Consider the following 288,358-nt stretch of genomic DNA (forward strand, 5'->3'; position numbering starts at 1 on the left):
CATCTCTCTTGAGGAGCTTGATGAACAAGCCTCTGTTCCAATCATTTGGAATTTTTTCATTCATCCATATGGCTGTCAGGAGTGGATGTAAAATTGTGCTGTTATAGAGGAACCTAGAAGAAGAGAAATTTGTTACCATCGAGTATAGATTTAAGTGTCAGGAAGTCGTTTCCGAAAGTATTTGTATGGAGTGTAGCCGTATATGGAAGTGAAACATGGACGATAAATACTTTGGACAAGAAGAGAATAGAAGCTTTCGAAATGTGGTGCTACAGAAGAATGCTGAACATTAGATGGGTAGATCATATAACTAATGAGGAGGTAATGAATAGGATTGCGGAGAAGAGACGTTAGTGGCACAACTTGACTAGAAGAAGGGATCGGTTGGTAGGACATGTTCTGAGGCATCAAGGGGTCACCAATTTAGTATTGGAGGGCAGCGTGGAGGGTAAAAATTGTAGAGGGACACCAAGACATGAATACACTAAGCACATTCAGAAGGATGTAGGTTGCAGTAGGTACTGGGAGATGAAGAAACGTGCACAGGATAGAGTAGCATGGAGAGCTGCATGTACCCAGTCTCAGGACTGAAGACCACAACAACAACACAGGGACCTACTTTATGTAACTCTGGACTGGTGTTGTCCAGGTCCAGAGCTTTTCCATTTTTTATTTATTGGATTGTTTTGCCGACTTCTTTAAATGCACCACTTTTGAAGTAATGCCTCGTTCGTCACCCGTTGTGCGAGCACCTATAAAGGACACGTGTTGGGTCGCATCTCTCCAGTAGAGGTGTTATCTTATTCCCAGGATGAATTATCATTTGCAGAAATTAAGAACTTGATGAACTGAAGCTGCGGATGACGTTACGTTTCTTCCTCTCTCTCAGCTGATTATTTTTGTCCTTTCGAACTTAGAATCAGGCCAGATTTCTGAACAGTTGAGGTACCTGTCCCACTCACATCGTAAACTCCGTAAGCTGGAAACTTAAACTAGTCCATTATAGAAGTTATATTAGCAAAAATATATATCCTCCTCGTACTTGTTGAATGCTACAATTCTGCCAATACTTGTTGGTGAGAGCTTTCCCAAGGATACGAGTATATTGTTCCGTTTTTGGAACCCCTCTGCCAAATCTTCACTTGCCATTTCCATTTCTCTGTTAAAGGTGTGCTTAATTTTTTGTTCCTCTGAAAGCTAGAACACGTCTAAACTGTGAGTATTATTCTATAAGATGTATGAGCTAGATGAGGAACACTTGTAGCTATTTTTCTTCTTGTTACTTGTTCATCACTATACTTCTTTCAATAGGTGTTTGGTTTTAATTTTTATTTTCCAGTCGGTCTAGCAGAGTAGTCTTAGGCATACCAAATTGATATTAGACAATTTTGACAGCTGTGCTAGCTAAAACTAGACGAACTGCTGTATTAAGCTATCTTTTCATCCACTTCACTTTATCCATAGTTCGTTTTCTTGCACGAATCGTCTAAAAAATAAAACAAATTTTGTTCAATTTAAAATGCTTTCCTTACACCCGGCATAATAACGCCATTGCTCCATTTGCAAAATACGCTAACAATTTCAATTTAAACCGTAAGGGAGCGCAAAACGATTGGTTTAGAAAGAACTCGTAGCTAAATAGCTAAGGATTACGCTAACATGATTATTTGAAAGGACAGACAGCCTATAGAGGCAATTATGTCAACAAAATGTAGTCTCGACAGTAAGATCCAAAAGGCTGAAAGCGGCAAGTATTTCATACGCTAGACGCCTGTTAATAAACTAAAACGGTGGGGGCAGGAATTAGGTCTGGACTGGGCCAAGGGGATGAAGCACAGGCAGGCGTACTCATACTACCAACAGCTCGCAATAAAACTGGGGTGGTGAGATTACCCAGGGTGGTGCCGTTACCCCGTCCCGTCTCTCCTGTCACCTGCATGTGGTAGCGTACTCGGATTTCCGAAAGGTATTCTTTGGATCCTGTGGTCTCATGGTGACGGGCGCAGCTGAAATAGTTTGCTTACAGCACCAGTAATTGGGTATTTAACTCATAAACTAGCAAATTGACCTACAATGGAACTGAGGACTGGGGCTGCTGGTTTTCTACTTTGCTGTCAGAGTCCTTTAGGGAGGAACGTGCTCGCCTTTATGACGCTCCGACAGAACCGTTCTTCCACTGCTTCCCTTTTTTTTCCTGTTACAGCGTGCTGTTTATATAAAACTAATTCTATAGGCCAGTGAAGTCTTGACAGTTCATTTCTACACCTCCAAACACTTACAAGCTTTGACACATTTAAGCAACAAATAGGTGCACATAAATCGTTTACATTTCTTTTGATACTTTCCTCATCAATAACAACTAATCGAAAACGCCCTGCTTATCATTTTTATCTTATAACTATAAAAATGTTATTAGAAATATGTACTGAATTTGCACTCTTTTCAGTTTTATGTAGTTCTCGGCAGTTGTTTTACGTTATTTGCAGTCATGTTAAGATCATTTTTAGTCCATTTTTATTGTCACTGTAATACTATTTTGGGAATATTTCTATAGGCACAGAATGCCCCATGTACAGAGACATGACGTCATAAATTTCTGTTGGTGAAAAATGGCTGACTAGAAACATAGTTCAGTGTCCTCAGAGCTTTTGCGATGATCCTAGAAGCTTAGTCAGGCATCTACTACGTCAGCGGAAACCACATTTACGCCTCAGACTGGATATAAACGCATATTTTACGTCCGGAAGTACGATAACTTTGAACCTCCGAACCTCTAACTCGTACTGATACGGTATCGAAAAACGTTTCACTGTTCCCCTACAACATCATCTTAAGAACGCATGGGAAAAATTTTTAAGATTTGCCATGAATAGAAATTATACAAATGGCCATCTCTAAAATGGGTACTGTTAGCACCCAGAAATCATGGTCCTGGATGTATCCTGATAACGGATTCAGATTTTGTGAAACGGGAAATTCGACTTTATAGACGAATGTTTAAAAAATGTACAGTTAAAATTTGAGCCATTTGCTGCTGTTAGTTATTTAGGTAATTGTCATCCGCGGTGCAAAAACGTATAAAATTGATTTTTGTGGTTTTGTGCACAAGTATGCTAACTGAGCTACTGGTAACGCATAAAGACACCGGAAGCAGTTCCGAAGATCCCCGAGAATATCATCTTGAGAACATATGGTAAAAATTTCGACTATTTGCCATGAACAGAAATTATAGAAGTGACCATCGCGACAATTAGTACCTTTAGTACTAAACTATCATGGCTTTTAGGGGTTTTGTCAGCAACCTCCCATGAACAAATGGTTCCTCTACAAGTTGCCTAAGATCCCTCTTAGAATACGCCTAATGACAAACAACCAACCATTTTTTTCAGTTTTCCTGAGCTGGAGGAAATGTGTTAGTGTTTGAATTTTTACTCTGTACTGTAGTATGGCTACAGTATGGCCATTCTTCCGACAGACACACAAATGGTTTTTAGACCAAGGACTATCCAGATCCCTTAACCCTGTGGTCGATAAAACCACGCATGTCACTCCCTGAAAAATCTCATTTTCGCACTATCGTGCATGGACCGATTAGGAGAGAAATTGTGAATGAGCCGCTTTTGGATATCAAGAGAGCAACGCGCGAAGCTTTGAATGAATTCCGTGGCATAATATTGTCGAAGATCTTTCAAAAAACCACAAGAAATTTTGGTCGCATGTTAAGATTGTTAGTGGCATCAAAGTCAGTATGCCGTCATCCACGGATGAGACAGGAAATAAATCTCAGGGTAACAAGACTCCGGTTTCAAATTTTCCTTAACAAACAAAACCCCAACAGTAGTGGCCCATTTTAATTCTCATACAATTGTAAATGTGAGTGAAACAGATATTAGGGTCAGTCGCGTTGAGAAACATTTGAAATCGCTGAAACTGAAAAAAAGTCCAGGGCTCCACGGAATCCATATCAGGGTATATACTAAATTTTCGGCTGTTAGCCCCTTTTTAATTACAATACAGATTATATCTCGGGGACCTCTGAAACTGTTTCCGGTATCTTTATCCGCTAGCGAGAGCCAGAAATTCATAATTACCCACTTGAGCAGAAAACAGTAGAAAGAGTTTTTATAAGTTTTTGCACTAAGGGCCACTACGTTTTTTAAACGCAATTCTCTCCTTGCGGAAAATCTGTATCCGTTATCAAGATACACGCAGGTACTTGATTTCTGGATGCTAATAGTACGAGTTTTAGAGAAGGCCACTTCTATAATTTCTGTGCATGTCATATCGTCAAAAAATTTCCCATACGTTCTTTAGATGATGTCCTAGGGGAATAGTGAAATTTTTTTCCATACCGTATCAGTAAGAGATATAGAGGTTCGGATGTTCGAAAGTATTGTACTTACGGAACTAAAATATGCGTTTACACCCAGTCTGAGGTGTAAATGTAGTTTCAATTGACCTAGTCGATACATGGCTTGTCTTCTGGGATCATCGCAAGAGTTCTGAGCTCACAGAACCACGTTTATAGTCGGTTATTTTTCACCAACAGAACTTTATGACGTTCTGTCTCTGTATAACGGGCATTACGCGCCTATACAAATATACCCAAAGTAAAGTGGTACTGCAGTGACAGTAAAAATGGTCTAAAAGGGGTCTTAACACGCTGCAAAGAACGTAAAACGCTGTCAAAAACTATATAAAAATGAAAAGTGCATATTTGTTACATATTCCTAATAAGATTTTTAACCGTATAAGATAAAGATTATAAGCAGGGCACTTTATGTGAGAATATGTTACAAGATTCTGCAACAAGTGGATGTGAAAGATATTGGACGATAATTTTGTGGTTAAATACTTCTACTCATGTTATGGACAAGTCTGACCGGCGCTTTGTTCAAACAACTACACACAAATTATTCTTCGACGGAATACACACCTGTCTACAACAAGAGTAGCAGAATTGATCCACAAAACTATCGTCCAATGTGCTTGACATTCATTTGTTACAGAGTATTACAACATTATCTCAGCTTAAACTCAATGAGGAGTTTTGAACCGGACGACAGCTCTGTACCAGCCAGCTCGAATTTCGAAACCATCGATCATGTGAAACCCAACTCATACTGTATTACACGAAACACTGAAAGACATCCGTGAAGACAGTCAAGTACAAGCAATATTTCTCAGTTTCCGAAAAGTATTCTCGCATTTACGCTTAATACCAAAATTACGGTTGTATTGGGTATCAAGCAAAAATTATGATTTGAGTGCGGATTTTTTGTAGTAAGGAAGCAACAAAATGTCTTCGACGGATTGTCTTCGACAGATGTAGAAGTAACTTCGAGTGTGCCTTAGGGAAGTGTGGTGAGACCTGTCTTTCGATGTTGTTTATTAATGACCTTGCAGATAGTATTAAAAGCACTCTCAGACGTTTCACAGATGACGCAGTTATCAATAACGAAGTAAAGTCTAAAAGTAGCTGCTCAGATATTCAATCAGGACTTGATAACATTTCAGAGTTGTACAAGACTGAATATGGGAATATATTACAATCTCCTGCACATAACTCCTGCGGGGAACGAGAAGACACGATTTTACTAATTACAATACGTACAGAAGCAGTCAACCATTCATTCCTTCCGCGCTGCAAACATGAACAGGAAAGGAACGGGGGAAAGTCCTAATCACACTAACAGAACCACAGGCACATAGACACAGGCAACAGAACATGCACAATGTCGGCACTAGTACAGTGTATATCCACCTTTCGCAGCAATGCAGGCTTCTATTCTCCCATGGAGACGATCGTGGAGATGCTGGATGTAGTCCTGTGGAACGGCTTGCCATGCCATTTCCACCTGGCGCCTCAGTTGGACCAGCGTTTGTGCTGGACGTGCAGACCGCGTGAAACGACGCTTCATCCAGTCCCAAACATGCCCAATGGGGGACAGATCCGGAGATCTTGCTGGCCATGGTAGTTGACTTACACCTTCTAGAGCACGTTGGGTGGCACGGGAAACATGCGGACGTGCATTGTCCTGTTGGAACAGCAAGTTCCCTTGCCGGTCTAGGAATGGTAGAACGATGGGTTCGATGACGGTTTGGATGTACCGTGCACTATTCAGTGTCCCCTCGACGATTACCAGAGTATGTGCAGTGGACGGACTTTGAGCGAGGGCGTATAGTGGGCATGCGGGAGGCCGGGTGGACGTACCGCCGAATTGCTCAACACGTGGGGCGTGAGGTCTCCACAGTACATCGATGTTGTCGCCAGTTGTCGGCGGAAGGAGCACGTGCCCGTCGACCTGGGACCGGACCGCAGCGACGCACGGATGTATATATATATATATATATATATATATATATATATATATATATATATATTCACTGACTTACAGATCTAGGACGACAAGGATAGGACAGATAGTCGGTTTTGGCTTTATGGCAGGAATTTGTATGAAACAATTTAGGGAAACCACAGAAAATCGAAATCACGATGGCTGGACGAAGAGTGGAGCCTCCACCCTCCCTAACGTAAGTCCACTCTCTTTAGAACAGTGCTACCTCATTCGGTTTGTCTCTAGTCTACAGTACTGTTATAATGTCGTTCGGTTGATCCTTAGTGTACAACACTACTATACAGACACGTTATTTAATAACGACAAAAGCCAAATGCTACACAGTTCATTAATTTCCCACTCGCAGTCACTGTAAGCACTACACATATGTTCAGCTGATGTCAGGACCATTTTGTGCACCGCTACTTCCCATTTTCCAGCCTGCAAAACTGAGTCAGCATATACTTAAGTGTGAAAGTGATGTGTGGGATGTTAAATTTTTTTTCGTTACTATTATTTACATTACATGTTCTTATCAAATCCCTACTCGGTATTGTCTGAGTAATTCTTCAGAGTAATAGAATTCTCTATCTGAACAGGTACTTATAGATTTAGTTCCGTGGCCATGGACAGAGTTATTTATGCAGTAAACAGCAACGTTATTTATGATGTGTACAGCTATTTGTCAAATGTATTCACACACTGTAGTTGAAATCCCCACCGTTTTCAACAAATAGATATTATTCTTAAGAACCTTTTCTTCAGTTTGAAAACTTTGTTCATATTTTGTGTATCTGATCCACAGAGAAGAATGTTGTAGCAAAGAACTGATGTATTTCTGAATAATATGTAAGTAAAAGGTACTTTCCGTTACACGCTGATGACAGGAATGTGAGGGCATAACGTTCTGGTAACACTACGTTTGTAAGTATCTTTGTGTGCTCACATCACTTCAACTGAGAATCAATATTGATTGTTAGAAAGTTTGTGTTTCTTAAATTTCTACATTCAATTTAATAGTGTCGTTTTCCCCCTTCAAGCTGAAATTCTTGGCATTTGTTTTCTATATGTTCAGTGTCAGTTTAATGCTTGTAAACTTCGATGAGGGTTTCACTTGCTTTCTCTGCAAGGTTCAAAATGGTTCAAATGGCTGTGAGCACTATGGGACTCAACTGCTGTGGTCATTAGTCCCCTAGAACTTAGAACTACCTAGAATCGCGAGACCACCGCGGCCGGCTCTCTGCAAGGAGTTGTCTTGTTTAATCAGCGACGATAATATTGCTGTCATCAGCAAAGAGAATTTTTTCTCCATCATTAACGCTACTGCGTAATTCATTGATGTATACTGAAGCGCCAAAGAAACTGGTATATGCATGTATATTCAGATACAGAGATATGTAACTGGTCAGAATACGGTGCTGAGATCGGCAACGGCTATGTAAGACAACAAGTGTGTGGCACAGTTGTTAGATCGGCTACTGATTTTATAATGGCATGTTATGAAGAATTAAGTTAGTTTGAAGGTTTTGTTATAGCCGGCGCACTGGCGATGGAACACAGCATCTCTGACGTAGCGATGAAGTGGGGATTTCCCCTACGACGATTTTACGAGTGTAGCGTGAATGTCGGGATCCGGTAAAACATCAAATCTCCGACATCACCGCTGCCGGGAAGAGATCCTGCAAGAACAGGAACAACGGCGACTGAATTGTTCAATGTGACAGAAGTGCAAGCCTTCCGCAAAGTGCTACAGATGTCAATGCTAGACCATCAACAAGTGTCAGCGTGCGAACCACTCAACCCAACATCATAGATATGGGCTTTCGGAGCCGAATGCCCATCCCTGTACACTTGATGACTGCACGACACGAAGTTTTGAGCCTCGCCAGGACCGGTCAACACCGCCGTTGGACTATTGGTGACTGGAAACATGTTGCGTGGCCGGACGACTCTCGTTTTTGCTGTATATTCTACAGTATTTACGTGCATTAGTGTCATTTTGGCTCATACATTGAGGTAGCAGTGTTATACGTTTTATTAGGTCATTATTCGCGTGTACATAAACGTTTGTTTACCTAATAAATACGAACGTTAATCAGGAGAGCTTCTGGAAAGTTGGGAAGGTAGGAGACGAGTTACTAGCAGAAGTAAAGCTGTGAGGACGGGGATTGAGTCGTTCTTGGGTAGCTTAGTTGGTCGAGCACTTGTCTGCGAAAGGGGCAAAGGTCCCGAGTTCGAGTCTCGGTCCGGCACACAGTTTTAATCTGCCAGGAAGTTTCACCAACTTTAATCAGTTGAAGTTGGTTTACAATACTTAGTGTTCACGTTTGTTAGTGTCATGTAAACTCGATACTTTGAAGCTAGCAATTTTTACACGTTTTATTAGGAAAAGTGTTACTGACATGAATTCTAACCTCACTTCTATACGTTTGACTAGCGCAACCTATGAGCAATAACAGTTACGCAAATGTAAAATACGTGGTAAATTAGTGTTACACTACAATATCTGAGTAAATCAGTTTTGTAATACAACTTCTGAGTCCTTTTTACATACGGTTTAGTTAGCAGAAAGCAAAAACTCACCTCGACGTCTGCTCAAATTCCTTAGCTTGGTGTGGTCTTTAGTGACCGTGTACTGGAAGCCCATCGCTTCCTATAAAGTAGAGTTTGCATTTGTGGTTTACATTCTGAACTCTTCTTGTTAGCTAAAGATTTTGTTTTGTACCTGCATCTGTCAGTGTAAAATACTCAGTATTTACATTTATTAGTCCCATGATGACTCGATACATTGAGGGAAGCAGTTTTTATAGTTTCATTAGGTTATTTTCGGGTGTACGTAAACGTTTGTTTATGTTATAAATACGAGGGGTAATCAAGAGGTGACGTTTACCGTGGGTAACTGTTTAATTGTTTAATAATATTCACTACATAGCCTCAGCAGTTTAGTGTAGGTCATTGTTTTCTTCCTTAATATTCACTAGATAGGCCCTAGCAGGAATATAAGCAGCAGATCTGGCTTCTACCAAACAATTTTATTGTTTTTCATTGTTGAGTGTCCTTTCTGCCAACTAGAGTGTAGATGTTAACCTGGTGTGGCAGTGGGTTTCATTAAGTTTCTTACAGTGGATAGGGACTGTGTCTGTTATGTACGGGTGCAGGACGAGTTGCCCCCAGTCCAATCGCAGCTGAAAGCTTTGTTGGCCAGGCTCCAGGGTGCCACCTTGAGATGCGGTGGGGGTTGGGGTGCCTGGGGCAATCTCTGCTGTACTAGATGTGCAGGGTGGGATGTCACAGCTCTCTGCTGTACTAGATGTGCAGGGTGGGATGTCACAGCTCTCTGCTGTACTAGATGTGCAGGGTGGGATGTCACAGCTCTCTGCTGTACTAGATGTGCAGGGTGGGATGTCACAGCTCTCTGCTGTACTAGATGTGCAGGGTGGGATGTCACAGCTCTCTGCTGTACTAGATGTGCAGGGTGGGATGTCACAGCTCTCTGCTGTACTAGATGTGCAGGGTGGGATGTCACAGCTCTCTGCTGTACTAGATGTGCAGGGTGGGATGTCACAGCTCTCTGCTGTACTAGATGTGCAGGGTGGGATGTCACAGCTCTCTGCTGTACTAGATGTGCAGGGTGGGATGTCACAGCTCTCTGCTGTACTAGATGTGCAGGGTGGGATGTCACAGCTCTCTGCTGTACTAGATGTGCAGGGTGGGATGTCACAGCTCTCTGCTGTACTAGGTGTGCAGGGTGGGATGTCACAGCTCTCTGCTGTACTAGGTGTGCAGGGTGGGATGTCACAGCTCTCTGCTGTACTAGATGTGCAGGGTGGGATGTCACAGCTCTCTGCTGTACTAGATGTGCAGGGTGGGATGTCACAGCTCTCTGCTGTACTAGATGTGCAGGGTGGGATGTCACAGCTCTCTGCTGTACTAGATGTGCAGGGTGGGATGTCACAGCTCTCTGCTGTACTAGATGTGCAGGGTGGGATGTCACAGCTCTCTGCTGTACTAGATGTGCAGGGTGGGATGTCACAGCTCTCTGCTGTACTAGATGTGCAGGGTGGGATGTCACAGCTCTCTGCTGTACTAGATGTGCAGGGTGGGATGTCACAGCTCTCTGCTGTACTAGATGTGCAGGGTGGGATGTCACAGCTCTCTGCTGTACTAGATGTGCAGGGTGGGATGTCACAGCTCTCTGTCACTGAGCCAAGCTCAGGTGCGACTGAGCTGGCCGTCCCACTCTCACCTCAGTGTGGTTCGCGGACTGTGTCGAGGTCTCGAGCGTCAAGCGAAGGCGGCATGGGCGACGCAGGCTCCTGCCCAATCCCATGCACTTTGCTAATAGGGGGGGGGGGGGGGGGGAGGCTGAGCGTGATCAGAATGTACCTGCTGCCAGGATAGTGGCCACTCCTTCATCAAGGTCCGGATAGGCACGTGGAGGTAGGGGTTTGTTAGTTATTGGGAGCTCCAATGTTAAGCTGGTCCTGGAGACCCTCGAGAACATAGCGGCTAGGGCGGGGAAGAAGGCCAACGTTCACTCGGTGTGCTTTCCAGAGGGCCTTGTCCAGGATGTGGAAGAGGCTCTTCCAGCGGCTATCGAGAGTGCAGGCTGCAGCTAGCTGCAGATTGTTACACGTGTCGGCACCAATGATGAAATTCGCCGGGGATCCTAAGAAATCCTTGGGTCCTTTCAACGGCTGGCTAAATAGGCGAAGGCGGCCTCTGTCGCTCGAGGAGTGGAAGCCAAGCTGATGATTTGCAGCGTCGAACCCAGAGTGGACTGGGGTCCTATGGTCTGGAGTCGGGTGGAGAATCTGAACCAGAGGCTACGTCGATTTCGTGACGAAAATGGTTGTAGACTCCTCGACCCGTGCTATGAGCTGGAAAGTTGTAGGACGCCCTTCGATAGATCAGGGGTACACTACACGCAGGAATTAGCTACATGGGTAGTACAGTACTTGCGGCGTGCACATGGGGCTTTTTAAGGTTAAGTTTCTCCCCACGGGAAACAAACCGTTGGCCAGTTCATGATACTGATGTGGTTGTACCAACTGTAAATATTGTTAGTTCGCCTAAACAGGTCATTCCAAAGGATTTAAGTATGCTAAATCTAAGTTAATAAACTGTCGAAGTGTCTGTAGCACGATCACCGAGTTACTCTCCGAAATAAACAGTAGTAATGCCAATGTTGTATTAGATACCGAAAGCTGGTTGAAACCAGACATCAAGAGCAGTGAAATTTAGAACTCGGTTTGGAAAATGTTTAGTAAGGATATGACTGATGCTATGGGAACTGGTGTGTTGACTTCAGTTAACAGCTGTTTAAACGCAGTTGAGATCGATACTGGGTCGGACTGTTACATAGTCTGGATAAAGCTGTCAATCAGACAAGGAGTGACCATTGTATTACAATGTTCTTGTAGACCACCAGCATCCGCAAGAAACGCCACAGAACATTTCAGCCAAAGTCTTGAGTACATAGGACATAAATATCCAAATTATCCATTAGTACAGGTGGAGACTTTAATCTGGCATCCATTGACTGTGAAAATTACACGTTTATCACAGGGGGCAGAAGGGAAGATTCGCGTGAAGTGATTCTAGGAGTGCTCTCAACATACAACCTTGAGGAATTCGTTAGAAAACCAACTTGAGCTGGCAACATATTAGATATCTGGTTACAAACAGACCTAATCTTTTTGAGGAAGTTAATCTAGAAGAAGGTATTAGCGACCATAATGTCGTAGTGGCTTCTCTGTCAGTGGAAGTTGCAAATAAACCAAGGAAACAGCGTAGGGGTTTCTTGTTTGGGGAAGGAAACAAAAGTGTCATTAATGATTATCTTCATAGTCAACTCCAAGCGTTCAGTGAGGGACACGAAGATATTGAGCATCTTTGGCCGGAATTTAAGGGTATTGTCCACCATGTGCTAGAGAAGTATGTGCCTAGCAAAAATATAGGGGAGGGAAAGGATCCACCTTTGTACAACAAACATATTAGAAAGTTGCTGAGAAAGCAGAGAGTTTTGCACAGTCGTTTTAAACGTAGTCACTGCCCCGCTGACAAACAGAAATTATGCAAAATGAAAGCAGCTGTCAGAAGGACAATGAGAGATTCTTTTAACGAATTTGAAAGTAATGTTTTATGTGCAGATCCTAAAAACAACTCCAAAAAAATGTGGTCTTAGGTGAAATCTATGAACGCTACAAATAATTCAATACCTTGACAGTACGGCTAATGTAACGGATGATGATAAACAGAAGGCCGAAATTCTAAACCTAGCTTTCAAAAACTCGTTTACTACAGAGAACAAACGAAAGGATGGCTAACATAGTGTTTAGTGTATCTGTGATTGTAAAACAATTAAGATCCTTAGACGCCAGGAAGGCATCTGGCTCAGACGGTATCCCCGTAAGATTTTATGTTGGATAGCTACAAATATAGCACCATTCTTATCCATCATCTATCAGAGATCACTGGAACAGCGGGAAGTTCCACGGGACTGGAAGAATTACCTGGTCATAGCAAACGATAAAAGGAGTAGAAAATTGAATGCACATAATTACCGCCCAATTACATTGACATCCATTTGTTGTAGAATCATGGAACGTATTTTGTGTTCAGACATAATGACCTTCCTAAACTCTGAGATGTCAGTGAAATTGGCCGGTAATTATGTGCATTAAATTTTCTACCCTTCCTATCGTTTGCTGTGACCAGGGCCTTCTTCCAGTCCCGTGCAACTTAATCATAGCTAACACTTGGTTCAAGAATCATAGAAGAAGGTTGTACACATGGATGAATCCTGGAAATACTAGATGGTATCAGATAGATTATATAATGCTAAGACAGAGATTTAGGAACCAAGTATTAAACTGTAAGACATTTCCAGAGGCAGATGTGGACTGTGACCACAATCTATTGGTTATGAGCTGTAGATTAAATCTGAAGAAACCGCAAAAAGTTGGGAATTTAAGGAGATGGGATCTGGACAAACTGATTAAGCCAGAGGTTGTACGGAGTTTCAGGGAGAGTATAAGGGAACAATTGTCACAAATGGGGGAATGAAATACTGTAGAAGTAGAATAGGTAGTTCTGAGGGATGAAGTAGTAAAGGCAGCAGAGGATAAAGTAGGTAAAAATACGAGGACTAGTAGAAATCCTTGGGTAAGAGAAGAAATATTGAATTTAAATGATAAAAGGAGAAAATACAAAAATCCAGTAAATGAAGCAGGCAAAAAGGAATACAAACGTCTCAAAAAATGAGTTCGACAGGAAGTGCTAAATGGCTAAGCAGGGATGGCTAGAGGAGAAATGTAAGGATGTAGAGGCTTATCTCACTAGGGGTAAGATAGATACTGCCTACAGGAAAATTAAAGAGACCTTTGGAGAAAAGAGAACCACTTGTATGAATATCAAGAGCTCATATGGAAACCCAGTTCTAAGCAAAAGAAGGGAAAGCAGAAAGGTGGAAGGAGTATATAGAGGGTCTATACAAGGGCGACGGACATGAGGACAATATTCTGGAAATGGAAGAGAATGTAGATGAAGACGAAATGGGAGATACAATACTGCGTGAAGACTTTCACAGGTCACTGGAGGCCTGAGTCGAAAGAAGGCCCTGGGAGTAGACAATATTCCATTAGAACTACTGACGGCCTCGGGAGATCCAGTCCTGACAAAACTCTACCATTTGGCGAGCAAGATGTATGAGACAGGAGAAATACCCTCAGACTTCAAGAAGAATATAATAATTCCAATCCCAAAGAAAGCAGGTGCTGACAGATGTTAAAATTACCGAACAATCAGTTTCATAAGCCACAGCTGCTAAATACTAACGTGAATTCTTTACAGACGAATGGAAAAACTAGTAGAAGCCAACCTTGGGGAAGATCAGTTTGGATTCCGTAGAAATATTGGAACATGTGAGGCAATAATGACCTTATGACTTATCTTAGAAGAAAGATTAAGGAAAGGCAAACCTACGTTTCTAGCTTTTGTAGACTTAGAGAAAGCTTTTGACAATGTTGACTGCAATACTCTCTTTCAAATTCTAAAGGTGGCAGGGGTAAAATACAGGGAGCGAAAGGATATTTACAATTTGTACAGAAAACAGATGGCCGTTATAAGAGTCGAGGGACATGAAAGGGAAGCAGCGGTTGGGAAGGGAGTGAGACTGGGTTGTAGCCTCTCCCCGACGTTATTCAATCTGTATATTGAGCAAGCAGTAAAGGAAACAAAAGCAAAATTCGCAGTAGGTATTAAAATCCATGGAGAAGAAATAAAAACTTTGAGGTTCGCCAATGACATTGTAATTCTGTCAGAGACAGCAAAGGATTTGGAAGAGCAGTTGAATGGAATGGACAGTGTCTTGAAAGGAGGATATAAGACGAACATCAACACAAGCAAAACGAGGATAATGGAATGTAGTCAAATTAAGTCGGGTGATGGTGAGGGAATTAGGTTAGGAAATGAGACATTTAAAGTAGTAAAGGAGTTTTGCTATTTGGGGAGCGAAATAACTGATGATGGTCGAAGTAGAGAGGATATAAAATGTAGACAGGCAATGGCAAGAAAAGCGTTTCTGAAGAAGAGAAATTTGTTAACATCGAGTATAGATTTAAGTGTCAAGAAGTCGTTTCTGAAAGTATTTTTATGGAGTGTAGCCATGTATGGAAGTGAAACATGGACGATAAATAGTTTGGACAATAAGAGGATAGAAGCTTTCGAAATGTGGTGCTACAGAAGAATGCTGTAGATGGGTAGATCACATAACTAATGAGGAGGTATTGAATAGATTTGGGGAGAAGAGGAGTTTGTGGCACAACTTGGCAAGAAGAAGGGACCGGTTGGTAGGACATGTTCTGACGCATCAAGGGATCACAAATTTAGTATTGGAGGGCAGTGTGGAGGGTAAATGGTTGGTTAAAATGGCTCTGAGCACTATGGGATTTATCATCTGTGGTCATCAGTCCCCTAGACTTAGAACTACTCAAACCTAACTAACCTAAGGACATCACACACATCCATGCATGAGGCAGGATTGGAACCTGCGATCGTTGCGATCACGCGGTTCCAGGCTGAAGCGCCTAGAACTGCACGGCCGCACCGGCCGGCGTGGAGGGTAAAAATCATAGAGGGAGACCAAGAGATGAATACACTAAGCAGATTCAGAAGGACGTAGGTTGCCGTAAGTACTGGAAGATGAAGGAGCTTGCACAGGATAGAGTAGCATGGAGAGCTGCATCAAACGAGTCTCAGGACTGAAGAGCACAACAACAAACAACAACACTCTGAGAAGCTCATCTGTAGAATCCAGCACGGTTTTAGGAAACATCGGTCATGCGAGACATAGCTGGCCCTCCTTGAGCATGATATACAACAGGCTCTAGATACCGGCTACCAGGTTGATGCCATATTTCTCGACTTTCGAAAGGCGTTCGACTCAGTTCCGCACTGTAGCTTGCTCAAAAAAAGTGAGCGCTTACGGTCTATCCTATCACATATGCAGTTGGGTAGAAAGTTTTCTAACAGACAGAGATCAGTATGTCGTCCTAAATGGGGAGACTTTAACAGAAACAAGCGTAACATCAGGTGTGCCCTAGGGCAGCTTGATAAGTCAGCTGCTTTTTGCGATTTACGTAAACGAACTGGTTGATTGTGTTGACAGAGGTATTAGACTTTTACCGATGGTGCTGTAGTCTACAGGAAAGTATTATCACACGAAAGTTGTGAAAAAATCAATGAGGATTTGCAGAAAACGAATACGTGGTGTAATGAATGGCAGTTATGTCTCAATATTAGTAAGTGTAGCCTACTGCGTATAGCAAAGCGAAAAACCCCATTAATGTACGAGTACAAAATAAATGCCTAGTCTATGAAAGGAGTGGCATCCGTCAAGTATCTGGGTGTGACTATTCGAAATGATCTCAAATGGAGAGGCCAGATAACACAAGTAACGGGTAAGGTGAACTCCAGATTGCGGTTTGTTGGTAGAATCCTGAAGTGATGCAGTCCTTCAACAATGGAAATTGGTTACAGTACTTTAGTTCCTCCTGTCTTAGTGTTCATCTGTATGGGAACGTTGCCATTTAGTTCAAATGGTTCTAAGCAACATGGGACTTAACATCGGAGGTCATCAGTCCCCTAGACATAGAACTATTTACACCTAACTAACCTAAGGACATCACACACATCCAAGCCCGAGGAAAGATTCGAACCTGCGACCGTAGCAGTAGCGCGGTTTCAGACTTAAGCGCCTAGAACAGCTCGGCCACAGCGCCGGCTCTTACCATTTGGCTCTGATTTAAGAGACTGAGAAGGTCGAAATAAGACCGGCAAGATTCGTGCCTGGTACATTTTGCCATCACGAGAACGTTACAAATCTCATAGAAAGTTTGAAGTGGAACAAACCTGCAGATAGACGACGCGCTAAGCGCAAGGGGCTGCTCACTAAATTCCAAAATGTAGATGTAGATGTAGTTGAATCTAAGGACCCTGCATTTCAGCAGGGGACCCTTCAAGCTGGTGGAGGCTCTGTAATGGTGTTGGGCGTGTGCAGTGATATGGGTCTCCTGATACGTCTAGATACGACTCTGACAGGTGACACGTACAAAAGCATCCTGTCTATCACCTGCAGCCATTCATGACCGTTGTGCATTCCAAAGGACTTAGGAAATTCCAGCAGGGCAATAGCCCACCCCACACGTCTAGAATTGCTCAAGAATGGCTCCAGGAACTCTCTTCTGAGTTAAAACACTCTCGCTGGCCACCAAACCCTCCAGACATGAACATTTTGATCATATCTGGGATGCGTTACTACGTGCTCTTCAGAAGAGGTCGCCACCCAACGTACTCTTATGAATCTATGGGCACCGCTGCGGGATTCGTGGTGTCAGTTCCCTCCGGCACTAATTTAGACGTTAGTCGAGTCCATGGCACGTCGTGTTGTGGCACTTCTGTGTACATGAGGGGGCTCTGCTCGATATTAGGTAGGTGTACCAGTTTCTTTGTCTCTTCAGTGTATATCAGGAACACTATTGACCTTAAAATGCTGACCTGAGGAACTTCCATATTTGTATTTTGGCTGTTGTAAGCGTTTTACTAACACTTCAGCCTTATTTGAAGTACGTGTTATCTCTATTCTTTCTGCCATATATGTTTAGAACCTGTTATTAACTATCCTTCTTACTCTTATTTATAACCTATTTAGTACAATATTATGGTGGACAGTATTAAAATCCTTAGAAAATCTTAAAGTATGCCTGTGACACGGACAACTTTGTTAGGAGCATAAAGTAACACTTTGATGAATTCTACAATGGTTGAAACCAAGCCTCTGCCATTTTCGAAACCAAACCATGATTCACTTAAAAAGTTGCATTTACTGGCGCCAACAGGTAAATGACTGATTATTTTGTATGTATCCTGCATTATTTTTCTTTAAAATTTTGCAGGAGTTTCCCTGATTCGTGTATTATGCTTGTTAAGAGAGCTTCTGACATCTTTATGCATTGTTTCAGCACACACGTTGGTATTTCACCTAAGGCAGCTGACTTTTTACTTCTTAGTTTTGGTGCAATTTTACTGACTTCGAGCTCTATGGTTGATAGGAAGATCATTGTACTTAGAGAATAATTATTTACAGTTTATTGTATTTGTTTTTTGGGAAATTATGCCTTAACTTCTCCGCAGGACTCGAAAGGTGCTCATTTCCAAAACGTGCTAGGTGGTGAGGTTCATTTATTACTTTATTCCCTTCCATTGTAAGAGCGTTATTATGTCTTTGTTTGTATCTCCCTGTTTATTGTTTTCTGGCTCCCCACACTGCTTTGGTTTTATTGTCTGCATTATGTATTATTTTGTAATTGATATAGTTTTGTTGCATCAATCAGTACCTTCCTATGAATCTTTTTGTTCCTATGAGATAAATTCAAGGACTCTTCCATTATGACTCTTTTCATGGAATCAGTTCTGATTTTCTGGAAAAAAGATAAGTGACACTCAGAATGATCTGTTGCCACTGTTTTGCCACTATTAGCTATTGTCATAAGAAATTATAATGCCATTACATTATAACACATTTATATTTAATGTGTATCTTAAAGTAAGCAAATAATTAAGATTTAAGTGCAATATCTAGAACTAAGGTTAAAAGAGATAGTTTGCAAATGAATCTGGTTGTTTATAATAGGTTCTAAATTGACATCAGAATATCATTATCATATTTCTCCTGCTTCTGCTCTTTACTTTTGCTGACTGTAGCTAGGTGTCTTCGTTTCCTGAACCAGGTCTCCACATAATGAGTTGGGTTGACAATTTGTAAATGAGATCCTACTAATTTTATGCGCATCAAGCTGGCAACAGGTTCCAGGTGCAGTGGCGCTTTTCATGTTTGGTTTCATTGGCCAACGGCCAGGGACATCACAATCGACAATGTGTACAAAAGGAGGCATGCATGTGAAAGGCACATTTTCAGCACACACGATTTCATTCCCACTTTTTTCCTTAGTTTCATGAAGTTTGACATTTTCATCATCACTCTCAAGAACTTTATCATTTTATTCGCTGAGGATGAGAGATACTGCGTATTGTTACAACCCTTTTGGACTCTGAAACTGTAACAGAATTCCACACTTCAAGTAAGCCTTTTCAACAATGGGGAAGTGAACAAAAGATATTACAACGTCACAGCATAAAAAAGAATTGCCTTCTCGTAATTTAATTTAAAATTTGACCCCATAAGAATAGTTTTTACTTCTGTGATTCTTAACATTCATTACTGGGATGACTTGAATAACATTATACAGGCCGTTATTCTAGTCATGTTTTGAAAAAGCTGTGAGATTCACTGTCATGATACCAAAAGGGATACCAACATACTATTTACAAACGCCTCAGATACAGACGAAATCTAATAGCATTATCTGCTTTTGCTAATAATGCTTTTGATGAATGATTTTTCTGCCTTTTAACATAAAAAAATGTAGCATTTTCCCTTCTGAGGATTCAAAAAGAGAGGGCAAGCATCTCAGACTGTAGTCCTAGACAGTCAGCATTGCATGTAATTGAGGTACTTAAGGGTTCAAGAGGAGTTCTTATTCATTTGCTTTTGTGGGACATTGAAACTGATGTGCATACTTTTGGAAACGTCTTTTCGAAGTTGAATTTCAATAATCTTCAGAATTTAAGAATTTCACATTTACACTGATTTTTCTATACACGTCATCCCCGCTTTGATTTGCGAGTTCTTTAGAGAAAATCTTGTGATTGTAAGCTTCCAGTTTATGGAATTTTTCCATACTCGATTTTATTGTTGTTTCCCAGAAGTGATCTCATATTCCGGGATCCTTTCCAGCTACATCAAACTCATTCTTCTCCATATTTGCGTCCACATGGCCAGTTACTGTTATACTAACTGTAGTAACCCTATTCTCTCTATTAACCAACAGAGACATGACGAAACTCTGCTCATTTATGATGTTGCTACTGGTATAGCTTATGATATTAATGTTTGTGGTTATGTATCCACACAAAATTAAGTTGAATTCTGTACTCGAGGTTGTATTTAGAACTTCTTTTAATTTATTAAAGAAAAAAGCTCCACAGAACCACTTGGAGATCGATACACACATTAAAATGATTAATATTTTCGAGTTATCAAGCCCTGTTAATTCAGTAGCTGAGATTTACAAGTATTTTTCTTCACTTACTGTTCTATGGCCATCTCTTGGTTTGAACTTTGTTTCTTTTCTGATAAACTGATAGACGCATGATCCTCCGCCCATTGAAGTAATCATAGTCTGTATTCTCACATAAGTAAAACAGCACATGTTGGATTTCTGAGGAACTCCGTTTATGGGCTCAAAATTTTAGGCCCTCAGACTACCGGTTTCGAACAGCAGTGACCATCTTCACATCTGTTTTTAAAAACATTTAATGAAGCCATAGTGGCATAATCAAAAGAGAAACACAAAATCAGTTGAGTTTCCTTAGAGGTAAATGAAATATAATATGCACTAGAGTCATTTTGTTAACAGCGCTACGGTTCTGTGTCTCTACACCAGTCCTCAGTGACATAAATTACTGGGTAGTTGAAAGATTGGAGTTCAACTTCAAACTGTTTTATTGACTGACAAAGGACTTTTAAGTCTGTGAAATGTCCCATGTTGCTTTTTTCCAATGATTTCTTTTTCTTTAAGATATGTAGTATACAGGGTGTTACAAAAAGGTACGGCCAAACTTTCAGGAAACATTCCTCACACACAAAGAGAGAAAATATGTTATGTGGACATGTGTCCAGAAACGCTTACTTTCCATGTCAGAGCTTATTTTATTACTTCTCTTCAAATCACACTAATCATGGAATGGAAACACACAGCAACAGAAAGTACCAGCGTGAATTCAAACACTTTGTTACAGGAAATGTTCAAAATGTCCTCCGTTAGCGAGGATCCATGCATCCACCCTCCGTCGCATGGAATCCCTGATGCGCTAATGCAGCCTTGGAGAATGGCGTATTGTATCACAGCCGTCCACACTACGAGCACGAAGAGTTTCTACATTTGGTATCGGAGTTGCGTAGACAAGAGCTTTCAAATACCCCCATCAATGAAAGTCAAAAGGGTTGAGGTCAGGAGAGCGTGGAGGCCATGGAATTGGCCTGTCTCTACCAATCCATCGGTTACCGAATCTGTTGAGAAGCGTACGAACACTTCGACTGAAATGCGCAGGAGCTCCATCGTGCATGAACCACATGTTCTGTCGTACTTGTAAAGGCACATTTTCTAGCAGCACAGGTAGATTATCCCTTATGAAATCATGATAACGTGCTCCATTGAGCGTAGGTGGAAGAACATGGGGCCCAATCAAGACATCACCAACAATGCCTGCCCAAACGTTCACAGAAAATCTGTGTTGATGGCGTGATTGCACAATTGCGTGCGGTTTCTCGTCCGCCCACACATGTTGATTGTGAAAATTTATAATTTGACATTGGAATGAAGCCTCATCCGTAAGGAGAACACTTGCACTGAAATGAGGATTGACACATTGTTGGATGAACCATTCGCAGAAGTGTACCCGTGGAGGCCAATCAGCTGCTGATAGTACCTGCACACGCTGTACATGGTATGGAAACAACTGGAATGTTCCGTGCTCCCTAAGACGCCGATCAATGGCTTCGAACGTCTTCCTGTCGGGACACCTTCGTTCTGGAAATCTGTCTCGATACAAAAGTACCGCGCCACGTATATTGCCCCGTGCTGATCCATACATCAAATGGGCATCTGCCAACTCCACATTTGTATACATTGCACTGACTGCAAAACCACGTTCGTGATGAACACTACGTACTGATGTGCTTGATGCTAGTACTGTAGAGCAATGATTCGCATGTCAACACAAGCACCAAAGTCAACATTACCTTCCTTCAATTGGGCCAACTGGCTGTGAATCGAGTAAGTACAGTACATAACGATGAAACTAAAATGAGCTCTAACATGGAAATTAAGCATTTCTGGACACATGTCCACATAAAATCTTTTCTTTTTTTGTGTGTGAGGAATGTTTCCTGAAAGTTTGGCCGTAACTTTTTGTAACACCCTGTATGTGTCATTTGACTTGTTAGATTCTATATTGTGAGTGGCTGTTTCAGTAATTTTTAAACTGCTGGAGATACTCTTTAGACGGGAGAACCGGTTGCATACTTCTCCTACCCGTAACACTGAACATGTGTGTGCAAGATCCTCCGACTTTACTTTCATGGACCAGCTGTACCAATCTTTCAACACCAGACGAAAAAATGACCTGTGTTTCCCATTACGAAAACTGTCAGTTGCTCAGGACTGAGTACAGTATGCTGCAAAAATGCTTTTGCTCATGCCCAAAAATATAAAATGTTAACAGATAGCAAAGCAAGCTCTAAATCATATCGAGTCGCTAAGCTGTAGGGCTAGTTTATTATCACCCTGATGTGCCAATATCTGTTTCCTTTGGCCACTTTGGAAGTTTCCTTTTCGTCAGCATCCGCTGTCGACTGGTTTATCGGGGTTCGATCCTCTGTAGAGGCAATGCTGTTCCTCCGTCGGTCCTGGCGGTGTGATTTTCACGGACAACATCAGTTTGCTCGTTTTTGGAGGAGCTCCTACGGGATCGTCCTTCACATCAGCATCCTGTTGCACTTGGTTTGTCGAGGTTCGCTACTCTACGGAAGCAATGTTCGTCCCTTCTTGGGTCCTTACATAGGCATGCAACTTGACTGGAGATCGCTTCTGAGATACGGTATCGAAACCTGGATATCAAACAATTGAGAACAAACAGCTGATACACATTTCAGTTGTCATCAACCTACCAATGAAAAGTAATTGTTTTTGCTCAAAATCATTTGGTACTTGCAGCATTTCTGGTTCTTTTCGTGACACCTGTACTCCACGTTTCGAAACAAAAGCCTGTACAGTGTATGAGACCAGCACTGTGGGTCCGCCCCTGCCGTGCTCGTGTACCGCGGCAGCCTGCAGCGGCGGGCGCCCGCAGCGCGGCTATAAAAAAGAGCGCCCGGGCAACAGCGCACAGTAGCCTGCGATGTTGAGCCGGCTGCTGCTACTGCTGGCAGGGGCCGCTGCTGCGACTGCGGCGGCTGCGGAGGGCCCACACGAGGCTGCGGACACGGAAGTCACTCGCCGCTACTGCTACTGTCACGACAAAGACGACAGGTTCAACAGTACCTACCAGACCTGCGTCCTCAGGCAGGTATGTTTCGAACTGTGCGCTATTTCAACGGGAAAATTCCTGAGATGTGGGTTAAATGGTAAGACTGCCGTTGCAGAAGAGATTCGACGCGTTACCACACCAGTTTGTCTATCAAAACAGGAAAGTACAGCATAGGACACCGACGCGGAGGAGGAAAATTCGTAACAGCCGTGAAGGGATAGTACTCAATGACTGACTAGAAGCAGACAGCATGTTTCTGGAGATCTTGTAAATTTTTGCTATAGTCGACATGCAGATAACCGCGTCAGTGACGTCTTCCAACAGCCAAATTAACGGCCCAAAATAGGGGTTCCCGCTCGTCAGGCTGTTTCGTCGTCTTATGGTGTGAGCGTCACTCATATTAGTGGCATTCCCTTCCACCACTAAATCTGAGCAAAGAGTATCTCTGTTATAGTCTAACCCATCGGTCGTGTTTCGCGTCACATTATCACAAAAGCTGTCACTTAATCTTCTCACTGCCCACAGAAGTATACGCAACAACAAATGCATTAAACGAGGCTCACAGCGGAAATGCATATCCCTGAACGGTGCATCTTAAGTTGCACAAGTCACACCAGTACCGAAGAAAAGAAACGGCAGTAATCGCTAACGTCGATTTGCAGTTAGTTTTTGAAACATATGCTGTGTGATAATTCCTTCCTTTTCTAAAACTGCTGTCCCTAAACACGCTCCAATGCCCATGTTAGTGAAAGCATTCAAGTGGCTCTAAGCATTATGGGCCTAAACTTCTGAGGTCATCAGTCCCCTAGAACTTTGAACTACTTAAACCTAACTAACCTAAGGACATCGCACACATCCATACCCGAGGCAGGATTCGAACTTGCGACCGTAGCACTTGCGTGGTTCCGGACTGCAGCGCCTAGAGCCGCTCGGCCACCGCGGCCGGCTTATGGCAGGGTGATCAAGAATTTTGCAGAAAGATGGTCGAAGGTACACAAATTCTCAGTACTGAATGGGGTTAGGCAGGTCAAAATTCATCTATAGAAACACACTAGGGTATTCCACACAGATGCGTTACCCATATTGCTATGGCGATGTAATAGCTAGCACGTCTGCCTATTAAGCATGAGATATGAGTTCAACTGTCGACCGAGGTCCAAATTTTAATTTATTTCTGCAGCTTCTGTCATTATTTTAGATGAAATTGAGACTTATACATTTCAAGGAAAATGTGGTTCATTTACTAGTTTATTTACGTATTTGGCCTGGTTTGATGTGGCCCGCCACGAATTCCTCTCCTGCGCTAAACTCTTCACGTCAAAAGAGCAATCGCACCACATATCCTTGCTCTAGTACGATGGAGGTTATTCCGCGATATCTTAGATGATATCCTAACATTCTGTCCCTTCGTATTTTCAGAGTCTTCCATATTTTTCTCTCTTCGCCGATTCTGTGGAGAACTCTTTACTCGTTATCTTATCAGTGCATCTAATTCTGAACATTTACTTTACGGCTAACCCCCATGAACAAGAAGAATTTGCCGAGGTACGAGTAACAGTGTCAACCATCAGGAGAATGCCCGCAGGAGTCCTAATGTGACGGTTATTTAAAGAAGGCTTCAGGGAAACAATGTCTGTACAGTGTGCGGTACTACAAACACATTCTAACATAAAAGTACTGTATTATCAGCCCAGAATATTTTCCTTCAGTTGTCATACGGAGACTTCTAAGTCAAGATGTCACACATACACTCCTGGAAATGGAAAAAAGAACACATTGACACCGGTGTGTCAGACCCACCATACTTGCTCCGGACACTGCGAGAGGGCTTTACAAGTAATGATCACACGCACGGCACAGCGGACACACCAGGAACTGCGGTGTTGGCCGTCGAATGGCGCTAGCTGCGCAGCATTTCTGCACCGCCGCCGTCAGTGTCAGCCAGTTTGCCGTGGCATACGGAGCTCCATCGCAGTCTTTAACATTGGTAGCACGCCGCGACAGCGTGGACGTGAACCGTATGTGCAGTTGACGGACTTTGAGCGAGGGCGTATAGTGGGCATGCGGGAGGCCGGGTGGACGTACCGCCGAATTCCTCAACACGTGGGGCGTGAGGTCTCCACAGTACATCGATGTTGTCGCCAGTGGTCGGCGGAAGGTGCACGTGCCCGTCGACCTGGGACCGGACCGCAGCGACGCACGGATGCACGCCAAGACCGTAGGATCCTACGCAGTGCCGTAGGGGACCGCACCGCCACTTCCCAGCAAATTAGGGACACTGTTGCTCCTGGGGTATCGGCGAGGACCATTCGCAACCGTTTCCATGAAGCTGGGCTACGGTCCCGCACACCGTTAGGCCGTCTTCCGCTCACGCCCCAACATCGCGCAGCCCGCCCCCATTGGTGTCGTGACAGGCGTGAATGGAGGGACGAATGGAGACGTGTCGTCTTCAGCGATGAGAGTCGCTTCTGCCTTGGTGCCAATGATGGTCGTATGCGTGTTTGGCGCCGTGCAGGTGAGCGCCACAATCAGGACTGCATACGACCGAGGCACACAGGGCCAACACCCGGCATCATGGTGTGGGGAGCGATCTCCTACACTGGCCGTACACCTCTGGTGATGGTCGAGGGGACACTGAATAGTGCACGGTACATCCAAACCGTCATCGAACCCATCGTTCTACCATTCCTAGACCGGCAAGGGAACTTGCTGTTCCAACAGGACAATGCACGTCCGCATGTATCCCGTGCCACCTAACGTGCTCTAGAAGGTGTAAGTCAACTACCCTGGCCAGCAAGATCTCCGGATCTGTCCCCCATTGAGCATGTTTGGGACTGGATGAAGCGTCGTCTCACGCGGTCTGCACGTCCAGCACGAACGCTGGTCCAACTGAGGCGCCAGGTGGAAATGGCATGGCAAGCCGTTCCACAGGACTACATCCTACATCTCTACGATCATCTCCATGGGAGGATAGCAGCCTGCATTGCTGCGAAAGGTGGATATACACTGTACTAGTGCCGACATTGTGCATGCTCTGTTGCCTGTGTCTATGTGCCTGTGGTTCTGTCAGTGTGATCATGTGATGTATGTGACCCTAGGAATGTGTCAATAAAGTTTCCCCTTCCTGGGACAATGAATTCACGGTGTTCTTATTTCAATTTCCAGGAGTGTATTTCTCTAAGATGATACGTGGTGCACTAAATTACGTGCCTAGGTTCTAAGCATTAGAAGAGATTTTAAGGGAATGTGGAACTGTGCTTACCCTCACATATTATGTGCTCTTTGTTCACAGTTGTTTCATTCTGGACGTTATCGCTTCTACATCTCACTTTTCACCTGCCTCTAGATGACTTGGTGTTTTTGTTGCCCTCATCATTTCATCTTCATTCATGAATGTGTCGAGATTGGACTGAGCAACGGTTGTGCATTTGTATGGCGCTGATAACAACGCAGCTGAGCGCCCCACAAACCAAATATCATCATCGTCATAATCATCATCTACAACATGGGATCAATACCTCCAGATAATGTGCTGACCACTTGCCATGAGGACCTCATGCCAAACATTTGATGAAGCATATATACTCTCTAACCTAACCGTATTGTACTATCAGTCTGTAAATTTGTTCTACCTGTATTACTCCATGATCTGAAAACAAGGATCTCAAACGTTTTCCTTGTAGACCTGCTGTGTAATACATTACCGTATTTGCCTATCCTCATTGAATTACAAGATTTTCCTTGTAGACCTGCTGTGTAATACATTACCGTATTTGCCTATCCTCATTGAATTACAAGATTTTGGCGAGACCCTTGGATATGTGTTAATCCTTGTTGACTCCTAGTCTCATCCCAAAGACACTGTACTATTAGTCCAGATAAATTTTCCGATATTATTCCAAGATATCTAACCGAGGACCTGAAAAGGATATTTCTATACCTTTGGAATGAAGTATTTTAATATATTCACTCTTTTATACGCTTCGCTTTTCGGAGAAATAATGTTATGCGAATGCTTCGTGGAACAGTAAAGGCTCTCAACAAAGGTAATAAGAGTCTCACCTCACGCACGACTGTCTCCAAATTTCACAATTTTTTCAAGAGGACGACGATTTTCAGCGCAATTTTGCGCCCCATTAAGGAAAACCTGGTAATCTAACAGGAAACAGTACGTGTTCCTGTTATTAAACGGATAGTGAATTTTCAATAAGGAGTAATAGCTCTGCCGGTTATTTTTTAAATAACATCGTATTCGCCATCAGCTCTACTTTATAAGTTATAAGGTTTCAATTTCAACCTCAGAACATTTTTAAGTGGTTAAAGCTGCAATCAATATATACAGCAAATATAGACAATCTGCTGGCAAAAATTCATGTTTTACAACACATCCATCAAAAGCCTGGTATAATAATAGAAAAAATTACATTCTGAAAACACAGCAGTTGTCAACATTCGTAAAATGAATAGAAACGATGTCTTCATATATTGATCATGTCGCCATTCGTCTTTTTTTCATTTTTACTTCATCTTCTCAACACTTATTGGGCAAGTGGGCTGCCACCAGCACAACTTCCCACTCTTTAGCCCGAAGCCTTAAAATATACTCTAAGATGTAACTAGCACCATTAAAATATGCAAAGTAGCAAATGCTTTTAAAATGTTTAAAATGCCTGCGATCTGATGCTATTTATATAAAACTATGTTAATGATTTTTTTTTATTAAAAAAATTAAAATCACAGCTAACAAAAGGTAAAGATAAAAGTAGAAATAAAGATGTTTAAGATATGGTGATGAGAGTGATGAGATTCTTTAAAAAGGAACACTGCACACTCACTAAAGAGGTACCTGGACTGGGGAAAATAACCTTGGGGAGAGGAAAACATTATGTGTTCTGTAGTGATGAAGGTTGTGGTTATAAATGCCACTGGATGGTATTAATAGAAAGAAAATTAGGTATTGGGGTGGACAGTGAGAGGACGGAAATGTAGAAAGAGTTTGATGTGTATGCTGGGCCAAATACAAGGAGAAGAGGGATGGGCGAAAGATGGAGGGGAACAAGATAAGCCCACCTTGATGTGGATTTGGAAAGACGGGGAGAAATTGTAGTAGATGGAATACTGGAGAAGATTTCATTTTCTTGGAGGAGCAGTAAGTTGAAGGTTAGCTGGGATGGGGTATGGAGAGTATTTAGGTTTAGGACCGGAAGGATGTGTTGGTAAAGGCACAGCTGTATACCAGGATTCGAGTTCAGAGGGACAACAATGAGGTTATTGGAATCTACTGTGGACATAGTGGAGGGTATGGAGAGACTTTCACTGTGTGCGAAAAGGGATCGGAACTTCAAGAGATGGCAGAGGACCCAAGGAAATGGATGTGGAAACAGAGACAAGCTGCGAGGCGCGCTACGATCTAGAGGAAGTGACAGAACTTGTGTGGAGTGGATATCCACGCAACGACGGCGTAAGAGGGCATCAAATGGCTAAATGCTTCGTATGTCTGGGGTTCTGTTCAGTTTTGCAAAACCTAATTTTCGTCAGGTTAGTAGTTTTAGTAGGTCGTAGGCTTTCTGCTGGATGTTAGCGTGTGAAATGCAGGTCGACGTTTAGTCCAAGATACTTTAGGGTATTAGTTAACTGGATAGGACGGTTGTAAACGGTGAGGTAAAAGATACCGACGCTACGGGTGGTTTATCTTACAATTCCTGCTTGTGTTTTCGAGATGTTTATCTTCAGGAATCACAGGGAAAACCAGCAGCAAAACAGGTTAACATGCTGTTGGAGGTATCATTGAGATTTCGGGAGTGTTTAGTATAAAGCCGTCGCCACGTGGACAGTGCATTCGAACTTGAGCGTTGAGCGTGCAAAATTGCTGCGTCATAGCATGGCATAGCACGTTGGAGAGTCTTTCTGAACGTGGAGAGCAATATCTAGCAAGTCAGATATTCTGACCGTGCGTTTGAACATTGACCAATGAGATGGTATAACGCCGTGTGCGTCACGTGCACTCCATCTCCTTTCTGTACGTAGTCGCGAGGCACCATATTTACTTTCTTTCTGTTGAAGCCCATATTGAGGATCTGATACATGACCCACCTGCTTAGCTTTAGGGAAAGTAGAGAGGCAGTTATGGCGACGCACTTGACGATAGAAGTAAGACAAGCAAAATTAAGACACGTTCATAGGATTTCTCGATTTGGAAAAAAGGGTTTGACACTGTACAAGAGGTTTGAAATTCTGCCAAAAATGGGGGTAAGCTAAAGGGAAAGACGGGTAATATGTAATTTGTACAAGAAACATGAGGGAAGAGTAAGATTGGAAGAACGTGAACGAAGTACGTGCATAAAAACAAGTACACAACAGGGAAGCAGTTTCTCGATACTACTGTTCAGTCTATACATCAGAGAAGCAAATATGGAAATAAAAGAAAGATTCAAGAGTAGGATTAAAATTAAATATGAAAGAATATCAATGATAAGATTCACTGATGACACTGGTATCCTCAGTGAAGGTGAAGATTTGTTGCGTAAAATGAACTGCCTCATCCTTACAGAATGTGGATTAAGAGTAAGTCGAAGAAAGACGATAGTAATGAGAAGTAACAGAAAAGAGAATGTCGAGAAACTTAAGACTAAAACTGGTGGTGACGAAGTATACGAAATTAAGGAATTCCGCTGCCTTGGAAAATCAAAATGTCCCATGATGGGCAAAGAAAGGGGGACGTAAAAAGCAGACCCGCGCAGGGAAATAGGGAATCCCTGACCAAGAAAAGTGTAGTAGTACCAAACGTTGCTTTAATCTGAGAATTTACTATGGAGAAGAGCTTTGTGTGGTAGTGAATCATGGACTGATGGAAAATAGGGACAGAAGTGATGTGGTGCTACAGAAGCATATTGAAAATTAGGTATCGTGATAAGAGAAGGATTGAGGAGGTTCTCCACAGAATCTTCGAAGGAAGGAATGTGGTGTCACCGCCAGACACCACACTTGCTAGGTGGTAGCCTTTAAATCGGCCGCGGTCCGTTAGTATACGTCGGACCCGCGTGTCGCCACTATCAATGATTGCAGACCGAGCGCCGCCACACGGCAGGTCTAGAGAGACTTCCTAGCACTCGGCCCAGTTATACAGCCGACTTTGCTAGTGATGGTTCACTGACTTCTCCGCTCTCATTTGCCGAGACGATAGTTAGCATAGCCTTCAGCTCCGTTATTTGCTACGACCTAGCAACGTGCCAGTATCCGTACTATTGATATTGTGAATCATGTACCATAACGAGCGACGTTCGTTATTAATGCATTAAAGTTAAGTATTCCACCAGCTTCTTCCGTTTTTCTCAATTCTAATTCCCTTGTCATGTTCCAGATCTCACGCCAGCCTGCGTGAACTGAGACGCGTGCATTTCGGCCTCCTTTAGAAAAACACAGTTGGCTCTCCTGCCAACCACAACAAGGAACATGAGGAAAACACTGATAATAAAGGGGAACAGGATAGTAGGACTTATGTTAACACATCAGGGAGTAATTTCCATAGTACTAGAGGGAGCTCTGGAGGGTAAAAACCGTACAGAAGAACAGAGATAGCAGTAATCCAACAAATAATTGAGGACATGGAGTGCATGTGCTACGTTAAGATGAGGATGTTACCACAGGAGAGGAGTTCATGGTGGGCTGCATCAAACCAATCACAAGACTAAGGACTTAATAAAAAAAAGGATGGTAGTTTTTACATCATTAATATAAAGTTTATATTTTTAGATTTGTCAGACAAGAATGTAAATGTAATGTACCCATTTTTGTCCCATAACGCCTTCATCAGCCCCAGACTATTCATTTTGTTAATTCTGCAACTCTTTTCTTTGCCCAAAAAAGGTGGACTTGCAATGAACGAAACAGCTCTTTAGTTATATGTTTTACACATTTGGTAGAAATTTTAAAATATTTAAGAGGTGGATGAAAATATAAGACGTTTTTAAAACACCCTTTAACAAAGAATTTTTTAGACATCTAAAATATTTAAAATTATTTTATGTTGCAATTGAAACATAAATATGAGTGTTGTGTGTTCTGTCGGTCATGTCATATTGAACAGACACCACTCACAGCTGTTACGTAGAACATGTGCCACGTAATGGGAAATAGACAGGAAAGGAATAATACTTGAAGCCGCACAGGGCACTGCAGCAGACTAAAACTGGAAACAGGATGTGCACCATCTACTGGGATGGTTACCTAAATCACCTCGTCCATCTGTACACACTTTCTGTCTCGTCAAGATTCTCAACTTATCACATGTTGCAATGCAGCGCCCCTCGTCCATCAACCCACTACCTGCACATTATTGATTCCCATACGATTTAAGACAATAGTAGTGCATCCACAATGAAACAAAAGCCAAAGAGCGGTAGCGCCTTGACAGAAATATACATGTATCTGAGTGGCTTCCGTCCTGTCAGACATGTCCAAGAGAACAGACGTCATATATATCTATAATTATTTGGTCACGATGGCTGTTTGATAAAAAGTTTCAGTGCAGAGGGACAACCGGTGTCCGGACTACTAAGGAAACAATAAATCTTCGAGGAGAGGTCAGTGGTCGATGGAGTCTGCACTGCAGCGACGGATAAGGTGAGAACCTGGGTCGGTTGGAAAGCATCTCCGAATGGCTTAGGCGGTTAAGCCAATCAATCTAGAGAAGTGGAGCATCCGAATTCGAGTACTAGTCTGGCACAAATACTCAACTTTCGCTTCTGCGTTGCCGCAGTACGCTGTGCGACTGGAAATCATTATTTCTTTCTTATCTCTTTCCCATCCACATTCATATCCCTTCCTTTCACCGCTAATTATTCGTGTATATATCGCAGCTGTTTCATCATCAGTGGTGTCTGCTCTGACCGGAATGTCCGACAGAGCAGATATCGCTCATATTTACAATTCTAAGGGTGTGACGGCTGTTTAACAGATGGACACCGAATGTGTGAACACCTACGGCAATCAGAAGTCTTCTCGTAGGTGGTTAATGTGCAGTGGTCGTTGAGGCGTTGCCAGCAGTAAAGAGGGACTATGTGTATGCCGGAAAGCATGTCCACATGGGTGAGGCGGTTAAGGCTGGTAGAGAAGAGGAGCATCAACGTTTGAGTCCTAGTTCGTCACAAATTGTCAGTTATCGACGTTGCATTGCTGCAGTGCCCTGTATGACAGAAACTTATTACTTCCTTCCTAAGTCTCCCCTAAATGGTTTTGTGTCTGCTCCTTTCATCTCAATTACTGAAGATGAAATATGAGTGCTAATGATAACAATGCTGCTGTGGTATAATCGTTCGAAAATGTGCTAGAAAAGCAGATGAAAATAAATGGTGTATTTAAAATACACGTAGGTGTACAACGTTTCAGATTTGATAACTTTCTAGATTACTTTATATTACATTTAAAATATAATCACTCATGACAGTAATATTGTTACATCGTAGTGGTCACGCTGGTGGAGCATGAAAATCATCATGTTTATGATGTTACTGGAATAATGAGTATTAGTATGGGGCCCTGCAGCGCAGTATACAGGGTGAAAAGTATTTAAACCAACAAACTCTGGGAGACTGTAGAGGACAACAAAACAAATTTTTTCCCCTAATGTCATTTTTTCCTATGAAGAGTATTTAAACCTGTAGAGGAAGATTTCTCTGGCGGAAAATTAATTAAACCAAGAAACACTTTTCCACTTTTTTATGACCAAGAGACACTAACTAGGCAGCAAATACGGCCCAATTAAACAGTATCCAACAACACCGACCCAGACATTAACGAAGAACCGACATGATGAGCGCTAGTAACTGTGGCATGTGGGTTATCCTCACTCCAAACATGCGAATTGTGCATGTTGAAGACTCCATCAGGCCCGAACGTTGTTTCATCGGTAAACAACACAGAGGATGGGAATCCAGGATGCATTTCACACTGTTCCAGGTACCACTGCGAAAACTGTGCTCTGGGTGGATAATCAACTGATTTCAGGTTGTCGACACGCTGTAAGTGAAATGGACGTAACAATTGCTCTCGAAGGACTGTTCTTACATTCGTCTGATTCGTCCCCATGTTACGTGCAATTACACGAGTGCTGATTGAAGGATCCCGCTCCACATGCTGCAAGACAGCTTCCTCAAATTGCAGCGTTCTTGCCGTGCGACGGCGTCCCTGTCCAGGTAATCTGCTACATGACCCGTCACACGCAGACGTTGGTATACAGCATCAAAGGTCTCGTGATGCGGAATACGGCGATTAGGATATTGTTGTTGATAAACCCGCTGTGCATCTCGCCCGTTGTGGTACGCTACGTAGTACGCACCAAGCACGTCAGTATACTCACTCCAGGTGTACCGCTCCATTAGTAAACAGAGACAATGCACTACTACACTGGTAGACAGCAGTTGCCTACAACTGAAGAGCGTAATACGCCCTCTAACTACTGGAGATCGTAATACAGCCTCTATCAACTGAATAGCGTAATACGGCCTCCAGCGGTTTAAATAATCTTCGTAGGAAAAAATGACATTAGGAAAAAATATTTTTTTTCATGTCCCCTACAACCTGCCAGAGTTTGTCGGTTTAAATACTTTTCACCCTGCATAGCTACTGAAAGTTATTCTGTGAGAAGAAATGGGAAGGATGTAAGTGGAAGGTGTGTGTGAGATGGAGTGTTCTGTCTGTGATTTTGAATTGCAGCTCTGTGTAGCGGGAGATTAATGAAGTTCTCGAGGGAGAATATGGATAAGGCATGAAAGTGCGCAGAAGTCGGATGTCGATGGAGTCGTGCGGCAAGGTGCCTACATTGGCGGTATAAAAGGACAGGTAATTGGAGGCTAGGGCTACTTTTGTAATATGTATTGATTCTGAACGTTATCTGGGATGAGAATAACTTCTAGGATTTGACTGAGTTGGTAGGGCATGATTAGTAAGCTGGTCCAAAAGGTGGGGGGGGGGGGGGGAGGAGAGTATGCGTGCCTTTCCAGGATTTAGGAGGATTAGTAGAACTTAGTAGTTCTAGAAATTCATCGATTGTTATCATATGTTACGGTGTGGTACATGAGAAATTTTTTTTTTTTTTTTTTTTGTCGTCAGTCTACTGACTGGTTTGATTCGGCCCGCCACGAATTCCTTTCCTGTGCTAACCTCTTCATCTCAGAGTAGCACTTGCAACCTACGTCCTCAATTATTTGCTTGACGTATTCCAATCTCTGTCTTCCTCTACAGTTTTTGCCCTCTACAGCTCTCTCTAGTACCATGGAAGTCATTCCCTCATGTCTTAGCAGATGTCCTATCATCCTGTCCCTTCTCCTTATCAGTGTTTTCCACATATTCCTTTCCTCTCCGATTCTGCGTAGAACCTCCTCATTCCTTACCTTATCAGTCCACCTAATTTTCAACATTCGTCTATAGCACCACATCTCAAATGCTTCGATTCTCTTCTGTTCCGGTTTTCCCACAGTCCATGTTTCACTACCATACAATGCTGTACTCCAGACGTACATCCTCAGAAATTTCTTCCTCAAATTAAGGCCGGTATTTGATATTAGTAGACTTCTCTTGGCTAGAAATACCTTTTTTGCCACAGCGAGTCTGCTTTTGATGTCCTCCTTGCTCCGTCCGGCATTGGTTATTTTACTGCCTAGGTAGCAGAATTCCTTAACTTCATTGACTTCGTGACCATTAATCCTGATGTTAAGTTTCTCGCTGTTCTCATTTCTACTATTTCTCATTACCTTCCTCTTTCTCCTATTTACTCTCAAACCATACTGTGTACTCATTAGACTGTTCATTCCGTTCAGCAGATCTTCTTCACTTTCACTCTGGATAGCAATGTCACCAGCGAATCGTATCATTGACATCCTTTCACCTTGTGTTTTAATTCCACTCCTGAACCTTTCTTTTATTTCCATCATTGCTTCCTCGATGTACAGATTGAAGAGCAGGGGCGAAAGGCTACCTTCTTGTCTTACACCCTTCTTAATACGAGCACTTCGTTCTTGATGGTCCACTCTTATTATTCCCTCTTGGTTGTTGTACATAGCCGGCCGCGGTGGTCTCGCGGTTCTAGGCGCGCAGTCCGGAACCGTGCGACTGCTGCGGTCGCAGTTTCGAATCCTGCCTCGGGCATGGATGTGTGTGATGTACTTAGGTTAGTTAGGTTTAAGTAGTTCTAAGTTCTAGGGGACTAATGACCACAGCAGTTGAGTCCCATAGTGCTCAGAGCCATTTGAACCATTTTTGTTGTACATATTGTATATGACCCGTCTCTCCCTATAGCTTACCCCTACTTTTTTCAGAATCTCGAACAGCTTGCACCATTTTATATTGTGGAACGCTTTTTCCAGGTCGACAAATCCTGTGAACATGTCTTGATTTTTCTTTAACCTTGATTCCATTATTAGCCGTAACGTCAGAATTGCCTCTCTCGTGCCTTTACTTTTCGTAAAGCCAAACTGATCGTCACCTAGCGCATTATCAATTTTCTTTTCCATTCTTTTGTATATTATTCTTGTAAGCAGCTTCGATGCATGAGCTGTTAAGCCGATTGTGCGATAATTCTCGCACTTGTCAGCTTTTGCCGTCTTCGGAATTGTGTGGATGATGCTTTTCCGAAAATCAGATGGTATGTCGCCAGACTCATATATTCTACACACCAACGTGAATAGTCGTTTTGTTGCCACTTCCCCTAATGATTTTGGAAATTCTGATGGAATGTTATCTATCCCTTCTGCATTATTTGACCGTAAGTCCTCCAAAGCTCTTTTAAATTCCGATTCTAATACTGGATCCCCAATCTCTTCTAAATCGACTCCTGTTTCTCCTTCTATCACATCAGACAAATCTTCACCCTCATAGAGGGTTTCAATGTATTCTTTCCACCTATCTGCTCTCTCCTCTGCATTTAACAGTGGAACTCCCGTTGCACTCTTAATGTTACCACCGTTGCTTTTAATGTCACCAAAGGTTGTTTTGACTTTCCTGTATGCTGAGTCTGTCCTTCCGACAACCATATCTTTTCCGATGTCTTCACATTTTTCCTGTAGCCCTTTCGTCTTAACTTCCCTGCACTTCCTATTTATTTCATTCCTGTTTCTTCTTCTATCACATCAGACAAATCTTCACCCTCATAGACGCTTTCAATGTATTCTTTCCACCTATCTGCTCTCTCCTCTGCATTTAACAGTGGAATTCCCGTTGCACTCTTAATGTTACTACCGTTGCTTTTAATGTCACCAAAGGTTGTTTTGACTTTCCTGTATGCTGAGTCTGTCCTTCCGACAACCATATCTTTTCCGATGTCTTCACATTTTTCCTGCAGCCCTTTCGTCTTAGCTTCCCTGCACTTCCTACCTGTATTTATTTCATTCCTCAGCGACTTGTATTTCTGTATTCCTGATTTTCCCGGAACATGTTTGTGCTTCCTCCTTTCATCAATCAACTGAAGTATTTCTTCTGTTAGCCATGGTTTCTTCGCAGCTACCTTCTTTGTACCTATGTTTTCCTTCCCAACTTCTGTGATGGCCCTTTTTAGAGATGTCCATTCCTCTTCAACTGTGCTGCCTACTGCGCTATTCCTTATTGCTGTATCTATAGCGTCAGAGAACTTCAAACGTATCTCGTCATTCCTTAGAACTTCCGTATCCCACTTCTTTGCGTATTGATTCTTCCTGGCTAATGTCTTGAACTTCAGCCTACTCTTCATCACTACTATATTGTGATCTGAGTCTATATCTGCTCCTGGGTACGCCATACAATCCAGTATCTGATTTCGGAATCTCTGTCTGACCATCAAGTAATCTAATTGAAATCTTCACGTATCTCCCGGCCTTTTCCAAGTATACCTCCTCCTCTTCTGATTCTTGAACAGGGTACTCGCTATTACTAGCTGAAACATGTTACAGAACTCAATTAGTCTTTCTTCTCTTTCATTCCTTGTCCCAAGCCTATATTCTCCTGTAACGTTTTCTTCTACTCCTTCCCCTACAACTGCATTCCAGTCGCCCATGACTATTAGATTTTCGTCCCCCTTTACATACTGCATTACCCTGTCAATATCCTCATACACTTTCTCTATCTGTTCATCTTCAGCTTGCGACGTCCGCATGTATACCTGAACTATCGTTGCCGGTGTTGGTCTGCTGTCGATTCTGATTAGAACAATCCGGTCACTGAACTGTTCACAGCAACACACCCTCTACCCTACCTTCCTATTTATAACGAATCCTACACCTGTTATACCATTTTTTGCTGCTGTTGATGTTACCCGATACTCATCTGACCATAAATCCTTGTCTTCCTTCCATTTCACTTCACTGGCCCCTACTATATCTAGATTGAGCCTTTGCATTTCCCTTTTCAGATTTTGTAGTTTCCCTACCACGTTCAAGCTTCTGACATTCCACGCCCCGACTCGTAGAACATTATCCTTTCGTTGATTATTCAACCTTTTTCTCATGGTAACCTCCCCCTTGGCAGTCCCCTCCCGGAGATCCGAATGGGGGACTATCCCGGAATCTTTTGCCAATGGAGAGATCATCATGACACTTCTTCAACTACAGGCCGCGTGTTCTGTGGATACACGTTACGTGTCTTTAATGCAGTGGTTTCCATTGCCTTCTGCATCCTCATGTCGTTGATCATTGCTGATTCTTTCGCCTTAAGGGTCAATTTCCCACCCCTAGGACAAGAGAGTGTCCTGAACCTCTATCCGCGCCTCCGCCCTCTTTGACAAGGCCGTTGGCAGAATGAGGCTGACTTCTTATGCCGGAAGTCTTCGGCCGCCAATGCTGATTTTTTATCAAAGTTTAGGCAGTGGCGGGGATAGAAACCGGGACCGAAAATCGTTTGGATTGTGAAGCAAAGACGCTACCCCTAGACCACGGGTGCATCTTCTTTCATAGGGAAAGATTATTTAGGAAGGACGTAGACTTCAGTTGTGGCCTGCTAGCTGTTTTGGTTTGTATCGACCCTTGTGTTGCATGATCACTAGTTTTCAGTCCAGGGATATTCCTAAGTATTTCACTGTGCTAGTTGTAGGTGTGGGTTGACCGTACGTGATGAGTGGGGTGAAATACGCAGCAGCAGGTGTAGTAGATAGTCAAGGATGGATGCTATTAGGCAGACATAGTTAACTGGTAACGCATAGTTTTGTAGCTTGAAAGACGGTCCAGGCCGCCTTAGCTAGGTAAAGACTTTGTTAAATTCATATGGAAAAATTTTCGTTTGCTTAGTTCATAAGATTTATTTATTTACCGTATCGCGTTTTGATACACTAAAAAATACAATATTTAAAATATAAAATCTTATAACCAAACATGTAGAGCATTTGTACAATCTATCGACTTTGGAGTTGCAGCAGGAAGTCTTCAATTTTACCGTCATACGAGCTTGTGGGCATTCTTCTGTGACTGGTCGGACGGTGTGTGGTTCTCCACAGTCACAAAGTGGGGATGGTCACTTGTCCGATTTGTGTAAAAACTATGCACAACTACCATGTACGGTTCCAATTCTGTGTAGCGTTGACCACGCATTGCGTGACAAAACAAATCTCCGAGATTTTTAACTGATGGGAGATAAAGTGGGTAACGCAAAGAAGTAGGATGTAGATGAAATGGGTTGGATGAAAGCCACATTGGGTTTTGGGTATCGATAGCGTGTTGCAGCATGCTGAGGGATTTGTTGGATAAAGATGGTTTCAAGGATGTTGCAGAAAACTCATATGAGGCTGATAGGTCGATAGGATGAAGTTTGTGAGTATGGTTTATCAGATTTCAGGAAGAGCAGGAAATTTGAAGTGTCCCAATGTTCTGGATAATGATCTGTGTAGAGGATGCTGTTGTAATGGATGTGGTAGACTCTGAGCATTCCCTAAGGTGGTGAAAGACAATTGGACCGTTATTGCAAGCAGTGATACGTTGTTTAAAGAGTGTTTGTGTTATGTCTCCAGCTGTTACTGGTGTATTTGGTCCTGTTCTTGGTGTGTTGTGTTAGCACTTGAAGTTTGGTACGAGAAGTGGGTTATCTGTGTTCATACCTTTATGATTATAGGGATCCATTGAGCTATGAGAGTTGTGGACTCGTGAAACTGTCTTCCAAGTACGATGAAAAGCGGTTGGCTTTCGTGAAATTGCCAGGAATTAATGTGTAGGGTGGGAAACGTCGGAGTAGGATTGTTTCGTTTAGTTCGGTTTGCCAGTCCCGACTGCGTTAAGCTTTTGAATGTCACTGAAGCTGTCGCTGCCGTTTGAGCGTATTTCGAACACGAGTACGAAGATATTCTGTGTAGAGAAGACGGGGCTCTTGGAGCAGAGCAAAAGGACATGAAGGGAGGAAGTGACGTTCGTAGTAGAAAGTTAGGAGTCGGATATTTTGTTTGGAAAACATATTTGATATGGTACGTTGTAAAAAATAAGCCTCACAATATGGATATGATTATGAAAGTTGGAGTAGAGGCTTTCAATGAATTTCCAGTCTATACCTCTTTCATCCTGGATTTGCCGAGAATAATTATTAGGAGTGGGTAGGTTGGGGCTTGTTACATGGTATGAAATTTGAAACAGGAGAGGTAGTTGATCGCTCCCTGTTGGATCTAGGACATCTACTACGGTGCACTTAAAGACACTAGGGGGAGCAATAATAGTGGAGGGGGTACTATATGTATCAGGACGAGTGTGTACAGGGATGTGGATTTCGTGGCCAGAAGGATGTTAATAAACTGGCACCACCACTACTTCTCAGCAGGTGTGTGGGATCTGTAATTTATTTTTCTTCAGTAAAGGTTATATATGATAGAACTTTTAGAATATGCAAGAAGCTAATGAAAGATTTTATGTTACAATAGGAACATAAGCATTGGTAAGAATAATGTTGCTATAGTGTAGCGATTATACTGATACTATATGAAAAATGATCATGTTCATGATGAAGATGCAATGATGACTATGACGACAGCATCATCTGGAATCGCAAGTAGATACGAAAAGTCGTTGTGGTGGCAGGAGGCTGGAGAAAAGTGGAAGGATGATGTGAGGTGGAACATTATGATTATGGCGGGCAATTGCGCCGCTTTTCAACAAAAAGTTTTTAAAAATTTAGCACATATTAACCAATTTCATTGGTAGTTTGTTGGGGAGTTGCTTGAAGATCCGGCAGGAGTGGATGGGTAAGGCATGAAAATGCACAGAAGGTAGGACAAGGATGTGGTTGTGCAGCAACGTACCTGGTTTGGTGATTAGTGGATCGAATATCTGTGGCAAGAATTTGGTTTTGTGGTTGATGTATTGGTTCACAACGTTCTTCAAGAAGAGAATAAAAATGGCTCTGAGCACTATGGGACTTAACAGCTATGGTCATCAGTCCCCTAGAACTTAGAACTACTTAAACCTAACTAACCTAAGAACATCACACACATCCATGCCCGAGGCAGGATTCGAACCTGCGACCGTAGCAGTCGCACGGTTCCGGACTGCGCGCCTAGAGCCGCGAGACCAACGCGCCCATCAAGAGAATAAGGTATGGGAAATGGATCATGTGGTGTAGGAAACAAGCTGGAAAAGACACATGGACGTGGCAGGCGATGATACGTGCATTTATTTCCAGGGGAAGGTAGACATCCAATGTGCTCATACGTGTTAGGTTGGGATGGATGTGGGATTTGTAAGTGAGAGTAATGGTAGAAGGATGTATATGACAGGTGCGTCCGTTTAGTACTTCTAACAATTTTAGTTGGCTGCATTGTTATGGATGGTAAGGAGGTGTGGCTTTTATCTTAGTTTTCTGTCAAAGTTTGCTGGTATATATTGTTGCACAGCAATTTCAGTACCCATGTGTACATAAGAATTTCTAGAGTTATTACTTGGGGCAGATGGGAGAGAAGCAGATCAGGCTTATACTGTGGCCTATCTGAGACAAGCAAAGAGTGCAATGTTGTGAAAGTTGGGCACTGCTTGTGATACATTTCCACACTGAGTCAAGCAGTTGTCAAGAAGCGTAAATGGCACTGCATAGACCCTAATGCATTCTGTAAGCCTTGCACTGCAGATCCAATAACTTGCAACCTCAGAGCTCAGCCACTCCATGCCATCCTAGCACTGACAGAAAATGTGAAGGAAATGGGGACTGGTAATAACCGAGACACGACAGAGGGAGTAAGTCCGCTAACATCTCTGGATAAAGATAGCAAATGACAGCATCCCCAGCCACGATGACGTTATGTTAAACTTAAATGTGATCGTTTGTGGAGGCCCAATCTTAGTTCTCATCACCCAGTTACCATATCTAATTCAGACAACACTGACGGTATCCCACGTTTCAAGAGTTTCTGATTGGTATATCATAATGTGCTGCCCACTGGCCAGAGAAGACCTCTCCTCAGAGGCTGCAGCCAGCTGTGGTGGAACTTAGCCACTGCAAGGTGTCATTGATATCTGGCCTACGCCGTGTTTGAAGAAGATGTGGACGAGCCTGGCGTCTTTCTGGTGAAGGGTAGTACCAAGCGACAGAAAACTGCAGACTACGGTTTACAATCAGTTGGATAAGACACCTGAGTACGACATCCATGGCTGTACATAGTACCACCTCCCTGGCTGGAAAGGCAAATGCGGACATATCCGCATTTCTGGAAGGCATTTCATTCCAGCCCAGTTGGTCTGACGAAATTTTGCTTCTATTGCCAATTTGCGGTTCACTAAGGCACACGTTATTTACCATGAGACCTTGCGGAATGCACAGTCATTCAGACAAGGAGTTGAGGCGCTACGACAGTGATGTCGTAAGCTGAATTGTACTCGCTTCCTCAAGCAGAAGTTGAATACCTTGATGCAGAATCATAGCGAGTCTGATGAAGGTTCTTAGGATAGGATCGGAAAAATCAACGTCTAAACGTACGAGTTAACACAGGATGAGGCAGTGAGTATAACGTGCTCTAGAGGGCGAGAATAGGGCTCCCGGCAGATCTTGTACAGAAGTCACACTGAAATGTCGCTTAAGGCTAGGATAGACAATCCATCTCATTTGGACGCAGATATCAGGACTGCCACACCAGTTGGAAGAGACAGAGATAGGATATAATTATTACATAAATTCTTTGGGACAACACTGCTCAAGTTTAACATTGCGGCAAATACATTTTTCGAGCATATGGGGGTGTTGCCACTGGGTATGAGGGGTATTCTAAAATTATGGAGCTTCATATCCTTACTAAACATCATGATAAAATCGATTTTATACAACATACGGTAGAGGTCCGTGGGACTTTGTTTCCACTGGCTGATGCCGCTGCAGGCGAGGCAATTTTCCAAAGTGCACTGTTAATGAAGGTGTATGCGCAGTCACATACTAAAAATGGGTTTCGATGATAATGCACAGTCAAATAGAGGGAAGTAGGTGGAGGTCTCTGTAATTACGCACTTACCACAGGAGACGTTTCATGTGGTTGAGCCACTCGAAAATAATGAACGTTTGGATACAGTGCACTATTTCATACTCAGAAGCGTAGCATACATAACTAACGTGAATGGTCAGTATATGGTTCTGGTTAGCCTGGACAGTTTCGTTAAGAACGACGCAAGGCTACTAAAGGGATGAATGATTGCCACAGTAGATATTTTGGATGACGAGGATAAAAGTAGGTCACAAGGATACCATCAATGATTCTGCATTACGAGACAAAGTGATCATAGAAATATGGAAGCACTACTGTTCCAGTTTCAGGATATGTTTAATTCATAGGGTCTGAATACCAACATGGAATATTGCTCCGATTTTTAGGAAACTGGGTCGTAGACCAAAGCAACTCCAATCACTCATGCAAAATTCATCGACCAATAGCTGCTAGCAGGCATCATAGAAAGTAGTTATAGACCCTAGTGTGCACTCATGGTCCTGGCCCTGAAAAAACACGATGGATGGCAACAAGAAATATCTCTTTTGTTGTGACTTAAGTAGTTCAGTGCGCGAACCACAACTGTTGCATACCACACACACCTAATATCATAGAGACACTTGATAACTCAGACAGATTCAAATATTCCTCCACAGTGGATCTGTGGTCTGGAGATGGTGCTGGACTACAGACCTAAAACAGCTTTTACAGTCACAATTGGGCAATTTCAATACTCCTGGATGCCATTTGGACTCAAAAGGCACCAGTCACATTCCAAAGATTGCTAGATGGTGTTTTCCATGTCCTGAAACCTAGAAAATGCATAGACTAAGTAAATAATACTATAATTGAAACTTCCTGGAAGATTAAAACTGTGTGCCCGACCGAGACTCGAACTCGGAACCTTTGCCTTACGCGGGCAAGTGCTCTACCAACTTTTTTTTTTTTCGTTATAGGTCGTTACAATTGTCCTTGGCGGACGTCCTCAGACGCCCTTCGAAGTTCGTTATTGATCCGTTCACTCAGTTTTTTTATTACAGAGAGCAGCTAACCCTCTCACCGAACACGCTACTGTGCCGGCAACCAACTGAGCTACCGAAGCACGACTCTCGCCCGGTACTCACAGCTTTACTTCTGCCAGTACCTCGTTTCCTACCTTCCAAACATTACAGAAGCTCTCCTGCTAACCTTGCAGAACTAGCACTCCTGAAAGAAAGGATATTGCGGAGACATGGCTTAGCCACAGCCTGGGGGATGTTTCCAGAATGAGATTTTCACTCTGCAGCGGAGTGTGCGCTGATATGAAACTTCCTGGCAGATTAAAACAGTGTGCCCGACCAAGACTCGAACTCGGGACCTTCGCCTTTCGCGGGCAAGTGCTCTACCGACTGAGCTACCGAAGCACGACTCACGGCCGGTACACACAGCTTTACTTCTGCCAGTACCTCGTCTCCTACCTTTCAAACTTTACAGAAGCTCTCCTGCTAACCTTGACGAACTAGCACTCCTGAAAGAAAGGATATTGCGGAGACGTGGCTTAGCCACAGCCTGGTGGTAGGAGACGAGGTACTGGGAGAAGTTAAGCTGTGAGTGCCTTGCATGAGTCGTGCTTCGGTTGCTCAGTTGGTAGAGCACTTGCCCGCGAAAGGCAAACGTCCCGAGTTCGAGTCTCGATCGGGCACAAAGTTTTAATCTGCCAGGGAGTTTCATATCAGCGCACACTCCGCTGCAGAGTAAAAATCTCATTCTGGAATACTATAATTTTTTCTAAAGATATGAATGAACATGGTAAACGGATGGAGGAAGTATTCAGCAAAGTATAGGAAGTGCATCATGTGATAAGTATTGAAAAATTTAATTTTCAACAGTTTCATGTCAAGTACATGGGTCACGTAGTAAGTGAAGAGGGTGTATGAGGTGATCCCCATTTGATGTCAGCAGTTTCTGAATTTTCAAGCCCTCAAACAATGTAACAGTTAAAATCTTTTCTGGGCTTCTGTTCCCGGAAATTCATCGAAACTTTTACACAGATTGTTCAACCACTAGATCATTTGCTGAAAAAAGCTGTTAAATGCGAATTTTCACTATAATATGAATGTGCTCCTGAGGTGTTGAAAAAGCAATAGAGACCTGGTGCTAGTTTTTCTGGTTTTGACAAATAATTTATCCTTCCCTGTGAAGTGGGCAATAGTGCTCTTGGTTGCACTCTCAATCAGAATATCGATGGTAAGAGGATCCTGTAGCTTGTGCATCTCGATAACTAAACAGAGCAGAATTCAACTACCCTGCAACAGGGAAGGAAGTGTTGGCAGTGGTCTCAGGAATCACTTACTGTGATACTGTACAGGCAGAAATTCAAAATTTTGACAAACCACACTTTACTGAAAAGGCAATAGGGTTCGAAGGAAGCATTTAGCAAAGCAAATACTTTGAGCTACAAGGTAGCAGTGCTACAGATACTTGGGAATAGTCTGAATTCATAAAGCATGAAAGCTTACTATGCAAACGAACAAAATACGGACCACATATAGTGGTTCTGTTGCCACAGAGAAAAAAGTATTGCAACAGACACGTTACCATGTGTTGTTAGTTAATGGTAGTGGAGGAGTGACAGAAAATTTTGATGGCAGAGAAGAAAGCGAATAAAACTGCGTGCTGAAACATAAATCCTCTTGAAAGCTTGCCAAAGGCATTAAAACGCCTAGTATCATAGAGACACTTGATAACTAAGGCAGATTCAGATAATAGGGCTTGATATTTTTAGTTCATTTAAGAGAACACCTGCTGATGATAAGTGTATGTTGACAATTATGGATAATTTTTCGCAGTTTACATGTGTGATCACAATTCCTGACCAGCTGGCTGCTACAGTTGCTTTAGCATTAGTGTAGAATTGGATTCTTAAGTCTGACATAACCAGGAAAATTGCTGACTGGTGAGGGTACCAACTTCTTATATAATCTGGTTGAACACTGTGCTGTGTACTTCCCATTCACAAGTTACAGACAAGTCCCTTCCATCCACACGCAAATGGATTAATGGAATGCATTCATAGAACATTCTCGAAGTTGATGAGTTATTATGTTAACAGCCAATACACAGAATGGGACATATATTTCTTATTTGTGGTTTGCACATACATTTCCAAAGTCCATACTATTACTATATACCCTCACTGTATTTGATTCTCTATGGAAGGAAAATGCCAACCCTCTTTGGCATTTCACTTAATAATTTTGGTTCTGATGTCAAGCCAGCAAAGGAGTTTGCAAAGAGTTTGGCAAAGAGCCATATGAGCACATACAAAAGCCCTGGAAACACTTTGTTTTTTCCTTCTTTTATTTATGAAGCATCTTCAGTGGCCTGTAATACATCTTTGTTTTTATATATATCATAAATGCATTATGTAGTGGTTACATATATGTTACTATGTTACGTTTGCTAATGTTTTTCTCTTGCTTTTCAGAGTAGATGCAACTTTTGTAGCATAAGCTGCGTGAGATGAAATAATCATTCGGTTTTATTTAAATTTCCAATGTAGCTAGTCCATGTGTGTGATGCTGGAGGTGTGTTCATACGCTATATGTCCGATTTCCAACGTGTTTTCACCCACGTTTATTACAGAACATCACTAGCACTTTTCACTGTGTGATAAATGTATGTGTTTACAGTGTTTAGTCTTTCCAACTGTCCCCTGTGTGTTTATCTTTTGTCTTTTGTTTGCGCAGTGCTTGCGGTCTGATATGTTTCATACGTTTTGTGTGTATGTGTGTGTGTGTGTGTGTGTGTGTGTGTGTGTGTGTGTGCGTGACAGAGAGAGAGAGAGAGAGAGAGAGAGAGAGAGAGAGACAGAGGGACAGAAAGATTGAGAGAGAGGGTAAAAAAGAGGGAGAGTGGGGATGAGGAAAATACATTAATTATTTATTCTGGGTATGTTTCAGATCTCTGCTATTGCTTCAGTGGCTAATACGATCTGTGAGTTACTGTTTATATTGACTTGGTGACTAACTACTTTCTTTTTCGTTGTAAGGGCTCTTTCTAATTAATGAATCTTCCTCCCCCTTTCCCTCCCTCAATCCTTCTCTCTCTCTCTCTCTCTCTCTCTCTCTCTCTCTCTCTCTCTCTCTCTCTCTCTCTCTTTGACAAACACACACACACAAACACACACACACTCACACAAACGCAAGAAGAACAACTTACACGTTAATAAAAAGATAAGCTTGTCACAACAGATGACACATTCATACATAAAAATACACACACACACACACACACACACACACACACACAGTAAATGAATGAAATTTATCACACCACACACACTACACAAACAAAATACTGAAGATAAATACACAGGGACAGTTGGCAACTTTGCACACTGTAAACGCACACGTTTATCACACAGTGGAAAGAGCTGGTCATGTGCTGTAATAAATGTGGGCGAAGACACATCCCAAATCGGCCATCTGGATTATGAGGACCGAATGAACACATCACCAGGACTACACACGTGAATTAGCAATATATGAAATCTAAGGAACTCCAAACGATAATTTAACCCCACTCAACTCATGCTACAAAAGTAACCACTGCACATTGCATTTATTATGCATATAAAAAGAAACATCTATTACAGGCCAATGAAGATGCTTCATAAATAAACGAAGCGAAACGCGTATCGTAGAAAACGAACAGCTTTTCATGTACGTAATTGCAAAGGGAGAATACTATTGTAGTCTTGTCGCTACTGTTCATCATCAAAGGAGGAGTAGGAGATGCAATCCTGACCTACCCTTTCTGCTGTTTTCCAAGCAACTGGGTGTCATGCTGACGAATCAACATTGGACATTGGGAATAATTTTCGAGGTATGACAAGTTAGGAACGAGATTCATAGGCTACAAGACAGATTCAAGTGTTCAAATGGTCATTTGGGATGTAATGGAAAGCCTCCATTTTTTCAGATATTAGTGACGAGTATCAAGAATTGGAAATGTCTTATGAGAAGCTGAGACAACAGCTGTGTCAGATAAGAGATGTAGTGCCTTACTCAAAGATAAGGAGAAACTGGGGATGGATCAGCGCTGGAGGGAGCGTATTAGAAACTTCGTTTGGGGCAACAAACTAACATCTGCGGGAAACGATGACAATGGTAAGTTGGGCGCAAGACACTGTAGAAGATGTTAAGACCACAGCAGAGTGGCAGACCACACAACACATGAATCTGGAGCAAAATACGTAGAACAATACTAAAGTTAAACAGGAGACAGCTAAAGAACTCACCGAGAGTGAATGAAATACGATAACAACTACAAATAACAACCTGGAACAAATTCGGAAAAGGTAAAATGCATTAGATGAAAAGATGACCACTGTTAGCCAATTACAGATACTAGCAAACGGCATTGATGATGAGAGATGGTCCAACTTGTGAAATAAACGAGGCTCAACTATCGGTTATCCGCAAAATTTACCCTTACAATCATGATCAGTATATTGACATGGATGCTTTACTGACCAGGGCAGCATTTGAATATCTGACTACCCAAAATCTAACCTTCCTTAACAACACTTTGAATCCAGAACTCCTACACTTATCATTTGCATAAAAAAGGGACGTGTTACTACGGAACAGATGTTTGAACGTATCTGACGTGTATATATCTGAGCGGTGTCCGTTCTGTTGGAGATGCGTGACAGAAAAGGCACTATTCAGATATATGCATTCCTATAAGAGAGCGACTGCTCTCCGGCATTTTTTTGAGTCAGGATGCACTGGTATTGCCCACACTCCTATTGAAATCAGTAATGTGCGAGCAGGGGATTAATGGATGAGGGAAACAGCACTACAACACGCAATAGGTTGAGAATTTGGGTTGGATGGAATGTGTGACTGGATGGCCAAGGTGGTTAAGGAACAGTTCTAAGAACGTAACATCTGCGTTCGAATCCTGGGCCAGCAGAAATTTTCAACTTTCGAAATTGAGTTATCACAACATCCCTTTTGTTGGAAGTCACAAATTTCCCAACCATACTCTCTGTTTCTCTTCCTCTATTTCGTATAAACATATCTGAAATTTCTGGCAAAAACAGTGTCAAACGATCGTCGATAAATTTTTTTCCACTTTTAGCATAGCCATGTTTCTTAGAGCAACACAGCTACTTGTATACCCTACTTATGCTTGAGGTGTACATCCTCAAAACCTACCTTTACCAGATACCCTAGGAATGGTTTGATACCATAACTAAGAAGTAAGAACTGAACTAACTGAATCGCCAGCTGCAATGGTGTTATATTCAGCTTAAACATGACCATTTGAGAAGCTTCTGTCTCAGTGTCTGGTCATCGCATTTTTTCACAGTCGGAACCAATGGTACGAAAGCGAAACGTTACGTATGTATTATTTGAAGTCTCCTGAGTGAGCGCGTCATGATCCCGTCAATGAAGACAGATAGTGTAGCTGCAGGACGGCTTCAAAATGGCGTCTGTAGGTGATGTACGTTACAAGCAATGTGCCGTCATTGAATTTCTCACAGCAGGGAAAGAAACTATCGGAAGTACTCACAAACGCTTGTGCAAACTGTACGCAACATCTGCTGTCGACAGAAGTAGAGTTAGTCGCTGGGCACAGTTCGACCGAACTCCACGATTTGGAGCGCCCACGGCTGTCACCCCTGACACACCTGACCTAGCCCCCTCAGACTTCCACACAGTGAAGCACTGGCTCTAACACCAGGACGGGGATTGGTACCGACAGGGTATACACGCTCTTGTTTCGCGCTGGAGGAAGGCCATAGAACGGGATGGAGATTACGCGGAGAAATAGGATATGTAGATAATACACCATTCTCTCGTGTGTGTAATTCTCATTCAATAAAGAATTGTTGAAGAAAAAGAATGGTTCATTACTGTCTGGGCAACCCCCATATAATTGACACGGAGAGGCAGTGAAAAGAGACAATTTACACCAAGCTATCAATCTGTCCGCTTTAGTCGCAGGCCAGCATAGGCTGTGCCTCGGATGACGTCAGACCTAGGCACCTATTAAAAGTGTTTTCGATAAAAGCAGGAATTAAACTCGCGAGAACTATACACTATTATCCTGGATCGCTTAGTTTTCGCGAAAGAAACTGTTTGTGTGCACCCGTAATATTGGCTAAACTGCGTGCAAGTGATCTTCCACTTTCGTGGCGAGCAATTAACGTCGATCATTAGATGTCAGGGCGATAGAGAATTTTACTTGGTACTTACCTTAGACATCGTCTCTGGACTGCTAATAGTGCTGTATCCGATAAAGACATTAATATTGTTATTATTATCATCAGCAATAATATTATGTTTGTGCATTCGAACTTGTACTGAATAGTTTCTGCATTTGAACTTTTAGTGACTACATTAATCAGTAAGAACTGAAAACATTTATCTACAGCTATAGTTCCTGATCCCACAAAGTAGACAGCAAGTGGGAGCACTTTGTTCCATGAGCACAAGAACAATGTGGACTTGCAGACTGTAAATTGTGGGTCCAAAAATAGTTTTCAGGCTCTTTCAAAGCGGCGACGAATATTTAAAATCCACCTGCGTCCGGCAGCATGTAGTAACCTAACAATAGTAACCTAACAACACAAAGTTCTCAGACACAAGGTTTCATTCAGTTACCATGTTCCAGTACCGAATAAATGAAGTGAAAAATGGAAGATTTTATAAAAATATAAGAAACGCCATATTTTCGACCTGATTTTGTCAAAAACTGTGTTTTATGAAATTTTCCGAACAGGGCTCACTGGAAATATCATAGTTTTAAACAATAAAAAGAAAGTATTTGACTATCTAGAGTCGGCTAACAATGCTAGATAATTTTAGTCAAAATGGGGAATGAAACTCACGGCAGTAAAAAATTGTTAACTTCGGATTCATATAGCTGGTAGAATAAATGCTTGCTGAACGTGACACTTAACACTAGAACGGCGGAATTTCTGACATTTCTAAAACGGCGGGAAGGTGTCATTTTGACCCCACATAAAATATTTTCATTTTTGACTCAAACAAGTACTTTTTTAGTGTTTGTTAATCCATACTTTATTTCTAGTAATCACAGCAATTATTTACAACTATAAATAGTAATTAAAAATTTATTTGAATAACAATGTATGATAAAAATTCATTGTTGCTACTGCTGACAAGCTTCTTAACTACAGATTTGAATTTATTAGCTATTCATACATCGGTCTAGACACATTTAGTATATCTGGTCTACCTTACTGTTCAAATGGTTCAAATGGCTCTGAGCACTATGGGACTCAACTGCTGTGGTTATCAGTCCCCTAGAACTTAGAACTACTTAAACATAACTAACCTAAGGACATCACACACATCCATGCCCGAGGCAGGATTCGAACCTGCGACCGTAGCAATCGCACGGTTCCGGACTGTGCGCCTACCTTACTGTCCCATGTGTTTTAGAAACAGCTGTACATTACTTTTCGCTCAAGTCATTTGAAGCAGCTAGACGCACTTAGCACAGGTGATTTCTTTTTTTACGTGCGCAGTTTCTGCACAAGGCTTTGTGGCACTTTGCACAGTTTTGACTTGTCTTGCTGCCTTTGAAGAGGCTGATTTGGCACTTCTCCCGCTTTATAGGTGATTTCAGTCCCATATCCTCTTTCTTTGACTGACGTTGTTGCTCTTTAGTTCCGCTGAGATCATTTCCAGTTGAAGTATAAACGTCTTCCTTTACATTTTCTTATTTGTTGCTATGTCATACATGACCCACGCATTTATTGCCGCCATGTCCAATATGTTGTAGAAGACATGCATTATCCATCTCCTACATGCAACCTTCGTAGTATATTTATAGGTCATTTGATCAACCATCTTAACCCCATACTTTGTTGACTATGTAGAACATTACGGCTTCAGGTTTTTATGTTTTGTTACTTGCTGATTACTATTTCAGCATACAGCGTACTCAAAAGAAAGGCTTTTTTATCCTTCTTTCCTTGGTATACAGTCAAGGTGCAGTCTCTGTTGCCACTATTGTGCAGTATTGTGATAGAGTTATTTCGGCTTTAGGCCTCCTTATTTCATCGGGGATTTCATGTAGGATCTTGTTCACTGTACCAACTAATTAAGTTTTTTTTTTTTTTCAGGTTGAAGACATGTAAAGAAGTTTTCTGTGTCACATTTCTTCCTTGGTTTACAAATGGCTCCATGAGACGAAAAATGACGTAGTCTCCAAGTGGTTGTTTCTCTCTATCATGTGCTCCTTGCCGAGGTATAGGAAGGCATTACATATATTCTTTGTCATTACATCAACAGCCAACCATAATTGGAGCCATACTTGTCTGGTTTGTTGGACATGAATTGAGTAAACCTGCATCTTGCTTTGCTCGTCAATAGTTATATTTTCTCCAGGCCAGTAAGTGTGAATACTGTTTTCAATTAACGTCCCCCAAATTTCAAACACAAGAGCGAATTTGTTGGTTGCTAGACATCAGCCCAGGTTGATTTTTCATCGAAATGGAGAAATCTGAGAAGCTCCTGAAATCTGTCCCTTGGCATAATCCTTGGCATTGCTTCATCACAAATAAGAACGAAGGCACTAATGACAGAGCTGTCTGCTCGTTGCCAAGCATATGCAGTGGGACTTCCTCTCTCATTCAGAACATTCACAGCTGACCACCTTCCATAAGATGAATAATACGGTTCCATCCCTTGCAGTCATCTTTACAGACGCTTCCAACTGTACCTGCTGTGGTGAAAGAGGTGATGATTGATGTATATCAGAATCTGAATCCTCTTCCACTAATCGCTCCTCGTTCACAATGTCTTCATCTTCCCTCGTGTTAGGTACATAATTATCATCTTCAACAGTGAAGTAAATTTCCGATTCAACTTCCGAATTTTCTAAGAGATGTAACACTTCTTCGTCAGAAAGTCCTAACTGACGATACATGTTCGAAAACGTGTTTCATGGACAATTACTGCCTGAGTGACACAACATAAGCTGTGGACGAATAGAAAGTACTGTGCCAAGTTGCAAAAAATGAGGAACAACTGTTCTGTGTTACTGCTCACTGTTGCCACTGTATTGTTGGATAATTTACTTATATTCAGAAAAGAAAATACAGTGCGTTCAAATAGACCCCTTCCGGCGTTCTAGGTATACTGAATGAAATGGCAAAGAAAATTAAAATATCCTGTAAATACTAAAACATCTTCAGAAAGAGGAGAAAAAATTAGAAAAAGTCATACAGTTTCATTAACGAAGTAAATAAACAGCATACGACAATGAACGGAAAACGTATGCCATGAGTCATTGTGAACACTACCGCCATTCTAGTGTTACTACAGAATAGCTTGGTAGCGCAAAGATATGAAATAAAAAATTTCATTCACCAAATATTTTCTAATAGTCTACAAATTCCTCGAAACAATGACAATTTTTTCGAAAATGTGAAAATAGGGTATATTAGATTGAACTGATTTTGTAAAAATCAACGATATTTAATATTTAAAACCCTTGTTGCTACGTGGTTTATCGTGCTTTTAATCAATGAGATGTATGAAACCAAATTTAAAACTATAGTCGCAGTGCAGTTTCCCTGGCTACTTTCACTGAATTTATATATGGTCGATAGCCCTTATAGGAAATTCAACCCACTGATCTGGGAGGTGGGGGTTGGTCCTTTAAACATGACGTTTCAAAAGACGATGTTTTGCAGCTTTAATACAAAGCGACATTTGTAATAAGTGTCGATTATATCCTATTCTCATGTTTTCAGAAAAATAATCGTCTTTCCAGCGGATTTGTAAATTACTGGAAAATAGCATGCCAGCGAAATTTTGTGATCCACTTCCTTGTGCTACTGACCTTACGTGTATTAAGTTTCATGTTCAACAAACGTTTACTATACTAGCTACAAGAATCCTAAATTTACGTTTTTTCTTGGAGCTATTTTCGTGCCCAACTTTGTTTCAAATTATCTAGCATTGTTAACCACGCTGGATAGTCAAATACACTTTCTTAGCAGTTAAAACCCTGGTTTTTAAAATGAATCGTGTTTATAAAATTTTATAAAACTATTTTTTCCAAAACGAGTTAGAAAAAATCGCTTATTTATTTATTTTTTAAATTTTCCGTTTTGCACTTTATTTATTCAACATTGGAATTTGATACATAAATGAAATCTTGTATCTGGGAAATTTGTGTTGTTAGGTTAATGCATGCCAACTTTGAAGTTTTCGAACGAGTTTGACTAAAATTCACTGCCTGATATAGTTCGTGAATTTCTGTTTACTAATATTCATAAGAGAAACCATACAGTTGTCGAAGATGGCCAAATTTCATTTCCTTCAAAAAAATATTTGCTGGGATATAACAGGTCAAAATCTCCAGAAATACATGCTCGTTCTGCTCAAAGTTGCCCACGTAGCCACTGTTCAGTATTGTTTCGACGAACATAATGTTTAACAATTTTGGTTTAGGACACGGATGATTGTTCACATTTATGGGATTTTCATTGCTTGAATCCATGTGTGTGTGGTATGTGGAGGCTACTCTGAGGAAATACTGCAATAATCTTGAACCGGTTTTGACTAACAGATAGTCTGATTCACGAAGAAGGTTTTTGCATATAATTCATAAATATTTTGCAAATATTGCGTGAATTATGTTGAATTCAAGTTAAGATGTGAAAAACAGTCCATTGCAACTATTGAACAACCGCAATTACTCGATAAAGCAGCAATTCCTTAACAAACTAACAAATGTGGGAATACGGTTCGTTCAAGGAAATGCTAAAAACATAGATAAATTAACAGGAAATTGGCATTAATTTGTGCATTTTGACATGTCAGCCTCCTTCGGCAATGCGGAAAAATAAGTTTCAATCCTGTCATGACGCAGGTGAACTCCGTTGATGATAGTTCTTGAACCATGTGTGCCTACAGGTTCATGCAGCTTTGAGAGTACTGACAAATTGTTTTGTGCCATGGAGGGCGCGTTAAGGAAATACACGATAAAGACCGCGTTCCCTTACAGGTGTTAGAGGCCTAAACAATTAGACGATGTAGAATTTCTGTTCGGTAACATTTATCTGAAAGGCGAAGGCGTTTTCAAGATGCTGTGTGATTTCCTTGAAAACTACATATACGTTAGTAACCTAGACAACGTAGTATGTCTTCATGACATGTCTAAAACTGAGGGAGCGGAGGGGGTTGTCATTCTTACCTTTGATTTATATAGCGGCAAAGTCTGGTGATTGAGGTCTTCAGACTGTATTTTCAGTTAGAGTTTTAAAATCGATTTTGCACAGATCAGACAATTACCTTCCACAAATGGTACAGTGTGACAAATAAACGTTGAAAAATTAAATTCCCTTAAGCACTGTAACATTGGAAGTGGTGTTAAAATGTGAAAATCGAATTTCGAAAGCACCTTTCTTCACACATAATGGTTCCTGATTTCAAAGTTCTTTTTGTCTATTGCTGGCGGCCACATACGTGTGTTGTTTGTGGCTCTCCTGATCACATTAAAGCCGTTTATCCTCGTGTCGGACATGTGTATATAGACTCTAATAGGTGGATTTCAGGAGATATAACTGTATCAAGGAGAACGACGTAAATGAGACCGCTCGCTGGCGCAACTGTGGCGAGCAGAGGACGGTCCCAGGTGAGCGCCACTGCACAGCCCGACCCTCGCACTTGGAATAACAAAGTGGCAGGTGACAACCTGCTGGCGGCCCCAGAAGGGAACGCCAGTAGTCACTGTTGCAGAGACTGCTATGCCGAGCAATACGCCATAAAAGGTCACGCCTACCATCAGAAATCGAATAGGTAGAACCAACTAAATGGAGTCAAGTTCCTCATAATACTGAACTGATGCATTCTCGTAATTCACTTGAAGTTTGAAGATCACATGGAAGGAAATACCAGCGAAAGAAAAATCCACAGGCAAGAATCTGCATAACTGAAAAACAACCACTAAGGAGACAAAACGATGAAGAAACTTAGGACACAGGGCAAAAATTGCAGTGGACCAGTAAGGTGCCTAAAAAGGGCAGTAGTGATATAACACATGCCCAGGAAGATAAAAAAAGGCATTTCCCATGGAAGAAAAGTAGACGTTGAGGTGCATATCGATAATCAGAAAGGAAGAGTAATGGTAACTGAGTGGTCAAAACCCCTTACACGGCGTTAAGCTGGTCTAAAGACACGAAATGATAAAAGTTTTTTATTTGTCCGTTCAAATTTATAACTCTCATTAACAATACATGGAGATAGCAATGTGTCAGGAGGTAGTTAGGCTAAAGATGACACTGCTGGTTATAATACAGTTCTTAATATTGGTGATGAATCTGAAGCGGCAGTCTTATTTAAGAAGGGAATACCATGTGCAGTAGAATCGATTCCTGAAAGTGCCAAAGTTATCATTATGCAACTCAGTAACATGCATTTGGTCAACATGTATACTCTGTCAGCTATCTGTGGCAAAAGTGGTCGTAGGGATACGTGTGGAGATGAAACTGTAAGCCACTTAACAAATGATGGAACCAAAATAATTGTAAGTGGAGATTTAATTGTGTACTAGTAAAAGATCAGCCACCCAATTTTATCTTTTTTGAAGACTTGCAAGTTTCAGCGTAAGTGACAGATTCTTGGGTTCATTGACGCCCACATGTCACAGATTACACGCGTATGAGTAGCGTATATGCTAGTAAACTCCAAAGAAAGATTTTCATCAAAGACTTCCTATCATGTGTTGGTGTTTGGCCTGTTCGACAGAATATACGAGAAACCTACTTACGACATGCGGTATGGCGACTAAATGTATCACTACTTGATGACGCACTGAGATACTTGGAGTAGATACCTATAGCAAGGTCCCAGCTTGGAGTGCTGGCGGGTACACATTTTTCAACTGTCCCCGTTGTTATTTATCAACGTCTGTAAGCAAATAAAGGTCTGATTTGATAGTAATTTCATTCTTCTAGTGCTACAAGATCACCAAAGGTATCTGTACCGATACCAGCTTCATATTTCTTTACATGGTTACGTGAATAGTACAACAAACCAGCAAAGCTCACTGATCACAGCCTTACGGTGAAACGCATCAGAGATAGATCCCTTTATAGGTTCAGGAATCTATACACAGCAAGTGAATACTTGCACATTTCACGAACGTGATTGAACATAAAGGTGCTTCGGCATACCATATTCTTAAGCAAAGTGTTAGAGACAGAAGTTTATCACCACTCTAAAAGATGGGTATGGTAACAAATTGAGTAATAAATGGGATTTAAAAAATTGTGTTGTCCACTTCTGTGAGAATCACTATTACAGGCAGTAGATAAAACCGGAAAACGTGATTTACTATGCCAACACTCTGAGTACAATCAGTAATGATGACAATGTGAAAGTCTTAGTGATTATTTCAGAAGTTGCAATGAAAAGTACAACAGCCAAGCCCACACGCAAAAAATTTGCAAATCCTCTTGACCTGCGGGTTGAAATTTATATAAATTTTTGGAATGTGGTTGGTTGTAAGGTTACTCAATTGTGTAATGAACTATTGTCAGTTACTGCCTTTTAGGTGATTTAACCGAAGACACAGTTATCCTGATACCGCTCCAAAAAACTGCAAAGCAAAATATTGCACAATTTCCAGCCTGTTACTCTTCTCAAAAGAGACGTTAAACTCCTAACGTAAATAACAGAGAACTAAATTAAGGCTGCTCTTCCGAAAGAAAGTGGACTATGTCAAGCCTATGCAATCATATTCTGTGAACCATGACGAGTATTTTGTTTAGTTATAGAAATATTACGTATTTAATTTGGATCAGCAAAAGTAGAATACCTTTTATGCTTCTAGACTTCAATAAGGCTTTTGACGGAGTGAGTCACTTATCTTTTACTGGGTACAACGCAAAATTAGGGTTTCGTGATTAGTTCACTCAAGTGACAAAAAACGGTACGGGAGGTTCTCAGTCTAAGATTAAAATCAGATGACAATTGACGACTCCTGTATATATCAACCTGTCAGGGAGGCAATGATGCCCACTGTCCGTGACTTTACATGCAATTGCAGTAGAAACACGGTTTTTCAAATTAAACGCTTTCGTCGACGACGTTAGTGTCTGTGAGTTGGCCGCTGCCTGGGAGGACGGAAAGAAGATAAAGGAAGTAAAGAATAAAGACTGTAATTCCTTTTTTCGTTTTCAGGTGTCAACCACTACATTTTCTGGAAAAGTTTCGCTCCGCGAAGAATATTACTCACTAAGAATACTGATGCTGATCATTGTATATAAACTTATTTCTCAGCCATTGTCACACTGAATAAAATTTTTATGGATTTGTAACCACGTTGTCATATTGAAAAACTACTGACGTTTCGGTCCCTTTTGCAAATGACCTTCTCCAGGCAGTATAAGTAAACAAAAACACACTGAAAAAGGCCACTTGCAACAAGGATTGAAACGTCGGTAGTTTTACATGCTGCCAATGCGGTCACAAACGCAGAAATATTTTATTGAATGCGATCATTGTAGTTTACCTCAGACGTGTGGTCGAAGGACTCACTGAGTTAAAGACGCAGACTACCGTAATTTTGAGAAGTATATGCATAACGAGATTGCTCAATCACGTTACGCCCTATTGTTAATTAGGTGTCGGACTTTGTTTCTGAGAGTCTGGAGGTTCACTTGTGCACAAATAAAAGAAAATGATCTGATAAACTAGCATTTCGTAAAAGGCCAATGGTGGACAGGTTCCACGTCTGAAACTTTGCGTCTCCTTTCACTTAATAGCTGTAAATGAGAAGCTGATACTAGTATTAATGTACAATATAACATAACATAATAAAACAGCATTATTATACAATGAATTCAGTTTATTATTAACTAATGAGAGACTAATGTGCTGATGCTTCCACAATGGTAGGTGGAACAAGAAAACAGAGAGAAACATTGGACATCTCCTTGCTGCTCTCATAACGAAGTGAATGCTGCGCCTTTCTTTATCTATAAGAGATCTTATTACACTGAGGTAACAAAAGTACGGATACCTCCTAATATCGTGTCGAACCTCGTTTTTGGCTAGCAGACTCTAGCACCTCTATATGACGTTGACTCAACAAGACGTTGGAAGCCCCAGCAGAAATATTGAGCCCCACTGGCTCTATACGACATGTTGCCGGTACGGGATGTTGTGCACCAACTGATCTCTCGATTATGTCCCATAAATGCGATTCATGTCGCACGATGTTGGTGGCCAAATCATTTCTTCAAGTTGTTCAGAATGTTCTTCAAACCAATTGTGAACAATTGTAGCCCAATGACACAACAATTTTGTTTAGGTATGAAGTCCATGAATGTCTGCAAATGGTCTCTAAGTAGCCGAACGTAACCATATCCAGTCAATGATCGGTTCAGTTGGACGAGAGGTCCTGGACCATTCCATGTAAACACAGCTCACACCACTATGGAGACACAGCACGCTTGTACTGTACCTTGTTGACAACTTGGGTCCATTGCTGCGTGGGGTCTGCGCTACACTAGAACTCTACCATCAGCTCTCACCAAATGAAACTGGGACTGATCTGACCAGGCACCGGTTCTCTATGATGCGGTCACGAACCCAGGAGACGAGCAGCAGGCGACGTCGTGCTGTTAGCGGATAAGTTCGTGTATGTCTCACACTGATTTCTGCGGTTATTTCATGCAGTGTTACTTGTCTGTTAGCACTGACAACTCTTCGAAAACGCCCCTGTTCTTGGTCTTTAAGTGAAGGCTTTCGGTCACGGCACTGTCCGTGGAGAGAGGAAATGCCTAAAATTTGGTATTCTCAGCACACTCTTGACACTGTGAATCTCAGAATCTTGACTTCCCAAATGATTTCCAATATGGAACGTCCCATGCATCTAGTTACAATTTCTGTTGTGTGACTATAATTACGTCGTAAACCTATTTACATGGATAATCTGAGTACCAATGACAGTTACGCCAATGTACTGCCGTTTTACAGCTTGTGTATGAGATATTACCGCCTTCTGAATATGTGCAATACGCTATCCAATGAGTTTTGTCACCTACGTCTATTGGTTAAATATCATTAGTGCACTCTTTTGGTTCTGTCTCTCATGGCGAACATTTTAAACTTTACACACAGAAAAAGAAAACTAGAGATGGAGGTGCTATATATGCCCTCTTAAATGACTACGATACAGGGTGTTTCGTGAGTAGTCAATCAACTTAAACATACAAAATACAAAAAATTATAAGGTTGGTATTCACAAGGAAAAAACAATATAAAATTATACTTCTTTCAAGCAAACAGGTTGGCCAGTCACTTTCAGTCACTGGCATTGTAGTTGCACGATGAGTTAATTCACTGTGCGAGCAGTATCACTGTTCTGAGGACGGGATGGCATATCATTTCACTGACATGTTTGCACACAGATATGTGTGCAGAATGTCGGTCCACTGCTGGAGTGTGGTTGCAAATAGCTTCTATGACGTCAGTTGATGGGTGGCGACTGCGAGCTCCGTTAGTTTACCTTGCTGTTCGAGTACACAACATTGGTTAGTTGTCTCCCACCTCGGTGTCTACTCGCATACGTTCACCAGCGCCAACATTTCACGATTCGTGAAACAGTCGTAGTATAATATTAGTTTCTTCAAAAAAAAAAAAATAGATCTGCACCAACAGGGCACAGACAAGAACAATATACATACATAAATATAAATCAAATGTAAAATGGATTTTCATAACAGTCATACCCTTTTTACTGAAGATATAAGTTTTCAGTTTTTTACTATTTTATAGTGTCCACTTTATTTTAGTAAATGTGCAATCGCGCATATATGTAATGTTCAACAATGAGTCGGACGGTGTGGATCTGCGACAATCCCTATAGCTGTTGGCGACCTGCGGCTCATTTCAGAAGTGGTTGCTCTACGCGACACGGTGAGCACGTGCTCTAAATATTCACCGTCGAGACCTCGTGCCAAAGACGTGTTTTAACGTGTCCTGTTCCTTGGAATCGATCAGCCTTCTTTTACTGTCGCACCCCTAGAAGTAAACAGTCCTAGCTCTCAGCGAGGTACGCTTTCCTTTACGTGTGCGGCAAATACTGCTTAAAACTTCAAGTACCCTTCTGTCACTTCTTTTGATTACAGTACGTTTTCATGTTTGCATAGAATATGTAAAGTCTTTTGTATTTAATTCCCTTAATCATCAAGGTATTTTTTTTTTTACAAAGACTTTAATATCATTTACTCCACTATGTGGTTATCGTTTGTAAAGTAGACGCTGCACAGTTTTAAAGCAATAAACACGATGGTTAAGAAAAGCAGAGGAGTGCGTGCCTGGAAACCGAGAGGTTCTGGGATCGAGTCCTGGTTTACTCACTGTTTTTGACTCTGCCTTTTAACCTAGCATTCACCTCTCAACGATGTAGACACACAAATTTCGAAATATGTCGACAGTTACAGAATGCCAGTTTGATACGGAAGACATAATGGGAGATATTAAGTATCTACAGCTAGCCGATTTGTTTGGCGTAATGTATTTTGTTTGCAGGCCAATGCGTAGAGCTGTGGATAAATTTCAGAGTACAACGTTAAGTTACTGAATATCATGACTTTCATATAAGTTACACAATACAAGGAAAGTTGCATGGAGGTATGAATATTGTGTGTTCCATACTGAATTGGCATTGTGAATGATAACTCATGGCAGTGATGGGAACAGATTGAGATGGAAGTAACATGTCTACATTTGTGTTAATATTGTATGCGAATCATCTGTGTATGGGCGTGTGAGTATTTCAGTATGTATCGAAGGCTAAATGAACTGGTACAAATTAAAGATAAAAATAAGAAAAAGACACATGTGTTAATACTTAGCCCAAGTTACAGCAGCCTCTTGTGAAGCTAAGTACAAACTGATATGCATTGTTGACACTCATTGAAGGAATTATTTGTCGTGGTCTCTTTATGGCAGACTTCTTCTTTGCGCCACGCAAAGAATCGTGTCCATATCTATGTTTGATTTGATTAAAAGCAGGCAGAAAGCTGAGAGTTAAGTCATCTGCTAAGCTGCTGAATCAAAATACTGCTTGTAAACGAAGAGAGGTTGCTGAATTAGCTTTTCAGGAAACGTTTCACCTGAAGCACGAAAAATAAAAGACATGTTTTGGATTCGCTATGCAATTGTTCTCAAACAATTCCAGACGAACAACTGGCTAAGATGATGAGTTGGTTATTTTTTTCTTTACTGGTCATATATATTTTGCTACTTCAAAGCTGAGTAACTTACTGTCCATTGCTTGAAGAGTTTACTGTGAATTAAGAAGGCGAAATGCGTTTGCTAATGTGAGGGAGGTAGAAATCGTTATTCTGAAATTGTCGACATACGTGACAAGATAATAAAAGGAAGCACCACGGAGGAATTATCCGAATGGGACGGAAACCGGTAGATACGATGCACATGTACAGATAAACAAATGACTACAGTTTCTGAAACAGTGGATCATTTATTCACGAGAAAGAGCTTCACAAACTGATCAAGTCAATGACCTGTTGGTTCACATCTGGCCCTCATTCAAATACTTATCTGCCTTCGCACTGATTGAAAGAGTAGTTGGATGTCCCCATGAGAGGTATTGGGCCATATTCTGGCATCGAAATCCCGAACTGGTCGGAGGCCCTGCGCCTTATGCTGTAAACTTTCTCAGTTGAGGAGAGACTCGGGACCTTGCTGACCAAGGCAGTGTTAGGCAAGCACGAGGACAGGCACTAGCAACATTCGCCGTGTGCAGGAGGCGGGCATTCGAACCTGAGACCGTAGCGGTCGCGCGGCTCCAGACTGTTGCGCCTAGAACCACAAGGCCACTCCGGCCGGCTTAAAAGTCATACCCAGGTGGTGAATCATTTTCGTTACCTGGAGGCAGTAGGTGTTCATATATTCTGCCTAATGTCCTAAAGGTATTCCATATTTTTATGGATTAAAAATAGCACTCCAGGCGTCAGCATAATGTATGATGCTTCGCCATATTTCATCTTCCTTCGCCTCACTGTCGACGATGACATTAAAGTCATCAGTGTGAATGAAACTCACTGTCATCGTATTGAAAAAATTCAACTGTTTTAATGTAACGTGTATTTAAAAAACAGCAATAGCACATAAAGTCATGGACAGTGGACATTACTGTCTCGCCAACTGCTTGATATATACAGGAGATGTTAACTGTTCATTGATTTTAAACTTAGACTATACAGTTTCGTATCAGTTGCGCGAACTGACCACTGAAACCCCTTTCTCGCGTTGTAAAAATACGTGATTCACTATTTAAAAAATCTTATGAAAGTGTAGAAACATAATAGAAACTCTGCTATTGCAGACCCAAGTTAAATGCGCAATATATCTATAACCACACAAAACATTCATCATGGCTCTTCCTGTGACTGCGCAGGCATACTATGCTGCGATTTCATTTGGATGAATGGCCTTCATTCTATAGTTTATTATCCACGTTATGAGTTTAACGTCTGCCTCGAAGAGAGTAATAGACCGTAAATTTCCAGAAGTTCTACTTTGCGGTTTAGTGGGTGTGAGAACAACCCTACGCCCAGGAAAAAACGTGGAAAGGTAATACTTGACAACAGTACATTATGCATGTCCGAAAGCTCGCAACGGATCAAATCCCAAACTTTTATATGAATTTCAATTGGCAAGTCATCATGACCTGCAGATTTCTTCCCTGGAGATTTTGCTAATGCGACTTTCATTGTATCATGAGATTGTTACATGCAATATAATTTTCTGCTGTCTGATCTCCTGCCTGTAGTAGAAATGCGTTTGGAATTAGACAACATAGTTTTTTTACCATATTAATTCCTAAGAGTAGTGCTAATCTTTAGTCTCACACAATTACTTTCCTTAAGTATATGGTACGCCAAACCACCTTTAGATCCTACGTCATTCATGTTGCGCGCATATACTCGCCTGCTGTATAGAGATTCCTGAAACGTTGCAGTGATCTATGCTTTGATGTGTTACACAGTAAGGTTGTCGTCAGTGATCTCCGCTGCTTTGTTATACTACTCATGCAGTAATGTAAGGTAGTATTCCAGTGTGCTCCATAGCCAGTATGCTTTGTTACAAGCGTATTGAATAATAGATTTATGGGTATGTGGTATATCATATTGTGCCCATCATTTTACACACTCCCAGTTTATCAGTAACAGCTACAGGCGTTTATTCCATGTGTCTCTTGCTTCAGTTCATCATCTAGTAGTGACAGATTAAGTCGCCATGTCCTGTGTCCATGGAGGTATTTCACAGATTCTGTTGAACTGTTAAATTGTATGCAAAGTAGTCAGAGAAATTAAGAGGCCAAATCTCATCACTGACACACGTAATACGTAGCCTCTCATAGGAATCTATCCATTCTACTAGCAGATACTCTTCTCCATATTTGACACATGGGTGTCGGTGGACGCAAGCATCTGTCGAACCCCAATCATCCAATCCAACCTTTGTTAAAAGATTAGCTATTCCATTGCTAAACATATTCATATGACGACTTTTGCTATGGCTACCTGACGGAGCATATAATATGTTTACCAAATGCAGATCACTGAGTTGTACAATGATACCTCTGCCATTGCCGAGAATCATTTTTGCTGTATCTGGTATTTACACCTTAAATAAGATTGCTCTTCCTGATTCATTACCAGTGTTAAGAATTGCACAATATTGCAGTACCTGAGTTGTTAAGATTAACAATGCAATGTTCTTTCAGTCACTCATACTTGAGTTGCTAATATGAACAATAGTCAGCTGTGTAAGGGAACGAAGACAATGAAAATATGTGCCGGACCGGGACTCCACACCGGATTTCCCACTTTAATCACGTTGTCGCCTTAACCATTCTGGCCAGACCCAAGCTTCCATATGTCATCTTCACTGTGTCACACCGTGTACTGATATACACATTATGTAATTTCCGTATAGGCTGCAGTCGCCACAGCACCTTTTCTTTAGGACATGCAATCACATCTGAAGGAACACTGCATCTCCCTTCTAGACAACGCAGGTACTGCAGGTACTGTATTTATCTACCAATACCAAGCAGTCACGTCCAACTAAAATGTCCTCCGCTGTATGGGAATATCATGTAATAAGTGTACGACAAGAGTGCTCATTAGATAGTTTATAGAGTGGGGCAAACCGGGTTGGGGGTGGGTTCGTTAACTATTTATACTTTTCTGGAAGTCAATGGCGACTGTTATAAGCCATAAAAATGTTTCGAAAGTGTCTCTGTTAAATACCTGCATAACACCAACTTTTAAATCATTTTCTTGAAAGAAAAACAATACCAGACTTCACTAATTTCTTTTCCCTCTCTGACAGGGAAAGGTGGGGGGGAGGGGGGGGGGGCAAGCCCCCACCGCCTTATCCCCAGTCATGGGGACAGAGTTCGGGACGTGATGCAGGATTGAGAACATACGGGAGTTTGAGTTTGTGAGTTGTGTAGGGACTGCGAAAATGATGAAGGCCTCTGCTCACGTAAAGGGGAAATCCAATTTCTCGATCTGGTTTTGCAAACTTTTTTACCGTCGGCATTCGCTTAAACAACTGATAGTTCTTCACATTTGCAACTACAAATACATTTCATGTGTTTCATCATGTGTTTCATCATGGCTATAGTCGCCACAGTACCTGTTCCTCTGGACATACATGCACTGCTAAATCGTATTTACCCCCATGATACTAGGCAGTTAATTTCAATTAAAATATCCTCCCCTCCACGGGAATTATATATGGTGTGTATGAGTACAGGATATGACGCAGGAACGACGACATGTGGAAGTACGGATCTGTGTAATCATCAAGCTCCGATAGCCAAAACGAATAAGACAGTTGCTTAAGTAAAGTTGGAAATTCGGATTTCAGTCCCTGTTCAGGATAAATCTCCATTACCATCATTCCGTTCTACAGCTGGCTGTTGTTTGTATTCACTATTACAGATAAATTTCATCTATTAAGAATTGTGTCATTCGGGTAAGTGACATAATGTGACGAAGAGAGAAACAAATCACTCATGTATGTGGCTATCCATCATAGAGATGAAGTACTCTGTAACAATGCATCATTATGTGTGGGGGGAATGTACTTTCGAAATATGATCATCACATTCGTAACTCCGTTGTGAACGTTATAGTGCTTAAGGCCACTAACCCCACCAGTTTTAGTCACGTCATTAAAATGTATTATGTCGTCGAGTATCCTAAAGTACATGCAGTTTCCAAGGAAGTCACATTGCGTCTGGAAAATGTCTTCGTCTTTCAGAACCACGTTACAGAATAGAAAATTTAAACCTTCTGAACTTTTCAGCCTCTTATACCTTTAATGGATTACTATCTTTAGCGGATCATCCGCTAATGTTACCGACATGATACAAAACATTTTCTCAGTGTTCAGAAAGCTGCAGGTACATGTAGATGTGCATAAAGCAAAAACTACCCTGAAATAAGCTTGGATGCTACCACGACGGGAGTGGAAACATATGTGGCCGCGTCTTCCAAGGGGGCTGACATGTCAATAAGACAAATTAATGCTAATGTTTTGTTATTTATCTATGTTATTTAGTTTTTCCGTGAACGAACCAATACTCAAACTAGCTGTGCATTTAAGGCACTACTACCCTCTCGGGTTGTGGTGCAAATCTTTCTGGTTAATCATTGTATCTGTTCGTCACAGCCATCAAATACCTTACAGCAGGTTATGAGGTTGGCTGACAAATAGAGTCAGAGAGTTCAATTTATGTATAAATAGGGATGTCCTTCTGCATGTTCACTTGCATAGACAATGAAGTGATCAGCTGCTACTGACTGCCAGGATGTTATAGGCTTTGAATATTTTTTAGTTTTGTAGTTGGGTTTTCATGTTGATTTAAGTATTCAGTAGGGTAACAAGGGATGAGGTTGTTAACCAAGCCTTAAAATGTAGTGGAGGCCGCTAGGGAGGATTGGAGCCCTAACACAAGGAGGAGAAGCGATTTTGCTGGATCTGGTCAGATGGTGTTGTTTGATCGGATTTCACTTTTGGCTAAGGCGAAGTGATTAAATTTTCGTTGGGAGAGGATGCGGAATGTGTTGGTATGGTAGTAGCATAAGCCTTAGGCTGGAAGGATGGGGCGAAACTAGAGGGTCATTAATGTCAGATTAGCGCGTTGTTGGATATTCAGCGGCTTTCAGTATGGAAGAGATTTTCGGAGAACTTAATGAGTTGCTAGATGAAAAGTTTAGGGAAGGGAAAGATGACCCAGAGGCTAGGTGTAGTGTGCAAAATTCTAGGATCTATGGGGGTTGGTAATGCAAAACAGAAACTTCAAATACAAAAGAGAACTTAGAAACGTTTGTAGCTATATCATAGAAATATGAGTACCTTCTTGTGTAGGTAGTGTTTCACTTCATTTCCTAGTTATTTTTTAGCACAATTATTAAAATGTGGTAAGCCCCTCTTTTCCCTTCAGCATAATCTTAGTATCTAAGAGTACATTTGGCTATGGTTTTGTATCAAGATGCCTATATGTGTCAAAAGGACACAAATGTATAGTAACCATTTTTCTATCACTGTAGTGTACAGTCTCAGCAGTGATACCTCGCCGATGGCTGGCTGCCGACGACACTAAGTCTGCGTCGTTCACTTAAGGCTAGGCTCTCATTCAAATGAGCGAAAAATAGACAGAATTGGAAACTTTAAGACGATGAAAATACATGCAAAGGATCTATTTGTGGATTGTGATTGATCATACTGTGAATTCTGCGTTAGATTTTCAATACAAATACAAAAAAAGAAAATGACGTCCGTAGTTATGATTTGATCGATGGCCTGCGAGTTTGAATTACGCAGACAATGTGCTGTGTAGCCCCTCAGGAATGATCTCAAATCAAAAATGGGTAAAATCATTCGATACTACATTATATTTGTGGGAGACTATACCTAAGCACAATGAAATAACATTAAATTTAATGATATGGTACTAACTCGAACTTCGAGTTCGATTTTTGGGGGTTTGTTTCACTCTTTATGACATTACAAAAAAAAGAAGATTAATGAATTTCATTTATTGTAGGTATAAGCTACGAAGATAGGTGCTTACTTTTTGGGGTCAAAAATAGAAGTTAATAGGTTGAACCACTTTTACTTGATGCTGCCCACAGTTTTGAAAAATCATTTTTTGAGAAAAACCTGTTTTAAGTTTAGGGATAACTTCTATGTGTATTATTTGTTCAACTTGTGTAAAGTACCTGTTATTACCTATTTTTGATGTTGCTGAACGCGAATCTGAAGTTTGATATTCAAAATTCGAAACAGTTAATCGAATATGGTGGACCAAAGATTACGTTTAGACCAATTTTGACCAGAACTTGCCCAAAAAGGTGTTTTCGGTACTTACGTTTAGTCTGTAATCCCAGGATCTTATACCAGCCCTTCCTCTACCTCTAATTGTTCGTGCCGACCTATCTCGTTCTTCTTGGTGAGAGAAACAGATCTGGCTAAGCTGGATATGCTGAAATACTGCACACACAGTTCGTCAAATTTTTCATCGTATTTGTCTTTATGCATACTGTAATATAAACCATTTTATGAGCGTGCGCCACGGCACAACAAGTATTCTACCTAAGCCCGAGGTTCCCACCTGCGAACAGTGGGCTGTAAAAACTTACGGATTAAAAAAGCCTTTTCGTCCTAACATTCTTGACACATACACCTTTAAAAAATGCAGTTACAAAAATTCCGATTTTTGCCAATTTTGAATGAGAACCTGGCCTTAAGGGTGCCAGTAAAACCGGCCTTTTCTCAGAATTCTAAGTCCAGCAAAACGCTCAGTGTGATGCCACTGTAGAAAGCAGAAGTGTTTGGAGGATGTGTTGTCTCTTTCTCGCTAGCAGTAAACACAGAGCATTGTAGAAGCAAAGTCTCCTGTTCCATTGAAATCCTTAGTCTTTCTTTCTTTTAATCGCATTTCGGCTGTCTGCTAACGTTATCAGTCTGATAGGATCGAAAGTATTATCTGCTTCGGGCTCTAACCCACCAATATGCGCGAAAACTTCTCGAAACAATAACAATCCCGCAAAACAGCTTGTGGCTGCATCCACTGCCCTCCGCCACACACCGTTGGGTGGATTGCGAGGTATGAATGTAGATGTAGATGTAGAACGCGGCGCGACCCGTTACTTGTATTTTTATATTTGAAATTGCAACATCAACATGCAGTTACGTATTGTCTTTTGCACAGTTAGTGCTTAGGAACGTTGTTTAAGCGGTGTAAAATAGTCACAAATTGGAAACAGTCGAGCATTGTTGTTGTTGTGGTCTTCAGTCCTGACACTGGTTTGATGCAGCTCTCCATGCTACTCTATCCTGCGCAAGCTTCTTCATCTCCCAGTACCTACTGCAACCTGCATCCTTCTGAATCCGCTTGGTGTATTCATCTCTTTGTCTCTCTCTACGATTTTTACTCTCCACGCTGCCCTCCAATACTAAATTGGTGATCCCTTGATGCCTCAGAACAGGTCCTACCAACCGATCCCTTCTTCTCCCCAATCCTATTCAATATCTACTCATTAGTTATGTGCTCTATCCATCTAATCTTCAGCATTCTTCTGTAGCACCACATTTCCAAAGCTTCTATTCTCTTCTTCTCTAAACTATGTATCGTCCATGTTTCACATCCATACATGGCTACACTCCATACAAATACTTTCAGAAACGACTTCCTGACACTTAAATCTATACTCGATGTTAACAAATTTCTCTACTTCAGAAACTCTTTCCTTCCCATTGACAGTCTACATTTTATATCCTCTCTACTTCGACCATCATCAGTTATTTTGCTCTCCAAATAGCAAAACTCCTTTACTACTTTAAGTGTCTCAGTTCTTAATCTGATGCCCTCAACATCACGCGACTTAATTCAACCACATTCCATTATCCTCGTTTTGCTTTTGTTGATGTTCATCTTATATCCTCCTTTCAAGACACTGTACATTCTGTTCAACTGCTCTTCCAAGTCCTTTGCTGTCTCTGACAGAATTACAATGTCGTCTGCGAATCTCAAAGTTTTTATTTCTTCTCCATGGATTTTAATACCTACTCCGAATTTTTCTTTTGTTTCCTTTACTGCTTGCTCAATATACAGATTGAATAACATTGGGGAGAGGCTACAACACTGTCTCACTCCCTTCCCAACCGCTGCTTCCCTTCCATCCCCCTCGACTCTTATAACTGCCATCTGGTTTCTGTACAAATTGTAAATAGCCTTTCCCTCCCTGTATTTTACCCCTGCCAACTTCAGAATTTGAAAGAGAGTATTCCAGTCAGATTGTCAAAAGCTTTCTCTAAGTCTACAAATGCTAGAAGCGTAGGTTTGCCTTTCCTTAATCTAGTTTCTAAGATAAGTCGTAGGGTCAGTATTGCCTCACGTGTTCCAATATTTCTACGGAATCCAAATTGAGCTTCCCCTAGGTCGGCTTCTTCTAGTTTCTCCATTCGTCGGTAATGAATTCGCGTTAGTATTTTGCAGCCATGACTTATTAAACTGATAGTTCGGAAATTTCCCATCTGTCAACACCTGCTTTCTTTGGGATTGGAATTATTATATTCTTCTTGAAGTCTGAGGATATTTCGCCTGTCTCATACATCTTGCTCACCAAATGGTAGAGTATTGTCAGGACTGGCTCTCCCAAGGCTGTCAGTAATTCTAATAGAATGTTGTCTACTCCCGGAGCTTTGTTTCGACTCACGTCTTTCATTGCTCGGTCAAACTCTTCATGCAGTATCATATCTGTCCGCAGCATGTGGTATTGCGGTAGCGTTCTCGCTTCCCGCTCGCGGTTTCCCGGGTTCTGCCTCGTGATGACTGGGTGTTATGTGATGTCCTTAGGTTAGTTAGGTTTAAGTGGTTCTAGATTCTAGGGGACTGATGACCATAGATGTTAAGTCCCATAGTGCTCAGTGCCATTTGAATCATTTAGTATCATATCTCCCATTTCATCTACATCCTCTTCCATTTCCATAATATTGTCCTCAAATACATCGCCCTTGCATAGACCCTCTATATCCTCCTTCCACCTTTCTCCTTTTCCTTCTTTGCTTAGAACTGGGTTTCCATCTGAGCTTTTGATATTCATACAAGTGGTTCTCTTTTCTCCAAAGCTCTCTTTAATTTTCCTGTAGGCAGTATCTATCTTACCCTAGTGAGATAAGCCTCTACATCCTTACATTTATCCTCTAGCCATCCATGCTTAGCCATTTTGCACTTCCTGCCGATCTCATTTTTGAGACGTTTGTATTGCTAGTCGAGCATAGGCGACATATTTTCGCACTGGGTTTTTATGGAGGGATGAAGGCAGTGGTGATAGCTCGAAACCAGGTTATTATGTGTCAGACCAGTGCTTTCGAACAAAGGCAAGAGAAAAGGATCTTCTAGTTCCAAAAAAGATAGTTGTGCCATGAATGATTTTCCACGTTCAACAAACCTCAATATCTGACAGACATGATGCATTGCGACTATTTAATCTCAGTGAGACATTTACTTTCAATAGGCAAGATTCTTAAACTGGATGTAAGAGCACTCGATGCTCTAATTCAAAGCAAAAAAAGAAAAAAAATTAGGGTTGACTGTTGCTATACTTTTGCTTGAACGTCGTCAGTTCGTTTACTCAGCGTTCCTTTGCAAACGTTGCTACTGTTGAAGGGTTATGATACCTTTATGTCAACACGTTAAGAAAAAAATAGCTGGTGAACACTGACAAAATACGTAGAATCGAGAAAAGGCGAATGTGAACATAATATTCAGCATCTCATGGCTTACAAATGATGTTTTGCGCAACAAACTTCTCCCTAGGAGAAAGCCAACCGCTGCAGGTATTTGTTGCCAGTAACTGAGACGCCTTCTGGTTGGTGTGAAAGAAAAATGTATGACTAAACTGTATCACGAGTTGCTACTGCGCGATAATTGACTTTGCTGATTCCAGCCACTAAAGTATCCAGGAACTGATTTGGGAAAATATCCCCAATTAAGTTATTCTTGTGATTCCTTTTCAAACAACAATCACGAAAGTTGCCTTCCTGGCGAAAACGCACTTCAAACCCGTTTTGACGAAGTCATTCACTCTACCGCAGATTTCTTCAATCGTGGAATCAGATTCTTGTATAGATCATGGGAGAGAATACATTTTTTTGGATAATTTCACTTTTATGATTACTGCTGTGTTGAATAAACAAAAGGAAAAACTCTTCCAGTAAATTGTAAAGTATCTGTAATAAGAGCAGGCCGATATCGGTATAGTTTGCTAAGATATTAATCACTCTGGACTCCAAAAAAGTGTGTGTTTACTTATTGTCCAGTGTCACACTGCAGTAGTAAATGTCACATTTCATAAAAAGAACGGTATATTCACAAAACCAAACATTATGTCAGCAGAAGAAGAAAGAGGCATTATTACTTGCACAGTCTCACAACGCTACGAGATACTGAAAGTAATGAGATAACTTGTGATGACTTTCGAAGTGGCTGCGTGCAGCTCTGTAACCGAACAGCAAAAAGTCTATCATTTGCCACGACGAAAGTAGTCTCCTCATTGCAGCCAACCACTTTACCTCATAGCTAGACACATGTCAGTGTCTCAATTTTTGTCTAGTACAGATAAATCGTGAAGGGCGAGATTAGCCGCAGTTTACGAGTGGAACGGCTTTCTTGGATTCAAAATTATAAATTCATAAGTTTGTGTCACACCTTGATTGAAAATCACAATTTTTCAAAGGAAATTACAAGTAAAATCAAGTAGATTTGGGAGGACAAGACTATGACATCCAGGAAGTAAACCGTCGGTTACAGACATGCTAAACTTGTTCTGCGGTGTTGACAAGATTCAGTTATTCTACCATCAGGGAAAATATGTACCTTGAGGGTCGTCAGAAGTTACTACAGCTTACTTGTCAAAGACGCTGCTGCTCAGGGTCAGAATTCCGAAAGTATATGTCACTGAATTTTATTCGCGTTTCTGTAACTGGGCCTAGGGCCTTGATCGTAGTTAATAACACTGTTTACTTGCACCAAAAGTAAATTAATTACTGTAAATCAATAACAGTAATTTCCGGGTTTTTGGTTGAAGCACACCGAAAACTAAAATGCTCATTAATAAAATGCGATTCACATTTTGGAGCTGTCGAATCGTTATGCTGTAAATATTTTGAGTAGACAACACATCTTTTGATCATTATAGAGTGTCAAAACATTTTTCTTAATACCACTCTTATTAACTTTATCCCAAAAACAGAGGTAACAACACAGCAATAATAGCAAAACGCGAACATCCACAAAGAGACTTCGTACGCTATGAATAACGCAAATCTCCAAAACGGGAAAGTCAACCGTACTTGGAAATCTTCCGTCATGATCGAAAAACGAGGCTCAAAAAGGCTCGGAGAGAATTACGCCTGCTAACATGAAAACAGAGGCAAGTGTAACGAGAACGTGGTGCAAGCAACACAGGACGCTGACAGTAGTCTAGAATAAGGAAAACTCTCATTCAGTCTATAAATAAGCTACTGGCCATTAAAATTGCTACACCACGAAGATGACGTGCTACAGACGTGAAATTTAACCGACAGAAAGAAGATGCTGTGATATGCAAATGATTAGCTTTTCACAGCATTCACACAGGGGTGGCGGCGGTGGCGACACCTACAACGTGCTCACATGACTAAAGTTTCCAACCGATATCTCATACACAAACAACAGTTGAACGGCGTTGCCTGATGAAACGTTGCTGCGATGCCTCGTGTAAGAAGGAGAAATGCATACCATCACGTTTCAGACTTTGATATAGGTCGGATTGTAGCCTATCGCGATTGCTGTTCATCGTATCGCGACATTGCTGCTCGCGTTGGCTGTAATCCAATGGCTGTTAGCAGAATATGGAATCGGTGGGTTCAGGAGGGTAATACGGAATGCCGTGCTGAATCCCAACGGGCTCGTATCACTGGCAGTCGAGATGACAGGCATCTTACTCGCATGGTTGTAACGGATCGTGCAGGCACGTCTCGATTCCTGAGTCAACAGATGGGGACGTTTGCAAGACAACAAACATCTGCACAAACAGTTCGACGACGTTTGCAGCAGCATGGACTATCAGCTCGGAGACCATAGCTGCGGTTACCCTTTACGCTGCATCACAGACAGGAGCGCCTGCGATTGTGTACTCAACGACAAACCTGGGTGCAAGGATGGTAAAACGTCATTCTTTCGGAATCCAGGTTCTGTTTACAGCATCATGATGGTCGCATCCGTGTTTTGCGACATCGCGCTGAGCGCATATTGGAAGCGTGTATTCGTCATACTGGCGTATCACCCAGCTTGATGGTATGGGGTGCCATTTATTACACGTCTCAGTCACCTCTTGTTCGCATTGGCGGCACTTTGAACAGTGGACGTTACATTTCAGATGTGTTACAACCCGCAGCTCTACCATTCATTCGATCCCTGCGAAACCCTACATTTCAGCAGGATAATGCACGACCGCATGTTGCAGGTCCTGCTCTGGCCAGCACATTCCCCAAATTTCTCACCAATTGAAAACGTCTGGTGAATGGTGGCCGAGGAACTGGCTCGTCACAATACGCCAGTCACTACGCTTGATGATGTGTGGTATCGTATTGAAGCTGCATGGGCAGCTGTACCTGTACACGACATCCAGGCTCTGTGTGACTCAATGCCCAGGCGTATCAAGGCCGTTATTACGGCCAGAGGTGGTTGTTCTGGGTACTGATTTCTCAGGATCTATGCGTCCAAATTGCGTGAAAATGTAATCACATGTCAGTTCTAGTGTAATATATTTGTCCAATGAATAATCGTTTATCATCGGCATTTCTTCTTGGTGTAGCAATTTTAATGGCCAGTAGTGTACTAAAGGAACGACAAAAATAATCTTTCCTTAATAGTTACAATTCCTCCACCCCTGATGCTTTGTCAGTAAAAGAAAAACCCATCTCTGTTGAAGAACTATTTCTCTTTCAGAACGCTTGACATGGAGAGAACCAAGGTGAGTGTGGTACTAATTTTCTACACAGCACTTCACGGTTGGTGCAGAGTGAGATTAATCTAGTCCCTGATGAATTAATACGAACGACGCCACAAGGTTACCACAATATTCAAATGAGAATTATCGAACGTTAATGCGACAGCTGTGGAAGTAGGTGGTTCTCTCTCACGATCCGAGTGGCAGCATGATCATTTCAGTGGGTGGCGATACTGCCCTGTATGAGCACTTGTCCCTCCTCACTTCCATATCGTGAAAGGAACATGCCCTAAAGCCCTTATCCACCCCAATCTTAATGAATTCCTGTACAACCATCCACTGTTCTCATTCCACATTTGACCAACACGAGAAGTTGAGTCCAAGCCTTCTCTGAATGGAAATGTCGAACTTTTGAACAACCACGCCTCGGGCAAGTAGAGCTGAAGATTTGGAACCCTGCACTGAAATGTCAGTCTACCCATTGGATTCTGTGGGAAGTGGGAGCAGGGGGGGGGGGGGGGGGGGAGCAAAAAGATCGATTAATCGAATTAAACAATAAAATGAACACCAAAATTATAGGAACTACTTGAACGTAACTTTCTGTATAGCAGTATATAATATTCCCTCCATGAGACTTGAAGAACATCTTGGCTTTCTTGAGCGCAAATTGCTCAACATAAAATGGAATGTGCTCATAATCGGTGAGAAAAGGCGCACAAAGGAAGCGACTACTATTCTTAGGTCTGGGCATTTCCTATATCAGAAAAACTCAGATGTAAATCCGGATATTGACGGCATAGACCTGTTAATTCACAACAGGAGGCAACACCTCATCACCAAGACCATGTCCATTTGGGGCAGAGTGATCTACATACTACTTGAGTTGCTGGAGTTAGCCTTCAAACCGTTTTTGCCTACGCACGTCAACCGATGGATAACTGGAACGGCAAGAATTTCAGAAACCACCATATTTCTCTTAATACTTCGCGATTTCGTTGCCAAGGTAAGACAATGATCCACAGACAACTGTCTCTTCATTGGAAATTACGGACTTTCAACGCGGAACAAGGGAGGAGAAACGATGAATTTTCTGAACAATAAACGTTTATAATGCTTGAACATATTTTAAAAGAAAAATCTGAATAGGGAATAGACCAGGAGAAGTGACCTCAATAGTGAAGTAAAATACATCCTGACATCGAACAACTGAATCTGCTTAGTTGCGTCAGACATAACAGGTAGTAACTATAGACTAATTGAGCCAGATAAGTGTTAACACCGAACTCTGGAGGAAATGTGCGATAAAAAGGAAGATCCGACTTGCAACAAATGAGCTGAAAGAGAAAAGAAGTGAATTCAGTCAGTACATAGACAAGGAACTATTAAAACGAAAATTAAGAGGAATGGAACTGAAGTTAATCTCGACCGAAGTTACCAGGAGTATTCGAACAGCAGCAAAGAAGAAAAATAAAATTCCGCGATTCAGCTTCTACAAAGAATAACGTATGGAAGAACGGCGAAACTCCGACCCGAACACACCCAGATACAGAGAGTTCACCAAAAACTTACAGAAATCTATCAAAAGAGATCAGCGAACGCCAAACAAAAGTCTGATCAAAGAGACTATCAAAATCAATCTAAATGTGAGAATCCTTCCTTCCAGTGAACAAAAACCGAAGCTTAACATCTACAATATGCACAATGGCCTAGGAATAGTTTTTACTGAAAGAGAAAAAATTATAAAAACTGTAGTTTTCATAGTAAGCTCCACAGTCAGCCACTGACAAGCCAAACCGTGGGCGATGAATCACGAAGGTTTATTATGAATGTGGGATGTGATGAAGTGTGCACTGCCGATAAAAATGAAATGGGAACAGCTCTAAAAGAACTCAAGAATTGTAAGGCGTCAGGAGAAGATTATATCACGAATGACATGAGTGTAATTAGAGGAGAGATGAACTATTAATTCTATCTCGAGGAAGCATATATCAGAGACTTATGGAAACTATCCTCTTTAATCATGTAAACAGACTGTTAACGATGATCTGAGAATTCAAAGTTGATTCCACTTCTATCAGCCTCAAAATTTACCTTCAAAAGACCAAAGCAATGAGTCCATTCAATATTACTGTCTCCATCGTAAAGCAATTTTCTTGACAGTTGTCCGGTAAGGAGGGGGAAAGGCAAAAAATTTGAGGCCATAAGATCAGAAGAGTAAGTGCTTGAGGTATGACTTTCCGAACAAATTCCTGGATAGATTAGTTTGCGAAATCAGCAGAGTTCGCTGTTGTGTAGTAGCAAATGTGACCCAGTTTTTACTGTCGTTTCTCTTACATGGACACTTTAAAACTCTTAGACTATTTCTAACAGTTCCACATCACTTACGTAATTATGCACGACCTGCTCATTTTGAAATGATTTACAAGCTATTCACTCTATGACAAACATGCAGTTCGCCTCGTTTTTATGCATATTAAAATTAGCACACTGATAAGGTATTACATCATTACTTCTTTGCCTATCATCTCTTCATGTGCTTTCTGCTTTAGTTGTATTTTCCCATCAATGTGTGACAAAGAGCACGATTAGCTGCCAACCTTTAAGTGATTTGTATATTAGTCTTCTTGGCGCTGCTGTTGCACCTTTGGACATTTCTCTGAGATGTGAATCTACCTTTGAAACAATCTTTCTTCTTCACCAAACAGATGCTCCATTTGTATTACCTAGTGAGAAAAGTGGTTTTCAATGTCACTTTTCAGTCTGTTGTTGACTTTGCCATTTATATTGACTTAAGAGCATTTGCCTTGCAAACCTTTGTTTTTATATTTGAATTCACCTGATCCACATTTAAATTTACTTAACTCATTTCTTCTCATAAGCTAGCACAAGCTTCTTCAATTCTTACTAGATATTACCCAGTGTTGGAACTTGTGACAACAGCAAAATACAGTCCTGGAAATTGAAACAAGAACACCGTGAATTCGTTGTCCCAGGAAGGGGAAACTTTATTGACACATTCATGGGGTCAGATACATCACATGGATACACTGACAGAACCACAGGCACATAGACACAGACAACAGAGCATGCACAATGTCGGCACTAGTACAGTGTATATCCACCTTTCGCAGCAATGCAAGCTGCTATTCTCCCATGGAGACGATAGTAGAGATGCTGGATGTAGTCCTGTGGAACGGCTTGCCATGCCATTCCCACCTGGCGCCTCAGTTGGACCAGTGTTCGTGCTGGACGTGCAGACCGCGTGAGACGACGCTTCATCCAGTCCCAAACATGCTCAATGGGGGACAGATCCGGAGATCTTGCTGGCCAGGGTAGTTGACTTACACCTTCTAGAGCACGTTGGGTGGCACGGGATACATGCGGATGTGCATTGTCCCGTTGGAACAGCAAGTTCCCTTGCCGGTCTAGGAATAGTAGAACGATGGGTTCGATGACGGTTTGGACGTACTGTGCACTATTCAGTGTCCCCTCGACGATCACCAGAGGTGTACGGCCAGTGTAGGAGATCGCTCGCCACACCATGATGCCGGGTGTTGGCCCTGTGTGCCTCGGTCCTATGCAGTCCTGATTGTGGCGCTCACCTGCACGGCGCCAAACACGCATACGACCATCATTGGCACCAAGGCAGAAGCGACTCTCATCGCTGAAGACGACACGTCTCCATTCGTCCCTCCATTCACGCCTGTCGCGACACCACTGGAGGCGGGCTGCACAATGTTGGGGCGTGAGCGGAAGACGGCCTAACGGTGTGCGGGACCGTAGCTCAGCTTCATGGAGACGGTTGCGAATGGTCCTCGCCGATACCCCAGGAGCAACAGTGTCCCTAATTTGCTGGGAAATGGCGGTGCGGTTCCCTACGGCACTGCCTAGGATCCTACGGTCTTAGCGTGCATCCGTGCGTCGCTGCGGTCCGGTCCCAGGTCGACGGGCACGTGCACCTTCCGCCGACCACTGGCGACAACATCGATGTACTGTGGAGACCTCAAGCCCCACGTGTTGAGCAATTCGGCGGTACGTCCACCCGGCCTCCCGCATGCCCACTATACGCCCTCGCTCGATGTCCGTCAACTGCACATACGGTTCACGTCCACGCTGTCGCGGCATGCTACCAGTGTTAAAGACTGCGATGGAGCTCCGTATGCCACGGCAAACTGGCTGACACTGACGGCGGCGGTGCACAAATGCTGCGCAGCTAGCGCCATTCGACGGCCAACACCGCGGTTCCTGGTGTGTCCGCTGTGCCGTGCGTGTGATCATTGCTTGTACAGCCCTCTCGCAGTGTCCGGAGCAAGTATGGTGGGTCTGACACACCGGTGTCAATGTGTTCTTTTTTCCATTTCCAGGAGTGTATTTTGCTCATACAAGTCCACTTCTCAAGACAAGTGCCAGAAAAAACCTGTTAATTCTCAATCGTCATCAATACTCAACTTTACTTGCCCTGTTAACACAATACTAGGAGATTATGTTCCCATTTAATCGTCAACAGCACTTATGTGGAGTATATATCAGGACTGTAAGCTTTAGTACTGTTCAGTTCCCTTTTCATTCTGTCCCCACGACTAACACCCTCCAATTCAGCTGGTGAAGAGCAATCTGCTGTCTACATTCATATCGATCATTTAGTTTTGAAATATTATGGGTATTCCCAACAACTGATAAACAGTTCACTCCTTTCCAGATTATCTATCACTATTTGAGTTAGTGTCACTGCCTGCCAACATCTGTCCCTGGTGGCAGTCTCTTTCGTTTTCTTGCAAACTGAGAAAAAACATAGAAACTACAGCTACGAGAAATAAACATTTAAAACAAAAAATGTCGATAAATTTCATGCATAAACTCTGGATATAAAGGTTTTAAATAATTTACTCATTTTTTTCCTCTTTTTATTTTTCTTGAAGATGTTGGCTGAAGATTGGAAACACTAGTATAACAAATAATAATTTTTCAGTTCCCTTCTTTATTTCCCTAAAACGTTTATAAAGTTTTCCAACAAAAATTAGAGTTTTTTATACTTCAAAGAGTTAGGAAACTTTTACATTAAATATGCTTTGTAAGAAACATCAAAGGTGTCATGTGATCTATGAAAATATTAATTACCCACACACACATTCTTTATTAAAAATGGTAAAGGAATTTTTCAGATTTTAGTGATGTTATAATTTCAAAAGCTAGTTACAACACCTAGAAATACAGTATAGTAACCAAAGAACATATATTTGATCTGTGTTTTAATGAATACCGTAAATATATTAAACACAAATTTTTCAATTTTAAAAATATATTAAACGTAAATTTTTCAGAAGTTTTAATGATCTAATAATGTCCATATGGTAATGTATCCACTTTATTCTAAAAAGTACATCTTTTATTGTGATGCACTATTGGTGTGGGGAATGGCAATTGAATCTCAATGTAGACAAGTGTAATGTGCTGTCAATACATACAACGAAAGACCCTGTATCATTTGCTACAATATAGCAGGTCGCAACTGGAAGCAGTTAATTCCATAAATTACCTGTGAGTAGGCATTAGGAGTGATCTAAAATGGAATGGACATATAAAAGTAATCGTCGGTAAAGCAGACGCCAGACTGAGTTTAATTGGGAGAATCCTAAGGAAATACAGTCCTAAAACAAAGGAAGTAGGTTACAGTACACTTGTTCACCCACTGCTTGAATACTGGTGTGGGATCCGTACCAGATAGTGTTGATAGAAGAGATAGAGAAGATCCAATGGAGAGCAGTGCACTTCGTTACAGGATCATTTAGTAATAGCGAAAGCATTACAGAGATGATAGATAAACTCCAATGGAAGACTCTGCAAGAGAGACGCTCAGTAGCTCGGTACGGGCTTTTGTTGAAGTTTCGAGAACATACTTTCACCAAGGAGTCAAGCAGTATATTGCTCCCTCTTAAGTATATCTCGCGAAGAGACCAAGAGGATAAAATCAGAGAGATTAGAGCCCACACAGAGGCATACCGACAGCCTTTCTTTCCACGAACTATACGAGACTCGACTAGAAGGGAGAACCAATAGTGGTGCTCAAGGTACCCTCCGCATCACACCGTCAGGTGGCTTGCAGAGTATGGATGTAGATGTAGATGTAGAAGAGGACAACACCACAACTGAATAAATTAGATATTTATTACTTTTTATCAAATTCATAGTTCTATATTGTTCTATATTTAAAACATGCAGTCTTCATAATCTTGTAAAGCTATATTATTTGTCAGCATATATTTTAACTTCGTTAGATTTTTCTGTATAATATCTCTAATTTTATATGCCTAGATTATTCATCTTTAAACACAAAATTCCACCATTATTTTTCCATAACAATCATCTTCCATTTTAGCCAATACTTTTTTATTTACTGGAGAATCACTGTATATATAATTTTTTGGATAATCGCTATTACCAAATTTATTAAACATCTTTAGTTTGTGTACTGTGAACTTAATTGTGAGTATCGTGAGAACAAAGTTCTACTTTTTCTCCATATTTTGGTAGCTCTGTAGTGAAAATCGTTTATGAATTGTTAGATAAATCGAGTATTGTCATTGCAAGGTAAATCGTTCAGTTAAATGTGACTTTACTTTTTTCCATGCGATTTTCACGAAGCTTTTCGTTGAATATGGTTCTTTCTTGGAAATTTGGTTTAGCTATAAGTTTTCATGCTTACTTACATCTGGAACTAATCTTATATCCATTCTGATCCTTGGTTTCTACATCGTTATTCAAAACACTGAGTTATTCAAGAGCTTGAAGAAAAATATGTCAAAATCATTTGTTGCATTAGTTCTGGTTTTTATACTGTGATGAATATTTTTTCTACCCAATTAAAGTGTTTAAATTTTAATGCTCTATATATTTTAGTTTCATTCATTTTTAGACATAAATACAATTTAAGATTTTAATAATAAACCACATAAGTTGTTTTGGAATTCAGAATAGTAAAAACTTAGTCTCAGGCACAATTTTAATTGCAGGAGGTAATGGTAAATATTTATGTTCATCCTCTGATTTTTTTTGCCTATTATAACTCTACTTCAAATGTATAACCGTATTAGGACTGATTAGCAATGTTCATCAGATCATTATCTGAGTCATTTTCCCACTCAAAATTTCTATGTTGCAAATACTGACTCATAACAAAGCCATATAATTATTCGTATCCAATTACTTTGAATAATTCATTCCTTATTTGAATTGTAATCTTTCAAATATTTATGTTTTGCTTTAACGTATCTGTTATAACATTGTTCTGTTTCTCTTCCATCGCAGTTGACTTGTTTTATCGACTCGTTACCTCCTTGTTGAAATGTGAGGAGCCCAGCTAAGTATGAGGTATTATTCCAGAAGCCTCTATATCGTTAGTGACATCCTTTTGGAAACCACTCACAGTCATTTTAAAAGCACTGCATTGTTTATGTAATTCTTTTCTTCTTTGATTTTAGTTGCATGTTTTTGATATATTCTAATTCGTTGCTTCTGAAATGTGGTGCAATCTAGTAATCCAGCAGTCGAAGTATCTGAATCAGATACAAGACAACTTGCGAACGCTTCACATCCTAAATCTGAGGAAACTGTGAACTGATGCTCAGAGGAATCAGTCTATTGAGACTATGTTGATAATCTTAAGAAATAGATCACGCTATGAGTGAGCATGACGCTTTTTCACAGCAAAGTGGAACAGAAAATGGTTGATGGAAGCAGTGGTCCATGTGATGACAGACGCAGAAGCCACTACTTCAGTGTCAATAATCAATACAAATGTGCCAAAGCATCTCCAATCTTAACTGTTTTATCTCCTCGCCATAATATCATCATGGAGTTTCCATCAACCAAGGTGACTAAAGGAGATTCAAAAGACCCATTTTCACTATGGCACCTCTATTTTGGTGATGAACTTCTTGATCACTTCCAACTACGAGTATATGCAGCAATAGATTTTGTCACGCAGAACAACTCTGAGAAAACAAAGCTGAACTCCAGAACCTGAATTTAGATGAATTTCTGGCTTCTATAACTGATTTTTAATGTCTGGAAATGTTCAAATGTGTCACATCTAATAATCGATTCTTAATGTTATTGAACTGCTTACAGTCTGACGACTTTCAAACTAGAAAAGAGAGCTCGAAGTTGACGACATTGCAGGAGCTTCTTTTCTATTTAGAAAAATTGTCGGCAATTAACAAAAATACTACAGTTTAGGCACACGTGGTATCGCAGATTGGTATGCTAAATGCTCATTTGTGGTCTACATGTCGAATAAACCTGATAAATATGGCTAATAACTGCTTTCAATGTGTGATGAAAAGACCAGCTACTTTTAAAATGGATACACATGCCGTAGGAAAGGTTGTGATGGAGGTACATTGTTAACAATAAAATGAAACGAATGACACATACTCAGTATATGTAGCGAGTGTGTAAACAAATCTCTGGCAGTAATAGCTACATTACTGCTGACAACTGGTTCAGCTCAATACAGACAGTAGAAGATTTAAGAAACAGACTTTTTGGTACTATAAAAAAGAATAAGAGAGGGAGAAGACTGCAGGAGCATTTCATCCAAATAAGCATAGGCCAGCTGGTTCGTCGTTGTATGTTTTTACGAAAGATACCGCTCTGTTGACGCAAGTGCCAAGGAGAAACAAAGTGGTTCTTCTTGTTATACACATTCTTCATAGCCCTGCTGGGGATTTGTCTTGTCAGACACCACAAATCATATCATACCACAACACCACCAAAGGAGGCGTCGATGAACTGGAGAAAATGTGCTACATATGTTCCTGTAATCCGATGTGTTAATTCTAGTGCTTATTGAAGATCAGCACACTGAATGCATATGATATACAGATCCGATAAAGCTCCTGTAGTGCGACGTTTGTTCCTAACAAAGTTATCCCGTTGTCTCGTGCGAAAAAACATGCAAATACGGACTCAGAATCCAATAATTTCGCAGCAGTTCGATTAATGTGCCGCTGTGTTTTAGGTCAAGATGCTCCAACAGAGGACACAGTGGGAGCAGATGTAGGGCTTCAAAAATGGGAAATCATGTCGAATCTGTCCCAGCAGAAAGATGTTTGCTACATCTGGAAGAAAACGAATATGCATGCAGTGCTTTTACCAGATCTACAAGCAGTTTTGTGTAAACTTGTTACTTGGAGCACTCTTATTTTTCATGTGGGTTTTTTAAGTTTAAAAGAATTATATTTTCTGTTGGATTGGTTTTTTGAGAAGAAATACAAAATGTTTCAATTATTTATCATTAGGTAACGGAAAATACAGAAACATATTACTTTACAAGGTGTGCAGTTGTTTTGCTAAATATATCTAAATGATAATTTGCCAGCAATTAATTGATGTTAATGATATGTATTATCATGTTTATTTACTTTATATTAACGACACTTTCATATGCAAAACAGAGAAATTAAAAGGTATACAAAAGTAAGGGATCACATTGATTGCACTATTTTGTTAGTCTCCCACGTTTGCCACTACGTCAGTCAAAGGTTAATCATTATTGTAATGCATAAACTTTGTGCCCCTGAAGTGTAAGACGCTATATCACTGCCATGTTTCAAGTGATGGATCTTCTTATCATGTTGGTCGTATCTTGGCCACGTAACTTGGCAGTTCATAAGATTTTTTTTTCTATCAGCACGTTTCCCTTGTTCCACAGCTCCTTATCCCTTGTTACACTACAGACTGGGCTATAGCCAAATACACCCCTGTCTACTAGCAAACTTGCAGCTAATGTGTTACAGGGCACTCCGTGTTCCACAGCTGTCTGTGATACACTCGCGTGATTTTAGTAATTAGTTTGGATATGGACCATACCGCTAATGGCTGTGTGGCTACCTTGGTCGGCGAGAGTGATATATTCTTGATCTTTTTTTTTCGTTAGGAAGAAGTGGTAGGGTCTCCTCCAGGTTTCTCCATTATCCCAGGTTTTGTGCCATTCTCTGTTAATGCATTGCTCTATTTTCTTTATCGATTGATTTTTGTGCCCAGTATGCACTCAGATCCTCCAGTCTGAGCCAGTACTGTGCACCTCTATTTCTTATGGCTAGGCACAGAGGTAATACGCCCAGTACAACCAAGGAGTACCTCAGTCGACGTTGTTCTGTGTGTACCTGTCAGGCTCAGGAGTACACACACACACACACCACACACATCTTTGTGCTCATCGTACAGACACTAAGTTTACCTTTCTAGCTCTACGAGCCTGCACTCTCGACATATCAATTGCCACGTGGAGTGGTCGCGCGGTGTGGAAGTCTAGGGACTGATGACCTCAGCAGTTTGGTCCGTTTGGAATTCACACACATTTGAATATTTTTGACGAACAGAGATATAGCGTCCATAATTAATGTCCCAGTTTCAAAACGCTGTACAAAGACAGCCACTGCTCGCAATGACTTCAAATTTGAACATCTGTTATTGACATTGAATAAAACACCATGAGAAAACGAAAAAAAAGTATTCACCAATTTGACCAATGCACACCAAAGACGTGCAGCACACGCCTGTTGCTCAGTCTGCGTCCGAGACGCGTAAAATGGCTGTCTCCAGGAAGGAGCACACTGCCAGTAGAGCGCTTTACAAAGGACAGTGACTGTGCTGCATTAGCCCTGCAGAAGATCCGGATACTCAAGGGTATGAAAAAAGGTATTAACCCGATATCTGCCAAGTGTCTGTAGTAAATGACTACAACATTAGAAAAAACAGATTATTTTTAAGTGAAATGTGGCACAGGGTGGTAAGCAGTTGGTCCGACATCTGTCGAATGAGTGATCAGAGTATTACAGAACAGGTCGAGCACTGGCTAGCAAACATTTAGTGCATGGGGACTTGCCCAAATGTTACAAGTGTCTGCGAGCATGGTTCATAAGATCCTACGAAACGCCCTGCATTGCTATATATACAAAATTGTCCGTGTTCAGGAGTTACTTCAGGCTGACCCGCCAGCAAGGCAAACGTTCGCTCTGGAATTGTCTGTTTATGTGGAAGTGGGCAATGAATGGCCATGAAACGTTCTGTGGACAGATGCAACCTATTTCAGTCTCGAAGGATATGTCAGTACACAGAATTGCAGAAAATGGCCAACGGAAAATCTGCACGTACATTAACAGGTACCACTTCATTCTGCAAAGGTGGCAGCGCGGTTTGGGTTGACGGCATCGTACGACCGAGGAGATGAGACCTACGGGTACTGTTACCTGTGCCTGATGAAGGCTATGAGAGTCTATTGTGCACTGACGTCATTTCAACTCTTCAGCAGCATGGATGTGTGGGTAGGATATTTTTTTACGCAAGATGGCACTCCAACGCACGTTGTACAGCCCGTGAACCGGTTGGTGCAGAGGCATTTCGGAAATGGTGGAATTATCGGTCGTCATTTCCCAACAGCCTGGCGATCCGATCGCCTGATCTTAACCCATGTGACTTCAGGTTGTTAACTGAAAGATGTTGTGTTCAGTTCAAATAGTTCCAATGGCTCTGAGCACTATGGGGCTTAACTTCTTAGGTCATCAGTCCCCTAGAACTTAGAACTACTTAAACCTAACCAACCTAAGGACATCACACACAACCATGCCCGAGACAGAATTCGAGCCTGCGACCATAGCGGTCGCGCGGTTCCAGACTGTAGAGCCTAGAACCGCTCGGCCACCCGGCCGGCTTGTGTTCAGTGCTCCAGTTACGAACGTAGCTTAACTGAAGGCACGCATTGCGCAACGCGTTCTCAATGTGATCCCCCAGACACACTGGCCTGTTGTCGAATATACTGTTTTTCGATTTCAATCTGTAGCAGGAAACAGCGGGCAGCATACAGAAAATGTCTTGTGCTGGTTTCACGACAGCTGGAAACCCATGTCATTTTTCTCTTTATGTAGTTTTTGGTCCCAGACGATTAAAAACCGATGGCATTTTGCTTTTTATTCGCTTTTTGGCCTCAGGACAATTAAAAACAGATTTTCGTGGATGTGCTTAGATAACTAATAGTGCCATAACTGTTGACTGCGGATCTTGTGCAGCCGTGCACATCGAAAGCAATGTTGATGCAAGGTGCAACTGAAACAGAAGCCGTCGTATTGTAACCCCTTTGTCATTTGTAGCCAACTGTGTTTGCGTTAAGACGCTTAAAGAGCCATCTACTGCTAAAATTTTTGTTAAACGTTATATCTGTCATTGTATGACGTTTCCTCCTGCGTCAGTAATACGCTGTGAAAATTTGACGTCCTACTGTGCACTGGAACATTTTTTAATAAACTGTTCTGTGTGCTGATGTCGTTAATTAGTTTTCTACACACCAATTTCTAAGTGTTTCGATAACTTCCGTACTATTTTCCACTAATTTAGCCCTTGTGTTGACAGACACAATAATAAACAGATCGATTTCGTTGTCGATGCGGCCTCTAGTGATTCTCATAACCCTAAGCTGGTACAGTAGTACCTCTATGCCATTCTCCCAGAACTCTGGACCAATAACAGACTCCTGTTGGCAGCCTTCGATGGTACTTTTGACAGTTTTTGATTTCCAGGGCATTCCAGTTTGACCTGCCTGTGTTTATTATACTCCAACAGACTGTTACAGATACACCTGGTACAGTCCATCGGTTTCAGGCCTCTGAAACCATAAATTACCGAAAGCATGAAATATGTCTGTCATTATGCCTCTAATATACTTGTCGTCTGAGTTGCTCAAAATATACATATCGCGATTTATCGCACAACCCTTACAGGAACGTGCTAACAACCTGTCTGTGTTCCCTCTGGGTGTGACACAGAAGGTTTTCCTTCCTTCGGCTGGAGCACTTACCAAACAAACCACATTGACAGACTGAAGATCTTTGTCTTCCCTGTTTTTATTATAATATATCAGACATTTTCCAGTTGCTGACTAGCCGTTCCTAGAAGACTTTCTTTTAAAAACACCGTCAAGTATGGAGGAATTTGATCTGCCAACTAATGTAACACTTCTAACATAAACCTTTCCGGCCCAGGGGCTTCTTCTTTCACTTAATTACCAGCAATTTACTTTTTCCTGGCAAATGAGGTCGCAGTCCTATTGTATTGTATGTCGTACTGTGTTTTCTTGGTAGAGTAATGGTGGTGCACGCGTTCGTGGAGAACTTGTTTGCGCAGCAATCGCCGAGACCGCACGGCCACGCAGTCCTATTACTTACATGCTACTCTAGTAATTTACAGCGAAGATACTTGATAGTACTCTGTGTCTTCCAGCATCATATAATCTGGGTACAGAGTTATCATTAGGTACTAGACTGATGTCTCCTTATGTGTTCTCAACATCCCGTCGAATCAGGCCAAGGTACATAATACAATGGGTGATCGAACATTGCTGGCTACAAGCTTGTCTTCGCACCTGACTTGCTCTTTGTCATAAAAGTCTATAGGGTGGGGCACCAGGTAATTTTAAACCCTTATGCATGGCATTCTAACGAATGTTGGGATTGCCTTGTCTTGCGTCATCTTCAAAGCTCGCAAGAGTTCGCTGGCTTTGGCGCCCGTATCAAATTCGTTTCCACAGGGGGAATTATCAACTTTGAAAGACAGAATTTAAAATACAGTACTGTCTTTAAGAGTTCCAAATTCTCTCTTATTATACTGTATACTCGGTCGGTTTGGATGTTTGGGTGTAAATCAATTTCACCTTTTGTTATTGTGGAATAGATGATATAATGCATTGTAAATCTATCAGAGACATGCAAGTTTGCAATGGGGTCACTTACCTTATATTCTACAAACGTGATATCAATAATTGTTAACAGTTCTGTGCAGCTTTGGAAGATAGGTTGGTTAAGAGGCCTATTCAAGACATGAATCCCAAGCTTATATTATGTCAGCTTCCTGAAAGCAAAATTCTCTAGCGTCAGTTACTCTGAGACGCCACAATGCTGATTTCGCATCTGCGTCCATTCATATGTTGCTCCTGTTTTGAACCTTTCTAATTGTGTTTGCAGTTCTGGACATTTAATTCAGTTCAAAAAAGGTTTCCTGGAAGCTTTGCAGCCCACTAAAGTCTGTGACAAATAACACTTAATTTTAGTCTGTAGTGAAAGCAGGAGTAAGCTGAAATTTAGTGTGTTTCTTCGTACGATTTTGCTCTTATCTACTGTGTTGTGCGTTTTAAACTTTCAGGGAGCGGATGCTGGGCTCACTTGTACATCAGGTTAGTTTTTTAAATATACATTGAATCTTTCTACTAAATTTTTAATATAAATTTATTCCACTTCCTTTTCTTTATTATCTTCATCCTAAAATGTTTCATTTGAATGGCCAATGATATTTTGTTCCTCTTAGAGAATTTGCCATTCCTAACTGTCTACGACTATTACGCCACTGGAGTGCGGGGTCTCCTCAGGACGCACAACATGAAACTGGGATACAACTTGGGGCAAGTGGTCTGCGACCAGGATGGCGGAAGAATAGTTGTGCCGGAGACTAGCGAGGGTTACAAAAGCCTGAACAGAATGAGTTCACATAGGAAGCTGTATAACTTTTTCATAGGCGCAACGGATCGGAGAGTGGAGGGTCGTTTCGTCGACGATACAGGTGAGCATTCGCAGTCGTAAGAATAACAGCTCTGAGTAACGAAGCAGAATTAATGACATCATTATTAGGTCAATTTCTGTTTTTAATAACATAATAATCACATATTTATGTTCGATAAGTGAGCTATCTGTAAACTCTGAAAGGATGACAATAGAGGCAAGATAGAGGCTTGAAGAAAACTGCTACAGTTGCTATAGTTAGTAGATATATGCTGTGCATTGATCCTGAAATTTTACAGAAAGCTGATCGTTTGACTTTGTGGAACTGTTTAACTATAAAAAGCAATGATCAACAGTTAATGTTATCCACAGAATAAGACATATTGCAAGTCGTTATTTACGACATGTTCTAACTGTACTAACGAGATACTAACAAAGCTTGCAATCTCTCCTCCCTCTGTGTCTTGCTGCAAATTATCGGTAGGCAAATACTCTGATGGAGAAAATAAATATTCATTTTACAAACAGCGAGCCTCCTTGAAGACTTTCAGATAAGATGTAATTGGGAATTAATAAATAACAAAAGAAACCGTTGAGTAATGTTTGTTCATTTGCCTACAAAAATAGAAACACAGTGCTAGTGAGATGCGTTTCTATATGTCACCGCATTATTGTCGCCACCTTCACGTTAAGCAAAAGCCAACCGGCAGTTGGCCGCCGTGATGGACAGTGGCACCCATGCGGCCAGAGTTACAAAGTATCAGTGGCGGAGGGTTCAGAGTTGTTTTGGATATACAGTATTGTAGTGCTTTTCACAATTTACGGACAGAGACAGTTTAATTCTGTTGCTATAAATACCGTGCCAACGGCCTTTCCGCAGTAGATACACCGGTCCCCCTGAGGTCACCGAAGTTAAGCGCTATCGGGTGTGGCCTGCACTCGGATAGGTGACCATACAGGCTGCCATGCGCTGTTGCCATTTTTCGGGGTGCACTCAGCCTCGCGATGCCAATTGAGGAGCTGCTCGATCGAATAGAAGCGGCTCCGGTCAAAGAAAACCATCGTAACGACCAGGAGAGCGGTGTGCTGACCCCACGCCCCTCCTATCCGCATCCTCATCTGAGGATGACACGGCTGTCGGATGATCCCGATGGGCCACTTGTGGCCTGAAGACGGAATGCATTATAAATACCGTGCCTTTTAGTGGTTTCGTTCGATTCGTGTTTTCCGTGACTTAAAATCTACTTTCAGCGAATATCGATGGTGTGTTTGCAAACTAGTGTTAACGCCTGCCCACCTAGGTGCAGAAAACCACGTCACAAGCATCGGGTAACCTAGTGCCAAGATCACCCAAGTGACAAAGAAGGAAAAGGTACTTACAGTAGGAGGAGCTAAGAACTTAGAATACTACTGTAGAGGTGACCTGGGGGCAATAGGTGCACCAACAGCACACACTCGTTGGGGTTTGTGGAGGTTTTGCAGCGACATGACCAGCCATGTGTTATCGCGGCTGTTAGTAGTGTGAACTGAGAGCTGAGGAAATTGATTTTAACAGAAAGAATCTCGTAACTGTGCCATGGCCTCCGTTGCGTTCGAGAGATGGGGATACACTATCATGGTGAGCACCTACATCGGATGGGAAAAGGATTATATGGGCGTCTTGCAGAACGCATGAGAGAGGCCACAAGCGCACAAGACAAAATCCTTGTGATTACTGGTGTTAAAGAGAGAGTTTTTTGGGCGACAGAGGAAGGCTACAGACAAACAATAATAAAATAAATTGAGCACAACAGAACCAGAGTCCCAGAAAAATAAAATTAATTCGTTTCCTCAGAACATTGGAGTTTTGAAAAACGAGATAAATGAACTTCTTGTATGCCTAGCAGTTGAGAAAAATCCTAAAGTGATAGATGTTCGTGCCTCTCTGAACACCACACAACCACAGGGATGGAGAAACTCTACAGGGCGAAACACCTAAAACTTGCTCCGAAAATATTGCGGAAATGGAAAGTGCTAATGATCTGCATGGTAATTAGGGGCTCATATTGTTGGACAATACACAGGTTGTAACAAAACATAGAAAGTATATTTTTGTGCAAACATATAATTTTTTGAATGGAACAATGCCAATTCACCTTATCAGACCAAATGTATGGTAAATCACAATGTCAGTGGTGTTTGTTGCAGGATCCTAGGGTGAGTGGTTTACGAGATATCGTATTCTGAGAAGTTTCGACACCGATACTTGAACAATATTCGTGATAGCACACATTAAGGAACAACACAAGTGCATAACTAGTATGTGGATTCCGACCAATTGGTCAGATGAAGAAGCAAGAGGACACATTTAAAATGCAATTGCACAAAAGTATAAGCAACTACAAGTAACACCAAAAGCCTTCACTGATATTAATACAAGTAGAAAAATTCCATTGAAACATGAGGTCATGAGGTGTTAATATAATTTCAAACAGAATTCTGAAAAGTTGCTGCAGTTTAATAAGTAATGTTCTTAGTGATACATACAATGCATCACTGGCACAGGGGATTTTTCCAGACATGTTAAAATGGGGAGTTGTTAAACATATTTATAAGAAAGGTGACAAGCCAGACTTAAAAATTATCGTCCAGTTTCCTTAGTGAAATCTTTTTCCAAAATATTCGAAAAAGTAATGTACTGAAGTTAAGTGGAAACAATTCACTTAGCATATCACAGTTTGAATTCAGAAACTTATGACACAGCACAAGCCTCAAATAATGAAATATAGCCAGTTGGTATTTTTTGTGATCTATCCAAGGCAGTTGATTGTGAAGCTTTATTACTCTTCTAGAAAAATTGAAGGTTTGTGGAACTGATGGATTTATGCTCAGCTGGGTTGAATCGTACTTAACGAATAGAGAGCAAGAGGTTATTCTGAAAATTCAAACAATGTCAGAAGGGTAGAAAATGTTAATGATTGTGGAGAAATGCCAAAAACGTCCCACATGGGTTAACTTAGGATCCACTCCTATGCATATACGAATGATCTTCCACTTAACATTCCTCAACGAGAACTGCAAAAATACCATTAGAGACAAAGCAACAGAAGGGATGGTAGATGATATCACGCAAAGAATTATAATATCGTTCTTAGAAAATGGACTCTGACAAAACTTTGAGCGAACACGCTATATTCAGTCTGTTACAACAAATAAACTCATACAAACAACTGGTGTACCTCCTGACCAGGGGTCAGCAAATTATGCACATTGTTCCAAATTACTGAGTCTACATATTGATGAAGACTTGAACCTGTTGAATCTAATTATGGAGCTTCTTAAGCGAGTAAGTTCAATTGCTTTAGCTATTCGCTTAGTGGCTAATCTTGGAAAAATAAACCAATCCTCTGACATATTTTGCATATTTCCACCCAATAATTTCCTACGGAATAGTTATAAGTTAAATATTAGTTTAAAGTTAAATATAATTTAAAGCAATAATTGTGAGTCATTACACAGATAATTCAGTGCATCCTGACGACAAGTGGTGATCTTAAAAAAATTACCGGTTCTTTTCACATTTATATCGTGTTGAAAGAGGGATACAAGGGCTGAAATCGTGCAAAAACAAAATTCATTAGTGAAACGTATAATTATATATCTATACTAATAGTAAAACCGTAAAACTAATGTGTCTCTCTGTGTAAGCACAAAAAAGCTACTAGACGAATTCTCATGGAATTTTCACAGATAGCTTGAGAATTGCTCAGGGAAACATGTAAGCTTTATTTTGATCAAAATCTGTCGTGAAAAAAAATATATACGCTGTTTTATCCAAAACAGTTATGTCTGCTCGTTTATCTGATTGAACATGCTAATTTCCAAAACTACTAGGCAAATTTTCATGGGATTTCCTCAGGAAGATTGAGCAAAGCTTGGGGCAACATATAGAATATATATCATCAAACCTGGAACACACACACACACACACACACACACACACAGACACACACACACACACACACACACACACACACACACACACACACACAAAGATATCAGAACATGAAGATATCAGAACATAAAATTTAGTCGAAATGGTCTGCTGAGCTTAGTAGTTCAGACGTTTCGTTATCACAACTTAATACACCAAAAAACAAATAGATGGCGCTGTGAGTTTTGTAGTGCTTCAGATGAAGTAATAGATCGATCTTTTAGTTTGGTGAAACATGTACTGTGGAAGTTAACATCAGTCACAGGTTTAAACGCCCGATCTTTTATTTACAAATAAAAACCACAGTGAATTTATTTCGCTAGGATGTGCAGATTCACTGATTTCACTTTGTATATTAAAACCTTTAGACAGGTTTTATTTATTTTCTTGGTTGGGATAAAAGAATTTACTGAGTTTGCTTTGTGATTATAACGCCTATGCATTGCATTTTCATTTTTTTTTTTTTACTTACAGATAAAATTGCCTCGAGAACACTCAAGTCTTTCTGAATACATCAGCTTGAGAACATAGGGTTTTAACTTACTCTTGTCATTTCGAAAGCGAGGTGTAGCGAGACTGATGGAAAGCATCATGCATTATATTGCTCCTCAGAAGCCTTCACTCACAGAGGCTTAAAGGCACATCTCTCCATTGCAGCATCATAGAAGCAGAAATTTTGATGGGAAGTGGATCAGGAGAGCGAGTTTTATATCCCAAATCCTGATTATTCCTAATGACTTACTATTTCGTTTGAATCGTGTGCAATTACCAGTTAGCTTATGTTATGCCATAGCCATAGAAAAAGAACAAGGTGCGATTTTACATATAGCAGGTACGGACCTCTGTTGCCTTTCGCACAGCTAGCACTATGTGGCTGTGTCCCAAGTTAGTGAAGCAAACAATCTCTTCGTCCATGCCGCCCATCACACTGCATCAAACGGTGTATACAAATAAGCTTTATAAATTAAAAATAAATTCCACACGCACAAAGACTTAGGCACACCTATAATTAAATACTCGGGCTCTATCGGATTTATCAGCTAGTGAAAACGTAGAAGTAACTCAGAACGTTGTGGCATATTTCAGTCGATTCGGTTTGATCAGACTATGAAAAAACTGGAACAGGATTGTATCTATGATAAGTATACTCTAGTTATCGACGTACCTTTATTGACGTTTCAGATAGTTAATACTAATTCCAACATTAAATAATAAATACAACTATTTATCAGAACAGAGGTAACTTGAACTTGTGATTTAACTGAAATACCTTAATTGCTTCAAAAAGTTTTTCTATCAAAGTGTCAAAGTAGAAATTAACAGTATTTTCAAATTAGGCTTTCCAATATAAGTACGTGGAAATCATACCCCAAAGAAGGTGCTACACCACTGGTTCCAGATTTTAGTGCATGGTAGTATAGCTGCTGATAATTTCTAAAACAGAAACCAATTAGAAAAATCTAAACTACACGAAGAAATCTAATAAATAAAATATTAGTTGAAAGATTTATATAGAAAGAAACGAATAATTTCAAGTAAATTTAGGTCAGGGCAGAATGTCTTGTTGTGCATCAAAATCACCTTTCCTCAGAGTCTTAGGTAATGCTGTACAAAGCAGTTGCCCGATGAAGAAATTGAGATGTATTATATAAAGTTATCGTAATCGATCTCAGTTTTATTAAATGAGCAGCGAATTCAATGGTACTAAGGACCAAGATACATACAAAATTCTAGAAGCCGAAACTAACTATTTTGTCGATGTAAATAACGCTGGTCAATTTCAAGATAACCTGACTGGATCATTTGTGTCAAGTAAAAATTCAATATGCGGGAAAGAGTAATTTGTCCTATTTGAAAATGATGGGGTCATATCAATGTGGCTCGCCAAATCCTGAGTACGAGACAAATTAGAGAAATTTCGTAAATTTTGCTGTTCTGAGGACGGGTCGCAATTTTACACATATTATGATCTCTACTAGCGCTATATAAGGAAGTCATTGCTTCTACCTATCGATAATAGGTTCTAAGTCTAAAGTAGAGAATCAAAATTATTAGCAAAATCAAAAAACCACTTTTAGGACACATTTCGAACACCAGCTTTGTCAGCTTAGTACATAATAAGTCGTATCATTGTATCTCTTTTCTTTTTTTTTTAGTTCTATTGCAGAGAAGTCTCGATCATATACCATGTCTGAATAGCCACATGAAGGAGACATGTGGCTTACTACAGAAAATCTTCTGTTGTACACCAAAGTGTACCAAAAATGAGGAACTGAACATTTCTTCATTTGGCCCGTACAAGCATCTGAGAAAATGGTAATAGCTATATTAATTTCAGTAAAACTGACTAACAGAGAAACAACTTCACTTGGGCATTCTGCAGCTGTTGTCACATCATACGTCTACACTTGGCCTCTATCAGCAGAGAACCTGTTTATCCCAAAAACAAAAACCCAAAATCGCCAGGAGCAGATTATCTTCCCTACAGGTACATCTGCAGCTGCAATGTCCTGCATATAATCGGAAATAGTCATTTCTGCAGTTCCTCTCTCATCCCTTTTATCCACCCCATCTTTTCATACTACAAAAACGCTTTCACCCTCGTTTTTATTTGAGAAAAGTTCCCATAACTTGATGACTGATAAGCTACATGTTAGATGCTTCTTCTAATCAGCTTCTTTTCCCATAATGGACAACTCTGTACGGATATGAACGAATAAACATCTTGAGATGTCAGTTGCGTTTTCCTCAACTGTCTGGTGGCGAAATACACCGTCCTTAACAAGTCGAAATAGCCTTTCCAATCGTTGCTTCATAATGCCATAATGTGCTACAAATGACTTTTTGCATACGACAGTCTTTAAAAAAACTTTAACCAAAAAGGAATAAACTGAGTAATTTATTACTATTTAATTTTTCTTCTCTAGCTAATAATATTGTCACATAGAATAAGTTGTAATTAGCTGAATGACGAACACTAACTTCATTTAACTAAGGTTTATTCAGCACTCGCACATACAAGAGCGTGGAGCGAACTGCCTCCGGCCAGAACACATACATTATTAGCAAAATCAAAAAACCACTTTTAGGACACATTTCGAACACCAGCTTTGTCAGCATAGTACATAATAAGTCGTATCATTGTATCTCTTTTCTTTTTTTTTTAGTTCTATTGCAGAGAAGTCTCGATCATATACCATGTCTGAATAGCCTTCTTCTGTTCAGCAGAGAGATCCTAGAGTGCAGCGAGACAATCTTCATCATATATATATATAGCAGCAGAACATTCCAGTACAATGATTCTACACATTTGTGGATACTTCTAGAACCGGATATAGAAATTAAAATTGCACAGTCCAAGTGAGTTTTGAACTGACGACCCTCCACACAACAGTTTAGGATCATAACCACTACAGCACGGTGCTATCCAGCTTCTTCTGCGACAATGCTTCCTCCTTAAGGGAACAGCGTCTCGGTGTTACGTCTTCCTAATCCGGGAACGAGTCATCGGTCCTGCATACTCCGACTCCTGATGCCTGGTGCTCGCCCTGCCAGAGACTTTCTTAGAACTTCTTTTGCCGCTAAGCTCTCCCTCACCTTTCTTCTTGTTGCCTGTCTCTGGAGCTTCGAATTTACCTAGGTTGTAGGATTCTTGTAGAGTTTCATTCGGTGGACCGTATCTCTGATCATTTGTCGTCTTGTGTCGGGCTCGACACCTTCAGCTTCATAAGTAACATCGGACAACTGCCTTACAACCTTATAAGGTCCAAAGTAGCGCCTGAGGAGCTTCTCAGAGAGACCAACCTTCCGAACAGGAGTGAAGATCCAGACGAGGTCATCAGGCTGGTAGACAACACGGCTGTGGCTCGCCTCATACCTTCGGCGATCGTTTTCTTGAGCCTGCAAGGTGCGAAATCGAGCTAACTGCCGACCTTCCTCAGCTCTGGTTAACACCTGACCGATGTAGTCGTCGTCCACGTCATCAGGATGTAACGTAAACACGGCGTCCATCGTCGTCGTCGCCTCACGTTCATGCACCAGGAAAAACGGTGTAAATCGTGTGGTGTCTTGTTTAGCTGTGTTGTAGACAAACGTCACGAAAGGTAGAACCTCATCCCAGTTGCTCTGATCAACATTGACGAACACTGATAGCATGTCGGCCAAGGTCTTATTAAGGCGTTCAGTAAGCCCGTTAATTTGCGAATGGTAGGTAGTCGTCATGTGATGATTAATGTTGCACCGACGGTTTATCTCTGTCAGAAGCTTCGACTGGAAATCCTCGATGCGTAATTAGCGACCTAGGGGCACCGTGTTTTAATACAATGTCTACCACGATGAATCTGGCTACTTTGAATGCTTCGGGAGTTTTCACGGCTTTTGTAATGGCACAGCGTGTCCGATAATCAGTGCAAACAATAATCCATCCATTGCCACTAGCAGACGTTGGAAATCGTCCGAGGAGGCGTTTCGGCTGGTGGAATTGGTATGAGTCGGCCAGGTGGTTGCTGAGTGTCTGCCTTTCTCCTCTGGCACTCTCGACAGTGTGACACATAGTGACGGACACTCCTAAATAAACCTGGCCAGAAAAATCTCTTGCGGATTCTATCGTATGTCTTAAGAAATCCTAAATATCCGGCCTCAGGTGTGTCATGGAATTTCTGTATAACATCTGAAAGCACGTGTTTAGGAATCACTGGTAGCCATCTCTTTCCAAATGGATCAATGTTTTACTTGCAAAGCAATCCATTAACTACCTTAAATCGTCCTCTCACATCCTCTGACCGACTTAAGGCAAACCTGAGAGATCTTGGCGTCCTTCTTCTGTTCAGCAGAGAGATCCTAGAGTGCAGCGAGACAATCTTCATCAAAGTCTTGATGGTCTTGCACAGGCTTTCTTGAGAGACAGACGGCATCTTGGTGTTTTCTTCCACTTTTGTACTCTATGGTAATGTCATACTCTTGAAGACGTAGTGCCCACCTGACGAGTCGTTCTGTTCGGTCGTTAAGACCTGTCAACTAATAAAGTTAATGATTGTCTGTAAGAACTGTGAATGTCCTTCCATAGAGATGCTGTCGAAACTTGCACATGGCCCAGATCACAACAAGAAATTCTGTTTCTGTAGTTTCTCTCGGCTTTTGTAAGTGTCCTAGAAGCATAGGCTATAACGTTCTCTTTTCCATCCGAAATTTGCACTAGCACAGCGGCCTAGGTTTGATAAAACGACGGTAATAATAACATAATCCGAGGAGTCTTCTCAAATCTCTAATACTTTTAGAAATAGGAAATTCCGTTATAGCTCTCACCTTTTCTACGTCTGGCCGCACACCTTCATTCGACACAAGATGTCCAACTATTCTGATATCTTTCTGTTCCACAGAGACACTTTGTTGGATGAAGTTTCAATCCGCCTTGTTGGAGACAGTTAACAACGGCCCTCAGTGTTTTTAGATGTTCATCAGATGTCTCTGAGAACACTGTAATGTCATCGAAACAACATACTTCAGTCGACGTAGAAGATTATCCACCATCCGTTCAAAAGTTGCTGGTGCCTTACACAAACCAAACGGCATTACCTTCAACTCATACAGGCCCTCAGGGGTGCTGAATGCAGTTTTCTCACGATCAGCCTCATCTAATTCGATTTGCCAGTATCCCGAGTACATATCCATGGTTGAGAAAAACTTAGCAGCCTTCAGAGAATCTAGTGTATCGTCAATTCGTGGAAGACAGTAAACGTGCTTTTTAGTTATCTAATTAAACTTCCTGTAATCAACACAAAAGCGCCAACTGCCATCTTTCTTCATGGCAGGGACCACTGCTGACGACCATGGGCTCTGCGAAGTCTGAAGGATGTCATTCTTTATCATTCCTCTATCACGTTGCGAATTATTCGACGTTCCGTCGCTGACACACGGTATGCTCTCTGGCGTATTGGTTAATGGTCTCCAGTGCTAATCCGGTGCTTCACCATCGATTTGTCTAATTTGCTCTTCACCTGTGGATTGAAGCATTCAGAGAACTCTTGAAGAATGGCAAGTATCTTCTTCTGTAGTCCCATAGTCAGATTTCGTGATAGTCGATCTTGAAGATCTTGTCTCGTAGTGGTAGCGTTAATTTCGCCTACAGACTCGGCATGGGATGTTTCTATGATGCTCAGCTGTTCTGCAATTAACGGCTCAGCGTTTGATACCCACATCGTCTTGGAAGGATCTGCAGTTCTCGGCGACTGTTAACTATCCACAATCCAACTTAACAAGACGACAGGGGCTGGAATGACCAAGTTATTCTCCAGTGGTGTGCTTCTCTTACATTCCACTACAAGATCCATGGGTTGAAGCATGACATGCCACATGACAGTAACCTTTCTAGCGCTGACGGCAGGAATGATCACTTCATCCAGCACACATGGTCTCCACACACACTGATGCGCATCTTCCTGCCCACAGTATCTCGTCTAGCATAATTTTCGAGCGACCACAACCTATAATTGCCTGAGAGTCCCATCCGAGAATGACATCACGACTGCAGTCTTGTAAGACGATGAATGGTAATGGCTCTTTATGGCCACTTATACTCACACGATTGGTACATCTTCCTGTAGGTTTTACTTATTTCCCATTAGCCACATTCAGCAGAGATGTTTTGTTGTCCACGAGTACGGTTTTCTGCAACTGGCGACGGTACATCTCCGAAATGACTGAATATGATGTTCCAGAGCCCACAAGAACTTGGGTTTCTCGGCTATCCATGAGGGTATTGTCAGTTTCCTATCGTATGGCATTGTTGGCCGAGAGGCCCCATGTGGGGAAGTTCGGCCGCCGTATTGCAAGTCCTTTTCCTTAGCTGACGCTACTTCGGCAACTTGCGAGTCAATGATGATGAAATGCGAGCTGCGGACAGTTCCCTATCATTTATGTGGTGCTCGACGGAGGAGGATTTTTTCTCTTCGGCAGCCTCAGCTCCAAAGAAGGTCGCACCCTTTAGTTTTCCAGGTTGCGGAGGCTAGGTGATCTGCAGGAGCTTCTGAACGGCGATGGAGATCTTGATCGGCGTGTTTGGGAGCGTCCTCTCCAGCGACTAACTTGCGGCGATCGTGACCTACGCCGTCCAGCACCCACATCTTCTTGTTCATCTTCGTCGTCCCGGAGTTAGCGTCGACTAATATCAGTCTGCTGTCTTCTCACGCAGGCGTCATCAAATATCTGCCGCCTCTCTCGACAATAGCACACCACATTTCCCGGTCGTCTGCAGTGGAAACATACTGGTTGGTTATCCTGTTTCCTCCAAGTGTCAGCCTCCCCTGTGCCCAAACAGGTTCCTCATGCAACTTCACCTGGGTCTCGAATTTTTCACCGTTTCATAGGGAAATGAAGGACGAGAGATTGGGCTAAATATCTGTTCCACTTCCTCCCTTACGACCTCTTGAAGATTTTCGGTTTTTTGCTCACCTTGCAAGTGCGTCCTGAACTTTCTTTTTCACTATCTGACGAAGAACACTTGTGAAATCACTTGATTCCTCCATCACAGACATCGGTACGACGTTTGGAAGCCGTTGAAACTTCTTGCGTGTAATTCTTTTTTTATACATTGTCACGATATACTGGCACCATTTTATGAAGTCGTCTGCTGTGGAAACCACCTTCAGGAGTAGGGCTTGATACATGTCCTCAGCAACACCCTTCATGAGATGTGCAACTTTATCTTCCTCCTTCATTCGAAGGTACACTATTTTACACAGCTGCAAGACATCTTGAATGTAGGATACTGTGCCCTGGACTTTATCTTCAGCCGAAATCCTTTCACAGTTCCGCCTAAAACACTTCCGAGCTTGTGAACTTCTCCTCCTCATACCATTGCTTGTCAGTGCCTTCCAAGACGAAAAATACGTTAGCCAAACACACGGTGTCATCCCATTTGTTAAATTGGGCTATATGCTCATATAGCCTCAGCCACTTATTTGGATCTTGCCCATCGTCACCCGAGAGCACGGAAGGGCGTCTCATGTGGTGGCACACAGTTGCTGTCATCGTAACGTCCTCTTCTCCTTCTTCTTTCATCTCAGTAGATGGCGATCTGTTGAATAGGGCACGAACTCTGGTTTCTCGCCACGTAAACGGCTGCTCTGTCTTGGCCTGATGGGAGCCACTGTGTCGTCCATAATGTGCGCTATCACAAGTTCTGATACCCGGCGCCTCCACCAGAATACTGTCACTTAGAAGAAGATGTAATTAGCACAATGACGAACACTAACTTCCTTTAACGAAGGTTTATACAGGACTTGCACAGACAAGAGCGCGGAACGAACTGCCTCCGGCCACAACACATACAGTATATACACACCTACAGAACATTCCAGTACAATGACTCTTCACGTTTGTGGATACTTCTAGAATGAACTCGAACCGAACATGGAAATTAAAATTGCATAGTCCAGGTGAGTTTTGAACTCACGACCCTCCACGGAACAGTTTAGTATCATAACCACTACACCATGGAGTAATTCAGCTTTTTGTGCGACAATATATTCAATCATTGAATTACTGCTCACTTTATAATAGCAGCTTGCTGACCTTGGAGGCTGATGTATACTGTTATCCTGTGGTTCTTTGGTCTTTGGTGGGTTAGCCACTATGAGGGACTTAGATAAATGTTCTGTGCATCCTTACTTTTCAAGAGATTAAATGCGTTTTCGAACAAGACCTTAGAAACTTCAGTTATGTTACTGTAACAATTTCTTTTGGATCTATAAGAAAGAAAAAAAGGGTAATAACTATTTGATATGGATCTTTTAAGCCTTCATTTTTTCTTCTAAATGAAATCTAAGTAAGTTTTAAGGCTACATGTACGAATATTAGAAAAATAGCTTGTTTGGTGTAAATACCAATAATTATTCATAAGTACATAACGTTGTACATTGATTATGAATGACTAGCTTATTATTAAACATATTTACCTGCAGTAATGTATTTTGCTGCAACAAGTTCTCTTTTCGAATTTTTATGTTTGACACCATTTTCTCTATTCAGTTTCGAAATATTTCTTTTCCAAATTTCTGATCTCAATATTTTGAACGAATACAGAGCATTGGTTATCACTACTACTGTCAGCCATACTGTCACTACTACAAGCAAATTGAACTGACCATGTGTCACCATCTTGTCAAACAGTAAAGAGTTTCATGGAACAAAAGGACATGTCAAACGACAAGTCTTATTTTTCTACATAAGTCAGAAATTTTCCTATGAATCCAATGTGCAACAGGCCTCGGTTTTACGTTAGATGATGCCAAATGCACTGGTATATGCCGCAAAACAAAAATGTAAAATAGTGGACAAGTCTCCGTCTTGAAATCGCTGCTTCAGTTCCTATATACACATGTGAATAATGTTAGTTATATTATATGCTAGGTCTTTCTGTCTTTCCTGGCTTCAGTTCCTATTTCCACAAATGAATAATGTTTGTTATATTATATGCTAGGTCTTTCTGTCATAAATCTATTTCATTACTATTAAATTCCATTTGTGTCAAAATTTTTCACTGTATCGAAAAATTTAAATTTTGTGTCACACTCTACTTCTGTTCAATTTTACAATTTTGTGTCAATGAACTAAGTTTTTTCTTATGCCTATGATTTAATTTTTGGTGTTCATTTTTGTCATATTCATCAAAGGATTACATAATTGTGCCAAACTTAGATGATTGTAGCAGTTTCCCATTTCTCAAAGTGCTAAATGTAATTTTATATGTAATAAGTCTTCCATTCGATATTTGTCTTGGAAATCTTTTACCTACATCACTTCACATTTTGTTTTACACACATGGCTAGCTTTATTGTTCTTTTTGTAATCACATGTGCATGTTTTGGTTTAACATAATTCTGTGTTAAAACATGTATCATCAGTGTTTCTCACTGTTTTCAATCATGTTTTCTGGTTTGAGAGAATAGCACCATATGTCTTGTCTGGGAATAATAAGAATGTTTCGATCGCTGTAGTTTCTAGAAATTGTAAATATGTCATCTTATGAATCAACTGTTCAACGAAAGCTGCTTTGTGTTTACATTTTATTTCGCCATGCTAGTTTTGGACATATCCATCATCGGCAGTATCTGTATTACACAAGAGACAAATGTTCTTATAAAATGTGGCTTAGAAGGATACTGTATAATTTTGTGTATATGCCATTTTTTAAATAATTTTACTTCTACTTGCTTTAAATGTGATGTTCTCTAGTACATTACGATAAAAATAATTTTGCAATGTTCATCTAACAGTACCGTTGTATGTGTAATATATACAGATATACAACCAGGAGAAGGAATGTTTTAGTAAATGTGTGCAGTTGTCACTGGTAATTCCTGCAAATGTGAACATTACTTCTGGTGTCATATATATATATATATATATATATATATATATATATATATATATATATATATATATATATATAATAAATTTGTGCTAACTCTATTAGCCCAATACAGAAACAAACTCACACCAATACCGCAGTCATGTGAATAAGGCAATTGATACACCTAAGTTTTCTTTGGCATGCCAGAGTTACATATTCAAAACCATTAGAAAACATGATTGTAACAGCAAAAATAAGGAATTCTACACAAAAGGAAAAGAATATATGTACAATTTGTGAAACGTTAGGAGCAAACAATGGTATGGTGCTCAAAGGAGACAAAGTAATCATAACCTCCAGTACAATCTACACAAATAAAAAGTTACATTTTTTAGCTAAAACATTACTTGCATAGAAAAGACCCAACTAGTGATTAAAAAATCTAGTTGAAAAAGTCCTGAATTAAACTGAAGAAAAGTGTAATCACCATGTTCAACACATCTGCACCCAAATTACACTGCAACCAAAATAATGAAGCAAACACCTCTCTCAGACTGATAGATAATTATGTGAGTAGTCCAGCACATCGACTTGGCAAAAAATTAAAATAAATTCTAACTCAAAATGATAATCAATACACAGTAAAGATCTCAGTCGACCTTATACAACAAAATGAAGATGTACACATAATAGAAAATGCTAAATCTATTTCTGTAAAGGTAACCAGCATGTACACTGCTATATCAGTTAATAAAACTACTGAAATTATCAAATATAGTTTACATTCACATGGCAGAACTGGAACTGGCACTGCATATTTCATTAGTTTATTGAAATTGCCATTGTCCTATTACTAACTTCAGTTCAACAACCAACTATATACACAGGAACACAGCTTTGAAATGGGAAATTACTTCACTGAAACTGAAGCTAGCATTTTTCTCCACAATAGCGAGAAATACCTTTTTTTAGAAAACCTTAGAATAAATTAATAAAGTTCAATACTACTGCAATACATAGTTGATACATTAATTTTATTTGAAAGATCAGAGGACATAATGGATATCTTCCACTCACAGTGCAATAGTCTGATTAAAACAACACATTTACAATTAATGAGATAGTAAACTAAATTTTCTTGATCTCAAAACCAAAGGGAATAGAAAAATGCACAATTTGAATGTATCGTGAAAACAAATAACTACACACAGTATAATACACAACAGCATCTTAAACACACACAGAAGTACACATTCCAAGTTTGTTGAAAGGCAGCTAAAATTTCCAGTCACTAAATTAATCCCTAACATATAAATTAACGATTCTAAGTACAACAGTCAAAAATAATGATTACTACCGCACAATAATCGACAAGATTTATACCAGAAAAGTACATGCAAATGAAAATAAAACAAAGGTAGCATTAACTTAACAATGACATATTATACAAAACATGGAATTCACTGTCGTACTACACTGAGCAAAAATTACAGATAAAACCACACCTGCACTCCAAAAAGGAACATAAAAATGGTTTTCAGAACAAAGAAAACTGTGATCAAAAATTACATATATTACTGAGCAATTGTGTAAGTTTGCATATTTGAGTGCTTATAACATTGAATGTTATGACTGTTAAAAATTTTGTATAGGTTAAAGTGGACGAAATTTCAGTACTAGATTTAAAGTACATCTGAACCTTACTGACACAAAGCTAGCTTTGTTTAGTAAACACTTAAAAGAACAAAACCACACACCTAACAGTGCTACATTGTGCCCAAAGAGGCAGTTTACAAAAGATTTTAGAAGAAATATGAATCGCTACATATGTCACAAAATATCTTGACATTGTTTAAACAAACAGATCTATCTAAAAAAAATGGAAAATTTTAGTACTATATTTTAACTAAAGCCATTTCTTTGTCTTGCTAACAGAGAAAACACTAATTAGAAGTAGCATTAATAAAATTCAATACTACTGCAAAACATAGGTGATACATTAATTTTATTTGAAAGATCAGAGGACATAATGGATATCTTCCACTCACAGTGCACGTAACGTTTTCCCTACGATTATGTGCAACTGTTCTGTCTCCTCATTCGCTTGCGGATGTAAAGTATCATTATATACTTCTAGTGTGGTCTCTGTTAGCAAGAAAAAGAAATGGTTGCACTGTTATTTGAACATTAAAAATATTGTCATTGGAATACGCTAGAGAATATCATGTCTAAGGAATATAAGGATTTATAATTAACTGAAAAACCAGAAATACAAGAAATAATACAGTATATCTTTAAGTAACTTGTTATAAGAAATATGTGTCCTTTTTTGTTGTACAGATACCACTGATGATGGGCAATGCTGAAACTAGTCTGGTGGCACAATGCTACCACAATGCAGATTTTGTCGAACAATTAATTAATAAAGTGATGTAGTTACAAACATACACACAGGCAATACGTCTTTTGCTGAGAGTGGTTTATGCAGTCCTGAAATGGTGGGCATCTTCTGTTTATAAATAACCCCATGTGTAGAGAATCCTTTACTTTGATGCACTTTTGAGTTATAAGCTAAAACCATCACCGTAACAAAACGTCTCAATACCTATCGTGACTACTTAACGTTTTTCCTACGATTCTGTGCAACTGTTCAGTCTCCTCATTCGCTTGCGGATGTAAAGCATTTGGTGATAACTTCTGAATCCATGATAGGCTGTTTAACAGTTCAACTACCTTGCACGGAGAATTAGTATCCTGATCAGCTGTCGTAACCTCCAGTATTCCAAACTTTAAGGTACAGTGGTTCACCAATGCCTGAGCTACTATTTCAGCCTAGTGATATGGCTTAGGAGTCGTAGACAAATAATTTTTCAAGATACATCTGTTCCTCAGAATTGTTTGTTAAAATGACGTAAATCATTTGGAATTGTCTCACATCCTCTGACAACCTCTTTTAAAGCAATTTACTTAATTCAAAGCACAGACCTGCTGAACTGTGTGCACAGGACCACAGTTATTCAGGCATTGCTTGCACGTATTTCAGTAATAATTATCTGCAATGTGTTACTCAGTCGACGACTACCATGCCCTTCTGTGACATAGATGTGGGCCTGCCTCAACATTTCATCACGTTAACCTGCCATCACGATTATACATCGTGTGTACTTTGGTTTTACAGGTCTCCATTGTTGGGACAGAACTAGCTTGACTCACGAACTGCTGCAAATCTCAACCACTACCTGGAGCCTTTGCCACTCATGAGCAGAAATATCAACATGTTTCACTGCATGTATTTTGTGATTTAATCTGTCACCATTGCTATGTTTTTTCCTGGGGCGGCATGTTACTTCACAATCAAGCTCTCTCACCATAAGATCATTGGGCCCAGCTGTTAACTGGACCTTTAAGACCAATTAACTATTTCAGTGGTGCATGAGTTGTTACGATTTTGAAACTCTTACCAAATAGGTAATAGTGGAAACTCGTGTTTCCAGAAATCAGACTGGACATTTTCTTCTCTGCAGTTGATATACCTTAGCCCATCTAGGTTCTTAGAAGCGCAGGCTATAATGTGCCCTGTGCTATCTGTTTCCTGGATTAACACGCACCCTGATTGCTTGCATCACTGGACAGTATGGAGTTTTTTTTAAATCCAAGAAACTGAGAAGAGCACCATAATCAGCAGGTATGTTAATCACACAAAGGCCTGCTCACAGACCTACTGCATTGCTTCTTTCTTAACAACTGTGTAAGGGGTCCCGCTGTTTCATTGCAAAAATCCTGTAATAATTAACAAAACCTAAAATGGAATTATGTCATGTTTCTATAACAGGAGTAAGAACGTCTTCCTTGGTTTGTAACAGCTCCGGTTCTGTTCATACTCCATCCTGGCCAATAACACAGCCCAAATAACCAGCTTCTTTCACAACAGTATCACACTTTTCCAAACTAGGCAACAGTTCTGCAACTTGCAAGCGACTAAAGAATTCCAGTGAACGTAATATGTTGTCTTGGTTGTCTTTAGAGACAACTACAATGCCATCTATGTGCAACAAACAATGATTTGACTTCAGACCTCTTAATACCCTGTCCAATAGGCTACGTAATGCCACCAGTGCATTCTTCAATGTGAGTGGCATTCAGTGATAACACTAGTGACTGGATGAAACCGTAAATGTGGTCTTAGACTATGGGTCATCTGCTACAGACGGTACCAACTTCACAAATTCATGACCTTAAAATAACAGCCTTGCCTACAGTTACTCAAATTTTCTGTGCTTGGCAATGGGTATGGATACATAACCAGATGCTGATTCAAATATTTATAGTCATAAAAGAATCTCTATGTTGTACTACCATTTGGGCTGTTCTTCAGTACAAGCACTAGTTCCCCTTCGACTGGGTACTCCTTTCTGTTATTTATTGATTGAACTGTTCGTTTATAGACTCCTCTGTCACCTGCTGGAGGTGACGTGAAATTTGCAGTGGTTTCCTGTACACCAGTAGTTCATTCCCAGATGCAATTATATTCTCTGTTATTGCTGCAGCTGCCATTGGTTTCGGACAGGTGAATAATTTTATTTAGTCTACTAACAACCTTTGCTTACCTACCTATCGATTTTTCGCGAATATGACACATACCTCTGCAAGGCAGACAAACCAGCAGAACACGTATTATGAAAACCTACATCCAACTCTAATACCTCCAACAAATCCAGGCTCGCCATCAGTGCACTTCATGACAGCTCCTCTGTTGTACTGGCATTTTCCAATCTCTTGCACGTGTAACAGCCTCCATTGTACAAAGCACTGTGACATACACTGTTTTTCCTTATTCTTGTTATTAATAGACATTAAACCATGAACTATCTTTGAAGTTTCACTGTTAACGATTAATGATAAATAATATTCCGTCTTTAGTCGCAAATTTTTATTTTCTAGCTACACCTCTATTTTCAAGGACTGTATGGATGTATTGGGTGTTGCATCTGCTTCACCTTTTCACCTAACAGTGACAACTACATAGTTGTTTAATTTAACTAGATTAGCTATACCTCAGGTGGTATTAATGAGGTAAAATAAGAGAAATGACAGAAATAAAGTGTAGTATCATATTGCCTCCTTTCGACCACATGACTTTCGTCTTCTGTGTTGGTGAATAACTTCCACATTAGTACCAATATTCTGAAAGTTTTGAACATGTTTAATACAATACTACTCGACATCAATGGTACTTACTAGCTCTTGTTACAGTCATGCAATGGGTTATTAGATTTACTAATATTTCCATTCATATAACTGATGAAATCAAATATGAAAATAGAGGAGTGATCGTGTCAGGTGGTGGACTAATTCAGGCCTTTCTTCTCATATTTTATCCTGTCTGCATCCTGAATTTGTATATAAGACTCTTGCTTCGTTTACTTTCTGATGCATTTTATTTGTCAACATTCTACCTATGCTGAATGTTGTTTACACGAGTGGCTAGTTGGTAGCATGTAACAATGTATGTAATCCACCATACCAGTTCATTCTGGCACTAGTTTTTTCCATTAAATGCATCTGCTCTTCACTAAAGAAACTCCTAGTCACCGCTGCAAAAAGAAGAGGAATTTTCCACGTTCTGGAAAAGCCTCAGGGCACTTAGAATGCAGGGTCTCATGCTAGTGGGCTGAACGGACAGTCGGATCAGCCAACGTAGAGATCATTTTCCTGGATAAGCTTCCGTGGGCGACGACTGATGGAATAGAAGACTGGTTGCCATCAACAGCAGAATGGGAAACCACAGGTGGAAGGGGTGAGAACTCTGCCTTGATAATGAACTTTGGAGAAGTCCTCTGCTGTCCACTTGCTTTTGTGCTGCTGTGTGTGGTCTCCGGACAAGTTCCCTCAAGCAAAATATAAAACCACTCATGTGTCTGCAAATTTCCAATCTTTGCCCCTCCCATATGAGCAGTGTGTGAAGCCCAACAAAATTTCCATATTTTCCGACAAAGAAGTCTGTGCGTGGGAACAGGGCAACATTCGTCTCCCATTTCCATGTAAATGTATCTCATTGGCAGATAAATTTTAACAATACATTAGTGGTGGGAGTTACAGAACGGTCTTCCAAATCCCTGATTGGAAGAGCACTAAGCCCCTGTCTGGGATTTGTTAGAAAAGACTGTGCATGGCTCATTTACCATAGCTCAAAGAAGGGTACCAAACATTGTTTGAGGCATTCGTAGTTGTATTCGGATTCATATGGGTAGTCTGATTCAAACTTCTGCTTCCCGAGGCTACCCTAGCACTACACTTGTACGTGTTTCTCTTGGCTTTGGCGCTCTGTTAATTCTTCAAAGTTCCACTTTGAAATTATATGCCTCCACTGCGGTTAATCAGGAGGATAGTGAGCTATGCAGTTGGCAATCTCATCGCATCGGCTCAACCTAGCAACAGTTAACAATGGTCACAGTTCTTTGTCCCCTGACTTGTTGGCAATCACCTCAGTGAGAGTCACGGTAAGGTTTCATTTGCAATGCACGGTTTCTGCTTTGGCAATTGCTATATGTTAAAGGAAGGAGAATTCATTCCTGGTTTCTATTTTTCAGTCTTCTTAACTACACACTTCACATACTCCTATGCCAGCTTACCTGCAATATAATTCTTGTTTCGAAGGGAATTTTTGTCATAACCTCTCATGTTTGTTGCGCTATTGAGTTAGCTGAATGGAGGTCACCTGCCTAGTGATGTTTCTTTCTGATTCTTCCTTTATTCATTGATGTCTTGTATGCTCAGTCCGATATCATGATGATCACTGCAGGGTCTTATTAAATGGCCTGAGGACATCCAGCCCCGACATAGAAAACGAATTGGACACCTCTCGTAATCTTTCCAACAGCTCTTTCTGGTTTACAGTGTCGGCCCTTTGCGTTCATGGCACACAATCTCTAACAAAATGTTCCACTTCACGCTTCCTATTCTTCTGTTACACGTATATCCATCCCACATGACCCAACAACATATGGCTATGGGCGGGTTGTAATACTTCCTTCTGAAAAACCGCTGGAACCATCACACATGCCCACACCTCGTCGTTCTGCATGCAAAAATCCTTATGAATAACAATATGTGGCTGTGACTTAAATAACTGGCACTCCTTATCGTTTGCCCCCTGCCACTCCTCCATCCCCCTCCCTAAAGTCCTGAATATTGCTACACCACGACTTAATGCACATGCATTTGCATGCTATCTCCCTGGATTATGGATTACCTCGTACATAAACTCACAAAGTGTCCACTCAGTTCGTGTATTAAGTAGATCCCTTAAACCAAACTACCATTTCAGTGAGTCATGGTCTGTCATGACCTTATACTTCCATCATACATGAACATAGAAAATATGTAATACCATATGTGACTGCCAACATCTATTTCTCAGTCATTGAATAGTTATGCTCCACCATATTTAGCTACCTCAAAGGATAAGGTACCAGATGTTTCTGAACATCTACCACCTGTCCCAAAATGCAACCACAGCCTCATTTGAAGCATCTCATGAAAGCATGAACTCTTTCTCGAAATCTGGAAAAAAATTATTTGATCCGAAAGTAATATTTCTTTTAATGCTTCAAATGCCACTTGACATGCCTGCGATCAGTGGAAATTTGCACTGTTTTTCAATAGTTTTATCAATGGTTCGGCTATTTTTGCATATTACCTCACAAACCAGCTGTAATACGAGTAATTACAAAGGCTGATGAATGACTGTACCTGCTCAGTTGGTCATGGTGCTTCTGTGCGATGAGGATCGATATATATGCCTCCTCGCAAGATCCACCCCACTGTGCCCGAGGTCGTGTAGGCGTCATGATGCTCTCAGGCCATGCCAGTGCAGTATGTACCCGAATTAGATGTCACTGTTGTTGAAGCGCCACTCCTCACCTCCACCTTTCACAATTGGAACACTTGAGTGGGCAGCATAGTGAGAGCTTGTAGGCTGTCTCTATTTTTTAACAACAAAATACCTTAAGTCACATCACGCGAGGTCTACTTGTTAAAAGCGAATTAATGTTTCGTCAGTAGAGGCACCATGGGAGAACATACATATATAGGCATTGCTTTCATTATTCAATATCTCCCACTGTTTTCCCCAATTACGTGAGGTATGTGTCACATTCAACATCATGTTTTATCGCGACAGGATGTAGCGTCGGCATCATCATGATTTCAGCTAACTAAAAGGCAGCATTCTCCTGATTTATGTATCACTGCTAAGCCAACACTCCATTACTAGCGTGTATGTCTGACGTTATAGTGTTACAAACAGTGCCATCAAGCCAATGACGTCAGAAGAAAACTAAATTTATAACCGAAGAAGTACCACACTGGGATAGATAAATCCCTGCGAAAGCTCCACCACATTAGTATATTGTGTAACTTCATAGCAAATTTACTAGGTTTCCAACGAAAGATACAGTATTTGTAACACACCGTTACAAAATGTGCCTCTAGGGAGGTGACCAGTATCTGCAACAATCCCTGCGAAATGTATGTAGCCTGCACGATAGCCCTCACCTCTGACTACGACGATTAACACGTAGCTCCTAAACCAGTTCTGGCCAAAGTAATAGTTACCTACAGTGATAATGGCACATGGATCCCAACACGTCGGTGGAAATTTCAAAGCCTGCTTCCTATTCACATGATTCCAAATGATTGGAAGAGAGCACAGGTAGTCCCAGTCTTCAAGGAGGGTCGTCGAGCAGATGCGCAAAACTATAGACCTATATCTCTGACATAAATCTGTTGTAGACTTTTGGAACATGTTTTAATCTGTTGTAGAATTTTGGAACATGTTTTTTGCTCACGTATCATGTCATTTCTGGAAACCCAGAATCTACTCTGTAGGAATCAACATGGATTACGGAAACAGCGACCATGTGAGACCCAACTCGCTTTATTTGTTCATGAGACTCAGAAAATTTTTTGATACAGGCTCCCACGTAGAAGCCATTTTCCTTGACTTTCGGAAGGCGTTCGATACAGTTCCGCACTGTCACCTGATAAAGTAAGAGCCTACGGAATATCAGACCTGCTGTGTGGCTGGATGGCAGAGTTTTTAGCAAACATAACACAGCATGTTGTTGTCAATGGAGAGACGTCTATAGACGTTAAAGTAACCTCTGGCGTGCCACAGGGGAGTGTTATGGGACCATTGCTTTTCACAATATATATATAAATGGCCTAGTAGACAGTGTCGGAAGTTCCATGCTGCTTTTCGCGGATGATGCTGTACTATACAGAGAAATTGCAGCATTAGAAAATTGCAGCGAAATGCAGGAAGATCTGCAGCGGATAGGCACTTGTTGCAGGGAGTGGCAACTGACTCTTAACATAGACAAATGTATTGTATTGCGAATACATAGAAAGAAGGATCCTTTATTGTATGATTATATGATAGCGGAACAAACACTTCTAGCAGTTACTGCTGTAAAATATCTGGGGGTATGCGTGCGGAACTATTTGAAGTGAAATGATCATATAAAATTAATTGTTGGTAAGGCGGGTGACAGGTTGAGATTAATTGGGAGAGTCTTTAGAATATGTAGTCCATGAACAAAGGAGGTGGATTACAAAACACTCGTTCGACCTATACTTGAGTATTGCTCATCAGTGTGGGATCCATACCAGGTCGGGTTGACAGAGGAGACAGAGAAGATCCAAAGAAGAGCGGCGCGTTTCGTCACAGGATTATTTGGTAAGGGTGATAGCGTTACGGAGATGTTTAGCGAACTCAAGTGGCAGACTCTGCAAGAGAGGCGCTCTGCGTCGCGGTGTAGCTTGCTGTCCAGGTTTCGAGAGGGTGCGTTTTTGGATGAGGTATCGAATATATTGCTTCCCCCTACTTATACCTCCCTAGGAGATCACGAATGTAAAATTAGAGACATTCGAGCACGCACAGAGGCTTTCCGGCAATCGTTCCTCCCGCGAACCATACGCGACTGGAACAATAAAGGAAGGTAATGACAGTGGCACGTAAAGTGCCCCCCGCCACACACCGTTGGGTGGCTTGCGGAGTATAAATGTAGATGTAGATGTAGATCTCGATCAAGAGGAAAACTCCGCTCTGCTTCCACCAAATAATGCCAGTGGAGCGAGTCAAATGAGATGCTGACAGGGCATGGATCTTCTCGACTGGCTGCGGAGGTCAGCAAATCCATAGCCGCGAACGAGGAAGATCTACATTTCTGTCAGGCTGATTCCTCAGTCATGGTAGAAAAAATTGCACAATGTCTGTGTAATCATCTCCAAGCTGATGACCGGCACAAAGCACACTGAGAAGCAGTGCACCCCATCTACGCTAGCCAGTCATAGCTTGCAGACGACAACACGCTCACGAAAGGAATTCTGTGGATGCGTGCGTCTATGCCTAAGGGACCAAACTACTGATGTAATCGGTCCCTGAACTCACTACTCAAACTAACTTAAACTAACTTACGCTGATAACAACACACACACCCATACCCGAGGGAGGACTCGAACCTCCGGCGGGAGGGGCTGCGCAGTTCGTGACATGGCGCCTCAAGCCGCACGGCCACTCCGCGCGGCTTCTGTGGATGCCTTTGCAGGTTAACGGTGCTAATGGTTCTAGCGCCAAGTACTTTCCTCCAACCCCTTCCCCCTTTCTCTCTATAGACGAACCAGAAACAGGGTGGCTTTCCTCCCCCACCTGCAGCCATCATGCTTCTAATCCTTTCAAGGATCACATAATTTTAAAGAAGGTGTCACTCTCAGGTAGAATAAAAGAATGTAATTACCATGCCTATACAACATAGACCGTACACTATTATTAGTATAAGCCTTTTACCTTAACTACACGAAAATGAGACTTTGGTCATTGCTATTAATATAATTTAGACATGTATAGAATTACGAAGTCACGTGCTGGACAGCTGAAACACAGCAGTGAGTAAAAACCTATTGCTTCGGTACTTATCTGGGCATTAATAATGGTTATCCTGGTGCAACTGACATATCCCGCACTACACATGGTCCATACCAGGTACATCGGAAATAAATGTAACGGCAAAATACAATTAGACTGGAACCGAGTCGACTGTTGGCTAGACCTGCTAGCGTTCCCAGCCAAGTAACTCTCACAATGTGACGGCACTAGAAGACTCGAAATATATCCGGGATACTTCAAAGTACATACGTCATCACCACTCGTAAACGATACTGAGCAAACACCCAGTGCAGAAAAAAAGGAACCATTTTTACATGCAAAGTCCCAGACTCGTAGAAGTCACGATTCTATAAAATGCGTGCTTAGAGTGCCGCAGAGATCGAGGACCGTACGTAGAGAAGACTATCCTCCAAGTACTCAGTTACGGTTAACCTACCACCTTGTGGTTCAAATTGCAAACAACACACGCACACTGGCCGGCGGAAAACCGGGTTGCATGTACCTGATAACACTGCGATCAGCGCCACATCCGTGACGAGAGGCTGCTCGTATCTGTTATCCCTGGCGCTGTGGTGCGCAACGGGGGCCGACATCGACACCGCCAACCCGCGGGCGGCCCAAGCAGTAATGACCGCACCTCAGCCGTGCGACAGCTCTCTCGCCAGTAGCGAGGTCTACAACCTCAAAGTGCGGACACTGGGTGATGGGAAGTGCGCGGAGTGGGCCGTGCATGCTGACAAAGGGAAGGGAATTATCGACCTGTCTGTTTCGCTGGGAATAACGATTCACAGTTCTTTCCAGGGGCTCGCAAATCTTAGGACGGTCAACATGCGGCCGCTTGGAAGCGATATGCATGAAACAACGAGCTAAAATTATTTTTATTATGGTATGTGAGCTGCTGTCCACACAGCCTTATAAAGAAGAAAAGCTTTATTTAAAATCAAAACAGGCCAGCTGTCCAATTACAATGATATCGGGTTTTAAACGTTAAGACTTTACCGCGGACTCACCTGTTCCCAGCTCTCATATTTGTCGTAATAGCTCCGACAGCGTCCCGTCTACCAGACTGTCATCGATGACAAATCAAAAATCAGGTAACACCAGACTCAAGTTTATAGTCTGATACTTTTGGGAGGAGTGGTAGTGGAGTTTACCTGCCCATCGATATTTTCTGAACGTCGATTGCGCTAGGAAAGGAACATTCTGACACAAGTATGTAGTAACTTGTGTCATGTGTGCAATCGTGTTGAAAACCAGTAAAAAAATGTGTTCTGGCAGCATACGTCCTATTGAATTACGTTAGATGCATTAAAAGATATACTCTCACACACACAAAGAAAAATACAACCTGCGATGAAACCGTGTGTCTTATAAGGTTTCTGGCCACACTTTGTAGCAGTGAATCTTTGATTGCTTACGGAAACGCGGTCACACAGTTCGTTGTAAGTGGAAGATATTTCCAGGGAAACCAGTAACGCAATGCTCTTTTTTGATTGGTGAAGTCAGTATTCTGAACCGCCATCCACAGCGAAAGTAATGCAAAGAAAAATAGAACTCGTACAGATCGACACAATCCTGTCTCCAGCCCGGCTTTTGTGAGTGTCACGAGCACACTGTCGATGTGTGTCTTGGGGACAGCGACATCATGGTCGCTTAGTCCTCTTAGCAGCAATAACCCACGCATGAAAAACATAATGAATCTGTATATAACATTTGTTCAGAATTATACCTATGTAAGCACTAGAGTATCAGTAAAATAGGCTAATATGAAACTGATTCTTAAGACTATTATAGAACATAGCCATCAAACCAACATGGTAAGCAGCTCAGATTGTCGATCATATTTCGTATTTCGTCGTAACAAGACGTAAATACGAAACATGTTATGTATGTCATAAACAATTATTGATACGAAGACCAATAGCGGGTAACACCACATTGACTTTACACTGTGTAGTGGAACATTAAAACATCTGGAAAGACCCTTTCTACCAGCCATAGCTTGGGGAGCATAAGAAAGCTGGTTTCCTAGTTTTGGTTCTATAGCGAGTAACCAGGGTAGAGGAGATGATTTTAATCATCTGATGGAGTAACTCTGAATGCCACCATACCAAAACAGCGGCCACTATCGCTGTTTTTCTGTAATCGACTACCATGTTAAAACAATTGCATACAGCGAAATGTTTTATGAGCTGTTACAGGCATCGAATGTCTTTTTTTAAGTGTAGTATCGAGGTATTGCATCCTGTCATTACTAAAAGTCCACTAAAACCACAGCCCTCCATTACATGCCATGTATCATACTTATAAAGTCATCAGAAAGCCACCTCCTCCTAGGAAATTGCGCGAAGTTCAAATTCCATCAGGACAATACAGCACACCACAGCTACCTCCACGAACCTATGTCACCCGACCGCCACCTCTTCCTAGGAAATAACAGGGTCAGGACCCAGCGTGCACTGGGCTGCAGGGGAAAAGAATGATTTTACTTTATTTATTTCGGAACAATTTATTTAGGAATAGAGTATATTTATCACAGTGATACAGAACACACACTATGCGATGCTTTGGGTCACGCCACATAGCATACAGACCTGCAAACTCCTTCTGAGTAAACCCATGTATAATGCTCTCCACATGCGCCTGCTAATTGTAAACACCCAAAACAATGCACTGCACAGCCTACAGACCAGCAAACCACTCGTAAAATAATGAAATACATTTATGTCCGGAGACCCAAACAACCTGTAAATCATCAAAATAGTAATCCACGTAAAAGACACTGCAAACATGCTTGCTAATCGTGAACTTTCGAAATCATGCACCAGTCTTTATTTAAACAATAAGAGTCACTACCGCCATCCAGTTTGTTCACCAAGAGGTCCAAAGCCCAACTGATATAGTACACAGTATCACCACCAGAGGTTGGTGTCGTCTGTTCTGTGACGTAATCCGAGATGGCAGTCATGACACCAGCTGATGACGCAAGTACCGTTATCCAAGATGGCGGGAAACAGTGTGGTTGCTATGGGGTCTGGAAACCAACTAACCTAGAACACAGTACGGCCACCAGAGGGTGCTGTCATCCCTATTGTGATGTAATCGAAGAGTGTGGTCTGGAGAGGGGAAAAGGAAGGAGTGTGCTTATTTTGGAACAATTTATTCAGGGATAGAATATATTTATCACACTGATACAAAACACTTGCTTTGTGTCACCCCAGACAGCCCACAGACCTTTAAACTACTCCTAAATAACGCTCTGCAGACACCCATATAACTCCTAATTTACCGACATAATTTCAGTACAGACATGCAGACTCCTCCTAAATAATGAAGTACACTGATGTGTAGCCATGCTCAGTAATCGTAAACTGTCCAAATAACGCATAGTGCAGCCTACAGACCTGCTCGCAAAATAATGCAACAGACACACAAACAACGCACGCACAATGTGTCTGTTGCTATTAGTTTATCTTGTAGTGAAGTTGAAATTGACTGTTCCTGTGAATTACTGTAGGTAGAGGTTATAGTCAACAGGTGTACCAAAATAATAATTGGTTCCTTCTACCAGCCCCCCTGACTCAGATGATATAATAGCTGAATGGTTCAAAGGAAACTTCAATCTCATTACAAATTAATACCCCACTCATACAGCTATAATTGGTGGAGACTTCAATGTACTCTCGATTTGTTGGAGAAAATACATGTTCAATGCCGGTGGTAGACAGAAAACATCTTCCGAAATTGTACCAAATGCTTTCTCTGAGAATTACATTGAACAATTAGTTCATGAGCCCACAAGAATTAGCCGGCTGCGTGGCCGAACGATTCTAGGCACTTCAGTTCAGAACCGCGCGACTGCTCCGGTCGCATGTTAGAATCCTGCTTCGGGCATGGGTGTGTGTGATGGTTCAAATGGCTCTGAGCACTATGGGACTTAACATCTGTGGTCATCAGTCCCCTAGAACTTAGAACTACTTGAACCTAACTAACCTAAGGACATCACACACATCCATGCCCGAGGCAGGATTCGAACCTGCGACCGTAGCAGTTGCGCGGTTCCGGACTGCGCGCCTTAACCGCGAGACCACCGCGGCCGGCTGTTTGTGATGTCCTTAGGGTAGTTAGGTTTAAGTAGTTCTAAGTTCTAGGGGACTGATGACCTCAGATGTTAAGTCCTATAGTGCTAAGAGCCATCAGAGCCATTTGAACCATTTGAACCCACGCGAAATGAAATTTTTAGCGAAAACACACACGACCTATTAGCCACTAATAATCCTGATCTAATGAGAGCGTGATGACGGATACAGTTCTTAGTGAACACAAGGTCATGTTCATTGAAGCTAGGCTCAAAACCATATCAACCAAAACCACTAAAATGCACCAAAAATATATCTATTTAAAACAGCAGATAAAAATTCGCTTGATGCGTTCCTAAAAGTCTCCATTCCTTCCATTGAATTATGTAAATGTAGACCAGATATGGCCCAAATTGAAAGATACAGCATCGACAGAAATAGATTCATACTGCGTAAGATAATAAGAGACAGAACTGATCCACCATGGTACACAAAACACAACGAAAAAAGCATGCCAAATTCAGAAGAACCCAAAATCCCCAAGACTGGATAAGTTTCACAGAAGCTCGAATTTAGTGCGAACGTTAATGCGAGATTGTTTTAATAGTTTCCACAATGAAACACTGCCTCAAAGTATGGTATAAAACGCCAAGAGATTCTTATCGTATGTAAAGTAAACCAGTCACAAAAAAACAGTCAATACTGTCACTGTGCGATAGCGATGGAAATGTTAACGATGATGGTGCCATTAAAGCGAAGTTACTAAATGCAGTTTTCCGTAATTCCTTCACGAAAGAAGACGAAGTAAATGTTCCAGAATTCTAAACCAGAACAGCTGTTAGCATGAGTGACATAAAAGTAGATATCTTAGGTGTTGCGAAACAACTCAAATCACTTAAGAAAGGCAAGTTCCGTTCCAGATGGCATACCAATAAGGTTCCTTTCAGAGTATGCAGACGTAATATCGCCTTTCGTAACAATCACAAACAACTGCTCACTTGACGAAAGGTCTGTTCCTAAATATTGGAAAGTAGCACAGGTCGCACCAATATTCAAGAAAGGAAATAGGAGTAACCCATTGAATTACAGACCCATATCACTGACTTCAATTTGCAGGAGGATTTAGGAGCATATGCTGTACTCGAAAATTATGAATCACCATGAAGAAAATGACGTATTGATGCATAACCAACACGGATTCAGAAATTATCGGTCTTGTGCAACACACCTAGCTCTTTATTACCATGAAGTAATGAGTGTTGTCGACAAGGGATCTCAGATCGGTTCCATATTCCTAGATTTCCAGAACGTTTTTCATACTGTTCCACACAAGCGACTATTAATCAAATTGCGTGTATATGGAACATCGTCTCAGTTGTGTGAGTGAATTAATGATTTCCTCTAAGAAAGGACATAGTTTGTAGTGATGGACAGTAAATCATCGAGTAGAACAGAAGTGATACCTGGCGTTCCACAAAGTAGTGTCATAGGCCCTCTGCTGTTCATGATTTACATAAATGATCTAGGTGATAATCTGAGCAGCCCCTTTAGATTATTTGCAGATGACGCTTTCATTTACAGTCTAATAAAATCTTCAGACGATCAGTTACAATTACAAATGATCTAGAGGGAATTTCTGTATGGTGCGAAAAATGGCAGCTGGCATAAACAAAGAAAAGAACGAGGTCATCCACATGGGTACTAAAGGAAATCCGATAAATTTTGGGTATACGATAAACGCACAAATCTAAGGGCTGTCAGTTCGACTAAATACCTAGGAATTACAATTACGAGCAACATAAATTGGGAAGACCACATAGATAATATCGTGGGGAAGGTGAAACAAAGACTGTGCTTTGTTGGCAGAACACTTAGAAGATGCGACCAACCCACTAAAGAGACAGCCTACGTTACACTTGTCTGTCCTCTGCTGGATATTGCTACGTGGTGTGGGATCATTACCAGGTAGGATTGACAGGGGACGTCGAAAAACTGCAAAGAAGGTCAATTCGTTTCGTGTTATCGTGCAATAGGGGTGAGAGTGTCACTGATATGATATGCTGGTAGGGGTGGCAGCCACTGAATCAAAGGCGATTCTCTCTGTGGCTAGATCTAATTACGAAATTTCAATCACCAACTTTCTCTTCCAAATGGAAAAATATTTTGTTGATACTCACCTCACCTATGTAGGGAGAAATGTTCATCATAATGAAATAAGATAAATCAGAGCATGAACAGAAAAATGAAATATTCATTTTTCCTACACACAATTCGAGAGTGGAATGGTAGAGAAGTAGTATGAAAATGGTTCAATGAACGCTCTACCATGCACTTAAGTGTGAATTTTGAGTAACCATTTCGATGTAGGTGTAGACACCGCCTGCCACTCCCTATCCATTTGACTGCATAGGAGGCTACCACACATGCTCCCAGATCCCAGATGTCAGGAGGCAGATTAATTCGATAACGGTGTTGCAGGGCGGGTTGGCTACTGACAGTGTGATGAGGGTCTTTCACTCATTAATTTTACCCTAAGACAGCGAGAATTCTTTGTGACTCATATGCAGGGAGACAGATCGTAAATTAAACATTATGCTCGAGGTGTTAGTAATATGCAGAGTGCTGTCTGATGTACTTTGATGGTGTATGTGTTCGAGAATTAACAATGAATGGACGTACTGCTCAGTCATCTACCCACATTTGCAATGATACTAGCAAAGTGGAGAAGAGGTGATTTAACTATGATACTGAAATTGAGGAACATGCTGTCACATCACTGTTAAGTGTTGAAATTACCGTAAAATTGTTTTCGCTGTTAACTGTGATGTTTATTATTGGAGTACATAGATGGTGCCTTTTCCATCCCATACGTGCACTGGCACGCTGTTGGTTACCGCATAATGATTAACTGATATAGCTTGTTTGAGTTGGAATAAAGTTTTGGTCGGTGGATAGCACCTTCTGGGGTGAATAACACCGAAACACTCATCGCGTACATGACTGCAATATGATGAAACAGTAGAAACGGAATGTGGAGTCATCAGCTATTCCGTGACTATGACAACAGAGTTTAAATGTAGTTTTGAAATATACACAAACACCAAAAAACTCTTCCAGTTTTCTTATGTTGTAAGTCTATCTCATTTAAATTACCCAGTGTTTGTGGCGTATTATGGTAGCCACAGTAACAACATGATTTACATTGTACGATGTCTAGTTTTGCTGGGAGAGTCCGTGGATCAGAGCATGTTAATGTCAGTTTAGGATCTGACGCAGACCATAAGGTCGTGGCAGAAAAATAAATTGTATGCCGACGTAAAATGCGTGCTACTGCAGAAACAAATAATGCTTCAAACAACGAGACAGGGCAACAGGCAGCGCATCTTGCGATTTACAGTACAGTTCGTGGGATACGATCATCCTCCTACAGTACAGGTGATGAAACATTAAACTGGCCTCTGCAGTGGATCGAAAACTGCATATTTAATAGGATCGTCTCACACTAGCAGCAGCAGCAGCAGTTTGAGGTGTAAATTCAGTGAGAAGCGAGGTGTTCCATTAGGAATGCTAGGAACGATGCACACTGTGCTTTCTGGGGAGCATTGTGAAGTCTCGCTCTCTGCACTAGACCGCACTGCAGCTATGCCTCATCGCGTGACCAATAGTGCCTAGGTGACTTCTGTATCAGAAGAGGTTAGTGGAGCTTCTATAGTTCTTAATTGTTCTGTGTTGGGGGGTAGAGAATAAAGATGATAGCATGTTCGGCAGATAGATTCGAATGCACATGGATTTGCTTCGGAGTGTAGTATCTGCATATACACTCCTGGAAATGGAAAAAAGAACACAATGACACCGGTGTGTCAGACCCACCATACTTGCTCCGGACACTGCGAGAGGGCTGTACAAGCAATGATCACACGCACGGCACAGCGGACACACCAGGAAACGCGGTGTTGGCCGTCGAATGGCGCTAGCTGCGCAGCATTTGTGCACCGCCGCCGTCAGTGTCAGCCAGTTTGCCGTGGCATACGGAGCTCCATCGCAGTCTTTAACACTGGTAGCATGCCGCGACAACGTGGACGTGAACCGTATGTGCAGTTGACGGACTTCGAGCGAGGGCGTATAGTGGGCATGCGGGAGGCCGGGTGGACGTACCACCGAATTGCTCAACACGTGGGGCGTGACGTCTTCACAGTACATCGATGTTGTCGCCAGTGGTCGGCAGAAGGTGCACGTGCCCGTCGACCTGGGACCGGACCGCAGCGACACACGGATGCACGCCAAGACCGTAGGATCCTATGCAGTGCCGTAGGGGAACGCACCGCCACTTCCCAGCAAATTAGGGACACTGTTGCTCCTGGGGTATCGGCGAGGACCATTCGCAACCGTCTCCATGAAGCTGGGCTACGGTCCCGCACACCGTTAGGCCGTCTTCCGCTCACGGCCCAACATCGTGCAGCCCGCCTCCAGTGGTGTCGCGACAGGCGTGAATGGAGGGACGAATGGAGACGTGTCGTCTTCAGCTATGAGAGTCGCTTCTGCCTTGATGCCAATGATGGTCGTATGCGTGTTTGGCGCCGTGCAGGTGAGCGCCATAATCAGGACTGCATACGACTGAGGCACACAGGGCCAAAACCCGGCATCATGGTGTGGCGAGCTATCTCCTACACTGGCCGTACACCTCTGGTGATCGTCGAGGGGACACTGAATAGTGCACGGTACATCCAAACCGTTATCGAACCAATCGTTCTACCATTCCTAGACCGGCAAGGGAACTTGCTATTCCAACAGGACAATGCACGTCCGCATGTATCCCGTGCCACCCAACGTGCTCTAGAAGGTGTAAGTCAACTACCCTGGCCAGCAAGATCTCCGGATCTGTCCCCCATTGAGCATGTTTGGGACTGGAGGAAGCGTCGTCTCACGCGGTCTGCACGTCCAGCACGAACGCTGGTCCAACTGAGGCGCCAGGTGAAAATGGCATGCAAGCCGTTCCACAGGACTACATCCAGCATCTCTACGATCGTCTCCATGGGAGTATAGCAGCCTGCATTGCTGCGTAAGGTGGATATACACTGTACTAGAGCCGACATTGTGCATGCTCTGTTGCCTGTGTGTATGTGCCTGTGGTTCTGTCAGTGTGATCATGTGATGTATCTGACCCCACGAATGTGTCAATAAAGTTTCCCCTTCCTGGGACAATGAATTCACGGTGTTCTTATTTCAATTTCCAGGAGTGTATATTCTCTTCCATTTGCATAATATTATCCTCAAGAACATCGCCCTTGTATAGACCCTCTATATACTCCTTCCACCTTTCTGCTTCCCCTTCTTTGCTTAGAACTGGGTTTCCGTCTGAGCTATTGATACTCATGCAAGTGGTTCCCGTTTCTCCAAAGGTCTCTTTAATTTCCCTTTAGGCAGTATCTATCTTACCCCTAGTGAGATAAGCCCCTACATCCTTACATTTGTCATCTAGCCATCCTGGCTTAGCCACTTTCTGTCGATCTCATTTTTGAGACGTTTGTATTCCTTTTTGCCTGCTTCAATTACTGCATTTTTTTATTTTCCCTTTTCATCAACTGCACATACGGTTCACGTCCACGCTGTCGCGGCATGCTACCAGTGTTAAAGACTGCGATGGAGCTCCGTATGCCACGGCAAACTGGCTGACACTGACGGCGGCGGTGCACAAATGCTGCGCAGCTAGCGCCATTCGACGGCCAACACCGCGGTCCTGGTGTGTCCGCTGTGCCGTGCGTGTGATCATTGCTTGTACAGCCCTCTCGCAGTGTCCGGAGCAAGTATGGTGGATCTGACACACCGGTGTCAATGTGTTCTTTTTTCCATTTCCAGGAGTGTAGATAAAGATGAAATGGGAGATACGATACTGCGTGAAGAGTTTGACAGAGCACTGAAAGACCTAAGTCGAAAGAAGTCCCCGGGAGTAGACAACATTCCATTAGAACTACTGACAGCCTTGGGAGAGCCAGTCCTGACAAAACTCTACCATCTGGTGAGCAAGATGTATGAGATAGGCGAAATTCCATCAGACTTCAAGAAGAATGTAATAATTCCGATCCCTAAGAAAGCTGGGGTTGACATTTGTGAAAATTACCGAACAATCAGTTTAATAAGTCACAGCTGCAAAATACTGACACGAATTCTTTACAGACGAATGTAAAAACTGGTAGAAGCCGACCTCGGGGAAAATCACTTCGGATTCCGTACAGACGAATGTAAAAACTGGTAGAAGCCGACCTCGGGGAAAATCACTTCGGATTCCTTAGAAAAGTTGAGACACGTGAGGTAATACTGACCCTACGGCTTATCTTAGAATAAAGATTAAGGAAAGGCAAACCTACGTTTCTAGCATTTGTAGACTTAGAGAAAGCTTTTGACAATGTTGACTGGAATACTCTCTTTCAAATTCTGAAGGTGGCAGGGGTAAAACACAGGGAGCGAAAGGCTATTTACAATTTGTACAGAAAGCACATGGCAGTTACAAGAGTCGAGGGAAATGAAAGGGAAGCAGTGGTTGGGACGGGAGTGAGACACGGATGTAGCCTCTGCCCGATGCTATTCAATCTGTATATTGAGCAAGCAGTAAAGGAAACAAAAGAAAAATTCGGAGTAGGTATTAAAATCCATGGAGAAGAAATAAAAACTTTGAGGTTTACCGATGACATTGTAATTCTGTCAGAGACAGCAAAGGACTTGGAAGAGCAGTTGAACGGAATGGCCAGTGTCTTGAAAGGAAGATATAAGATAAACATCGACAAAAGCAAATCAAGGATAATGGAATGTAGTCAAATTAAGTCGGGTGATGCTGAGGGAATTTGATTAGGAAATGAGACACTTCAAGTAGTAAAGGAGTTTTGCTATTCGGGGAGCAAAATAACTGATGATGGTCAAAGTAGAGGGGATATAAAATGTAGACTGGAAATGGCAAGGAAAGTGTTTTTAAAGAAGAGGAAGTTGTTAACATCGAGTACAGATTTAAGTGTCAGAAAGTCGCTTCTGAAAGTATTTTATGGAGTGCAGCCATGTATGGAAGTGAAACGTGGACGATAAATAGTTTAGACAAGAAGAGAATAGAAGCTTTTGAAATGCGGTGCTACAGAAGAATGCTGAAGATTAGATGGGTAGATCACATAACTAATGAGGAGGTACTGAATAGAATTGGGGAGGAGTTTGTGGTACAACTTGACTAGAAGAAGGGACCGGTTGGTAGGACATGTTCTGAGGCATCAAGGGATCACCGATTTTCTATTGGAGGAAAGCGTGGAGGGTAAAAATCGTAGAGGGATACCAAGAAATGAATACACTAAGCAGTTTCAGAAAGATGTAGGCTGCAGTAGGTACTGGGAGATGAAGAAGCTTGCACAGGATAGAGTAGGATGGAGAGCTGCAGCAAACCAGTCTCAGAACTGAAGATCACAAGAACAACAACATTCCTGTATGAGACTAAATGGCTCAAACTCTATTTTCTGTCATCTTTACTTCCGTAGTATCTATCGTTTCACGTTTAGCAAAAAGTGTACTTGCAGTCTACAAATTTTTGGAAGTTGTGATGTCCGGGACCAACTAAGATGTGTTACTTCTGAGTTCCTGCATTACCTTGCATGCGCGCCGACGTATCGTCTGGATTTATGAAAAATAGTCATTTTTCAAATTGCTTGTATTAAATAATTTTTATACAGAAGATTTCCTTTGTTATCATACAAGGTGCTACATAAATAGGTAAATTTCAATATTTTAAGACGTTGTTTCTTCATATCCTAAACTTCATTAGATCTACAGGCCTTCACTATTTGCTCAACAAACGAATTAAACAGTATTCAGGCAACAATATGTAACTGCGTCTTCAAAGAGGTCTCATATGTTACGGTAATGGTGAGTTGTTGTCTGCATATACTCAATATAGATCACCCTGATTATAACAGTATTCTTGTGGGTCAAATATGAGTACATTACTCGCTTGTTATTTACAATATATTCTCATTTTCTACATATATTACATTCGTGTTCTCATCCTGCTGCACTGTTCTTCATTCTATTAAACATTAGCTGAAAACACATGATACCGTCCACAGACAGCAAGAACGAAGTTGTTGCATGTACTAGGGGGAAAATGAAAGAACTTTTTCCGTTTATGATTTATTTTTCAAGCCACATGCCAATGTATCTGTTACCTTACACTTAATGCTGAAAGAAAACCGCCGTAGACTTTATCGATTTCGTTTCATTAGTCTATTCGTCAACGAAATTGTTTCAGTGAACGTAACTGCTATTTTATTAGGATATGTACGCTGAAGAGCTGAAGAAAGTGGTAAACCTGCTTAATGTCTTAAAGGGTGCCGCGAGCACGCACAAGTGCCGCAACGTGATGTGGCATACACTCGACTAATGTCTGAAGTAGTGCTGGAGAGAATTGACTCCATGAATCATGGAGGGCTGTCCATAAATCCGTAAGAGTACGAGAGGGGAGATCTCTTCTGAACAGCAAGTTGCAAGGCATCCCAGAAATGTCCTTTAATGTTCATGTCTGGAGAATTTGGTGGACAGCGGAAGTGTTTAAACTCAGAAGAATGTTGCTGAAGCCACTCTGTAGCAACTCGGGACGTGTGGGGTGTCGCATCTTCCTGCTGGAATTGCCCAAGACCGTCGAAATGCACAATAGACATGAATGGATGCAGGTGACCAGACAGGATGATTGCTTACGTGTCACCGGTCAGAGTCGTATTTAGGCGTATCAGGGGTCCCATATCACTCCATCTGCACACGCCCCACACCATTACAGAACCTCCAACAGCTTCAACTGTCTCCTGCTAACATGCAGGGCCCATGGATTCGTGAGGTTGTCTCCATACCTGTACACGTCCAGCCGTTCGATATTATGTGAAACGAGACTCATCCAACAAGGCCACATGTCTCCAGTCGTCAACAGTTCAATGTTAGACTTGACGGGCCCAGCAGAGGCGTAAAGCTTTGTGTCGTCCAGTCATCAAGGGTACACGAGTGGGCCTTCGGCTGCGAAAGCCAATATCGATGTTTGGTTGAATCGTTCGCAAGCTGACTCTTGCTGACGGCCCAGCATTGAAATCTGATGCAGTTTGAGGAAGGATTGCATTTCTGTGACGTCGAACAATTGTCTCCAGTCGTCGTTGGTCCTGTTTTTGCAGGATCTTTTCCCGCCACAGTGGTGTCGGAGATTTGATGTTTTTCCGGATTCCAGATATTCACGATACATTCGTGAAATGGTCGTGCAGGAAAATCTCCACTTCATCACTAACTCGGAGTGGCTTGTCCCATCGGTCGTGCACCGACTATAACACTCGTTCAAACTCATTTAAAACTTGATAACCGGCCATTGCAGCAGCAGTAATTGAGCTATCAACTACGCCACACACTTGTAATATAGGCGTTGCCGACCGCAGCGCCGTATTCTGCCTCTTTACTTATCTATGTATTTGAATACGCTTGCCTATACTAGTCTATGGCGTTCGAGAGTATAATTACCTTTTCCACAACTTTGAAACATGCCAGGGAAGAATGTGACAAAGAGAATGGAGAGATGTGACTTTGAAAGCTCGTAGATGTTCTGGTCATTATAGACGAAAAAATGACCTTCCACGAAAGTAACAGCAGTGATTTTGACGTAACACGACACCTGCTTGCTGCATGCCTGAATGATAAGCTTCCTGCGCCAAACCCAGGTCTATTTCCTACTTTACCCTTCTCAAGTCTGATCAGACATTGTTCTGTGTATCTACTGAGCTAAATTTTGGAGGTGTGTTGAATTCTAAGCTTCCGTTTTCTACGTATGACCGCAAATCCTTATATATTCACCAACGGAATAATTTTGAGAACAAAGAATGTATATTTAGATGTCTCATAATCCGCAAATCTGCGTTGGGATCGTCACGGAACGTGAGTGGTACGGATGACTCACAATGTGCCACAGATATACTCCTTCGCCTTTCTTATTTAATTCGCGGATGATACACGACAAGCCTGAGAGTAAATATACTTTCCCGTAAGCAAGAATTTATGTCATTGGGACTTAAAAGTACTGCCTGTGATACATGGAGTAAAACGAAATGTTCCTTGATTTACATATCAAGTTGAGTTCTCGAAAATTAGAGTGTTATGCTCTTCGCTGTGCACAACACTTTGCTGTGGCAAATTCCGCTGAAGTTTCCTCAACACTCGTGTGACGACTGAACAGACCAGTTGTAAAGTTTCCCCTCCTCCTTTGAATTCCGTCTTTCACTTTCTTTCGTCCTGCTGTTGAGCGTCTAAGGCTGAGGAACCACTGTACCGCGCGACTCCGTGGCAGAGTATCCACTGATAATGTTTGACAGTGTTTTGTACCAGATGTCTGTGTTCCGTGTTAATTCTCACACATCTCGCCCATTATATTATAGCGGGAAAGGCGATAACAGAAGTGGTTGGCGAAAGACAGTGTTAACTGTCTGTTTGCTAACGACTAGTTTCATCACGTTGCGTGAGGTGTTTCCTAACGAGCCGTATGCTGTAACGCTAGAAAGCATTCTCCTGCTTAGAAATTATTTTATCTTTTTGTATTTCTGTTCTTATCTTTTAAGTTAAGCAAACATATAGCATGCAGAAGTTCAAAGTTCTTTTGCCGACCTCTTCCATTTTCGAGCATACGCACCACATACGCTTAAAACATTGTGCTGAATTAATTGCAAGTAACTTATTTTGATTGCTGACAGAGATGGAACTGTCTGAGTTGTTGTAATTAGAGTTAACTGTTTCTTTCAAGGACTCCCACTACCATCGCATGCCCCTTGGAAGCCTCAAATGCCAGACAACAATTTCGACGAGGACTGCATCGAAATGAAGGAGTCTGGTAAACTGAACGACATCAGTTGTTACACCCAATATGAGGATGTCGTATGTGAACGGCACATGAGGGAAATTCCCGCGGGCTACTTGTGGGTCTGGACTGCTCGGCGTTTCTGCAAGCTTTACACGGAACAGTTATCCCATGCGGCTGCAAGGAAGAGGTGTGAGGTGGATCAAGCAACGCTTCTGGCCCCCGAAACTTATGACCTAGTGGTTTTCATTGTCGAGAAAATAAAGCCAAAGAATTCCTTCTGGGTAGACTTCTCTGATGAAGAAGTCGAAGGACAGTTTGTCTCCAGCCAAGGTATGTAGACTCCGCAAAAGCACCGTTATGAATTCTACGATATCTACGACAAGTTTCATTTCGTTTTAACATAAAAGTATCTCGAGCATCCTATACCGCCACTACCATTGATTCCACACACTTTAAGGCTTCGCCAGAGACATGCTGCCTCTACTGAAATAATTCTCTCGCCTTTTCGGCACTGATGTGTCAGCACAGCATAGAATTCGACTTTCACACAACGACACAAGCTCAGCACAATAGGCTGTGGGGTGGCAGGGCCGGAACAAGTGGCACATCAGGCAGTCACACTGAACGTTTATTTGGCACATTTAAACAAGACAAATAACAAATAAAACCAACGCATTTTTAAAATTACCGTTTAGGTAAGAGCAAGTTACTTCAGAAATTAAACATTCATAAACCACGGAACTTATGGCCTATTGCACATTAAGTGAAATGAGTTAAAAATTATTTACTCAAAAACTATGATCAACCTGAAGAATAATTTACTAAATTTTAAGGAGGAAGTGTATTCTTTCGTAGTGACTGGTATTAACAAAGTAATTCATAGTAGAGGCAACAACAAATCAGATACGATGGCACACAACCACGTTACTTAAATGGCAGGCATTTCATGTGACTACGCAACCTCGTGGGATTCAGCAAATTACGCCCAGAAATGGACGCCCGCCCGCTCAGCTGTTTCCAATACAGGATCGGCATGGACCCCCAAACGGGAGCAGCAACTGTCACGAATAGGCACGAAAAATCCCAGAACTAGTGGGTATCTACAACAGACTGACATCAGCCTTAAGTATCTAGAAAGACAGTAATTCATAACAGCACATCATCTGTAGAATTAATTAACCAATTAATAAACATCAGCTAAGCAGTACAAATCTATTATCTTATGTGCGTAAGGCGAATTAAACATTAAGCCGTGAGCGAACTATATCACGGCCAGCCGGCACGCACGGGCAAAGGGGACGGAAAACACACAACAGCACAAGCAGGACGCAAGTCCCGATAAAACGAAATCAAATGCAAGTCACTAGCGTGCACGCAATCAAGAACCCCTACCCCCCCCCCCCCCCCCCCACCCTTCCGCGACGCAGCCGACTTACAACAAACAGCCAAACTGAAATTTGTGATTAAATCAGAATTAATTACCATATCTACATACTGTCATTGAAGGCATTCTTGTACTTTCATTAATAGAATCCGTTTCAAACCATTTAAACACATAATAACAGCTGACCTCTCAGTAACCTGCAAGAATTTATGAAACTACTTATTTATAATTAGACACATGTCTCTCAGACACACCATAACTTCAGACAGAAACGTAAAATATATAAGAATATACAGCCTACAGTTGCAGGTTAACTTTATGGTAACGATAAAGTTAAGCTGCAACTGTAGGCTGTATATTCTTATATAAACAATTTCAGTTGCTGTCGCTGCAAAAAAATGTTAAAAACTAAGAAACGTAACAGTTACGTTATTTCAATTCTGAGCAAAATATATCCAGGGAAATTTTTTATATATATATATATATATATATATATATATATATATATATATATATATATATATACTCCTGGAAATGGAAAAAAGAACACATTGACACCGGTGTGTCAGACCCACCATACTTGCTCCGGACACTGCGAAAGGGCTGTACAAGCAATGATCACACGCACAGCATAGCGGACACACCAGGAACCGCGGTGTTGGCCGTCGAATGGCGCTAGCTGCGCAGCATTTGTGCACCGCCGCCGTCAGTGTCAGCCAGTTTGCCGTGGCATACGGAGCTCCATCGCAGTCTTTAACACTGGTAGCATGCCGCGACAGCGTGGACATGAACCGTATGTGCAGTTGACGGACTTTGAGCGAGGGCGTATAGTGGGCATGCGGGAGGCCGGGTGGACGTACCGCCGAATTGCTCAACACGTGGGGCGTGAGGTCTCCACAGTACATCGATGTTGTCGCCAGTGGTCGGCGGAAGGTGCACGTGCCCTTCGACCTGGGACCGGACCGCAGCGACGCACGGATGCACGCCAAGACCGTAGGATCCTACGCAGTGCCGTAGGGGACCGCACCGCCACTTCCCAGAAAATTAGGGACACTGTTGCTCCTGGGGTATCGGCGAGGACCATTCGCAACCGTCTCCATGAAGCTGGGCTACGGTCCTGCACACCGTTAGGCCGTCTTCCGGTCACGCCCCAACATCGTGCAGCCCGCCTCCAGTGGTGTCGCGACAGGCGTGAATGGAGGGACGAATGGAGACGTGTCGTCTTCAGCGATGAGAGTCGCTTCTGCCTTGGTGCCAATATGGTCGTATGCGTGTTTGGCGCCGTGCAGGTGAGCGCCACAATCAGGACTGCATGCGAACGAGGCACACAGGGCCAACACCCGGCATCATGGTGTGGGGAGCGATCTCCTACACTGGCCGTACACCTCTGGTGATCGTCAAGGGGACACTGAATAGTGCACGGTACATCCAAACCGTCATCGAACCCATCGTTCTACCATTCCTAGACCGGCAAGGGAACTTGCTGTTCCAACAGGACAATGCACGTCCGCATGTATCCCGTGCCACCCAACGTGCTCTAGAAGGTGTAAGTCAACTACCCTGGCCAGCAAGATCTCCGGATCTGTCCCCCATTGAGCATGTGTGTGACTGGATGAAGCATCGTCTCACGCGGTCTGCACGTCCAGCACGAACGCTGGTCCAACTGAGGCGCCAGGTGGAAATGGCATGGCAAGCCGTTCCACAGGACTACATCCAGCATCTCTACGATCGTCTCCATGGGAGAATAGCAGCCTGCATAGCTGCGAAAGGTGGATATACACTGTACTAGTGCCGACATTGTGCATGCTCTGTTGCCTGTGTGTATGTGCCTGTGGTTCTGTCAGTGTGATCATGTGATGTATCTGACCCCAGGAATGTGTCAATAAAGTTTCCCCTTCCTGGGACAATGAATTCACGGTGTTCTTATTTCAATTTCCAGGAGTATATATATATATATATATATATATATATATATATATATATATATATATATATAGTAATAGGCCAGCTTAACTCCGTCGTGAAATATAAATAGAATAACCAGGCGGCTCTTGGACGAGGTCCAGCCAAACTGTTTCCTATTACGGTTAAACACTGACAGTAGCAATCAACAAACAGAATGCGTCAGCACTCCACGACCCAGTAAATGTTAATCATCACATCACATACAGCTCTCACTAGAACATTGTGCACTAAGCAAGTTGAAATTAACACATTGGAGGACAGACTCAGTAGGAGTAGCAACGGTCAGCCAAGAAAATGAAGTCAACAGCACAGGACCCAGTTGTCGATTCCGGCCACAATTCACAGCACAAGCAGGTCCTTACCCTCTTGCTCGTTCGACGAAGGCAACCACCGCAGATCCCGCTGCCAGGAGACATGCCGGAAGGGAAATACACCTAAGGCTTCCCAGTTCGTGACTGCTTCAAAAATGGTTCAAATGGCTCTGAGCTCTATGGGACTTAACATCTATGGTCATCAGTCCCCTAGAACGTAGAAATACTTAAACCTAACTAACCTAGGGACATGACACACATCCATGCCCGAGGCAGGATTCGAACCTGCGACCGTAGCGGTCGCTCGGTTCCAGGCTGAAGCGCCTAGAACCAGTGATTGCCTCCCCGCCGGCGATACTGCCTCTGGCGCCGCCACCCGTGCAAACAGCCCCTTTTAGATGCGCTCTTCCTGCTGCCTCGTACGGCACCTGTACTGTCCGCCAGACCTGACAAACGACGCTACTGCTCGCCGTGCCAAAGTAAAAATCCGCGCTGCTTGCTATAATAGCTTAGCCCTCTCTCCCCGATCGGCCAGGTTGGTGACGTCACCGCGCGCTCTGTGCACACCGCCGGAAAGATTACCCATAGCGGCGGCGGGAATATCACTGATCAAGCCACATGGCGCAATACAGTGACTGCAACGTGTTGCAAATAAACATGTGGATACATCTTTGTACAAAGCGTTGGCTCGTTGCCACAGCGCGGTCAAGTGAGAGGCCTTATTGCATTCACTGCCTGAATGCTATTCTCCACTCTAGATAATCGCTGAGGGTTGTATGAATGCCGTCAGTGACGGTCTGTATTTCAAAATGAAGTATCTCCATATCAGATGCTATGCTACAGTGCTGTTCAAGGCTATCGAAAGTATGGAGTGGTACGATTTACTTAACTGTCCCCTCACGTACTGTGATATAATGAAGTTCATTCACACGAGCTGATGCTTATTTAGGATTCGCTATATAGTTTCATTTACATCAAAGGGTCGTGTACACTGACTGATTTAAGAAACCTACTCCAATGTTTGAGCTGTGGCTATGACGTTTCACAAAGAAGCAGTATCAGACAGTAGTGATATAGAGTAACTGTATTTTGCGGATACATTATCGCAATGGCACCAACTACCGAAGCACGACTCACGCCCGGTCCTCACAGCTTTACTTCTGCCAGTATCTCGTCTCCTACCTTCCTAGTTCTGCAATGTTCGCAGGAGAGCTTCTGTAAAGTTTAGAAGGTAGGAGACGAAATACTGGCAGAAGTAAAGCTGTGAGGAGCGGGCGTGAGTCGCGCTTCGGTAGCTCAGATGGTAGAGCACTTGTAAGCGAAAGGCAAAGGTCCCGAGTTCGAGTCTCGGTCGGGCACACAGTTTTAATCTGCCAGGAAGTTTCATATCAGCGCACACTCCGCTGCAGAGTGAAAAACTCATTCTGGAAACACCCCCCAGGCTGTGGCTAAGCCATGTCTCCACAGTATCCTTTCTTTCAGGAGTGCTAGTTCTTCAAGGTTCGCAGGAGAGCTTCTGTAAAGTTTGAACGGTAGGAGACGAGATATTGGCAGAAGTGAAGCTGTGAGGACCGGGCGTGCTTCGGTAGCTCAGATGGTAGAGCACTTGCCCGCGAAAGGCAAAAGTCCCGAGTTCGAGTCTCGGTCGGGCACACAGTTTTAATCTGCCAGGAAGTTTCACATCAACTCATTTTGTAACAGTGAATATTCATACACTTGCAATGAATATAATGTGGGACAAACAGGTTTAAATCAGTTACACTGACCTGTGACGATCCCCACAATCACTTGGAGGCGAAATGAACATGACTAAGCTAATTTAACATTAACACAGGCGGACGTACGACAACAATTACCAATAAAAAAAAACTTCACTCAGGTGAAAAGGAGCCATGACTTTGAGGATGCCAAGCAAGGATGTCACTGCCTCGAATCTGTACAGGATATCTACATGAGCTGTAATGTTCAAGCCTTCAGAATTGGCCTAGTGCTCGCTGACCAGGTGGTCGCCAGCTGCCCTTCAAGCATGTGGCCGATATCAGTACTTACTCCAGCCAGAAAACTTTGCCGTGACCATCTTCACAACTTGCAGCTTCACGAGTTCCATATTCAGGCAGCAGGAGTGCCACAAACCGAACTCGACAGCCATGTGGCATGCCTGTAAATCCCGTACCACTGCCAGCCAAAGCCAACAACACATTCTTCAACTAAGAACCCAAGGATCGACATCGGCTGTACAAGTAGTTAGTGGCGCCAGTGGAGGGGCATGAGCGTCAAAATCAAAGCCTCTATGGCTCAACCTATCCCATTTAAAGAAATATTCCCCGCCCCCCCCCCCCTCCTTTTCCTCGGGAAAAGGCGTTGAGGTCAACTAACTGGCTCAACTTGCTTAACGTGAACTCTTAGGACCTTGCCAATGGCTAAATCTGACCACCAAATTAACCGGCTCTAGACCCTTGACAATGGAACACAGACCACTAAATCAGGGGCTAACTTTACAAGTTTAACACCACCCTGAGCTCGTAGTTTCTGACGAAAAATAATCCCTTATCTTGCCGTGTAAGGGGCGTCTACCATGTTTATAGTACTTTTCCTGGCAATGATAGGCCGATTCTATATTGTTCCTAGCCCACTGCAAATTTTCCTTAAGGATATCAGGAGTAATACATGCGGACAGAAGACCATTAATTTTTCATAAGTTAGGTAGTGGAGAATGAGGGTATACGACAGCATAAGGGCGGCAGATACAGCCTTCCACGCTTCGTGTTGAGTGTGGATAAAGGCAAGGGTGAGCCAGGGAGGGTAGTATCCCGTATATTCTAGAACTTCTAATTCTGTATAATCAAGGCTAACTTAAAATTATAGTTCAGTCTTTCGGCAAAAGACGCCTGAGGATAATATGGCGTGGTAGTGATATGCTTAACGGCATTACGAAAACAGAAATGTTTAAACTGCTTGGGACCAAACGACGGAGCGTTTTCGCTCATTAGAGCCTCTGGAGAGCCAAACCAGGAGAAGATGTTGGTCAGGGATCTGGTAGTAATGGCAGCAGTAACCCCTCGGTGAGGGACAAGCTAAACAAATGGCGAAAAGGCGTTAATGACCACATGGATATAACCGTTTCCTTTGTTATTATGGAGAAGGGGCCCCACAGAATCAATGAAGAGTGTATCCATAGGGTTGCAATAACTCCCTCGACGTGTTATTACTGGGTTTCCCCCTTCTTCAAGATTCGCACTCACTAACCAATCGCCGGACAATCCTGTAAAATGACAGCCGTGTAGGCGAGCGCATATATTTGCGAAGGTATTGTACAGGACCACGAAACAACGAAATGGGGAAGTCATGAAAGATGAAGGGGACTATGTAAAGAGGCAAGCAGATCCTGAATTCTCCGGGTTTGCTCCTTCCCGGAAGATAATTACTTGGCCCACGGGGTGGCCGCGCAGTCTGAGGTGACATGACACGGATTACGCGGCCACTCCCGCCGGAGGCTCGATTCCTCCCTGGGGCACGAGTGTGTGTGTTGTTCTTAGCAAAAGTTGGTTTATGTTAGCTTACTGCGTGTGTAAGTGTAGGGACCGATGACCACAGCAGTTTCGTCCCTTAGGAATTCACACATATTTGAAAATTTTTGATTAATTGCATCCTAATCGGTTCCAAAAATGGGTCCTGATACTGCTTAATTTGATCGGAAAACAATTGTGCACTTGGTTCAGAATGGTACAAGGAACATCATAGGAGCCACGAGCTTGGTTTCCTTCAGTGGCATCTTCCTGCCCAAACACGCGACTGAGCGCATCGGCTACTGGGCTGTTGATTCTCCTGGAAGAGAACTGCTGCAATCCCTGAGTTGGATGCATCGCTCTGCCCAATAAATATCTCGTCGAAGTCGTGCAAGGCTAGACCGGAGGTTTCGTGATGGTGATCTTAACAGCTTCAAAGGCGCACTGTAGGCTTTCACCCCACACGAAGTTTTCTTCCCTACTGTGCAGGTTATTAAGAGGGGCGGCAAGCTGACCAAAGTTGGGATCGAACCTGCGGAAATAGTTGGCCATTCCGATAAACTTAGCTACTTCCTTCCTTGTTCTAGGTTGTCGCAAGGTCTTCAAATGCTTTGTTCCCTTATGGTCCATACTAACGCCATCCCCAGGAACCATATGGCCCAAAAATGCAATCCGATCTGTGGCGAAATAACCTTAGACGTCTTGACAGTGAAGCCAGCATCAGGAAACTTTGACCACAACTGGCCGAGATGGGAAAGCCATTCCTGAAACCACTATAAATCATGACATAATCAAAGTAGTTAGATACGCAGATGAATTTCGAATCCCGCAAGATATGATCCAACAAACGACAGAGAACAGCGGCTCACTTGCGAACCCAAACGGCACGCTAATGAACTCACAGAGATTCCCATTGGTGCGAAGGGCCGTGACGTGCTTAGATTCCTCGCTGAGAAGGATTTGATAATAGGCTTCATTCACGTCACGCAGTTAGCACCAGAGAAACACGTGAAACAGTTATGCAGATCGGAAAGGGGTCTAACTCTAAAACAATCTTTTTATTCAGCAGTCTGTGATCCACTACCGGCCTATAGTCCCGATCCTGAGCCTTGGGGACAAGAAAAATCGGCAGCATGTAATGTAGCCTCCACCTCGAATTTTCATTTTTGGGGGTTGAAAGTTGTTCAGGAGACTACCGAACAGGAACATCATCAATCAGACGTATATCGTATTGAATCATACTAAGCATTCCTAATTTATTAGACATTAGGAAATTCCCCCAACAGATTCAACAAACGCGTGGCCGGCTCCGATTGGAGATGAGCCGTGTCAGAGTCCCCAGTCTCGCTACTTACAGAATTAATCACGCTCGGACGGCGACAAGAACAGACGAATATCTTCTCTCCAGGAGAGAGTTTGAAGAAGAAGGCACGGCCTGCAGAATCAACGACCAACCCAGTTCTTTCGATAAAATCGCATCCAAGCAACAAATTAAGTGTTACGTCAGTTGCGGCCCCAAGATACCGTGTACCTCCCCAACGAGAGGCTGCGCTTGCCCATTGGCTACATGACATCATGAAGGGCAGAAATACACGGGAGATAATTTATGGAAATGGTCGAACTCCAAATACCACTTATAGTCGAGTAACGAGACGGAACTACAGAGTCGAATAATGCGCATAGAGTTTCTTGTCCGACACGGGCACAAACATAAGGGAGGAACGATGTTGTCGCGGCATGGATACTTACACACCGATGGGTTGACAGTCTCTAACACGTACGAGCCCTGCCTCCCCCACGGCGTCAGCTTTAGGCCCGGAGTTCCCACAACAGGACACTCGCATACAACAATATGACTGAGCGGATCACAATGGAAACAGCACCTACACTTGAGTGAATCAAATTTGCGAGAGGGTTTGTCACCCCGAAGACTGAAGGCATCAGTGTCAAACTTCCATCTACCCTACGCCACAAAAGGTGAGGGAGTGAATACAATCTAGTAAATTTTGCAGTTCACTAAACATGGTAGCAAACACCAAACGTGATCGATCCGCGGTGTGCATGCCTTCTAAGATGTTAGAAATGCTATCAGATTTAGTAACGGGCGTTCCAGTTCTTAAAGTAAAATGATATAGAAATGACTGGCACTAAAAGTACTAATAGTTCCCAAGTAAGGATAAACCTTTAAGCAAACAGACAATGGCCATCTAAAATAAGAAATGGAAATGCCGTGTTGCTAGGGCCTCCCGGCGGATAGACCGTTCGCCTGGTACAAGACTTTCGAGTTGACGCCACGTCGGCGATTTGCATGTCGATGGGGATGAAATCATGATAATAAGGACAACACAACACCCAGTCCCAGAGCGGAGAAAATCTCCGACCCAGCTGGTAATCGAACCCGGGCCGTTAGGCATGACATTCCGTCGCGCTGACCGTCCAGCTACCAGGGGCGGACGCTATGTAAAATACTTAAAAGATAACAGCTCATGCCACTGAACGTGACCGTTGGAAGGCCCTTATCAATTTATAAATCTTAATAAAATCCCTTAAGCAATCAAATACGCAATCCCGCAAAACACAAGAAAAGCGGGCCAGGCATAAAACTTAAATGTGACCCCACCTGGTACACAACAGCAGAAATGGGAATAATGATCCTTAAAGAAATACACAATCTCCAAGAAAAATGACAAATTACAGCAACCAGTAATCACAGCAACATGGAAGCAGCCAAGAAGATTTGACAATGACCGTACTTAGCTAATGACTCAACAGTACGTATTCATGTGTAAAAGCCTTTAATAACGCTCCAGATCTAGCAAAATAGCGTCTGCAATATTTCAGCAAGTTATTAAAGGGCTAATAGAGTCATAGTCACTTGCAAAATATACTTCAAGGCTTGTTGTTTGCTCATTTCTCAATATTTGAATAGATCAAGGCTCCCGGAATTAGTTGGGCTACACTCGGCCATGGCACGTACACTAACGATCAAATTTAAAACAGGTCTCCGCCCCAGGCCCAGGAAACAGGAACACGTCGTCTGCTACCCGAAATACCCTGCCAACGAGCATTTTAACGAAAATCGTAATGTGCTCAAATACGGCTACAAACATCAATATCTAAGATGTGGAAATATTAACTTACTGGGGAAGTTACGAGCTTGACGCTCCTTAATATTACGTGCAAATTGATATCGTGAACTACAACCACCTACAAATCCAAATAAGAGCGCACACCCTCTTTTAATAGTACATTGCGTTTGACATAGACTGTATTGAAGTCCCAATTACACCAACTCAGTTTACTACTGAGAGTATTCATACACTTGCAATGAATATAATCCGGGACAAACATATTAAAATCAATTACACCGGTGATCGTCTACAGAATCACTGTGAGTCGTAATGAACATGACGAATCTAATTCAGTATTAACACAGACGCGGTCTTACGATCATAACTACCAATAAAATACCCCACCCCGACCTCCACTCTGGTGCAAAGGAGCCATAACTTCGAGGATTACAAGCAGGGGTGTTATTGCTTCCAGTCTGTGCAGGTAATCTACAGGTGCCATAAGGTTTAAACTTCCAGTGTTGGACCATTGCTTGCCGACCAGCTTACACACAGCTTTAGCTCACCTACCCGCAACTGGCCGCTGTTAGTACTTCATCCAGACGGAAAACTTTGGCTGCTACCAATTTAACAACTCGCGGCTTCACAAGCACCACGCCTCGGAAGCAGGAGTGCCACAGAAACCAATTCCCCAGCCATGTGGCTTCCCGTACCACGGGGTGCCAAACCCATGGACACTAGCCCTGCTATATTACGAAGATCGATGTAGGCTGTACAAGTAGTTAGAGGGGCAGGGGAGTGGCACTCCCGCCAAAATTAAAGCCAGCATGGCTGAACAGTAATGGTGAATATCTAAACAGAATCTTTCCCAAGGATAACTAGTGTATTGTCACCTTATAGAACGAGTATCAGATCCCAGATATTCCAGAAATCGTCACAAGAGTACATGACATGCTTCTCGCAAAAACAGGAAAAATCATAAAGACAAATCAAACGTGAGAACATCAATACTAACTGATGCACGTAGGTGCAAAAGGAAAAGAAATGTGGATCACATTTTGGTATTTGACTAATCGTGATGATTTAAATGTCAAAATTTTCACACCGAGTATGACAATGTTGAAGTGTACTTATTGTTTTCATTCTTTTTGTTGATTCTTTAAAGAAGCAACATGAGAAGATAAACCTTTGAGTTCCTGTGCTTTTGTTCTCGTCGTTCTGTACTTCAGAACAGTCGGCGCACTTTTGCTTGCCAGTGGGTTAATGGAACGTTTGGTAGGCAGGACGCTGTTTGCGGAGGTTATGGTGATTGAGAGAGAGAGGTGACGAAGGGTGTTTTGACGTCTTACTTTATATTAATAATCGACTAATCTACCGCGAAACGGAATGACTTCCTCACAGAGCGACTGTTATGTAACGCAGCGGAACGGCTGCGGTGTTGGGAGCCTTGCCTTCTACACAGCGGGACGGTATCAATGACATCGCCAGAGCTCAGTGTCAGATTGCAACACTTTGGCAATACGAGTCTCACACAGACATGTCAAGTGTGTACCACCAAGATATACAACGTCAGTTGTAATTATTGGCCTTCCACTTCAAACGACACAGTTTGGAGATGGAAATGATGTTAAAGCTCACGAAAGTGATCCCCTGAAAAACTACCATCCTCCTTGTCAGTGGTATGCTTTCTAATAGATGCTTACAAGTGATCATGGATAACACTCTAAGCGCGCAATTGAAGCTGAACAATGGTCACCCTCAGGGACCTGTTCTGGTTCCCCTCTCACGCAGCCTGTATACAGGTGATGTGCCCAAAACCAGGCCGAATATTGGCTCCTGACAGTAAGTTGTAATAAAATAGACAGCGCTGACACCGTGACGAACGATCTGAAAGTTATTAGGAAATACAGTGCTACAAAGACATTAGTATCTACATTCCACTTCAACAACAAGTTATCCCATGGAGACCTCAGTATTTGCTTTGAGAAAAAAGTACTGTTCAACAGCTGACATCCAAAACCCTTAGGCGAGCTTCAAGTATCATATGTCAGGCACAGCAGCCGAACTTATAACTCGCAATAACATCTTGCAGAAACTTAATGGCACTTAAAGGGGAACTTCGGCCACCATGCTACGGATTTTAGCTTTAGGTCTAGTCTGTCTGGTAGCGGAATATTGTACACCGATGTGACTCAACATTATTTGCATTACTTGCATTGATGTTCAACTAAATCAAACCATGTGCCACATAACAAGCACAATAAAGGCAGCTATAGCTTACTGACTACCCGCACTAAGCAATGTAGGTCCTCGATATCTGCGACGAGAGGAGGCCCTCGATAGAAAACTGAAAAGTATCGAGAATAACCCCGTTCTGTAAATCTATAAAGGCATCCCTCACAGTGAGGAAAACAGACTGCACTCAGGAAATCCACCCCTATAGAGTGCAATAATATTGGATGAAAACTGATTAAGACTAAGAGGTCGCTGGAAAGAGGACTGAACCAAACAGGCACCCCCTGCCGTTCATAATGAGCGTTGCCTCACCAGGGCACCTCCCAGGATTCGCCAAGCCTAGAAAAGGCTGGGCAATTCTAAACAGAATAGGAGCACACTGTGCGAGATGTGCTGATTCACTGTATATTTGGAGAAAACCTGCTTCTCCTAATTGTGATTACGGCACTGGGAGGCAAACTGTAAAACATATCTAGGAAGACTCACCGCTAACAGCCGTCACAAGGGACCACACAGAGTCCTTGCACGCTACCGAAAAGGCGCTACAGTATATCGGCAATGTGGACATCCGGTTGTAGTTGTGTTCCAGTATATTTTGTGGCTGTCTATATATGTTTTGTGTCTGTATAACTGTTCTGATCTGGGAGGGGGGGGGGGGGAGGGGTGGCACCGTGCCTCAGTTGGTAAAAAAGGAACCATTATGGGACCGATTTGTTGTCCGTCTGTCTGTCCAAAGGTTAAAATCTTTCTCTCAGGAACGTGTAGACGTATAAAGATGAAATTTATGTCACATACTGAAATCTATGATCCCTTGGTGTTTTCAAAAACTCAAGCTTTTAAGGCATTGAAGTATAGATGTACCCTCACATATGTCACGTACTTTAATACTCCGAAACTTCCAGAATGAGATTTTCAATCTGCAGCGGAGTGTGCGCTGATATGAAACTTCCTGGCAGATTAAAACTGTGTGCCCAACCGAGACTCGAACTCGGGACCTTTGCCTGGCAGAAGTAAAACTGTGAGTACCGGGCGTGGGTAGTGCTTCGGTAGCTCAGATGGTAGAGCACTTGCCCGCGAAAGGCAAAGGTCCCGAGTTCGAGTCTCGGTTGGGCACACAGTTTTAATCTGCCAGAAAGTTTCATATCAGCGCACACTCCGCTGCAGAGTAAAAATCTCATTCTGGAAACATCCCCCAGGCTGTGGCTAAGCCATGTCTCCGCAATATCCTTTCTTTCAGGAGTGCTAGTTCTGCAAGTTTCGCAGGAGAGCTTCTGTAAAGTTTGGAAGGTAGGAGACGAGGTACTGGCAGAAGTAAAACTATGAGTAACGGGCGTGAGTCGTGCTTCGGTAGCTCAGATGGTAGAGCACTTGCCCGCGAAAGGCAAAGGTCCCGAGTTCGAGTCTCGGTTGGGCACACAGTTTTAATCTGCCAGGAAGTTTCATATCAGCGCACACTCTGCTGCAGAGTGAAAATCTAATTCTGGAAACATCCCCCAGGCTGTGGCTAAGCCATGTCTTCGCAATATCCTTTCTTTCAGGAGTGCTAGTTCTGCAAGTATCGCTGGACAGCTTCTGTAAAGTTTGGAAGGTAGCAGACGAGGTACTGGCAGAAGTAAAACTGTGAGTACCGGGCGTGAGTCGTGCTTCGGTAGCTCAGATGGTAGAGCACTTGCCCGCGAAAGGCAAAGGTCCCGAGTTCGAGTCTCGGTTGGGCACACAGTTTTAATCTGCCAGGAAGTTTCATATCAGCGCACACTCCGCTGCAGAGTGAAAATCTCATTCTGGAAACATCCCCCAGGCTGTGGCTAAGCCATGTCTCCGCAATATCCTTTCTTTCAGGAGTGCTAGTTCAGCAAGTTTCGCAGGAGAGCTTCTGTAAAGTTTGGAAGGTAGGAGACGAGGTACTGGCAGAAGTAAAACTGTGAGTACCGGGCGTGAGTCGTGCTTCGGTAGCTCAGATGGTAGAGCACTTGCCCGCGAAAGGCAAAGGTCCCGAGTTCGAGTCTCGGTTGGGCACACAGTTTTAATCTGCCAGAAAGTTTCATATCAGCGCACACTCCGCTGCAGAGTGAAAATCTCATTCTGGAAACATCCCCCAGGCTGTGGCTAAGCCATGTCTCCGCAATATCCTTTCTTTCAGGAGTGCTAGTTCTGCAAGTTTCGCAGGAGAGCTTCTGTAAAGTTTGGAAGGTAGGAGACGAGGTACTGGCAGAAGTAAAACTGTGAGTACCGGGCGTGATTCGTGCTTCGGTAGCTCAGATAGTAGAGCACTTGCCCGCGAAAGGCAAAGGTCCCGAGTGCGAGTCTCGGCAGATTAAAACTGTGTGCCCAACCGAGACTCGAACTCGGAACCTTTGCCTGGCAGAAGTAAAACTGTGAGTACCGGGCGTGGGTAGTGCTTCGGTAGCTCAGATGGTAGAGCACTTGCCCGCGAAAGGCAAAGGTCCCGAGTTCGAGTCTCGGTTGGGCACACAGTTTTAATCTGCCAGGAAGTTTCATATCAGCGCACACTCCGCTGCAGAGTGAAAATCTCATTCTGGAAACATCCCCCAGGCTGTGGCTAAGCCATGTCTCCGCAATATCCTTTCTTTCAGGAGTGCTAGTTCTGCAAGTTTCGCAGGAGAGCTTCTGTAAAGTTGGGAAGCTAGGAGACGAGGAACTGGCAGAAGTAAAACTGTGAGTACCGGGCGTGAGTCGTGCTTCGGTAGCTCAGATGGTAAAGCTCTTGCCCGCGAAAGGCAAAGGTCCCGAGTTCGAGTCTCGGTTGGGCACACAGTTTTAATCTGCCAGGAAGTTTCATATCAGCGCACACTCCGCTGCGGAGTGAAAATCTCATTCTGGAAACATCCCCCAGGCTGTGGCTAAGCCATGTCTCCGCAATATCCTTTCTTTCAGGAGTGCTAGTTCTGCAAGTTTCGCAGGAGAGCTTCTGTAAAGTTTGGAAGGTAGGAGACGAGGTACTGGCAGAAGTAAAACTGTGACTACCGGGCGTGAGTCGTGCTTCGGTAGCTCAGATGGTAGAGCACTTGCCCGCGAAAGGCAAAGGTCCCGAGTTCGAGTCTCGGTTGGGCACACAGTTTTAATCTGCCAGGAAGTTTCATATCAGCGCACACTCCGCTGCAAAGTGAAAATCTCATTCTGGAAACATCCCCCAGGCTGTGGCTAAGCCATGTCTCCGCAATATCCTTTCTTTCAGGAGTGCTAGTTCTGCAAGTTTCGCAGGAGAGCTTCTGTAAAGTTTGGAAGGTAGGAGACGAGGTACTGGCAGAAGTAAAACTGTGAGTACCGGGCGTGAGTCGCGCTTCGGTAGCTCAGATGGTAGAGCACTTGCCCGTGAAAGGCAAAGGTCCCGAGTTCGAGTCTCGGTTGGGCACACAGTTTTAATCTGCCAGAAAGTTTCATATCAGCGCACACTCCGCTGCAGAGTGAAAATCTCATTCTGGAAACATCCCCCAGGCTGTGGCTAAGCCATGTCTCCGCAATATCCTTTCTTTCAGGAGTGCTAGTTCTGCAAGTTTCGCAGGAGAGCTTCTGTAAAGTTTGGAAGGTAGCAGACGAGGTACTGGCAGAAGTAAAACTGTGAGTACCGGGCGTGAGTCGTGCTTCGGTAGCTCAGATGGTAGAGCACTTGCCCACGAAAGGCAAAGGTCCCGAATTCGAGTATCGGTTGGGCACACAGTTTTAATCTGCCAGAAAGTTTCATATCTGCGCACACTCTGCTGCAGAGTGAAAACCTCATTCTGGAAACATCCCCCAGGCTGTGGCTAAGCCATGTCTCCGCAATATCCTTTCTTTCAGGAGTGCTAGTTCTGCAAGTTTCGCAGGAGAGCTTCTGTAAAGTTTGGAAGGTAGGAGACGAGGAACTGGCAGAAGTAAAACTGTGAGTACCGGGCGTGAGTCGTGCTTCGGTAGCTCAGATGGTAGAGCACTTGCCTGCGAAAGGCAAAGGTCCCGAGTTCGAGTCTCGGTTGGGCACACAGTTTTAATCTGCCAGAAAAATTCATATCAGCGCACACTCTGCTGCAGAGTGAAAATCTCATTCTGGAAACATCCCTCAGGCTGTGTCTCCGCAATATCCTTTCTTTCAGGAGTGCTAGTTCTGCAAGTTTCGCAGGAGAGCTTCTGTAAAGTTTGGAAGGTAGGAGACGAGGTACTGGCAGAAGTAAAACTGTGAGTACCGGGCGTGAGTCGTGCTTCGGTAGCTCAGATGGTAGAGCACTTGCCCGCGAAAGGCAAAGGTCCTGAGTTCGAGTCTCGGTTGGACACACAGTTTTAATCTACCAGGAAGTTTCATATCAGCGCACACTCTGCTGCAGAGTGAAAATCTCATTCTGGAAACATCTCTCAGGCTGTGGCTAAGCCATGTCTCCGCAATATCCTTTCTTTCAGGAGTGCTAGTTCTGCAAGTTTCGCAGGAGAGCTTCTGTAAAGTTTGGAAGGTAGGAGACGAGGTACTGGCAGAAGTAAAACTGTGAGTACCGGGCGTGAGTCGTGCTTCGGTAGCTCAGATGGTAGAGCACTTGCCCGCGAAAGGCAAAGGTCCCGAGTTCGAGTCTCGGTTGGGCACACAGTTTTAATCTGCCAGAAAGTTTCATATCAGCGCACACTCTGCTGCAGAGTGAAAATCTCATTCTGGAAACATCCCTCAGGCTGTGGCTAAGCCATGTCTCCGCAATATCCTTTCTTTCCGGAGTGCTAGTTCTGCAAGTTTCGCAGGAGAGCTTCTGTAAAGTTTGGAACGTAGGAGACGAGGTACTGGCAGAAGTAAAACTGTGAGTACCGGGCGTGAGTCGTGTTTCGGTAGCTCAGATGGTAGAGTACTTGCCCGGGAAAGGCAAAGGTCCCGAGTTCGAGTCTCGATTGGGCACACAGTTTTAATCTGCCAGGAAGTTTCATATCAGCGCACACTCTGCTGCAGAGTGAAAATCTAATTCTGGAAACATCCCCCAGGCTGTGGCTAAGCCATGTCTTCGCAATATCCTTTCTTTCAGGAGTGCTAGTTCTGCAAGTATCGCTGGAGAGCTTCTGTAAAGTTTGGAAGGTAGCAGACGAGGTACTGGCAGAAGTAAAACTGTGAGTACCGGGCGTGAGTCGTGCTTCGGTAGCTCAGATGGTAGAGCACTTGCCCGCGAAAGGCAAAGGTCCCGAGTTCGAGTCTCGGTTGGGCACACAGTTTTAATCTGCCAGGAAGTTTCATATCAGCGCACACTCCGCTGCAGAGTGAAAATCTCATTCTGGAAACATCCCCCAGGCTGTGGCTAAGCCATGTCTCCGCAATATCCTTTCTTTCAGGAGTGCTAGTTCAGCAAGATTCGCAGGAGAGCTTCTGTACAGTTTGGAAGGTAGGAGACGAGGTACTGGCAGAAGTAAAACTGTGAGTACCGGGCGTGAGTCGTGTTTCGGTAGCTCAGATGGTAGAGTACTTGCCCGGGAAAGGCAAAGGTCCCGAGTTCGAGTCTCGGTTGGGCACACAGTTTTAATCTGCCAGGAAGTTTCATATCAGCGCACACTCCGCTGCAGAGTGAAAATCTCATTCTGGAAACATCCCCCAGGCTGTGGCTAAGCCATGTCTCCGCAATATCCTTTCTTTCAGGAGTGCTAGTTCTGCAAGTTTCGCAGGAGAGCTTCTGTAAAGTTTGGAAGGTAGGAGACGAGGTACTGGCAGAAGTAAAACTGTGAGTACCGGGCGTGAGTCGTGCTTCGGTAGCTCAGATGGTAGAACACTTGCCCGCGAAAGGCAAAGGTCCCGAGTTCGAGTCTCGGTTGGGCACACAGTTTTAATCTGCCAGGAAGTTTCATATCAGCGCACACTCCGCTGCAGAGTGAAAATCTCATTCTGGAAACATCCCCCAGGCTGTGGCTAAGCCATGTCTCCGCAATATCCTTTCTTTCAGGAGTGCTAGTTCTGCAAGTTTCGCAGGAGAGCTTCTGTAAAGTTTGGAAGGTAGGAGACGAGGAACTGGCAGAAGTAAAACTGTGAGTACCGGGCGTGAGTCGTGCTTCGGTAGCTCAGATGGTAGAGCACTTGCCTGCGAAAGGCAAAGGTCCCGAGTTCGAGTCTCGGTTGGGCACACAGTTTTAATCTGCCAGAAAGTTTCATATCAGCGCACACTCTGCTGCAGAGTGAAAATCTCATTCTGGAAACATCCCTCAGGCTGTGGCTAAGCCATGTCTCCGCAATATCCTTTCTTTCAGGAGTGCTAGTTCTGCAAGTTTCGCAGGAGAGCTTCTGTAAAGTTTGGAAGGTAGGAGACGAGGAACTGGCAGAAGTAAAACTGTGAGTACCGGGCGTGAGTCGTGCTTCGGTAGCTCAGATGGTAAAGCACTTGCCCGCGAAAAGCAAAGGTCCCGAGTTCGAGTCTCGGTTGGGCACACAGTTTTAATCTGCCAGGAAGTTTCACTCCGAAACTTACTGATTAAAAACATCTGACGTACTTTCCGTTGCAAATAGAAAGATTGCACAGTACACCCAAAGAAAAAAATCCGAAATCTGTAAATATGTAAGTGTATCACACGAAAACAAGTCTCCGAATATGGTTTTCACATATAACTTGGAAAGCCAAATGTACGTAGAAGTAATCGCTCCTGGATGTCTGAGGACGGATAAGTTCCGAAACACGTCATATGAGCATTAAAGTCATTCCTTGCCTCATATTTGTCTTTTACCATTGGGACCCAGTCGGCCTGAATGCAGGACTGCTGATTGCTATAATAATGGTTGCCTGCCTCTTGCACGATTTTACGTCATATTCATGTTATTGAAATTAAAACACTCTCAAAAATCTCGGAATCCTTAGGACTGTTACTTCGCCAGTATCAATGACGGCAACACCCAAAAATAATACTTACTCCCGGTTCTCAGAACGGATGAACTATCTGTATACATAATTAAGTTCGTACGGAAGCCTCAGTGTGCGCGTCGTACCTACACCTGGCCAGTTTTCTTGCTGTATGACCTGCTTGTTAAGTATGCATTCACAGTGTCTGAATTGTAGACTACTTATATGCAATTAATTGACGTGATGTACTATGCCATATGCTAAATAAAGAAGTAAATGGTGCTTATACCCCATTTTGTAACGATAGAAACAGCTGTGGACTACAGAACAAGTAAACAATGGGAATAATAACAGTAACATGTAAATGTGGTGAAGCGAGAACAGCTGCGAATCTGACAGAGAACGGAGCTGCATCCCCAGGTTGGACGCCGGGACGGCGAGGACCGACTCCTGGAGAAACGAAGCAGAAATGTGTGATGGAGCAGGGGGGGGGGGGGGGGGGGGGGCAGCCGCAGCTGGACTCGGCGAGTCAAAGGAACGCGGCACAGCCTGAAGTGAAAAGCAGGTTGCTGCCTTTGTGTTTTTGGACACAACAGTTATAGGATTTTGTGCATGCTATTATAAGTGCTGGCTGGAGTGCAAACAAGTGCGAAGGGACTGGCCTGTTAAATTGGCCTCTTCGTTACGAGGTGAAACGCGGAGAGCCTACAGTCGGGTTTACTGGGTTCAACTGAAGGTGTACTGGATGAAGGAGGCGTGCCTAGTAAAATCAGACTATCGCTGCTGTTAGAATTCATTCCTTTACCGTTTTGGTTTCTGTAGCATAGTGTACAGACATTCTAATACACTGTGCATTTTGTCTCTCTGCTTTGTCTGTTTGGTGTTAGTATGGTGTTGCTTTGGTTGGCCAGGTTTGGAATCTGATTTTGGAATGAGATCAGGTATTCATTTCAACATGCGTTGTTAAATGTGTGTCTTAATTCATGGCCTTGAGTGTAGCTTCAATGATTTCGGAGGGTCTGTTGCATTAGTATCTAATGTGCGGTAAGTTGTATATTCATTTCTACTCCATTATTCTAACGTTAAGTGATACATTTGGGCAAGTTCATTGAAAGTGCATTAACTGTTAGTTCGTAAGTTATATTTTATATTCTGAGCTCTGATTTCTTCGATAGTTGCATACTCTGCATCGTCTGTTGATTATTTATCCTGGTCACATGCAGCAGACAATGTATTTCTTCTAAATATAAAGGTAACTATCGAAATTAGTACGACAATGCTTTTTACTTAAATCGTCATCTTTGCTTAAAACTGGAAGACAGTAGGCATTCTCACTCTATGGCCATTTACACGTTTCGAGATACGTGACTCAAATGATGGTCAGCTTGTTCGAATAGGATAATTACATTAGCATTTTCTCTGTTTAACAGTTTTTGAATTTTGCTTTATGTTTGACATATGTAAGAGCCGTTTACACCATAATCGCGACACATGCAGAAGTACGATTTCATATGATGCTGATTATCACATCAAATATTATCGAAAGTAATATTCGAAAATCGAAGCGTAACATTGGGTTACATTACATACTCCATACTTGAAAATATGAAATATTCAGTATTATTCAAGTTTTCAAGTACTTGTCCTAAAAGTTTATACAAACATTCCTGACGAGATGTGAAATATAGATATATTTCTTCTTAAATCTGATACCCTTTCTATGAAGGAAAGGCTAATAATCACATTAATTTTCCACAATTTTCAGGGTGAGACACAATAAATCGAGTTTTATTGGGTAATATATAACCATGTTCGTGAGTTTTTGTTGTCAACGACTTTCAGACAGACACATTAAAAGTTGGAGCTCATGATATCCATCACGTTATTTCCAGCTTCTTGAGGGACACAGTCTAACAACATCAAGAATAACTACGAAGATGATTTGGTGAATGTATGCAGGTTGTATCACAATTAATTGCGTAAACGTGTACAGTTGAATGTACACGATACTAGAAGCAAAGAAGTCTCAGTAAATATAGGGTCTAAAATGCATACCTTAAGCTACGAGCAATTTTTCATCTTCGATACTGTGAAACAAATCTCTTCTATTGCAAGTTCTTTGCTTTCCATATTTTGGGAAGTGATAATATGGACCAAAACAAGAAAAGAAATGTCCAGTAAACATGTGCTCTAAAACGCATACTTTAAAAGTTACTAGCAGTTTATCATTAGAAGAGTTGTGTTTCAAAGTAGCAAAGATGAATAAGAAGTCATAGCTCTTAAGAAATGCATTTTCGAGCACATCTTTGCTGTACTCTTTCCTGGTAGAAGAGATTTGTTTCACATTATCGAAGCTCTTAAGGTATGCATTCTTGCCCTATGTTTACTGTGACTTCTTTGCTTACAGTGTCGTGTACTTTCAACTGTATGCGTTTACGTCATTGATTAAGATACACCGTGTATATATAGGATCTGTTTTTGGTTTTAACATAAATATAACTGGAGAAGAAACCGTAACGGCAGCAGAACATACAGCATATAGTCAGAGATCTATTATCTTAACGTTCACTGTAATGTTTCGAGATTTATTTAAGTATATCAATTAGACATCAAGACATACTTGTTATAGATTTCGATTGTGAAGAAATAATTGGTCGATTACAATAAAGGAGATTTATGGATTTCTATGATGAAGGAATAACTGTTCGTTTACAGCTAAGAAGACGTAAAGGACACCGTATGCAGGCTACATGCTATGTGCGAGAAGAAAAGAAACCAATGTGAAGAAGAAGAATTATACTATGAAAAATATATTAACTCCTTGCAATTGGCAAATACCGTGTCACTAGGGTACATAGTGTTATAAATACTAATATTATTCTCTGTGTTGTGTGATCCGACAGTGTGGAGTGTAAAGAAGAAGATGATGATGACGAGGATGATGATGATGAGTTACATCCTGAATATGAGAGAGAAAGTCTAGATGACGCCCCTATGACTCGAACTGAACATCCTATGAATAAATTATTTAGTCAACAAGTTCTCGTTCGTAAATGTTCAATATCGACTGTGCTACAAAAAGAAAACACTTACCTACTGTCATATCAGAGTCGTCTGAATTTTAAAAGAATACTTCTCCATGAAGCAGGAGTACTGAAAGTTACTGACAGTGACGTAAGTAAACTGCTCACTTCATTTGTTTTCAGAAATTCAGCATCGTTTGAGTTACTAAATTACTGCCAGGTGCATAATCCGGCAATTGCAAAGCTGGTCAAATGATATTGTTCTTATACGCCAAATGATGCAGTCACATTGCAGTATGCTTGTTGGGGAACGAGAGACGTTTCTGCTTCTGTATCCCAAATGGTTCAAATGGCTCTGAGCACTATGGGAATTAAAATCTGAGGTCATCAGTCCCCTAGAATTTAGAACTACTTGAACCTAACTAACCTAAGGACATCACACGCATCAATGCCCGAGGCAGGAGTCGAACCTGCGACCGTAGCGGTAGCGTGCTTCCAGACTGAAGTGCCTAGAGCCGCTCGGCCGGCTTCTGCATCCACTTAAGTATGGTACCTGGTTTCGCAAAGGATTTTACTTGTACTAACTAACAGCAGATATGACACTAAGCGTATCTGAGGTCAAACTGACACCAATTCGAAAATTATGAGCTAAACAATGCACTGGGAAATACCAGGAACATTAATGTCCGAGGAAAAGCAAGCTTTTGCTATGGAACATCTTAAAAATAATATAAGTTTGAGCCTGGAACTCAGCCAGTAGGAATAACTAAATGCGATCCACGAGAAATTGGTACATGTACGTGGAGAGGTGAATTTAGTACGGCGCCAGAAACGCAAAGATAGGCAATTTTAGTTTATCAGTCAAGTGGGAATTTTATAGTATATCTCAGTAGAAAGAAAATTGAGCAAGAGTAGAAAACGAACTGCAATTGTCCATCACAGTATTATGGAAGAGAGGACTAAGGAGAAATTCACTCTTGAATTCTACATAGTTCCAGAAGTACCATGTTCATTTCATCGTCTGTTCGTATCTAAGTGAATAAATGCTGAAATCGTGTGTCCCTGATATGAGAATGTAAATCTGTCGACCTGCAGACGTATATAGTATATATCTGAGGAAGAAAATTTTGTTGCAATGAGGCACTGAAGTAACTCAATGGTGACAAAGCTAAATTTGCGCCAGACAGGGATTCGAACGCGGAAGCCCGAATTAGGGGTAACTGCCACGTCTGTGCAAGAACGTCGCGCTTCCTACCCAACTCTTCATATGCCACACACTACCGCTTGCGCAAAGCGGAAAGTGCGGCTTCGAATCCGATTTGGCACAAATTTTCATCTTTCGTCCTTAAGTTACTTCAATATCCCAGTCCAGCAAAAGTCGGAGATTCCTGTCGTCAAATTTTACTTATCGCCACAAGTTAATTAATCGTATTTTAATTTATTCGAGACACTTGTGCTCATCAGCCGGCGTAAATTTCTTAATTATTTATGCTATTAAGAATGTTGATTATACATTGGGAGGCAAAGAAACTGGTACACCTGCCTGATATCGTGTAGGACCCCGTGAGCATGCAGAAGTGCCGCAACACGACGTGGCGTAAACTCTACTAATGTCTGAAGTAGTGCCGGAGGGAACTGTGAGCATGAATCCGTAAGAGTACGAGGGCGAGGAGACCTCTCCCGAACATCACGCTGCAAGGAATCCCAGGTATGCTCAATAATGTTCATGTCTGGGGAGTTTGGTGACAAGTGAAAGTGTTTAGGCTAAGAAGAATGTTCCTGGAGGCACGCTGTAGCAATTCTGGACATTTAGGGTGTCTCATTGTCCTGCTGTAATTGTCCGAGTCCGTCGGAATGAAGAATGGACATGATTCGATGCAGGTGATCAGACAGGGTGCTTGTTATTTGCTTATTAACGTATGTAGACGTATCAGGGGTCACAAATCAATCCAACTGCGCACGTTTCACACCATTACAGAGCTTCCACCAGCTTGAACAGTCCCTTGCTGACATGCAGGGTCCCTGAATTCATGAGGCTGTTTCCACAGTCGTACACGTCCATCTGCTCGATAAGATTTGAAACTATTCTCGTCCCACCAGGAAACCTGTTTCCAGTCACAGTCCAATGTCGGTCTTCACGTGCCCAGGCGAGGCGTAACGCATTATGTCCTGCAGTCATGAAGGGTACACGAGTGGGCCTTCGGCCCCAAAAGCCCATATCGATGATGTTTCGTTCAATTGTTCGCACGTTGATAGTTGTTGACGGCCCAGCACTCAAATCTGCAGCAGTTTGCGGAAGGGTTGCACTTCCGTCACATTGGTCGATTGTCTTCATTCGTCAATGGTCCCGTTCTTACAAGATCTGTTTCCGGCTGCAGCGATGTCGGAAATTTGATGTTTTACGAAATGGTCGTACAGGAAAATCCTGACTTCATCGCTACCTCGGAGATGCTGTGTCCCATCGCTCGTGTGTCGACTGTAACACCACGTTCAAACTCACTTAAATCTTGATAACCGGCCACTGGAGCAGCAGTAACCGATCCAACAACTGCGCCTGACACCTGTTGTCTTATATGGGCGTTGCCGACCGCAGCGCCGTATTCTGCCTGTTTACATATCTGTGTATATGAATGCGCATACCTGCACCAGTTTCTTTGGCGCTTCAGTGTATATTAGCGCTAATTATTTAGTTTCCAAGCTCTTCATTATACTGAGAGGTTACGAACGTCCATTGATCTGTCTGGTGAGTGAATATCTATTCGCGTTCCTGTAGCACTTTTTTGTGCTGTTTGTGTCACTTCTGAGGTTCCACATTGTGGTAATTTTATACCTCGTTTACGACTACATATGGATTAATGACGGAGCATAAAATGCCTGCCGCTCTACCACCAAATGCTCGATCTGCTCTGCAGCATTCATTTCACGATTACTGTGGTGTACAAGGTCGTTCAACGATGCTTCTCTTCACGCCAAGCAGTGTTACGCATTCTGTGATATACTCAACTCACATACGGTCAAAGCCGTGACAACTGCTAAGGGACCGGCGCGATGGCGCTACGGATTTTCTCCCGTCTCCCTCCATGTCCGATTCTCTGTTCTGCCGCCAGTGAGCTCGTCACCAGTACAAAGCTAAACACATGTCTCTCTCCTTCATTCCTTCTCCCTACGACATTGCTAGTCGTCGGGGGCTTTTTACAAACGCAAACGCGTTTGTATTTCCTAACCTTAATAAACTGAAATGCACATATTTCAGAAGCAAATCAAAATGTCGCAGTGGTCATGCCCCTGTGTAGCACAAAAATAAACGAATTTGCGTACATTAATTATAGTTACGTGATATAATACTACACATTATTTTAGAGGACACTAACATTGAATTTATTTCGTGTTACTTGCAACTACATTCGTTGTAAACCAACGAAAGATTAAACTGTACACGTGACTACATATTTTCGTGGTAGTTTCCGTTAGGTGTATTAATTCACTTCAGATATGAAATACATTTTTAGCAGATTGCACGCTAAATAATTTTTGTACAGTGTCAAGATAGCTGCATATGGAATGTTGGCAAAAGCAGCAGTCCATCTCAGCTCTCTCGTTCAGAATATCTACAACGGTTGTCTTGAGCAGAGCACCATCTTCAGAGATGCTGAGAAAATAGCGCCTATTGAAAATTCTACCGCCTTAATCGTAAAGATAATCACGGAGGAATATTTTCATTCCTGTATTTTAACGCCTATTTCAGAATGATTGGCCACATTGTAATGTAATTATACAAATACAAATAATTGTAAAAAAATATCTTAGCATTGGGTGACTTTAAGTGCCCAGCGGAAGATGCATTAACCACATTTTTCTAACTGTTCATCTTAGTGACACTGCATTTAATTTAGCAACATCACCTCCTTTTTGCTGGAGTTGACACTTCGCTTTGGAAGATAAACTCTTGGATCACAAAAGTTTTATGTTGCATCAATGTTTGATCTGTCTGGCTCTTGATCTGCTTCCATTATGTTACACGTCCTGCCCCCAACTACATGCTGCGTATAGCGTCCGCCATCTTGACTCCCTGACAAACACCGGGACTCATCCAGTTGCCAGTTGCCAGTGTGAGCAGAGTCTGCTGTCCTCCAGGACGCATCTCGAGCGTGAACCACAGCCAGGACAGCCAGTCAGTGGGGGCCGTCGACTTTTACAGGATTCCGTGTAGTTGTGGGGAGGTGTACACAAGTATTACAACTGTCAAAAAACTACTCAAAGAGCACAAGCGCAATTGCAGAAGAGGGGAGACAGACAAATCATCTGTTGCAGAACATGCCTTACAGCCAGCAGATCACCACATCTAAATACCACTAAAGGCTTTACAGAGAGGCCATAGAGATTGTGAAACATCACAGAAGTTTCAAAAGGACGGGACAGGGCGTGAAATTGAATGAAATTTGGATTCCGGTGCTGAAGAAGATGTGTACCAGTCTTCCACCATGGGGTGGTAGTAACGCGAATGACGGCAGTCGACAATGGCTAATTGCGCTCGCGTGTTGAAAACATGTGACGTCACGCCACTGCGGAGCTCGCGGAAGCGGAACTTCGCTATAGTGAGTAGAGAGGCGAGCCAGGCTGTGAATGCGACGTTCAACAGAGCCAACAAAGCTACGATCCCCGTAGACAATGTCCTCCGCAGATGGGGACGAAACGTCGGGTTTTAAAGTGAAATCCCTACTACCACAGCATAACGGCCCGGAATATTTTGTTAGTTATAAAAATGCTGAGTCATTCTTTTTCTTCTTACTGATAACAGAATTTATCTCTTTGTTTTGAATTAATTCCGTTTCTGCCTACCATTGCAGTATTAATTTCTGAGCTTAAAAATGCAGGGTTTTCCCCAAAGGGATGTAGGGCTGAGCGCAGCAATTTTTTATTATCATAGTGCTATAGGAGATGTTCTGCCCTTTCTTGTTGTATTCTGCCTAGCTGTCAAAGATGGAGTGCCTAGGAAACCTGCTTTCTCAGATCGCTAGACAACAATTCAAGCGAATCGTATTAATGAGTCTTATTACAGAAAATAAATGACAGTACTTTGAGAAATGCATAGATGTTTCGCAAGCAAAGGACGACAGACAAAATAAACAATATCTTCAGTATATACAGTTTCTAAGTCGCTGTTATACCAGTGCCTAATCTGGATGCTGCTGTAGAACTGGCTACGACCAGGTAGCCCGTCGCTCGTGTCTTCGTGTAGAGGGCGCTGCCGTCACGTTGTCATCCTGGAGAGGAGTTGGTCAGCCTGCAATTGGCTGACGTCGTCTCACCGCCGTCTTTGCTCTGACGTTACAGCCTGGCATGATGCGCCTGACTTGATGCTGGAACATTTCCGATCTGTGACATGTCAAATGTTCTACCTAGTCTATTGTAGGATTCCTTACATTTTAATTGTACTTCTAAGGATGCAGCAACTTCCACCATACATTGATTAAGGTGACAGAAGTGACAATGTGAATGTGTTATATGTGGATGGAATGGGGATAGATCCTCAGGCAACTGGAATGGGCTGTAGCAGCTCGCCAAATCTTTCACATTTCTTTTTATTGCATTTTGTCCCGACATATTACGGTAATTTTATATGTTAAAACTGTGTAGGGTGACTCTTACGCACTGTTAAATTAAGATAAATTGCAGTATTGAAATATGTGTTTCTCACAGTTTGAAGAAAACTGTAATCACACAATTCTCAAATGCAGCAGTCACAGATGAAAGAACTGCATTCATTGTTATGTAACAAAACTTGGAAATTAATTTAACCAACGAGCTACTCTTCTTCACATTAAGACCAATAATAACGCAGTTGATTTGCATTAAAACCGATTCTCCTGTGTATCCGAATTAAGTCATAATCAACAGACGTTCGTGATGTTTTATCCTGTTACACAACTACCTCCGTGACGTATACATTCAGAAGATAGCATTAGACTTTAGCCACTTTTTCCTTTCTGTCAACATTCAGGGTGTTCGGCAATTCCCATTACCAACTGCAAATACTTGTAGAGGGGAGCGAGCGCATACTATTTTGAACAGGAACCCATGTGTGGAAGCTTATTCTTTCCGTTTCACAACGGTTTCAGTTCAGATGTGTAGCACGGCCACGTCTGCCAAGGGAAAGAGAAAAGTCTCATAGCTGTCCCGGTGTGCAGTAGGGTAGATCCGATGACATGTGCTTCTATGGATCACTTCTCCTGGGGCCATACACATATTTTTCGGGACTCCTTTAGACATAGAGGAAGATCTGCTGGCACAGGTTCTGGCCACTGCACTAGAAACAGAAGAGGCACTAAGTGGGACGGTGAGAGTGTGGCACAACATGCTTCGTAGGTATCATGTCTGTAATAATATTGGCGGCCGCCACATCGAGTCATTGTTGTAATGCATCAGTACTGTTGTGTATGTACAGTATGTTGTGTTCTTTTTGGTTTTTCCATAATGTAAACACACTATCTTTAAGTGTTAATACAAACAAATTTGCTTACGTGATAAATTGATGCTGCGTTATGTGTTCTTTTGAATAACTGTACTGCGTCACGTCTAACTCAGTTCATCAAGCAGAAGTTGATGAGATAAACATCTGAAATGAAGTCGTCGTAGAATGGAAACACTGCGTTACCGGGCATGAATTCCAATTCAAAATATTATGTACTCACTCCCCTCTAGAAGCCCTAAAAGTTTGTAGAATTTCCGAACACACTGTATAATATCGGTGATGAGCACATAAGATGGATATTTCATATCAGATTGCCATATTAATGTATGAAGAATTCTTGATGAAAACAGAAAGAAGTCTGGTAACGACGTCATTCACGATTGACGTCTTTGATAAAACCTTCTCGGTTACTTGCATCGTCAAATTTTGACAAGACCGATGGTTTCCTCCATCATCATCGTGAGGACGTATTTCTCGTAACTAAACCTACTTGAAGGGCCCGTGCTGCCGGCTTAGCATCAGGATGCTGCGTACTCCGACTGCAGCGGCACGAGAAGCCCGCCTTCGGAATCATCACTGTGACAGCGCCAGCATTACCTTGTGAACTTCCTGCACATCCACTACGACTCAGTATTTTTGTTTATTTTTTCCAATAACTGCCTTTGTTCTTGTCACAGGGAAGCTTATGGAAGACTTGGACTTCAATCACTGGCACGGCCAGGAACCAAATGGTGACGTCAAAGAGAACTGCGTCGCTATGAGAGCAACTGGAGATTACGTCGACGAAGACTGTGCACGAACCTTGAACTTTATATGTGAAATAAAGAACTTCTAGAAGGCCACCCTGACTGCCTGGCTCACTCTGTGTTACCCATGCTCGCGCTACAGGGGCTTAGTTTCATCTTGACGGCGCATTGACGACATGCATTGCCAGAACTACCCTGTGAAAGATGTAATGTCCGTCAAAATGAAATAGTATATAACATATATTCGTTGTTATTTCAATGAATAAATAATGGTAATGGAAAATCTTTGTTTTGAGTATTTGATTATGAATAACTCAACTAACTGAAAGGAAGTAAATATACCCACATTAATTAGTTACTACGTCGACCGTAGCTTATCATCGTCCATTCATGGTACGCTACATTCCAACGACACATTTTGCACATAACAATTGAACATATATAGATGATTAGTAATAATAAATGAAAATAGATATTTTACTATGAATTAATGTTTCAGACATTGTTATTTTACCTTGTTTAATCTTTTCACGATCATAATAATGTATTAACGACTCGCTCCTGAATCAAGCTGGCGGAAAGGAAGTCTTGGTCTCTTCTGAGCAGACTTGATGCCAGGTGTACACATATATACACAGGCGTGGCTGTTCCTTTATCATTCGACCTCAAGTACGAGATAGCTTTTACCACAAAGACAAAAACTTGTACAGAATTCCACATTTTGTAAAGGCAAATCATCTGTCACTTATCACAAAAGAGCTGTCGTCATGGCCTGTGGGTCGACACTTTACTTTATGCTTCTGAAAGTTGGACGTGTACGATTCTGCTGTGTGCATACACAAACTCTGAGTCTGAGATATTATTATCGCCAGCAGTTGTAAAGGGAGTCGGAAGTGGTCGGACGCAGAGTGCGGTGGAGAGAAGCTGTGTAACAAGACAGGCCGCAACCTGCCCTCATCGTGCCGGTGGCACCGGAGGAGACTTTGGTATTAATTGAGGATTTTTTGGTAATCTGCCTTTTCACTGCACGTCGTTGTTGCTTGATTACGCACTGGAGGGATTTTCTCAGGTTTATGTATACATTCACTCGGAATCATATTCGTGACTTTGTTGTGGTCAGAAACGTGTTTATTGAGTACAGACATTGTAAAATAATTAAAAGTCTATGTAAAGTTTGTCAGCATTTAAGTCATCAATTTTCTGTATGCAGTAAATGAAAAGTTTTTATTGGTTCCTTTAATTTTATTTACATCGGTTATGTTTAGTTCCCAAACGCCTCCTGATAATTCAATTCCTTTGTACATGGAAATAGTTGTGGCAATTAGTCCATGCATTGCACTCTCCATGTATCGCAGTATTGCTTTTTAAAATATTTTAGCATGTTGCTGCTGGCGCATTTGCAGCGGCAAGACGAGGTAAGTTGTCTGTTGCTCAGAAGAGCATTGCAGAACAGCTGTAAGCAGACGCCAGAAGAAATATTAAAACTCGCCGTCAGTTGGTTGTGAATTGATTTACTTTTAATTCGTCGGAGGAGTAACGAACGTTCTGTCCAAATTTTCGGTTTTATGTGTTCTCAGTCAGAATGTTATCATTGTCAGAGTCGGGACGACAAACACAAATTTACGTACCTCTTTTAAAATAATTTACGACTCTGTTTTACCTCCGACCTGCTACCAGAAACTCGTTTGCTTGGACGATTTGGCAGTTAGAGATGTTTTGTCTAGCTACTGCATTTGCAAAATTTTTTGCAGCAGTACATAATCAGTAGTTGTTTCACAACATTTTTGTTGCTTGCGCGCTGCTTTTCGTTAATTCGAAAATTTCAGCAATTTTTTAGTTCAGTATTTATTTTGTAATAGTGAAATTGACAGTTTTGTGCTCAGGCAGTTGTTTTGCAATTTAGTTCAATTTCTTCATTGATACAATGGCAATGAAACTAGAGCAGCTCCAAATGAAGTTTCGGAAAATTCGAGGCATGGTGCGGAAAATTTTTCTCAGGATAATGAAGTCAGGGAAATTTCATAGAATTTTTTAAATATCACAGCATAGGCTATTATTTGCCATTCATGCGTGATGAACTGCAGGGAACTACACGCAGTTCAGATGGAATCGTAACACAGTCCGATTTTGTTATGAGAGATTCAGGTATTGCTTGTACTTCTACAGAGCAAAATAAGTTTGTCTTTGAGTAATAATGTAATAATTAATCCTAGCTCAACTTGGTGAGATTAAAAAGTCTAGTGACAAGATGAATCACAAGATCAACGGATCTTGTAGCAAACATGAACAAAATTTCAAGTTACAGGAAGAGAACTTCAAATTGCTTCAGGATGAGTTTAATGACAGTTTAATTGGTAAACTCGAGGAAATGTCAGAACTGTTGAAAACCAAGGTACGTGAGGAACTTAGGTCAGGTCTTAATAATCTTGAGTCCAGACTTGAGCTTGTACAATCTGTTGATGTTGTAGAGATGATACAAGCGACGTCACAGCAGTTGACTTGCTTATCGTCTCCGGGATAACCGGGACGATGTTTTCCCGAATATGTCATAGTGTGTCTCCAGTCTCGCGCATTCCACACACCAACTCGAATTGTCATTTAGTTACAAATTCCCACTGTGATTCTCGAAATTTCGAAGAAATGTTACCGTTACGTCCCGTATTATTTAGTCGGAACTGTTGCAGAGGTCTGTTAAACAGCGACTCTAATGCTGGATCCCCGTTGTCTTCTTCATCAACTTCCTATCCTTTTCCGTCACGCCTTCGGGCAGTAGCCTCCCTCTTAAAGTCGTTCAGTTTACCTCTTCCATATACACGCTTTTCCTTGTGTCTTTGAGATAATATTGGTATCGCTCTCTCAGTTATTCTGTCTTTCGTTTTAATTTTACCGGAACTTGTTTTAAATTTTTATATACTGAATTGGTTTTGGCAATGATTATTTCTTCACATTTTTCACGCAGCCACTTTTGTGTATCTTCCCTGTTCTTCTTTTGTACTAGTCTCCTAAAATACGCATGGTACAATTTGAAGTATTTCTTTGGTTACCTATAGTTTCTTTGCAGTAATCTTCCTATACTTACATTTGTGTGTTCAGCTTCTGTATCACACTTTCCAGAGGTGTCGATTCCTTTTCAGCCGAACTGCCGATTGTAGTATTCATTATCGCAGTATCTACAGTCTCAGAGAACTACAAGCACACATCAAATCAATGCAGTATCCCACGTCTTTTGACACTGATTCTTTTGGACGAGTCGCTTAAAATACAGTCTACTCTTCGTTATCACTAAATCGTTGTTAACTAGTTACAGAATTACATGCATAGAAAGGTCGTCGTATTGAACATGGAGTCTGCAAGAAAGGCGTTGGTAGCAGTGTGCCCATGCGCTTGCTGACGAAGAATGGTGCAGCGAATCACGCCGACTGCGCAGCACCGCTTCGCAGCCGTTGCCATAAATTGGGAAGGTGCAGGGGCTGAGACGGGAACGGTTTGAAAAAGCTTCCATGTCCCGGGGGTGCGATTCTCCTGCATAAGAAATGACGAAGAGGCTTCCAAGTAAAATACGGACACGAATGGTGGTACTCCTAGTAGGGAACGCAGGCTCATTTTCTTTTTCCTCGAAAATTTTGCGTAGTGTCTAGAATTTATTATTCCTTCGTGTGGAATCATGGAAAGAGGTGTTCATTCTGGTTGTATTGTTGAAATGGGCTGTTTGTGTCGAGAATAATGACGACTTTCTTAGCCCATAAATGTTGTCTGGAAGATTTCTGAAACGAAATTGCACTTCCTGTCGTCGCAAAGATACTGTTGGAGAACTACAAGTACACAGCTATGTAGAAAAACCGTAGCTAATGCCTGAATTCCTTGTCGTTGTATGCACATCTGACGTGCCTGTCATGAACTCTTTTATTTAGATATGAGTTCGCTATAAAATAAATAAAATTAGCATTATTACAATAAAAATAGTTCTTTAGTACAATTAAAGATTTGGTTAAGATGTTGTTATTGTGGTCTTCAGTCATGAGGGGTGCTTTGATGCAGCTTTCCATGCTACTCCTTTGCAAGCTTCTTCATCTCCCAGTACCTACTGCAACCTACATCCCTCTGAATCTGCTTAGTGTAATCATCTCTTGGTCTCCCTCTGCGATTTTTACCCTCCACGCTGCCCTCCAATACTAAATTGGTGATCCCTTGATGCCTCAGAACATGTCCTACCAACCGATCCCTTCTTCTGGTCAAGTTGTGCCACAAACGTCTCTTCTCCCCAATCCTATTCAATACTTCCTCATTAGTTATGCGATCTACCCATCTAATCTTCAGCTTTCTTCTGTAGCACCACATTTCGAAAGCTTCTATTCTCTTCTTGTACATACTATTTATCGTCCATGTTTCACTTCCGTACATGGCTACACTCCATACAAATACTTACAGAAAAGCTTTCCTTGCCATTCCCAGTCTACATTTTATATCCTCTCTACTTCCACCATCGTCGGTTATTTTGCTCCCCACGTAGCAAAACTCATTTACTACTTTAAGTGTGTCATTTCCTAATCTAATTTCCTCAGCATCACCCAACTTAATTCGACTTTATTCCATTACCCTCGTTTTGCTTTTGTTTATGTTCATCTTATATCATCCTTTGAAAACACTGTCCATTCGGTTTAACTGCTCTCCCAAGTCCTTTGCTGTCTCTGACAGAATTACAATGTCATCGGCGAACCTCAAAGTTTTTATTTCTTCTCCATGGAATTTAATACCTCCTCAGAATCTTTCTTTTGTTTCCTTTACTGCTTGCTCAATATACAGCTTGAATACCATCGGGGAGAGGCTACAACGCTGTCTCACTCCCTTCCCAACCACTGCTTCCCTTTCATGTCCCTCGACTCTTATAACTGCCATCTGGTTTCTGTACAAATTGTAAATAGCCTTTCGCTCCCTGTATTTTGCCCCTGCCACCTATAGAATTTGAAAGAGAGTATTCCAGTCAACGTTCTCAGAAGTTTTCTCTATGTCTCCAAATGGTAGAAACGTAGGTTTGCCTTTCCTTAATCTATTTTCTAACATACGTCGTAGGGTCAGTATTGCCTCACGTGTTCTAACATTTCTACGGAATCCAAACTGATAGTTTGGTTATTTTTACATCTGTCAACACCTGCTTTCTTTGAGATTGGTTAAGATACGATCACGAAAACACATATTATTAGATAAGATTTATATCTTAATTGGCTTATATTTAATTTCTCTTTTCTTAAACCATGTAACACCTCTCTTTCTTCAATTTCATTCATTTTGTAGCTTGTGTAACGTTTTGTTGTTAAAAATCATAGTAAAACCCAACTTAATCTACATCTACATGTATACTCCGCAAGCCACCCAACGGTGTGTGGCGGAGGGCACTTTACGTGCGACTGTCATTAACTCCCTTTCCTGTTCCAGTCGTGTATGGTTCGCGGGAAGAACGTGCTCGAATCTCTCTAATTTTACATTCGTGATCTCCTCGGGAGGTATAAGTAGGGGGAAGCAATATATTCGAGACCTCATCCAGAAACGCACCCTCTCGAAACCTAGACAGCAAGCTACACAGTGATGCAGAGTACCTCTTTTGCAGTGTGTGCCACTTGAGTTTGCTAAACATCTCCGTAACGCTATAACGCTTACCAAATAACCCTGTGACGAAACGCGCAGCTCTTCTTTTGATCTTCTCTATCTCCTCCGTCAACCCGACCTGATTGGATCCCACATTGATGAACAATACTCAAGCATAGGTCGGAGTGCTCCGTACGCCACCTCCTTTGTTTATGGACTATATTTTCTATGGACTCTCCCAATGAATCTCAACCTGGTACCCGCCTTACCAATAATTAATTTTATATGATCATTTCACTTCAAATCGTTCCGAACGCACACTCCCAGATATTTTACAGACGTAACTGCTACCGGTGTTTGTTCCGCTATCATGTAATCATACAATAAAGGATCGTTCTTTCTATGTATTCGCAAAACATTACATTTGTCTATGCTAAGGGTCACTTGGCACTCCCTGCACCAAATGCCTATCCGCAGCAGATCTTCCTGCATTTCGCTACAATTTTCTAATACTGCAACTTCTCTGTATACTACAGCATCATCCGCGAAAAGCCGCATGGAACTTCCGAGACTATCTACTAGGTCATTTACATACACTCCTGGAAATGGAAAAATGAACACATTGACACCGGTGTGTCAGACCCACCATACTTGCTCCGGACACTGCGAGAGGGCTGTACAAGCAATGATCACACGCACGGCACAGCGGACACACCAGGAACCGCGGTGTTGGCCGTCGAATGGCGCTAGCTGCGCAGCATTTGTGCACCGCCGCCGTCAGTGTCAGCCAGTTTGCCGTGGCATACGGAGCTCCATCGCAGTCTTTAACACTGGTAGCATGCCGCGACAGCGTGGACGTGAACCGTATGTGCAGTTTACGGACTTTGAGCGAGGGCGTATAGTGGGCATGCGGGAGGCCGGGTGGACGTACTGCCGAATTGCTCAACACGTGGGGCTTGAGGTCTCCACAGTACATCGATGTTGTCGCCAGTGGTCGGCGGAAGGTGCACGTGCCCGTCGACGTGGGACCGGACCGCAGCGACGCATGGATGCACGCCAAGACCGTAGGATCCTACGCAGTGCCGTAGGGGACCGCACCGCCACTTCCCAGAAAATTAGGGACACTGTTGCTCCTGAGGTATCGGCGAGGACCATTCGCAACCGTCTCCATGAGGCTGGGCTACGGTCCCGCACACCGTTTGGCCGTCTTCCGCTCACGCCCCAACATCGTTCAGCCCGCCTCCAGTGGTGTCGCGACTGGCGTGAATGGAGGGACGAATGGAGACGTGTCGTCTTCAGCGATGAGAGTCGCTTCTGCCTTGGTGCCAATGATGGTCGTATGCGTGTTTGGCGCCGTGCAGGTGAGCTCCACAATCAGGACTGCATACGACCGACGCACACAGGGCCAACACCCGGCATCATGGTGTGGGGAGCGATCTCCTACACTGGCCGTACACCTCTGGTGATCGTCGAGGGGACACTGAATAGTGCACGGTACATCCAAACCGTCATCGAACCCATCGTTCTACCATTCCTAGACCGGCAAGGGAACTTGCTGTTCCAACAGGACAATGCACGTCCGCATGTATCCCGTGCCACCCAACGTGCTCTAGAAGGTGTAAGTCAACTACCCTGGCCAGCAAGATCTCCGGATCTGTCCACCATTGAGCATGTTTGGGACTGGATGAAGCATCGTCTCACGCGGTCTGCACGTCCAGCACGAACGCTGGTCCAACTGAGGCGCCAGGTGGAAATGGCATGGCAAGCCGTTCCACAGGACTACATCCAGCATCTCTACGATCGTCTCCATGGGAGAATAGCACCCTGCATTGCTGCGAAAGGTGGATATACACTGTACTAGTGCCGACATTGTGCATGCTCTGTTGCCTGTGTCTATGTGCCTGTGGTTCTGTCAGTGTGATCATGTGATGTATCTGACCCCAGGAATGTGTCAATAAAGTTTCCCCTTCCTGGGACAATGAATTCACGGTGTTCTTATTTCAATTTCCAGGAGTGTATATTGTGAAACGCAGTGGCCCCTAACACTCCCCTGTGGCACGCCAGAGGTTACTTTAACGTCTGTAGACGTCTCTCCATTGAGAACAACATGATGTGTTCTGTCTGCTAAAATCTCTTCAATCCAGCCACCCAGCTGGCCTGATATTCCGTAGGCTCTTACTTTGTTTATCAGGCGACAGTGCGGAACTGTATCGAACGCCTTCCGGAAGTCAAGGGAAATAGCATCTACCTGGGAGCCTGAATCAAAAAATTATCTGGATCTGATGAGCAAATAAAGCGAGTTGGGGCTCACACGATTGCTGTTTCCGGAATCCATGTTGATTCCTACTTAAGTGATATATGCCACACATTCTGTTATTTTCTATTCAAAGATGAAATTGTAAATCGTTTTTGAAATTCCATTACAAACAAATACGGTTATCACACAGAATGGTAAGGAAACTTCTTGTAGAGATATCTGAAACGTCTTCTAACTTTGCGTGATTCAGCATATAGGAAAATCAAATCAACATTCGGTGAATTTAAAATGAGTAGTGACAACGTTAAGAGAGTCCTCGGAATTCTCCTGTTACATGCAGAGGAGAGAGAGAGAGAGAGAGAGAGAGAGAGAGAGCCGATAGGAGCAAACGATACACTGAGGATCTCTACAAGGGAAATTCGTGTCCATATGGAGGATATAGAGGTAAATTATTAGGGTTTAGCAGAGTATTTATTGCGGAAGGTATAGATGACAATCTTTCGGGATTTCTAAAACTATTGTCGTAAGTGTTCGACAGATGACAATTCAAGCTGATGTAATCCATGACATTGATGAAATCGGCAATATAACATTCACAAAATCTCGAAGGTAAGGAGGGGTAAATGCAGGAATTGCCGAGCAATAAGCATAACAGATCAATCGTCGAAGTCACTCATAAGCATAATACAGGCTACAGAGGAAAAGAAAAGAGAACTGCCGTTTCTTTTGAGAATGCCTCGACTGTGGCATTAGTTTTTCTTTCTTATTATCGTCCACGAACAAGCCAGTTCAAACCCAATACTGATTTTCATTCCGGGCATCTACATCTAAATCTATATCGACATCCATACTCCGCAAGCCACCTGACGATGTGTTGCGGAGGGTATCATGGGTACCCCCATCGGTTCTCCCTTCTATTCCAATCTCGTATTGTTCGTGGAAAGAAGGATTGTCGGTATGCCTCTGTGAGGGCTCTAATCTCTCTGATTTTATCCTCATGGTCTCTTCACGAGATACACGTAGGAGGGTGCAATATACTGCTTGAATCCTCGGTGAAGGTATGTTCTCGAAACTTCAACAAAAGCCCGTACCGAGTTACTGATCGTCTCTCCTGCAGAGTCTCCCACTGGAGTTTATCTATCATTACTTTCGCGATTACTAAATGATCCTGTAACGAAGCGCGCTGCTTTCCGTTGGATCTTGTCTATTTCTTCTATCAACACTATCTGGTACGGACCCCACACTGATGATCAGTATTGAATCAGTGGGCGAAGAAACGTACTGTAACCTACTTCCTTTGTTTTCGGATCCTTAGGATTCTTCCAATGAATCTCAATCTGGCATCTGCTTTACCGACGACCAACTTTATATGATCATTCCATTTTAAATCACCCCTAATGCGTACTATCAGATAATTTATGGAATTAACTGCTTCCAGTTGCTAATCTGCTATATTGTAGCTAAATGATAAGGGATCTTTCTCTCTATGTATTCGCAGCTCATTACACTTGTCTACATTGAGATTCAGTTGGTGCACTTCCGATGTTATCCACAAGGTCATTTATGTATATTATGAATAGCCGGGGTCCTATGAGACTCCCCTACGGCACACCTGAAATCACTCTTACTTCGGAAGACTTCTCTCCATTGAGAATGACATGCTGCGTTCTATTATCTAGGAACTCTTCAATCCAATCACGCAATTGGTCTGATAGTCCATATGCTCTTACTTTGTTCATTAAACGACTGTGGGGAACTGTATCGAACGCATTGCGGAAGTCAAGAAACACGGCATCTACCTGGGAACCCATGTCTATGGACCTCTGAGTTTCGTGGACGAATAGCGCGAGCTGGGTTTCATACGATCGTCTTTTTCGAAACCCATGCTCATTCTTACAGAGTAGATATTTAGTCTCCAGAAAAGACATTATACTCGAACATAATACGTGTTCCAAAATTCTACAACTGATCGACGTTAGAGATATAGGTCTACAGTTCTGCACATCTGTTCGACGTCCCATCTTTAAAACGGGGATGACCTGTGCCCTTTTCCAATCCTTTGAAACGTTACGCTCTTCTAGAGACCTACGGTACACCGCTGCAAGAAGGGGGGCAAGTTCCTTCGCGTACTCTGTGTAAAATCGAACTGGTATCCCAGCAGGTCCAGCGGCCTTTCCTCTTTTGTACGATTTTAATTGTTTCCCTATCTCTCTATCGTCTATTTCGATATCTACTATTTTGTCATCTGTGCGACAGTCTAGAGAAATAACTACAGTGCAGTCTTCCTCTGTGAAACAGGTTTGGAGAAAGACATTTAGTATTTCGGCCTTTAGTCTGTCATCCTCTGTTTCAGTACCATTTTTTTCACAGACTGTCTGGACATTTTGTTTTGATCCACCTACCGCTTTGACATAGAACCAAAATTTCTTAGGATTTTCTGCCAAGTCAGTACATAGAACACTACTTTCGAATTTATTGAACGCCTCTCGCATAGCCCTCCTCACACTATATTTCGCTTCGCGTAATGTTTGTTTGTCTGCACGGCTTTGGCTATGTTTGCTGTGAAGCATCAATCTGCTTTTCACATGTAATGAACAATAATTTAAGATACATAAAGGAGTGAAATTCTTATGTTAATAACTAGATAATAGATAACCAAAATAAACCAGATATACATCTGCCTCTTCCCCTTCGCCACTCGCTTACCGCTACAATTCCCTTCTTCCTCTCTCTGTCTCTCTTACTCACACACACAAACACACACACACACACACACACACACACACACACACACACACACACTCACACACGCATACATACATGCATAAACAAACAAATACATACATAGAAATACACTAGTAGCAATACGCTGGAAGGAACACTAGAAGGAAGCTTCTTGTTTACTTTACCCAGATACGTCGATAATCAGTTTGATTCCTTTTCGTGCCACAGGCTGCTATAATATATGGAGATTAGGTCCTGGTTCTCCTCAAAGTCACATTGTGCGGATGGTATGATGTAAATTCTATGCAGAATTAGTCAGTGAAAGACACGGCTGAAAATTAATACGTCCATAATTATTATGATCACGAACCAACATTTCCCCTTTTGTCAGTGAAACTTAGGTCGGTATTAAAGTTAGCACGTACCGCTGAACATTAGATATCAGTTGATGTGTTTGTCTCTATCAAGTTTCCTTGCGTAGATCTTCGATGTCGCATTTCTTTTTCCAGTCGCTTTTGGTTACGTTTCTAACCACAGCAACTTGATCCCAGCATTGACGCACCTGTCTCGCTTTCCGGTCTTTCGTTGGGGACTGTACCAGTTTGTTGGCCATCTCACTGCCCACAACAACCGCAGTCTCACTGGCCCATACAACTGACTTTTTTTTGTTTTTGTTTCTAGCAGTTCTGATGAATTAGCTGCTACCTGTTATGACAAATAGTGATTTCCTCTTTCTTGCAAAGGGGTGAACGCCTATATGGCTCTGAGCATTATGGGACTTAACGTCGATGGTCATCAGTCCCCTAGAACTTAGAACTACTTAAACCTAACTAACCTAAGGACATCACACAACACCCAGCCATCACGAGGCAGAGAAAATCCCTGACCCCGCCGGGAATCGAACCCGGGAACCCGGGCGTGCGAAGCGAGAACGCTACCGCACGACCACGAGATGCGGGCGGTGAACGCCTAGAAAGAGGTGATTAATATTTCGCAAATTGGAGGGGGGGGGAGAAAGAAAAGGAAAGGGAAGGGATTATTGATATCAGCTACATCAGGACTTGGTGCGGCATAAGTGGCGATTGTTGAAAATGTTTGCCACACTCGGATTCGAACCCGGGATCTCCTGATGACGAGGCAGTTCCATTAACCAAGTTTCCACCATCGGCACTGCGCAGATAACTCAGCAAGCCTCCCGGCCAACCCACGATCTCACCTAGCACCACCTGTTAGCAGTTCCTGTGCATCTCCTCCCGGCTCGTTGCTTGGAGAATCCCACAGGAGATAAGACGTAACCGCGCATCTGCACTGAATGTGGTGGATCTATTGCCCGTAGAGGAAATCAGTTATATGAATGCTTAATGTCAGCTCTTGCTTCCTTTTTATTATTAGTGTCAACAAACGCATAGTCTATACAGTCGCACATTTGTATCCGTAGACATACATAAACATGCCACTTGACCATTATTGGTGAAAGCTTCCTAATTTACTGTTATTTACTATTGAGGTATCATTGTAGACTATGCAGCTCACTTATTGCGCTCGTCCTTCCTCTTTCCAAGAGTTAATATCACACTAAATCTGGAGTTAATATCGCACTGAATATCGATTTAGGATTTATAGTTGTATAACAGGGCCCTTTGAGAAGCTGTTGGTTTATATTTTAGGCTTATATCTTTTGGCATGTTAGTAAACTAATCTTGTCTCGGAGCAGTAACACATCTCTACAATTTAATGCAACACAGATTATTTCTAAAGGAAGCAGTTCATAGAACGTTCACTGAATTTGTTCTATCTCCAAAACAAAACAGTACACCGAGAGCATGTTGTGAGGGTGGCTTTTAATCAACGCCGAATTTTCAAGGCACTATCATACTTCCACTTCATATCAAATACTCAACTTCCTAACTAAATCAAATTATTTCTAATGTCATTACTGTCCGTGTAGAAACAGTACCCATAATGAAACTTTCTGGCAGATTAAAAATGTGTGCCCGACCGAGACTCGAACTCGGGACCTTTGCCTATCGCGGGCAAGTGCTCCACCAACTTTTTTTTTTTTTTTTTTTTTTTTTTTTTTTTTTTTTTTTGGGCCTCCCTTCTCCCCACACAGCCCATCCATTCGCTCTCCTTTTATGCCTTCTTCGGCGAGCTTCTATGCTATATCGACTGATTTTTTTTTTTCAAATTTACTGTGACAGTTAGGGAAATGAAATGATGTTTGGCTTCTTCGCCATGTGAGGCTTCTCCTCCGTAGAACTGAAAATTGAAAAATTAAGGCTTCTTGGGAATTAATAAATTGTCACTCTTGCTTCATACTGAAAAAAATTAAACAAAAATAGAAAGATTGTAACTGAGGAACACGTGCAAGAAGCTTCCACTGCATTGTGTGCAACGAAACCACCTTCCGATATTACCGAGATCCTGGAAAATCATCATAGATGAAAGTAGTTGCTGGAGATTGGGGTTCATCCAGCAGTAAGTGTGAAGCCGCAGTGCCGTTTCGGGGTTCTGTCCGAGGCCTTCACGGCTACCGTAGCGGCCCTGGGGCACACGAAGTCCCCACCGTACTTCACCCTCAACAGCGATCCCCTACTTTGGCCTGTGACTACATTTTTCGTAGACGAGGGCTATTAAGATGTTTATCCAATCCCTTGTCTCTGAAACAGAATGTGTAACATGTTACCAAAAGTTTTTTTGTGGTCCCTGCGCGTACATATCTGATAATATTTTGCTCGTTCGTATAATTCGTATTCTAAAACACGGTCATTGCCGTGTTCAGATATAACGTAATGTACATAATTGCCAAACAACCACAACACAGCATTGGTTTTCTGGACAGGGAAGAAAACACCATCGGGGAAGAGTAATTTTTCAACATTGATCTCAGTACTAACAGTTCTGGTTATAAAGGCTACCCGCCGTTGGAGTCCCCTCCATATTTCGGCGTATCCGCCACAGAGAAAGCGGTGGATCAATGTGTCAACTGCGTCACATCGGGTGCACACAATCGTGTCACTAAGACCAATGGAGTGCAACTTTTCGTTAGTGGAAACTACGTTATTAACAACTCGGTACCAGGTTGCCTGAATGTCGGAAGACAGTTCACGATTACTAATATTTTTCCAAATTCTTTTCCAGTCTTTGTCGGGATATCTGCACTCCATTTTGTTGACATGTTCTTTCGTTGTTAAGAGTTCCATTAATTTCCTGCAATTCCTTGATTGTGGATTCGTGACAATACTGTCCATGTAGCTAATCTCTAAAAAGAACTGGCGAATATATTTCAATTTATAATTAATTCCGCCTATATTTATGGGTGGACGTAAATTTTCTGGCTGTAGGAGTCGATACAGCCTGGCTGTAATACTATGTGGATGTTTTTCTATAATTTGTAGGGTCCTCTTTATATATAACGCCGTAGTCTTCCGCCATATATCTGTTAAACCTAGGCCACCTTCAGCGGAAGGTAACGTAACTGTACCGACTGCTACTCTAAAAATATTCCCTGTCCATATAAATCGGCAAATGATACTCATTATACGTTTGGCAATGGGTTTCGAAACTGGCAATATTTGACCTATATATATAGCTTTTGATAAAATGGACCAATTAATTATTCTGATTCGTTGTTTAATGTTCAGATGTCTGGTCTGATTGAGTATTGTGGCTCCTCTGATTGTATCCAGTACTTTCTTCCAATTGTAGGTCATGGTCTGAAGCGGACATCGGTAAAAGGTGACACCCAGAGCGGTGTGACGATCGACGGAGCGTGCCCATTCCAAACGGACATCTTGAAGACCTTTAAGATTTAAAAACGAACTCTTCACCTCGTTAACCCTAGCGCCTGTAGCTTCACAAAAGATCTGAATATTCGTAGTTAATTTCTCGTTACTACGAATAACCACTCCAACGTCATCAGCATATGCATTGGTGACGTTGTTAACGCCAGATATCGTGATGCCCTCAAGATCGACATCGAGTCTCCTTAGTAAAGGCTCCAGTGCAACAACATACAGGAGCATTGACAAAGGACTTCCCTGCGGGACGCCGTTGCGAATTTCAATGGGTGGAGTGAAATGCCCATTTACAGACACTTGTGTTTGGATGCCTTCAACAATGTTAATTAAAACTTGCACAAAATGTTGACTAAAACCCACATAGGTCAACGTTATGAACAAAAATAAGTGGTTGACCCTGTCAAAAGCCTTTGAGAAGTCGATAAAGGCAAGGCCTCCTGGTGAGGATGACGTTGCAAAAATTGCAGAGACATCCCTATATTCACAAACAGTTTTAAAAATATTCCGCCCCGAGAGACAGGTTTGGTGGTCACCTATGATCTTCTCCATTAGAGGTCTCAGTCTTTCCTTCAGTACACGTGCAATTATTTTATAATCCGAGTTCATCAAACATATTGGTCTCAATTGATTGAGATCTTTAACTGTCGCGTTCCTTCCCTTTGGTATTAGCACAGTTACGCTTTCTTTGAACTCGCGTGGAATAGTAACACCTTGCAACACTTCATTTATCACTTCTGTGAATTGATTACCGATGAGAGGCCAAAATTTACAATAAAACTCTACAGGCAAGCCATCAGGCCCTGGGGACTTACGGGTAGGCGAATATTTAAGTATATCAAACACCTCCTCACATGTGATCGCAGTGGTAAGGGACACATTGTCCTCGTCATTGATAACGTTGTCGATACCTGTAGTTCGTAGCAAATCGTTCGCACAGTCTAGATTATACCGGGTATCAGTATATAACGTACGATAAAATCCATAAACTGCATTTAAAATGTCAGAGTGTTCCGTCAGCACCCGGTTATCGCCCACTCTAAGACAAGCAATAAACGCTCGTCTTCTATTTCTTTCATGTTCGAGTAAGTGGTACAGCGATGCGTTTTCGTCCTCCACCGTTGTCGGGACACGAGATTTAATTTTTAAACCCTCCAGCTGTTGTCGCTTGAGACTTATGAGGTGAGCCTTGATCTTCTTTATTTCAATGAAAACCTCATCAGTCATCTGCTGAGCTGATAGTTCCCTTAAGCATGTATAGTAAAATTCAACGGTATTGCGAGACCACATCGCTCGCTCCCTCCCGTAAGCTATTAGGGATGATCTCAATTTCTTTTTAGCACATGAGGTCCACCACGCAAGGCGAGAGCTGTATTTATGGCGCATACGTAGAGCAGCCTGCCATACCTCCGCTACTGTTCTTGATAGGGCACCCTCGAACAACATATGGGTATTCACCTTCCATAAGGGGCGACCCCAATACGTTCCTTGCTTCTGAAACCGAATGCTGCATTTCACTGCGAGATGGTCCGAAAAGGTAGTGGGAATTACTTCGATACTACTGATTTTATTTTCCAGGTTTGCTGTGACGTATATTCTGTCTATTCTGCTTTGCGAGCGACTACTGATGTACGTAAATTTGACTAACGTGGGGTATTTGCTTTCCCACACGTCTGTCCACTTCATGTTTGTCACCAAAGCCGCCAGTTCCCTGGAGAAGTTAAAATTTGGTCGCTGATCCTTTTTGTGAAGTACACAATTAAAGTCACCACCGATTAAAGCTTCCGCCGGATTCCCCTTAAGTAAATAGACCATATCGTTCTTAAAAAAATTAGCCCTATCATCTGTAGCGTTGTTACCAGAGGGGACATATACATTTAAAACAGCAGTAGTAAAAATTTTACAACTGATGCCCCTCCCATTTTCTAACAGACAGATATCCTTCACATCAATACCATCTTTGACAAGGATCTCAGTCCCACATGTGGCTTCCGGTGCAATATTTAAAATCTCTTGAAAACCTGGGACATAAAAGTTGTGGACATTAAATTCCTGTAGGAGGGCTATATCAGTATCCGACTGGTAAAGGAAATCTTTTAAAGAAGCGACTTTCGTTTCACTGCGAATCCGATTTATATTGATCGTGGTCACATTATATGTCAGTTCCGTTGGCATAGGTGCAGGTAAAAGAAATTGGCTAATGAAGTATACCCCATGCAGAGTCACGTCTGTACCATTCCATTCTGTCTGTCAGAAAGAAAAATAGACATTAAAAAAAAAAATTAAATGCCACTAGCATGTGTCAGGTCCATCTCCATTCCGTGGTCGGTGCGATCTTCTTGGGCATCGGCCCAATCAAGTCCTTTTCCTGAGACAGTTCGGTCTAAATCCATAGTAGTGCCGGTCTGCAAACCTGCGACGCCAAGCGGTGCGCGAGGTTGTTGTTGAAGATCATCTGCATCGGCACGACTCATCTCCGCTTCAGTACACTCGTTAACTGGTGCTACTGGGCATTGTTCTCGTAGTCGTTCATTATCCCTTAAATGTTTTAACTTTTCCCGCAATGCAGGAGCTAAACTCTCTGCTGCTTTGTGTGCCAATCTCCTCTTCTTGCCTTTCTTCGAAGATCTCTTCGGCGATCTAGCAGGAGATGAAGTTTGCGACCTGTCAGGAGAAGTACCGGATGATACGTCTGACGTCGCCTGTTCCTTTTTTCGGACAAAAGTCCGCGTATCGCATTCCACAACGGCAGAAGGAGGCGCATCTTTTTCCATGGCTCCCACTGGTAGCAACCCAGTCTCCAATTCTACACTATCGCTCGTTGTGGTTTCCTTGACGCAAGTGTCTTCTGTGGGCGCCAACGTGAAACCAATGTCCAGATTGCTATCTTCGTTCATAGTTCCCGCAGAGTGGATGCCTGGAGCGTCCACTCCTCGGAAGCTAGTGGCAATATCCTCACGTTGGTGGGAATCCTGACGACGCAAGGAAACCTCCGTTGCGGGTATTTGGGGATCTTCGGCCGAGTCCGCGGAAGAACGAGCAACCACAGTGGGAGAGTTGGAAAAAGTTGGCGTCGGCATAGATTCGAGGGGCGTGGAGCTGATCGGCAGACCATCCGCAAATCTAGAGCTTGAAGCCGGAGTATCATCGACAACCGCCCGCGAGGCAGCAGGCTCCCCGCGCACAGGCGGCACCGACTCGCCTCGGCTGCGGAAGTCAGCAGCGGCAGCGTATGACAACTTCATACCAACAACAGGGCCGGAACTCGGCATCTCGTCACGCGGTAACTGCGGGACACGCCTCCGTGAACATTCTGCACGAATGTGTTCCGTGGAATTGCATAAAGCGCAAGTCCGCGGTTGCCCATCATAGATAATCAAAGCACGATACCCACAAATATTAAGATAAGAGGGGACATGCTTCTGTAATTCAATCTTAATTTGCCTTACGCCGTTCAAGACAGGAAACATATGAGCTTCAGACCACCTTTCTGCCACATTGGAAATAATTCTGCCATAAGGCCGAAGGGCAACATTAAGTTCTTCGGGCGGAATTTCAAAAGGGAGCTCAAACACTCTGATCGTACGAATCCCGTACCCAGCATGACTAACAGCAACGTCACTCACATTCCCATCAGAATGATTAAACTTCACGCTACCTCCGCAACGATCCACAATGGAACTACATAATTCTGGACTTTTCATCTTCAGATACACAGCATTTGTCACAAACGAGAGATAAACTCCGACAACATCATCACCGTTAATCAATACTTTTTCGATAAACCATGCTTTAATTTCAAATGCTTTAGGTCGAACGAAATTTCGATCGAAAGTAAACTTGATTGTGTCTTTCCTCAAATAATTCGACCTATTCATTCTAGAACTTCATGAATACAAGTGCAACACGAATAGCGGCTTAGCAGCACCACTAACCTCAAACGCAGCGACTCAGCCTGTGTTTACTACAGCCAGACGTCCAGCTCCGCCACACGTCCGTCCCGCTCGGCGGCTGACTCGCAACTTACCAACTGAGCTACCGAAGCACGACTCACGTCCGGTATGGTACTCACAGCTTTACTTCTGCCAGTATCCGTCTCCTACCTTCCAAACTTTACAAGGTTCGCAGAAGAGCTTCTGTAAAGTTTGAAAGGTAGGAGACGGATACTGGCAGAAGTAAAGCTGTGAGTACCAGACGTGAGTCGTGCTTCGGTAGCTCAGTTGGTAGAGCACTTCCCCGCCAAAGGCAAAGGTCCCGAGTTCGAGTCTCGGTCGGGCACACAGTTTTAATCTGCCAGGAAGTTTCATATCAGCGCACACTCCGCTGCAGAGTAAAAATCTCATTCTGGAAACATCCCCCAGGCTGTGGCTAAGCCATGTCTCCGCAATATCCTTTCTTTCAGGAGTGCTAGTTCTGCAAGGTCCGCAGAAGAGCTTCTGTAAAGTTTGAAAGGTAGGAGACGGATACTGGCAGAAGTAAAGCTGTGAGTACCAGACGTGAGTCGTGCTTCGGTAGCTCAGTTGGTAGAGCACTTCCCCGCCAAAGGCAAAGGTCCCGAGTTCGAGTCTCGGTTGGGCACACAGTTTTAATCTGCCAGGAAGTTTCATATCAGCGCACACTCCGCTGCAGAGTGAAAATCTCATTCTGGAAACATCCCCCAGGCTGTGGCTAAGCCATGTGTCCGCAATATCCTTTCTTTCAGGAGTGCTAGTTCTGCAAGGTTCGTAGAAGAGCTTCTGTAAAGTTTGGAAAGTAGGAGACGGATACTGGCAGAAGTACAGCTGTGAGTACCAGACGTGAGTCGTGCTTCGGTAGCTCAGTTGGTAGAGCACCTGCCCGCCAAAGGCAAAGGTCCCGAGTTCGAGTCTCGGTCGGGCACACAGTTTTAATCTGCCAGGAAGTTTCATATCAGCGCACACTCTGCTGCAGAGTGAAAATCTCATTCTGGAGTACCCATGATGCTGACTGATCCCAAGTCCTATAACTATCGTAAATTTTCTGCCTCGCTCAGGAGCAGAATTTTTCCATAAGCTTGCCAGTTATATCGCTCATCTCCGAACATGTCTCACACGTACCGTACCGCTGCTGGTGAGTAAGAGACTCACTGCGACACTTGACAGGAAAAAACTGATTTTTCCCTTTCTAGTGAATGAACTCTCTTTCCCCCGCCAGTTATATACACAACCATCGTTATTCAGAGCTATCGAAACCACACTTTGCGTCGTCATTTGAAAGTTTTTATTTTACAACTCACTTACTCAACTCAAATGAGAAGTCTTCGTAGCTAACTTCTACGTCGTTATCACTTTAGACTTGGTAAAAAAATTATGTTACAAAGTTCTGCATCAGCTCATTCGCTTTTTCTTCAAGAGAATTTTAATTTTATAGTCATATCTCTTGTTTAGTTATAGGGCATAATGAGCTTATTACTTCGCCTGGGGTTTGAAAAGATGTGGCATTCAAGCTGTGTGCACAAAAACGAGTGAAACAACGCTTTTCAGGTGGCACTTGGAACCTCCTGACCGCCTGCCCTGACAGGCATATCTGTCGGAAAATCTCTATGGACAGACAGGTGACGGTTGGCGTTGTCTGCAGACCGAGCAAAGAGAGACTTCCTCCTCACTCCTGTCCTCTGGACGCTGCTCCGTCAGATGCGTGGGGAGCGGCCGAGTCCCCTCTTGCTAGGGACTTGTGAGGGCAGTTGCGTACACCACTTTCCTCACAGCTCAGAATGCTGCACTGTTATGAAATTGGAGTCCAGTAACTGCTTTATATTTCCTGTTAATTATGCCAAGATAGTATTCCTCCTTTTTGCATAACATCTATGGTAGCGACTCGTTTTCCAATGAAACAGAGGTACCTGAGTAACGGCAGTTTGCAGGTTGTACAAACTTCATTGGTTTTGTGCCCAACACCAGTCCTCAGTGTTACTGTGATTCACAACGACTACCGACCTGTTAGAGAGATTTCACTGACAGAGTCATCATTGTCTTGAAAAATTACAGTTATGAATGTGTGTAGTACAGCAGGTTTACGAAAGAGTAACTTCGAACTAGCACTAAGGTACTGAGATGAATCCAACGTGACGTGATATCTCATTTTCGTCATAGGCCTTTAACGTGCTACTAAAGGCTCCACGGAAGTTGTAATTCTTAGGCCCAGAACAATATTGACGTACCTGTGAGTTTGTCTTTCTAGTGAACGTCTGTACCTTAATCTACCTACTGACGCCATTACAGTCTGATACTTCCTTATTTACGTTGTGTACTGAGTGTTTAAGATGCCTCCGATAATCGTGAGTCCCACCGACTGTGAGGTACTGGCTGTTATAAGATTTCTTAGTGCTAGAGGCCTAAAAGCGATCGATAATCATCGTGAGATCTGTGCAGTTTACGGTAAAGACATTATGAGTGATGTAAGAAAGTGGGTGACAGCATTTAAAGATAGCCGCACAAATGTGCTTGATGAACAACGGAGTGGCAGTTCTTCGGTCGTTAATGAAAGTTTGGTGCAGGAACTGGACTATAAGGTGAGAGAAAACAGGAACTTTACGATTCCCTCCTTGCGGGATGACTTTCGTAATGTTTCTCGTAGTGTTTTGCATGGCAATGTGACCGAGCACTTGAATTACCGAAAGTTGTGAGTAAGTTGGGTACCGAAAATGTTCACGGATGTGCACAAAACCAAACGTTTAGACAGTGCACTGACTGTTCTTGAGCAGTACCACAACGACGCTGACGATTTCTTAAGCCAAATTGTTACGGGCGACGAAACATGGGTGGCCTACGTCACACCAGAATCAAAGCAACGGTTCAAGCGGTTCAAGGAAGTTGAGCAAGGGCATCGTTTTAGTGCAAGACAATGCCCGTCCGCACGAGATCTCATCACATTTTTTCGATGGGAAACTCTAGATCATACTCCGTACAGCCCCGATCTTGCGCCCAGTGACTACCATCTGTTCCTGCACCTGAAAAAACACCGCGGTGGTCAGCGTCTTCAAGACGAGACGAAGTCAAAACACTGGTGGTGCAGTGGTTAACAAGTCAGGCGGCAGACTTCTGTGAGGAGGGTATTCAAAAACTGGTACAACGTTATGACAAGTGCCTCAATATTGACGGAAATTATGTAGAAAAGTAGATTAAGGTACAGGCTTTCATGTAAAAATAAAATTATTGAGATATTTTAGCACGTCTTTTTTAAATTTCAAAACGGAACTTACTAAAAAAGACGCCTCGTATTAGAATGATCGATTACATAATAGTTAGTCTTCCAAACAGATGATCTCAAAACACATTCCTGTCCATAACAAATAAATAAATATAAAAATAAATAAAAATAACAACAAAAATGAAAAAGCAGAAAGAAGAAACAAAATTAGTTCAATACACTTACAGTCGGAAACACTTTAGTAACAGAAAAATTGATGTTGAAAAATGATGTGAGAAATAGTCGCTACACAAACTGTTGGAAGCTTTCAACTAGTCTGGCAGATGAGACCAATCAGCATGTTTTCCAGTACAGTTGAACGGTTTTTTTGTTTTGTTTTAAATCTCAGAACGGAAGAAACATGCAATATTGCAAGATACCTACTGAAGATATGTAAAAAAGGCAACAAATCCAAAACACAAATCAAATAGAAGAGATTGCTCCATGTACAAGATGTTTTTTTTGTTAACTACTGAAATTCAAGCTCACAACTAAAAAAAAAGAATACAAGAAATTGTGATTGGGAGGACCACAATTACTAGAGCATTTCATCATCAATTTTAAGCATCAGCAGCTGTAAACAAAAATCTTTCTTCTCCACTGGCAATAGTACAATGGCTCCTACAGTTGAGGGCCATACACTCTAAGAGCTTATATGTTTATAGGTTAATGGCTTACAGTGCTGCCTCTACCATCAACATAACAATAATATTGTATTGTCAGTCACGACGGCAGACATACAACTCTGATATGAAAAGCACTTCACCGAGAAACTGAGGGATAGATCCTTCCAAAACTGACACTTAGCTTATTCTTCTGTTTCCAAAACTCTGGCAGTCAATGAAAACGTATGAAGAATGAAGCAGATATGTGGAATAGCATTCGAGGTGTCTTGTAAAATATTTAACTAGACACAACAACGCACTTGGCACTTCAGCTTACAAAAAGGGAAATCGTACTACTGTATGATTGGCAAAGCTAGAAAGATTAATTATTGCGTAAATCCGTAGAATTCTCCACATGTTTGAAATTTCACACTTGTGACTCTCTGTTCCTGCACTAAAGCAACTCTAGTGTGAACCTGTGCGAGGTATTAACAGCATTGCTGACAGCAGGAGAGTGGGGGATATTGCACTGTAACAAATCAACAAGGCCAGCAAAATGTTATGAGGTTGGTTGCTTGCTTCAACAGCGAACTCAGTGGTACTGCACAGACTAGGGCAAGACAGATTTCCACATTGACCGTGGCAGTAGTGTTTTAGGATACTTGACTAGCACTTGGGCATTTACACAACTGCGCGATGCTGACTACAGTTGCTGTTATTTTATAACAGAATTATCCTCAGTCTCACAGTCTATCCAGATCGAGGGGCTGTGTTAGATGGTGATGTCATATGGACGTGTCAGTAGAACTCACCAATTCGGACACATGGCAGTGTGGCAGCCGATCCTCGTCGTCTTTCGGTGCTACAGGAAATGTACCCAGAAATGACTTTACACGATTGACATTAACGACAATCGACCGAAAGGGCAGTTAGAGCTTAAGAGTGACTGGCGACAACACCTCCAAGTTTGGATATGGTCCTTTCCAAAACTTCTTACACTTTTTGACTTGACTCTTCTTTAACACCACGTTGCTCAGATACACACGATCTCCAACTCGATACTGTGGCACTGCTGCTCTACGGTCGCGTTGTCTTGCTTGCTGAAGAAAGGATTGATGACTTCACTGTTACTCCCCTCCACGTTTCCTTTGGCTGGCGTGCCAGATTCCTCAAGTGTTCATTGCTGATGCCAGTAGTCGATCATGCAAAGTCCAGGGGTGAATGCATTCTTCTTCCATAGACGATCTCATAGGCCAGTTGAGCTCTGTATTTTGGCATTGTAACAACTTAACAAGTATGGTAAACATACATACCAAATGTCATGTTTGCTGCTCCCGTAATGGCTAACAATTTTAATAATTCTTCTGCGGACTCGCTCGACTCTTTCATTTCCTTCATGGTGTGCTGGTGTAGTCTTTGACTGAGTTATTTGCCTGCGCTTACAAGTTTGTTTAAGTAATTCATTCATTAAATTCGTCCCCCCCCCCTTGTTGTTTTTTCGAGTGGCACAGCAGGCCATTACAGGTCATCTAGATCAGCATGACGGACTCCTGCCCAGAGGCTAGCAGGTCACTTCACATGCGCACCATCATCTGTTATTAGCAAGCAAGACAACTCGACCGTCGAGCAGCAGTGCCACAGTATCGAGTTGGAGATCATGTGTATCTGAGCAACGTGGTGTTAAAGAAGAGGCAGTCAAGAAGTGTAAGAAGTTTTGGAAAGGACCATATCCAAACTTGGAGGTGTTGTCGCCGGTCACTCTTAAGCTCTAACTGCCCTTTCGCTCGATTGTCGTTCATTTCAATCGTGTAAAGTCATTTCGGGGTACATTTCCTGTAGCACCGAAAGTCGACGAGGATCGACCGAGAGGCAGACCTGCTGTTCTTAAACCCAGGACGCGAAAATCGTGATCTCACAGTCCAGACTTCGAGGTCGAGGCATCGCCACGCTCCAAGTCATCCTGTTCCAGACACCTCAACAATCTGTGTACATTTTTGTAGTGTGTGAGCGTGCAATGCATGTGGTTATTTCATCCATGTGCTTATGTGAATCCGTTGTGAAAATTTAGTACTGAAGCTATCGCACGAGCGCACAAGTGAAACTAAACCTTTTATTCCACAAGTTAACCACCACACACTCTTTAATGATTGAAGATAAATGAACTGTTATTGTTTCTACTTCCAGTTGCTAGATCAAAGCATAATTTTGAAATCTATAAGATTTATGCTTGCCCTGTGAAATGGAGACAGGCAGGTATTCATGTAAAGCATGTACTGAATATTTATCTACTGATCAACAGGGATCGAAGATATTTTGTGTCCCTATGTGAAAATGCTTTGCATATGCGTAAACGTAGTCATAAGTTAATTTGTCATGAATCGACAGTTTCTTAGATAGTAAAGTGTACAGCTGTGAGAAAGAGATGTTTATGAATCATCCGCCAAGAGATGATTGCCCTAAAATTTTATCGCATTTTTATCATCCATTTCTTAAACGATGTACTGAAGGTATAATTTTCTCTTTTAACTCCACCCTTGAAGCCACATTAACATGTAAAAATTATGGTACACCTGAGCTACCCTTTACACTCAAATCAAATAATAGTGGATTAATCGTGAATGTCACACATTGTGATTTATGATGTGAACTATTTGATATGACTAGTTTATTGCCCACTACATATCATGCAACTGGATATTTGCCATTATCGAGAATTTCATCTGTGATTCATACATATTAACATATGGAAAACATTCCTTGGCAAGTTCTTCTGAAGACAATAATTTAATTAAGACATCCACAAAAATTTGATTTCTTCCAATAATGAGTTAAACTTCTCTGAAGCAGGAAATATAACTAAGTCCTTAGATTCATTCAGTAATGTTAATGCATACTTGGTGGTCAGTATTGTGTTTTTATTGCTTTTATTAATTTGTCTTTTTACAACAGCATATGTCATGTATGAAACTGTCATCTTGATGGCACACTTCTCTGTACCTAACGTTACTGTGTCTGCAAATAAAATACATGTTGCAATGCCTTCTGAATGCGAAAATAGATTCATAGCCCGCAGGAGATCGTTTTGAGCTACCTATGGTTGCTCTTTTTCTCTGGGGAGAGTGGTGTATGGCTCTACGAATTGCGCGCAGCCGTACAGTAAGTAACATGCGCTCACCAGCCGACCTGTCTGGAATGCTGACGATTTGCTTGATCACTAGACGCGCATCCGGCCGCACTGCGATGCACAGCATGACTGGCCGCCATCCGCAGCGCTCCGTCTTTTCTTAACTCACCATAGAGCCTTTCAGTACATTCGTAATTAGCCAGTGTTTCGACGTCAGACACAGTGATGATGGGTGCATGTAGTATGCATGTTTTATAATCAGTGTCGTTAATAAAACTGTTTAAACTTACTTCTCAGTGTTCGCATATTGCCATACCTCAAGAACCCACTGCTTGCAAATCCTGCCAAAATATTCATGTAATTATCATTCGGGCAACAACTCAGACTGTCGACATAAAGTTAGAAAACACTGTCGGCGATTCATGGTGCACATTGAATACTCTGAAGTTACATGCATAAGTTAAAAGTTTGCCACAGTACAAAAACACTCCAGAACGAAGACATTTAAAAAATCACTGTAATGAGTGGATCACACATGACGAAGAATAAAAACTGCAAAGAGGGACCTGCTGAGCGAGAGGAACCGTAAGAGGAGGAAAAAGGGGGAAGAGGGAGCTACAGTGAGGGAGGTGGCGGGAAGTGGTGGGATGAAAAGAAAAAGGGGGTTGGGATCGCACCGAGGAGCAGGAGATTGGAAGGGTGGGAGAGAGAGAGAGGGAAGGCTAGTCAGGAGAGCAGAGACACAGAAGGGATGTATGGCAGTGGGTTTTAAGAGGGAAGAAAATGACTCAGGGGAAGGGAAAGGAGGGAAGATGGTGCCCTGAGGAGTAGGAGAAGGGAAAGTAGGGTTAGAGAGTTCGTAGGAAGTGTAGAGATCATGGCGAAATGGCGGTTACCGGTAGCTGAGTGGTCAGTGTGGCAGCATGTCAATCGTAGGGGCCTGGGTTCGATTCCCTGCTGGGTCTGAGATTTTCTCCACTCGGGGACTAGTGTTGTCCTAACCATCATCATTTCATCCCCATCGAAGCACAAGTCGCTGAAGTGGCGTCAAATTGAAGACTTGCACCCCGTGAATGGTCTACCTGACGGGAGGCTCTAGTCACACGACATTAAGTAAGGGCAAAGCTCATCATCTGGGAGGGGTAGATAGTGGACGTTGCATTGTGCAATAAGGGGGGGGGGGGGGCGTGGAAATGGAACGAAAGCAGGACACAATGGTAAAGGCGCAGCAGTTGGGTGGAGGAAGGGAGGATAGAAGACACCATAGCGTGAGGGAGTCTATAGACAACGTGCAGGGTGCAGATGTGTTTGAGGAAAAGGAGAAGTTGTAGGAAAAGGATGTTGTAGAGAATCTGTGGGGGATGGGAGGCACATATCAAAGGCGACGTGGAATCGTGGAGTGCATGGCGTTCAAGGATTTAGAGGGCTTTGTCGAAACTGGGAGGGGTGGAAATCCAGGAGATGCTGGCTTAACAAAGGATGGGGTAGATAAAGGATTTGTAGGCGTGAAGGAGGTGGAAGGATTGAGTCCCCTGTTGAGCTGTACAGGAGTTTCAGGAGGCGGTTTCTATCTGTGTTGGATGGTAAGGAGACGGGGAGTGCAGGTGAGATGAAAATCGAGGGCGAGGCCAAGGTATTTCAGGGTAGAGGTGAGGTGGATGGGACAACCACAAATGGTGAGGTAAAAATTGTGGAGCCGGAAGGGGCAGGTGGTATGGCCTATGGTGATTGCATGGGTCTTGGAAGGGTTGATACGAAGAAGTTATTGGTTGCACCAGGTGATGAACTGTTCAAGGTGGGTTCTCAGGGTATGTTGGGATTGCTGGAGGGTAGAATAGAGGGCCAAGAGGGCAGTGTTATCAGCAAATTGGAGGAGATGAACAGGTGTGGGAGGTTTGGGCATGTCTGCAGTATACAGGAGATAGAGGAGAGAGAAAGGGACAGAGCCTTGGGACACACCAGCAGTGGGACTGAAAGCACAGGAGTTAATACTGTGGATAGTGATGTACGAGGGACGATGGGAGAGGAAAGAAGTGATGAGATGGACAAAATTGAGGGGAAGAGCATAGGTGTGAAGTTTAAAGAGGACCCAGGATGACAGACATCGTCGTAGGTGAGCCATGTGCAGCTCGCGCTCATGCCTCTGTTCTTTAACATTTTGTCACATCGAATGGCGTCTTGTTTCTTCCTTACTTGCTGGCGTAACGAAGTTGCTGGCGTGCCTCCTCGATTGGCCGTAGCAGTGCTTATCGACTGTCGTACTATCTTTCCTGCGACCGCTAGTGTTTCCGAGTGGTCGTGTTGTGTGGTGCAGCACGTCGTATGAGATGGAGCAGCGGGGAACTCTCCGTGGCTCGAGGCGAGGCCGGCACGGCTGGCAGCGTGCACGTGTTGTCTGATCATGAGGCGCTGCCTGCGAGAGCCTGGCCGCTAAAGTTGAGTGATCAGTTAACCTGTCATGAAGCCTCAATTATTGTGACATTTCTTCGTTCATTTGCGTTTTGTTGCTCCCTGGACTGTTTGGGCTAGCAGCAACATATGATGTGTTGGGGTCGGCAAAATCTGGCAGAAGTCTTCCTATGTTGTGATTAATTATCAAATTGACCGTTGCTTACCAGTGAAGTGCACCAGCGGTATTTTCTGCCCTGTGGCCATCAACTCCCCAGTTACCTGGCCTGGTCGTTAGCGTACTTTTTCAGCAGTGTGCCTTTCCTCATCGTGTTGATTATGTCCACCACGGCGTGTAGTTCTACATAGTTCTAACTTGTTTAGTTCATATATCCTTAGAGTGGTTATTTGTTCGCTTGGCTGTTTTTAATTACTAATTTCTGAATACGTAGTGCTGTTCGTATCCTCGGCCTTGGTTAATATTTTCCATCGTGTTGCCATTGGTCGGTCGGAAAGGAATTGGTTAAATTGTTGGTCGGTCCTTGGGCCGTACCTAGTTTGGGTTGCCATCCGATTATTTAACTTCAACTCTTGCCTGCCTGTCTCAAATCACTATACGTTTGAGCTACGTTCTCAGGCCAACCCTTGGAACACTTCTGAGCACCACTTGTTCTGTTTGTTTTAGATTGTAATTTTTATTTTAGTTTGAAGTATTGTGCGATACCTTCAGCCATGTATTAATTCAGTTCTTTTTAAATTTTACATAAAGGCCTTTAGCCGTGTTAAATTAAAATTTTGATGATTGATTTTATTTTAAAAAGAAAAAATCCTTAAAATTGGTTCTATCTTAAATTGTTTGGTAATACAGATCATAAGCTGTTATGTGTGGCCTTCAGCCGAGGATTTACGTGAATCCCTTTTAATAAGGGCTTCAGCCATGTGCATTCTTTAAAGGAAAATTTTTTAACAAGAAGGAAAGGGTTTATTTTAATTTGTTTGTTTGACTTGTTGTTGAGGCCTTCAGGCATTCTTTCAAATTTGTCTGTGGCCTTCAGCTATGCAATAATTTAATATTTCTTTAATTACGCTTTCGGCGGTTGTGTTGTAAGTTTAAATAGAAATTTCTTGGTTGAAAAAATTGTTTATTAATGTGTTTTAATTATAGTTGCCCTTAAGATGTGTAGTGTAGGCCTCAGCCGCTAATTGTTTTCAATTGCGTTTTTTTTTAAAAGGAAAACTATTTTACCTTCTATTTTAATTGCTTTTGATTTCTAAACCAGGCCTTCAGTCGTTCTTGATTTTGGTGTGGTTTTTGGGTTCAGCTAGAATGCATATCAAGTTTTTCAACTAGACCTTCAGCCGTATTTTTTAATTGTGATCTTTTAGTGTAATGTGGAAATGAGTGGGAACTGATGACCACAGATGTTAAGTCCCATAGTGCTCAAAGCCATTTTTGTAAATGTATGATTCTCAGAAAAATAAAGTTGTATGTTTGATTGTGCAACTCCCAGTAACAGTTTAAGGCCCCATCCACAATCATAACCTTATCCTGTGCGCTCTCTGTGTACCTACCAACCTGGTTCTAAATGGTAACAGAGCATGGTTACGTTTGTGATATTGCCATTAGAGTTACTATTGGTTTGAATTGTATTTCTGTTAGTGTTGCACCATATTGTCTTGGTTGTTTATTGCTTTAGGTTACCTATTTTAATGGCGGTCAGGCAGTGCCCGTGTATCAGCCTGTTGAGGAAGGAACACCTTGTTTATGAGTTGACGATAAGGCGCCAGTCTATTGAGGGTAGTGTTCCGGACTTTGTGGCCCATTTGCATGTTATCGTTTTTCGCCCGCTTGACGTCACTCCAGATGTGATGGGTGAGACAAATGCAACCATTGAATTTTTGGTTAAGGCTATTAGAGGCCTTTAGGACACCTTTTGTGTTTTGGAATGGAGTCAACCTGGTGGCAGTCAGTTAGACAGGGTGAGAGCTCAGTTAGTGCATCAAACAAATTGGATAGCGGATTTTGGCATATTAAGCTTGGAGGATCATCATAAAAAAATTAACCACTGAATTGGGATCTTTGGTTAATGCATTGCAGTTTAAGATTACATGTTAAAAACTCGATAGGAAGAAGACTGAAGAGCGGGACTTGCTGTATCAAGGGGGAACGTGGAACAAGCCTTGGTGTGGTGTTGTTATATCCTCTGAGAAGTTAGACGCAGCGTTTGGCAAATTGTCTATTCCTCTGTCGTATTTCTTTCGAGATATTACTGAAGTAGTTGTAGATCGACTAGAGCACGTTTAAAACTTATTATGGATGCTGGTTCGTCTTGAACAACATGCTGCTGTCTTTCGCGTTCCGCACCAAGTTGTTTTGTCATTATTGTACCCGTTAGATAGAAGTGAGTTGAGGAAGCTCGTATCCCGAGCCATGACAGAAGGGTTTTCCTTGCAGCAACTGAGGGAGCTTGTCATTGACCAGAGATTGACCACCGGAGTTCGGAAACAGTTTGAGTGTGGTTACCTTTGGGAGATGCAGCAGGATAAAGAGGACTTACATCGGTGTGCGGACAGAGTTCAGACGCGCTGCTAGGCCTTGTTGATCGATTTGCCAGAATGGGAGCTGATGTCTGTTGTTCTCAGGGGGATGCGGACGGTTGGGTAAGTCGCGCTTTGTTTTTCGTGATCGTCCTTCAAACCAGGAAGAACTTCGTGCCCGTGTTGTAGCGATATCTGCGTTGCCGCTTGCGGACGATGTACGTTGTGAAGTTAAGGGTCAGCCGACAGGCGTCGTCAAGGGAAATTTCGAATTGTCTGCATTGGCTGAGGGAACCCCGGCGTAGCTTGAGGTGGTGTAGCCCTGTTCATTTGGTGCGCTCTTGCGTTCTACCTCGCGCGCCCAGAGCCAGTAGATGAGGCCGGGATGGGTAGCGACCTCGGGATCGAGCCTTGAAACCTTGGCGTACCCATGTTCTCACTCCCGCACCACCGGCCATACCTTATATTTGTTCTCGATTAAGTGATGAACCTATTCGTGTTCTTTTGGATTCTGGTAACTCCTTTATGCTGTTGTGCTTAGAATGGTTTTTTGAATTTGGTCATCACACGAAACTTCGGACGGTCCCTTCTCCAGTGCAAAGATGTCGGGTGGCCAATGGCCAGGTGTTGCCTCTGCACGGTTGTTCCCGAGGGAATATATCGATTGGGAATTTCTCCTCGCCTTTGTCATTAGCCTTGGTTAAGGAGCTGCAGGTAGATTTAATTTTGGGGTGTGATTTCGTCAATAAAACTTGTTTAGTCTTGGATTATTCCGCGCACACCTTTTTCTTTAAGTTCGCTCCTGCGGATAAGTTTGGTTTCAGCGAGTGTACTAAATGTACTGTGCATCGAAATGCCAGCACCCTGGCTGTTGAGGCTGTGGCTAATGAGTTCGATCTTACCCATGTGTCGCCACCTCAGGCTTCTCGATTATAGGTTTTGTTACAGAGGTTCCCTGAGCGTCTTTGTGATAGGTTGGGCGTTCTAATGTTCTTATATATACCCGTATATCTGATGACATTCCTGTCAGGTAGTCCCCATATCGTCTCTACGGTGATGATACCAAGAGCTAAAATATCCAAAATGTTTGCGCAAGGGGTTATTAGGCCTTCTACATCTGCCTATGCTTCCCCCATATTCCTTGTCCGTAAGGATCAGGGGCGGGATCTTAGGCCTGTTGTTGACTACCGGCGCCTGAACACCAAGATTGACCTTTATCTGTTCCTCTACCTGATCTTCTTAACTCCATTACTTGGTTTGCCGGTGCTAATTGGTTTACTGTACTTGATTTGAATCAAGCCTATTATCAGATTACCTTAGCTGGGCGGCGGCGGTCTAGCGGTTCAGGCCCTCAGTCCGGAACCGCGGGACTGCTACGGTCGCAGGTTCGAATTCTGCCTCGGGCATGCATGTGTGTAATGTCCTTAGGTTAGTTAGGTTTAAGTAGTTCTAAGTTCTAGGGGACTGATGACCACAGATGTTAAGTCCCATAGTGCTCCGATCCATTTGAACCATTTTGAAGAATGTAAACATGTTTCAGCATTTTGTACTGATTGGAATCTGTTTGAGTTTAACTGAGTTCCCTTTCGTTTCGCTACTGGTGCAGCCGTTATTACTCGTTTGCTGGATAATATTCTTGAAATTAGTCTGTGTTTATAATTATTTGGACGACTTGGTGATTTATAGCCTCACGTTTCAGGAGCACTTGGATCATATTTTTTGCGAGATTGCAGGGTCCGGATTAACTGTTAAACCCAGTAAATTGACGTTAGCTAGGTAGCAGAGGTCCCTTATAGGTCACCTAGTATCAGGTCGGAGTATTCGCATTGACCAGGAACAAACTAAGGCATTAAGAGCTCTGCCTCCGCCTACTGATAAGTGTGGAATTGCCACGTTCATAGGCACGGCCAATTGTTTTAGGGGTTTTGTCCTAATTTGGGTCAGTTGGTGGCTGGCTTAAGCGAACTGTCCCGGAAAGGAGTGCGTTTTGAATGGGGACCTGCCCAAGAGGTCGCGTTTGAGCACATTAAGGCAGCTATAGCCAACCCTCCCGTTCTCGGAGTACCGGACTTTAACTAAAGGTTTGTTGTCCAAACTGATGCTTCTAATGCGGATATTTCGGCTGTCCGTCTCCAGGAGTTCGAAGGTCAGAAGCAGCCATTAGTGTACGCGTCTCGTCGGTTAACCAGTGCCGAACTTTGTCTACGAGTGTGAGGCATTAGCCGTTTTGTTCTCACCGGAAAAATACCGCTTTTATCTTGAGCATCGGGTATTGCAGCTAGAAACCTACAATCAAGCATAAAGCTTCTGTTAGCCAGGCCACGTAAAGCTGGCCATATTGCCAAGTGGCCAGTACGCATTTCTGCATTTCAATTTAAGGTCAAACACATTGGACTGAAAATGTCCTTGCGGACGTCCTCGGTTGTATCTTCGCTGAACATACATCTACTGAGAGCTCCCGGAAAACCGTGGGAAGCAGTCTTAGTTGTATCATGTTAGGCGGGATTCCTCATTTATTTGATGGTGTTGCTCAGCATCAGGATCAGGATGCTACTTTGGTACTCGTTAAGCAACACCTGTTGGCTGAGGAACTACTGGATGAGGGCATTATCAAGAACGGCTTTTTGTGTAAAAGGGTGGGACGTGCTAAACAATTCAAGATCTGTTTACCAGAAGCTCTGATGCACCCAGTTTTTCATTACTTTCATGATTAGTTGGTTGGTGGGAACTTGGGAACTTATAAGACCTTGCAAAAAATTAAAGAGCATTTGACTTGGCCTACCGTGGACCGTAACGTCAGAGAGATGGTTTCTCGTTGTCGATTGTGTAGTGTGGCCAAACCTAAGAATGCTCTTCAACAGGGTTTGTTGAGTTCTGAGCATGAATCCTGTCCTAAGCACCAACTCTATATCGATTATGTGGGGCCCTAACCTCGTTCTAAGAGAGGTCATCGGTATGTATCGATTGTTATTGATGCGTTTTCTAGATCTACCGGGCTCCTTCCTAGTCGTAACTTAACTGCTACCACCACTATTTCCCATTTAACTAATGTTTACAGTGGTTTTGGACCCCCCAAACAAATCGTTAGTGATAATGCGTCGGCCTTCCTTTCGTCTCCCTTCAAGGCTTTCTGTCTTTAAAACGGTGTCAAGTATGTGACTGACTACAACACAATATTATCGGCAGGGTTCTTTTGCGGAGAGGGTCAATCGAAAACTTAAATCCGCATTGATTATTTTCCATTAGGAGGCGCCTAGTAAGTGGGATTCTAGTCTTCCTTGGCTTAGATTTGCTTTCAATACCGTCAAACATTAGGCTTTGAAAGCTACTCCGGCCTCCTTGATACTTGCCTATCCTGTTAATTGCCCCCTCTCGAACATATGGGGAATTCAAGATCTACTTCCGACGGATGCGGGTGTTACCCTTCAGGTCGTCAAGGAGAACTGGAACCGTGCCAGACACAATATTCTCAGGGCCCAGAACAAGCAAGCTGAGCCTTACAATCGTAATGGGCGAGCCTTTAGGGGAAGGCCAGGAGGTCAGGCGTATGTCCGTAATTTTCTGGGAGACAGGTGCGTGTCGGAAATCTTAGTAAATTCACTCCCCATTGTTTGGGCCCTTGTACCACTATGCGTACTTTAGGCCTGGTTAACCTTCTGGTTAGGGATAACTACACCAGTAAACAGTACCGGGTCCACCTTAGCCAAGTTAAATGTTGTTAGCCCAATTGTTGAGTTACCCCCGGGTTGGTGTTTGACGGGGGGGGATTGAGCCGTGTGTGGCTAGTGTTCATGCCATACTGTTAGTATTTCCAGGTCGTGGGGGTGTGTGGGGCAGCCAGTCGGTTGGGACGGAGCAGCGAGGAAATCTCCGACTCGTCAGGCCATGCCAGCACCGCTTTCCGCCGTTCTGTTGTAAGTTTAAAAAGAAATTTCTTTGTCGGAAAAATTGTTTATTAATGTGTTTTAGTTACAGTTGTCCTTCAGACTTGTAGTGTAGGCCTTCAGTCGCTAATTGTTTTCAATTTCATGTTTTTTTAAACGAAAAAAATACCTTCTATTTTTAATTGCTTTTGATTTCTACGCCAGGCCTTCAGCCGTTCTAGTTTTTGGTATGGTTTTTAGGTCTTCAGTCCAGAAAGCATCTCGTGTTCTTTAACTAGACCTTCAGCCATATTGTTTAATTGTGATCTTTTAATGCAATGTGTAAATAGTTCTTAGAAAAATAAACTTGTATGTTTCATTGCAACTAACAGTAACTGTTTACAGCCCCATATGAAATCGTAATCTCATCCTGTGCGTTCTGATTACCTATCAACTTGGTTCCAGTAGCCATTCCAGAAGTCGAGGGAGACAAATATGGCAGAGCAACAGTAGTCAAGTTGGAGGGAAGGAAGATTGGTAAGATTAAGGAGCTGATCGTCAGCTGAAAAGGAGGGCCAGAAGCCACACTGGGTAAGGGGAGGGATGCGGTGATGGTGAACATGGCGGGAGAGGATGGATTCGAAGACCTTACTAAACACAGAGATGAGGTATATGGAACAATAGGAAGAGGTTTTAGGGAACAGCAGGACACAGGTCTTCAAAGGTCAGGGTAAAATCTTTTGGAGAGGAGGTCGTTGTACAGGGTAGCAAGGGCAGCTAGAAAGGACAGGGGGGGGGGGGGGGGAGGGGGTTCCTTGAGGTGGTGGTAGGTACAACATCGTGACCAGTGGCAGTGTTGCATTTGGAACGGCGGATGGGTGTAATGTCATGTGTAATTATGAGAGTGTTTGTATTTGCAGGGGAAAACTGATCCAAGTACTGGAAAGTGGCGGCGACTTGCTGGACAGAAGTATTGGTATATTCAAATGCCAGCATTAGGGAATAAACAAGACGCCACTCGATGTGACAAAGACTATGGGGGAGAGGGAGTAATCAAAATGGGGTCTGGAATGGAAAAACCACAGAGAGGTTAGAAGCAAAATGATTAACCTTACTGAGGTTGTAAGGGAAGGGGCTGTTGTCATTGAGAATAGGGTAATGCAGTATGGGGTGGCTACCATTAAGGCAGTGGAAGGCAGACCAGTATTTGGAAGCGTTGACAGGGATGGAGTTGTAGCATATGCATGTCTGCCGCCAGTCGGGCGTTTTTTCCTTGAGAAGTGGTTTTGAATGTGTCGTAATTGCCAGTGGCAGAGGAGTGTATCCTGGTCACAGGCGTGGAGGTAAGAATGGCAGAGCCTGTGGGATTTATGGAGAAGAACCATGGCTTGAGGAGTAAGTGTAAGATAGTGTGGATGAATGAGAGTGGTTGGAATGTGGACCTCCATGGCGTCAGTGATCGTCTTCTGGAGGAAGGAAAAGGCATAGTTGACATCGGCATGATGGTGAAAGATAAGGCGATGGCTTTCGACTTGTCCAGCAATGGATTTCCCAGTAGGCATCCTGGTCGGCGCTTTGGTAGTTTTGGATGAAGCAGCAGGGTGGGGTCAGGAGGAGGGTGATACGCTGAGGAGATGGTGAGGACTGGGACGTGGTCGCTACCTATGGAGTCCAGTACGTCTGTGACGATGTGACCAGGGAGGCAGAGGGAAGCTGTATGACATCCAGGGTGGCATTACTTTTTGGCCATAGGGTGGCGTTACTTTTTGGCCATGTGTGCTGTGGGGGGGGGGGGGGGGCAGATCTCCTTTAAGAGTGTCAAGGAAGTGATGCCACTGCCTAAGGGTGACATGGTCACAGCTGTGGATGTAGAGGTTGGTTTCAATCACACAGGAGGAGAAGGTATGGCCAACATGGGAGAGAGAGGCTACAGGATGGACATAGATAGTGGCACAGGTGATGGTGATGGAGGGGAGAAGATGTCAGGTCATTGAGAAGGGCTTGTGGCCGGACATGGAGATGCTTGATGTGGCCAATAGGGACCAGCCTCATGTGAGGGGAAGGGGGTTGCTAGTACAGTGAAAGAGAGGTGTGCACAACAAGGTGAAGTTGGTGGAAGGTTCCATTACGCATGAAGGAGTCAACCCATGAAGAGGTATTTGTGGCAGGTAGGAAGCAAATATTTAGGAATGGGAGACAATACTGTTGACATGCCAGAAGATGGGATTGTTGAGAGAGCAGATAGAGGAGGACAGAGAGGCTTAAACGAGGGTGTCTAGGCAGGTTAAGGGAAAGTGGGAGTATGTAGCATAGGTATTCAAATGGAAGATAGGGCTGGCTGTGGGGGGGGGGGGGGGGGGGATCTGCTGGAGGGTGCAGCAGCCTTGGAAGGGTTGATATTAGAGAGGATTATGGTCAGGAACCAGACGATATCTTCAGCCCTATGGAGAGGATGGGGTGGTCGGTGGGATCAGTGGGGACAGTGAGCTTGGGGTTGGTGGGAGGGGGCTTGGCTTTGCATTTGGAGGAGTAGCTATTGTGGGGTTCGCTGCAGGGGATTCAGGAAGGAGGAGAGACAAGGTTAGGGCACTGAGTAGGCGGGGGGCCTTTTCAGTGGACGCAGGTGGTAGGGTTCTTGCATTTTTGGGTGTGATATTCAATGTAGAGCAGATAGTACTGCCTGTGGTAGGATTGAGGACGGGAAAGAAGGGGTCAATGGGGCGACAACAGTTGAAAATCAAGGCTCCCTAACTGAGGAAATTATCTATGGTGAAGGCGATCTCTTTAAATACATGCATTAGGAAGGTAGGACTGGAGATGTTGCAGTTATGTCAGGCTGAGTGGATTTCCAGGGCGGGGTGGGCATTCAATTCCACCGACACCAAAAAAGAAAAAACTGTGTACTTTCTGGAGAAAACATGACAAATTAGCAAATGCTTAGCGCTAGATTCAAACTACACTGAACACTAGGTAAATAAGAGCAGATATATAGCTCACTACTTCTCAGAAAATTCTTAAAATACAATGCTGGCAGGGACGCCAAGTGTACCCTCCCAACAGAAAAATAATTATAATATTCACATCTAGTGTAACCTCCCAACAGAAAAATCTCATTTAAGTTCCCAATAGAAAAATTTCTTCCCAATAATAAAATTTCAAGTTTCAATGTGACCTTCCATTAAAGACTGACTGCATATTAAGTTTAATAAATTTTGACGTCAGCAGCACTGCGTCATGGCCCTGTGAAATCATCCTGAATAAACTGAAAAAATCTTGAAACTTCCTGGCAGATTAAAACTGTGTGCCCGACCGAGACTCGAACTCGGGACCTTTGCCTTTCGCGTGCAAGTGCTCAAACAGGAAATAATGATTTGCGGAGACTTGGAGAGTTCAGAGTTCCGTAGTGTGGTGAAGTATTTCGAAAACGTGACCAGGAGAAATCAGCATTTGGACGCCCCATGCACACCGGCTGAGATCATAAGATTATGTTACATGAAGTTGCCAATTTCCTACCAGCAAACGCTCGTCGGCCGATGTGGAAGTGATGTAGAAGGATTCAAGGGTATCCTAAGAAAGTTGGAGTTCACTTTCAAACATCAGTAGGCGCGAGAAGAACGTAGACAGAGAGACCTGCAAAGTGAAAGAAAGGAGAACAAAAGCGGAAATAGTAGAACCCATAGTTGGTAAAACGATCTAAATCGACCGTATCATCAAAACATGGACCATAGATATCGTAGGGGAGACACTGAACAGTGGAAGTACTATGGCAGAGAATATAGGCAACACAATGAACGCAGATGGGAGCCACAAAATAATGGCGCAACATGGGACGACAACAGAGAAACTCGTCAACGATCTAACCCAGGATGGGATGGAATGAATAACAACAGGAATCGGGAAAAATCAATTGTAATTAGACTACCTAACCCTGGGATAGTACGTCCAAATGACGTAGAAAGTGAACAATGACTAGGCCAGACTAAGGGCGCTAGTGAAAATGCGCCCGTAAACCGTATCGGAAGTAATAACATAAATATTACAGAATATGAGGACATGAGGAAGATATTACTTGATGAAAAGAAAATGTTACCCCAACAGGGAATCTATGTGCTGGTAAAAGTCAAATTGGAGGAATTATGAGTACTGCTTTAATAGATAGTGGAAGCGAACTCTCAGCTATTTCAGATAGGCTGTTCGCTAAATGTAAGGATTCTGTTAATCTACCGATGCTCTCAGTACAAAAAACAAAGGTACGAGGTGAATTCGAGGGGATATTAAAATATCGCAACAAACAGGGGTAGATTTTGAATGCCAAGGACACCAAATGATTGGAAAAGTGTTCATAATTTAGAAATTAGCAGCTGATATAATAATCGGTTTAGATTTTCTTTAAGCACAGGAAGGTATCATTGATCTAGGAAGGGGGGAGTTAATGTTAGGGACAGAGAATAAAATAAAAATCAAATTTGATGAGAAGGCAATAAAAGCTCAAATTCCCTCGAGCTGTTTAAAACTAGAGTTTACGGACCAACATGCATTTCAGAAGGAAGAGTGTAGAACAAATAATGAGAACAGGGCAGAGTTCAAGTCAGAACTTGAACAGATTGATGAAATTAACAGTAAGATTGATTCGAAACGCGAGAATCTGGAAAACATAGATAATATGGACAGGCAAGGGTTGTAGTATGCATTCAAAAATAAGGCAGAGATCTTCTTACCTAAAACCGGATGCATTACGGGGTATCAATATAAATTTGAGTAAAGAAATATAGATCATTTCGGGTACCTCCTTATGCCATCCCATGGTCATATTGGGAAAGGGTTCTAGGTGAACTACGAAGAATGGAGGACGAAGTAGTAATTGATGCGGCGAGATCTGAGTATAATAGTCCACTACGCATAGTAGACAAAAAGGACGGTGGTATTCGACTGGTGTTAGACCCACGCCAAATAAATGTGCCAGAGACGGATCGCCCTGAAAGCCTTGAGGAGATCGTCCAAAGATTTCATGGGGTTTCGGTGTTTTCCTCACTTGATTTGCGGCAGAGCTTTTGGAAGATAGAGCTCGATCCTGACTGCCGGATGTAAACGGCCTTTATTGCCTTCGGAAGGTGTTTTCAATTCAAGAAGCTCCCATTTGGATCGAATATATCTGCAACTGCATTTATCACGAGGTGTAGCAAAATATTGAGTGAAGAGTTAAGAGAGAAGATCACGTGTTGTGTAGATGATATATTGATAGCAGAGAATACCTGCGAGAGACGTACCAAGCTCCTTGAGGAAGTGTTAAGCAGTTTTAAAAGGTATGGCGTGACTGCAGATATTGATAAGTCTTGTTTTGGGAGCAGCAGGGTTAGCTTTCTGCGACACGTGATAACAGGAGAAATTCTTAGTCGCTATCTAGAGAGGATGGCAGCAACTGCAAAGTTTGCCGCTCCTACAACCAGAAAACAACAGAAAGTGTTTCTAGGGATAATAAATATTTATAAAAAGTTTATCTAGGAAAATTAGCTACTCCTCGACTCTGCCAATCGATGGGAAAAGGAACACCCTGGGTGTGGGATGGCTTTTCAGACCGAGAATTCAATAACTTGAAGGTGGCACTAGTGAACGCTCCTGTTTCATCACATCCTGACTTAAAACAGGATTTTTGAACGCCGACTGCCAGCGAGAAGACGGACGGGTCTGGCAGTTATGTTGTGTCAGGAATTTGAACAAGACAGCAAATTAGTACACAGAACAATCGCCTTTGGCAGCAGGGTACTATCCAAAGGTGAAAGGAATTACTCTGCTACCGAACTTGAATCCCTTGCAATAGTATGGGGATTTAAAAAGTTTAGATACTTTCAGTTAGGTAGAAAAACAAAATTCTATACGGACCATAGGGCCCTAGAATTTCCCCTAACCGCTAAACTTCCACATGGAACACTAGCGAGATGGATAGTTGTGCTTTAAGAATACCAGTTTTCAACAGTCTATGTGCCTAGTCCGACGAACGTCATTGCTGACGCCCTCTCCCGCTCACCTATTGGTATAACAGAAGAGACTGCTAAAGCATTAGATCACGAGCACTTTCCCTTGTTCTCCCTCAAAATGGCTGCCTTTGAAAACTTCGTCATTGTGACGATGCGGATTATCCAGAATGAGCAGGACAAGGACCCAGATTAGCCAAAATAAAGGAAAAATGGAAGGGTCGGACGCAGGCCCGCATAAGACAGCAATACCTCTTGAGAAAAGGGATTCTGTTTTATAGGGCAAACGTTATTGGTTCGTTGTGGCTGGTGTGCATACCAAATGAAATAAGCTTATATGGTATACACACCTAATTTACGCAAATTTCGGTGCGCGAAAATGGTTTATCAAAATGAGGAGTGTCTGCTATTTTAAAAACATGGAGAATGCGTATAAGGAAAGTACTAGCCATCTGTAAAAACTGCCAAAATACAAAATCCATTACTGTAGAGACCCAGGCTCCTTTATTTACAATTATTCCTGGGAAACTAAGGCATATGACAGCAGCGGAGGTAATGGGACCATTACCCAACACACCGAGGGGGACATCAATATATGTTGGTAGTATTGGTGCTGACATCCTAATTTGTGACGTTGACTACACTAAAAATAGCTACTGGAGCAACTGTGAGTAGAGCCTTGTGCAGAGACTGCATCAACCAAGTGGGAAATGTAGACTTTCTTATCACAGAGAATGGAGCTCAACATAAATCTGAGGTATGGAAAAAACACTAAGAAGATATAAAATAAAGCCCATCATTATTAGTAGATTTCATCCGAGTTCGAACCCTGTGGCGAGAACGATGAAAAATTTGGGTAATTTACGTAGACTATACTGTCGAAAGAATCATGCTAGCTGGTATGTATTAAAGATTTTCAGGACGTGATAAACGAGCTCCCCCACAGTACTACACTGATGCCACCTATGATGGTTCTGAAGAATACGGGCCTTCCAGATAATATTCGAGAACTCATCGATTTTCCACAAAGGACGCCCCGAGAACATAAAGCCATAGTGAAGGAGGCTGTCCGCAAGGTTAGTTCAGACGAAAAGGCGCACATAAGGGAATTTGTATTTGGACAAAAAGGCTTAATTATGTCTTATAGAATGTCCATTACACAAATGAAGCTATTTCAAAAGTTATTCCAGAGATACAGCAGCCCTGTACGTACAAGAAGACTAGCTCACTCTGTGGTGTCACCGCCAGACACCACACTTGCTAGGTGGTAGCCTTTAAATCGGCTGCGGTCCGTTAGTATACGTCGGAACCGCGTGTCGCCACTATCAGCGATTGCAGACCAAGCGCCGCCACACGGTAGGTCTAGAGAGACTTCACGGCGTTTGCTCGAAGGGCGCATTCTTCGCTGCCTCGGCAGCGCTATGTATCTGGTTTTGGGGGCCTCTGGTGAGGTGCGTCGGCATCTCAATCTGCTGCGCCTCTGTCGTCGCACGGGATCCGCTAGCCGTCTGCTTTCAGCGACGGTGCCGTCCGGTTAGCGCCCCGGGGCCCCGTATACTGGCTCGACTCAGCCACAGGTGTTACCGACGCTGCCTTCCATTTTGCTCTATGGCGACGCGCCGCCGCCACCGCCGCCGCCGCCTTTTCTCCCGCCGGCGACGCCTGCAGTGGATGCGCCGCTGCAGCCGTCGGGCGCCCCCCTGGGTCACGCGCCGCCGATCGCTTCCCGTGACCAGTTGTCCTCCGACATGGAACTCTTGCCCGCTCCGGACCATATGTCGTCTTCGCCCGTCGGGTGCCCCGGCCCGATGGAGGTCGACCCTTCGGCCCCTTCTGTCTCTCTACGGGCGCATACACTGCATGTTGGCGTGCACCTTGGAGCAGGTTTTCAGGCGTTTCCTTGCTCCCCGCGGACCGAATGGCAGGGTGCGGGTAGAACAGCCTCGCCTGTTGTGAGGCTCCCCACCTCGTCGCATACTTCAACATGGGGTCCTCACCACGGAGGGCGGAAGCCTTATGCCACAACCGTACGCCGATTTGCGGGGGAGGAATGTGGTGTCACCGCCAGACACCACACTTGCTAGGTGGTAGCCTTTAAATCGGCCGCGGTCCGTTAGTATATGTCGGACCAGCGTGTCGCCACTATCAGTGATTGCAGACCGAGCGCCGCCACACGGCAGGTCTAGAGAGACTTCCTAGCACTCGCCCCAGTTGTACAGCCCACTTTGCTAGCGATGGTTCACTGCCTACTTACGTTCTCATTTGCCGAGAATATAGTTTAGCATAGCCTTCAGCTATGTCATTTGCTACGACCTAGCAAGGCGCCATTATCAGTTACTATTGATATTGTGAACTATGTACCGTCAAGAGTGACGTTCATCATTAATGGATTAAAGTTAAGTATTCCACCAGCTACGTCCGTTTTTTCTAAATTCTAATTTTCTTGTCCTGTTCCAGACCTCACGCTAGCCTGCCTTTCGGCCTCCTCTAGTAACACGGTGTTGGCTCTCCTGCCCAGCCACAAAACACTCAAATGCAGTGAAATGGAGCCTGTGACATTAGGTAAATCATTGGGACTCCATCATGTGAGCCATCTCAAGCCATTTATACAATAAGTAGGAAGAATCAAAGTTACCTTTTATGGCGAAAGTAAAGGATATTGTACGTAGTTAACAATTAATTTAAGTTATTGCACTGAAGGGATAAGTAGATTTATCAATATTTTCTGTGCTACTATCATATTAAAAGGGGTACTGCAGTGCATAAAAAGGGCAGGATGTCGAGGGTGATCAAATTAGTGTATTTTTTGTGTAGGCTATAATTATGTGCACAGCAAGCTGAGCGTACAATTTAAAAGGCGTTTAGAGTTTAAGATGTACTATCCGTCCATGAAGGAATAAAGTAAAAATGAGAAATATGTGGTAAAACAAAAATGTTGTAAAGACGTGTGAATAGGTATGTTTGTTACCCAATTGATGTGAAACGTATTAGCAGAGAACGTCAGCATTTTGAAAAAAAATTAGAACTACTTCATGAAATGAGTGCCTATATTCCATGTTTAGCAATACGATCACAAATGAGTGACTTTCTAGTAGTGGTTTGCGATGACACACAGGTCTGCCATCCAAGTATGATTTCTCTCCATTCAGAGAAATGAGAGTTCACCAGGTGGCCTGCTCCACGTGGCTTTGTGAGAGCACACCATTATTTGTATGTGGAAGTGTTGTATTTATGTCTGTTCAGAGAGATGGAAGAATTGTGTACATGTTGGCCAGTTCTGCAGAATACCATACGAGAGCAGCGAAATATTGTTTGAGTGTTACAGCGACATGAAATGGAAGTAATAAGGGGATATAGACACGTCAAAAATTAATAAAGGAAAGTAAGAAAATGCCATATGTTCAAAGCACATGACATCTTTGGTAATGCATAAGGGCATGGCAGTTGTGTTGATGAGCACTGACTTCATAAAAGTCACTAAAATCTTTATACTTTCACGTGCCACTAGTAAAATAAAATGCAAATTTATTAACATAAAATGAAGAGTTAACGACAGATAAAGGTAATAGCAGCAGCTCCGAAAAAAGGGCAGCAACAGAGAAGCTATTACTGACCAAAACATGAAAGAAGATACGTGACAGTATGATTAAAGGAAGTATAAGGAATTTTGTGCTAAACTTGCTATGTGGTTTGTGATTGGCCACAGGAAGCAAGCCAAAACATGAAATCAAGAAGAGGAGCACCTAATCATTCATTTATGTATGATTGAGCAGATGTGGACTTTCTTGTTCACAGATATTCACGACGACATCCACGATGAAACCAAGAGCCGTGATATCGGCCGATCGTGTGATATCCAACTATAGTGTAGTACTTTGAATAGGGTTGTAGTTAAACTAGTATAAACATCTTACTGGCCAATCGTTTTTAGAAGTAGTTTAACAAGTAGTATTTGCTATTATTAACATTGGAATTTGGTGCTAATCATAGTCTGGAGTGGGGCCCCAAAGGTGGTTGGAAGGCGTACTACGTCCCCTTTGGGCAGCTCCTGCAACCGAAGTGATACCAAAAATTATGGCTTGCCTTTCCTCTGGATATTATCATTTAGTTCGAGAGGGAGACCGTGATGACTGAGCTACTCACTTGTCTTCATATTTATCGCTCAGGCTTGTAGCATCCTGGAGAGGACACTTCAGTGACGTGCAAGGACTTCGGCACAACACGGGAAGAGGCAGTTACCGGTTATAAGCTCTGTCTGATTGGCGTAAGACTCGAGTGCCACGGGCCACATCCGATGGTGGGAGAAATCATTGCATCTCATTGGACAGCTACCGCCCGCCTCAAGCTGGGCAGCCCCCAGCCAATAAGGTGCTGTCCCGTCAATATCCGCCTGCTTCACGGGGTGTGTGAAGCTTAGATGTAATCCTCGATAAGCGGGTTGATATAGTACACCTACTAAAAACGAAAATGAAATAATAAAGAAATCACTATTTCGTCTTGCCACCTGGAATGTTAGGACTATGTGTCCAAAGTTCATTGACGATGCCCAAGAGGTTGATTTCACCCGTAAGACTGCCGTACCAAACAGAGAGCTCCGTCGTTTGAATGTTGACATCGCGGGACTGCAGGAGACGCGGCTACCAGGCGCGGGCTCGATCAGGGAGGATAATTACACGTTCTTCTGGCAGGGGAAGTCTCAAGACGAGCCAAGACTTCATGGGGTAGGGTTTGCTGTTAAAAACGCCCTCCTGGACTGTACTGTGCCACCATCCGGTGCAACAGAGCGAATTATTGCTTTAAAAATATGCTCCTCCAGAGGCACTGTCAACGTCCTAAATTTGTACGCTCCCACCTTATCATCCAGCATGGAAGAGAAGAATCTGTTTTACGATTTACTCGGCGACAGAATAGGTGAGGTATCTTGCACTGAGACACTATATATTTTAGGGGACTTTAATGTTAGAGTTGGATCAGATAATGACATATGGCTGAATTGCCTGGGACATCATGGGGTGGGAAAAATGAATGAAAATGGTCAGAGACTGAAGTTTGCTGCTTTTTATGGACTCTGCATTACAAACACATATTTCCAGCTTAAGGACCACCACAAGGTATCCTGGAGACACCAGCGCTCTATCACTGGCATCAACTTGACTTAGTCATAGCCTGGCGTACTGGTCTCAAAAATGTGCTACTGACACGATGTTATCATAGTGCTGATTGCAACACTGACCGCACCCTGGTGGCGTGCACATGGCACAAGTTAGCAAGGATGTATGTGACAACATCAAACAAATAACATTTATGGATGAACTAGATGCAATGGCTATTATGGAAGAACTCAGTAGAGAAATAGATTCTCTTGCTAACGGAAAGGCCCCAGGTGAAGATGGGATCCCTGCAGCGGTTATTAAGTATCACAAGTCTATTCTTCTCAAACATTTATATTCACTTATCACAACCAGCTGGGAAGAAGGTTATGTCCCGATGAGTATGCGGAATTCGAGGATAGTTTATATAAACAGAAAGGGAACAGAATTGACTGTAACAATTACCGAGGCATTTCATTAATAAGTGTAGCCGGGAAAGCTTATGCAAGAGTCATCCTAATGCGATTACAAATCTTAGCTTCCAGAATCTACAAAGAATCTCAGCGTGTTTTCAGGCCTGGCCGATCAACCGTAGATATGATCTTCTCCTTAAGACAGCTACAAGAGGAATGTGAGTAGCAGAGGCCATTTTATATTGTTTTCATTGAGCTTGTTAAAGCGTTTGATTTAGTGAGCAGAAATGGGCTTTTGAAACTGTTGCAGAAGACTGGATGCCCACCTAACTACAAATGATTGTCTCTTTCCATGAGAAAACACAAGCAACAATCTGCTTCAACGACAAAACATCAGAAGCATTCACTGTTAATAGCGGTGTGAAACAGGGGTGTGTGTTCGCTCTTACATTATTTGGTATTTTCTTTTCCCTTCTGCTCAGATTTTCCTTTTAAGACTGTGAGGAGGGGTGTATCTACATACGAGTTCTGATGGAAATCTTTTCAACATTGCTCGCCTCAAGGCCAAGACCAAATTAAATACAGTTGTTATCCGTGAGTTGTTATATGCGGACGATGCAGCTCTAGTAGCGAACACAGAAGATAAGCTGCAGTATTAATTAACAAATTATCACACGCCTGTGAAAAATTTAGTCTACTCATCAGCCTTCAAAAGACTAAGATCATGGCGCAGAGCACTACCAACCTACCATCCATCAGCATTGATGGCAATCTTCACCAGGTAGTTGATGACTTCACTTACTTGGGATCCACAATATGTAGCAACTTGTCCATGGACACAGAAATTACTAAAAGAGACACAAAGGCATCATCTGTCATGGCTAGATTGAAAAACAGAGTAGGGACAACGGACTGCTTACCACAAAAACCAAATTAAAAGTCTACAACGCTTGTGTTTTTAAGCACCCTTCTCTACAGCTGTGAGACATGGACAACTTTTTCTAAGCATGAATCTCCGACTCAACAACTTCCATCTCCGCTGTCTCCGGAAGATCCTTCAGATCTCTTGGAGAGATAGAGTACCCAACACCGAAGTATTTCATCGTGCTAGCACAGCCAGTATCTTTGCACTCCTGAGTCATCGACGCCTAAGATGGTTGGGACATGTCAGGCCGATGGATTCTGAACGGATACCGAAACAGCTGCTGTACGGAGAACTTCAGGAGGGTGTGAGGCCAGTGGGACGACCGCATCTTCGTTTCAAGGATGTCTGCAAGAGAGAGACCTGACCAAGACCAGAATCAATCCAAGTCGCAGACTTGTGGCGAGTAACTGTGCGCAACGGCGTCAAGCTCTCGGAGGACGAACGCACACAGGAACAAATCAGGAAGAGGACAAAGTGAAAGGAGAGAGCGGCTTCTGTTGGAAGTCCCTCGGATTTCACACGTCCAAACGGCAGCAGGGACTGCCACTCTCGAGTGGCACCTTTTAGCCACAGAAGACGCTAAAGACTCTGAACCAAGCTTGTTACACCATCATCCCTCAGGGATGGACGGATGCCATTATTATACAGGTGCCGACAGGTATGAACTAATTAAATTACATAGGTTGAGGAATATAGTTAAGATTAACATTGTACATGAAATTTTGATCAGAATAATAAGGGTAAGTAAGTGAGTGCCTTGGCTGATTGTACAACTAGAACAATAATAAATGCAAAGATAAATGACCTCACTGGTGAGTGAATCTTTAAAAAAAATATATTTCATAACAGAAACATGTCAATGATTTTGTGCTATGTATTGTATAGTATTTGTGTAAATTGGAAACTAATTGAATGTAATAGAGAGTACAAGTTTCACAAAAAGAGACTTTTACGAGACACACAACATGATGTGCAGATGGAACAGGATGCTAACACAAGAGCTGCAGAGAAAAGCGGAAGCAAGGGACGCTGTCGGTAAGCCAAAGCCATGTTGTGAACGTGGGCGTACAGCGGACCTATTCTAGTGCGGCTGCCTGAAGACCTTGGGCGGCAGGTGACGACTGCGCGAGCAGGCAGTATGTGGCAATCTGTGGCAGACTTCTGGGTCGGGTCAAGATGTGTGTTTAAACGGCCACCAATGATTTGTCTCCTCTGTTGTACTACACGATGGACGTGAGATAAACAAATTGCACTCATGGTACAGTCAGTTAATCCTACTGCATAACTGCTCATAGTTGTACGGAATTGTGAACTCTATTTGCTTTTCCTTCTGCTGTTCTCTGACAGAAAGAGACTGAACATCATAATATGTGACAGTCAGTCACCTGGCACTGACTTCTGAGGAATATGAGTCACACACAATGACTCAAGTTCCATGTATAATATCACCAAACAGATAACCTACCTGTCCACAATTACCGATATCCTTATCCAAAATACAATATTTATATCAAGAGAAAGAAGTGACATAAAGAACAAAAGAGTAGGAACACAAACATAATAAAAACAAGAAATATGAAGCACTGAAGATTAGATACTATTACACTTCTCTTAGCTGATGCAGAAGAATTTTAGGTAACCTATAGAGATCCTACCTGACTGTACCTCCCTCATTCTGTGTGCAAATACGACGAAAACTTGGCTGTTTCAAAACAGACACCCACTTACCTTGTGTATATTCCGAGGATCCTTCCACACCATCAGCTCTGTGGGAGGCTTGTAACGTGATAGGATCAACACTGGGCTGAGGGTCCAGAGACTGAATTTCAAAGCCACCATGACCGATCTCAAACAAGTGTTTAACCAATCTTCATTTACTAAACTTCACAAAGACAGTAGCTTCCAACCCTGTATACAAATGAAGGTTAAAGAGTGTTGTGAAATCCGAATCAGTGTGTGACTCTTGACAAAAGAAGGTGTACCATTTGATGAATACTGAATAGTTGCACCCACAAACTATCAGTTTCCAATATATTTATCATTTTTGTAAACATCTTGTACTTATTTTTCACGGTAGTCTTAAGAAAATATTTATGTACATATTCATGTAAAATTATTGTTTGTCATTCTCTTCGATAATGATACTATGTACTTCCACGTTTTTACATATTTGTGTTTTTATTTATGTAAAATCATTGTTTGTCATTTTCTTTGATAATGATGGTATGGATTTCAACATTTTAATGTATTACATTTTTGTACACTGTGAACTAGAACATTAGTTAAAATTGGTGGTCTCTCCGAAATCTTATCGAAAATATTAGTTATCACAGTAAATGGAAATGCAGTTTGTCAAATAATGCTTTAGAACATAAGATTTTTGAAATGCTTAAAGAGTATACACGTTAGGGAAATATTAGACTTGCACAGTAAGTGAGCCAAGAGCATAAATATGACCAAGTGAAATTACGAAGGATGTTTCACAGAGTTTTATTTAATTGTATAATGACCAATAGATAACCTCTAGAATAATTGACATAACTGCTTGTTTTTCACATCAATGGCTAAATTAAGCACATTTAATTTATGTGACGATCACCTTGACGAGATTAGGATGCTTTAATGTTTCTGGCCTCAACCTATGTCTTAAGAATGGATGAATGACAGAGTGCATGGGCCTTGAGCCTAAAGAAAGATCGTAACTGCTATTTTGGAAACAGCATAAGAAATAATTGTAATGTTAGTCAATTTTTTTCCATAACATGGGTTATTTAGCATGTTATTTTATATTCCAACTGTCGTGTCTCGAAAAATTGTTCCAAACATAAGTAGCAGACAGATTAAATAATAAACATGTAGCTAGTAAATAAATTTAAGGCAGTGAGCCGACAAACGAACGCAGATTGACTGTAAAAGAACATATCATTATTCAATTGTTCCTCTGCCCTTGTATTCTTATTAGTACGCTTGTACAGACAGTTGATGGTTATATTATTTCGTACTGCTTGAGATATTACTATCATAATTACCTCATCCTAATACAAAATAGCTCATTCGGTTGGGGTATTGTATGGTGGCTATAATTTCGCACCTTGCAATCACTCATCTACATACTTTACTGTGATTTAAAACCGGAACTGGATATCATTTGATACGTTGTACATCGTATATATGAATATTCAAAGAAGACTGACATTGTCGCGTACACCTTGTCAAAGGCTGTTAACACTTATTGCACGATAGGTGGTAGAGTATTATCAAAACGGCGTAATGAATGACTGCCTATACTAGTAGAGGCTGGAACGCCAGTGAAAATGAAACGGCAGGCGTAGCGCAGGCCATGGGTGGAAAAGCGTGTGTTGGTCCTGCTTCACACAGGAAGTGGACCTAGACCGTTGTTTGGGGCACCTGAGCGTTCATGCACAATGGAGCAGTGGCTGGCAGGCATAGTGGTGAGGCTGCAAGTATAACCAGATAATACTTCGGAAACTCTGCAAGTCCTGGACGCCACAGAGAGGAACGAGGAAGCGTTACCCTGGGAATCACGCAGGCTGGGCTATTTCCGATGATTTTTACTCTGAGAAGCGGACCATTGTATGAATTAATAAATAACCGGGATAGGTATTTCCTCGCAAACTTTCAGCGATGGATGACAAAAGACTAAAATATGGTTGGTCGGCGTTCAGAAGAATCTGTAGTGAGGGAGAATATTCCGTTGTTACGAGAATATGATTGGCCTTTTGCAGTTACGAGGGACGGGAGCCGACCTTTGCTGGGAAGCCAGCTGTGGAGAGAAAGAGGTCTTCCGTTTTGAGCACCCTTGTTCGACTGCCTCTCAGTATCAGCTTTTGTTGGTGCAGACAGATTTGTTGTCTTTGCTCGCAGGAAGTTTTGTGGTTAGAACAGTTAGGCACTGTACTGTTGTGAACTTATACGATCTTGGACTTCGCCTCCGGGTTGGGACTTATCGTCGAGTATGCAGCGTTCAGTGATTGAGAGCACTTCTTCTGTCTATACTCATATAGAGACGCTATCTGAATTCCACCCTTGTGGATGGTAGTTCCCATTACTTGTCTATAGAACACAGAGAAGACAGTATTACATTACATTAGTCAGAGCACCGCCGTCTACCGTCCTAGTGACTCAAAGAGTTTATTTTGTGGCTGGAGTTCATCCATCGTCGCAGACATGTACGATAATCATCACTTTGACACACTGGACGCAGTACATACGGTGATATTGCTAATTGCTTCGGCTCATTAGGCCTATAAGACTAAAAAGTTGTGATCAATTAAGTTTCATTTGCAGTGAGGTTGCACACCACTGTAGATCATCTTTGAGAGTACTGTCGTCTGGTGTTTGGTATGTAGATAATGTCGGTCAACTCGCGTTATTTATATTAGACCGTCTAGCCATAAAAAGGGGCAGATTTGGGCAATTGATCTGTAATATTATTTAGGAAACTTAAACATTTGTAATATAAAGGAGTTTTTAATCTAAACTAAACGTATAAGTAGAAACAACCTTTATCATTTAATAGTTACCAGTTTCCTTAATAACTCATTTATGTTTAGGTTATAATTTATTTGTTAAAGAGCCAGAGGGAGGAAATAATATCACAATTAAGAGATCCTAAGATCTGCTTCAGGGTGTAGTCAGACAGGGCCAAATCATTATTTTCGCGTTCAGTATTTTCCGTTCCGCACGTTTATTTTACACTCATCTGGAGTAGCATTTTGGAATATAACTATCTGTATATAACATAAAGGAGGAAGGTTGTTAGCAGAAACCTCGAAAAGGTGTTGATGGACTTCCTTCATATTTTTAAACAACGCTCTTGCGAACATTCAGATTGCCGCAGGTTATATTTTTTAAATGTAGGTAATATATAAATATATACATAATAAGAAAAAATGAAGGATTGTTTTTCAAATTGTCGAGAAGTTCATGACCGATGTATTTCAACTTTTTATACATTATTCCAATAAACATTTGGACGTACATAGACAGTACCTTTTTTAAATCAATAATATACACATTTTCTGTCAATACTGACTGCAAGAAAGGAAATTCTACACATTCCTGTGAACATAAGTGACTTTGTTATCCTTTTCACAGTAGGTTTAGTAGCTTAAAATGAATGGGTAATCTTTTGGGATTACAGGTGTGCTGGGTATGAGAAAGCGCTCTCCAGCTACTGGTTGTGTGAGGATTGTAGCTACTATGACATTATTCCTTCATAGATTCGATCTGTGTATGGATAGTAGTACCAAGTTTCATATGAGCTGGATTTTGAGTTAGTATTCTAATCATAAGCCGACAAGCCATAAATAATACCATCCTAATAAACAAGTTTTCTGTTGAAACTGAACGTGAGGAAGAAAGCAAAATAGGACATTGTAGCGAACACAGTTTTTGCTTGAAGTTGTGAATTCAGAGAAACAATATACATGGGAGAAACAGTTGGTTTAATTGTTTAAATACCTCGCTGTCCTAGTCGAAACTGCCTGTGAGAAAGAAACCGAAATGTCTCATTTTTTCAGCAGCGAACATCATAGAATTTTCTTTCAGGTAGCCAGTTTTGACAGAAAAAGTGTACATTATTGCTTAAAAGACAAGCAGCTTATGTTCATCTGAATTTTTATTAACTACCGTGTAAAACTGGAAATGAACTGGTCAAGAACTTTTAGTTCTTTTTAATACATATTCAGTATGATGTATTACCATTTCGCGTTCCATAGTTTGCTACTTGGATGAAGTCAGAACCTAAAGCCGAAATTGGCGTCCAGGGTATATCAAATTGGAACACACGTGTAATTCCCACAGAACTTCAGCTATTCCAAGGCACTGCCTGACTGGCGAGTTCATTAAAAAAGATAAGATGCAGTTACTCGCTGTGCAGGACGCTGTGATGTTCTCTTGCTCGTAAAATCGACCTTAACGTAACATGTTTTTCGCTGTATGGTACTCTGCTTAACACCTACAACACTAATACAGAACGTTTTTTACATTATACTCTTACACTCTATTACACTTTGTGGGCAGTACTCCACTTTTGAACCAACTGATTTGTTCTTGCCCAGAATATCTACATAAGTGTCCGTCATGCACACTCGACAGGATTCTGTTTTAGCATTTCAGAACTTTGCGTAATATATTAAATTTATTTAGACGGTTTGGGCTAAATCCACGTTTTCTAATGTGTAAGTATAAATAGTAATAACTCTGATGACCAATTGAGTGAATCTCTTCCAGCTATATTCCCAGTTGTAAGCTTCTGTTCATGAGGTATCAGCTTTCTCATTTAACTGGCTGACTGCCACAGTGAGTGATGTTACGCTCTCTTTAACATATAGTAATCACCATTCATTTAGAAAATGAATGTTACGACTTGTGATTGGACACTGAAAGCAAACATTTCAGAACTATAGAAAAGGTATGACTAGGAGCAGCACGCTATGTCTTTAGCTCCCTGCAGTGGTGTTACTGTGTGTAGTGTGCCATAAGTCAGCTTCCTACTTCTTCCTCCGTTTTCTGTCGCTGTATGGCTCCTAATTCTGGTATTTTTTCTGTCGGTGGGGAGGCAGAGTCAGTGGGAAGGCGTTGTGCTTACTTTTGTTCACTCAATTCCAGCACCTTCGACTTCCTTTCTGACGTCGCATGCTTTTCACAGTGATGTGACATGATCTCCAGGTGATAACAGGAACTGCATTGTACATTGCGTTGTGGCCCATCTTAACCTTCACGAAATATTTTCGGTGTTCACAGAGCTCCCAAATTACTACTCATCCTTTAAAAAAAGCCATACACTTAGGCCTTGTGTCTGTAGGCATTCAGGAACTTTTCAAAGATACTGAAAACCTACCTTGGTCACATATTGCAGAGGTGGCAACAACAACAAATATTCTCCCTTTTCCTTAGACTTGACATGTATAGGCCAAGTAACACTTCTCAGGGGCAGACTACTAATTTGATTTATTCAAGGAAAGATGAAGAGTGATTCACAGTATTAGATTATGAAGCTAAATTTTCTCTCCCCTTTACTGAGGTAACATTCTTTAGCAACATGAGAAGTTTGTTCAACGGGCTTACAGTAACATCACTGAGAAACGACATTATAAGTCTATTCGTAGTCGTTATCGATAAACTGAGGGAAGTAAGAAATTTGTCCACAGTACATGCTGTATTTGCAGAAACCAGCTTACTCCAGATGCAATTTTTTATGACATTATTAGTAACTGCCTTATGCAGAAATGTTTCAAAAACTTTATAAATTTGGAAGATGAGAGGGATGGGCAAGTCGCTCGACGATTACTATCTCAAATCCTACATTTGTTTTGTCGATATATTATCTGGTCCAGCAACACTGTCTATCGTCACTTGCCGTATGAATCATCTTAGTACTTCACATGTGGACTGCATCATTATTATTGTGTTATTCAGGAAAGACTTGAGACATAGGTTTTAATTCCTTTCTGGATGTACAAACTATTAATAAGAATTACCTTAATCATATCTACTAAATTGCTGTATTGCTTAGGTTCTGCATGGATCATGGCTCTTTAAGTAGTGATCTTTGCTTAGTAGCATGTATTAGCAGTATTCACTTGGTTTTCGGCAGATACGCTAACTCTTTTCCATTAATGTCCATTGATTGAAACCCGCAGGCTGTATTCTGGCAAATGTTTTCATGCTTTGTGAGTCAACATTTTTGGTGTCTCCAAAGACAATATGTATGTAGGAAAGGTTTACGAACTTACGAGTAGCATTGCATGATTTGTTTTCGACCGTACGTGTCCTCATGGTAGAGATCTTACACTCAAAGATTTACATTATGGGGTAGTTTGAAAGAAGTTGCGATGCCGTATGCTCATGTGACGAGGTATTCATGCTTCAGCGATGCTAGACGTCCAGCTGACGTACCATTGACAGTTCCCCTCTAAGCTATAGAGGGGAAATCGACGTGCGAGTCATAGTGTGGCAGTCGTGAAGTCCAGATTTTGAATTACAAAACAGATGCAGGAGACGACTTGTGTCTGGAAATTGCATTCGCTTAATTACTCATGCAAGCGGAGGTATTCAACTATCATGTTGTAATCTGAAGAGGATAGTTCACACTCTCTAGTATTCTCAGTATCGCGTCGAGATTTATCCGAGGAATAATATCAGCACTTCTAGCGTCTCTAACACTTCTTCTGACTGCTGTACTCGAATGCAACTCCGAATCCATGCCTTCAGTCCACGGAAAGTATGTTCTTGTTGTCGTGGACGACCTTGATATCTCCATGAATACACCCACACTGCATCATAGTAACTCTGGTGACACTGTCTGAGTACTATTAGCATACCCAGTGCCTCTTAGAGAATACCATTATAGGTCGACTAATAACCGAAAACAAAAACTGAAAACCACTAGTGTAACATTGGTCAGTGTACTGCCATACTTAATGTGTTTTGAAGCGACTACTGGTTCTAGCAATAAGGGAACTCAAGTTACGTGGTCTGTTGTCATCCATTCCAACTCGCTTCAGTCAAGAAATACGGCATGACGTGATACGATGTCATGAAGAGTTTTTTGATGATTTCAGTGATCGGTACTAAATACTAAAAACTGTTTTTAGACAATAAGGGTAGTGTAATGGTTAGCATTTCTGTCTAGGAAGCAAGAAGAACCGGATTCGAGTTGCTGTCGTAGCACAAATTTTAGTTCATTATTATTATAAATATGAGTGAATAATTACTTGTAACTTTAATTCCTCTCTCAGTAAGCATTATCTGTGTTAATTACTTCTTTCCGCTGCAAGGAACGCAGCCATTGATGTTAGCGATTTGCATCGCGTTTTTGTCTGTGTTTTCCTTAGAAACAAATCAGATGTTTGCTTGATGAAGTCTAAATAGTGCACAATACGAAAGTTGATTCTATAGCGTTTAATAACCATTTTAATTATTTACTTATTTTGCTCTAACAATAGAAAGTCTCTATCAACTGTCTGTCGCCATCTTAACAATTATCTCAGCGGCAAATTCAAATTTAAATTACGCAATTCTGCAGAATAAATGCCGAAGGTAATACATATGTGTAAAAATAAATGTGCACGTGTGGTCCAGAACTCATTTTAATGAAAATGATTCGAATCAGATTGGTTCTTTAAAAACAGTGCTCATAGCACGATCCTTATAAGAAACTTTTCTAGCTGATGTATGGAGCCGAATTTAATTACGCACGAGTTGTGAAGAATATTGTTTCAGGTAACATAGATCAGTGTTGTGCGCGGCTGATATTCGGTGGTTTTAATGATCATTTTGCTGAAGATAACTGCTTCCATCTTAATCAATAGTTGTATTGAATCTGTTGTATGAACTGTGATTTAATGAGACTTACACAACTTACAGGCATCACTTTAAGATGACGTTAACTTGGAGTTCTTTAGCAACTTGATCAAATCTTTAGCCGGGAAAAAAATTATTTAGTAATTACTCAGTGTAATAAAATAAGATTATCATTTCCATTTACAAATTTGTTAAATACCAAACCAATGAATAACACAGCAAACGCCACACCCGCCGTTTCATCGACTTGCAAATACCGTACGTCATGGAAAAGAGAGGATTCGCCGTCGTAATCTCAACAACTGCCCGTCTTGTGTGACTCTTCTTTCAAAACATGTGATGGTGCTGATTGGACCGAGTGTGGTTATCTATTTAATTAAATTACAATGCGTTCAATAAGGCGAATTATACAGTTTATTCATTTTCTCTGTCTCTCTTACTAATTCACATTGTGTAATACCGTCGTGGCACACCGTTTCTGTGTCCGAGCTAACTAATTTAGTAGAGCGATGAGGAAATAAACAGAAGCATTGGAAACAGACGGCCAGCACCCCAACTGCTGTCGCTGGAGGGATCGTGGTGGGCCGGTACTCGGGTGAGCTGCCCCCACAGCAGCATTGACCCTCTGAATTGGTCCTGCTCAAAAGTCCTGCCCTGTTACGAGGACGACTTCCTGCGTCTATGAAGTTGATGTGTTTTGGCCAACGTAAATTTTCCTTTCTAGAAATTCTCTCCTCACACCGTGCGCAGCAGTTCGAACAGAAAAGTCAAATACTTTGGATAAAAAGCGGTTCTTACCAGTATATTTAAGTAACTTACACTCACATTAATTACTGCAAGTCAAGCACATTTTCAGTGCGCATTTGTTGATCATTTACAGATATCGTGCAGTCCACGTGCGAAGTTTTTAAGAGGACAACTTCGCTGAAACATCGTGAATGTAAAGTGTGTCTTCCATGTGCACCCGTGGTCCTTGGGCTTTCATGAGGATAATATATTTAGAAGACAGAAAGACAGAACGTAAAGTTTCATCTCACCCACTGGCTATGGTCTTTTGGTATTGTTCTACGAATCGTATAGAATTTGGTGACCAGTGAAAACGTGAGTGGGGGCATACTAACCTGACTGTCACCCTCCATACAGTCTGACAACCAGGAGTGACGATCTCAACTGCTTTTTCAATTCGTTGCAAGACCCCTTGGCGATCCAAGGTCCTAACTCTACAGAATTTGGCACTATATCCCTCAGCTGAACAGTCAGAGATTTCTCAGCTAGTGCCTAGCCGAATAACTGCTTGCATAAGGACCAGAGGTCGACAAGTCCATTATTGACTTCCTCAATTTGTGGAGCTCTTTGTCTAGAAGAAACAAAATGTCCAAATGTGTGTGAATTCCTGCGGGACGAAACAGCTGAAGTCATCGGTCCCTAGACTTACACGCTACATAAACTAACATATGCTAAGAACAACACCCACACCCACGCCCGACGTAGAACTGGAAACTCCAGCGGGAGGGGCCGGGCAATCCGCGACATGGAGCGGCCACTTCGCGTGGCGTTTGAATAAACAGTCGAACTTTTGTTGTACAGTAATCATTTGTGTTTCTCAATACCTACGTTACATCCACCCAGTCTGATAATTCCTTCGTGGTGCGCCATATTCTTTTTATTTCGAGTATATTTATTTTTGTTGACTGTAACGGCTGAAAAATTCCAAATTTTCAACGAATTTCTCTAAAAAATTATTCTCACTTGCGAGCCTGAAAACGAATTGGGCAATTACACTAGTTAGACCTTACTCTGACAATAGTAGATTACAAAATTTCTTTTAATATCTTCCACAAAGAAACTTGAACTGATCAGATGGTACCCAATCTCATTATAAAGCCTGTTTTCATTCAGCTGTCCATAGAGCTATTTGTATTTCCTTACCCAATGAAAATCTTGAAGCAGAAATAAATTTGGTCAAAACTGTTGCCGTTATTAATGGCTATGGACCAAATATGGTAAGTAAGATGTTTAATAATAAGACAAAGGACCGAACCACCACCCTGGGCGTTTCCATTAATGACTGAAATAAAAAGAAAAATTTTATTTCTTTACCATTTCTTGGACATATCTCTTACAGAATACAGCGTCTTCCCTGAAACAAATATAATTGTAAACTAGCTTTTTTCACCAATAACTCTCTAAAAATCAATCTTAATCACATTCTGCATTCAACACGACCTCATTTGCCAAAGTCAGGAGTTTATAAAATCGTCTGTAGCTCTTGTCCGGCCTATTATATAGGACAAACAGATCGAGCTATATCTTCTAGATAAAAGGGTACTAATATTCATAATTCATTCTTTGCGACCACTTGTTAATCACATGCCATAAATCCACGGAAGTGCAAGATGTCAGTATCCTACATCCGAGAAAAAAGGTCCATGAGTCGGTATAATTCAAGAGCTGGAAATTTTCAAACATCTGTCGCTTAAAGACGGCTTTATCCTTAACGAAAAATTGCAGTTGCATAATAAAAATTTCTTTCAAGGTTTGCAGCCGTTACTTAGAACTGCCTTACTTTTGGAATTTTCCTCACAGTATCCACAAAAATGTTGGTTTCCCTTGTTCAACAATCATGGGGTGTCGTCTGTTTTATTTGAAACTACCTGTAAAAAGGCTGATTTACTATTTTTTCAAATTTTCATGTAGCCTTTTATCTGGATACTATGTGTTACTAATGTGCACCTACAGCTATGTAATTTTACTCTCAACGCACATGTTTGTAAGTTTGCCGTTTTGTTACAAGATGGCACTACTAATCCTTCTGTCCAGATCATGCCAGTGTCGGCTCACATGCCGTTTGGTGTGATGCCTCTTGCGCTGTGTATGTGCCGGTCTTAGCCGGCTGCAGCTGTTAACTTGTGCCGCCACTTGCAACCATGTTTTTATGACTCAGTGATAACTGTCCACTTGTTTTATTATGACCTATATTCTCGAGTAATTTAACAATAAATATGTCTTTTGACGATAGCACTGTAGCTAAAAATTTAAAAGTTGTCATGTGAGTTCATGTAAGTAAAGTTTTCTGGTTTTTATTTGAGAAATTTCACATATGCGACCAATTCATGTATATTACCTGTACCATACATTTTTTGTAGGTAACTTTTACCATTCTGATAAGCATAGTCTTAGAGCTATCGAAAGCTGGTTATAGTGTTTTTTTAAAAAGCGTTGTGTGCAACCGGTTGCCTGACTGGTACATTTTATATAAATAATTATTTCTAGTGGGTATAAGAGTCTACATGAGAACTAACTACACTCCTGGAAATTGAAATAAGAACACCGTGAATTCATTGTCATAGGAAGGGGAAACTTTATTGACACATTCATGAGGTCAGATACATCACATGATCACACTGACAGAACCACAGGCACATCGACACAGGCAAAAGAGCATGCACAATGTCGGCACTAGTACAGTATATATCCACCTTTCGCAGCAATGCAGGCTGCTATTCTCCCATGGAGACGATCGTAGAGATGCTGGATGTAGTCCTGTGGAACGACTTGCCATGCCATTTCCACCTGGCGCCTCAGTTGGACCAGCGTTCGTGCTGGACGTGCAGACCGCGTGAGACGACGCTTCATCCAGTCGCAAACATGCTCAATGGGGGACAGATCCGGAGATCTTGCTGGCCAGGGTAGTTGACTTTCACCTTCTAGAGCACGTTGGGTGGCACGGGATACATGCGGACGTGCATTGTCCTGTTGGAACAGCAAGTTCCCTTGCCGGTCTAGGAATGGTAGAACGATGGGTTCTATGACGGTTTGGATGTACCGTGCACTATTCAGTGTCCCCTCGACGATCACCAGAGGTGTACGGCCAGTGTAGGAGATCGCTCCCCACACCATGATGCCGGGTGTTGGCCCTGTGTGACTCGGTCGTATGCAGTCCTGATTGTGGCGCTCACCTGCACGGCGCCAAACACGCATACGACCATCATTGGCACCAAGGCAGAAGCGACTCTCATAGCTGAAGACGACACGTCTCCATTCGTCCCTCCATTCACGCCTGTCGCGACACCACTGGAGGCGGGCTGCACGATGTTGGGGCGTGAGCGGAAGACGGCCTAACGGTGTGCGGGACCGTAGCCCAGATTCATGGAGACGGTTGCGAATGGTCCTCGCCGATACCCGAGGAGCAACAGTGTCCCTAATTTGCTGGGAAGTGGCGGTGCGGTCCCTTATGGCACTGCGTAGGATCCTACGGTCTTGGCGTGCATCCGTGCGTCGCTGCGGTCCGGTCCCAGGTCGACGGGCACGTGCACCTTCCGCCGACCACTGGCGACAACATCGATGTACTGTGGAGACCTCACGCCCTACGTGTTGAGCAATTCGGCGGTACGTCCACCCGGCCTCCCGCATGCCCTCTATACGACCTCGCTCAAAGTCCGTCAACTGCACATACGGTTCACGTCCACGCTGTCGCGGCATGCTACCAGTGTTAAAGACTGCGATGGAGCTCCGTATGCCACGGCAAACTGGCTGACACTGACGGCGAAGGTGCACAAATGCTGCACAGCTAGCGCCATTCGACGGCCAACACCGCGGTTCCTGGTGTGTCCGCTGTGCCGTGCGTGTGATCATTGCTTGTACAGCCCTCTCGCAGTGTCCGGAGCAAGTATGGTGGGTCTGACACACCGGTGTCAATGTGTTCTTTTTTCCATTTCCAGGAGTGTATTATCGATCTGAAAGAGCTCTACTAGTTGCAGATGATGTCGGGTTTATAAAAAGGGCGACGCGTTGAATAGAAACATATCGCATAGTCTTCCAAGCGAGTACCTTTTTTTTCTCTTTAATTATGAGTGCAACGCAGCAAAATCGCTGGTTTCTCGACCGTTTGCAGTTTATTGGTTTGCTGGTGTAATGTGTGACATTAACTGTTCTTTATGTTGGAGACTTTCAACGATTTACTCTCATCCGAAATGGATGTTGCATTACGTCTTTTGACTTCGATTTTATAGCAAACGGAAACATAGTGATATAAACCCAAAAAATTGAAGTTACTTTTGACCTGCCTACTGTGGTATCATGTATTGATACCACTGCACGGGCGTCGATGTTGGTAAAAGTATTGAAGATTCCGTCAGACGCCGACAGCGATCGTGTCGGATCTGGCGGATCGAAGGAAGCGTGCCTGCTGAGCCACGCCTACAGCGCCTCCGTGCTGTGAGTGCCTCAGCTCGTATGATACAGGACAGCTGGGGACAGCCACACGGTCCACTCACACTTGAAGCCTCTTTACTATGTGACGATACGCAGGCGCCACCTAGTCACAGCTCTGACTCCACTGTTGGTGCTTTAGTTCAGAGTGCCTCATCCTTATTGACACTGAGAGCTGGAGTTTGTTTCTTGTTACAATATTTCTAATGAGTCTTCCTATGCTAGAAGAAATACGAGATAAGTAAATCTCCTGCTTGTGTATGTGTGTGTGTGTGTGTGTGTGTGTGTGTGTGTGTGTGTGTGTGTTGGTATTGAACCGAGGACCTATAAACGATGGAGAGGCTTCGACCCGCTGCAGCACTCAGTGGTTCACAACCCCAGAACAGCAGTCCACCCACCCCACCGCCGCCTCACACCGAATCCAGGGTTATTGTGCGGTTCAGCCCCAGTGGAAGGTCTCACAGCAGACGAATGTAACCCCCAAATGTTTGCGTAGTAGGCTAATTATGTGGAGACAGTGCTTGTGCAGCAATCGCCGACATAGTGTAACTGAGGCGGAATAAGAGCGACCAGCCCGCATTCGCCGTGGCTGAAGGAAAACCGATTACAAACCATCCACAGATTGGTCTGTACACCGGACCTTGACACTAATCCGCCGGGTGGATTCGTGCTGGATACCGGCACGCCTTCCCGCTCGGGAACCAGAGGATTAGACCTCGCGGCTAGCCAGGCGGGCAAATTCTTCTCTTTACTGTGTTGACGTGTTTACTAATCATTTCTGCTCCTGTGCACCTGTCCTACGACGACAGTTGCCACACGTTCTGTAGCCCGGCTCTCCTTACTGTTATGTGCGAAACAGTACACAACACCTCCGACTAGTGTGGGGAAGCTAATGGAATTTGGTGCTCATGGCTCGTGCTTTTCCTTTTGTAGATCAATTCGGCGTAATAATAATATAGGGAGAGCTTTTAATCTAATCAGGAACAGTAAGAGGCAGTTACACTGCTGACAATGAACTGAAGAACTTTATCATCTGAAACACGGCTGATCCTTTCTTTCCTGCTAATTTAGATGTGCCTAGCCTTTTTGTAAGTACTGTGTTCGTTGTAACCGCTGTCCTACATCCAGGAAATGGAGTTATAGCGCGCCTCGGAGAGTCCCTCGGAAACATGTGTATCAGACGTCCAGCCCCGGTCATAGGTCCAGCTCCGCGGCGCGAAATTCGATTTCAGTGCAAACACCGGCTGGCTCAGCGCCCTCCGTGACGCTTGAGGATAGCCTGGGCCCAGCCGTCACCGTGCACGGTTAACGGCGGTGTCGCCCGTCAAACGCAGCTTGCTGGCGCCGCAACGGCTTTACATGATTGAAACTCATGCTTCCTTCCTCTTTATTTGTTTGCTCTTTCGCCTTTCAACATAAATGATTTTAAAATGGTAGTTTACAGTACTACTGGGTGAACAAAAAGTATAAATTTAAAAGGTTAATAAACCACGGAATAACGCAGATAGAGAGGTACAAATTGACACACATGCTTGGAATGACATGGGGTTTTATTAGAACAAAAAAAAAAACAAAGTTCACAAAATGTCCGACAGATGGCGCTGGACAGCAAAACTTCAGAGACTGCGCATCACTATCGTGTATGAAAGGAGCTGTAATGAGAGAGAGAATCAGATGCGGCAGCAGTCGCAGCATGTTGACGTTACCTGAAAATGTGCTTTTAATGAAGCTGTACTATCAGAATGGGGAATGTGTGGTTCAGCGTTACGATCCTATCGCCATAGGAAGGGAATTTGAACGGGTAAAGATCCGTTGACAAATACAGCTGTGGCGAGAGTGATTTCGCAGTTCTAAGCCACGGGTTGTTTAGATAGACCCCGTAGTGGCCGACCGAGCACAAGGCATAATGCTGCTGAGACAGTTCAGGAAGAAATGGAGACTGTAGCGGGTTCGTCTGTGCACGGGCAAGTCAGCGCTCGTCCAGTCGCACGTCGCACCGGCATTCCGTACACTACTGTTTGGTTGGCACTTAGGTGTACCCTCCGATGCTATCCGTACAAAATCTATCGGCATCATGAACTGTTACCTCGCGATTTAGAGAAGCGGAGGGCATTTGTGGTGTGGGCGTTTCAAAAGATAGCGGAAGATGACGATTGGTTGAGTAAGGTGTTGTGGACCGACGAAGCTCACTTCACGCTCCGAGGGTCTGTCAACGCCCACAACTGCAGAATTTGGCCTACCGAAAATCCTAGAACTGTCGTGGAAACTCCATTGCACGACGAGAAAGTCACGGTATGGGTTTCATTTATCACATCTACCGTTATCGAGCCTTTTTTCTTCGAGGAAATGCGTGATTCTGGTTTTGTAACTACTACCGTGACGGGTGAGAGGTACGCCGATATGTTACAGAATCGCATCATCCCCAGCCTGACCGATAAACACCTGCTGGAACGTACGATGTTTATGCGGGATGGCGCTCCACCCCACATTGCTAGACGCGTGAAAGTTCTCTTGCGCGCGTCGTTTGGTGATGATCGTGTGCTCAGCCGCCACTTTCGTCATGTTTGGCCTCCCGGGTCCCCAGACCTCAGTCCGTAGGATTACTGGCTCTGGGTTTACCTGAAGTCGCAAGTGTATCGTGATTGATCGACCTCTAGGGATGCTGAAAGACAACACCGGACTCCAATGCCTCACCATAACTCCGGACATGCTTTACAGCGCTGTTCACAACATTATTTCTCGACTACAGCTATTGTTGAGGAATGATGGTGGACATATTCAGCATTTCCTGTAAAGCACATCATCTTCGCTTTGTCTTACTTTGTTATGCTTATTATTGCTATTCTGATCAGACGACGCGATATCTGTCTGACATTTTTTGAACTTTTGTTTTTTTCTTTTTTTGGTTCTAATAAAACCCCATGTCATTCCAAGCATGTGCGTCAATTTGTTCCTCTCTATCTACATTATTCCGTCATTTATTAAGTTTTCAAATTTATACTGACTTTTTGATCACCCAGTATGTAAAAAGGTTTCCTCCAGTTATGAACTGATCTTAGAAAGAAACACCTCTTAATTCCTTTTCGACTGATTAACACTTTCCAGATTTTATCTTCACGGTGGCTATGGTATGTAGGTGTACGAAATGCAGAATATGTTTTGAGTATGGTTACGTGTAGTATTAATATCACAATGTACAGAACTTACTAACTGGATTGCAATCTTTTCCCATGATGGAGACGTACCTGTAACAATTTTTTCACCCTGTATTTTTGCTTTATGTCATCTCTTAGTTCTGCGTCTGTGTGTGTGTGTGTGTGTGTGTATTGAAGAAGTGCTGATTGAGTTGGGGGCGGGGTATTATCATCTGATGTTTCTCACTTAAACCGCTGCACCAATTATTATAACGATGTGGATGTCCGTATATATTATACACTGCCATACCCTTGTAAAGGCGGCGCTTATTTTGGTCCGCTGACTACATATACCACCTGCGGCCTAATATAAGTACTTATAATGGTTTCAACGTCGTCTGCCAACAGCTAGCGTTATGGTGTAGTTCGTGACAGCCATCCATATGTACCCTTTAATGGGGAATGCTCACAGTAGAAAGCTCAGAGTGATCCAAACGTGTGAAGCAAGCAGGCAACCATCTCACAGAGACGCAATCGTGCTTGCTACAGCGAGCTAAGAGGGTTTGAAAGGGTTCAAACTGTGGCCTTCGAGTAACGAGATGGTTCTTTCGGAGAAATGTGACACAAGTTTGACGTGATTTGTTGTGCTAAGATTCTGGTATGAGTGGTCAAATGAACATCTTCACGTTCTTAAAGGAGATTTTGGACGTGCACACAGCACAGACACCCGACAGGATTGTAGGGGCAGAAATGGCTGACCGTACAGCACAGACACGAGGGCTCATGCTGCCAGACATGTGAACATGAGCTGTTGCAAATCAGTTATTAGCTGCAGGACTATGATCACACACAACTCTAACGCGTTTTCCACTCACGCCACAGCATGGACGAGCACAGCTCGGCTGTTGGTGTCAGAGGATAACCTGGAAGCTGGAATGCCGAACTGTGGTCTTCGGAGAAATGGTTCAAATGGCTCTGAGCACTATGGGACTTAACATCTATGGTCATCAGTCTTCTAGAACTACTTAAACCTAACTAACCTAAGGACATCACACAACACCCAGCCATCACGTGGCAGAGAAAATCCCTGACCCTTCCGGGAATCGAAGTCTTCGGAGAGACAAGAAGAATTTGTCTGCACGCACGTAATGGTCGTGTGCGCATGCAACGTAGACCTGGTGAGCGCTGCCTCGCAGAATGCATTCGTCGAAGACACACTGGACCTACCCCAGACCTTATGGTTCGGAGTACATTAAGTTACAGTTATTTTTCATCTTTGGTGTTTCTGGAGGAACACTAACCAGCACTCGGCTACGTTCAGAATGTTCTCAGACCCGTTCTTCTGCCGTTTTGCAACAGGAAAGTAACGTGTGGTTCCGACAGGGTAATATTCGAAAAAAAAGACATTTTGTCTATGGAGTGCGTGATTGAATATTTTGCAAGAGTTTTTTATTTATTTATCGACCCAATCACATGTTTATGACAGAGTCATAACCGGGTTCGGCATACAATGACCATCTTCAGATTCTAAAACAATACAAAGGAAAATTTAATTTAAAATCTAAAAATAAGTGCAATATTTAAGAAGGATTGTTAGTAATGAAACTGAATTTATGCGAAATACATATAGTTCATACCTGAAGGTGGCATACACGTAACACAGGTTCATGCGTTGTCAAACTAGCTATAAAATGTAAAACCGGTCTCATATTAGGTATAAATTTGTTACATTTTATTCATCGCATTTGCCCTAGATTCTCGCGAACCTCTATAAGATAATCTTGACGTTTCAAAACCCTACAATATGACAAACTTACTATTAATATTTAGGTAAATGTACATAAAATTTAAAATTACAGAACAGATTGTTAAATCAGTGAAATAACATTTCAGAACAAGGAGGAAACATTGCTGTAGATGAAAATAGTAGTAGAACTTGTAGAGTGTATATCTGACGCCAGATGGCTCTGTGTTTCCGGCTACTGCCTGTTTACGCCGTTGTCCGTCAGTACGGCAGGGACGACACGGCAGGGCGACGAGTGTGGTCCTCTGCTGCAGCCGGATGGGGCGCTCCTCCGCCTTAAAGGTTGTTGACATCTGCTGCGGCTCGCACTAGACAGTACAATACTCGGCCGCCGGAAGGCACCATCCTCAGCTGAAGTACGTATGTAGAAAAACGATTCGCTCAGATGAATAGATCGTCGTATGTGTTGAAGTATGCGTCTGTTGCAAATTCATTCTGTTCATTGAGGAGTCTGATAGGTTCTCTGCGACTCGTAACATAACTCTCCAGTTCATGACGCACTAGTCCTTTTAAATTATCGTCAGATCTAGGAAATTTATATTTTTGGCTACTTCAATTTCTGTCGTGAATTTTATCTTGAAAGCATAGTGCTTAACTTCAGTGCCACTTCTTCTATTTGCGTTTTACTACCTCTATAATGAATAACTGAGTCATCGACATATATTATGCAATATACTATATTCGTCAGAATGTGAGGATTCGTCTTGAAGAAAGTCTTTTCTAGCTGGTTAATAAAAGTGTCTGGTATTCTTCCTGCTAAGCAGTTTACCATAGCGAGTCCATCAACTTGCCAGTAACATTTTTTGTTAAGTAGAAAGTAGTTATACGACAGAACAAACTGCAATATTTCACTCAGTTCTACAACTTCAGCTTGGCCTAGACGCCCGTTACGTAATACATTAGTTTTTATTATCTCTAAGGCTTCATAGATGGGAATATTTGTATATAAGTTCTAGATATCCACTGATGCGAATGTGACATCCTCTGGTATCTTGATGTCTTTTACTTCCTGGGCAAAGGTCGCACTGCTTTTAACATTCTATGATTCTTCGTAAACAAAAATAGCTTTAAAAATTTTGTTAAGTTCCCTATTAATCTCATATGTAGGACAATCTATATTATTAATCACTGGCCTTATGGGTTTTTATTGTTTATGACGCTTTATTTGCGATCTTAGGTTTGGTGTAGAGGCGTTCATTGCCTTTAGGCACCTTTCTCCTTTACTTGAAAACAAGAAATGCAAATTGTCTACCCAGCTGTTTAATTCTTTCTGGAAACTCTTTGTCGGGTCCTTTTTAACTTCTAAAATGTTATTTTTCTGAAAGAAATCTTCAGTCTTTTTCGTGTAATATAAATACAGAATGTAGGATAAAGTTATTACAAAGCTCAATAACAAACTTCAAAAAATTCTCGTCACCAGAGCAGATAAAGGCAACACAGCCGTTTTGATCCATGACACTGATTACATAAAACTATTTTCAAAAACAAAATGGTTGAAATGGCTCTGAGCACTATGGGACTCAACTGCTGTGGTCATCAGTCCCCTAGAACTTAGAACTACTTAAACCTAACTAACCTAAGGACATCACACACCTCCACGCCCGAGTCAGGAGACAAATTAAGACTATCTTATAGAGGATGCGCGCATCTAGCGCAAAGAGGGTCAACAAAATCTAACAAATCTATATCTATATAAGACCGTTCTTACATTTTATAGCTAGTTTGACAACGCATGAACCTGTGTTCAGTGTATGCCGCCTTTAGGTATGAACTATATATATTGCACATAAATTCAGTTAGATTATTAACAATCCTGGTTAAATATTGCACTTTTTTCAGTTTTAATGTAATTTTTTTGTATTGTTTTAGAAACTGAAGATGGTCATTGTATGGCCGAAACCGGTTATGACTGTTTCATAAACATGTGATTGCGTCTATAAATAAACAAAAATTGTCACAGGGTAATATTCGCCCACACACGGCCTGTGAAGCTCAACGTGCTCTGCAAGACGTGCAGCAACTTCTCCGGCCAGCACAATCTTCGGACTTGTCTCCAACCGAGCATGTGTGGGCCATGATGGGACGAGAAGTAAATGAAACGGCTCATCAACAAACAGCTCTCACGTGAACAGGCTGACAAGGCGTGGCATGACTTTTTCCAGTGCAGTATCCGCCATCTGTACGATCGAGTGGATGCAAGAGTCAGCATCTGCATTGCCACCTCTGGAGACGACACGACATACTGACATTGGTGTTTCAGCATGGGTCTATAACTTGCGCTATTGTTCTGTAAATGTAATCATTTCATGTACTTCATATAGAATAATAAATATTGACTGAATTCGAAATATTACGTGAATTGGAGTGAATTTGAAATATTGTGTATATTGGAAACCTCTAAGAGACTGTAGTAATTTTCCCTTCCGGCAGGCTAGAAGTGTATGCATGTATGTATGTTTCCGATCGATTTGAGCCAAACTTGGAACATGTATCACTCACTGCCTGCGAACAACGGCTGTTGGGGTAAGAACCACCCATGTGTGAAAGTGGTAGGGTTGAGGGTGAAAAATACTATGCTGATAAGAACCGGCAACCTCCTATTGAATTCTGATTGATAACGTGGAGAGAAAAGAGGGTAGGTGGAGATAAAAAGATACAGTATGAGGAGTAGACTGATGCAGATAGTGAGGAGGAAGAGTAGATGGACAGAGAGAGGGGCAGCAGGAGATGGATAGAGAGTGGGATTGGAGGAAGTGGAAAAAGAGAGGATGAAGGAAAAGGTGGACAGGGATGGTGGACCAGGAGATTGACAGAGAGAGAAGGAATGAAGAGATGAAATAATAGAAGGTCATATAAATGTATACCTGGGCTACGCAGGGTATTCAGCTAGTTAAAAGTAAATGAATAAGCTACTCATCATACTGTGACGAATATAACATACCGAACCCAGGGCAACAGTTAGAAGAGGAATGAAACAATCCTCAGGAAAACAGGTTTTTTTAATAATGCTACCCTTGTCTGTGTTATAGTGCACATTGTTGCACATGTTATATCATGCCAGGATATTGGCATTCGGGATCAGACGCTACCAATATCCTAACAACGAGACGCTTGCAAATATCGATTTTACTTGAAAACCCTTTTCTCCTTACACGACCTCGAAAGAGGAAGTACTTCAACGTCTGGTAACTGACCTTACATGGCACAAAACGAACGCGTTAACCGGGTGCAAATGGTCCGTGATTGTGGTCTGTCGCAATAGAGGATGTGAATTAACGAAGTCTCTCGCCATTCTCACAAAAATGGTCACAGGTCACCTTGAAGAAACATTTTGCAGAATAAGTTGTTCCAGGGAGAAAGCAAGAGAAAACATAATATCCATATCTTAAAATGCATCTGCTCAGAGAAAAATCTTGGAGAATGTATTGCTTTCTTACGTATTACAATTCGTGGCTGCCCTTCTGATTTATTTATTTTTATTCATTTATTTATTTATTGTTCCGTGGGACAAAATTAAGGAGAAGTCTCCATGGTCATGGAACGAGTCAATACAAGGAATTATAACACGATAGTAGAAACAGATAAAATGAAATATAAAAAATATATTCAGGCGATAAGTCTTAAGTTTAAATAAAGAAAATCATCAATGTAACACTGGAATTTGCTTAATTTTTTAGCTCTTCCAGGAGCTCCTCGACAGAATAGAAGGAGTGAGCCATGAGGAAACTCTTCAGTTTAGACTTAAAAGTGTTTGGGCTACTGCAAAGATTTTTGAGTTCTTGTGGTAGCTTATTGAAACTGGATGCAGCAGAATACTGCACTCCTTTCTGCACAAGAGTTAAGGAAGTGCATTCCACATGCAGATTTGGTTTCTGCCTAGTATTAACTGAGTGAAAGCTGCTAACTCTTGGGAATAGGCTAATATTCTAACAACAAACGACATTAAGGAAAATATATACTCTGAGTGCAATGTCAGAGTTCCTAGACTATTTAATAGGGGTCGACAAGAGGTTCTCGAACTTACACCACATATAGCTCGAATACCCCGTTTTGAGCCAAAAATACACTTTTTGAATCAGAAGAATTACCCCAAAAAATAATACCACACCACATAAGCGTATGAAAATATGCGAAGTAGACTACTTTACGTGTTGAAGTGTCACTTATTTCAGATACTATTCTAATGGTAAATAAAGCAGCATTTAGTTTCTGAACAAGATCCTGGACGTGGGCTTTCCACAACAGTTTACTATCTACCCGAATGCCTAGGAACTTGAACTGTTCCGTCTCGCTTATAATATGCCGATTCTCTCTGGTCAAAATATCGGTTCTTGTTGAATTGTGAGTTAGAAACTGTAAAAACTGAGTCTTACTGTGATTTAGCATCAAATTATTTTCCATAAGTCACGAACTATTTCATGAACTACATTATTTGATACTGTTTCAATATTACACACAAGATCCTTCACTACCGAGCAAATGCCATCAGCAAACAGGAATATTTTTGAATCACCAGTAGTACTAGAAAGCATATCATTTATATAAATAAGAAACAGCAGTGGCTCCAGCACCGACCCTTGGGGAACACCCCACTTAACAGTGCTCCATTGGGACTGAACATCACTACCACTCTCAATATTGCGGAGACTTACCTTCTACTTTCTGTTCTAAAACTAAGAGGCGAAGCAATTGTAAGCTACTCCCCTTACTCCATAATGGTCCAAATTCTGCAGTAATATTTTGTGGTCAACACAGTTAAAAGCCTTCGTTAAATCTAAGAAAATACCTAGCGTTCGCAATCTTTTATTTAATGCGTTCAAAACCTCACAGAGAAAAGAGAATATAGCATTTTCAGTTGTTAAACCATTTCTAAAACCAAACTTATTATTTCGCTGATATAATGTATGTCAAGAAACTGTTTCCCAGACATGATATATGTAAGTGGTATGATGTTGGGAAGGAAGTTAGGAGTGTAACGTTCCATCGATGACGAGGTCATCAGAAACGTAGCACAGGCTAGGATTAGGAAATGATGGACGAAGGAAATCGTCCTTTCGCTTCCAAATGAACCATCTCGTCCCTTGCCTTAAGTGGTTTACAGAGATAACTGAAAACTTAAATCTGGATGATCTAAAGGGAATTAGAACTACCGCCGCCCCGAATACGAGTCCGGTGTCCTACTAATCGCACCACTTGGCTCTGTGAAACGTATTTAACGAAGATAAATATGTACGTATTCGTCTCAATGGGTGCACAGTTTGAAAACAGAATGAAATTTATAGCACGAAAAATAGACCTCTTTGCGATCCTAGTGCTTCTGTAACAAAGGAGGCAGACGAAAACGCGCCCATCCGACTCCATTTTCAGTTATCACATATAAGGTAAACAGGCTGAAAATTCGCTACGATATAGAATATACCGAAGTGTAACATCGCTTGCTCAACTAAAAATGCTAGCAAGTAACACCCAAGAGTTGCACTTATCTATCAGTCTGCCTGTACACTGATTGCTATTCATTGTTTGTCTTAGAAATATAATCTTATCCTGATGGTTAACAGGAGTGGTTTTCCTGTAGGTACAACATTGCTGTCAACCAGTGGTAGCGTCTGGGTTATGGTGCCATCGTTGGTGGAGGGCGATATCGGTAATTTATGCCCCATCTTTATTCTTTGCAATGTTATTTGTTTGTAGCAGCAGCAGGTGAGTTTATAACATTAATATGTGTACTTATTTTCGATATTATTTTTCTGCAGCTGGCAAGCTAACAGTGTCTTGTATGCGATCCACTCCACCAGCCTCACAATACATAGTAAAAAAAGAGGGGAAGATTGGGTTTAATGTCCTGCTGACATCGAGGTCACTAGACACAGAGCACAAGTTCGGATTAGGCCAAGGATGGAGAAGAAATCGGTCATACCCTTTAAAAGAAACCATCCTGGTGTTTGCCTGGAGCAGTTTAGGGAAATCACGAGAAGCTGGTGTGAACTGTCGTCCCTCCAGAATGTGAGTACAGTATGCTGACCACAGGCCACCTAGCTTGGGCACAGTATATAGTGGAGAGGGTGTCAGCGCAGGTGAAGATCGCATCACCAAAATGCGGTCCCATGAGACAAACCTCGCCCACTAGGGTGAGGCTCGTAGCTGCACATATCGCCATCTCAGCTGCCAAACCCGCCCCCATAGCCCCTGCAACCGCCATAACCACAGCCACAGCACCCTCCGTCGCAGCCCTCACTGCCGCACCAACATGGCACCACTCAGGCGTCCATGACTCACGACAACCTGCTGGCTTCCACTCCACTGGCTGCTAGGACACCGCCGTCACCATCCAGATCAGGGCTGTGAGTCATCGCTGCAGATAACACATGGCAGTCAAGTCAGCAGCCTGGATCTGTTTCAGGCCCGATGAGGCATGTCCTCCGTGTCCGAACTGACGACTTGGCTAGGTGGGTGCAGTGAAAAGTATACCTCCCTGCTCCTCCTCGTAGCCAGATCCATAGATGGCGTGGAGGCAGTCATCACCGTCTAGTAGTAGTAGTAGTGGTGGTAGCAGCAGTCATATTAGTGGTCCCATGGCCAGTGGAAGTTTCCTCCCCCCCCCCCCCCTCCATCGTACTAGTCAAGGACATCAGATGTGTAACTCAATACCACAATTAAACTTATAGGTGACTGACGATGCATTTGAGGAGCGTATTTCATTTTCTTGCATAGAAGATCCATCAGAAGATCCCAGAGATCCGGTCGGCATTCTCAACTCATGCCTTTTTTCTGGAAACGAGCTCCTCAAAATTGTTAATGATCTGTGGTTCCCTGACATAAAGTGAAGCACTGTGCTATATTGTGAACTCAAGCGTTCAACCCAAACAAAACTCCAGTGTTGAGGGGATGATTATTGTGTATATGTTGGGGAGAATGGAGTAGTACCGCAACGCACTTCAGTCACTAAATAGTTTCATGAATTCACTTATATTTCTACGTGGGCAAAGTCTTATAAAATGGAAGTTGGAGGCTCAGATAAAGCATGCAGCCAAGTACCACCCTTCGACATCCATACATGTCTCTGATCCCATAAATGGTGTGTTTCGCTATATCCCACTTCCTGTGGATATAGCCAGCAAGCAAGTACGTATTAATTTCCAAAACAAAAATTTTGCATGATCAATTACGCATTATGAAAGAAATTACTCAATACACTCTGAACGTCCTGGTAGATAGCCTCTAGGTAAAATGTTCCTTGGCATTATAACTATGATAGTAACGAGTTCCCTGTTAAGATCCAGGACATACCTGCTCAGTATACTGGGATATGGTTCATGATTGTGGCCTGGAGAAAGATACATGCAAGTCAGAGAGGAGAACAAAGAAGCCACACATGTTGGACAGTGTGCTTTGCATGTAAACCTGCTACTATCCTCCACGGGGACAATAATAATCATTACATATGGATCAAACGTACGTCCGAACTCCTTTCATCTCAACTAAGTAAACATGAGACGAAACAGCATTTTTGCTTAAGATGCCTCAATAACTTGTCCACAAGCAAGTTATTAGAAAAGCAAGTTATTGGGTTGCTCTTCTGAGGGCCAACAGAGAAGCACATTGTTAAAGTTTAAGAATACTTACCTTCTTGATGGACGTCTCTTTTTAGTGTATGCTGACTTTGAGTGTCTCCTTGCTCCTGTGACAGGCAGTGAAGGCGACCCTACACCCTCAGATAGTACCTTGACAGAAAAAACACGTACCACATGCAGCTGTAATAATTGATCATATGGTCATGTAGAACTATGTCATAGGCTGAAGTATAATCGAGGAAATTTGCTGAAGATTTGAATTAATTTCGTATTTCTACAGGTCCTTATTTAATTATATAGTTGTGCTTTGAGCAGTATATTGTGATTATTGGTGCCAGTACCATGAATTCCATGGGCTGGGTAGACATTCTTCCTCTTCAGTACCTTCACAGTAAGAAGCATGGAAACTACATAAATGTCAGATATTGGAATGTATACATTTTTATCTGGCTGCTGTAGTAAATTTTCTTGTCGATAGAATTCTGAATTCAAGTAAACTCTGGCATTAGTTAACTTGCAATTGTCAAATGTGGTGGAATAAGTTCCTGTATTCTTCCTTCTCTGGTGTGAAATGCAGGTATGATGAATCTGGGTCTCTCCAGCTGAACTCAGGTTTTGATATCCCATATTTGTCTTTTTTCGATGAGTAGCATTGAGTATTCAAAACGATCCCATGAATGGAAAGTTAATGTCTGGTATGCATTAGCATTCAGAACGTTTAAAAGCTTCAAATGCTCCTCATCCACTTGTGATGTGAGCCAAGTTCTGTATCATTTTATTGATGATGATTTAGATGTTCTCTTGGGCTCTTTGTTTGTATGAACTGTTATCTGTCACAATCTGTACATCAAATAGTTTCGGTTGATCATTTATAATAATTTGACGCTTGTCCACAAAGTAACCCTAAAACATTTTTAGAGGTATGCATGCAGTTAATCACTTGTACTCTTCCACTTTTCTACCCACTGGCTCGTTTATGAACCATCATACATTTTCTAAACATTTCAGATCTTTCAAATCTGAGTGATGTGTTTTAAGTGATGATAATATGCTTACATTACATGTACAATCAATCTCAACGCCATTTAATTCACATCTCCTGAAAACAAATGCTAAAGCATTATGTGTAAACCTCGAACCCACTGTGGCAGTGCCATCCTTCTTAAATACCCTTTGACAATATGAAACTTCTGTATTGAAGAGTCATAGCGTTTTGGGTGCTGGATAAGAAACCTCATTTCATCGTTCTTGTTAAATGCGTTTGAAGCATAATGTTGTGTGAGAGGTGTTCCTGGCACATAATCCGCTCATGATGTTGTACAGGGACAATTATATTGAGTTATAACATTTCAGTGTTTCAGGCTTACTGATTTAAGAAACACGTAATTTGCATGTCTTATCACTTTGTCCTCGTGCTTCGAAGTGCTGTGCTGTGGGCTGTCTGTGCTGATTACATATCTTACACCAATCCTCTCTTAGATGTAGTCGAACAATGATTTTCTCACCACAAATGTCAACAAGTTTATTATTCTGGTCCACAATACATAGCTCCACATAGTCCAATGTCTGAATTGTTACTGGAAGGTATATAGCGTTGGTGGGAGTCTCAGCAGTCGTATGCCGTGATCCAACATAGGGAAAGAATCATTAAATTTTATGAATCAATCTGTCCTTGTAGTAGGAGTTTGTTGCTGTGTAACACTCGACATGGAAGCAGTAGGGCAATAGCGATGCTGATCTCCTTCGTTAGTGGGAGCTGCTTACATCCGGGGTATGCATATATTCAGGGGCATACTTGATTCGTTTATGGCCCTGGAGGATTCATTTAAGATCCCCTGGGTATAATCTGTCTTTCTGAGAAACCCCCCTCCCTCTACATCTCCTCCTTCCCCACCCCTCTGAGAAATTTCTAAGCGTCCACTTCTCCGTCGCCAATACAAGCACACATTTGACATCAAAGTGATTATATTACTAAATTAATTACACCTTCCTCTACTGGGGAATCCCCTGCACTCCCCCACTCTTCCCCACCCTCCTCCTCTCACCTGTCGGGTAACTAGTGGGTAAAGACCCAGTCTGTGCTGATCTGCTGGAGAAGAAAGACATACTGTAGTTTATTTTCCTTATTTTGGATGCCACCCTGTTAGAAATTAGCAGGTAAACCTCCTGCCTTACACTCCCTTTCCCCATCTGTAAATTAATGGTAAAAAAGTTGAATTTGTGATAAACTGCTGGAGAAAAAGGATATACGGTAGTTTATTTGCTTTATTTTGGGCGCTACTCTGCTGGAACGTGGGAAGAAATCCCTGCAGAATTACCTGCCGTAATTACCTGATGACACTGATGCAGATTGGAGGTGTTAACTTGTAACATTTTCGTGTGTTTTCTCACCTTGATGTGTAGGAATTGACTGCACTAATACACACTGCCCCCAACAGAGGATGGCACCCTTCGCCATACCCCGCCCCCCTCTCACCACACACCTCCCAGATAAATTAGGGGAAAAAGAATCAATCTGTGCTGGAGGGGAAAGATCTCATAACATGAAATTCAGACAATTGTGAATAATATATTGATCCCTTTTCTTTATTTCATCACTTTTCAGAAGACACGACTTCCGCTCTTGGGTAGAGCTCTCATCTGCAACCTCTAACCCCATCCCCCACGACGTAATAGCTGTAAGAACCGAGAAAAGGAGCTACGTGTGGTATAGTAGCCACAGTTTTGGTCTGCCGTATGTGTGTCTGTCATCTGGGTGGCGCCATGGAATTCAAAATCGCCCAATGCCCTAACGACAGATCATGGTAAGCCTAATAAATACCACTGATCATGGACTAGATGTCAGCCTCCATTGTACTTGTGGCCAAGAAAAGCATCAAGTGATAGTATTCTGTTGATTGGAAATAGCTTCCTGTTCCTGTCTCTCTCAAGAGGCTACTTTCTGTTTGAGTGTGTGAACCAATGCTTCCAAACACATAGACGGATATTTTCATCTCTCCTCAGAATACCGTGTTACTGTTGGCTAATGCTGGGAACGAAGGGACAGCTGACGCAATTTTGATAGGAAAAAATTGAGGAAACAGTCCATTTGCACTAGCCTATCAAATTAATTGATTAACCATTTTCAGGATTCAAATAGGTCCTTAAAACACTCATCATCTCCTTGTGATGATACTTTTTCGTAATAAAAATATATTTTCAACGTTTGAAAATCACGCACAAATATATTGCAAATAAAGTAATTAAATTTGTGCCACAAATAGACAGTAGTGTTAAAAATATCCAAGTATTGTTTGCACAGAGATTTGACAACAAAAGCACCATGCTGCAGCACAATGATTGCTCTAAACATATCTGGCGAAAAAATCATACCACTCACACACATTTACGATTGCGAAGAGCACACTGATTCCTGAGAGCTGCAGCCATGATCCAAGATGGGACAGCATGTTTTCTCATTGACGGCAGTCAGCAGAACCTGCACACATACATCAGCAGCTGCACACCTCCTCCCAGCATCCACATGTCGACTGTATGGAACACTTAGAGATCAGACGGACTGCCACCAAGCAGAGAACTGTTCAGTTTACATCAGGAGAATTACTGTCCAGCAGATACATACATCGTATGAAAACTTGTCGCACAACACACGTGCACTTCTGTCACTACCAAGCCAGAATGCTCGTCACTTCACTGATCAGTCACCCAGAAAGCGCCGCCTCCCGGATTTACCCCTGTCGCCACGGGTAATATGTGACAGGTCAGAGCATTCTTTGCAACTAAGTGTCCTTCAAAGGCTAAGCTAATCCGATACTGAAGCCCACTCGTGCCACTGACTGTGGTGCACTGTGAGACCAGCAGACGTGCCTCTGTTAGGTAGTTCTAACTGAGATGCCATCCCAACCTAGACTCCCCCTTTTAAAAAATACACTTCAACCAATCCGACACAAGGATATTGTTGACCATTCAACTCAAACTTCTCACGAGAAATTTATTAAGATAGATATCTCTCCCTGTGTCGCAGGGAGATTGAAATTTCTATATGCCTAATTATTTCTCCAACTTCTGAACAATATCTATGTTACTCTAGCCCACACTGCCACATGCGTGGGGGCACATAATTGATATCAGATTGATAGACTGATTAATTAAACTGATCATGGCGTAATTTTTTTCCAGCAGTCGGGTGACACTCAACAGATAGTTCTAATGGGAATCCCTGGGGTGGAGACAATGATTATTTTGAGGAAAACTTTTGAGAAGAGACATCTGAAGCTGACCACACTAGGATTCTATTGCAAGCAACATATATTTCGTATGAGGACCACAAAGATAAGATGCAAGAAGTAAGCGCTCATAAGGAGGCATCTAGGTAATCCTTTTTCCTCCGTTTGCAAATGGAATAGAAAATGGAATCACTAATAGTGGTACAGGGTACCCTCCACCACACATTTTACGATAGCTTGCGAAGTACGTTTGTATATGTAAATGTAGATTTAGTCTACCTATGAACATGTCACTCCATCAATTTACAGGTGCCCAAAATCCTGGAAAGATATGGTCTCTTACTCATCGAGAGAACAGAAGACGGAACATCTGCTGCAGATTCACTCTCGGAAAAAGATCTTCATATTAGCTACAAATTTTCTAATTGCAGCTCCTTCGCAATGCTAATGTTTGCCCATAACACTTAGAAGACATGTTACAGAGCTCACCTCTCAACTACCCTTTCGTCAGAGTATCGCTTTACAACTGCATCCTCACAAATCCTACAGCATGTGATATATAGCATATGAATGCACACGATTTCCATGAGTAACATATATCCCCCACAAAGACACAGACTCCTGTTAATTCTACTGAAAGTCCATCTTATTCCGATAGCACTGCTCCATTAGTTAGAAGGCTCTAGTCTTCCTCTCGTCGCTGACTAAGTAGAGGGCTATCACAATAATGAAAATAGCACAGTAACATACACAAGGAAATTAATAACCATGCAGAGTATGTGCGGATTGCACATACAAATTTAGAGGCATAATACCTATAATTTATTGATACCCAATAACGATCTATAAATATCTCCCTCTACTTGTCCTGATCTCCAGTGTTGTATTCCTGTGATTTTTACTTTTATAAAAGTCAACACAGCTACAAAAATTTTGCTAATGTTAGGTAGCGGAGAGCTTGATAACATATTAGTGTGTCTGTGTCTTTCGATATATCAAAAATAAATATCATCTGCATATTGACACGAGCGTGTTAAAACACAAACATTCGTTCATTGGCGTAGGTGGCCAGTAACAGAAGTTTCTTGTGCAAACCTAGGTAACACCTGTACTATAGGAGAACCATATCCCACAGACTTTAGTCACAAGAGGGGTTTCCTGCGTTGTTCTTTCATAAGCAGTTTTATACATTAATTCTCTGCTTTAACAAATCCAAGCAGTGTATGACTGCAGCTTTGTGTGCTGCCATCCATTTAGCTTTCATATCATGATTTTGAGGCCTGCCTGAGGTGCTGAACGGGCGTTAACACGTTTCGACTCATTGGCTCTCACAGGAAGCTGCACATCGCATTTTGTAAGTTAATCTGCTCTCAGAACACACTGGATGGCTAAAATGAAAGACAGGGGAGCATTTCCTACTGACAAAAATGTGGAAGACGTCTCAATAGTTCTACGCTGGAAGTGTTCGCGACATTACTGAGTGCTTCCCAACAGCTATCCAAAGGTGATGACCTCTATAAATGACATCTTCCAGAGTGACGGGGTAGCAATTGTCTCGGTGTTCTGTTTTCGATGGCACCTAGAGCATTGATTCCTCATATTGGTGATGCATATTGCACACCGGTATGAGACTACTGTTTCAGTGTCCTAGATGGTAGTCATCTTGACCTCTATATCTTTTCATACTGCATCTCTCAGAAACCCAGGTTTAACCTCAAATTTAACGGTAACCACCTTATAGATTTCTATAAAGTGTCCTTACCTAAAGTGCTGTGTCTTTCCAGCTTGTGGCTGCAACATACAATGGATCACATGTTTACTCTGCGCGAGACTGTTTACATGTTTTAAACTCTAACAAACAGTATTTACAATGTGTTTCTCTGTACTTTCTACCAATCACAACCATGCCGTGTCAGCCAACAAATATATTACAAAACAGTTGCTGCAACGTTTTTAACAGCCTTCTGCTGTATGTCTGTTGAGATAATAGGGTTACATCCTAGTTGACTGCTGTCTCTGATGATTTTCTGGAAAAGAGAAACATTTGTCTCCAAACTGACATGTAGCTGCGTTGAAGGACGATATATAGTAGATCAAATAACCTGTTGAGAGGGGTTTTAACGAAATATTATTTAACAGTAGACTAATGACGCATTGTAGAGAGATGTGGCAGCAGGTCATTTGCTTCGGTTGTTGGCTTGAGGAGTATGAGTTGTGTGGTATAACTAACGTTCAACTCCTATACAACTGTGTGTTCTGAGTGTGACTTAGAGTGCTATCTACTGGCGACCGTTTACAGCAAACCTCTCTATACCACAGTCAAAATACAGTGATTCTAAGTCAGTGACAGGGTTTGTGAGGTGCTACAGTCTGCTGGCCAGAGTGGCCGTGCGGCTCTAGGCGCTACAGTCTGGAACCGCTATGGTCTCAGGTTCGAATCCTACCTCGGGCATGGATGTGTGTGATGTCCATAGGTTAGTTAGGTTTAAATAGTTTCAAGTTCTAGGCCACTGATGACCTCAGAAGTTAAGTCACATAGTGCTCAGAGCCATTTGAACCATTTGCTACAGTCTCTGTATATATATTTTCTTCGCAGATGACGTGTATGGAAGAGAATGTGTTCTGTTCATGGAGCTCAAGCATGTCAAACACTGCTGCTTTGTGTTTGTCAATTTCCTCATAAAATGATGTTGTTCATGCACCATTCGTTGCTTATGATTTTATAGGACTATTGTGAGCATAGCACAATTTCTGAGCCATAATCAGGCGTGAACAGTGGGCGCCTATATACCTCAGGAAAACTGTAAAGTGTGTAGATCACTATCGGTGTATGTTTTCTATCCTTTGGTGTAGAAGGTAACATTTTATCATCTTAAAATTTTTCACCCTAGTGAGTGGTATAGAAAGCTTCCAGGGTATCCGCATATCACTTATTAAAAATATATTTCCTGTGTTGGAGTATTAGCAGCGTTTCATTCCACGCCACTGGTATGTTGGAAACCCACACTGCATTAATGTTATAGCACGCTTATTTGCAGAACTGTGTATCCATACAAGTGTGTGTTAATGTTTTATGATTATATTCTCTTCACAGTACTTTCTTGGTATGGAATCGAGACACTACAACAATTCAACAGAATTGATGGCACAAGAGATTTATGTAAAATTTTCCAAACTCCTTCATCTAGAGCTTCATTATGCATAAATCATATATCTATTCTTCTTCTTAATCGTCGGTGATATTATTAAATACTTCCAAATTAATCAGGCTTGTATCTATTATACACCAATAAGGAGAGCTGAAGTAGTCATTGTGTAAGCATCTAGAGAGACCGTGTGCAATTGGATAGGTGACATTAGTAAGACTGGTACAGAACAGTCTTCACAGAATGGCAGTTACAGCATTTGAATGGAACACCGGTGTATACCACTAGCGTTAGTACAAGTTTGGAACTCGTGTTATACTCTTTGTGGAATGATCCAAGTGTATTGACTACATGGAACTTAGCTCGTCCCATAACTTCAAGAGATGGCAAATGTAGTGGGCATAGTAACCTTCTTCTTCGTGTGAGTTCCAGTTTAAATCAGAGAAGGATAGTTAAACACAGAGGAAGAGTTACGAGATCCCCAGGAGAGGTCACCCAGAGGTCTGCTCAGAGTTATTAGACAGCCGAGAGCTAGATACTGAATCTGAGACTCTATCCTATGAATATGAGAATACCTTGTGACTCCCATCCACATAGAGCAGAGGGAAATCATAACCAAATCTCACTATATTTAAAAAGTATTTCGTTTAAGGAACATAGTTGTTCACCTCCTCTCTGCCGATAGCTGTTTCAAACACCAGGAATCAGTATTTCTAACATGTGATATAGGCAGTGTAACAAGTTTCGCAATATATCTCCATGTATATGACGCTGGCGATTTAACAGTGTTACAGAAATTGAAAACCATGCTGCAATGTGATTGGCCGATAGCATCACGTGATCGATGCGATGAGACGTATTGTTGACACGATAACTCTTCGAGAGTGGTAGTTTGCGCCATGAGTAATTGAGGGAAATGCGCTGAAATGGCAGAAAAAAGTAGTACGACTACGGCAATTGATTGAAAATAGGTCGAACTAAGTAAGAAAGACGAAAAAAAAGGATGGGGGTTCTTACATACTCGCTCGGGTGTATAAAAATTATTCCATTCCTTCAACAGTGGGACTGTGAGCTGATGGTTCATACTATCCGCGCTCTATGGATTTAAGTTCTACAGAGTATGCCCTTGTTCAAGATACAGTTCTGCATTGTGAGACATAAAAATAAAAAACGCAGTGAGCAAATATTTCGAGATCAGGATGACTACCGCATGGGACGCCGAAACAGCGACCACTTACCTGAGTGCAATAGGCACCACTCATAATAGGAGTCAAAGATCTGGGTGCCTTTGAAAACAGAAAGCCGAGATACCAGCTACCCTAACAACATGGAAGATGAGTTTAAGTATAGAGTTCATCAACTTTGGACTCCAGTTTAGAACGTTCCATAATGCCAGAAAATTTTCTAGTGTCCAGCTATCAAGATGTCTTACATATTTATATCAATAATGAACACCACAGCTGCCTTTATGTCACCCATCCTGTGTTTTGCAGCAGATTAACTTGAAACATGCGATGTCCAACTTTCTGTGGGAGCCGATGGATCGAGAAATGTTAATGCAGTTGCAGTACTTCACGCAAACCTCTAAGTCATGATAGAAATACAAAATGTATTCCAGCATACAAAACTGTACACATACACTGTGTGGATGTGTTAAAGCAAAAAATCATTGTCTCAAACTGCTCTCTTGTGATTAAAAATCTGTATCCCTAGTATAGGACAGGCGACAAAATTTTACACCAGTTTGTACTGACGACGTTGATCACTGACCACCTGCGCCAATGGGCCAATACATAGGTATTTAATATGCTCATGTCAACATGCAGATGGTATTCATTTTGAACATATCAAAAGAGAGAGACATGCTAAAATTTTATTGAGCTCTCATCCAGGTGATCAGGTGGTATTAACAAAATTCTCATATTTCGATGTTTCTCTCTGTTGAATGTTCTAAGAACAATAGGGTGAGATAGATAGAGATAGATAGATAGACAGATAGATAGATAGATAGATAGATAGACTGTGCTATCTATGAAGTCTGTCACACCATTAAACAGTCGTATTTTTACGCAGAAATCACAGAAATAAGGTAAAGGAGATCAAGATATGTAGAGGGTGATATTTATAGACTGTGACTGGGTAGCAGTGAATTAAAGATGTATGTCATGTAAGCAGCGACAGGAGTGGAAGTGCGCATTACATAAGAAAATTCCATATGGCCGGTGTTCCAGACGATTTTTATTCCTCTCCAAGTGATCAGTTGACTGCTTGGTGACAGTCTCTTCAACCTCTCTGCATTCGGCAGTGCCAGCGTGTGTATGTCAGGAAATGGTGTGTAGCTGCTGATACATGTGTGGATCTCTCCGTACTTGTACCTGTGCAGTAATGTAGCACCTTTCCCAGTGGCACAACTATGGCCCTCAGGTGGTGGCAGATGATATGCCCCCCATGAGCATGAGTGTATGTGATCAGCAGCATTTTTTCACCAGATATGATAATGGGGAACATTGTGGTGGAAGAGAGTGTTTGTATTGTCAAATGTTGGTGCATATAGACCAAGTGAATATTCAGCACTACTGAGGAAATTTATTTACTTGATTTGCCAAGTATTTGTGTGTGATCCACAGACGTTGAAAATATGATTTTATTTTGAACGACTGTCATTGTAAGTTGGTGGTGAGTGTTTTAAGTGGTCTATTTGACTCCTGTAAATTATTAAACAATTTGCTTGATAGGCTAGTACAAATGTGCTATGTCCTACTTTTGCTGTCGAAATTGTGTCGGCTCTGCCTTCACCTCCAGCATTAGCCAGTAGCAACACATTATTTTGAAGAGAGATAAAAAACGTTGTCTCTGTGTTTGGAGACTATTTCACACATACACAGGGGGTAGCATCTTGAGAAAGACAGTGATAGTAACTGAGTCTGAAATATCCCCAGTCAACAGAATTCGTCAACCTGATCCTCCATTTGGGTTGTGAGATTAAAGGAGGCCAGCATCTGGTCTATGGTGGGTGGTGTTTAGTATCGTGATCTGTAGTTAGGACATTAGGTACGTTTTGACCCCCATGGTGGTGTACAGACGACAGACACATGTTCAGGAGACCCAAAATCATGGCTACCATAACACACTTCGTTCCATTCCTCAGTGCGTACAGTTATTACATCGTAGGAAGTGGAAGTGCAGGGTGTAGACATGGGGTCTACCTAAGTGGAGGAGACTGTCTCCTGCAAAATAAGTAAACAATATGTATCAATATCTTATTGATACATATTTTAAATTCATGTCATGCGATCATTATCCTCCAGCAGAGATTGTGTCGTTTTCCCACAATTACTTCTGGAAGGTGTGAGGAGGGAGTGGGATTAGAAGAGGCAGTGCAGGACATCCTACGGTGGTGGCATTGTGCCCTAGCTGAGTCGATCCCTTCCTGTTCAGCTGAGCACATACCCAAAAATTTTCCAACACAGCACCTCCCATCTGACTCTGTGTAATCAAGTAATTATGGCATTTAGTTGCTGGACAAGGTAGTCCTTCCATAAGAACAGCTCTCCACAGACTCAGAGATTCATTTCTGGTTGGGGGGAAGTTGGGGCAGAATAGGAGGGCTGGGCGATTTCCTGGCGATTTACAAAAGGGTAGAACCCAAAATAAAGAAAATAAACTGCCCTATGTCCTTCTTCTCCAACAGCACATCATAGACTTAGTCTTTTTCCTAGAAATTTCCAGATGGCGGAGATGATGTGAGAGCTGGGAGATTTCACAGGAGTGGGAGGGGCAAATAAATTCAGTAATTTGTTACTCAATAAATTTGATGTCAAAAGTGTGCTTGTATGGGTGGTTCGAGGGGGGAGGGTAATGGATTTCCAAGAGGTTGGGGGAGAAGGAGAGAGCAGGGGGATTTTTCTGAGAAGGATCGATTATCCGCAGGTAATAAATCTACTAACAGTACTCCTTGATACGTGTGTATCTCTGATGTATGCAATGCACACTAAAAATGATCAGAACCCCCATTTCCCTACTGATCACTAATTTTAATGACAGGTAATCTATCCACACTCTGATCAAGCTTGTAAAATTTACTGTGATTCTGTTTCAAAATTTGTTCCTTTGTGAAACCCAGTAGTCATCCTACTGCACCCTTATATTTAAAGTCAATCATTGCATTCATTGTCCTAATTTCAAGTTTAAAAGTATAGATGTTTTCACGTACCTCAGTCCCATTCCAAGACTGATTTAAAACCTCGTGTAAGTAGACAGTATTGTATGCATCAGGTTCTATTTTCACAATTTCTTTTTTACCATGAAATTCCATATGCAGTTTATTGACACCTTCTGTGTATTTGGGATGCTGTTGTATGTCTCCAGCCCAGCCATCGCAGTGCCCCATTCTCCAATCAGCTGCTGGGAAGTAATTTGCAAGTAATACTGATGATCATTATTTAATGTCGAAATATATACCACTGCATCTGAACTCCAGCTGGTAAATAGATGCTTAATGCACGTCTTCAAATATCCTTCTTTGTAATCATCAGGAGGAACACAATGCATAGATGACCATGAGAGCATACCATGTGGCACCAACAGAACGTAGAATAATTCGCGACGAGGTAGAGAAAATGATGAAGAATGACGTCATTTTGCCTTCGCAGTCGACACCAGTGGTCCTCGTCAGGAAGAAGGATGGCAGTTGGCTCTTTTGTGTTGATTACAGCAAGCCTAATAAGATAACTAAAAAAGACGTGTACCCTCTTCCACGAACTAACGATACACTAGATTGTCTGAGGAGGCTAAGTTTTTCTCATCCATGGACATGTACTCGGGATACTGGCAAATCGAAGTAGATGAGGCTGGTGGTGAGAAAACTGCATTCATCACCACTGAGGGCCTGTATGACTTTAAGGTAATGCCGTTTGGTTTGTGTAATGCACCAGCAACTTTTAAACGGATGGTGGATATTCTTCTAAGTCACCTGAAGTGGACGACGTGTCTTTGTTATTTAGATGACATTTTATTGTTCTCAGAGACATTTTATGAACACACAAAAAGACCGAGGGCCTTTCTTCAGTGTCTCCAACAAGGTGGACTGAAACTTAATTCAAGACTATCTCTGGAGCAAAAGAAATCAAAATACTTGGACGCCTTGTGTCAAACGTAGGTGTGCGGGCAGACCCAGAAAAGGTGAGATTTATAACGAAATTTCCTATTCCTAAAAGTATTTGAGATATGAGAAGTTTCCTCGGATTATGTTCTTATTACCGTCGTTTTATCAAAGACTTCTGTGTCAAAGCCAGGCCACTCCAAGAGTTTTTAAAACCCGATGCTAAATTTATTTGGGGTGGTGCTCAACAAGATTCTTTCGATGTGCTGCGAGAAGCTCAGACGCCTCACCCTGTACTTGGTCTGTATGATGAGAGAGCACCTACAGAACTACACAGAGATGTCAATGGGTATGGAATTGGTGTGGTTCTCGTGCAAATATCAGATCGAATACAGAACGTTATGGCCTATGCTTTTAGGACAGTTACAAAAGCCGAGAGAAACTACTCAACTACAGAAAGTGAATGTCTTGCTTTGATCTGGGCTATGTGCACATTTCGACAGTATCTCTATGGAAGGCCATTCACAGTTGTTACACATCATCATCACTTTGTTGGTTGACAGGTCTTAAGGATCCAACAAAACGACTCGCCCGGTTGGCAATGCGTCTTCAAGAGTATGACATTGCCATAGCGTACAAAATTGGAAGAAATCACCAACTGTCTCTCAAGAAACCCTGCGCCAGACTATGATGAAGATAGCTACTGTCTAGCTGCACTCCAGGATCTCTCTGCTGAGCAGAACAAGGACGCCAAGATTTCTCAAATTATGCTTGCCTTAAATCGGCCAAAGGATGTAAAAGGACAATTTAAGGTAGTTAATGGATTACTTTGGAATAAAAACATTGGTTCGTTGGGAAAGAGGTGGCTACCAGTGATTCCTAAACAGATGCACTTGGATGTTCTACAGAAATTCCGTGACGTACCTGTGGCCGGACATTTCGGATTTATTAAGATATACGATAGGATCCGCAAGAGATTTTTCTGGCCAGGTTTATCTAGGAGTGTCCGTCACTATGTGTCGCACTGGCGATAGTGGCAGAGGAGAAAGTCAGTTCCTCAGAAACCACCTGGCTGACTCACACCAATTCCACCAACCGAAACCCCTTTCCAGCATGTTGGGATTGAACTCCTCGGACTATTTCCAACATCTGCTAGTGGCAATAGATTGATTATTGTTTGCACTTATTATCTGACACGTTATAACATTATGACATTACAAAAGCCGTGAAAACAACCGAAGCCTTCGAGGTAGCCAAATTCATCGTGGAAGGCATTGTATTAAAACACAGAGCCGCAAGGTCGTTAATTACAGATCGAGGGAAAGTTTTGAATTGTATCTTGTGACAGAGATAAACCATCAGTGCAACATTATTCGTGACATGACGACTACCTACCATACGCAAACTAACAGGCTTAATGAACGCCTTAATAAGACCTTGGCCGACATGCTATCAATGTTCCTCAATGTTGAGCAGGGGAACTGGAATGAGGTGCTAACTTTCCTGACATTTGCCTACAACACCGGCAAACAAGACATCACAGGATATACGCCATTTTTCCTAGTGCATGGGCGTGAGGGGGCTACGACGATGGACACTGTGTTTCCGTTACATCCTGATAACGTGGACGACGACTACAACGGCCAGGTGTTAACCAGAGCTGAGGAAGCTCGGCAGTTAGCTCGACTCCGCACTCTGCAGGCTCAAGAAAACGATCGCCGAAGGTATGGCGCGAGCCACCGGCCTGTTGTCCTATAGCCTGGTGACCTCGTCTGGATCCTCACTTCTTATCTGAAGGTTATAAGACAGTTGTCTGATGTTACTTATGAAGTTGAAGATTTCGACCCCGACACAAGACGACGAAAGATCAGAGGTAGGGTCCACGTCCTTCGAATGAAGCCCTATAAGGATCCTGCAACCCAGTGTAAATTCGATGCTCCATTGACTGCAACAAGCAGGAAGGTGGCGAAGAGCGTAGCGGCCAAGGAAGTTCTAAGCGATCACCGCCAGGGCGAACATCAGTCATCGGGAGTCGGAGTATGAGTCGTTCCCAGACTAGGAGGACGTAACACTGAGATCCTGTTCTCTTAACGAGGGAGCAATGTCGCAGGAAACATTCGGTAGCACAGTCACCATAGTATAGTGTTTATAATGCTAACCTGTTGCATGGAGGGTCATGAGTTCGAAACTCACCTAAAGTTTAAAATTTTAATTTCTGTATTCGGTTCGAGTACATTCTAGAAGTGTCCACAAATGTCAAGAATCGTTGCACTGGAATGTTCTGTAACTGTATACATTGTGTATGTGTATTGGCCGGAGGCAGGTCGCTCCACGCTCTTGTATGTGCAAGTGCTGCACAAACCTTCAATTAAATGAAGTTAGTGTTCGTCATTCATCTAATTACACCTTCTTCTACCTGTATTTTACCCATCTTTATCTATAGCTTACCCCTATTTTTCTCAGAATTTCGAATATCTTGCACCACTTTATGTTGTAGAATGCTTTTTCCAGGCCGAAAAATTTTATGAACGTCTCTTTATTTTACTTTACTCTTCCATTGTCAACGACAACGTCAGAATTACCTCTCTGGCGCCTTTACCTTTTCTAAAGCCAAAGTAATCGTCATCTAGCACAACCTCAATTTTCCTGTCCATTCTTCTGTATATTATTCTTGCCAGTGACTTGGCTTGCATGAGCTATTAAACTCATTGTTTGATAATTCTCGCACTTACCGGCACTTGCTATCTTCGTAATTGTCTGCATGATTTTTTTTGTTTGATTATTGTGGTGTCACCGCCAGACACCACACTTGCTAGGTGGTAGCCTTTAAAGCGGCCGCGGTCCGGCAGTATACGTCGGAACCGCTTGTCGCCACTATCAGTGATTTCAGACCGAGCGCCGCCACACGGCAGGTCTAGAGAGACTTCCTAGCACTCGCCCTAGTTGGATAGCCGACTTTGCTAGCGATGGTTCACTGACTTCTACGCTCTCCTTTGCCGAGACGATAGTTAGCATAGCCTTCAGCTACGTTATTTGCTACGACTTAGCAAGGCGCCAGTATCCGTACTATTGATATTGTGAATCATGTACCACAAAGAGCGACGTCCTCCATTAATGGATTAAATTTTTCTCTATTCTAGTTTCCTTGTCATGTTCCAGACCTCACGCCACTCTGCGTGAGCTAAAACGTGTGCATGTCGGCCTCCTTTAGGAAAACGGTTGGCTCTCTTGCCAACCACAACAATTATATTGTGCAGTTATTTATTGGAATATATCTATCTACATCTACATGACTACTCTGCAATTCACATTTAAGTGCTTGGCAGAGGGTTCATCGAACCACAATCATACTATCTCTCTACTATTCCACTTCCGAACAGCGAGCGGGAAAAACGAACACCTAAACCTTTCTGTTCGAGCTCTGATTTCTCTTATTTTATTTTGATGATCATTCCTACCTATGTAGGTTGGGCTCAACAAAATATTTTCGCATTCGGAAGAGAAAGTTGGTGACTGAAATTTCGTAAAAAGGTCTCGCCGCGACGAAAAACGTCTATGCTGTAATGACTTCCATCCCAACTCGTGTATCATATCTGCCACACTCTCTCCCCTATAACGCGATAATACAAAACGAGCTGCCCTTCTTTGCACCCTCTCGATGTCCTCCGTCAATCCCACCTGGTAAGGATCCCACACAGCGCAGCAATATTCTAACAGAGGACGAACGAGTGTAGTGTAAGCTGTCTCTTTAGTGGACTTGTTGCATCTTCTCAGTGTCCTGCCAATGAAACGCAACCTTTGGCTCGCCTTCCCGACAATATTATCTATGTGGTCCTTCCAACTGAAGTTGTTCGTAATTTTAACACCCAGGTACTTAGTTGAATTGACAGCTTTGACAATTGTACTATTTATCGAGTAATCGAATTCCAACGGATTTCTTTTGGAACTCATGTGGATCACCTCACACATTTCGTTATTTAGCGTCAACTGCCACCTGACACACCATACACCAATCTTTTCTAAATCGCTTTGCAGCTGATACTGGTCTTCGGATGACCTTACTAGACGGTAAATTACAGCATCATCTGCGAACAGTCTAAGAGAACTGCTCAGATTGTCACCCAGGTCATTTATATAGATCAGGAACAGTAGAGGTCCCAGGACGCTTCCCTGGGGAACACCTGATATCACTTCAGTTTTACTCGATGATTTGCCGTCTATTACTACGAACTGCGACCTTCCTGACAGGAAATCACGAATCCAGTCGCACAACTGAGACGATACCCCATAGCTCCGCAGCTTGATTAGAAGTCGCTTGTGAGGAACGGTGTCAAAAGCTTTCCGGAAATCTAGAAATACGGAATCAACTTGAGATCCCCTGTCGATAGCGGCCATTACTTCGTGCGAATATAGAGCTAGCTGCGTTGCACAAGAGCGATGTTTTCTGAAGCCATCTATCCGTTTGTATGAACATTAGAGCTTCCACTGATCTGTTCAGACATTCCACAACATTTGCCCTCACGAGGGTGAACGTCAAGTAGTGGTGTATTCGACACGGCTCCATCAGTCTTGAAATGTCTAATGTAAAACTGTCCTAGATTATTGGTCTGATGGTTGTGACAACGTCGATTCGTCCTCATCTGCAGCAGTCACTCAAACCGTTGAATAGCATCTCTCTCAGTTTTTACAGGTAATGACCAAGCAAATTTATAGTATATATCAATAAATATTAAACTATATTTGAAACCATTATTGACACATGATTAATCTCTCATATCTACAAGACACTCTTGCCATAAACCATCCAAACCTTTACTTTTATTTGGTCCATTAGGGTATGTTTTGGGTGTTGGTTTGTGTTGTTCGGGAACTACTTCTTCCATTTATGCGAATGCAGTTTTTATCGGCGAATCTCGATGATAAAATCTTCTCCGGTTGACAGCCAAGTTAAGCAACGTTTCAGCAAGTTTCTTATTTGCCAGCTTCAGGCGAAGTATCAGGTTCACGACTTGTACGGATCTTTATAGCCGCGGGACCACGGGCTTCCCGGCATCTTCAGCTCCGGTTGGGCCAATCAGAAGCGAGCGGAAACGGCGCGCAGCACGTGGTGGGGGGAGCCGCGGGCCCCGTGTCCCGGATTCTCATCTCGGTGCGGCCTGTTTATTCCATTCGCCTCTACCGACCTTCCTCTATCGATGCGCTCTCACCTTACTCTTGAATTGTTGTGTACCACGCGGTGATGAGTTAAAGGCCACTATCCTGATTGACCAGGTTATCATTGGCCCTGCTTCGTTACTAATAGAGTCCCAGAAATCTTTCGCCCTACACAGTTTTTTGGTTTGTTCGAATTGAAACGTGTGCTCTTCACTGAGGCTGTGCTCCGCTACCGCTTGTTTTTCTTTTTGTCCGAGGCGAACGCTTCTCACATGTTCAGAGAGGCGGTGTGTTATCCAACGCTGTGTGTGTCCAGTACATTGTTTCCCACATTCACAAGAAATACTATAGGTACACGGTGTTCTTAGCATATTTCTGATTTTTGCTGGAGGATGAAAGATGGTTTTTATCTTGTTCTTCTCCAGTCTCCTGGCAATTTTGGTAGTGGGTGGCCCTGCGTACAGGAGGAACGCCAGACCTTTGTTGTTCTCTTCTTCCCGAAGGTCCTCCTCCTTCTTTTTCTTCCTCATCTTGAAAGCGCATCTAATATGTGTTCCGGCGTATCAATCCTTATGGAAGGTTTTATCAGGTGCTCAATTTCAGCAGATAAACTGTCCTTCTCGCATATGTCATGAGCTCTGACAACAGGGGTAGTGAGCAGACCTTTCCGTAGTGCTGGGTGATAGCAGCTGTTGGCGTTGAGGTATAGGTCTGTATGTGTTTTCTTTCGGTAGACCAAGTATCCCAGCGCGCCGTTCGTTTTCTTCTTTATTAGGATATCGAGGAAGGTTAGGCGCCCACTTTCTTCCAATTCCATAGCGAACTTGATATTCTCGTGTGTGTTGTTCAGAGGCTTGAGAAATTCCAGTACAGTGTCCTCGCCGTGCAGCCAGACGGCGAAAGTATCGTCCACGTACCGATAAAAGACCTTGGGTTTAAGGAGTACAGTTTGCAAGGCGATATCCTCGAAGCATTCCATCTACAGTTTGGTGTCTCCTTGTCGAGACACCTGCCACACGTGCCACATCCTATTCATATGGCAAAAACCAAAAGCATCCTGCAACGTGCCAGCTCGGCGCTGGTGAGGGATCAAAGACGCATCACACGGTCAGAACGCGACGAAATTGGACCCGGCTTACTCGCATACAACCTTAAACTGGCTTCGACACTCATCTTCCACATGGAGGTGGGTAGATGGCAATACCTTCGGCTCCAGTGAACTGAGCAAGTAGGAAGGCCACCAAGAAACAACAAAACAAGTTCCAACGACTACCAGATGCACAACAGCAGGACGCTGACACCGAGGGTTGGAAGACCATTGTCAACGTGGACCAGCAAGGAACGGGATGAGGCGGCAACGTCCTTGCTATCCAAAAAATAGTGCTGGTCTCGAGCATATTTCCAATTTAGAAATAATCAGCAGCGTCGAACAGGCCATACATGGGCTGCCACCTGAAGCCGCTGAAGAAGAGAGAAAGGAGTCCTGTAGAATCCTGGACAAAGCAAGAATGCCAAAAACAAACATATCGGCGGCGGAACGCAGGGCGATACGTAGCCTCACAGAAGATGAAGATACTGTCATCCTACCAACAGACAATGGGATTGCGACAGTGCTGCCAAGAGCGGCGGACTGCTCGGACAAGATTAATTCGCTATTGCAGTATCAGGCCTACAAACAAGTGGAGAAGGACCCTACAACAGCTGTGACTAGAAAGAACATAGCTCTTCCCAACAACTCAGGTCTGAACCAGGACCTGATAAAAAGGCTTTATACCAGATTTCCGGTTCCACCTCGCCTCGGAAAAAAAATCCGCCTTCGCGGAGCGCAGCCTCAGTGAAGAATGCACTTTTTAATTTGAAGAAACCAAGAGACTGTGTAGAGCGAAAGGTTTCTGGGACTCTGTAATTAACCAGCGAGGGGCAATGATAACCTGGTCAATCAGGATAGTGGCCTTCAGCTCAGCACCGCGTGCTACACAAAAACTAAAGAATAAGACGAGAGCTCACCGATAGAGGCGGGTCGATGGTGGCGATGGAATAAAGAGGCCGCACCGAGACGCGACGCCAGGACTCAGCGCCCACTGCTCCCCCTCCGCAACACGCAGCGGCGCCGATTCCGCTCACGCCTCATTGTCCCGACGGCGCCGAGGATGCCGAGAAGCCCGTGTTCCAGCGGCTATAAAGATCCGGACGAGACGTGAACCCGACACTTCGCCTGAAGATGGTCAGTAAGAAATATGCTGAAACGTTGCTGGAGAACAACGCATTGACTCAGCTGTCAACTAGAGAAGATTTTATCATACTGCTTCCATGCTTATTCAATGACAGTTCTCCCTCTAAGCTCTGATAACATTAGTAGTCGTAGCCAAACAATTATGTGGGAATCGATTGTTCACTGTTTTATATTGAATGCCAATACCATCACTGCTGCTATGTTCACCATCTGATGTAGGTTTTATGACGGATTTGTATTTCGCGCTGCTTTGGCTTCTTAGTCTCCCATCAGCTTCCTTAAGTAAATCTTGTATTATCTCATCACACATTTCCAGATCTTTCGGCCAATAATCATGGTTTTTGAGGGTCTTTCGAAAATAACGTAGACCTTGTGCTATTCCCTATCACCGAACTTTCTTGTGTTACCTGTTAAATTTATAAGCTGCATGCACACCATGTATGGTTTTACAGTACTGTTGCTGTATGTTCTGTCTATTCTAATATCACTTTGAAGGTTACTGAAACTGGCACTGGCATCTTTGCCAACACGTAATTTTGGCGAGAGTTGCCTGAGAGATTCAATAACTAGCTTGAAGATTTCTAAGATTTCTCTCATTGTCTGCAGCCACTCCAAATGTATTAATCTTAGCAGCCACAACTTCTCTTATACAGCACTCTGTGCCTCCATGTCTTTATGTTTAGTTTACATCTTGTCACAGAGTTCTGTTAGGACACACCTTATATACATTCTTCTTTTCAATGACACAATTAAGGTGTTTCCTTTCTTTTGACTTATATTAACCCTATCATTTAATTTGTTGACCAGTCTCAGAAGAGGCCAATAGTACATCTCTAGTTTTCTGTGTATATCCTAAACTTTATGTTTGAGAATATGAATCCATGTACAAGCAAATGTTCCATCTATGCGCAGCCATCCAATCATACCGAGTGCCCGAAATGCATGCGAATTTGTCAGTAGTGTGATGTTCACTTATCTACTCGCCTATTTTTACAGCTACAGTATATATACATAAACTCTGGGAAGTTTCGTCTATATCTACCATAATTCAGATACCTTTTTTTAATCAATAAGCTATACTGTGTATGAGTCCAGCAACCTCTACATAACTTCACATATTCATTGAATGATACATCAGTTTCAATTTGCTTGATACGTGGTTTAAATTCTAATCGTCCATAATGTGGTTTTCATTATTCCTAACCAACTGTTTTGGGTTTCTGGAGCATGTCTGGCTCAAATAAAGTACATCAACACTCATATGGTGTAACCTCCCGACAAAATAATTTCCGTAATCTCCCAACAGTAAGAAATATAATTACTTATAGCATTCAGCGTAACCTCCCACAGATAAATTCCGTAACCTACCAATAATACAATGCGACTAATCTCTCAATAAAATTGCGACTCACTTATAACCTTTTAATAGTTGTTTGTCAATTTAACCTGGTAAATTTTGGACGTCAGCAGTGCTGCGTCATGGCCCTGATACATCATTCTGAATAAAGTGAAAAATCTTACCTTAATTAGGTCGCCGGATAACGCATATATATCTGCTCCTATAAGAAATTTTTCTGGCGCAGCTAAGTGCAATGCTGGCCGATAGATTTGTCTTATATAAAAGGAAAGAACTGATTTTTCTTTTCAATAATTGGGATGACCAAGGATCGGAGAAATTAGTAAATTCTTTAAATTGAAATGAATGATTATCAAAAGTTACTTTTTATGAGAAAGATTCTTATAAGGCGATTTTTTTAAAAACATTTACATGGGACTTGATATAACAATACTACATATGCGCGAGGCTGCTTTTACCTTATACTACAACGCTCAGGCTCCGCCATCGCTGCACACGACCGGCCCAGCCAACACGATACACCAGACTGCTAGCAACTACTTACTCCTACTGGCACACAGTTCCTACTGCAGTCAACACTGCTCTTTGGTCTCAGATTCTCTTACAGCTTACATATCGCAGGCAGCACGTGAGCAATCCATCGAAATTACATCAGCTCGAGTGCGCTAGCAACAAATTCTTTAATCATGGACCTCTTACAATGGTTACTAACACAGAAGTATTTTAGAATCTGTACCTAGTTTTCCGCAACAACATCGTCAAATACGGCTTTGCTTTTACCAGTGGAGGGATGTCACTGTTTTCACTGAATGTCGTATATGTCACAACATCAACACAGTGAAATATCTCCTGGAATATTTGTTATTGGGGGCTGAAATAGAATTTGTATTTACACACACACAAATTCAAAGTGGACTCCATCTGGATGTATTAGCAGCGACATGAGAACATTTGGCTTTCTGAAATTGGATATACCCACAATTATCGCTCATATATTACAAGAAGGAGTACTCAATTTTTCTTCTTCTTCTCATCTTCTATGCCATCATACGACCACTCGCTTACAAGAAAGTCCTTGTGACCTGGATGTTTCATCCATACTGCCATGATAACTATTACGTATTGATGTGCAAAGGCCTTTTATAGAAAAAAAAAACTGGTAGTAATTTTATGTGTAGCTACTGTAGTGCAATCAATAGCTAGCACCTTACTGACTGAGGTACAATGGCTACTTATTTGTACATTATAATGAGAATGTTATTAGGTAAGAAAAACAAAAGATTTATGACATTATTTTATTTCTTTATTTAAAAAACAGCAGTGAGAGAAGTGTTGCAGTACTCCGCTAAATGCACTGGTTTATTTTTTCAGCAGCACAGTATTTCCCAAATTTCAATATACAATAGACTGTAAATAAAAGGGTAGATCTCCACAGTTCACCCTGAATGCTGCTTCATCGTACAATGATGTGATAGATTACTTCAGCCCATCACAGAAAATGGCCAGGCGAAAAATAGTTGGATTGTATTCTATAGTCATCTGAGCGTTAATTTACAGCATTGCACAATATATTTAAACCCATTCCGACTGAGGAAAGTGCACTTTAACACCCTTTATCGCATCCTCAGTCTCCATCACCATGTGTCTGCCACCATCTGCTTCTGTATCATTATTCAGACACTCTCACCCACTAGTCGGTAATTTTATATAGACGTGAATAGTAGTAGGACACAGGGAGCAATAAGTATCTTCTCATCCATGATATGAACAACCTCTCCTTGTAGTATCATTGGAATTTTGAAGTGGTTCAGTGGATGGTGTGTATGCTGGAGTGCAGTACTCACTTGCACCAAGCTGATTGGGATCCCCAGTGCACCTCTGGGAGTTGTGGACAGGTATATCTACGATTTACACTTGGGTGTCTTCATCACAAAAATTGATGAGTTGCACAGACAATACCAGATCCTTTTCCTGCTCCAACAAGCTGACCAGTTCTGCTACAGTATCTCATGTGCCCAAAGTCGACGCTGCTGTTGCAGGTCCCGACAAGCTGGGTTGTTGTGTTGCTGCAGGTCTTGACAAGCTGGAGGACACTGCCACTGCAGGTCCTGAGATGCCTGAGATCACTGTTGATGCCAGACAAAGAAGAATAAGAACCATTATTTGCAATAATAGCAATAATAATAACAGCAACTACAGCAGACACCCTTCCACTTCTGCCTATTTTGCTTGGAGGGTCTGCATTAGCTTGGCTGGTGCTGTTGATAGCTGATACTTCATGGTTCCTCCTTCCGCTAGCTGATTGCAACTAAGGCTGGTCAGCTGCTGTGGTCGCCTTATATGCCGGATGTCGCGGTCACATGATTGGAGCGGTGTTGCCAGATCGCATTTACCGCATTTTAGTGGTGGTTTTGTGACCTAGGTCTGTCTGCGGCTGCAATAGAGGAGGGGTTGCTTTTTGTGCCGTGGCAGAGGCTGATTGACTGATCTTTTCAGGAAGGGTAGGCAGTTCCGGCACAAGCAACTACAAACCAACTACAGCACTATTATTTTTTCAACATTCCTCCATTATCATTCCTTTCCAATCCTCATGTAGACAACTATGGACATGATTCCCATCTGTACAGTAATCTCCAGGAAATAGCTCATATTCTCTGGTACAAATCTTATCTCTACTTGAAAATCGCAGAGAATATGTGTATGCATTTAATGAATTAAATCCCAAATTTATGTAGATAGCACTTGTGTTGATATCTACCAATACATAAGGAATCCCTTGTCACATTGATAATCTTTATATCCTTTTGGTACTTATGTATGAAAAATAGTTATTTTTACCCTTTTTGACATATTTTTATTTTCGTATTTGTCTTGCCTATACATAAAAACATGTACTTTTTCAGTTTAATTTCTAAGACACAGTGCAAACAAACAACATTTTGCAATGGCGCTGGAACAATCTGACTTCTGCGTCAGCCTGACTAAGCTCAGTAAATATTCCTAATATATACTACTAAATTTGTATGACTCTGTAGTAAAAGCTTAAAGACTCTCCCTTCCCCAACAGTACATCATCACATAACCTAACAGACTCTTCATCCGACAAAAATTTAAGGGTCCCGAGAGGCTTCAGAGCCATTGTTTTCTCTTTTTCAGAGACATATACATGCACTATTCCCTCTGTGTGACAAATGCACCTCTTGAATTCTGACACATTTGGAAAATGTATGTGAGTTGCAAATCAGTTTGCCATCATGTGTGCATTGCAGGAGGCAGATATTGGTTATAGTTTTGCTGTAACGTGGGTAGATTGTTATAGTTCTACTGGATCATGAGGGACAGCTCCAAAAATATGGAGGTCACATATGGAGAGATTGGTACTCTATGGAGAATGTGGATGGGCTTCTCAGAAAATCTTCTGCATCAGACTCGAAACAGCATTGGAAAAATTAAGGCTGGCCCACTTTAGGAACAGTTATTCCGAAAGAAGGAGACATACCAAGACGAAGACAATGAATACAGGGTGTTTCACTAAATGTGTTTGCCTCTGTAAGTAACGAAGTAATAGATGACGAAATATTTATTGCGTTAGGTCACCATAAGAAACATTAAACTCTCTGCGCAGCAGTGAACGTAGTTTATTGTGTTATTATCCAAAGAGTTACAGCAAAAAGGTACAATTTTTTAAATGGAACAATAGTTGTTTCTATTATGCACTGTAATCAGTAACACCAGCTATGTATACATCAATTTAAATTACATTTCTATTACCTTTAGTTTGGCAGCTACAAACCTTCAAAGTTTCAGGGGCAGATACCACACTCTGTACATAATACATGGCTGTGATTAGTGATGGATGTTCTGGCGGCGGGAAGTTGATTTAAATCACATGTTCAAACTCAGAACTAAGCAGAACACTATTCTGACAATAACTGAGACCCGTATTGTATTGAGGACATAGTAAAGATAATGTTCGTTCTCAAATACAAAAGCCCAATTTGAAGACTTGACCACCCTCTGCGTTTATGTCCAAGCACGCGTTTCTTGAAATGTTTCCTTAATTTTGTCCAGTCCTCGTAAGAACAACGGCAGTGGAGGGGTATTGTAGTAGAACCCAGACTAACCTATGGTTCCTGAAGTCAAGCAGTAGCCTCAACATTGGTTACAGGAGGTAAAGTCTAGACGACTAACTGGTCTAAACTTGTAACATTTAGCCATCATTGCTATACAAGCCAAGATAATAACGAAGCCCACACCCACCACAGTAGTAAAAGCTGATAAGCCAGTTAGCTCCGCATGATGGGAAGAAGATGGAGGAAATGTATGAGGAGATAAAAGAAATTATTCAGATAGTTAAGTGAGACGAAAATGTAACAGGAATGGGGCAATGGAATTCGATAGTAGGAAATGAAAGAGAAGGAGAAGTAGTAGGTGAATATGGACTGGGAGAAAGAATGAAAGAGGAAGCTGCCTGGTAGAATTTTGCACAGAGCATAATTTAATCATAACACGTAGTTTGAGAAGCATTAAAAACGGTTGTACACTTGGAAGCGATCTGGAGACACTGGAAGGTGTCAGACTGATTGTATTATAGTACGATAGAGACTGATATACCATACGACATTTACAGGGGCAGATGTGGACTTTGAACACAATTTATTCGTTATGAATGGCAGATTAAAATTGGAGATACTACAAATAGGCAAGAAGTAATGGAGATGGGGCCTGGGTAGATTGAAAGAAACAGAGGTTCTAGAGAATTTCAGGGGGAGCGTTAAAGAACGACTGACAAGAGGAAGGGAAAGGAACACAGCGTAGAAGAGGAATGTGTACCTTTGAGAGATGAAATAGTGAAGGCAGCAGAAGATCAAGTAGGCAAAAAGACGAGGGCAAGTAGAAATCCTTGGGTAACGCAAGAGATATAGAATTTATTCTATGAAAGGAGAAAATATAGAAACGCAATAAATGAAGCAATGGAAAGGGAACACAAACGTCTAAAAAATGAAATCGTCATGAAGTGCAAAATGGCTAAGCAGGTATAGCTACAAATGCAGAGCCATATATCACTAGGGGTAAGATAGATTCGGCCTACAGAAAATTAAAGGGACCTTTTGGGGGAAAAGAACCACGTATTTGAATATCAAGTTCTCCGACGGAACACCAGTTCTAAGCAAAAAGGGAAAACAGAATGGTGGAAGAAGTATAAAGAGAGTCTATACTGGGGAGATGTACTTGATGGCAATGTTATGAAAAAGGAAGAGGACATAGGTGTAGGTAAGAAGGGAGATATAATACTGCGTGAAGAATTTGACAAAGCACTGAAAGACTTAAGTCAAATCAAGGCCCCGGGAGTACACAACGTTCCATTAGAACTACTGATAGCCTTGGGAAAGCCAGAGATGATTAGTCTTCCACCTTTTGAGCAAGATGCATGAGAGAGGCGAAATACCAAAAGCCGTCAGAAAGAAAATAACAACTCCAATTTCAAAGAAAGCAGGCGCTGCAAGGCTTGAAAATTACCGAACTACCAGTTAAACAAGTCACGGCTGCAGAATGCTAAGACAGATCTTTTACACTAGAATGGAAAACTACTAGAAGTCGAACTCAGAGAAGATCAGTTTGGATTACGGACAAATGTAGGAATATGCGAGGCACTATTGACGGTACCACTTCTCACAGGAAGTAGGCTAAGGAGAGACATACCTACATTTATAGCATAAGTAGACTTAGAGAAAGCTTTTGACAACGTTGACAGAAAATTATCTTCCAAATTCTAACCGTGGCAGGGGTAAAATACAGGGAGCGAAAGGCTATTTCCAATTTGTGCACATAACAGATGGCTGTTATAAGAAACGAGTGGCATGAATGGGAAGCAGTGGTTGAGAAGGGAGTAAGACAGGGTTGTAATCTATCTCCGATGTTATTCAATGTGCATATTGAGGAAGCAGTAAAGGAACCGAAACAAAAATTTGGAGTAGGGATTAAAATCCCTGGAGAAGAAAAAAATTCTGAGGTTTGCCGATGACATTGTAATTCTGTCAGAGACAGCATAGGATTTGGAAGAGCAGTTGACCGGAATGGACGGTGTCTTGAAAGGAGGATGTAAGACGAAAATCAACAAAAGCAATATGAGGGTAATGGAATGTGGTCGAATAAATCAGGTGATGCTGAGGGACTTGGATTAAGAAATGAGAAACTTAAAGTAGTAGACGAGTTTTCCTATTTGGCCAGAGAAATAAATTATGATGGTCGAAGTAGAGAGGGTATAAAATGTAGACTGGCAATGGCAAGGAAAGCGTTTCTGGACAAGAGAAATTTGTTAACATTGAGTGTAGATTTAAGTGTAAGGAAGTCTTTTGTGAACGTATTTATTTGGAGTTTAGCCATGCATGGAAGTGAAACACGGACCATAAACACTTTAGAGAATCGAATCTTTTGAAATGTGATTTTACAGAAGAATACTGAAGATTAGATAGGTATAGCACGTAACTAATGAAGAGATACTGAATGGAACAGGGGAGAAGAGAAATTTCTGGTACAACCTGACTAGAAGAAGGGTTTGGTCGGTGGGACACATTCTGAGGCATCTAGGGCTCACCAGTTTAGTACTGGAGGGAACAACATGGGGTAAAAGTCGTTGAGGGAGACCAAGAGATCAGTACAGTGAGCAGATTCAAAGGGGGTGTAGCTTTCAGTAGTTACTTGGGGATGAAGACGCTTGCACAGGATAGAGTAGCATGGAGAGGTACATCAGACTAGTCTCTGGACTGAAGAGCACAATAACAATAGCCGGACTATGTTGGTACAATTAGTGGGCGAAAGCTGAAGGCAAGGAGAAACTGCAGCTGTTGTTCTTCCACATTGCATGGTTAAACGATGATTGCATTCTATTATGTGAAATATATTAAAGGAAAAGTTTTCTTCATTCGGACCTCTGAGCGAGGAATATTCCGGACAATGCTGTCATGAGGAAAACCCCAGGCATTTGACAAGCTAGAGCAAGAACTGTTACACATCTCAATTGTTCAGGACGTTACAGGATTTAAAGGGAATTTGGAGTGGTTGGAGTTAGATTTAAAGGAAAATAGTAATATGGCAGGAAGAACAAGGACACTGGTGCAATGTTTACGAGGAATTAAATACAAAATCAAATTTGGCAACTCAGGAATAGTTCTGGTAATGAAGAGGAAAATAGGAATGCAGGTAAGCTAGTATGAACAGCTTACTGAATCCATTATTTTAGAGAAGAGAAGCAGGAAGTCAACACCTTCACACAGCAGAAAAATTATATATGCTAATCATCACCTTCAAACAGCAGAAAAATTATATATGTTAATTATATATGTAGATGATGACTACATTGAAAAAACTATACTGTAAGATATAAGGAAACATTCATATTGTTAAGGAAGACGAAAATTCTATTGTGACGCGATTGTGGAATTCGACAGTAGAAAAAGGAGGAGAAGGGAAAGTAGTAAGAACAAGAACTGGCGGTCAGACATAGAAAGAAAACTTGGAATTTTTGAGAGCGCGTAATTTATAATTTTACAAACACATGGTTTAAGATTCATGGAAGAAGGCGGAATACTTAGAAGGGATATGGAGACTTTGGAATGGTTGAAATTCATTATATAATTCCAAGACTGAGATTTTGAAACTTGATCAGAAGTTATGCAACATGAACTCTGTCCATATCTACAGGTGATGAATTGCAGATTTGAACTGAAGAAATTGCAGAAAGAAAGGAAATTAAATAGACTGGGCATTGATAAATTGAAAAACCGAGATTTTTGAGAATTTCAAACACAGCAGTAAACAATAATTGATTGAATCATGGGAATACAGTTAAATACAAGACGAACAGATAACATTGAGAGATGAAACACTGGAAGCAATAGAGAACTAGGGGACAAACATACAATGTTTAATAGATAAATACTGAAAGTAATAAACGAAATGAGATTATGACAGAGAGTGCAAAATGGCTAAACCAAGAGTAGACTGAGGACGGAACAAGATTGTAGAAGCATGCTTGACTATCGAATGACAAGTGCCGCCTATAGGAAAACTGAAATAGCTTTTCAAGAAAAGGGAAGCAGGTGATCCATAAATAGACCACAGATATCAAGCCAATCCTAAACGCAGAGGGTAAAGCTGAAAGATAGAATAGATACAAGGGATAAAGAATGGAAATAAACTTAGAGGCAATATTATGGAAAAGGAAGAGGATTTGTATGCAGATGTGAGATACACCATGAGAGTTAAAAAGCACTGAAAGACCTAAGTGAAAACAAGGACCTTGGAGTACATGTCCTCACCTTAGCAATACTAACGTCATTGACAGCCTACGAAGAGAAAACAGTTGTAGTAGATATGCGCTATATACGAAACAGGCAAAATACCCACAGACTTCAATAAGAATGTAAGAGATGTGCTGATAAAAGCGAATACGCTAAACCATCAGCGCAATAACTCTTGTTTGCAAAATACTAATACAATTTTTTTATGGAAGAGTGGAAAAAACTGATGAAAACCTACCACAAAGTAGATCAGTTCTGGTTCTACAGAAATTTAGGAACACACGAAGCAATAGTGATGCTAAGACTAATCTTAAAAGATATGTTAAGGACAGGGAAGGTGACATTTATACAATTTCTAAATTAAGTGGAAGAATTCGACTACATTGATTGGAACATGTCTTTTTAGATTCTGAAGTTAGGAAAGATAAAATACAGAGAGCGAACAGAACATAAACTACACTGCAGCTATATGTCGAAGTAAACATGAGGTGAAAAAATAATGAGGCAGGCTAACAGCCTAACCCTCCATGGAGCAAGCAGTAAACGAAATAAAGGAGAAATTTGCAAAAGGGAATAACAGTCTATGGAAGGCAAATAAAATCTCTGAGATTTTCTGGTGACATTTTACATCTATCAGAGATGGCAAAAAGAAATGGAAGTACAGTACACTGGAAAGTACTGTGGCCTCAAAAGAGGTTAAATGATGAAGGTTAACCACAGTAAAACAAGGGTAGTGCTACTAGGAGAATGAATGGAGATGAAGTTTTTGTAGGGCACTAACGATGAGGCAATAAAAACAGTACGTCAGTGGTACTATATGGACAGCAAAGTAACTGAAGGTGGCAGAAGGAGAGAGAATACAGAATACATGCTGACAATTGTGAGAAAAGAATTTCTGAAAAAGAGCAGTTCGTTAACATATAATATTAACGAAAGTTTTAAGAAGTCTTTTATGGAGGTACTTGCCTGTAATGTAGCCTTCTACGAAGTGAAATTTAGATGACAAAGAGTTCAGACAGAAAAACAATAGAAACTTTCGGAATGTGGTGTTGGAGAGAAACTCTGAAGTCTATATGGGAAAACTGGATAATTAATGAGGAAGTGCTGAACAGAATTGTGAAAGAATTAAATTTATGACACAACTTTGCTTAAAGAAAGGATTAGTCAATAGGGCACAATTTGTGGTATTAAGGGCGGGGGAGGGAAGCGGATGAGGAGTACAAAGTGTAGAAGGAGACCAAGGTTTGAATACAGCAAGCTGCTTCAAACGGATGTAGATTGCAGTGAATATTCTGAGATGAAGAATCATGTACTAGATAAGCTAGGTGGAGAGCTGCGTCAAACCATACTCAGAACTACTTAACACCAAAACAAAAGTGACATCTGAAGAACGGCTCGGACACAAAGAGCAATATTAGACGTTCATGTGCCACTCAGATGAGTTAAACTCGTCATTTGTGGGAGTTGAGATAAATGCTTCCACCACTACCTTTGACATCTAGATTGTCCGCCCCCGGTAACTAAGTGGTCAGTTCGACAGAATGCTAATCGTAAGGGCCCAGGTTCGATTCCCGGCTGCGGAAGAGATTTTCTCCGCTCAGGAACTGGATGTTGTGTTGTCCTAATCATCATCATTTCATTCCCATCGACGTGCAAGCCCCCGAAGTGGCGTCAAATCGAAAGACTTGCACGCGGCGGTCTAGTCACACGACATTTACATTTATATCTAGGTTAACGTTGTCACTGGAATGTGATACTCACATATAAGCAGCTTTCCCAGCATATAAAAGGTAAGTTAATTATTGATTTTACTAATGCAAAGAGTGGGTGTTATGTCATCCATTTGAACATTCTCATAAGCCCATATGAGACGGAGGAAAACAAGACTTAATTCAGGACTATGTGCGGCCAAGGAAAAAGCAAGCCAGTAACAGGTGTACACAGTGAACTGAGTAATATGACGCTCAATTTCACTGAACTCTCCTAAATCATATATGGTGGCAATAATAGGAACCTGAGATACAGTGGCTCGCTATATGTACTTTAGTTTTACATATTGACGAGCTACCCCTTAATACTGGAACACGTGAGGCAATACTGACCTTACGACTTATCTTAGAAGAAAGATTAAGGAAAAGCAAACCTACGTATCTAGCATTTGTAAACTTAGAGAAAGCTTTTGACAATGTTGACTGGAATACTCTCTTTATAATTCTAAAGGTGGCAGGGGTAAAATACAGGGAGCGAAAGGCTACTTACAATTTGTACAGAAACCACATGGCAGTTATAAGAGTCGAGGGACATGAAAGGGAAGCAGTGGTTGGGAAGGGAGTAAGACAGGGTTGTAGCCTCTCCCCGATGTTATTCAATCTTTATATTGAGCAAGCAGTAAAGGAAACAAAAGAAAATTTCGGAGTAGCTATTAAAATCCATGGAGAAGAAATAAAAACTTTGAGGTTCGCCGATGGCATTGTAATTCTGTCAGATACAGCAAAGGACCTGGAAGAGCAGTTGAATGGAATGGACACTGTCTTGAGAGGAGTATATGAGATGAACATCAACAAAAGCAAAACGAGGATAATGGAATGTAGTCGAATTAAGTCGGGTGATGCTGAGGGAATTAGATTAGGAAATGAGACACTTAAAGTAGTAAAGGAGTTTTTTTGGTATTTTGGGAGCAAAATAACTGATGATGGTCGAAGTAGAGAGGATATAAAATGTAGACTGTCAATGGCAAGGAAAGTGTTTCTGAAGAAGAGAAATTTGTTAACATCGAGTATAGATTTAAGTGTCAGGAAGTCTTTTCTGGAAGTATTTGTATGGACTGTAGCAATGTATGGAAGTGAAACATGGACGATAAATAGTTTGGACAAGAAGAGAATAGAACCTTCAGAAATGTGGTGCTACAGAACAATGCTGAAGATTACATGGGTAGATCACATAACTAATGAGGAAGTATTGAATAGGATTGGGGAGAAGAGACGTTTGTGGCACAACTTGACCAGAAGAAGGGATCGGTTGGTAGGACATGTTCTGAGGCATCAAGGGATCACCAATTTAGTATTGGAGGGCAGCGTGGAGGGTAAAAATCTTAGAGGGAGACCAAGAGATGAATACACTAAGCCGATTCAGAAGAATGTAGGTTGCAGTAGGTACTGGGATATAACGAAGCTTGACAGGATAGAGTAGCATGGAGAGGTGCATCAAACCAGTCTCAGAACTGAAGACCACAACAACAACAACCCCTTAAATGAGAAAATGAAATTGCGTATCTCAGAGTATTCTACAATTATATGTAGGGATTTGGAATTTGATTAATAAAATCTGGCTTATTCGTTAATTTACTGGAAGGTGTCTACGATTTCGATATCAGAAGGTTCTAAGGTGACAAAGAAAACTGAAACACCCATGAAGAAGAGGGGCTGATTATAAAAAAAAGATAGCACTGTGAAAAGGTATTGCAGAATTATTACAACCACAATTTTTTAATAGCCTACGTTAACCTGCACTTATTTCGGTAGCTCCAAATCATTCAAAAGCATAGTTAAATCCCTCAGATGGGGTAATGACCACTGTATCAATTCCATTATAAGTAAAGATTCCAGTTCTACACACGTGAGCACTATACAGAGTCACATAGTTTGATGGCATCACATGATTGCAGGCAAGTTGCATTATGGCATGGATATCCTCCCATATATCCTTCCATATAAACACAGTAGTAACACATGCTCTCTTAACTGCAATTTATTTAGCCAGTGTAGATTAGGATTTCAGGAGGAAAGTTTGACAGCTCAGATCATCGTTCAGTTCACTACATACAGGTAAGATGATTCATTGATAAAGTATCAGTTCATGATTTTATCTGTAATTTATCGAAAACTGCGAAGAACTCAAAACCATGTTTGAATGTAGCTTAAATTTAATCCTGAATAAAAATCTTCTGAATACAGTTATTTAATAGTAACAATCCATAAGAGCCAATCCTTTATTCTTGCAATATGTGGTGAATATATTAAACAAATGACTTGAAAATAGTAATGACATTTCAGCAAAACGTTTCTGATATGTATAGTTCTTCCATAAAATAGTGATATATGAAGACTCTATCATTTACCTCAATTGTCATTGGAGAAATAAACATATTCATTATGTTTTGGTATCTGGGTAACCATATTTATTTCAAATGCCTTATGATGCAGCTTATTATGAATTTAGTTTTTTCTGATGCCTTATAAACATCATTCTCTACTACTAACATTATGGTACAAATGTTATTCAGCTTTGTAGAGCACTAAGATCTAGTCATGTCTAGGTACAGGATGGAAAGGTCTGTGTTATTTTGTATAATAAATTCTGTATCATAACATTGGTATTCGTTGCTTTAAACATATTTCTAAAGTGTTCATCTACGTTTTGTTAATTTCTTTTGGGTACAGTTATGAGGCATTAACATTTTTACATTCTGTCGTGTAAAATTGATTTGTAGAACTATTCAGGCACTGCTATTGATTAAATCACTTGATGGTACTTGTATGGAAATTGCACTGTGACATTATCAATGTAGATTATGTAACAGATAACATTCTGTCCCACACTGCTGTTGAAGTCATATTACTGGACTTCATCCTCTAGCTTCTCTCGTCATTATCTTCATGCCAAACAAACATAACATCATACAACAGACACATCCATTATACTCACCTATATTTTACATATGCACATACTTGTACAACTCAGCTCTCGTAATGTATCAGCAAGGAATGGGGCCATTGTGGACGGTGAAAGGAAAGTCAGAACCTAACCTACGATTAGAGGTCTGGTCAACTATATCATGTGATCTCACTTATCTTAAATGGTGATAACTGTACAGGAATGAAAGTGGAACAGACATCATAGACTGTTGTCCGAAGCACAGTTTAAACATTTCTCAGATTAGGTTTGTTTTTGGACAGGATCTCCATTGAACAAACCTAATTTCTGTTTTTATTTTGATTTCCCAGAGATGTTTCGCAGAAGTTTCAGTATAATCAGTAGATTTTTTCAGTGTCTTCTTCTTACCACATGATGTGCATTTCCTGGATTGTATGTTATTTAATGCAGTTGATTTCTTTTACAGTTTTTCATTAAATAATATAAAATCCAGTAAATACACAACATGTAATAATAAAAAGGTAATAAAAACCCACTGTTGCTACAGAAACTTCAGCGAAGCATGTTTGGGGAGTAAAAATAAAAGTAAAAATTCTGTATTGCTCAAGGTGGACTCTGTCCAAAAACTAATCAATTTGTAAGCAAACATGGATTGAAGAGGTTCAGTCGCAAGATGATTACTCCTAAGACTAGATTTATGAATTATGAAAAAAAGCTGTATTTTGGCACAATGGTAGAAGTTAGTGGCATGGGACCTGCGTAAGCTACAGGAACAACAATCTCTCGAGAGTAGGGATGTGTGCCTTATTGAAATATAGTTTGAAACAGGGGATGGGGACACAGTAGAACAAGAATCGATAATTACGAAAAATAAAAGAGCGGAAGCAGCCAAAGATAAAATAGCCAAAATTAAAGGTCCAACAGAAATCCTTTGTAACACACAAGATATGGCATTTAACTGACAGAAGGAGAAAATACAAAACATTTACTATATAAAGTAGGCAAAAAGAAATTCAGGCGCCTAAAAATATTTGACTAATGGAAGATACCTGTCGAACAGACTGATCACCACCAACAGTGTCACAAGTCTTCACTTCATGAAACACTCTACATAGGTTCGGAATTGAATAGAGGAAATTGAGGCAAAGACTGATGATCTGGGAATTCACGACACCACCTCTTCTCCCCTTGACAGCTAAATACGTTTTTAAAAAAATGGCGTTGGTCTTCTGGATACTGACAGTTTCAAGATATTTGAGGCGTTAGTGAAATGTCTATACTTATTTTATTCTGATGTTATTTGAAACCTAATGTAGTTTTGTTTCTTTAACTATAACCTCTTTATTTAGTGCAGGCATGAATGATTTTGAAGCTGATGGTATTAGGTTCTGGAGATGGTTTACTTTTGAAATCTTTGCTAAAAATGAATGTGATCGATTAGGTACTACATACAAAACACTATGGTTTAACCAACATGTTAAAGAATTAGCTACTCACAAGAAGAAAGCATTCCTAAAATGTAAAGCCAGTCAAAGTCAAGACGGTTATACGAAGTATAAGTTCATTTGTAACAAGGTGAACTCGGATTTTCAGAAAATAAAAGAGGGTCATGGGGACTTATGTACAAATGCTATGGTATAAAATCTATATACATCACAAAAGAAAGTGTGGTGGGAGCTCCAAAGGGAAAACAAGGATGTTAATTGACCCATTTAAGTACACAATGTAACCAAAATTCAGTAGGAAAATGTTTTAAGTTAAAATATAAGGACATAGCACAGGTGGAAATTGAAATTAGTTAACAAATCATAGTGAATGACAACCAATTAGGCTCCTTATTGGACTTAATACGCTCTGCAGTAAAATGACTTAAAAGTAGAAAATCTCCAGATCCACATGACATACATAATGAACAAATAAAAAAATGGGTTGCAGGCATTATATCTACAGCTTCGTACTATGTTTAACAGTATCATGAAGGAAGGAAAGATACTAAGATGATGAAAAGAATGTATTACAACACGGTGAATAAAAAGGACATGAGGAAGAATTACTGGGCAACTGCATTGCCTGATACCGCTGTAAAATGGTCAAAATCAGCAACTAAAGTCAGAATGCAGAATTACACAGAAATTACGTAAGAACAGCAACTATTCAGCAGAAACATGAGCACAATAGATACTATTATCGCTTTAAGACAGATTGTGGAGAAATTCACAGAGTTTAACAACCCAGTCTTCCTGTGATTTGGTGCCATGTCAAAAGTCTTTCACAGAAAAAGGATATAATTCAGACCTTAATTGATGGGAGGGAACCAATAGGTTTAGTGAAAATCATATACGAGACTTAAACGAAGGATCCACTGATGAAATTATACTAGATAAAGGGATTATACAAGGAGACTCATGAACACAATTTCCTGGTCAACTTAACAATGGACATCACCATTAACGACGAAGGAAAGAAACTAGACTTGAAAATAGGAAATAAAGTGGTGAATGCAGATGGTGCCTTACTGACTGCAAATAACAAGTATGATATCCATAGTTACTTCACCAGCTTAATCATCATCATCATCATCATCATTTAAGACTGATTATGCCTTTCAGCGTTCAGTCTGGAGCATAGCCCCCTTATAAAATTCCTCCATGTTCCCCTATTCAGTGCTAACATTAGTGCCTCTTCTGATGTTAAACCTATTACTTCAAAATCATTCTTAATCGAATCCAGGTACCTTCTCCTTGGTCTGCTCCGACTCCTCCTACCCTCTACTGCTGAACCCATGAGTCTCTTGGGTAACCTTGCTTCTCCCATGTGTGTAACATGATCCAGCCATCTAAGCCTGTTCGCCCTGACTGCTACGTCTATAGAGTTCATTCCCAGTTTTTCTTTGATTTCCTCATTGTGGACACCCTCCTGCCATTGTTGCCATCTACAAGTACCTGCAATCATCCTAGCTACTTTCATATCCGTAACCTCAACCTTATTGATAAGGTAACCTCAATCCACCGAGCTTTCGCTCCCATACAATAAAGTTGGTCGAAAGATTGAACGGTGCGTAGGTAACTTAGTCTTGGTACCATTTTCCTTCTTGCAGAAGAGAGTAGATCGTAGCTGAGCGCTGACTGCACTATCTTTGCTACACCTCGTTTCCAGTTCTTTCACTATGTTGCCATCCTATGAGAATATGCATCCTAAGTACTTGAAACCGTCTACCTGTTCCAACTTTGTTCCTCCTATTTGGCACTCAATCCGTTTATATTTCTTTCCCACTGACATTACTTTCGTTTTGGAAATGCTAATCTTCATACCATAGTCCTTACATTTCTGATCTAGCCCTGAAATATTACTTTGCAAACTTTCAATCGAATCTGCAATAACAACTAAGTCATCTGCATATGCAAGACTGCTTATTTTGTGTTCACATCTCTTAATCTTACCCAGCCAGTTTGTTTCCAACATATGATTCATAAGTAATATGAACAACAGTGGAGAAAGGTTGCAGCCTTGTCTTACCCCTGAAAGTACTCTGAACCATGAACTCAATTTACCTGTCAACTCTAACTGCTGCCTGACTGCCCATGTAAAGACGTTTAATTGCTTTCAAAACTTTGCCTCCTATTCCATAATCTCGTAGAACAGACAATAACTTCCTCCTAGGAACCTGGTCATATGCCTTTTCTAGATCTATAAAGCATAGACACAATTCCCTATTTCACTCGTAACACTTCTCCATTATTTGCCGTAAGCTAAAGATCTGGTCCTGACAACCTCTAAGAGGCCTAAACCCACACTGATTTTCATCCAATTTGTCCTCAATTTCCTTTCAACAATACCTGAGAAGATTTTACCCACAATGCTAATTAAAGAGATACCTCTGTAGTTGTTACAATCTTTTCTGTTTCCATGTTTAAAGATTGGTGTGATTACTGCTTTTGTCCAGTCTGATGGAATCTGTCCCGACTCCCAGGCCATTTCAATTATCCTGTGTAGCCATTTAAGACCTGACATTCCACTGTATTTGATGAGTTCCGACTTAAATTCATCCACCCCAGCTGCTTTATTGCACTGCAATCTATTGACCGTTTTCTCCACTTCCTCAAATGTGATCCTATTTCCATCAACATTCCTATCCCATTCTACCTCGAAATCTGAAACATTACTCGTCGTATTTTCACCTACATTGAGCAACTCTTCGAAATATTCCCTCCATCTTCCCAAGGCATCCACAGGATTCACCAGCAGTTTTCCTGACCTGTCCAAAATACTTGTTATATCCTTCTTACCTCCCTTTCGAAGACTGCTAATTACACTTCAGAATGGTTTTCTAGCGGCTTGACCCATAGTCTCCAACCTGTTTCCAAAGTCTTCCCAAGATTTCTTCTTGGAGGCTGCAATTATCTGTTTGGCTTTGTTTCTTTCTTCAACATAACTTTCTCTTTCTACCTGAGTTCTAGTACTTACCCATTTTTGTTACGCCTTCTTCATCCTTTTACAGGCTGCCTTGACTGTGTCATTCCACCAAACTGTTTGCTTCATCCTACTTTTACACACTACTATTCCAAGACATTCTTTAGGCACTTCTAGTACTGTGTCCCTGTACGTTGTCCATTCCTTTTCCAGTGACTGTAATTGACTACATTCAACTAACTGGTACCTTTCTGGGATCGCTGTTACGTACTTGTGCCTGATTTCCTTATCCTGAAGTTTCTGCACTCATATCCTCCTACATATGGACCTGACCTCCTACACTTCGGCCTCACAATACCAATTTCACTGCAGATTAAATAATGATCAGTGTCATCAAAGAATCCCGTTTCCCTCACAGCCTTTCTGAATTCCTGATCTGTTATTATATAGTCAATGACAGATCTGGTTTCCCTGCCTACCCAAGTATACCGGTGCATGTTCTTATGTTTAAAAAAGGAGTTTGTGATTACTGAGCCCATACCGGCACAGAAATCCAAGAGTTGTTTCCCGATCCTGTTGGCCTCCATATTCTCTCCAAATTTACCCATAACCTTTTCATACCCTTCTGTTCGATTTCCAATTCTGGCGTTAAAATCACCCATGAGCAGAACACTGTCCTTGTCCATTACTCTATCAACTATATGAGAGAGTGCCTCATAAAAAATGTGCATCTTATCTTGATCTGTCCCTTCACAATGCGAATATACTGACATAATCCTAATTTTTTTGCTAGACACTGTCAAATCTATCCACATCAGCCGTTCGTTTACATACCTTATTGCAACTACGCTGGGTTCCATTTCTTTCCTGATGTAAAGCCCTACACCCCATTGTGCTAGTCCAGCTTTGACTCCTGACAGGTAGACCTTGTATTCTCCCACTTCCTCTTCTTTCTCAGCCCTTACCCGAATGTCACTAACAGCTAAAACGTCCAACCCCATCTGACTTGCAGTCTCTGCCAGCTCTACCTTCTTCCCAGAGTAGCCCCATTAATATTAATAGCTCCCCATCTCATTACCATTTGTCTGCGAAGTCGTATCTTCGGAGTCCCTGGTTTGTCAGTTAGAGGTGGGACTCCGTCACCTCCAAAGGTCCGAGGCATTTTGCTCTGTTTGTTGACAGCTGTTTAATAAAACAGCTAATCAATGTAACATGGAAATCTTATCTAAAATGTGACCATAATCAAAAGCACCTGTATAATGCATATAAGAAGTAGATGGTGTTTCAATAGAACAAGTGAGAGGCGTTAATCATCTACGAACTGTTACCACTAGCTATAAAGACTTTACCATGGAAGTGAAAAATCAAGTTACAGAGGCAGTAAGGGCACCCAGATTCAGGCAATATACTGTTTGCAGAAACACATTTATGACAACTGAGGGGAAAAGAAAAATATGTAAAACAATGGTTCATCCTGCTTTGACGTATACAGCAGAAACTAGAGCGAAATGGATAAAATAAAATACAGCGGTGGAAATTTAGGTACTAAGACGTATCTAAAGAACAAATGTGTCAGGAAGGGAACACTATGGAATACCAAACATAAATAGATGGTTTAAAACAACATAAAGGGAATTGAAAGTTCATGTGGACAGGATGGACCGTTCAGGCCAGCTACAATGTGTAAACATGGTCTATCTCAAGGGAAACAACTACCTAGATGTCCACCCAAGAGATGGGACAGTAGTTGGTTCAGTAGACCCACGAAATGTGACACACATACATGAGCAACCCTAGTCAGCAGCAGCAGAATAGGAAGGAAAAGAAGAAAAAGATCTTTGCTAATTTCAGACAGATTATTGGGCAAAGCTAAATGAGACAATTAAGAAGTTGCCTGCAATATAGTGTGAGTTCTGATGTGGTGGAGCACGAGGACTGTCATGATCAACATTATTTTTAGTGAATGCTCATGCTTTTTCGTATTGTACCTACAGGGCTGTCTTGCACTGTTCCTTGCTTTGAAAATTGTCAATAAGTTCACAGAAGTGTATATTGTAGAGAAAGCTATTTCTATTTCAAGATGGTGCAGTTGTTCATGTCTCTTCAGGGAATATTTCACTTCAGACTGTATCTTATCGCCAAACGATCTCAATTCAAGAGAAGATGTCTTCAGCAATTTTGCTTCTGATTGACATACGGTTTCGATACTAACTGCTGTCTTTACTTCGAAATGTTTTAACTTCGTATTATTAAAACATATGTGGTTCTAATAAGCGAAGTACCCCAGCCGGAAAGGTTAAAATCGACTGGAAAAATGTTTATGAAATAATGTAATGTATCTTTTTTATAGCTATCAGTACAATTTATTCGTAAAGCTACAGACTTGTGTCACTGCCAACAATGTCTGAACGCATGTTTACGAGGCTCGCTTTGTTGTAGCTGTACATAAAGCATTTGTGAGACTGTTCCTGTGTTTTATCGTGACGTACATGTATTTGCAGCAGTCATCAGTAGGTGCAAAGCCCGTTAATCCTGCAAAAGTTGCTGGGTTTCTACTCGAGAATTAGCTTTGATACTACACGCTGAGTACCGAATGTAAAATTAGAGTGGATGATGGACTCTGTATGCATAATAAACGGTATCAGAACGTAAAAATTCTAGGGGGGTTTAATACAAAGGAGTACCGACACGCTGGAGGGGAGTGGTGAGTGTGAGTCTGACGCTAGAGAAGAACCAGCACGTGAATACTAGAACTACAGCTGTACGGTGACATGCAAAAGCCGAGAGCGGTCACTTGAAGGGAGACAAACCATCAAAATTAAATTCTTCAAAAAGCTAAAAGAACATAATTTGACATAGCCAGTATCATTAGACCAGTAATCACTATTCACACATTCAGTCATAGACTCTGGACAGTTCTAAATCTTTCTTGCATTTCGTCAGTGCCTCCAAGAAGAATTACACATTTCATGCAAGCATGTCATTATGATCATCACCCGCAAAGAAATTGAAGAACTATGCAGACACCTTCCTGGCAAATATGGAAATCGATAAAGTATAAGCAAGGAATCTACATCTACATTTACATGATTACTCTGCAATTTACATTTAAGTGCTTGGCAGAGGGTTCATCGAACCACAACCATACTGTCTCTCTGCCATTCCACTCCCGAACAGCACGTGGGAAAAACGAACACCTAAACCTTTCTGTTCGAGCTCTAATTTCTCATATTTAATATTGATGATCATTCCTACCAATGTAGGTTGGGCTCAACAAAATATTTTCGCATTCGGAAGAGATAGTTGGTGACTGAAATTTCATAAATAGATATCGCCGCGACGAAAAACGTCTTTGCTTTAATGACTTCCATCACAACTCGCGTATCATATCTGCCACACTCTCTCTTCTTTGGCTCGCCTTCCAACAATATTATCTATGTGATCTTTCCAACCGAAGTTCTTCGTAATTTTAACACCCAGGTATCTACTTCAATTGACAGCCTTGAGAATTGTACTATTTAACGAGTAATCGAATTCCAAAGGATTTCTTTTGGAACTCATGTGGATCACCTCACACCTTTCGTTATTTAGCATTAACTGCCACCTGCCACACCATACAGCAATCTTTTCTAAATCGCTTTGCAACTGATACTGGTCTTCGGATGACTTTACTAGACGGTAAATTACAGCATCATCTGCGAATAACCTAAGAGAACTGCTCAGATTGTCACCCAGGTCATTTTTATAGATCAGGAACAGGAGAGGTCCCAGGACGCTTCCCTGGGGAACACCTGATATCACTTCAGTTTTACTCGACGATTTTCCGTCTATTACTACGAACTGCGAGCTTTCTGACAGAAAATCACGAATTCAGTCGCACAACTGATACTCCATAGGCCCGCAGCTTGATTAGAAGTAGCTTGTGAGGTACGGTGTCAAAAGCTTTCGGGAAATCCAGAAATACGGAATCAACCTGAGATCCTCTGTCGATAGCGGCCATTACTTCGTGCGAATAAAGAGCTAGCTGCGTTGCATAAGAACGATGTTTTCTGAAACCATGCTGATTACGTATCAATAGATAGTTCCCTTCGAGGTGATTCACAATGTTTGAATACAATATATGCTCCAAAACTCTACTGCAAACCGACGTCAATGATATAGGTCTGTAGTTCGATGGATTACTCCTACTACACTTCTTAAACACTGGTGCGACCTACGCAATTTTCCAATCTGTAGGCACAGATCTATCGGTGAGCGAGCGGTTGTATATGAGTGTTAAGTAGGGAGCTATCGTATCAGCGTAATCTGAAAGAAACCTAATCGGTATACAATCTGGACCTGAAGACTTGCCTGTATCAAGCGATTTGAGTTGCTTCGCAACCCCTAAGGTATCTACTTCTAAGAAACTCATGCTAGCAGCTGTTCGTGTTTCAAATTCTGGAATATTCCATTTGTCTTCCCTGGTGAAGAGCGTATGGAGTAGTGCTCAGATGAATTTTTTGTGAACTACGGTACTCTTCAACATGACGACACATACTGGAAGCAGCAGCTTACGTCGTTCAATTTGCTGATACATCAACTCTCTGTTACGCAGTACCTGTGGTTCTGTCTGTGACTGGTAGATTAACGTATATGCTTCACATTTGTCTGCAGGAAACAGAGGTGACGCTTTGTCCGCAGGTTGCAAGAAAAATACCGTCAATGTCACCACAGGCCATTCTTCTTGATGTGAGTAAAACTGAAAAACTGTTTAATGAGCACATGCGAAAGTTTTACCTTCGTCCATCGGGGAATATGTTGGTCCACTAATATGCGACTCCAGTTCAGGAACCCAAGATACAGTGAGGTTGGAAAATGTTTTACCAGCAACAATATTTCGTTGAAGACACTGTCATCAAAGGCCGGCCGCAGTGGGCGAGCGGTTGTGGGACCTTCAGTCCGGAACCGCGCTGCTGCTACGGTCGCAGGTTCGAATCCTGCCTCGGGCATGGATATGTGTGATGTCCTTCGGTTAGTTAGGTGTAAGTAGTTTTAAGTCTAGGGGCTGATGACCTCAAATGTTAAGACTCATAGTGCTTAGAGCCATTTTTTTATTTATTTCTTTGTCATTACAGACAAGCAAAACTCTGCCATCCCCTGCCTGTATTTATTTCTTACTCTGCACAAACACTATGCCTGACGTCTTGCTGATTTTTATGTTTGCAAGTTGATAAACCTCAGCTCATATTGTGTGACTTAAATTTCGTCAACAATCAAAATTCTGCTCCGAGATATACACTCCTGGAATTGGAAAAAAGAACACATTGACACCGGTGTGTCAGACCCACCATACTTGCTCCGGACACTGCGAGAGGGCTGTACAAGCAATGATCACACACACGGCACAGCGGACACACCAGGAACCGCGGTGTTGGCCGTCGAATGGCGCTAGCTGCGCAGCATTTGTGCACCGCCGCCGTCAGTGTCAGCCAGTTTGCCGTGGCATACGGAGCTCCATCGCAGTCTTTAACACTGGTAGCATGCCGCGACAGCGTGGACGTGAACCGTATGTGCAGTTGACGGACTTTGAGCGAGGGTGTATAGTGGGCATGCGGGAGGCCGAATTGCTCAACACGTGGGGCGTGAGGTCTCTACAGTACATCGATATTGTCGCCAGTGGTCGGCGGAAGGTGCACGTGCCCGTCGACCTGGGACCGGACCACAGCGACGCACGGATGCACGCCAAGACCGTAGGATCCTACGTAGTGCCGTAGGGGACCGCACCGCCACTTCCCAGCAAATTGGGGACACTGTTGCTCCTGGGGTATCGGCGAGGACCATCCGCAACCGTCTCCATGAAGCTGGGCTACGGTCCCGCACACCGTTCGGCCGTCCTCCGCTCACGCACCAACATCGTGAAGCCCGCCTCCAGTGGTGTCGCGACAGGCGTGAATGGAGGGACGAATGGAGACGTGTCGCCTTCAGCGTTGAGAGTCGCTTCTGCCTTGGTGCCAATGATGGTCACATGCGTGTTTGGCGCCGTGCAGGTGAGCGCCACAATCAGGACTGCATACGACCGAGTCACACAGGGCCAACACCCGGCATCATGGTGTTGGGAGCGATCTCCTACACTGGCCGTACACCTCTGGTGATCGTCGAGGGGACACTGAATAGTGCACGGTACATCCAAACCGTCATCGAACCCATCGTTCTACCATTCCTAGACCGGCAAGGGAACTTGCTGTTCCAACAGGACAATGCACGTCCGCATGTATCCCGTGCCACCCAACGTGCTCTAGAAAGTGTAAGTCAACTACCCTGGCCAGCAAGATCTCCGGATCTGTCCCCCATTGAGCATGTTTGGGACTGGATGAAGCGTCGTCTCGCGCGGTCTGCACGTCCAGCACGACCGCTGGTCCAACTGAGGCGCCAGGTGGAAATGGCATGGCAAGCCGTTCCACAGGACTACATGCAGCATCTCTACGATCGTCTCCATGGGAGAATAGCAGCCTGCATTGCTGCGAAAGGTGGATATACACTGTACTAGTGCCGAGATTGTGCATGCTCTGTTGCCTGTGTCTATGTGCTTGTGGTTCTGTCAGTGTGATCATGTGATGTATCTGACCGCAGGAATGTGTCAATTAAGTTTCCCCTTCCTGGGACAATGAATTCACGGTGTTCTTATTTCAATTTCCAGGAGTGTATAACATATGAGGGACACAGGAACACACACAGGACGCACACGTCGAGGGAACGGCTCTTTTCGAGTTTTTGTCCCTTTTACTTTTTTGACTCGGAACCGTTGGTTCCTCGACAACATTGAGGTTGAACTACCGCAGTGAGAACACACCGAAAATCATGTTAAGTGTCATCACGTGGCCCCCCGTCAACTGGGGCACTGCCCCACACCTCTGGCTGTAACCACTTCCTTTAAATTACACAATTGCTCTTAAGCGGCGACTGACGAAAACGGGAAGAAAATACTATAACAACTTCTGCTTGGAGAATTATGTCTGTGCAAGAACTGCATGTGATAACATACATTTTTTCAAGCTAATTTTTAGCGTTTAGGAAATGACACTTTATTTATGATAGAAGTGAATCTGCCGGTCGTAATTATATGGGCTTCAGTTTTGATAATCTTCAAATGTCAAATAAACACAAAATAACCTTTGTAGAAAAATTACATAGATAGGTGGCACAATAGGTAAAATTCGATTTTAAAACCACTTTTATTCAGTTTTAGCAGTTAGTACTGGAACACATTCCTTGTAGTTTACAATGACGAAATGATGAAACGTTTTCACAAATTGAAATATCAAACTATATGGCTGTCTTTACAAGTTAATATAAATAGCAACAACCATCTATGTTGCCTGATGTGCACAGAATGGGTAGAATGCCACAGATTTGATGTGATTTCTCATTGATACTTGGGCAGCAGCAGTCGTTAAACTACATGCTATGATAAATAATCACGTGATGTTTATATGAAGATTTAAGCGACGAATGAAAATAAGACCCTGGCTCTTCTGCTCACAGTCACATATCCTAACCACTGCCGCACCCCCTCACATGGGCTACACACCACTTCATGGACACTCCAAGCACGCCTACCTTCTCAGTCCCGGTTCCCATGGTTGCCTCAGCTTACTTGGTATTCCCACTAAACTCCAAAAGCACTGCAGATGCTCTTCAGCTGTATTGGAATAGCACCTCAACATTGAACTTTGTGGATGACGCTGTCTGAAACACAGGCATGAAACTATGTGATTCCAGAGACCTTTCCTAATCTCAAACATCTGTGATGTACCACACTCAGACTGAAGCGGTGGATGAAAGTTTGTACCAAGGGCGGGATTCCAACGCACGTCTCCTACTCACTAGGCAGATGCAGTAGCCACTACACCACCGGGGTACTGCGGCTACGCACAACTGCATGGATTACCCTAGTACCCTTCCTTTCTCGATCCAAATTCCCATGCATGTGTCAGTTCACAAGTGTTCTCTATCAATGAAGTAGTGCCACTGGCTTCTGTTCTTTCCGTTGTTTCCTCAAACACAAAATGAAAGAGATGCAAGGAAGATGTGAGGCTGAGGAAGACCACTGGCTTTATAGTGTGAGAGGAAATATTCGGACATTTATCGAAGTTACGTAGGGAAAACATAAAGAACCGGGTCCTGTACAGCTCAACAGGCATCTGGACACCAATATATGAATCTAGTGCCTTCCCACTACACCACCTCGCTCAGTAAGACAACATGAGGAGCAACTCTATCTGAAAGACAACAACACAGTGGAGTAAGTGATGACTACAGAGAAGTATACAACAAAGAGCCGTAGGTTCAGGGTGAGGAAACCAAAGAGGGAGGCCGTGGGCCTCCTAGACGCCATCTGGTGCCTCAGCAGCTTCAGCTCTCTGTGGACACCCACGCTGGTAGCGCTGTCCTCCAGAAAAATACTGTCCAGGCGTGTCACGTGGCGCGCCTTTGACGTCACACAGTGGGCAGTCACGATCACCAGTGACACTGGGGCTATTTGTGTAATAAACGATGCCCAAAGCATGAGAGTAAAATTAGTTTTGGTTCTAAAAATATTTTCCTTTGTAACAGAGAAACACACTGTTGTTACTGTATTGAAAAAAGCAATAATCAGAAAGGGAAGTAGAAATTTCTCGTGAGTACAATTGATTGCTACGGATAAATCGCAGATTGCTTGATAGCCACGCCTGATGGACCGTACCCCAGACGAAGTGCGAAGACTGTGCTGGTTCATGTTGCAGAATTTCTTGCGGTGTACACTTCGTTGACAAAAATCTATATTTCTCTGTCCAACAGTACACCAGGTAGACATACAAGAGTTGATATTATTTAATCTCTGCTGTAGAAGTAACTGCAGATTAGCGAATCTTAAAACAGCTGTGTAAACAATGGCTTGGTCTTTAGTATAAGTAAAAGCCATTAAAATCCACCTTATGTTTTGTCCTGCTGTAGTTGCAATAAAGCCAGTTACAAAAAGTAGTAAAAGCAAAGGTACGAACTGCAACTTTATAAGCTTAGCATACGATCTAGGAACTGGTGCGATACTGGCGGTGAGGTTACTGTCGCAGATCCAAATTAGCTGTAGCATGCTTTCATATTCGTCGCTGCTGTATAAAACATCGTGCACAATAGCAATGATTGCCAGAATGTCAAAGCTTATGCTACAAACAAACGAAACAATTTGAATTGGTGACTCTCTTGGTAGGAAATCAATGTAGAAAAATATTAGTATACAACTTGAAATTATATGCAGACTGGCGAGAATCACACAAATCAAAAATTCTGTCCTTGTTCTCTGAAGAGAGGTATTTGCCACATCAACTGAGAAGGGCATCAAACCAAGGATCTTACAAATAAACAGAAATGGTTTAATATCCAGCAAAAGACGCTCTGTAGGAGCAGGTGGCAAAGGTCTTCTTTCTTGAGTTGACTGCATCTGAAACACAAACAGTAATATAATAGAATAGACTTTCGTATATGCGACGGGACGGTTCTTCGGAGATGTGAACATTCCCAGATTAAGGTTTCGTAAAACATCAACGCATGTAAGTTTTATGCCAGTACTTTCCGAGTGGCAGAAAGTTCACCTCAAATTTTGTTGTAAATTAGCTCACAAAAATGACGTAGCAGAGAAATTTTCAAGTTGAACACATATATTACAGTATTTAGCTGGATAAAAGTTTAGAAAGTGTGAACGTTTCTTTTAAAAGATGCAAAAGAGAAACTTTAAAATAAAAATTTTATTTGAATGGGTTTGATGGGATTAAATGAAGGAAAGGAGTTGGTATGATTAAGTTATTCAATAGAAATTGTCCATGTTGCTATGAGGAGCTACATTTTCTACAAATAACCAAAATTTCAGATCAGATTGTAGTTACATTTAATTCAAGTACACCACGTACCCAACCAGACTGCATTAAAATATAAGTATCAAAATGTCTTTATGGCTAAGTGGTTTACCGTTTCGGTTCACATTAATTGAATTATTTAAAAGATCTTCTCAATGTTTGCAGATTTCACAATGCTGTTATAGGAAAACTGCCAATTATCAAATATTTGGTTTTTTTCGAGTCATGAGTACTATAATTACCAACGTAAATAACATTTTTTTAATGAAAAGACGTTTATATTTAAGAAACAAGGCATTTCTTTGCTTGAGTTTTACATTTCCTGATAAAACGTTCACAGTGACACTATGACCTCGCTGTGAAGTCCTGATTCAGAAAACTATCATGTTAATACATCTTGTACGTTTCCTACAATCTATAATTAATGGTAAAAGTTATCTGAATATGTTTTTATATAGATTCATCAAGAGATTACTAACACTAGTAAATAATGTATGGGTCCAGGTTTGCATGAAGTGAGGTATCGACGACATCGGAATTGTACGATATAAAACTCATTTCAAATTAATAAAATTCACAAAGCTATTACTTTAAAAATCTTACCAATTTTTCCAGTTGTCACTGGGAATTTGATAAGAGTAAGTGAATGCTTATTTACATTAGCCTTCCATTGAATAGTTAAGCCGAACATTTCATACAGAGTAATAACACCAACATATTTTATAACTGTAAAACGAATCACAGCACAGTTTTTAAACACGGATGTTCTTAATTCTTAATTTTGGTGGTGTGGCCTCTTCGTGTTGTGGGCCGACAGGCTGTAGCCTGTACGTAAAGGCGGCTCTGGCTGTGACGTCATTTAAGCAGAAGGCCTGTTAACTTGTGTGACTTGTATAACGCTGCCTAGTTTTACACAGGAAGAAACTTATTTGAACTGAAGGCATGAACACCACGTAAGCTAGCAACAGGTAGGTCACCCACTAAATTCTTATCCTAGTAGCCGTATAACTAGCACTTAAACGTTTGCAACACATTTATGTTTACAACCCAAGACTCTGAATATTTAATTGCTAGAGAGATTTATTTTGGAAGAAGTATGCCAAGAGTTCTCGACATGGCTTCCATAGCTTCTCGACTGTGTAGGAAATATTTTGGCTCCTATTTCTCTTAAGCAACTACGAATTCCAATGATTTGACACACTCTCTGTGTTCTAATTGCCAAGAAGACAAATGTGAAAGATGAATCGGAGCACCTCCATACCTCGAGAGTCATTGAGCTTTTGTGTTACAGTAATCTCTCTACGCCTTTAGTCATAACCAAAAAAACCTGATGGCTAGTTGTAGTTGTCTTTTGATTCTAAATACACATAAAACAGACAGTCATTTTGGACTCCTAGTGTACATTTCACTCAGAAAAGATGCTACACTACTGGCCATTAAAATTGCTACACCAAGAAGAAATCCAGATTCTGGTACCGCGCGCCGCGGAATTTGAATCCGTGCCAGACGTCATGGACGTCGAAGATCCATAGAGGTCTCTGCACCATCGCGCCGTAAGCTGTGGCGGCGCGCGCCTCCTGGCCCGCCTGTAGAGTGAGGGCGCCACAGAGGAACATGTGGTTGCAGAGGCCAATAGCGGCGTTGCCGATCGAGTACTTAAGCGCCTGCCTGTTTCTCAGCTGCGAGTCTAACCTCGCGTGCGTCTCAGGACATATCGGCCCCAGACAGCGTATTGACTTCCGTGTTTGTATACGAGTGGACGTGGTTGTCTTGTTTGGTCCGTGACCCTGTTGGCTCTTCTTGTTGTGTCGTGAGCTCCTCCGTTGGTCGTGTCCGTCCTCGCCCGTTGTGTCGTTGTTCGCGGGCCGCTCCGCGGGTCCCGCCGTGTTTCCGTCACTACAACCCCGCGACCGTTCCGGTCGCCGTTACAACATTTTGGCGACGAGGTAAACGATGGTCATTGTTGGTATGGAGGCGAAGTTGGTCTGTCTGCTGGAGCAACAGTAGCAGCTCATGTTGCAGCAGCAGCTCCAGTTAGACATCGTACAAAAGTCGTTGCGGTTGCTAACGGACAAAGTCGATGCCCGGGACACGTTACCACAAGAGCTTCATAGTCCTCGGGTGTCCGATGCTTTCCCGCGTCCGCCGCCGTTTCCACCCTTTAATGACGCTACAGAGGACTGGGAAACCTACTTACATTGGCTGGAACAACACTTCACGGCTTTTCAAGACACGGATGGCTCCTTGCAGCAGTCGTTGTTTTTGTCTTGGGCCTCTCCGGACACGATTTTTCTTCTCCACAAGCTGGCACTGTTGTCCGATCCTGTGGCTCTCTCTTTCCAGGAGATCTGCCCTTTGCTGATAAACTATTATTCCCAACACTATCATGTGGTCGCCTCCCGGCTGGAGTTCCGCCAGTACCATAAACAGCCTGGTCAATCATATCGTTCCTGGGTCGTGGACTTGCAGGGTCTCAGCCATTGATGCGGTTTTACGTGCACCAATCAGCAGTGTAAGGCTTCGTATGCGGACTCCCTGATCCTGGATGTGTTGGTTCAGCTGGCTCCCGATCCTGAGGTCTGTACTGCGGCGTATGAAACTAGACAACCCTCGATGCATTTCAACTGTTTGGCTTTCCAATTTCCTGCGAAGTTAAGGTCGTTTCCAAGGCTATTCCCTTTCCGGACTTGGAAGATGTGTGCTCCGCTTTTGCATCGTTGTTTCCACCAGATCTCGGATGTGCTTCCGACTTTAAGGCGCACTTCACCCTACGGCTGCCGGCCGCGGTGGCCGAGCGGTTCTAGGCGCTCAGTCCGGAACCGCGCGACTGCTACGGGCGCAGGTTCGAATCCTTCCTCGGGCATGGATGTTTGTGATGTCCTTAGGTTAGTTAGGTTTAAGTAGTTCTAAGTTCTAGGGGACTGACGACCACAGATGTTAAGTCCCATAGTGCTCAGAGCCATTTTTGTACCCTACGGCTGGCTGCACATCCTCGCTTTTTCGGGGCCCGGCCCCTTCTGGTGCCTTACAGCCTGCGGCCAAGCAGGAACATAATCGGATTCAGGCCGCTTGCGTGCTGGAGCCTGTCACTTACACTGCATGGGCGACACCACTGGTAGCCATACGGAAACCCAATGGGTCCCTTCAGCTGTGTGGGGACTTAGGCGCTACAGTCAATACTCAGTCCCTCGTTGACACTTACCCGATTCCTCGACATTAAGACCTTCTTGCCAAGCTTGTCGGGAGAGAGTATTTTTCTAAGATCGACCTGGCAGAGGCATACCACCAGTTGCCCTTGGATGCCGAATCTCAGAACATTATGGTTGTCAACATGCCTTTTGGATTGTATAAGTAGAACCGCCTTCCTTTTGGTGTCTCTTCGTTGTTGGCCATTTTCCAGCGATTCCTGGAGCAGCTTACGCAGCCTATCCATGCCTTTGTGAATTATCTGGATATATCTTGGTAAACGGGCGTCCCCGCCAGGAACGTTTGCGAAACCTCAGCGCCTTATTTCACCCTCTGCAGTCTGCTGGGTTACGCTGTCGGCTAGACAAGTGTCGTTTTTTTCAACTGGAAGTGGAATACTTAGGCCACTGGCTTAGCAAAGATGGCATTCGCCCTTCGGATCGTAATGTCGCGGCCATTGAGGCCCTTCCTCGTCCCAAAGACTTATCTGAACTCCAGGTGTTTTTGGGCAAGGTTACTTATTACTTAAAGTTCTTGCCCCAGGCTGCCTCCGTTGCTCAAACCCTCAAAGGAGTCCCTTTTGCGTGGTCCTCTGCCTGTGACCAGGCTTTTCTCCGTTTAAATGCGATGCTGAAGTCCGCCCCTTGCCTTACTCCCTTTTCTCCGGACCGGCCCTTTGTTATGGCGGCTGAAGCTTCGGGATGCAGCATTGGCGCTATCCTTGTGCACTGGGATGCCGACGGCTCAGAACAGCCCATCGCTTATGCCTCTAAGACGTTGACCCCAGCACAACCGAACTACTCATACATTGAAAAGGAGGCTCTGGCGATCGTGTTTGCTATCAAAAAATTTCACACTTATCTCTTTGGGGCAAAGTTCACATTCCTGACAGACCACAAACCCTTGGTTACACTTGCGGGACCCCACTCTCACCTTCCAGAATGGACGGCTCAATGTCTCCAGCACTGGGCATTGTTTCTACGTAATTACGTTTACACCATCTGGTATAAGCCTACCGCCTACCATGCTAACGCGGACGCTTTGTCACGTCTCGCAGCGGGCCCCGATCCTGCCTTTGACCAACAGGAGGTCCTCTGCTTCCACATTGGGTCGTCTGCCGGTATGCGCTGGATGGTCTGCCTCTTATGGCTGCTCAAATTGCTGTGGCTACCCGCCGCGACCCTGTCTTGCGCCAGGTTGTCAACTGTGTGATCCACGGGTGGCCGTCCTATGTTACTCGTCGGATGCAGTCCGATTTCAGCCCCTGGCGCCACCTGTCACACACGCTCTCCATGGTCGATGATGTCATTCTGTTGGCCACGGAGTCAGATGCCCATCGGGTGCTCATCCCTAATGCATTGCGGCTTTGGGTTCTCAGTTTGTTACACTACGGGCACTGGGGTATGTCCCATATGAAAGTTTTGGCTCGCCGACATGTGTATTGGCCCGGCATCGATGGCGATATTGAGTGCCTGGTCCGAGGGTGCACTGTCTGTGCGCGTCACCAGGCGAGTCCTCCTCTGCACCCTGGCCTGTGCATCGCCGGCCCTTGGATCGCATCCATATCGATTTTACAGGCTCGTTTTTGGGGTCCATGTAGTTACGTTGATGCCAACTCCAAATACCCATGTGTTGTCCAAACGGCATCCACCACCACGGAGGCTACACTCACGGCCCTGGCTCAGGTTCTCGCCGTCGAAGGTTTGCCACACACGTTGGTCTCCGATAATGGTTCCCGATTCACGGCGTCCTCCTTCCACGACTTCTGTCAGGGCAACGGTATCAAACATATCCGTAGCCCACCTTTCCACCCTTCATCCAATGGCGTGGTGGAGAGGGTCAACAGTTAACTAAGGCGGTCGACACGTCTCCAACCACGTCGGCCCTACCCTGTTTTTGAGCACCTATCGCACTACGCCCATTGACGGTCGCAGTCCGGCGTAGCTCCATAATGGGCGACAGCCGCGGACTCTGCTCCTTTTGCTGATGCCATCCTCCTCCTGCCCCCACTCTCGGCTCTCGCGGCGTTACGCCCTTGGCACGGCCGCGTGGACGCGACAGTACGGTCGCAAGGCGGCTTGGACAGCCGCCACGGTCGTTACGGCCCATGGCGGCGTGTCAAGTCAGTGCAGACATCGAAAGGCTTGGAAGGCCGTCATCATAATCAGCTCCGTCCGCTTGCCGCCGAGGGACTCGCGACACCGCCTCTGTCCCTACCTCCTTTCGGTACGGACGTGGTCCTCGGGTCACCGTCCCTGCCCTCTGTTGCCGTCTCCCCGATGGGCTGCCGCCGGCCCTCTCCGCCTCCGGGTGGATCGACGGCTCCCCAGCCCTGTAGTCTGGATCGGCTGTCATGGATACCTCTGGCGTCCCTTCCTCCCCAGCAATAGCGGTTGATGAGCCCGGCTCCTCTTCCCCCTGCCGCCCACCTCGGCACCGTCCAGGGCGTTTCCGCCCCTACGCGCAAGTTTCAGGGGGGACGGATCTGGTACCGCCCGCCACGGGATCGAAAGAGGGTAGAGCCACGGGTCGTAACACATCTGAAATGAGATATTATTCTCATTGGTGACAGCAAAGACGACCACCAGTGCTTTTTACGAAACATATTTTCCGGTTTACAAGAAGCGGGAGTATAGTACATCTCACAACTGGAATTATTTTTTTCGTAGAGAAAGTATAGTTTTTGGTGCGTGTGATGACTTTGTTGGGAATTGAGACTACAAAGAAGCATCTCCCCACGGATAGCACTGTTTCTTGGAAATGCACATGATTTTAGTCAAAGTAAATTACTATTCAGCACAAGCCTGTGTGTTACATGATTGTGAACAAGCTTTTCAGACACTAAAGTGATACTTGCGGATGGCAACCCCTCCTAGCTACCTATCTACTGCTTTTTCTCCCGTAATGGTAGTTGATACACTCCTGGAAATGGAAAAAAGAACACATTGACACCGGTGTGTCAGACCCACCACACTTGCTCCGGACACTGCGAGAGGGCTGTACAAGCAATGATCACACGCACAGCAGAGCGGACACACCAGGAACCGCGGTGTTGGCCGTCGAATGGCGCTAGTTGCGCAGCATTTGTGCACCGCCCCCGTCAGTGTCAGCCAGTTTGCCGTGGCATACGGAGCTCCATCGCAGTCTTTAACACTGGTAGCATGCCGCGACAGCGTGGACGTGAACCGTATGTGCAGTTGACGGACTTTGAGCGAGGGCGTATAGTGGGCATGCGGGAGGCCGGGTCGACGTACCGCCGAATTGCTCAACACGTGGGGCGTGAGGTCTCCACAGTACATCGATGTTGTCGCCAGTGGTCGGCGGAAGGTGCACGTGCCCGTCGACCTGGGACCGGACCGCAGCGACGCACGGATGCACGCCAAGACCGTAGGATCCTACGCAGTGCCGTAGGGGACCGCACCGCCACTTCCCAGCAAATTAGGGACACTGTTGCTCCTGGGGTATCGGCGAGGACCATTCGCAACCGTCTCCATGAAGCTGGGCTACGGTGCCGCACACCGTTAGGCCGTCTTCCGCTCACGCCCCAACATCGTGCAGCCGCCTCCAGTGGTGTCGCGACAGGCGTGAATGGAGGGACGAATGGAGACGTGTCGTCTTCAGCGATGAGAGTCGCTTCTGCCTTGGTGCCAATGATGGTCGTATGCGTGTTTGGCGCCGTGCAGGTGAGCGTCACAATCAGGACTGCATACGACCGAGGCACACAGGGCCAACACCCGGCATCATGGTGTGGGGAGCGATCTCCTACACAGGTCGTACGCCTCTGGTGATCGTCGAGGGGACGCTGAATAGTGCATGGTACATCCAAACCGTCATCAAACCCATCGTTCTACCATTCCTAGACCGGCAAGGGAACTTGCTGTTCCAACAGGACAATGCACGTCCGCATGTATCCCGTGCCACCCAACGTGCTCTAGAAGGTGTAAGTCAACTACCCTGGCCAGCAAGATCTCCGGATCTGTCCCCCATTGAGCATGTTTGGGACTGGATGAAGCGTCGTCTCACGCGGTCTGCACGTCCAGCACGAACGCTGGTCCAACTGAGGCGCCAGGTGGAAATGGCATGGCAAGCCGTTCCACAGGACTACATCCAGCATCTCTACGATCGTCTCCATGGGAGAATAGCAGCCTGCATTGCTGCGAAAGGTGGATATAAACTGTACTAGTGCCGACATTGTGCATGCTTTGTTGCCTGTGTCTATGTGCCTAAGGTTCTGTCAGTGTGATCATGTGATGTATCTGACCCCAGGAATGTGTCAATTAAGTTTCCCCTTCCTGGGATAATGAATTCACGGTGTTCTTATTTCAATTTCCAGGAGTGTATTTTGCGGTATGGTGTGATGCATTTGTCGCACACAGCACTCTTCATGGTTTTGAATAGCTAGCAG

General features: G+C 42.4%; 1 protein-coding gene across 1 annotated transcript; it reads left to right on the plus strand.

Annotated features, from left to right (window-relative positions):
* The first annotated feature begins 22,919 nt into the window (after positions 1 to 22,919).
* LOC126266834 (C-type mannose receptor 2-like) lies at positions 22,920 to 159,093 on the plus strand. The gene is made up of 5 exons (XM_049971395.1): positions 22,920 to 23,087; positions 88,736 to 88,766; positions 88,898 to 89,149; positions 129,232 to 129,618; positions 158,712 to 159,093. Exons 1-5 carry the CDS (start codon positions 22,920 to 22,922, stop codon positions 158,867 to 158,869), a joined length of 996 nt encoding a protein of 331 aa, XP_049827352.1. The 3' UTR covers positions 158,870 to 159,093.
* The last annotated feature ends 129,265 nt before the right edge of the window (positions 159,094 to 288,358 follow it).

The sequence above is a fragment of the Schistocerca gregaria genome, chromosome 4 (genome assembly GCF_023897955.1).
Source record: "Schistocerca gregaria isolate iqSchGreg1 chromosome 4, iqSchGreg1.2, whole genome shotgun sequence".
NCBI classification, from domain to species: Eukaryota; Metazoa; Arthropoda; class Insecta; order Orthoptera; family Acrididae; genus Schistocerca; species Schistocerca gregaria.

Bases quoted from the DNA above. Each gene is read 5' to 3' on its own strand.
- LOC126266834 (XM_049971395.1), top strand. From the start codon at position 22,920: ATGTTGAGCCGGCTGCTGCTACTGCTGGCAGGGGCCGCTGCTGCGACT. The intron at 88,767-88,897 runs GTTAGTTTTTTA...TGTTCCTCTTAG, and splicing joins TGGGCTCACTTGTACATCAG to AGAATTTGCCATTCCTAACT. The intron at 129,619-158,711 runs GTATGTAGACTC...TTCTTGTCACAG, and splicing joins ACAGTTTGTCTCCAGCCAAG to GGAAGCTTATGGAAGACTTG.